Genomic DNA, 223,235 nt, shown 5'->3' with positions numbered 1-223,235 from the left:
ACCCCTGGTGGATAGACTCTGCTACTGCAGCTGATTATAGTGAATACAGAGCTCTCCTGACCCCTGCTGGATAGACTCTGCTACTTCAGCTGATTATGGTGAATATAGAGCTCTAATGACCTCTGGTGGATAGACTCTGCTACTGCAGCTGATTACAGTGAATACAGAGCTCTCCTGACCCCTGCTGGATAGACTCTGCTACTGCAGCTGATTATAGTGAATATAGAGCTCTAATGACCTCTGGTGGATAGACTCTGCTACTGCAGCTAATTATAGTGAATATGGAGATCTGATGACCCCTGGTGTATAGACTCTGCTACTGCAGCTGATTATAGTGAATATAGAGCTCTAATGACCTTTGGTGGATAGACTCTGCTACTGCAGCTGATTATAGTGACTATAGAGTTCTCCTGACCCCTGCTGGATAGACTCTGCTACTGCAGCTCATTATAGTGAATATAGAGCTCTAATGACCTCTGGTGGATAGACTCTGCTACTGCAGCTGATTATAGTGAATATGGAGATCTGATGACCCCTGGTGTATAGACTCTGCTACTGCAGATGATTATAGTGAATATGGAGCTCTGATGACCTCTGGTGGATAGACTATGCTACTGCAGCTGATTATAGTTATTATAGTGCTCTGATGGCCCCTGGTGGATAGACTCTGCTACTGCAGCTGATTATAGTGCATATACAGCTCTGATGACCTCTGGTGGATAGACTCTGCTACTGCAGATGATTACAGTGACTATGGAGCTCTGATGACCTCTGGTGGATAGACTCTGCTAACTGCAGCTGATTATAGTGAATATGGAGCTCTGCTGACCCCTGGTGGATAGACTCTGCTACTGCAGCTGATTATAATGACTATAGAGCTCTCCTGACCCCTGGTGGATAGACTCTGCTACTGCAGCTGATTATAGTCATTATAGTGCTCTGATGACCTCTGGTGGATAGACTCTGCTACTGCAGCTCATTATAGTGAATACGGAGATCTGATGACCCCTGGTGGATAGACTCTGCTACTGCAGCTGATTATAGTGAATATGGAGCTCTGCTGACCCCTGGTGGATAGACTCTGCTACTGCAGCTGATTATAATGACTATAGAGCTCTCCTGACCCCTGGTGGATAGACTCTGCTACTGCAGCTGATTATAGTTATTATAGTGCTCTGATGACCTCTGGTGGATAGACTCTGCTACTGCAGCTCATTATAGTGAATACGGAGATCTGATGACCCCTGGTGGATAGACTCTGCTACTGCAGCTAATTATAGTGAATATAGAGCTCTGATGTCCTCTGGTGGATAGACTCTGCTACTGCAGCTGATTATAGTGAATATAGCGCTCTGATAACATCTGGTGGATAGACTCTGCTACTGCAGCTGATTATAATGACTATAGAGCTCTCCTGACCCCTGGTGGATCGACTCTGCTACTGCAGCTGATTATAGTTATTATAGTGCTCTGATGACCTCTGGTGGATAGACTCTGCTACTGCAGCTGATTATAGTGAATATAGAGCTCTGAAGACCCCTGGTGGATAGACTCTGCTACTGCAGCTAATTATAGTGAATACAGAGCTCTCCTGACCCCTGCTGGATAGACTCTGCTACTGCAGCTGATTATAGTTATTATAGTGCTCTGATGACCTCTGGTGGATAGACTCTGCTACTGCAGCTGATTATAGTTATTATAGTGCTCTGATGGCCCCTGGTGGATAGACTCTGCTACTGCAGCTGATTATAGTGCATATACAGCTCTGATGACCTCTGGTGGATAGACTCTGCTACTGCAGATGATTACAGTGAATATGGAGCTCTGATGACCTCTGGTGGATAGACTCTGCTAACTGCAGCTGATTATAGTGAATATGGAGCTCTGCTGACCCCTGGTGGATAGACTCTGCTACTGCAGCTGATTATAATGACTATAGAGCTCTCCTGACCCCTGGTGGATAGACTCTGCTACTGCAGCTGATTATAGTTATTATAGTGCTCTGATGACCTCTGGTGGATAGACTCTGCTACTGCAGCTCATTATAGTGAATACGGAGATCTGATGACCCCTGGTGGATAGACTCTGCTACTGCAGCTAATTATAGTGAATATAGAGCTCTGATGTCCTCTGGTGGATAGACTCTGCTACTGCAGCTGATTATAGTGAATATAGCGCTCTGATAACCTCTGGTGGATAGACTCTGCTACTGCAGCTGATTATAATGACTATAGAGCTCTCCTGACCCCTGGTGGATCGACTCTGCTACTGCAGCTGATTATAGTTATTATAGTGCTCTGATGACCTCTGGTGGATAGACTCTGCTACTGCAGCTGATTATAGTGAATATAGAGCTCTGAAGACCCCTGGTGGATAGACTCTGCTACTGCAGCTAATTATAGTGAATACAGAGCTCTCCTGACCCCTGCTGGATAGACTCTGCTACTGCAGCTGATTATAGTTATTATAGTGCTCTGATGACCTCTGGTGGATAGACTCTGCTACTGCAGCAGATTATAGTTATTATAGTGCTCTGATGACCTCTGGTGGATAGACTCTGCTACTGCAGCTGATTATAGTGAATACAGAGCTCTAATGACCCCTGGTGGATAGACTCTGCTACTGCAGCTGATTGCAGTGAATACAGAGCTCTCCTGACCCCTGCTGGATAGACTCTACTACTTCAGCTGATTATAGTGACTATAGAGCTCTGATGACCCCTGGTGGATAGACTCTGCTACTGCAGCTGATTACAGTGAATATGGAGCTCTGATGACCTCTGGTGGATAGACAATGCTACTGCAGCTGATTATAGTGAATATACAGCACTGCTGACCCCTGGTGGATAGACTCTGCTACTGCAGCTGATTATAGTGACTATAGAGCTCTGATGACCCCTGGTGGATAGACTCTGTTACTGCAGCTGATTATAGTGAATATGGAGCTCTGATGACCTCTGGTGGATAGACTCTGCTACTGCAGCTAATTATAGTGAATATAGAGCTCTGATGACCTCTGGTGGATAGACTCTGCTACTGCAGCTGATTATTGTGAATATAGAGCTCTGATGACCTCTGGTGGATAGACTCTGCTACTGCAGCTGATTATAGTGAATACAGAGCTCTCCTGACCCCTGGTGGATAGACTCTGCTACTGCAGCTGATTATAGTGAATATACAGCTCTGATGACCTCTGGTGGATAGACTCTGCTACTGCAGCTGATTATAGTGAATATAGAGCTCTCCTGACCCCTGGTGGATAGACTCTGCTACTGCAGCTGATTATAGTGAATATAGAGCTCTCCTGACCCCTGGTGGATAGACTCTGCTATTGCAGCTGATTATAGTGACTATAGGGCTCTGATGACCCCTGGTGGATGGACTCTGCTACTGCAGCTGATTATAGTTATTATAGTGCTCTGATGACCTCTGGTGGATAGACTCTGCTACTGCAGCTGATTATAGTGAATATAGAACTCTGAAGACCCCTGGTGGATAGACTCTGCTACTGCAGCTAATTATAGTGAATACAGAGCTCTCCTGACCCCTGCTGGATATACTCTGCTACTGCAGCTGATTATAGTGAATATAGAGCTCTAATGACCCCTGGTGGATAGACTCTGCTACTGCAGCTGATTACAGTGAATACAGAGCTCTCCTGACCCCTGCTGGATAGACTCTGCTACTGCAGCTGATTACAGTGAATATGGAGCTCTGATGACCTCTGGTGGATAGACTCTGCTACTGCAGCTCATTATAGTGAATATGGAGATCTGATGACCCCTGGTGGATAGACTCTGCTACTGCAGCTGATTATTGTGAATATAGAGCTCTGATGACCTCTGGTGGATAGACTCTGCTACTGCAGCTGATTACAGTGAATATGGAGCTCTGATAACCTCTGGTGGATAGACAATGCTACTGCAGCTGATTAAAGTGAATATACAGCACTGCTGACCCCTGGTGGATAGACTCTGCTACTGCAGCTGATTATAGTGAATATAGAGCTCTGATGACCTCTGGTGGATAGACTCTGCTACTGCAGCTGATTATAGTGACTATAGAGCTCTGATGACCCCTGGTGGATAGACTCTGTTACTGCAGCTGATTATAGTGAATATGGAGCTCTGCTGACCCCTGGTGGATAGACTCTGCTACTGCAGCTAATTATAGTGAATATAGAGCTCTGATGACCTCTGGTGGATAGACTCTGCTACTGCAGCTGATTATTGTGAATATAGAGCTCTGATGACCTCTGGTGGATAGACTCTGCTACTGCAGCTGATTATAGTGAATACAGAGCTCTCCTGACCCCTGGTGGATAGACTCTGCTACTGCAGCTGATTATAGTGAATATACAGCTCTCCTGACCCCTGGTAGGTAGACTCTGCTACTGCATCTGATTATAGTGATTATACAGCTCTGATGACCTCTGGTGGATAGACTCTGCTACTGCAGCTGATTATAGTGAATACAGAGCTCTCCTGACCCCTGGTGGATAGACTCTGCTACTGCAGCTGATTATAGTTATTGTAGTGCTCTGATGACCTCTGGTGGATAGACTCTGCTACTGCAGCTGATTATAGTGAATATAGAGCTCTCCTGACCCCTGGTGGATAGACTCTGCTACTGCAGCTGATTATAGTGACTATAGGGCTCTGATGACCCCTGGTGGATGGACTCTGCTACTGCAGCTGATTATAGTTATTATAGTGCTCTGATGACCTCTGGTGGATAGACTCTGCTACTGCAGCTGATTATAGTGAATATAGAACTCTGAAGACCCCTGGTGGATAGACTCTGCTACTGCAGCTAATTATAGTGAATACAGAGCTCTCCTGACCCCTGCTGGATATACTCTGCTACTGCAGCTGATTATAGTGAATATAGAGCTCTAATGACCCCTGGTGGATAGACTCTGCTACTGCAGCTGATTACAGTGAATACAGAGCTCTCCTGACCCCTGCTGGATAGACTCTGCCTCTGCAGCTGATTACAGTGAATACAGAGCTCTCCTGACCCCTGCTGGATAGACTCTGCTACTGCAGCTGATTATAGTGAATATAGAGCTCTGCTGACCCCTGGTGGATGGACTCTGCTACTGCAGCTGATCATAGTGATTATACAGCTCTGCTGACCCCTGGTGGATAGACTCTGCTACTGCAGCTGATTATAGTGCATATACAGCTCTGATGACCCCTGGTGGATGGACTCTGCTACTGCAGATGATTATAGTGACTATAGAGCTCTGATGACCTCTGCTGGATGGAATCTGCTACTGCAGCTGATTATAGTGCATATACAGCTCTGATCACCTCTGGTGGATGGACTCTGCTACTGCAGATGATTATAGTGAATATGGAGCTCTGATGACCTCTGGTGGATAGACTCTGCTATTGCAGCTGATTATAGTGAATATAGAGCTCTGATGACCTCTGGTGGATAGACTCTGCTACTGCAGCTGATTATAGTGAATACAGAGCTCTCCTGACCCCTGCTGGATAGACTCTGCTACTGCAGCTGATTATAGTGAATATAGAGCTCTCCTGACCCCTGGTGGATAGACTCTGCTACTGCATCTGATTATAGTGATTATACAGCTCTGATGACCTCTGGTGGATACACTCTGCTACTGCAGCTAATTATAGTGACTATAGGGCTCTGATGACCTCTGGTGGATGGACTCTGCCTCTGCAGCTGATTACAGTGAATATGGAGCTCTGATGACCTCTGGTGGATAGACTCTGCTACTGCAGCTGATTATAGTGAATACAGAGCTCTCCTGACCCCTGCTGGATAGACTCTGCTACTTCAGCTGATTATAGTGAATATAGAGCTCTAATGACCTCTGGTGGATAGACTCTGCTACTGCAGCTGATTACAGTGAATACAGAGCTCTCCTGACCCCTGCTGGATAGACTCTGCTACTGCAGCTGATTATAGTGAATATAGAGCTCTAATGACCTCTGGTGGATAGACTCTGCTACTGCAGCTGATTATAGTGATTATAGAGCTCTGATGACCTCTGGTGGATAGACTCTGCTACTGCAGCTGATTATAGTGAATATACAGCTCTGATGACCCCTGGTGGATAGACTCTGCTACTGCAGCTGATTATAGTGAATACAGAGCTCTCCTGACCCCTGCTGGATAGACTCTGCTACTTCAGCTGATTATAGTGAATATAGAGCTCTAATGACCTCTGGTGGATAGACTCTGCTACTGCAGCTGATTACAGTGAATACAGAGCTCTCCTGACCCCTGCTGGATAGACTCTGCTACTGCAGCTGATTATAGTGAATATAGAGCTCTAATGACCTCTGGTGGATAGACTCTGCTACTGCAGCTGATTATAGTGAATATGGAGATCTGATGACCCCTGGTGTATAGACTCTGCTACTGCAGATGATTATAGTGAATATGGAGCTCTGATGACCTCTGGTGGATAGACTATGCTACTGCAGCTGATTATAGTTATTATAGTGCTCTGATGGCCCCTGGTGGATAGACTCTGCTACTGCAGCTGATTATAGTGAATATGGAGCTCTGATGACCTCTGGTGGATAGACTCTGCTAACTGCATCTGATTATAGTGAATATACAGCTCTGATGACCCCTGGTGGATAGACTCTGCTACTGCAGCTGATTATAGTGAATATGGAGATCTGATGACCCCTGGTGTATAGACTCTGCTACTGCAGATGATTATAGTGAATATGGAGCTCTGATGACCTCTGGTGGATAGACTATGCTACTGCAGCTGATTATAGTTATTATAGTGCTCTGATGGCCCCTGGTGGATAGACTCTGCTACTGCAGCTGATTATAGTGAATATAGAGCTCTGAAGACCCCTGGTGGATAGACTCTGCTACTGCAGATGATTACAGTGAATATGGAGCTCTGATGACCTCTGGTGGATAGACTCTGCTAACTGCATCTGATTATAGTGAATATGGAGCTCTGCTGACCCCTGGTGGATAGACTCTGCTACTGCAGCTGATTATAATGACTATAGAGCTCTCCTGACCCCTGGTGGATAGACTCTGCTACTGCAGCTGATTATAGTTATTATAGTGCTCTGATGACCTCTGGTGGATAGACTCTGCTACTGCAGCTCATTATAGTGAATACGGAGATCTGATGACCCCTGGTGGATAGACTCTGCTACTGCAGCTGATTATAGTGAATATGGAGCTCTGCTGACCCCTGGTGGATAGACTCTGCTACTGCAGCTAATTATAGTGAATATAGAGCTCTGATGTCCTCTGGTGGATAGACTCTGCTACTGCAGCTGATTATAGTGACTATAGAGCTCTGATGACCTCTGGTGGATAGACTCTGCTACTGCAGCTGATTATAGTGACTATAGAGCTCTGATGACCTCTGGTGGATAGACTCTGCTACTGCAGATGATTATAGTGAATATGGAGATCTGATGACCCCTGGTGTATACAGGAAAGAAATTTATCTTGGTACCGTGTTAGCCAGTGGATAGAAAAATATTTAGAATTGAGAGTCCTCAGTGGTTGATACCTTTTAATGGCTAACTGAAAAGATGGTAACAAATTGCAAGCTTTCGAGACTACACAGGTCTCTTCATCAGGCAAATCAGGTGTATAGACTCTGCTACTGCAGCTGATTATAGTGAATATAGAGCTCTGATGACCCCTGGTGGATAGACTCTGCTACTGCAGCTAATTATAGTGAATATAGAGCTCTGATGACCTCTGGTGGATAGACTCTGCTACTGCAGCTAATTATAGTGAATATAGAGCTCTGATGACCTCTGGTGTATAGACTCTGCTACTGCAGCTGATTATAGTGCATATACAGCTCTGATGACCCCTGGTGGATGGACTCTGCTACTGCAGCTGATTGTAGTGAATACAGAGCTCTCCTGGCCCCTGCTGGATAGACTCTGCTACTGCAGCTGATTATAGTGAATATAGATCTCTAATGACCTCTGGTGGATAGACTCTGCTACTGCAGCTGATTACAGTGAATATGGAGCTCTGATGACCTCTGGTGGATAGACTCTGCTACTGCAGCTGATTATAGTGCATATACAGCTCTGATGACCCCTGGTGGATGGACTCTGCTACTGCAGATGATTATAGTGACTATAGAGCTCTGATGACCTCTGGTGGATGGAATCTGCTACTGCAGCTGATTATAGTGCATATACAGCTCTGATGACCCCTGGTGGATAGACTCTGCTACTGCAGATGATTATAGTGAATATGGAGCTCTGATCACCTCTGGTGGATGGACTCTGCTATTGCAGCTGATTATAGTGAATATAGAGCTCTGATGACCTCTGGTGGATAGACTCTGCTACTGCAGCTGATTATAGTGAATACAGAGCTCTCCTGACCCCTGCTGGATAGACTCTGCTACTGCAGCTGATTATAGTGAATATAGAGCTCTCCTGACCCCTGGTGGATAGACTCTGCTACTGCATCTGATTATAGTGATTATACAGCTCTGATGACCTCTGGTGGATACACTCTGCTACTGCAGCTGATTATAGTGACTATAGGGCTCTGATGACCTCTGGTGGATGGACTCTGCCTCTGCAGCTGATTACAGTGAATACAGAGCTCTCCTGACCCCTGCTGGATAGACTCTGCTACTGCAGCTGATTATAGTGAATATAGAGCTCTGCTGACCCCTGGTGGATGGACTCTGCTACTGCAGCTGATCATAGTGATTATACAGCTCTGCTGACCCCTGGTGGATAGACTCTGCTACTGCAGCTGATTATAGTGAATATACAGCTCTGATGACCTCTGGTGGATAGACTCTGCTACTGCAGCTGATTATAGTGCATATACAGCTCTGATGACCCCTGGTGGATGGACTCTGCTACTGCAGATGATTATAGTGACTATAGAGCTCTGATGACCTCTGCTGGATGGAATCTGCTACTGCAGCTGATTATAGTGCATATACAGCTCTGATCACCTCTGGTGGATGGACTCTGCTACTGCAGATGATTATAGTGAATATGGAGCTCTGATGACCTCTGGTGGATAGACTCTGCTATTGCAGCTGATTATAGTGAATATAGAGCTCTGATGACCTCTGGTGGATAGACTCTGCTACTGCAGCTGATTATAGTGAATACAGAGCTCTCCTGACCCCTGCTGGATAGACTCTGCTACTGCAGCTGATTATAGTGATTATACAGCTCTGATGACCTCTGGTGGATACACTCTGCTACTGCAGCTAATTATAGTGACTATAGGGCTCTGATGACCTCTGGTGGATGGACTCTGCTAACTGCATCTGATTATAGTGAATATGGAGCTCTGCTGACCCCTGGTGGATAGACTCTGCTACTGCAGCTGATTATAATGACTATAGAGCTCTCCTGACCCCTGGTGGATAGACTCTGCTACTGCAGCTGATTATAGTTATTATAGTGCTCTGATGACCTCTGGTGGATAGACTCTGCTACTGCAGCTCATTATAGTGAATACGGAGATCTGATGACCCCTGGTGGATAGACTCTGCTACTGCAGCTGATTATAGTGAATATGGAGCTCTGCTGACCCCTGGTGGATAGACTCTGCTACTGCAGCTAATTATAGTGAATATAGAGCTCTGATGTCCTCTGGTGGATAGACTCTGCTACTGCAGCTGATTATAGTGACTATAGAGCTCTGATGACCTCTGGTGGATAGACTCTGCTACTGCAGCTGATTATAGTGACTATAGAGCTCTGATGACCTCTGGTGGATAGACTCTGCTACTGCAGCTGATTATAGTGACTATAGAGCTCTGATGACCTCTGGTGGATAGACTCTGCTACTGCAGATGATTATAGTGAATATGGAGATCTGATGACCCCTGGTGTATACAGGAAAGAAATTTATCTTGGTACCGTGTTAGCCAGTGGATAGAAAAATATTTAGAATTGAGAGTCCTCAGTGGTTGATACCTTTTAATGGCTAACTGAAAAGATGGTAACAAATTGCAAGCTTTCGAGACTACACAGGTCTCTTCATCAGGCAAATCAGGTGTATAGACTCTGCTACTGCAGCTGATTATAGTGAATATAGAGCTCTGATGACCCCTGGTGGATAGACTCTGCTACTGCAGCTGATTATAGTGAATATGGAGCTCTGCTGACCCCTGGTGGATAGACTCTGCTACTGCAGCTAATTATAGTGAATATAGAGCTCTGATGACCTCTGGTGGATAGACTCTGCTACTGCAGCTAATTATAGTGAATATAGAGCTCTGATGACCTCTGGTGTATAGACTCTGCTACTGCAGCTGATTATAGTGCATATACAGCTCTGATGACCCCTGGTGGATGGACTCTGCTACTGCAGCTGATTGTAGTGAATACAGAGCTCTCCTGGCCCCTGCTGGATAGACTCTGCTACTGCAGCTGATTATAGTGAATATAGATCTCTAATGACCTCTGGTGGATAGACTCTGCTACTGCAGCTGATTACAGTGAATATGGAGCTCTGATGACCTCTGGTGGATAGACTCTGCTACTGCAGCTGATTATAGTGCATATACAGCTCTGATGACCCCTGGTGGATGGACTCTGCTACTGCAGATGATTATAGTGACTATAGAGCTCTGATGACCTCTGGTGGATGGAATCTGCTACTGCAGCTGATTATAGTGCATATACAGCTCTGATGACCCCTGGTGGATAGACTCTGCTACTGCAGATGATTATAGTGAATATGGAGCTCTGATGACCTCTGGTGGATAGACTCTGCTATTGCAGCTGATTATAGTGAATATAGAGCTCTGATGACCTCTGGTGGATAGACTCTGCTACTGCAGCTGATTATAGTGAATACAGAGCTCTCCTGACCCCTGCTGGATAGACTCTGCTACTGCAGCTGATTATAGTGAATATAGAGCTCTCCTGACCCCTGGTGGATAGACTCTGCTACTGCATCTGATTATAGTGATTATACAGCTCTGATGACCTCTGGTGGATACACTCTGCTACTGCAGCTGATTATAGTGACTATAGGGCTCTGATGACCTCTGGTGGATGGACTCTGCCTCTGCAGCTGATTACAGTGAATACAGAGCTCTCCTGACCCCTGCTGGATAGACTCTGCTACTGCAGCTGATTATAGTGAATATAGAGCTCTGCTGACCCCTGGTGGATGGACTCTGCTACTGCAGCTGATCATAGTGATTATACAGCTCTGCTGACCCCTGGTGGATAGACTCTGCTACTGCAGCTGATTATAGTGAATATACAGCTCTGATGACCTCTGGTGGATAGACTCTGCTACTGCAGCTGATTATAGTGCATATACAGCTCTGATGACCCCTGGTGGATGGACTCTGCTACTGCAGATGATTATAGTGACTATAGAGCTCTGATGACCTCTGCTGGATGGAATCTGCTACTGCAGCTGATTATAGTGCATATACAGCTCTGATCACCTCTGGTGGATGGACTCTGCTACTGCAGATGATTATAGTGAATATGGAGCTCTGATGACCTCTGGTGGATAGACTCTGCTATTGCAGCTGATTATAGTGAATATAGAGCTCTGATGACCTCTGGTGGATAGACTCTGCTACTGCAGCTGATTATAGTGAATACAGAGCTCTCCTGACCCCTGCTGGATAGACTCTGCTACTGCAGCTGATTATAGTGAATATAGAGCTCTCCTGACCCCTGGTGGATAGACTCTGCTACTGCATCTGATTATAGTGATTATACAGCTCTGATGACCTCTGGTGGATACACTCTGCTACTGCAGCTAATTATAGTGACTATAGGGCTCTGATGACCTCTGGTGGATGGACTCTGCCTCTGCAGCTGATTACAGTGAATATGGAGCTCTGATGACCTCTGGTGGATAGACTCTGCTACTGCAGCTGATTATAGTGAATACAGAGCTCTCCTGACCCCTGCTGGATAGACTCTGCTACTGCAGCTGATTATAGTGAATATAGAGCTCTCCTGACCCCTGGTGGATAGACTCTGCTACTGCATCTGATTATAGTGATTATACAGCTCTGATGACCTCTGGTGGATACACTCTGCTACTGCAGCCAATTATAGTGACTATAGGGCTCTGATGACCTCTGGTGGATGGACTCTGCCTCTGCAGCTGATTACAGTGAATATGGAGATCTGATGACCCCTGGTGGATAGACTCTGCTACTGCAGCTGATTATTGTGAATATAGAGCTCTGATGACCTCTGGTGGATAGACTCTGCTGCTGCAGCTGATTACAGTGAATATGGAGCTCTGATAACCTCTGGTGGATAGACAATGCTACTGCAGCTGATTAAAGTGAATATACAGCACTGCTGACCCCTGGTGGATAGACTCTGCTACTGCAGCTGATTATAGTGAATATAGAGCTCTGATGACCTCTGGTGGATAGACTCTGCTACTGCAGCTGATTATAGTGACTATAGAGCTCTGATGACCCCTGGTGGATAGACTCTGTTACTGCAGCTGATTATAGTGAATATGGAGCTCTGCTGACCCCTGGTGGATAGACTCTGCTACTGCAGCTAATTATAGTGAATATAGAGCTCTGATGACCTCTGGTGGATAGACTCTGCTACTGCAGCTGATTATAGTGAATACAGAGCTCTCCTGACCCCTGGTGGATAGACTCTGCTACTGCAGCTGATTATAGTGAATATACAGCTCTCCTGACCCCTGGTAGATAGACTCTGCTACTGCATCTGATTATAGTGATTATACAGCTCTGATGACCTCTGGTGGATAGACTCTGCTACTGCAGCTGATTATAGTGAATACAGAGCTCTCCTGACCCCTGGTGGATAGACTCTGCTACTGCAGCTGATTATAGTGAATATACAGCTCTGATGACCTCTGGTGGATAGACTCTGCTACTGCAGCTGATTATAGTGAATATAGAGCTCTCCTGACCCCTGGTGGATAGACTCTGCTACTGCAGCTGATTATAGTTATTGTAGTGCTCTGATGACCTCTGGTGGATAGACTCTGCTACTGCAGCTGATTATAGTGAATATAGAGCTCTCCTGACCCCTGGTGGATAGACTCTGCTACTGCAGCTGATTATAGTGACTATAGGGCTCTGATGACCCCTGGTGGATGGACTCTGCTACTGCAGCTGATTATAGTTATTATAGTGCTCTGATGACCTCTGGTGGATAGACTCTGCTACTGCAGCTGATTATAGTGAATATAGAACTCTGAAGACCCCTGGTGGATAGACTCTGCTACTGCAGCTAATTATAGTGAATACAGAGCTCTCCTGACCCCTGCTGGATATACTCTGCTACTGCAGCTGATTATAGTGAATATAGAGCTCTAATGACCCCTGGTGGATAGACTCTGCTACTGCAGCTGATTACAGTGAATACAGAGCTCTCCTGACCCCTGCTGGATAGACTCTGCCTCTGCAGCTGATTACAGTGAATACAGAGCTCTCCTGACCCCTGCTGGATAGACTCTGCTACTGCAGCTGATTATAGTGAATATAGAGCTCTGCTGACCCCTGGTGGATGGACTCTGCTACTGCAGCTGATCATAGTGATTATACAGCTCTGCTGACCCCTGGTGGATAGACTCTGCTACTGCAGCTGATTATAGTGAATATACAGCTCTGATGACCTCTGGTGGATAGACTCTGCTACTGCAGCTGATTATAGTGCATATACAGCTCTGATGACCCCTGGTGGATGGACTCTGCTACTGCAGATGATTATAGTGACTATAGAGCTCTGATGACCTCTGCTGGATGGAATCTGCTACTGCAGCTGATTATAGTGCATATACAGCTCTGATCACCTCTGGTGGATGGACTCTGCTACTGCAGATGATTATAGTGAATATGGAGCTCTGATGACCTCTGGTGGATAGACTCTGCTATTGCAGCTGATTATAGTGAATATAGAGCTTTGATGACCTCTGGTGGATAGACTCTGCTACTGCAGCTGATTATAGTGAATACAGAGCTCTCCTGACCCCTGCTGGATAGACTCTGCTACTGCAGCTGATTATAGTGAATATAGAGCTCTCCTGACCCCTGGTGGATAGACTCTGCTACTGCATCTGATTATAGTGATTATACAGCTCTGATGACCTCTGGTGGATACACTCTGCTACTGCAGCTAATTATAGTGACTATAGGGCTCTGATGACCTCTGGTGGATGGACTCTGCCTCTGCAGCTGATTACAGTGAATATGGAGCTCTGATGACCTCTGGTGGATAGACTCTGCTACTGCAGCTGATTATAGTGAATACAGAGCTCTCCTGACCCCTGCTGGATAGACTCTGCTACTTCAGCTGATTATAGTGAATATAGAGCTCTAATGACCTCTGGTGGATAGACTCTGCTACTGCAGCTGATTACAGTGAATACAGAGCTCTCCTGACCCCTGCTGGATAGACTCTGCTACTGCAGCTGATTATAGTGAATATAGAGCTCTAATGACCTCTGGTGGATAGACTCTGCTACTGCAGCTGATTATAGTGAATATGGAGATCTGATGACCCCTGGTGTATAGACTCTGCTACTGCAGATGATTATAGTGAATATGGAGCTCTGATGACCTCTGGTGGATAGACTCTGCTAACTGCATCTGATTATAGTGAATATAGAGCTCTAATGACCTCTGGTGGATAGACTCTGCTACTGCAGCTGATTATAGTGAATATGGAGATCTGATGACCCCTGGTGTATAGACTCTGCTACTGCAGATGATTATAGTGAATATGGAGCTCTGATGACCTCTGGTGGATAGACTATGCTACTGCAGCTGATTATAGTTATTATAGTGCTCTGATGGCCCCTGGTGGATAGACTCTGCTACTGCAGCTGATTATAGTGCATATACAGCTCTGATGACCTCTGGTGGATAGACTCTGCTACTGCAGATGATTACAGTGAATATGGAGCTCTGATGACCTCTGGTGGATAGACTCTGCTAACTGCATCTGATTATAGTGAATATGGAGCTCTGCTGACCCCTGGTGGATAGACTCTGCTACTGCAGCTGATTATAATGACTATAGAGCTCTCCTGACCCCTGGTGGATAGACTCTGCTACTGCAGCTGATTATAGTTATTATAGTGCTCTGATGACCTCTGGTGGATAGACTCTGCTACTGCATCTCATTATAGTGAATACGGAGATCTGATGACCCCTGGTGGATAGACTCTGCTACTGCAGCTGATTATAGTGAATATGGAGCTCTGCTGACCCCTGGTGGATAGACTCTGCTACTGCAGCTAATTATAGTGAATATAGAGCTCTGATGTCCTCTGGTGGATAGACTCTGCTACTGCAGCTGATTATAGTGACTATAGAGCTCTGATGACCTCTGGTGGATAGACTCTGCTACTGCAGCTGATTATAGTGACTATAGAGCTCTGATGACCTCTGGTGGATAGACTCTGCTACTGCAGCTGATTATAGTGACTATAGAGCTCTGATGACCTCTGGTGGATAGACTCTGCTACTGCAGATGATTATAGTGAATATGGAGATCTGATGACCCCTGGTGTATACAGGAAAGAAATTTATCTTGGTACCGTGTTAGCCAGTGGATAGAAAAATATTTAGAATTGAGAGTCCTCAGTGGTTGATACCTTTTAATGGCTAACTGAAAAGATGGTAACAAATTGCAAGCTTTCGAGACTACACAGGTCTCTTCATCAGGCAAATCAGGTGTATAGACTCTGCTACTGCAGCTGATTATAGTGAATATAGAGCTCTGATGACCCCTGGTGGATAGACTCTGCTACTGCAGCTGATTATAGTGAATATGGAGCTCTGCTGACCCCTGGTGGATAGACTCTGCTACTGCAGCTAATTATAGTGAATATAGAGCTCTGATGACCTCTGGTGGATAGACTCTGCTACTGCAGCTAATTATAGTGAATATAGAGCTCTGATGACCTCTGGTGTATAGACTCTGCTACTGCAGCTGATTATAGTGCATATACAGCTCTGATGACCCCTGGTGGATGGACTCTGCTACTGCAGCTGATTGTAGTGAATACAGAGCTCTCCTGGCCCCTGCTGGATAGACTCTGCTACTGCAGCTGATTATAGTGAATATAGATCTCTAATGACCTCTGGTGGATAGACTCTGCTACTGCAGCTGATTACAGTGAATATGGAGCTCTGATGACCTCTGGTGGATAGACTCTGCTACTGCAGCTGATTATAGTGCATATACAGCTCTGATGACCCCTGGTGGATAGACTCTGCTACTGCAGCTGATTATAGTGCATATACAGCTCTGATGACCCCTGGTGTATAGACTCTGCTACTGCAGATGATTATAGTGACTATAGAGCTCTGATGACCTCTGGTGGATGGAATCTGCTACTGCAGCTGATTATAGTGCATATACAGCTCTGATGACCCCTGGTGGATAGACTCTGCTACTGCAGATGATTATAGTGAATATGGAGCTCTGATGACCTCTGGTGGATAGTCTCTGCTATTGCAGCTGATTATAGTGAATATAGAGCTCTGATGACCTCTGGTGGATAGACTCTGCTACTGCAGCTGATTATAGTGAATACAGAGCTCTCCTGACCCCTGCTGGATAGACTCTGCTACTGCAGCTGATTATAGTGAATATAGAGCTCTCCTGACCCCTGGTGGATAGACTCTGCTACTGCATCTGATTATAGTGATTATACAGCTCTGATGACCTCTGGTGGATACACTCTGCTACTGCAGCTGATTATAGTGACTATAGGGCTCTGATGACCTCTGGTGGATGGACTCTGCCTCTGCAGCTGATTACAGTGAATACAGAGCTCTCCTGACCCCTGCTGGATAGACTCTGCTACTGCAGCTGATTATAGTGAATATAGAGCTCTGCTGACCCCTGGTGGATGGACTCTGCTACTGCAGCTGATCATAGTGATTATACAGCTCTGCTGACCCCTGGTGGATAGACTCTGCTACTGCAGCTGATTATAGTGAATATACAGCTCTGATGACCTCTGGTGGATAGACTCTGCTACTGCAGCTGATTATAGTGCATATACAGCTCTGATGACCCCTGGTGGATGGACTCTGCTACTGCAGATGATTATAGTGACTATAGAGCTCTGATGACCTCTGCTGGATGGAATCTGCTACTGCAGCTGATTATAGTGCATATACAGCTCTGATCACCTCTGGTGGATGGACTCTGCTACTGCAGATGATTATAGTGAATATGGAGCTCTGATGACCTCTGGTGGATAGACTCTGCTATTGCAGCTGATTATAGTGAATATAGAGCTCTGATGACCTCTGGTGGATAGACTCTGCTACTGCAGCTGATTATAGTGAATACAGAGCTCTCCTGACCCCTGCTGGATAGACTCTGCTACTGCAGCTGATTATAGTGAATATAGAGCTCTCCTGACCCCTGGTGGATAGACTCTGCTACTGCATCTGATTATAGTGATTATACAGCTCTGATGACCTCTGGTGGATACACTCTGCTACTGCAGCTAATTATAGTGACTATAGGGCTCTGATGACCTCTGGTGGATGGACTCTGCCTCTGCAGCTGATTACAGTGAATATGGAGCTCTGATGACCTCTGGTGGATAGACTCTGCTACTGCAGCTGATTATAGTGAATACAGAGCTCTCCTGACCCCTGCTGGATAGACTCTGCTACTGCAGCTGATTATAGTGATTATACAGCTCTGCTGACCCCTGGTGGATAGACTCTGCTACTGCAGCTGATTATAGTGATTATACAGCTCTGCTGACCCCTGGTGGATGGACTCTGCTACTGCAGCTGATTATAGTGAATACTGAGCTCTCCTGACCCCTGCTGGATAGACTTTGCTACTGCAGCTGATTATAGTGAATATAGAGCTCTCCTGACCCCTGGTGGATAAACTCTGCTACTGCATCTGATTATAGTGAATATAGAGCTCTCCTGACCTCTGGTGGATAGACTCTGCTACTGCAGCTGATTATAGTGACTTTAGAGCTCTGATGACCTCTGGTGGATAGACTCTGCTACTGCAGCTGATTATAGTGAATACAGAGCTCTCCTGACCCCTGCTGGATAGACTTTGCTACTGCAGCTGATTATAGTGAATATAGAGCTCTCCTGACCCCTGATGGATAGACTCTGTTACTGCATCTGATTATAGTGACTATAGAGCTCTCCTGACCCCTGCTGGATAAACTCTGCTACTGCAGCTGATTATAGTGATTATACAGCTCTGCTGACCCCTGGTGGATAGACTCTGCTACTGCAGCTGATTACAGTGAATATGGAGCTCTGATGACCCCTGGTGGATAGACTCTGCTACTGCAGCTGATTACAGTGAATATGGAGCTCTGATGACCCCTGGTGGATAGACTCTGCTACTGCAGCTGATTATAGTGACTATAGAGCTCTAATTACCTCTGGTGGATAGACTCTGCTACTGCAGCTGATTATAGTGACTATAGAGCTCTGATTACCTCTGGTGGATAGACTCTGCTGCTGCAGCTGAATATAGTGAATATGGAGCTCTGCTGACCTCTGGTGGATAGATTCTGCTACTATAGCATCCACCTTTCATGTCTCCCATCCACCTTTCGTGTCTCCCCTTTTCCTCATAGTCTGTAAGCTTGCGAGCAGGGCCCTCATTCCTCCTGGTATCTGTTTTGAACTGTATTCCTGTTATGCTGTAATGTCTATTGTCTGTGCAAGTCCCCTCTATAATTTGTAAAGCGCTGCGGAATATGTTGGCGCTATATAAATAAAAATTATTATTATTATTATTATAGCTGATTATAGTGAATATGGAGCTCTGATGACCTCTGGAGGATAGACTCTGCTACTGCAGCTGATTATAGTGAACTGTGCCCGTCGCTGATTGGTCGAGGCAACCTTTATGACATCATCGTCGCCATGGCAACCATTATGACATCTACGTCGATACTGTGCCCGTTGCTGATTGGTCGAGGCCTGGCGGCCTCGACCAATCAGACGCGGGATGTCTACGTCCTTTATGACATCATCGTCGCTGGGCCCGTCGCTGATTGGTCGAGGCCACCATCAGAGATGCGGGATTTCTACGTCGATACTGTGCCCTTCGCTGATTGGTCGAGGCCTGGCGGCATCGACCAATCAGAGATGCGGGATTTCCAGGACAGACAGACAGACAGACAGATGGAAAAACCCTTAGACAATTATATATATAGATATGGAGCTCTGCTGACCTCTGCTGGATGGACTCTGCTACTGCAGCTGATTATAGTGAATATAGAGCTCTGATGACCTCTGGTGGATAAACTCTGCTACTGCAGCTGATTATAGTGAACTAGATTGTGGCCCAATTCTAACGCATCGGGTATTCTAGAATATGCATTTCCCCGTAGTATATGGACAATGATGATTCCAGAATTCGCGGCACACTGTGCCCGTCGCTGATTGGTCGAGGCAACCTTTATGACATCATCGTCGCCATGGCAACCATTATGACATCTACGTCGATACTGTGCCCGTCGCTGAATCAGAAACGTTAGATGTCTACGTCCTTTATGACATCATCGTCGCTGTGCCGGTTGCTGATTGGTCGATGCCTGGCGGCCTCGACCAATCAGAGACGCGGGATTTCTACGTCGATGCTGTGCCGGTCTCTGACCTCGACCAATCAGAGACGCGGGATTTCCAGGACAGACAGACAGACAGACAGAAAGACAGACAGAAAGACAGACAGACGGCAAAACCCTTAGACAATTATATATATAGATATAGAGCTCTGATGACCTCTGGTGGATAGACTCTGCTACTGCAGCTGATTACAGTAAATGTAGAGCTGCGATGACCTCTGGTGGATAGACTCTGTTACTGCAGCTGATTATAGTGACTATAGAGCTCTGATGACCTCTGGTGGATAGACTCTGCTACTGCAGCTGATTATAATGAATATAGAGCTCTGCTGACCTCTGGTGGATAGACTCTGCTACTGCAGCTGATTATAGTGAACTAGATTGTGGCCCGATTCTAACGCATCGGGTATTCTAGAATATGCATGTCCCCGTAGTATATGGACAATGATGATTCCAGAATTCGCGGCACACTGTGCCCGTCGCTGATTGGTCGAGGCAACCTTTATGACATCATTGTCGCCATGGCAACCATTATGACATCATCGTCGCTGTGCCCGTTGCTGATTGGTCGAGGCCTGGCGGCCTCGACCAATCAGAGACGCAGGAAGTCTACGTCCTTTATGACATCATCGTCGCTGTGCCCGTCGCTGATTGGTCGAGGCCTGGCAGCTTATTATTATTTTTTTATTATTATTATTATTTATTTATATAGCACCATTAATTCCATGGTGCTGTGCATGAGAAGGGGTTACATCAAAATAAAAATATCACTTACAGTAAACAAAACTAACAATGACAGACTGGTACAGAGGGGAGAGGACCCGGCCCCCGCGGGCTTACATTCTACAGGATTATGGGGAAGGAGACAGTAGGTCGAGGGTTGCGGTAGCTCCGGTGTTGAGGTGGCAGTGTGGTCTTTACAGGCTGTAAAAGCTTCTTTGAAGAGGTGGGTTTTCAAGTTTCTTTTGAAGGATCCAAAAGTAGTGGATAACCGGATGTGATGGGGCAATGAATTCCATAGGATGGGGGATATTCGGGAGAAGTCTTGGAGGCGATTGAGTGAGGAGCGAATAAGCGTGGAGGAGAGTAGGAGGTCTTGGGAGGACCGGAGATTACGTAAAGGAAGATATTGAGAGATTAGTGTGGAAATATATGGAGGAGAAAGGTTATGGATGGCTTTGTAGGTCAGTGTTAGTAATTTAAACTGGATACGCTGGGAAATTGGGAGCCAGTGAAGGGATTTGCAAAGAGGGGAAGCGGAGGAGTAGCGAGGAGAGAGATTAATTAGTCGGGCAGCAGAGATAAGGATGGACTGAAGGTGTGCGAGGGTGTTAGAAGGTAGGCCACAGAGGAGGATGTTGCAGTAGTCGAGGCGGGAGATGATTAGGGCATGCATGAGCATTTTGGTAGAGTGTGGGTTGAGGAAAGGACGGATTCTAGAAATGTATTTGAGCTGCAGGCAACATCAGGTGGCGAGTGCTTGAATGTGCGGTTTGAAGGACAGGGCAGAGTCATGAATATGGAGCTCTGATGACCTCTGGTGGATAGACTCTGCTACTGCAGCTGATTATAGTGAATATGGAGATCTGATGACCTCTGGTGGATAGACTCTGCTACTGCAGCTGATTATAGTGAATATGGAGCTCTGATGACCTCTGGTGGATAGACTCTGCTACTGCAGCTGATTATAGTGAATATGGAGCTCTGCTGACCCCCTGGTGGATAGACTCTGCTACTGCAGCTGATTATAGTGAATATAGAGCTCTGATGACCTCTGGTGGATAGACTCTGCTACTGCAGCTGATTATAGTGAATATAGAGCTCTGATGACCTCTGGTAGACTGACTCTGCTACTGCAGCTGATTATAGTGAATATGGAGATCTGATGACCTCTGGTGGATAGACTCTGCTACTGCAGCTGATTATAGTGAATATGGAGCTCTGATGACCTCTGGTGGATAGACTCTGCTACTGCAGCTGATTATAGTGAATATGGAGCTCTGCTGACCCCCTGGTGGATAGACTCTGCTACTGCAGCTGATTATAGTGAATATAGAGCTCTGATGACCTCTGGTGGATAGACTCTGCTACTGCAGCTGATTATAGTGAATATAGAGCTCTGATGACCTCTGGTAGACTGACTCTGCTACTGCAGCTGATTATAGTGAATATGACGCTGTGATGACCTCTGGTGGATAGACTCTGCCTCTGCAGCTGATTACAGTGAATATGGAGCTCTGCTGACCCCCTGGTGGATAGACTCTGCTACTGCAGCTGATTATAGTTATTATAGTGCTCTGATGACCTCTGGTGGATAGACTCTGCTACTGCAGCTGATTATAGTGAATATGACGCTCTGCTGACCTCTGGTGGACAGACTCTGCCTCTGCAGCTGATTACAGTGAATATGGAGCTCTGCTGACCCCCTGGTGGATAGACTCTGCTACTGACTTTAGTTAATATAGAGCTCTGATGACCTCTGGTGGATAGACTCTGCTACTACAGCTGATTACAGCGACTATGGAGCTCTGCTGACCTCTGGTGGCTGATTCCCTGTACTGAACTCACTTATAATATTGCTCTGGTAGAATATACAGATAAGGAGGGTAGTTAATTTTCTTAAATATTATAGCATATAAAGATACCCAAGCAGTCATAGAATCCATAAACATAATTTCCTTTATTAAACATATATTAAAAAAAAATTATACAGCCAAACGGACACATGGGGCTAAGAGATGGTATCATGATGTAGTCAGCATCAAAAATTGCCCAAGGTTAGGTGTCTCCCTGGATACAAGGTATACAAATATATAGAAACCATAGTATGCACACAATGAACAATATGTATTACCATGTGGTTAAGGTGCAATAGTCAAGCAATTCAATGCCATGATCTGAGTGAATTACATCATAATATACAAACAGTACCTTGTTGATGATGGAACAATCTCCATGAGTTACCCGCCCACCCCGACGCGCGTTTCGGTAATAGTACCTTCCTCAAGGGGCGTGTGGCTAGGATTGGGCACATAACCTAAATTGCTGAGGCCTGGAAGTTACATGCAGCGTCATGCTGCCATGGATCACGTCACATCCGCCAGACCGCACACAGTCGGGCAGCTGAAAGCCGGAAACACGTGGGGCCCCACGTGATCCGGGAGTCAGCGCACCACTGAGTCAGACAAGGGCGGACCGAACGGGACCATAGCGCCGGCGCACTGCAATAAAGAATACAAGAGAGCCATATTTGCTATTGGCTAATTAGTGGGCAAAGACATTTTACCAAACACCTATAAATATTAACTATTGTGGCTCAACTCCGCTCAAATAAATTTATGGATATTCAACTAGTATCACATATGATTACCTATGCAAAAACCAAGTTTATTAACCTGGTATATACTACTAATACAAATAAATACATCCAAATCATGTATATTACAGTGTGGCCACCAAAATAGTAAGGATGGTAATATATTCAAAGCATGTATATAAATAAATATACAGCAACAAAAGTAGAATATATCTACTATATAATTGTCTAAGGGTCACTTCCGTCTTTCTGTCTGTCTGTCACAGATATTCATTGGTCGCGGCCTCTGTCTGTCATGGAAATCCAAGTCGCCGATTGGTCGTGGCAAAACGCCCACAACCATTGCCACGACCAATCAGCGAAGAGCACAGTCCGGCGGAAGAATGGCCGCTCCTTCCTCCTCGTCCCCGCAGTCAGGGCCCGCTCCGTACTCCCCTCCAGTCAGCCCTCACACAGGGTTAATGCCAGCGGTGTAACGCACTCCATTAACGCAGCTATTAACCCTGTGTGACCAACTTTTTACTATTGATGATGCGTATGCAGCGTCAATAGTAAAATTATCTAATGTTAGAAATAATAAAAAATAAAGGTTATTCTCACCCTCCGCCGTCGCCCTTTCCTTGGCAGTGCAAGCTTCAGGTTCCGGTGGCAAAGATGCTATGCGAGAAGGACCTCACAGGTCCTGCGCTCATACCAACCCTGGGACCGCAAGCGGTAGCGCGCACCGCACACAAGCGGCAGGACTACAATGGGCCCTCGGAACGTGAGTATATGTTTTTTTTTATTTTAAGTCTTATTTAACCTGTTACATACGTGACTGGGCAATATACTACGTGGCTGGGCAATATACTATGTGGCTGGGCAATATACTACGTGGCTGGGCAATATACTATGTGGCTGGGCAATATACTATGTGGCTGGGCAATATACTACGTGGCTGGGCAATATACTACGTGGCTGGGCAATATACTATGTGGCTGGGCAATATACTACGTGGCTGGGCAATATACTACGTGGCTGGGCAATATACTACGTGACTGGGCAATATACTACGTGACTGGGCAATATACTACGTGGCTGGGCAATATACTACGTGGCTGGGCAATATACTACGTAGCTGGGCAATATACTACGTGGCTGGGCAATATACTACGTGGCTGGGCAATATACTACGTGACTGGGCAATATACTACGTGACTGGGCAATATACTACGTGGCTGGGCAATATACTACGTGGCTGGGCAATATACTACGTGGCTGGGCAATATACTACGTAGCTGGGCAATATACTACGTGACTGGGCAATATACTACGTGACTGGGCAATATACTACGTGGCTGGGCAATATACTACGTGGCTGGGCAATATACTACGTGGCTGGGCAATATACTACGTGGCTGGGCAATATACTACGTGACTGGGCAATATACTACGTGGCTGGGCAATATACTACGTGGCTGGGCAATATACTACGTGGCTGGGCAATATACTACGTGGCAGGGCAATATACTACGTGACTGGGCAATATACTACGTGGCTGGGCAATATACTACGTGGCTGGGCAATATACTACGTGACTGGGCAATATACTACGTGACTGGGCAATATACTACGTGACTGGGCAATATACTACGTGACTGGGCAATATACTACGTGACTGGGCAATATACTACGTGGCTGGGCAATATACTACGTGACTGGGCAATATACTACGTGACTGGGCAATATACTACGTGGCTGGGCAATATACTACGTGACTGGGCAATATACTACGTGGCTGGGCAATATACTACGTGACTGGGCAATATACTACGTGACTGGGCAATATACTACGTGACTGGGCAATATACTACGTGACTGGGCAATATACTACGTGGCTGGGCAATATACTACGTGACTGGGCAATATACTACGTGGCTGGGCAATATACTACGTGACTGGGCAATATACTACGTGGCTGGGCAGTATACTACGTGGCTGGGCAGTATACTACGTGGCTGGGCAGTATACTACGTGGCTGGGCAGTATACTACGTGGCTGGGCAATATACTACGTGGCTGGGCAATATACTACGTGACTGGGCAATATACTACGTGACTGGGCAATATACTACGTGGCTGGGCAATATACTACGTGGCTGGGCAATATACTACGTGACTGGGCAATATACTATGTGACTGGGCAATATACTATGTGACTGGGCAATATACTACGTGGCTGGGCAGTATACTATGTGGCTGGGCAATATACTACGTGGCTGGGCAATATACTACGTGACTGGGCAATATACTATGTGACTGGGCAATATACTACGTGGCTGGGCAATATACTATGTGGCTGGGCAATATACTATGTGACTGGGCAATATACTACGTGGCTGGGCAATATACTACGTGGCTGGGCAGTATACTACGTCGCTGTGCAATATACTACGTGGCTGGGCAATATACTACGTGGCTGGGCAATATACTATGTGACTGGGCAATATACTACGTGGCTGGGCAATATACTATGTGGCTGGGCAATATACTATGTGACTGGGCAATATACTACGTGGCTGGGCAATATACTACGTGACTGGGCAATATACTACGTCTCTGTCCAATATACTACGTGGCTGGGCAATATACTACGTCGCTGTGCAATATACTACGTGGCTGGGCAATATACTACGTAACTGGGCAATATACTACGTAACTGGGCAATATACTACGTGGCTCTGTGCAATATACTACGTCGCTGTCCAATATACTACGTGGACATGCATATTCTAGAAAACCCGATGCGTTAGAATCGGACCACCATCTAGTATATATATAAAGCAACTGATGATATACACACAACCATTTTAACAATATGTATCGGACATACCACAGGATGTATATAGACATGTATATATGGTTTTATATACTAAAACCATAAAGAAATATAGTATTATCACAGAATGTTTTTTGGGTCACCTAAATAAGTACGGTATAATAATCCTAATTTCCTAAATACAATATTATGAGGTACATATTTTTTTTTTTGAGAACAATAAATCCCATAAGATATATACAAACCACAAAATAACATATATATCATTCTCTAAAGCTCCCTAAGAACATCTGCATATAACAATGTGCGCACCCCACCAAATCTCATAAAGAATTACAACAAACATTAACAATATAAACAGAATTGTCCTCCACTGTAGAAATGCAACAGGATCCCAGATGTTGAACAACTCACAGGCCTCTAAACACGTACGAAATGACCTAAATCCGAACAATAAAAAAAGGATGCGGGAATACATCAATACACAACAACTAGCTGACTAAAGGAATGGTGTGAAGCTAATATTCTCATTCAACCCCAGGGGATGGTTGGTATTGAGGGTCTAAATCCAACATGTTTCCAACTGACCAAGGCGCTTTGATAAATTACAACGTCATGGTCCCGTTCGGTCCGCCCTTGTCTGACTCAGTGGTGCGCTGACTTCCGGATCACGTGGGGCCCCACGTGTTTCCGGCTTTCGGCTGCCCGACTGTGTGCGGTCTGGCGGATGCAACGCGATCCATGGCAGCATGACGCTGCATGTAACTTCAGGGCCTCAGCAATTTAAGCTATGTGCCCCGTCCTAGCCACACGCCCCTTGAGGAAGGTACTACTGCCGAAACGCGCGTCGGGGTGGGCTGGTGACTCCTGTAGATTGTTCCTTCATCAACAAGGTACTGTTTGTATATTATGATGTAATTCACTCAGATCATGGCATTGAATTGCTTGACTATTGCACCTTAACCCCATGGTAATACATATTTGTTCATGCATACTATGCATACTATGTTTTCTATATATTTGTATACCTTATATCCAGGGAGACACCTAACCTTGGGCAATTTTTGATGCTGGCTACATCATGTTACCTTCTTTTAGCCCCATGTGTCCGTTTGTTTCCATAATTTTTTTATAATATATGTTTAATAAAGGAGATGATGTTTATGGATTCTATGACTGCTTGGGTTTATTTATATGCTATAGTAGGTGGTTTGCAGTTGTCCAAATTATATCCATACTATGGTGGTGGATTATGGAAACAGGAACACATGGGCTACTTGCACAGTGAACAAGTCTGTATGATCATGTTCACACACCACCAAGAAACCTGAAGACACAAAAGAGAATAGTAAAACCAAAAACACTCAGTTTGAAAAAATGTTGCAGTAATCCGCAAGTGCTAGTAAAAGATGTAAATAACAGGGTATTTGGTTGATACGTTTTTTGCAAAAAATGTATACTAAGCTGCTCTACCAATCTTCACGGTATACCCTTATCAGAGCAGTCCTAACTAATGTATGCAATCCCTATCTGATGTATTTAAAAACCTGATCATCTGTATATAACCTGTGTGAACAGGGTTCAGAGAGGAAAAATCCATGTGTGCATACAGGGTAGAACAGCTTTTGTGCAGATAGCCCAAGAGGAGTGGTGGAACTCCCCAGTCTTGTAGACACAAGAGAACAATTATGGAAACAGGAACACATGGGCTACCTGCACAGTGAACAAGTCTGTATGATCATGTTCATACACCACCAAGAAACCTGAAGACACAAAAGAGAATAGTAAAACCAAAAACACTCAGTTTGAAAAAATGTTGCAGTAATCCGCAAGTGCTAGTAAAAGATGTAAAAAACAGGGTATTTGGTTGATACAAGACTGGGGAGTTCCACCACTCCTCTTGGGCTATCTGCACAAAAGCTGTTCTACCCTGTATGCACACATGGATTTTTCCTCTCTGAACCCTGTTCACACAGGTTATATACAGATGATCAGGTTTTTAAATACATCAGATAGGGATTGCATACATTAGTTAGGACTGCTCTGATAAGGGTATACCGTGAAGATTGGTAGAGCAGCTTAGTATACATTTTTTGCAAAAAACGTATCAACCAAATACCCTGTTTTTTACATCTTTTACTAGCACTTGCGGATTACTGCAACATTTTTTCAAACTGAGTGTTTTTGGTTTTACTATTCTCTTTTGTGTCTTATGGTGGTGGATTAGTATAATTAATGCAGCAAAGTTTTGTGATATATAGTTTCCACCACCTACAATGTCATCGGAATATGGTTGTATGTTACATTTTCTTACATAACAGTCCTGAAGTGGGAATAGAGGGGTGACACTGAACATCCTGAGTGCAGAAAGGGGGACAGCAGGTTGACCCCGGCCCCAGCAGGTTGACCCCGGCCCCAGCAGGTTGATCCCGACCCCAGCAGGTTGATCCCGACCCCAGCAGGTTGACCCCGGCCCCAGCAGGTTGACCCCGGCTCCAGCAGGTTGACCCCGGCCCCAGCAGGTTGACCCCGGCCCCAGCAGGTTGACCCCGGCCCCAGCAGGTTGATCCCGACCCCAGCAGGTTGACCCCGGCCCCAGCAGGTTGACCCCGGCCCCAGCAGGTTGACCCCGGCCCCAGCAGTTCTGTGTGTGATATGGCTCCTCTATGTGATTGTATCAAGTAGATTTGTTCCTCTGAGAAGAAATGGAGGACAGACCGTCCACTGCTAAAAGGTACAACTTTATTATAATATAAACAAGACACATACGAGATCAGAACCTGTTATCAGTAATTACATAAGAGATGTTGAATGATGAGGAGAAAAAAATGGCCATCACCGAAACGTGATAGAGACCAGTGCAGACCCAAATGTAATAGACAGTGGTGAAAAAGAACCGCACATGAATGCAATATCGCAATAATATCCCCCTGAGGAAGCAAACTTGTGTGTTTGTGAAACGTGCGTCGGGGTTCCCGTGCTGCTACTGCAATGGGTAAATGTTAATTTGATATTATTGCGATATTGCATTCATGTATGTGATGGTCATTTTTTTTCTCCTCCTCATTCAGCATCTATTATGTAATTACTCCTGACAGGTTCTGGTCTCGTATGTGTCTTGTTTATATTATAATAAAGTTATGCCTTTTAGGCCTTTTAGTAGTGGACTGTCTCGCCTTTTTTTTCTCATATCTATTTTAAGTCTGTACTACACCTAAAACTCTTGGGGATATTTGGCACACTGTTGCCTTACGTCTAAAATGCAATATTGGAGATTGTTTTGCCTATCAATCGCACATACAGTCAGCGACTATAGCTGGCTTTTCCTGGATGAAGCGACATGACGCCGTGTGTTACTGGTCAGAGGCGTCTGATAATCGAGTATTTCTTAGACTGACTGCAGCCAGAATCTGATCTATGGGGGATTTACTATCAGATTTACATCAGGCTCTAATATCAGCGTCATAAACATTTGCACAAAAAATTGCAACGTTTTGCACTTTGTTCTTCCTTTTTCAAAAGTAACAAGTGGGCGGGTTTTATCAGAAGAGGGCGGAGTGTAGAGTAGACCAACAGGTTTACGGCACTTTATGCCAGACACTGGCGTTAGCAATGGCGCAAACCTCATGGTGCGAGAAGCTGACGGAAAACACATGAAGGGAAGACGCCAAACGGAGCGCGGAGACGAGCATTTAATATAGCTAATAATTAGCCCTGATTCACTGAATAAAAGGACGCGACATATTGGGGGATCCTTCATTTATTTTCTTCATGTCTTATTATTTTGGGTTATTTTTACTTTTTAGACACATTGATGGAAGTCATGCGCCATCTTTAAGACGCTTTGAGCCAAGTTCACGTTTGCGCTCGGCCGGATCCTTTGTGATTCCCATTTTATCTTTATTTAGGATATTTGCAACTTTTTAAAAATGTTGCACAAAAATTCGCAGCTGTAAGCAAAAGAGGCTTCAAAATGTCTCCTTAGGATAAATTCTCCCGCTGTCCTTTAATCCACCGTCATGGGGTCTCTCAGGTTCTCCGCCTCCCCGCTAGCACACTGCACCGAAGCTGCAGCTTATTGATTGATATCTCAGCTGAAGATGTCCATCGTCTCCTGGGATCCGGCTTCTCCATCGCTTTCCACCAGGTCATTGCTGGAATCGTGTGCCCAGCGTCTGTCATCCCCCATAAGCCCTGGGAATTATGTATTGCTTGTGGCATTTCTGCCTCTCAGATCTCCACGTTCTGAGTAATTGTGGAGCGGCGTCTCTGAACCCTAAGAGAATATGCGCCCAACAGGCAGCGGAGGGGCCGGGGCTTAGGCCTTCCTCTTCACATGTACCTTGTGTGGGCCGGGGGGCTTTGGTCTAGAGGATCTGCTTGGATTAAGCAGCAGAAGGATAGAGCACCTCCAAGTATTGGCCCCTCCTGAGAAGATTCGGGCCCCTTCTTGGGGGATGTAATATGGCTGGTGCTGGCGCTGTTCACATGGTCCTGGGTGAAATGCTGCAAGGAGTTTACAGTCAGTAACGGGAAGTCTCCGGGCGTGGAGGAAGAATCCATCAGGGCCCCGTCCAAATGACGCAACCAGTCCAACGCCTCAGCCGACGCCCAAGATGCCGCCCTAGTAGAGAGAGACGATCAGGACTCGTAGGTGAACGCCACATCTATCCCGAAGACGCTGAACCTGAGCGTGATCTTCCAGCGCAGCCGCGGGGACTTGTTCTGGGAAGAATGAGAAGATTACAGAAATGTATACCTGGCAAAGTCCGACAACGATGCACACCCCACCCCCGACACCGAAACACACCCCACCCACAACCCCCGACACCGATGCACACCCCACCCACAACCCCAGACACTGACACACACCCCACTCACAACCCCCAACACCAATGCACACCCCACCCCAACACGGACGCACAACCCACCCACAACCCCCGACACCGACGCACAACCCACCCACAACCCTCGACACCGACGTACACCCCACCCACAACCCCAGACACCGACACACACCCCACCCACAACCCCCAACACCGATGCACACCCCACCCACAACCCCAGACACTGACACACACCCCACTCACAACCCCCAACACCAATGCACACCCCACCCCAACACGGACGCACAACCCACACACAACCCCTGACACCGACACACATCCCACCCCCGAAGCACACCGCACTTCCGACACCGACGCACACCCCACCCCGACACCGACGCACACCCCACCCACAACCCCAGACACCAACACACACCCCACTCACAACCCCCAACACCAATGCACACCCCACCCCAACACGGACGCACAACCCACCCACAACCGCCGACACCGACACACATCCCACCCCCGAAGCACACCGCACCTCCGACACCGACACACACCCCACCCCCGACACCGACGCACACCCCACCTACAACTCCCGACACCGACGCACAACCCACCCCAACACCGACGTACACCCAACCCAACCCCGACACCAGCTGCATCTTGCCCGTCAGAAATTCTATGTATTTTTGTGGATGTTTAGTGATAGTGAGAACTTTTCTCAGCCGCTTTCCCAACTTTTAAAAAACTTATGCAGTGGGAAAAAAATGTTGTAATAAGTTTTGGTTTGGAGCCTTTTACATCATAAATCTCCTGTACCGCAGCATAATGGTGAGAACAGTAATGGGCGCCACATCTATAGAGGACCAGCGCCAATTCTAGTCCTCTCTGCAGTAATGACGCAAGATGAGATAAGTCACCTGCGTGGCCCAGTGGATGGGGACATCGCTGCACAGGATGTTGATGGGGACACCCAGTGTGGTCCGGTCGGCTTCTTCTCCTTCCACCAGATCGTAGGATAAGTCACTGTCAGACGTGGCATTCTGTGGGAGCAAGAATGGTACAACATGATGGAGGGTGACTGCGGGTGGGGGTAACACTGACAGGGGTATGACCACAGATGGGAGTACGGCCATGGTCAGAGTATAACCACAGACAGGGGTATGACCACAGGTGATAGTACAACCATGGGCAGAGTATAATCACGGAGAGGGGTATGACCACAGGTGGGAGTACTGCCATGGGCGGAGTATAACCACGGACAGGGGTATGACCACAAATGGGAATACGGCCATGGGCAGAGTATAACCACGGACAGGGGTATGACCACAGATGGGAGTACGGCCAAGGGCGGAGTATAACCCCGGACAGGGGTATGACCACAAATGAGAATACGGCCATGGGCAGAGTATAACCACGGACAGGGGTATGACCACAGATGGGAGTTCGGCCAAGAGCGGAGTATAACCACGGACAGGGGTATGACCACAAATGGGAATACGGCCATGGGCAGAGTATAACCACGGACAGGGGTATGACCACAGATGGGAGTTCGGCCAAGAGCGGAGTATAACCACGGACAGGGGTATGACCACAAATGGGAATACGGCCATGGGCAGAGTATAACCCCGGACAGGGGTATGACCACAGATGGGAGAACGGCCAAGGGCGGAGTATAACCACGGACAGGGATATGACCATAAATGGGAATACGACCATGGTCAGAGTATAACCACAGACAGGGGTATGACCACAGGTGGGAGTACAACCATGGTCAGAGTATAACCACAGACAGGGGTATGACCACAGGTGGGAGTACGGCCATGGACAGAGTATAACCACGGACATGGGTATGACCACAGGTGGGAGTACGGCCATGGGCAGAGTATAACCACGGACAGGGGTATGACCACAGGTGGGAGTACGGCCATGGACAGAGTATAACCACGGACAGGGGTATGAATACAGGTGGGAGTACGGCCATGAGCAGAGTATAACCACGGACAGGGGTATGACCACAGGTGATAGTACAACCATGGTCAGAGTATAACCACGGACAGGGGTATGACCACAGGTGGGAGTACGACCATGGGCAGAGTATATCCACGGACAGGGGTATGACCACAGGTGGGAGTACGGCCATGGTCAGAGTATAACCACAGACAGGGGTATGACCACAGGTGATAGTACAACCATGGGCAGAGTATATCCACGGACAGGGGTATGACCACAGGTGGGAGTACGGCCATGGTCAGAGTATAACCACGGACAGGGGTATGACCACAGGTGATAGTACAACCATGGTCAGAGTATAACCACAGACAGGGGTATGACCACAGGTGGGAGTACGGCCATGGGCAGAGTATAACCACAGACAGGGGTATGAATACAGGTGGGAGTACGGCCATGGGCAGAGTATAACCACGGACAGGGGTATGACCACAGGTGATAGTACAACCATGGTCAGAGTATAACCACGGACAGGGGTATGACCACAGGTGGGAGTACGACCATGGGCAGAGTATATCCACGGACAGGGGTATGACCACAGGTGGGAGTACAACCATGGGCAGAGTATAACCACGGACAGGGGTATGACCACAGGTGGGAGTACGGCCATGGGCAGAGTATAACCACGGACAGGGGTATGACCACAGGTGAGGGTACGGCCATGGGCACAGTATAACCACGGACAGGGGTATGACCACAGGTGGGAGTACGGCCATGGGCAGAGTATAACCACAAACAGGGGTATGACCACAGGTGGGAGTACGGCCATGGGCAGAGTATAACCACAGACAGGGGTATGACCACAGGTGGGAGTACGGCCATGGACAGAGTATAACCACGGACAGAGGTATGACCACAGGTGGGAGTACGGCCATGGACAGAGTATAACCACAGACAGGGGTATGACCACAGGTGGGAGTACGGCCATGGGCAGAGTATAACTACGGACAGGGGTATGACCACAGGTGGGAGTACGGCCATGGTCAGAGTATAACCACGGACGGGGGTATGACCACAGGTGGGAGTACGGCCATGGGCAGAGTATAACCACAGACAGGGGTATGACCACAGGTGGGAGTACGGCCATGGGCAGAGTATAACCACAGACAGTGGTATGACCACAGGTGGGAGTACGGCCATGGGCAGAGTATAACTACGGACAGGGGTATGACCACAGGTGGGAGTACGGCCATGGTCAGAGTATAACCACAGACAGGGTTATGACCACAGGTGGGAGTACGGCCATGGGCAGAGTATAACCACGGACAGGGGTATGACCACAGGTGGGAGTACGGCCATGGGCAGAGTATAACTACGGACAGGGGTATGACCACAGGTGGGAGTACGGCCATGGGCAGAGTATAACCACAGACAGGGGTATGACCACAGGTGGGAGTACGGCCATGGGCAGAGTATAACCACAGACAGGGGTATGACCACAGGTGGGAGTACGGCCATGGGCAGAGTATAACCACAGACAGGGGTATGACCACAGGTGGGAGTACAACCATGGGCAGAGTATAACCACGGACAGGGGTATGACCACAGGTGGGAGTACGGCCATGGGCACAGTATAACCACGGACAGGGTTATGACCACAGGTGGGAGTACGGCCATGGGCACAGTATAACCACGGACAGGGGTATGACCACAGGTGGGAGTACGGCCATGGGCAGAGTATAACCACAGACAGGGGTATGACCACAGGTGGGAGTACGGCCATGGGCACAGTATAACCACGGACAGGGGTATGACCACAGGTGGGAGTACGGCCATGGGCAGAGTATAACCACAGACGGGTATGACCACAGGTGGGAGTACGGCCATGGGCAGAGTATAACCACAGACAGGGGTATGACCACAGGTGGGAGTACGGCCATGTGCGGAGTTTTTTCACGGACGGGGGTATGACTGAGCGGGGGGTATGACTGAGCGGAGGGTAAGGTGGGTGGGTGGGCGGGGAGGAGGCCATCATCACCTGTTCCTGGAAGTGTTTGATGACTCTCAGGACATCGCTCATGGATGGGATGCTCACGTCATTCATTTCCACCACGAAACATTTTGGGTTGTTTATTCTCCTGAAACCGATGATGTCCTGGAGGGAATAGAATGATGAGCAGCAGATACAGCGAGGGTCTCACCTAACCACACAGATCCGACACAGGGGTCTTACAATGTATCAGTCTGGGGTCCGGGCTTTTTACCTCTCACACTGCATTGGATACATTGAAACAAACCCTCAGCTGTTGGTTTTCAAGTGCAAAGATGTTCAATCACTCACATGATTGTAGTCGTACAGAACAGTGGAGGAGACGTTGTTAGAGTTCACATAAAACGCTGCCACATTCTCCTCGTCGTTCACCATCACCGTCTGCTGGATCTTCTCTCCATTCTTGGCTTCGAAGGCCATCTGCACCACCTGAAGGACAGAACAAGCAGTCCTATGTAACACCACAGATAACAGTGATAACTCTGAGTACAGGTAATGTAGATGTCACCTGCAGTCCTATGTAACACCACAGATAACAGTGATAACTCTCTGAGTACAGATAATGTAGTAGATGTCACCTGCAGTCCTATGTAACACCACAGATAACAGTGATAACTCTCTGAGTACAGATAGTGTAGTAGAGGTCACCTGCAGTCCTATGTAACACCACAGATAACAGTGATTTCTCTCTGAGTACAGATAATGTAGTAGATGTCACCTGCAGTCCTATGTAACACCACAGATAACACAGTGATAACTCTCTGAGTACAGATAGTGTAGTAGAGGTCACCTGCAGTCCTATGTAACACCACAGATAACAGTGATTTCTCTCTGAGTACAGATAATGTAGTAGATGTCACCTGCAGTCCTATGTAACAACACAGATAACACAGTGATAACTCTCTGAGTACAGATAGTGTAGTAGATGTCACCTGCAGTCCTATGTAACACCACAGATAACACAGTGATAACTCTCTGAGTACAGATAGTGTAGTAGAGGTCACCTGCAGTCCTATGTAACACCACAGATAACAGTGATTTCTCTCTGACTACAGATAATGTAGTAGATGTCACCTGCAGTCCTATGTAACAACACAGATAACAGTGATTTCTCTCTGAGTACAGATAGTGTAGTAGATGTCACCTGCAGTCCTATGTAACAACACAGATAACAGTGATTTCTCTCTGAGTACAGATAGTGTAGTAGAGGTCACCTGCAGTCCTATGTAACACCACAGATAACACAGTGATAACTCTCTGAGTACAGATAGTGTAGTAGATGTCACCTGCAGTCCTATGTAACAACACAGATAACACAGTGATAACTCTCTGAGTACAGATAGTGTAGTAGATGTCACCTGCAGTCCTATGTAACACCACAGATAACACAGTGATAACTCTCTGAGTACAGATAGTGTAGTAGATGTCACCTGCAGTCCTATGTAACACCACAGATAAGACAGTGATAACTCTCTGAGTACAGATAATGTAGTAGAGGTCACCTGCAGTCCTATGTAACCTGTGTTGAAGATCCTGGATCCAGTCTCTTGCACTCACCTCCTCAATATGCTTCTGTGTCATGTAGACTCCAATCAGTGTCGCCCCCACTACGATTATTGCCAGTAAAATGAGGACTGCGATGGCCCAGGCCCAGGTCTTCTTTCCTTCCGTCATTTTGGGAACTGAGAATCAAGTCTGGAGAAATTTAATATAACAATTAATAATAATAATAATTATAATTATTATTATTCTGTAAAATCTGCAACAATAACAGAAATAAAAGTTGCACTGAGGGTATAAACACAGGATGATGTTTGGCCACGTGAGGCCCACACAGGAGCCACCATCATAATCAGTCATTAACAGCTAATTAGTGACAGTGATGGCGGTTTCTGCAGGTGGGGTGTTATGTGGTGCAGCATCGGGTACAGTTGTAATAACAGTAATTATCGCTGTGGTGTTTCATTTTGTAGATAATTATTTCTTACAAATGAGTTTTATATAAATATTAATTAGCGGAAACAGTGAAGAAAACTGACAGCTGAATGTGTATCAGGACCCCAGGTCACGTGTCCAGAGCATTAGTGCAGCCGGGCCCCGGGAGGTCAGGGGCCACAGGAGGTCAGGGGCCACAGGAGGTCAGGGGCCCCAGGAGGTCAGGGGCCACAGGAGGTCAGGGGCCCTGGGAGGTCAGGGGCCCTGGGAGGTCAGGGGCCACAGGAGGGCAGGGGCCCCGGGAGGTCAGGAGCCACAGGAGGTCAGGGGCCCTGGGAGGTCAGGGGCCACAGGAGGTGAGGGGCCCCGGGAGGTCAGGGGCCACAGGAGGGCAGGGGCCCCGGGAGGTCAGGGGCCCCGGGAGGTCAGGGGCCCCGGGAGGTCAGGGGCCCCGGGAGGTCAGGGGCCACAGGAGGTCAGGGGCCCCGGGAGGTCAGGGGCCACGGGAGGTCAGGGGCCACAGGAGGTCAGGGGCCCCGGGAGGTCAGGGGCCACAGGAGGTCAGGGGCCCCGGGAGGTCAGGGGCCACAGGAGGTCAGGGGCCCCGGGAGGTCAGGGGCCACAGGCACAGCAGCTCCTATCACTGGCACATAAGGGACTGCAGGATGAGGAGTGGTTGTCCTGCAGGGGCCCCAGATACTGTTCCTGCACAGGGGCCTCTTCTGCCTGAATCTGCCCACAGGACCAGGTACCACCGCAGACCCCATGGCTGCACCTCATCACTGTGTGAACAGTGGGGGTCGGACGTTAGAGACCCCCATCATCCTGCAGCTGGCTGTGACCTCCTCTGTGTCTATAGGAGGACAACAAAGCTCAGACCCCTAAAACCTGACATTTATGGACTGTGCACTTCTATGTATGGACGGCTGCTAATAATTAATGACAGAAGGTTACATTGTGGCCCATAATCACCGCATTGATCACCGCCGTCCTCGCCTTTATTCTGTGATTATGCAGCTGGGGCCATTAGCGGATTATTCTGTGCAGATCGCTTCCTCCTGGATCGCTGCAGCGATTTACTGGGCCGGTCGTGTCTCACCTAAATAATTAGCTTCATCATCGAGTCACGGAAAGTTCTGCTCCTTCCTAATCTGCGCTGTGCTTCACATCCTCAACAAGAGAATGGACACATCCGCCATTAGTGGGGTCTAGCCCTTACTTCTATGGAAGAGCTGTCAGTTTGGGGCGCAGGGCTCTAATCTGGGAGGTCCTAATAATAATAACTAACACTGATCTACAAAGCCATCCATAACCTGTCCCCATAACTAATCTCCCAATATCTTCCATCACTTGATCTTCGATCACCCTAAGACCACTTTCTCTCCTCCACACTTATTCGTTCCTCACACAATTGCCTCCAAGATCTCCCAAATTTCCCCCATCCTCTGGAATTCCACGCCTCAACACGTCCAAATATCCACCACCCTCGGATCCTTCAGACGGAACCTGAAAACCCATCTCTTCAGGAAAGCCTACAGCCTGCAATAACCATTCTACCGTCTCACTTACCGCCAGAGCTGCCGCCTCACCTACCGCCAGAGCTGCCGCCTCACCTACCACCAGAGCTGCCACCTCACCTACCGCCAGAGCTGCCACCTCACCTACCGCCAGAGCTGCCGCCTCACCTACCGCCAGAGCTGTCGCCTCACCTACCACCAGAGCTGCCGCCTCACCTACCGCTAGAGCTGCCGCCTCACCTACCGTCAGAGCTGCCGCCTCACCAACCGCCAGAGCTGCCGCCTCACCTACCGCCAGAGCTGCCGCCTCACCTACCGCCAGAGCTGCCGCCTCACCAACCGCCAGAGCTGCCGCCTCACCTACCGCTAGAGCTGCCGCCTCACCTACCGTCAGAGCTGCCACCTCACCAACCGCCAGAGCTGCTGCCTCACCTACCGCCAGAGCTGCCGCCTCACCAACCGCCAGAGCTGCCGCCTCACCTACGACCAGAGCTGCCCCCTCACCTACCGCCAGAGCTGCCACCTCACCTACCGCCAGAGCTGCCGCCTCACCTACCACCAGAGCTGCCGCCTCACCAACCGCCAGAGCTGCCGCCTCACCAACCGCCAGAGCTGCCGCCTCACCAACCGCCAGAGCTGCCGCCTCACCAACCGCCAGAGCTGCCGCCTCACCAACCGCCAGAGCTGCCGCCTCACCTACCGCCAGAGCTGCCACCTCACCTACCGCCAGAGCTGCCACCTCACCTACCACCAGAGCTGCCGCCTCACCTACCGCCAGAGCTGCCGCCTCACCTACCCCCAGAGCTGCCGCCTCACCAACCGTCAGAGTTGCCGCCTCACCTACCGCCATAGCTGCTGCCTCACCAACCGCCAGAGCTGCCGCCTCACCTACCGCCAGAGCTGCCGCCTCACCGCCAGAGCTGTCGCCTCACCTACCGCCAGAGCTGCCGGCTTACCTACCGCCAGAGCTGCCGCCTCACCAACCGCCAGAGCTGCTGCCTCACCTACCGCCAGAGCTGCCGCCTCACCTACCGCCAGAGCTGCCGCCTCACCAACCGCCAGAGCTGCCACCTCACCATCCGCCAGAGCTGCCGCCTCACCAACCGCCAGAGCTGCCGCCTCACCTACCACCAGAGCTGCCCCCTCACCTACCACCAGAGCTGCCACCTCACCTACCGCCTAAACTTTCGCTCACTTTCACCTTAGTGCAGAGAATCCAGAAACCATCCAGTTTGGGCGAAGTGGATACACCTTCAATCACGCATAGACGCAGCAGAAGAGACAGAGAACCCGCACCTGGGACTGCGCCACAAACCAAATGGCCACGGATCTCTGCGCCATTGCTTCATCTCAGCAGGTGAATGGGGTCATACTGGGATCTGCAGGGCGCCACAACCACAATGACACAAGCCACTTAAAGTTGTACCTGTTGGAGTTTTGGAGACTTCTCTTGGTGATGGTACCTGGTGGACCTATGTGAACACATTCACCTTCACTGTGTTGCTCTGTAACATAAAGTTCTATGGCCACACAACCTGCGAATCGGCCAAAGCCACCATGTAGACCATGTATTGTAGACCATGTATTGTAGATAGTGATGAGCGAGTGTACTCGTTATTCGGGTTTTCCCGAGCATGCTCGCATGATCTCCGAGTATTTGGATGTGCTGGGAGATTTCGTTTTCGTTGCCGCAGCTGCATGAATTGCGACTGCTAGACAGACTGAATACATGTGGGGGTTACCTGTTTGTTAGGGAATTCCCACATGTATTCAGCCTGTTTAGCAGCCACAAATCATGCAGCTGAGGCGATGAAAACTAAATCTCCGAGCACTCACAAATAATCAGAGATCACCCGAGCATGCTCGGGAAATCTTGAGTAATGAGTATACTCGCTCATCACTAATTGTAGACCATGTAGACCATGTATTGTAGACCATGTATTGTAGACCATGTATAGTGGACCATGTATTGTGGACCATGTAAACCAAGTACTGTAGGCCATATATTGTAGACCATGTATTGTGGACCATGTAAACCAAGTACTGTAGGCCATGTATTGTAGACCATGTATTGTCGATCTTGTAGACCAGTGTTCCCCAACTCCAGTCCTCAAGGCCCACCAACAGATCATGTTTTCATGATTTCCTTTGTATTGTACATGTGATGCAATTATCACATGTACAATACTAAGAAAATTCTGAAACACGACCTATTGGTGGGCCTTGAGGACTGGAGTTGGGGAACACTGTTGTAGACCATATGTTGTAGACCATGTGTTCTTGGCTATGTATTCTAAACTATGTATTGTGGACAATATAGACCATGTGTTGTAGACCATGTATTTTAGACCATGTATTTTAGACCATGTATTTTAGACCATGTATTCTTGACCATGTATCGTGGACCATGTATTGTGGACCATGTAGACCATGTATTGTAGATCATGTGTTGTAGACCATGTATTGTGGACCTTGTAGACCATGTATTGTAGTTCATGTATTTTGGACCTTGTAGACCATGTGTTGTGGACCATGTGTTGTGGACCATGTGTTGTGGACCATGCAAACCAGGGGTGGGGAATCTTTTTTTCTGCCAAGGGCCATTTATATTTCTACCATCCTTCAGGGGCCGTACAAACTCCACCCACAAAGTCCATCCTGACTCTGGCACTGGTTTCAACACGTAATCTTTCATTGAATGCCCTTCAGTAGTGAATACTGCGTGTGTGCCAACAGAGCAAGAAGAAATTAATGAGCTGGTGGCAATCAAAATACAGCTCCTCTCCTCACAGCACAATGAGTAGGATGCTACAGCTCCTCTCCTCACAGAACAATGGTAAGAAGCTGCAGCTCGTCTCCTCACAGAACAATGGTAGGATGCTACAGCTCCTCTCCTCACAGCACAGTGATAGGATGCTACAGCTCCTCTCCTCACAGCACAGTGATAGGATGCTACAGCTCCTCTCCTCACAGAACAATGGTAGGATGCTACAGCTCCTCTCCTCACAGAACAATGGTAGGATGCTACAGCTCGTCTCCTCACAGAACAATGGTAGGATGCTGCAGCTCCTCTCCTCACAGAACAATGATAGGATGCTATAGCTCCTCTCCTCACAGCACAGTGATAGGAAGCTGCAGCTCCTCTCCTCACAGAACAATGGTAGGATGCTACAGCTCCTCTCCTCACAGAACAATGGTAGGATGCTACAGCTCCTCTCCTCACAGAACAATGATAGGATGCTACAGCTCCTCTCCTCACAGAACAATGGTAGGATGCTACAGCTCCTCACCTCACAGCACAGTGATAGGATGCTACAGCTCCTCTCCTCACAGGACAATGGTAGGAAGCTGCAGCTCCTCTCCTCACAGAACAATGATAGGATGCTACAGCTCCTCTCCTCACAGCACAATGGTAGGATGCTACAGCTCCTCTCCTCACAGCACAATGATAGGAAGCTGCAGCTCCTCTCCTCACAGCACAATGGTAGGATGCTACAGCTCGTCTCCTCACAGGACAATGGTAGGATGCTATAGCTCCTCTCCTCACAGCACAATGATAGGAAGCTGCAGCTCCTCTCCTCACAGCACAATGGTAGGAAGCTGCAGCTCCTCTCCTCACAGAACAATGGTAGGATGCTACAGCTCCTCTCCTCACAGAACAATGGTAAGAAGCTACAGCTCGTCTCCTCACAGAACAATGGTAGGATGCTACAGCTCGTCTCCTCACAGAACAATGGTAGGATGCTACAGCTCCTCTCCTCACAGAACAATGGTAGGATGCTACAGCTCGTCTCCTCACAGAACAATGGTAGGATGCTACAGCTCGTCTCCTCACAGAACAATGGTAGGATGCTACAGCTCCTCTCCTCACAGCACAATGGTAGGATGCTGCAGCTCCTCTCCTCACAGCACAGTGATAGGAAGCTACAGCTCGTCTCCTCACAGAACAATGGTAAGAAGCTACAGCTCGTCTCCTCACAGAACAATGGTAGGATGCTACAGCTCGTCTCCTCACAGAACAATGATATGATGCTACAGCTCCTCTCCTCACAGCACAGTGATAGGAAGCTACAGCTCCTCTCCTCACAGAACAATGGTAAGAAGCTGCAGCTCCTGTTCTCACAGCACAGTGATAGGATGCTACAGCTCGTCTCCTCACAGCACAATGGTAAGAAGCTACAGCTCCTCTCCTCACAGAACAATGATATGATGCTACAGCTCCTCTCCTCACAGCACAGTGATAGGATGCTACAGCTCCTCTCCTCACAGAACAATGATATGATGCTACAGCTCCTCTCCTCACAGCACAATGGTAAGAAGCTGCAGCTCCTCTCCTCACAGCACAGTGGTAAGATGCTGCAGCTCCTCTCCTCACAGAACAATGGTAAGATGCTGCAGCTCCTCTCCTCACAGCACAGTGATAGGATGCTACAGCTCCTCTCCTCACAGCACAGTGATAAGATGCTGCAGCTCCTCTCCTCACAGAACAATGGTAAGATGCTACAGCTCCTCTCCTCACAGCACAGTGCACAGCTCCTTTATCCTTGTGTGGGCACCTGGTTCTGGATCACCCTCCTATATGTATGGTGAGAACATACAGGGAACAGGCGGCTACACTGGGACAGGTCAGAGGTGTCATTAATAAGGTGGAATAATTCTGCCAGACATCATCTCTGCTCCAAGGATTCCTGGTGATGTTATAAAGACTCAGCACATCGTCACATTTACAAGATGCCCATCCACCTAATATATACAGAGAGGAAGGAAGGAAAGAAGGGAGGAAGGAAAGAAGGGAGGAAGGAAAGAAAGGAGGAAGGAAAGAAAGGAGGAAGGGAGGAAGGAAGGAAAAAACAAAAGGAAAGGAAAAGCAAAGAAGTAAGCAAGAAGGAAAATGAAAGAGAAGGAAAACTTTAGGTGGATAGGAAAAGCAATACATTTTTTATAGATGGATAAATAAGAAATAGTAAATTAACAGAATATAAATTATATGGTTTAATGGGGAACAAAATCTGCAACTGTAAATATCTAACCTTATCCAATAAAGCCAAAAAAATGGGAAGTCAAATCCCAACTGCCTAATTTTTTTGGATTAACATAATAGACCGACCTTAGATATTACCTTCATGTGATGCTCCTCTGCGGTATAATGCCACTCAGCAGTGTCCTCCTCCTTATATATGGCGTGCTGTGCGGAGAATGACACATTTAGGGTGGAGGTACGGAACACCCTAATGAATGCACTAGTAAAAATATCCCAGGTGACAATATCTCTCTGACCTTGGAGCAGCGCCAGACCTGCTGAGAAGGTGACAAAGTGGAGAACGGCAGGCGGAGAGTTAAATGGGGTTTAACCATTGCATACTTTTATCAACCATGTAAAGAAGACACTTCCCAGAATGCAAATCACCAGAGCAAGATCTGTGTAGACACTGAACAAGAAGGGAAATCTTGTAAGTTTACACCTGAAGCCTGCAGAATACTGAGTGCAGCTCTGGAGTATAATACAGGATGTAACTCAGGATCAGTAATGTAATGTATGTACACAGTGACTGCACCAGCAGAATAGTGAGTGCAGCTCTGGAGTATAATACAGGGGGTAACTCAGGATCAGTAATGTAATGTATGTACACAGTGACTGCACCAGCAGAATAGTGAGTGCAGCTCTGGAGTATAATACAGGATGTAACTCAGGATCAGTAATGTAATGTATGTACACAGTGACTGCACCAGCAGAATACTGAGTGCAGCTCTGGAGTATAATACAGGATGTAACTCAGGATCAGTAATGTAATGTATGTACACAGTGACTGCACCAGCAGAATAGTGAGTGCAGCTCTGGAGTATAATACAGGATGTAACTCAGGATCAGTAATGTAATGTATGTACACAGTGACTGCACCAGCAGAATAGTGAGTACAGCTCTGGAGTATAATACAGGATGTAACTCAGGATCAGTAATGTAATGTATGTACACAGTGACTGCACCAGCAGAATAGTGAGTACAGCTCTGGAGTATAATACAGGATGTAACTCAGGATCAGTAATGTAATGTATGTACACAGTGACTGCACCAGCAGAATAGTGAGTGCAGCTCTGGAGTATAATACAGGATGTAACTCAGGATCAGTAATGTAATGTATGTACACAGTGACTGCACCAGCAGAATAGTGAGTGCAGCTCTGGGGTATAATACAGGATGTAACTCAGGATCAGTAATGTAATGTATGTACACAGTGACTGCACCAGCAGAATAGTGAGTGCAGCTCTGGAGTATAATACAGGATGTAACTCAGGATCAGTAATGTAATGTATGTACACAGTGACTGCACCAGCAGAATAGTGAGTGCAGCTCTGGAGTATAATACAGGATGTAACTCAGGATCAGTAATGTAATGTATGTACACAGTGACTGCACCAGCAGAATAGTGAGTGCAGCTCTGGGGTATAATACAGGATGTAACTCAGGATCAGTAATGTAATGTATGTACACAGTGACTGCACCAGCAGAATAGTGAGTGCAGCTCTGGAGTATAATACAGGAGGTAACTCAGGATCAGTAATGTAATGTATGTACACAGTGACTGCACCAGCAGAATAGTGAGTGCAGCTCTGGAGTATAATACAGGATGTAACTCAGGATCAGTAATGTAATGTATGTACACAGTGACTGCACCAGCAGAATAGTGAGTGCAGCTCTGGGGTATAATACAGGATGTAACTCAGGATCAGTAATGTAATGTATGTACACAGTGACTGCACCAGCAGAATAGTGAGTGCAGCTCTGGAGTGTCATACAGGAAGAGGCGGAGCCTGTTTGCCGTGTGGTCTGTGTGCTGCCTAGAGAGAGCTCCTGGGAAGGGAGGTAAAGTTTTCCATCCAGGACTTTTTGTCTGCCCCCTTCCCAGGAAAGAAGGCTCATTTTGGGACTGGCCTCCGGGGCTGGGCCCCCGGCTCCCACCTCCCTGTCCAAGTCGGCGGGGGGTGGGAGGACTCCAACTCCGGCTAGGGTCACAAGATCTGGCCAAGGATCCAACATGAAGACCCGGAGGACCCCTGAGGCCGCGGCGGCTCCTTCCCCCGGAGGTAGGCCTAGTACGAGCAGGGGTGCTGCAGCGGTGCCTCTTGGTTGGGGCACCAAGGCGGCTAGAGAATCCGCCCTGGGCTATGGTTCCCGCGTCCATGCGCACCTCTGCGAGTATGAGGACGCCTCAAGGAAACTAAAATCCCTCTGGGGGGAGTTGAGGGTAGCTAAGGAGAGGTCTGACAGGGCCTCCGGTAATAAGAAGGCCGAGCTATCCGCCGCGGTCAAGAAGATCAAAAAATCCATACAAGACCTGGAAAGCCGGAGATGTGAGATCCTGGATGGCAGCGGGCCCTTCCGTGAAAAGCTGGAGAACGATGACCGGTTCAGAGCCATGGCCGGTGGGGCTCTGGAGGGGTCACGGAGCTCTGGCCAGATGGTGGAGGAGGTGGTGGAGGAGGATGATGAGGAAGAGGAATGCGAGGAGGAGGTCGTGCCCTACCCACCATCTGGTGGCCTGGTAAGAGATCTCCAGGCGTCGCATAGCGGGATAGCCCCCGAGCAGGTGGCTCTCCCGTCAGATTCTGGCCCTTCGGGGGACAGCGGGAGCGAGGGGGAGGATGAGGATGGTGGTAGTAGCAGTGAGGGGGGCTGCCTCGTCATGCAGCAGATCCGGCAGATCGAGTCCCCGGTCCGTTTTAACCAGCTGAGGTTCGGGGATGAGATCTGCGAGGACGAGGCAACCAGGAGGGGGATGAAGAGAAAGGCTAAGAAGAGGAATAAGCAGAAAACATCAACTGTGCAGAAATTCGTGTATGTCCCCCTCTCTGGGGCCCCCCGGTCCCGCTGTGCGGCACCCGCTACCCACCCCGGCTCGGCCTCTGTTGTGGGTCCGCAGCGAGGGAGCGGGGAGATTACAGGCCATGACACGCAGGGCGCTGCCTCTGTTTGTGGTAATGGAGGGGGTAGTGATGTGTCTGATATGGAGCATGATGTGGAGGGTGGCCCAGTGGTGGGCAGGAGAGTGACAGCCGGGACCGCATCTCCGGCGGTGAGCGCTGGGGTGTCCGGGTCCCCCACTTACGGATCCGTTAAAGCTGGATCGCTTCTGGGGACCCAGGCACCTAGTAAAGTAAAGGGTGAGGGGCCTGCGGCTCCAGCAGAGCAGGCTCATAAAAAGAAAGTGGTGGAAGCTCCCCTGGCGGGGTCTGCGGAGAAGTCGGGGTCTCCTGCATTGGGGGCACCGCCGCTGGTGGATGCTGAGGGGGAGTGGCCTAGCCTGGGGCCATCCGCTGGAGTTGCTGTGGCCAGGCTGTTTGTGGCCCAGGGTGTGGTGGTGGGGGGTGCTGTGCCTCGGGGGACTGGTACCACTGGGGGGATTCCTGGGGGTGGATCCAGCTCTGGATCGGCTCTGGGGGTCCCGCTGCGGCCGGTCTCAGGGGGCGTGGCCTCCTCGGCACCCGCTGCCCATGTAGGAGCAGCTTTGGATAGCTGTGCTGTGCAGCTGAAGGCTGGGGGCGTGGCTTCCCAAGCCAAAGAAAAAAAAATGGTTTTAGCTGCGGTCAGCAATGGTGCAGGAACTGCAGCTGCAGCAGATAGCAGCAAGGGCGCCTGCCTGGCGGGGTCCCCTGTGTCGGGGGGCTTACCTGCGGTGGGGGCTCTGGCCACAAGGCAGGATGGAGCTGGAGGCGGGTCTGCTCCTGACTTCCTACCTGCCAGTGAGGGAGGAAGCTCTGTGCCTGCTGTGGTGGAAAGTCAGACAGTGCTGCTTAAAACCAATGGCAGCAGGACTCTTAAAGGGACAGCAGCGCTGTGTGTTCCAAACCCCCCAGCAGGGAAGATGCCACCAGTAGGTGGCGGTAGCAGTGGGAAAACAAAACCTGGAAATACCCAAAAGGTGAGGCAAAATAATACTGACCCCAGTGTGCATGTGAGTGAGAGTGCGGTGACTGATGGAGTGGATGAGGAGGGTGTGGGTATGGAAGTGTCTGTGGTTGAGGATGCGAGTGGTAGTGCGTCTGAGGTGGCAAGTGTGAATATCGTGGCAAGTGTGAGTACGGTGTCTGATGGTAGTGGGAGAAGGGGGGAGGGGGCCGGTCCATCTGCCCCCCCCCCGGCCACAGGTCCTCTGAGTTATTCGGGGGTGGTGGCTGGAGCCTCGGCGTCTAGTCAAGGGGTTTCCTCGCTTCTGGACCTCAGGGATAGCGTCTTGCGGCACCGTTTCCTGGAGGCCCTCAGAAAGGGAGAACGGACGATCGAAGTAGAGGGAAGAGTGGTGGACTTGGCCTTTTGGCTGGATAGACACGGCCTGGCTGCCTTCCAAGATAAAAGGGAAGGGGAAACGGTTTGGTCCCTCCCGACAGCTGGGCAGGGGGTGGCCAGGCGGAATGTGGTCCGTCTTCGGTGGAGGGGCAGTGAAGCGTGCCCGCCAACAGCGAGGGTTGTGGAGCTCCTTCTGAAGATGGACTTCAGGGCAACGGACATCTTTGCCCTGATTCATCTGTTTGGCACCTCCTTCTTCGATGTCAGTTTTGTTCGGCCGGAGGGCTTGGAGCTTTTCTGGTCGAATTTTGAACTGGCAAAGGGGGAGCCCGGCTGGCGAGACTTTGCCGTGCAGGCGGTGTCTCGTCAAAATAGTGTAAAGAGGGTGACCGTTCTGACAGGTAACGAGTCACTCTCTGGGGTCGACATAATGACGTGGCTTTCCCGTTATGGGGAAGTCACCGAGGTCCCTAAGAAAAATAGGGACGAGTTTGGCATTTGGTCAGGGGGCTGGACCTTCATGGTAAAGTTGAAGGTTTCAGGAGGTACGGTCACCCACATCCCCTCCTCAGCATTTCTGGGGAGGGACAGAATCCAGATCTTCTACCAGGGGCAACCGAAGGTCTGCCACAGGTGCGGTGATCCCCGCCACTTCAGCGCAGGCTGCAAGGTGCAGAAATGTGCCTTGTGTGGCGGGGTAGGCCATCTTGCCGCAGCCTGTGGTGACATTAGGTGTCACCTGTGTGGTGACCTAGGTCACCCGTATAGCCGCTGCCCCCGTTCCTTTTCCAGCACCATCTCTGGCCCGGCAGGGGGGAGCCCCGGGGGGGTCCCTGGTGGTGGAACTTCTGCTGGGGCTGAGGGTGGAGGCGTGGGGGGAGCTGAGGGGTCAGTGAGGAAAGGCGAGGCTGGTACATCTGCCCACCAGTGGCAACAGGTGAGGCGCCGTAAGGGCAGGGGGCAGGATAAGCCTCAGGCAACTGGGGTGATGACTGCCCCCAGCCTGGACGCGGCAGCCGAAGCCTCTGAGGCCCTGGGGGAGAAGGCGGTGAGCGAGGAGATCCGGAGGATGGAGAGGGAGGAGTTGGCTGCTTCTGATAACTCTTCCCAGTATGAAAGTCTGGATGAAGAGGTGGTGGAGCAGCCTAAAAAAACGGGTGACAATCGTACCGGTAAGAGTCGGAAGAAGAAGAAGAACAAGGCTAAAAAATCTAAGCCCCCCCCCCTGGCCACTGGGGTGCCTACGGAAGGGCTCGCCGACTCCCCTCTGGTCCCCCTCTCCAACCGGTTCCAAGCCCTCGATGACTCTGCTGTGTCGGAGGTCGGGGGTGAGGGGCTGGACGCAACATCTGGGGTGCCTTTGGGGAGTGGTGAGGTCTGTCCTCCGGGGGATTCACACTCCTCTGGAGGAGGGACTACCTCGGGGTCCAGGGGCGAGGAATGTATTTCTGGGAAGTCCAGTACTGTAAAGGAGGATATGGACACCTCGGTGTCTTTAAAGAGGAGGGGTGAGTCGGGCTCCTCCTCAGAGGGGAAGAGGAAATCAGGGGGTACGGTTAAAAAACAGGCCATCTAACTCAATCACCCATGATGGCGGAACCTACCCCGTTGACTCTGGCGTCAATTAATGTCGCCAGCATAAAGTCAGATACGGCTAGATTTACGGCCTTTGATTTTTTCACCCGGGTTGAGGCTGATATTTTATTTTTGCAGGAGACCAGACTAACGGACCTGGGGTCCATCTACAAAGCAAAGAGGGAATGGAGGAGTGGGCCCTCATACTGGTCTCTTGCGGCCGAGCCGTATAGCGGGGTAGCGGTCCTTTTTAAGACCGCGGAGGTGGAATGCAGACGGGTGATTGAGGTAGAAATGGGGAGATGTTTGGTCCTTGACGTCTTCATGAGGGGACAGGAGCTTCGGCTCATCAATATCTATGGCCCGCAATCTAAGTGGGACCGTAAATGTCTCTTCCTGAGGATCAAGCCCTATCTTTTTACAAGCCGGCAGGTGGTCTTCGGTGGGGATTTTAATACTGTAACCAGACTCCGTGATAGGGGAGGCCCCGGAGACCGGCTGGCTTATGATAGCGTAGCCTTGAATAGCATAGTAAGCGAAGCTCGCCTGGTGGATGTCCACATCCGGCACACCCCAGGTCACGGGGGTTTCACCTTTTTTAGGGGAAGCAGTAGGTCTAGGATAGATAGGTTTTTTTTAAAGGAGGAAGCCGTCTCTTCTGCAGTGTCCGCTGTTGAGGTGGAGTTCTCCGATCACTGTTTCATTTTCTTTAATTTGAATGTTACAGAGACCCCCCGCATGGGGAGAGGCCTATGGAAGCTGAATTCGTCCCTTCTGGAAGAGGCGGAAGTAAGACAGTCCTTTGAGGAATTTCTTCAGAGCCAGGTACCTCTCTTGGGTCTTTGTAGCAGTAAGTCTGAGTGGTGGGAGATCTTCAAAAGAAGGGTCGCGGGGTTCTTCCGTCAGCTCTCGAGCCTCAGGGGCCTGAACAGGTACCGCCTGTATCGGGAGCTGGGGAGGAAACTCGAGCAACTCGTCTCGACTGGAGGGGACCGAGAGGAAATCTCCAGGGTGAAGACCTTGCTCAAGGGGTGCCAGTATGATAGGCACACATCCTTGGTTTTTGAGAGGGATTTCGGGAGGTACCGCTCGCCCGACCCTTACAGAAACTGCAGGTTGTCAGTGAATTGTAAGATGGTGAGAGGACTGATTGACAGTACGGGGTCCCTGAACAGATCCAAATCGGGGATTCTGGAGGTGGTCAGATCCTTCTACTTGCACCTCTTGGGGAGGAGAGATCCTGATCGAGATGAGATGTCGGCTTTCCTGACTGAAACCATCCCTGAGCCAGGGGATGACCCCTCTCTTCATGTTTTGACAGAAGCAATCAGGGAAGAGGAAGTGAGACGGGCGATTGATGGGCTCCGGCCCAAAAAGTCGCCCGGTCCGGATGGCTTAACATCCGAGTTCTACAAGACTTTTAGGGACTCTTTGGTCCCTCTCTTGACTGAGATGTTTAATGAGTGTCTCTCCTCGGACATTCTGCCTAGTTCAATGAGGAAGTCAGCCCTGATTATCCTGTCAAAGGGTAAAGACTCGTCCCGTATTGAGAATTGGCGTCCCATAGCGCTTCTCAATACGGACCGAAAGGTTCTGGCAAAGGTGCTTTTTAATCGGTTGGTGCAGTTTGCGCCCCGGCTCCTTTCGGGGGCCCAGCACTGCTCTGTTCCAGGCCGCAGTACATTTAGTGCTGTGCTCGGTGTCCGGGAGGCAGTGGAGCAGGGCAGGGCAGGTCACTGGAAGGGGTACTTGCTGTCCTTAGATTAGGCGAAGGCCTTTGACCGGGTTAACCATGAGTACCTCTGGTCCGTCCTTCTGAGATATGGTCTGCCTGGGAGGTTTGTTGATTGGTTGAGAGTTTTATACAATGGGGCAGAGACTTTTCCGCTCGTGAACGGTTGGGTCGGACACCCTTTTGAGGTGAGGTCTGGTGTCCGCCAGGGCTGTCCTCTGAGCCCACTGTTATACGTGTTTGCGATCGACCCCCTTTTAAGGAGGGTGGAGCGTGGACCGTTGGTGGGAGTCGGGATGGACCAGGCGGATCCTGAGGCCGCCTTGAGGGTAGTGGCGTACGCTGACGATGTTTCCCTTTTTGTATACTCGAGAGAGGAGGCAGATTGGGTGATGTCTGAGGTTGAACGCTACTCGGTGGCATCCGGATCCATGATCAACCGGGACAAGTGTGAGAGTCTCTGGCTGGGAGGGGGAGATCCAAGTTTTGATCTCCCGGACACCCTTCCAGGGCCTCAGGCCACAGCAAAAATATTAGGCATCAGTTTCGGCCCGGGGGACTATCCCCAGCAAAACTGGGAGGGCAGACTTAAGATTGCCGCTCAGAAGGTGAATCAGTGGAAGGGTTGGTCTTTGACCCTAAGGGAAAGGGTTAGTCTTGCCAAGGGCTATTTGCTTCCTTTGCTAATATATCTGGGCAGCGTCTGCATCTTGCCAGAGCCTCTTTGGACACGGGTTTACAGCCTGTTTTTCCAATTATTATGGGGAAATAGGCTGAACCTAATCAAGAGGGAGGTCACGTACCGCACGAGGAGACTAGGAGGGTTGGGTATGGTCAACCCAGTGGTGTTTCTAGTAAACACCTTTCTTAAGGCAAACATCGCCAACCTCTGGTTAGAGAGGGCTCCTCTGTGGGTATTCTCCTGTAGGGGGTGGTTTCAGCCTTTCTTCCAGGAATGGGAGACAGGAGGGCAGGTGAAGGACCTTCGTACACCTCATGGGCATCTTCCGGCTTATGCTACCCCGGTTCTGAAGGTGATCCGTCGGTGGGGTCTGGGAGTGTGGGAGATCAGGACCATGTTGAGAAGGTTTCTTGACAATAGGGTCCTGTTGACCCACTTTCAGAAGCCCCTGGCGCTCAGGGATTGCCCAAGCTGGGATCTGGAGGTGGGGCTCGGGTTATTGAACTCTAAGCGGATCCCCTTGAAGTTTTGGGACTTGGCTTGGCGCTGCTTCCATGGGAAGCTGTATGTGAGGGACAACCTGAAGTGCAGACGCTCTGATGACCGGGATTGTCCCCGCGAGGAGTGTGGCGGCATGCTTGAAAGCATGGAGCATTTCCTGCTTCGGTGTCCCTTTAATACAGAGGTCTATAGCAGGGTGGGTGCTTCCATTGGCTGGCCCAGGCTGGCAGGCCTTTCCTATGCGGAGTGGGCCTATGGGGCATTCAGGTCCCTTGATGGCCGAGATCGGGGCACTGTTTTCTTAGTTAGTTTAGTAACTAGGTTCCACACGTGGAATGCACGGTGTCTAGTGTCTACTCAGCGGAAAGTCCTCCCCAGGGAAGAGGTGATTAGGAACATCCTGGGTGACCTGGCAAAAGTGCGCTTGCTGGAGTTTGAGAGGCTGGGTGCAGGGAGGGCCTCTCTTCTATGGAGGGGTTTCTCCTTTAATGTGCCCTAGGAATAGTTAGGTTCTGTGTGCCTGTGATAGGGTTGAGTTTTATCCTTTTATCTTTATTTTGTAGGGTCAGATAGATGTGTAGGGACAGATAGGGACAGTCTTTAGGGACAGGTAGTTAGTATTAGGTTGGTAGTGAGGGTCAGTGAGGGACCGGTAGGGGCAGGTAGGGAGAGATTGGTAGGGCTATAGGGACAGGATTTTCTCTTTTGTGTTGTTAGGGAGGGTCAGGGTGATGTGCGGTAGATTAGGGTGAGAGCCTCTGGTCTCCAGTTCCTGGTGGTGGGCTGTAACCCTCACTTACAGATTTTTGTTTTGTAATTGGTAACCTGGGTATAGGGCTTGCAAGCATTGAACTTGGGCCTGTTTTTTGGTCATGGTTAAGGTGTGTACTGGTTATTATTATTATGTTATTATTGATATATGTTATAAGGTTGTATATATATATATATGTTACATGTGTACAAATTATGATGCGTATAGGGGGGATTTAGTTTAGGTGGGGTGGGGGGTTTCTTGGGGGGTGGGGGGATGGGTGTTGGAGAATGGACGTCCGGCGGGATGCCAAGAAGATGAAAAAAAGGCCATAAACTTTTATGGACCTTGCTGTATAGGAAAGGCCACAAACTCTCGTGGGACCTGGTGTGATAGGCCACAAACTTTCGTGGGACCTTTGGGGGAATGGTGGTGGTATAGTTTAGGAGGAAAAAAAAAAAAAAAAAAATATAGAAAATAAAAAATATATAAAAATATATGATTAAGTTTCGGCCAGGTGGCCTATTTACTTTGTTTAGGGCAGTTGGCCGACTTGTTTTTTTTTCTAGGGATGAATGCGTGGGTATGTGTGTATGAGGGGAAAAAGGATATAGGTTGAGGTCTCTTCCCTTGCTGGGGGTATTAATGAAATGGAGGAACATTTTGTTTGTATAAATCTGCTGGACATTGGACTTTTTGGGGATTGTAAATAATTTGTTTTGTTATTGAGTTTGTCTAAGTTTTGCCTGTAAGTTTTGTTTTGTACTTTTATAATAAAAAGAGATACAGGATGTAACTCAGGATCAGTAATGTAATGTATGTACACAGTGACTGCACCAGCAGAATAGTGAGTGCAGCTCTGGAGTATAATACAGGATGTAACTCAGGATCTGTAATGTAATGTATGTACACAGTGACTGCACCAGCAGAATAGGAAGTGCAGCTCTGGGGTATAATACAGGATGTTACTCAGGATCAGTAATGTAATGTGTGTACACAGTGACTGCACCAGCAGAATAGTGAGTGCAGCTCTGGAGTATAATACATGAGGTAACTCAGGATCAGTAATGTATGTACACAGTGACTGCACCAGCAGAATAGTGAGTGCAGCGCTGGGGTATAATACAGGATGTAACTCAGGGTCAGTAATGTATGTACACAGTGACTGAACCAGCAGAATAGTGAGTGCAGCTCTGGAGTATAATACAGGAGGTAACTCAGGATCAGCAATGTATGTACACAGTGACTGCACCAGCAGAATAGTGAGTGCAGCTCTGGGGTATAATACAGGATGTAACTCAGGGTCAGTAATGTAATGTATGTACACAGTGACTGCACCAGCAGAATAGTGAGTGCAGCTCTGGGGTATAATACAGGATGTAACTCAGGATCAGTAATGTAATCTACGTACACAGTGACTGCACCAGCAGAATAGTGAGTGCAGCTCTGGAGTATAATACAGGAGGTAACTCAGGATCAGTAATGTATGTACACAGTGACTGCACCAGCAGAATAGTGAGTGCAGCTCTGGGGTATAATACAGGATGTAACTCAGGATCAGTAATGTAATGTATGTACACAGTGACTGCACCAGCAGAATAGTGAGTGCAGCTCTGGAGTATAATACAGGAGGTAACTCAGGATCAGTAATGTATGTACACAGTGACTGCACCAGCAGAATAGTGAGTGCAGCTCTGGGGTATAATACAGGATGTAACTCAGGATCAGTAATGTAATGTATGTACACAGTGACTGCACCAGCAGAATAGTGAGTGCAGCTCTGGAGTATAATACAGGATGTAACTCAGGATCAGTAATGTAATGTATGTACACAGTGACTGCACCAGCAGAATAGTGAGTGCAGCTCTGGAGTATAATACAGGAGGTAACTCAGGATCAGTAATGTAATGTATATACACAGTGACTGCACCAGCAGAATAGTGAGTGCAGCTCTGGGGTATAATACAGGATGTAACTCAGGATCAGTAATGTAATCTACGTACACAGTGACTGCACCAGCAGAATAGTGAGTGCAGCTCTGGAGTATAATACAGGAGGTAACTCAGGATCAGTAATGTATGTACACAGTGACTGCACCAGCAGAATAGTGAGTGCAGCTCTGGGGTATAATACAGGATGTAACTCAGGATCAGTAATGTAATGTATGTACACAGTGACTGCACCAGCAGAATAGTGAGTGCAGCTCTGGAGTATAATACAGGAGGTAACTCAGGATCAGTAATGTATGTACACAGTGACTGCACCAGCAGAATAGTGAGTGCAGCTCTGGGGTATAATACAGGATGTAACTCAGGATCAGTAATGTAATGTATGTACACAGTGACTGCACCAGCAGAATAGTGAGTGCAGCTCTGGAGTATAATACAGGATGTAACTCAGGGTCAGTAATGTAATGTATGTACACAGTGACTGCACCAGCAGAATAGTGAGTGCAGCTCTGGGGTATAATACAGGATGTAACTCAGGGTCAGTAATGTAATGTATGTACAGTGACTGCACCAGCAGAATAGTGAGTGCAGCTCTGGAGTATAATACAGGATGTAACTCGGGATCAGTAATGTAATCTACGTACACAGTGACTGCACCAGCAGAATAGTGAGTGCAGCTCTGGGGTATAATACAGGATGGAACTCAGGATCAGTAATGTAATGTATGTACACACTGACTGCACCAGCAGAATAGTGAGTGCAGCTCTGGAGTATAATACAGGAGGTAACTCAGGATCAGTAATGTAATGTATATACACAGTGACTGCACCAGCAGAATAGTGAGTGCAGCTCTGGGGTATAATACAGGATGTAACTCAGGATCAGTAATGTAATGTATGTACACAGTGACTGCACCAGCAGAATAGTGAGTGCAGCTCTGGAGTATAATACAGGAGGTAACTCAGGATCAGTAATGTAATGTATATACACAGTGACTGCACCAGCAGAATAGTGAGTGCAGCTCTGGGGTATAATACAGGATGTAACTCAGGATCAGTAATGTAATGTATGTACAGTGACTGCACCAGCAGAATAGTCAGTGCAGCTCTGGAGTATAATACAGGATGTAACTCAGGATCAGTAATGTAATCTACGTACACAGTGACTGCACCAGCAGAATAGTGAGTGCAGCTCTGGGGTATAATACAGGATGTAACTCAGGATCAGTAATGTAATGTATGTACACAGTGACTGCACCAGCAGAATAGTGAGTGCAGCTCTGGGGTATAATACAGGATGGAACTCAGGATCAGTAATGTAATGTATGTACACAGTGACTGCACCAGCAGAATAGTGAGTGCAGCTCTGGAGTATAATACAGGAGGTAACTCAAGATCAGTAATGTATGTACACAGTGACTGCACCAGCAGAATAGTGAGTGCAGCTCTGGAGTATAATACAGGATGTAACTCAAGATCAGTAATGTATGTACACAGTGACTGCACCAGCAGAATAGTGAGTGCAGCTCTGGGGTATAATACAGGATGGAACTCAGGATCAGTAATGTAATGTATGTACACAGTGACTGCACCAGCAGAATAGTGAGTGCAGCTCTGGAGTATAATACAGGATGTAACTCAGGGTCAGTAATGTAATGTATGTACACAGTGACTGCACCAGCAGAATAGTGAGTGCAGCTCTGGGGTATAATACAGGATGTAACTCAGGGTCAGTAATGTAATGTATGTACAGTGACTGCACCAGCAGAATAGTGAGTGCAGCTCTGGAGTATAATACAGGATGTAACTCAGGATCAGTAATGTAATCTACGTACACAGTGACTGCACCAGCAGAATAGTGAGTGCAGCTCTGGGGTATAATACAGGATGGAACTCAGGATCAGTAATGTAATGTATGTACACAGTGACTGCACCAGCAGAATAGTGAGTGCAGCTCTGGAGTATAATACAGGAGGTAACTCAGGATCAGTAATGTAATGTATATACACGGTGACTGCACCAGCAGAATAGTGAGTGCAGCTCTGGAGTATAATACAGGATGTAACTCGGGATCAGTAATGTAATCTACGTACACAGTGACTGCACCAGCAGAATAGTGAGTGCAGCTCTGGGGTATAATACAGGATGTAACTCAGGATCAGTAATGTAATGTATGTACACAGTGACTGCACCAGCAGAATAGTGAGTGCAGCTCTGGGGTATAATACAGGATGGAACTCAGGATCAGTAATGTAATGTATGTACACAGTGACTGCACCAGCAGAATAGTGAGTGCAGCTCTGGAGTATAATACAGGAGGTAACTCAAGATCAGTAATGTATGTACACAGTGACTGCACCAGCAGAATAGTGAGTGCAGCTCTGGAGTATAATACAGGATGTAACTCAAGATCAGTAATGTATGTACACAGTGACTGCACCAGCAGAATAGGAAGTGCAGCTCTGGGGTATAATACAGGATGTTACTCAGGATCAGTAATGTAATGTGTGTATACAGTGATTGCACCAGCAGAATAGTGAGTGCAGCTCTGGAGTATAATACAGGAGGTAACTCAGGATCAGTAATGTAATGTATGTACACAGTGACTGCACCAGCAGAATAGTGAGTGCAGCTCTGGGGTATAATACAGGATGGAACTCAGGATCAGTAATGTAATCTATGTACACAGTGACTGCACCAGCAGAATAGTGAGTGCAGCTCTGGAGTATAATACAGGATGTAACTCAAGATCAGTAATGTATGTACACAGTGACTGCACCAGCAGAATAGGAAGTGCAGCTCTGGGGTATAATACAGGATGTTACTCAGGATCAGTAATGTAATGTGTGTACACAGTGACTGCACCAGCAGAATAGTGAGTGCAGCTCTGGAGTATAATACAGGATGTAACTCAGGATCAGTAATGTAATGTATGTACACAGTGACTGCACCAGCAGAATAGTGAGTGCAGCTCTGGAGTATAATACAGGAGGTAACTCAAGATCAGTAATGTATGTACACAGTGACTGCACCAGCAGAATAGTGAGTGCAGCTCTGGAGTATAATACAGGAGGTAACTCAAGATCAGTAATGTATGTACACAGTGACTGCACCAGCAGAATAGTGAGTGCAGCTCTGGAGTATAATACAGGATGTAACTCAAGATCAGTAATGTATGTACACAGTGACTGCACCAGCAGAATAGGAAGTGCAGCTCTGGGGTATAATACAGGATGTTACTCAGGATCAGTAATGTAATGTGTGTATACAGTGACTGCACCAGCAGAATAGTGAGTGCAGCTCTGGAGTATAATACAGGAGGTAACTCAAGATCAGTAATGTATGTACACAGTGACTGCACCAGCAGAATAGTGAGTGCAGCTCTGGAGTATAATACAGGATGTAACTCAAGATCAGTAATGTATGTACACAGTGACTGCACCAGCAGAATAGGAAGTGCAGCTCTGGGGTATAATACAGGATGTTACTCAGGATCAGTAATGTAATGTGTGTATACAGTGACTGCACCAGCAGAATAGTGAGTGCAGCTCTGGAGTATAATACAGGAGGTAACTCAGGATCAGTAATGTAATGTATCTACACAGTGACTGCACCAGCAGAATAGTGAGTGCAGCTCTGGGGTATAATACAGGATGGAACTCAGGATCAGTAATGTAATGTATGTACACAGTGACTGCACCAGCAGAATAGTGAGTGCAGCTCTGGAGTATAATACAGGATGTTACTCAGGATCAGTAATGTAATGTGTGTATACAGTGACTGCACCAGCAGAATAGTGAGTGCAGCTCTGGAGTATAATACAGGAGGTAACTCAGGATCAGTAATGTAATGTATGTACACAGTGACTGCACCAGCAGAATAGTGAGTGCAGCTCTGGGGTATAATACAGGATGGAACTCATTATCAGTAATGTAATCTATGTACACAGTGACTGCACCAGCAGAATAGTGAGTGCAGCTCTGGGGTATAATACAGGATGGAACTCATTATCAGTAATGTAATCTATGTACACAGTGACTGCACCAGCAGAGTAGTAAGTGCAGCTCTACTGTAGAGTATTAGGCTATGTGCGCACATTAAGTATTTGCTTGCAGAAATATCTGCAAGGTTTTTGCATCTCTTGGCAGGAAAAACGCCGGGGAAAAACGTGCATTTTTTACACGTTTTTGCATATGTTTTGCACAGCAATAAATGCTTTTTGAGCTAAATAAAGATATTTAAAAAAAGTTTTGTGATGTAATTTCTTGGTTCAACACCACCTTTTTCATGCTGATGCATTGTGGCATCAGATAATGGGATTAGGGCTTGGTGTCAGCAGCTGTAATTGACACCTGGCTCTATGTTTAGCAATGAAAAGGTGTCAGCCTGACACCCTCATCAGTAAGCCGATAAGTGAACACAAACACACACATTGTCACCAGCCTTTGTAGGAGCATTTAACAGAAGGAACATACATAGGCCGTAACCAGACAGCAACTGTTCATTTTAAAGGGAAAAAAAATACGTGGAGTGGGCGTGGCTTGATACGTACATACACTCAGCTTTATATATATATATAGATATTCTATCTCTCAATGTTAAAATTAACCTACCCTCAAGATTTTAGATTGTTCATGTCTTTGGTAGTGGGCAAACTTACAAAATCAGCAAGGGAGCAAATACTTATTTACCCCACTGTATATTCTTGTTATGCTTCCTATTAATGAAATATCATTAGAAAGCACATTAAATTGGTAAATTTAGCAGTTTCCACATTGGCCACTAGATGTCAGCGTCACAAATTACAGCCCAGCATCTCATTTTATCACCTGCTGTGATGTAAACCACATTATTGTTATTACTATGCATTGCTTATATAGCGCTATATCGCTGCCCCCAATAGAGCTCACAATCTACCTTCCCGATCAGTATGTCTTTGGAGTGTGGGAGGAAACCGGAGAACCCGGAGAAAACCCACACAGACACGGGGAGAACATGCAAACTCCTTGCAGATATCATCCTTAGTGGGACTTGAACCCATGATCCCAGTGCTGCAGTGCTAACCGCTGAGCCTCCGTGCTACCACATAATCCCATTACATTGATAGATGAAGGTGTGCACTCTGGACACATGGTGGCTAGAAATGTGAGTTTCGCTTGGGAGGTGACAAAACTGCAGACTCTGCTAGGAGCGAGATATTGAATGTCGTGTGTTGTGGGTCCCCACCCTGGCAGCTGTTGGCAGAGGAGACACTATGTACAGGCAATCATGGCAATCAGTGGGCATGCATGCCATCCATTGGTCACTCTAATTAACAAAAATCTCATTAAAATATTGCTATTAATACACTCAAGGCTTAGAGGGCACATCTCCTCTCATTACCTGAAGGATTTCTGAAATTGTTCACATATAATGGAGGAGGAGGAGAGGGATGCAGCTGCAGATTCTACAGTAACAACCAGCCAATGAGGAGAGAAAGTGATAAGGGCTCCTGCCTGCCTCTATTCTGGATCTCCGGTTTCCATAGTAACGCACTAGTGACATCACCCTCTCTGGCCATTTAGAGCAGCTGAGGTGGCTGGATGCCGCCAGAATATTCACACTACTACTACTACTACCACTACTTTGTACATCTGCCACTTGTGAGATATGAGAAAATGATATCTAATTGATATCATTTTGATATCTGATGGAGTTCCCTATCAGATACAGTTTGGACCAAAATCCTTGCTCTCAAACTCAGCCGGCACCTTTGACATTCCTCCAGGCCAAAAGGGAAGTCAATACAAATCAAACAATGGGACCTCATTATCCAGTGAAGGCACTTCCTTGGACAGGGCAGACCAATGGCTTTTTTTCATTAGCTCAAGCAAAAAATGCCTTTGAAACTCTCCCCAGGGGCGCCAAAAGCCATAGACCTTGTGTCCACCAGCACCAAGTCCAGCAATTATCACAGGGGAGTGAACTCTTGTGCATTTACCAGCCAGCTGGTTTCCTTTGTTAGACTCAGGCTGACACACAGACATATTGGCACTGCAGATCCCAGGCTCAACAGCACAAGGCTCTGAGATATTGAATCTAGAAAATGACTTAAAATAAAAGAATGCAATATCTATGAACCTAGCCAAGCACATAATCAGAATCTGCATTTCTTTCCCCACAAAATCATACCATGCAGCCACCTCTAGAACTTTGCATTATTGAGTTATAAAGCATAACTACCAGAAATACAGTAGCCGTATTTGGTCCCCCTGCACATATAACATCCAGCAGCACCCATTGCTGCCGCCGCCGACCCATTTAGAGCTTCGGGCAGAAAGTTATGGGCATCCACGGTTCTGGCCAGAAAACCATACTCTCAGATATGGGAGGAGAGAGGATGCACAGCCCAGGGGCTGGCGCAGCATGTGGGAGGGAGAAACCTAGGGGATAATAGGCAGCTCCTCATTCTCGACTGAGTTTTTCTACTGGCAGAAGGCCCGTTAGCTGACGCGGCCAGAGAATCACTTAACAAAGATTTGGACCTGTGATTCACATGCTACATAACACAGTAATTGTAATCTATCTGTATCCTACTCTTGTACTACTCTCCTGACTGTATACTTGTATATTATTATTATTATTGTATATATATACCTGTATCTTTCTAGTGTGCCTGTAATCTTGGGCTGCTCTTATCTCGATTCATGAATCCTCATGTCCGCATGCTCGGTTGGTTATTATACACTATGAGGGGTTGGTTTCTGACCTGATATAAGCCAATTTTCGGACAATGCTTACTTCTAACAAGGAAATGGTGGCAGCATACCATACTGTGTTAATGAAGAACTCTGGCAGTGATGGCTGGAAGGCTTACATATATATCACCAGCCTGGACTGGTGATATATATCCCCTCTAACTGGGAGCTCCTCCATAACTCGTACCTATAAGGGAAGCCTCTCGGGCGACTATTTGCCCTTTGTTCAGTACCCTGACTGACCTGGGGTAAGTGGTGGCGCCAGAGAGCCTTTCACTCCTGGGTCACTCTCTCCTTTCCCCAGAGGTGAGCGAAGTCGACACACTTTCCTCTGTTCGATCCGTCACACCACTCTACTACATTGTTGAGTTCTCCATTGTCACGGGGTTACCGCGACAGTGTGGAGCCAGAAGACTGCAGCATCTGATTGCTCCTACTTCGGCGCTAAGAAGAAGAAGTTCTCCTTCATTTTAATGGTGTTTATTCCCTCTGGCAGAACAGGGGTTAATCGGCCATATTGGAAATCTCTATGTTTTCAGCTGAGCTTATTTAGCCACTCCTTGCCCTTTTATACTCTGGGCTCTAATACAAATCCTTGTCAGAGCTAGCATTTGCTGCATGGCTTCAAGAGGAAGAGGTGTTCATTTGAGAAGGATTGTTATCTGTGACTGTTGCTTGGTTTATAAGGTGGTAATTCCCTATCCTTCTCTATTTTGGTTTATTCCCCTACCGCCACTCCCCGGTTATATGTGCGTGAATATTTTGTATGCCTGGAGTTTTCTGTTAACCCTTGTGGTGCCTTGTTTGTCGGGTTGGTGTACTACGGTGCACAGTAGCGCCCCTCTTCCCTGGGTGGGGAAAGAGAGCAGACGGAGGGCTGATTCAGGAGATAAGGCAAGGGTGGAGGCCCCGATATCTTCACCTTCAGAACTATCCAGGGGGAGAGGGTGAGCTAGGGCACTCCCTAGTGTTTGCGACAGGGAAGGAGCCCGATGTCTCAGGTCATCCGACAGCTATGTCGTGACATTAGCTCTGACCATAACCATTTTTTCTGATCCATGATGGATCCCATCTCTGCTCTGACAGGGCAAATGCGGTAGCTCAGTCTGGAGGTGGCGGATTTACGCACGGTTGTTTTGAAGCACCCTAAGACATCTGGTGTGGGAATCTCGTCTCAGGTAAATCGCAGTGGAGTCCAAGATCACGTTGCCTGACAGGTTCTCTGGGGGCCGTGACAAGTTTGCTGTGTTCCGGTAGGAATGTAAACTGTACTCCAGGTTACATTTGGTTTCCTCAGGTACAGAGGAGCATGTGGGGATGTGCTTCTCCAGGAGGGCCCCCAAGCATGGGCGTTTTCTCTCCGGTCTAACTCTTAGTAGCTTCAGATGGTGGAGGGATTTTTTCGGGCACGGGGCCTTATATATGATGACTCCGATCGCGTCTCCTTAGCCGAGTCCACACTGCGCCAACTTCAGCAAGGAGACCGGCCAGCGGAGGAATATTGCTCTGAGTTCTGGAGGTGGGCCACGGACACCAAGTGGAAAGACCCTGCACTCCATAGTCAGTTCTGTGAGGGGCTTACAGTAAGGGTGAAGGATGCCTTAACTCTGTATGATACTCCTGACTCCCGTGATGCAGCCATGTCTCTGGCAATCCGGGTTGATCGCCGTCTTCACCAGAGACAGAGAGTCACTGCTGTGTGCGGGAGGTCCAGGGTCGAGGGAGGTCAGCACTGAGCCTACTGAGGAACCCATGCAGGTGGGGGTGACACCTCACTCTGGTAAATTGTCTGTTGCCTGGCGTAAAGGGGAGAGTGTTTCTTCTGTGGTAAAAAGGGCTATTTTGTGGGCACGTGTCCTTCCTGACCACATAGTGAGCAACCACCGGAAAAAACTAGATGGCCTGGGTTGCGGGGAAGTTTGCAACCTGGGTGTACTTATCACCTCTGTGGGTAGGACACAGTTTTTTCTACCCACCATAATCCACGTAGGTGGAATTAAAGTGGACATTTCTGCATTTCTGGACAGTGGGGAGGGGTTTAATTTGATCGATGCTAGGTTCGTCCAGGTCCAGGGCCTCATCCCACATACTCTGTCCAGAACCATACCCATAATCGCCATTGACTCTGTGTGACGAGATGGGTGGGAGACACTGAGAACTGTGAACGAACACCGCCATCCACTGGACCAAAGTAGCTAGCCACTTCCCATCAGTTATCCCGGATTATGGCGATCAGAGCGACCGACGGCTGGAGTGCCTTCCACCGGCTATGAGCAAGATCAATTTATTTGGCAACAAATAATCTAAGAAATTAAGAAATGTTGAAAGAGCTCTTGGCCATGTAATGGCAAGTTTAAGGAGAGCTGGGAAGTAGAAGAGAGAACCAGGCTCCAGAACTACTGGGGCCAAACCTCCTGTTGCACTACTGCTTGTCAGTTTGAAGCTGAAGCTTCCTGCATTTTAATTAGGATTCCTCACTAGACTATTTGCTAACTATGTAATTCTGCATCAAGGAGGTTTAGAATGTAAACTCTTTTTCCTTACTGGAAATTTGTGTGAGGGGGGGGGATTGCCCCCTCACTAGTGGCTATAGGGATCTTAATATTTTCTATGACAATCAGGGATCCATGTCCACAGCCCTTAATTCTGATATGAGACATCTGCTGCAGTCACTGGAGACTGTAAAATGATGAGAATTACAGTCAAAATAATTCTGTATAATTTTCATCAGCTTCTAAAAATGCACAAAGGCCTCATTTTTTTTTCTACAGTCAGGGCAAAAAAGTGCCATATTTTTACGGACTGTCTAGGAATTTTTGGAAGGTTTGCAACCCACCCTGACGTGTGCCCACCTGACTCTGCTTTTGATTGGTGCAATGTACTGGACTTTCCGTTGGGAAGTGACCTGGCGATTCCTCCCAGTCCCGATCTCTACACGTACTGGTGGACACCAGGAGCCCTTACACTTTGTGCCCAAGTTTGGCCCATGTCATGTCCATCATCAGGGAGTACAGGTGTTTCCGGTAGCCCTCGTGTCAGCTCCGCGTGATGCTCTGTGTACTGTACACATTACTTTCAGTTAAGCTAATTAATAAGAATTTATATTGTCAGTGATTTCCTGAGTGAATATTCAGCCAAGGAAAACAGATCCTGCGCCAGGTCCCTCCATGGAGGCAGCAAAAACAACTCCAGACCCTGCGCCATCATAAACGCAGGGGACAGTCACATCTGGATTTAACTTGCCTTTACTAAATGTCCGTCAATAGATGGTATGCAGGGTAAAGAGGAGTGGTGGATGCTGATTGTGCCCCTCTATATGGCTCATGTACATATGCGGTGCGCCTCCAACACCCCAGCTCTGGCAGCCCCCTTATCAGGCGCAGCTCTGGTTGGGGAGGGGGCTGGTTTTAGGGGGCAGAAGCCAGTACAGTATATGTACATACAGGGCAAAGACATCAAAATCAAAACCGAGGCCCCGCTCTGCAGGCTGTGTCTCTACCCCAAGACTTGGGGATATCTGGGGAAATATTACCAACAGGAAGCTGCAACCTAAGGGAACTGGGCAGAGCGCACATTACTTAGTGGTCACAGGCGCAGACCCCTGCCGAGGCTGAAAGTCATTGTGGTCTGCAGGGAGTAGAAGGCAAGTGACGAGTCTCATCACGTCTATCATCACACCATTATGGGGACTCTCATTTCTGTAGATTATTCTTGTTCTGAGTCGCCGCGGTCCGAACTCCACTTCCTTTTCCAGGAGAACAGTGGTAGCAGGTCCGTGCGGCAGTTCCATATGGTGGCTCCGTGTGGCAGCTACACGTGTGACAGAATTTTGCTTTCTTGGCGTTTTTTCAGAGAATATGAATGATAACACCAAACTTTTTCTCCACTCATGATTAGTGGTTGGGTGAAGCCATTTATTGTCAAACTACTGTGTTTTCTCTTTTTAAATCATAATGACAACCCAAAACATCCAAATGTCCCTGATCAAAAGTTCACATCACCTGGTGATTTTGGCCTGATCGATCACATGCACAGAAGTTGACACACATGGGTGTGAATGGCTACTAAAGGTAACATCCTCATCTGTGACCTGTTTGCTTGTAATCAGTGTTTGTGTGTGTAAAAGCTGAGGGAGTTTCTGGGATCCAGACAGACTCTTGCATCTTTCATCCAGCCACTGACATTTATGGATTGTGAGTCATGGGGAAAGCAAAAGAATTGTCAACAGATCTACGGGAAAAGGTGGTTGAACTGTATAGCGTGTGTGTGTGTGTGTGTGTGTGTGTGTGTGTGTGTGTGTGTGTGTGTGTGTGTCAGGCTATACATACTAATCTTGCACAGGGGCCCCAAGATGTCAGTGTCCATCCCTGATAAAAACATGCTATTTGCTAACATTAGAGGTCAGACATGCAGACTCAGAGGAGGAAGAAGCTGTGGAGCTCAGTAAAAATCTCTGCGTCTTAGCGGACAAGCAAGTGGGGGTGACTAACACTTGACACTAAAGTGAGCTACTCCTGGGCTTTGGAGATGTACTTCTGAGGAGAGTGCTAGCAGACTGTTCAATATGTCAGGGACATGTAAGCAAAGTATCCATGTCTATCTCTTTAGTACATGGTCATTTTGTAGTTATGTGACCTTTATCATGAATATGGGTTACAGTGTCCATTTTTGGCATAATGCAGGCATACACAGGAGACGGTTCACAAACATATTCATTTATGAAGAGGCAATGCACTTGATGGTTATCGATAATTTTGCAAGAGGTAATGGTATGAGTAAAGGTAACTGGAGGTATTTCCAAGGCAGTCTTTGATACTTTACACGTCTTGTTAGAAAGTTGTTGTATGGAAAACATTATATAAACTACTGAATAGAGTAGCTGTGAATCCAGCACTGAGAAGAGATGACCACTTTTTAGAAAGAAGCAGCATGGAGAACATAATACAGCAGTACTAAATAGCGTAGCTGGTAATTCAGCTCTGGTGTTATACAATCACACAGCATGGAGGAAACCATACAGCAGTACTGAATAGTGTAGCTGTGAGTCCAGCTCTAGAGACATATAACACCTTCTATAAAGCAGAAGCGTGGAGGACATTATAGAGTAGCACTGAGTGGTGTAGCTGTGAATTAAACTCTTGATGAGATAAACATTTATGAGAATGAAGCAGAATTCTGAGGAATAATATGAGGAGAACAGAAAACTACCTAAATCTCTGGGAATTAGATGGATTTAAGTTCAAATCCAACAAGGGCCAACAAGGGCCAACAAGGGCCCAGCTACATGGGCTTTGTCTCTGAATTGTCCAGTTTGCTCCAAAACTGTAAATACAGACTTTGTGAAAATTGACAATCTAGTGTATGAGATAAAGAGATTAGATTGTGAGCTCCAGAGGTATTTACAATTATAGTGCCAAAAAAAAAATGAAGACGAGATCTGTCTGTCCTGACGCTCATCTCTTCCTCATCTTAGTCTTCTGTTACAGTTACTTTTTGTAATGTTTGCCAATATCAACAAAATGACAAATGAATCGCCAGTACATCCCCAGGATCAGGACATTTGCACAAATAAGAGGATTTCTCAATTTCAAAACATTTCACAACACGGAAAAATTCCAACAATAATATATAGTATATATATATATTTATATTTCAAGTGTTGGCTCCCTTGAAATTGTTCCAAAAAATTAAGTATCTCTGCCAGAAAATTCTTGCAATTACACGTTTTGGTATACACGTTTATTTCATTGCGTGTATTGGAACAACGCAAAAAAAAGCAGAGGAAAAAAGGGCAAATTGGACATAAACTCACACAAAACCCCAAAATGGGCCAGACAAAACTGTTACCCTCAACTGAATATTTGGTTGCACCCTTTGGAATTAATAACTGCAATTAATTGCTTCCTATAACCACTAACTAACTTCTTACCCCTCTCAGCTGAAATTTTGGACTGAAATATATCATATGTGAAGGCGTCTTCTCCCAACAGCGATTGTAAGATCTTTCCACATGTGATCAATGGGATTTACATCTGGACTCATTGCTGCCACTTTAGAAATCTCCAGCACTTTATTTCCATCTATTTCTGGAGGCTTCTTCAAGTATGTTTGCGGTCATTGTCCTGCTGGAAGACCCATGATCTAAGACACAAACCTAGTTTTCTAACACTGGACACTATATTGCCACCCAAAATCCTTTGGTAATCTTCAAATTTCAGTTAAGGCCCCTAGTGCCAGAGACAACAAAACAACCCCAAAACATCTTTGAGCTTCTACCATACTTGACTGTAGGTGCTGTGTTATTTCCTTTGTAGGCCTCATTCCGTTTTTCAGTAAACAGTAGAATGATGTGCTTTACCAAAAAGCTCTATTTTTGTCTCATCTGTCAACAAGACGCTTTCCCAGAAAGATTTTTACTTACTCACTTTACATATTGGCAAACTGCAGTCGAGCTTTTTTTGTCTCTGTGTCAGCAGTGAGGTCGTCCGGGGTCTACTGCCATAGCTTTTCATTTCATTCAATAATGATGGATAGTTCGCGCTTACAATGATACACACTGAGCCTGTAGGACAGGTTGAATTTCTTCGGACATTGATTGGGGCTTATCCACCATCTGTATTATCCTGCGCTACAACCTTTCATCAATTTTTCTCTGCCGTCCATGTCCAGGGAGATTAGCTACAGTGCCATGGATTGTAAACTTCTTAATTATGTTGCGCATCATGGACAAAGGAACATCAAGATCTCTGGAGATGGACTTTTAACCTTGAAATTGTTGATATTTTTCTACACTTTTGGTTCTCAAGTCCTTAGACAGTTCTCGTCTCCTCTTTCTGTTCTCCATTCTTCTTGTAGCACACACAGACACACAATGAAAACATTAACCCAACTTCTCCCATCGCAATCTGATTTTAGGTGTGATTTTCATACTGCCCATGTAAGGAGGTGGCGGGGACCCTCAATTGCCTTCTCTCTCCTGAGTAAAGAGCACATGTGTTACGTGCAGCTTTCTAATGTTCTTGCAATGTGTAATGTGTTGTATATGTTCTCTTAATGTTTTACACTGTAATGTGAATGCATTTGTACATGTTTAGCTTAGGGAGAGAGAGTTAAGGGGTAAACAGTTGGGAGGAGTTAAAAGGGGATGGTGCAAAGCCTCTGATTTAGGGAAGGGACTTCCTGCTCTTACAGCAGAGCCCAGGCAGGTTGCCTAGGGCAGGACATGCACCATGGCAAGGACAGAGGATTCCCAGGACGGGGGAATAATAGCTGCCCTAGCTTGATGGGCAGCATGGATGGACACTGGCTCGCCTGGATCATCCCCAGGAGAACTACGGGGTTCAGGACCAGGATAGGAGCTAGTGTTATGTAACACACACAGAGGCTTCAGGAAAAGTGCAGGAAATATTGTCTTGATTGCACCATGTTCAGTATAGTTTTACCGTTGGAGCCGAACTGTGAATTGTGTTTCCTGAGACCTCGGCCCCTGCAACCGTAATGACTGTGTGCTAAATGTAACTGACTGTTACTTGGTAAACTCACCCACGACTACCACCCCGTGCCACCTTGTTACACCCACATCTGTTACTTGCCACAGGTGAGTGTGAATGAGCATCACATGCTAGAATGTTTGCCCATAGTTTTGGAAAGGTGCCAATAATTTTATTGATGGACTGAAGTCTGGAGGTCATGGATGTCACCATCGCTGGTCTCCTCTGGTGTGAGGCTTTGCAGAAATGATGGAATGAAGTCTGGAGGTCCTGGATATCGTCATCACTGGCGTCCTCCAGAGTGAGGCTTTGCAGTAATAGTAATGACTGTCTGAAGTCTGGATGCCATGGATGTCACAACTACTGGTTTCCTCCTATGTGAGATTTTGCAGCAATGATGGACTGGAGACTGGAGGCCATGGACGTCACCATCGCTGGTCTCCTCTGGTGTGAGGCTTTGCAGCAATGACTGCCTGATGTCTTGAGGCCTTGGCGGTCACCATCCCTGGTCTCCTCCGGTGTGAGGCTTTGCAGCAATGATGGCCTGAAGTCTGGAGGCCATGGATGTCACCATCATTGGTTTCCTCTGGTGTGAGGCTTTGCAGCAATGATGGGCTGAAGTCTGGAGGCCATGGACGTCACCATCACTTGTTTCCTCCTGTATGAGACTTTGCAGCAATGACGGCATGAAGTCTGGAGGCCATGGACATCACCACTACTGGTTTCCTCCTGTGTGAGGTTTTGCAGCAATGACGGACTGAAGTCTGGAGGCATGGACGTCACTATTGTTGGTCTCCTCCGGTGTGAGGCTTTGCAGCAATGATGGGCTGAAGTCTGGAGGCCATGGACGTCATCATCACTTGTTTCCTTCTGTATGAGACTTTGCAGCAATGACGGCCTGAAGTATGGAGGCCATGGACATCACAACTACTGGTTTCCTCTTGTGTGAGGTTTTGCAGCAATGACTGCCTGATGTCTCGAGGCCTTGGTGGTCACCCTCCCTGGTCTCCTCTGGTATGAGGCTTTGCAGCAATGATGGCCTGAAGTCTTGGGCGGACGGACTGAAGTCTGGATGCCATGGACTGTAGGTCGCTGGTTTCCTCCTGTGTGATGCTTTGCAGCAATGACTGCCTGATGTCTCGAGGCCTTGGTGGTCACCATCCCTGGTCTCCTCCGGTATGAGGCTTTGCAGCAATGATGGCCTGAAGTCTTGGGGCCATGTACGTCACCATTGCTGGTTTCCTCCTGTGTGCAGCTTTACCGTTTGTTTCTGCCTCTTTCTGCCTTCAGTTTTGTCTTCAGTCTGTGAAATGCGATTCGATGGGCCGACATCTGGTGATGACTCGGCAATTGCAGAATATTCCACTTCTTTGCTTTCACAGTATGTTTTGGGTCATTTTCCATCTGTCCTGTGAAGTTCCATCCAATCAATCTTGCTGCATTTAGGTTTGTAACTAATAAGTCATGTCAGAGTAACTTAATTTCCTTCTATGATGGAATCACTGACTGGGTGGATCAGGGAAACACAGTAGATATAGTATATCTCAACTTCAGCAAAGCATTTGACAAAGTATCTCATACTATCCTTATTGAAAAAATGATCAACTATGGAAGGGAGAAGGCTACGGTTAGGTGGATTCATAAGTGGCTCAGTGATCGGACCCAAAAAGTGGTAATAAATGGCTGCACATCCAGTTGGAAGAATGTCTCAAGTGGGGGACCATAAGGCTCTGTCCTGGGCCCTTGGCTGTTCACAACTTTATCAATAATTTAGATGAATGTATTGAGGAAAAACTGAGGGAGAGCTAATACTAGAGAAGGCAGAGAAAGGATTCAAAAAGATCTAAACAAACTGAAACAAACTGAAACTGTGGGCAGCAACAAACAGAACGGTTTTTAACAACGAGAAATGCGAAGTCCTACATCTGGGCAAGAAAAATGAAAAAAAAACACATCTACAGAATAGGAGGAATAGAACTAAGCAACAGCATGTGTGAAATAGACTTGGGTATACTAATAGATCACAGACTGCACACGAGTTAACAGTGCGATGCAGCAGCAAAAAGGTAAACATAGTTCTAGGGTGTATTAAGAGAAGCATAAAGTCTAGATCACGTGCAGTAATTAACCTCCTCTACTCCTCCTCGGTCAGGCCTCATCTGGATACTGAGTCCAGTTCTGGACACATTTTTAAAAAAGACATTGAAAAACTGTAGCACGTTCAGAGAAGAGCGACCAGGATGGTGACAGGTCTGCAAAGTATGTCCTACGAGGAACGGTTAAAGGATCTGGCAATGTTTTGCTTACAAAAAATAAAACTGAGAGGAGACTCACGTGTCTACAAATATCTGAAGGGCTGTCACAGTGTAGAGGGATCATCATTATTTTCATTTGCACATGGAAACACGAGAAGCAATGGAGTGAAACTGAAAGGGAGAAGATACAGATTAAATATTTAAAAAAAAACTTTTTGACAGGGTGATCAATGAGTGGAACAGGCGGCCACGAGAGGTGGTGAGTTCTCCTTCAATTGAAGTCTTCAAACAGAGGGTGGTCAGACATCTGTCTGAGATGGTTCAGTGACTCCTGCATTGAGCAGGGGGTCGAACGCGATGACCTTGGAGGTTCCTTCCAACTCTAACATTCTAGGATTTTACTATATGAGCAGAAAGTATCACCCTGCGCACACAGGATTCATCCAGCTGCCTCTGTCTTCAGTCACATCATCAATAAACACTAGTGAGCTGGTGCCATTGAAAGCCATGCATGTGTTATGGACCTGGTGGTTAGGAGCACCCGGCACGACCTGATAGTTAAACTCACACAGGACAAGCTCTGGGATGTGGGAGCTCTGCTGACCGCAGGCCCTAATCCTATCACAACAACTAGAAATAGCCGTGGAGCGTTCCTGACACTCCCTAGACGCTTCTTCACAGCCTAAGAGCTAGCTAGCCCTAGAGATAGAAAATAAAGCCTACCTTGCCTCAGAGAAATTCCCCAAAGGAAAAGGCAGCCCCCTACAAATATTGACTGTGAGTAAAGATGAAAAACACAAACGCAGAAATGAAACAGGTTTCAGCAAAGGGAGGCCAGACTTACTAAACAGACAGAGAATAGGAAAGGTATCTTTGCGGTCAGCACAAAAAACTGCAAAAGACCACGCAGAGTGTGCAAAAAGACCTCCGCACCGACTAACGGTGCGGAGATGCCACTCTGCATCCCAGAGCTTCCAGCTAGCAAGACAAAATCATGATAACCAGCTGGACAAGGAAACAATGAACAAATAATAACTATCAGGAACTTAGCTTCTACTGGAGAAGACAGGTCACCAGAAAGATCCAAGAGCGAACTGAACCAATGCAGGAACATTGACAGCTGGCATGGAGTAACGATCTGAGTGGAGTTAAATAGAGCAGCCAACCAAAGGATAAACCACGTCACCTGTGTAAGGAACCTCAGAAGCAGCAGCTTCACTCACAGCCACCAGAGGGAGTCCATGGACAGAACTTGCCGAAGTACCATTCACGACCACAGGAGGGAGTTCGACAACAGAATTCACAACATGCATGCCCGCACCAACACACCGCCTCCACCATGTGTTACACAGGATGTGGCGAGAATCAGAAGCCACTCAAAGCCTTCTGCAGACTTTCTATAATTCTGGTACAGGTTGATCTTAGTTTTGCTTTTCCAGACCTGGCAGCTTTTTTTAGATGCTTTTTGGTAAAGTATAATCTGTCCTTTCTATTTTTCCGGCTGATTAATAGTTTGCACCCTGTGGTAACCCCTCTTTATTTGCTCTCATGAAGTCTTCTCTTTATGGTGGTTTTAGATACTTAGACATCGACTTCCTGGAGAGTGGTCTTCACTTGGGGTGATGTTTTAAAGGGATTTTATTCACCATGGGAAGGATTCTGCAATTATCCAAAACTGTTATCTTCCGGGGACGTCTAGGCTTTTGTGAGTTCCCGAGCTCACCAGGGCACCCTTTTTTTTTTTTTTTTCAGAATGTACCAGACGGTTGATTTGGGCACTCCTAACATTTCTGCCGTCTCTCTGATGGATTCTTCTTTTTCTTCATCCTAATGATGGTCTGCTTCTGTTCTATGGAGAGGTCCTCCCTGATGTCTGGGGCTTTAGTGTCCAGTCCTTAGTATGTGTTATGTGAATGTCTGCTGCTACATGTCCAGTGCTTGATGTGAAGTGGTTTGGGATGTCAGTCCCTGGTGTTCAGTAGTTCATTGTCCAGTCCCTGGCGGCTTGTGATTTAGTGTCTTATTCTCTGGTGACCAGTGGTTCAGTGTAGAGTCCCAGTCCTTTGTCACCATTGGATTAGTTTCTCAGTTTTTGGTGTCCAATGGTTTACACAATACACAATACATAGATATATTAATGTCTACAGTTAATTGACAAAATATTTGGACGTTGACACAAGTTTTGGCATTTTAGCCGTTTACCAGAACACATTCCAGATCCAGGTCTATAATCAATTTGGATGTAAAGTGCCGACTCTCAGCTTTAATTTGAGGCAATTCACATCCTAAATGCGAAAAGGGTTTAGAAATTACAGCTCTTTAATATGGAGCTGCCTCTTATTAAGGTGCCCAAAAGTAATTGGACATTTATCTCAGAAGCTCTTTAACCCCTCTGTGACCTTAGACGTACTATCCCGTCGAGGTGCCCTGGGCTTATCTGACCCTGGACGGGATAGTACGTCATAGCCGATCGGCCGCGCTCACGGGGGGAGCGCGGCCGATCGCGGCCGGGTGTCAGCTGCTTATCGCAGCTGACATCCGGCACTATGTGCCAGGAGCGGTCACGGACCGCCCCCGGCACATTAACCCCTGGCACACCGCGATCAAAGATGATCGCGATGTGCCGGCGGTACAGGGAAGCACCGCGCAGGGAGGGGGCTCCCTGCGGGCTTCCCTGAGCCCCCCGCAGCAACGCGATGTGATCGCGTTGCTGCGAGGGTCTCCTCACCTCCCTCCCTGCTCGAGCCCCGGATCCAAGATGGCCGCGGATCCGGGTCCTGCAGGGAGGGAGGTGGCTTCACAGAGCCTGCTCAGAGCAGGCACTGTGAAGCAGCCTGCACTCCTATCAGATCAGTGATCTGACAGAGTGCTGTGCAAACTGTCAGATCACTGATCTGTGATGTCCCCCCCTGGGACAAAGTAAAAAAGTAAAAAAAAAAATTTCCAAATGTGTAAAAAAAATAAAAAAAAATATTCCAAAATAATGAAAAAAAAAAAAAATATTATTCCCATAAATACATTTCTTCATCTAAATAAAAAAAAAAAACCAATAAAAGTACACATATTTAGTATCGCCGCGTCCGTAACGGCCCGACCTATAAAACTGGCCCACTAGTTAACCCCTTCAGTAAACACCGTAAGAAAAAAAAAAAAAAAAAACGAGGCAAAAAACAACGCTTTATTATCATACCGCCGAACAAAAAGTGGAATAACACGCGATCAAAAGGACAGATATAAATAACCATGGTACCGCTGAAAGCGTCATATTGTCCCGCAAAAAAAGAGCCGCCATACAGCATCATCAGCAAAAAAATAAAAAAGTTATAGTCCTGAGAATAAAGCGATGCAAAAATAATTATTTTTTCTGTAAAATAGTTTTTATCGTATAAAAGCACCAAACCATAAAAAAATGATATAAATGAGGTATCGCTGTAATCGTACTGACCCGAAGAATAAAACTGATTTATCAATTTTACCAAACGCGGAACGGTATAAACGCCTCCCCCAATAGAAATTCATGAATAGCTGGCTTTTGGTCATTCTTCCTCACAAAAATCGGAATAAAAAGCGATAAAAAAATGTCACGTGCCCAAAAATGTTTTCAATAAAAACGTCAACTCGTCCCGCAAAAAACAAGACCTCACATGACTCTGTGGACCAAAATATGGAAAAATTATAGCTCTCAAAATGTGGTATTGCAAAAAATATTTTTTGCAATAAAAAGGGTCTTTCAGTGTGTGACGGCTGCCAATCATAAAAATCCGCTAAAAAACTCGCTATAAAAGTAAATCAAACCCCCCTTCATCACCCCCTTAGTTAGGGAAAAATAAAAAAAAATGTATTTATTTCCATTTTCCCATTAGGGCTAGGGTTAGGGCTAGGGTTAGGGCTAGGGCTAGGGTTAGGGCTAGGGTTAGGGCTAGGGTTAGGGCTAGGGTTAGGGCTAGGGTTAGGGTTAGGGCTAGGGTTAGGGTTAGGGCTAGGGTTAGGGCTAGGGTTAGGGCTAGGGCTAGGGCTAGGGTTAGGGCTAGGGTTAGGGCTAGGGTTAGGGCTAGGGTTAGGGCTAGGGTTAGGGTTAGGGCTAGGGTTAGGGCTAGGATTAGGGTTAGGGTTGGGGCTACAGTTAGGGTTGGGGCTAAAGTTAGGGTTAGGGTTTAGATTACATTTACAGTTGGGAATAGGGTTGGGATTAGGGTTAGGGGTGTGTCAGGGTTAGAGGTGTGGTTAGGGTTACCGTTGGAATTAGGGTTAGGGGTGTGTTTAGATTAGGGTTTCAGTTATAATTGGGGGGTTTCCACTGTTTCGGCACATCAGGGGCTCTCCAAACACGACATGGCGTCCGATCTCAATTCCAGCCAATTCTGCGTTGAAAAAGTAAAACAGTGCTCCTTCCCTTCCGAGCTCTCCTGTGTGCCCAAACAGGGGTTTACCCCAACATATGGGGTATCAGCGTACTCAGGACAAATTGGACAACAACTTTTGTGGACCAATTTCTCCTGTTACCCTTGGGAAAATACAAAACTGGGGGCTAAAAAATAATTTTTGTGGGAAAACAAAAAGATTTTTTATTTTCACGGCTCTGCGTTATAAACTGTAGTGAAACACTTGGGGGTTCAAAGTTCTCACAACACATCTAGATAAGTTCATTGAGGGGTCTAGTTTCCAATATGGGGTCACTTGTGGGGGGTTTCTACTGTTTAGGTACATTAGGGGCTCTGCAAACGCAATGTGACGCCTGCAGACCAATCCATCTAAGTCTGCATTCCAAATGATGCTCCTTCCCTTCCGAGCCCTCCCATGCGCCCAAACGGTGGTTCCCCCCCACATATCGGGTATCAGCGTACTCAGGACAAATTGGACAACAATTTTTGTGGACCAATTTCTCCTGTTACCCTTGGGAAAATACAAAACTGGGGGCTAAAAAATAATTTTTGTGGGAAAACAAAAAGATTTTTTATTTTCACGGCTCTGCGTTATAAACTGTAGTGAAACACTTGGGGGTTCAAAGTTCTCACAACACATCTAGATAAGTTCATTGAGGGGTCTAGTTTCCAATATGGGGTCACTTGTGGGGGGTTTCTACTGTTTAGGTACATTAGGGGCTCTGCAAACGCAATGTGACGCCTGCAGACCAATCCATCTAAGTCTGCATTCCAAATGATGCTCCTTCCCTTCCGAGCCCTCCCATGCGCCCAAACGGTGGTTCCCCCCCACATATCGGGTATCAGCGTACTCAGGACAAATTGGACAACAACATTTAGGGTCCAATTTCTCCTGCTAACCTTGGAAAAATACAAAACTGGGGGCTAAAATATAATTTTTGTGGAAAAAAAAATATTTTTTATTTGCATGGCTCTGCGTTATAAACTGTAGTGAAATACTTGGGGGTTCAAAGCTCTCACAACACATCAAGATGAGTTCCTTAGGGGGTCTACTTTCCAAAATGGTGTCACTTGTGGGGGGTTTCTACTGTTTAGGTACATTAGGGGCTCTGCAAACGCAATGTGACGCCTGCAGACCATTCCATCTAAGTCTGCATTCCAAATGGCGCTCCTTCCCTTCCGAACCCTCCCATGCGCCCAAACGGTGGTTCCCCCCCACATATGGGGTATCAGCGTACTCAGGACAAATTGGACAACAACTTTTGTGGTCCAATTTCTCCTCTTACCCTAGGGAAAATACAAAACTGGGGGCTAAAAAATAATTTTTGTGGGAAAAAAATTTTGTTTTATTTTTATGGCTCTGCATTATAAACTTCTGTGAAGCCCTTGGTGGGTCAAAGTGCTCACCACACATCCAGATAAGTTCCTTAGGGGGTCTACTTTCCAAAATGGTGTCACTTGTGGGGGGTTTCAATGTTTAGGCACATCAGTGGCTCTCCAAACGCAACATGGCGTCCCATCTCAATTCCTGTCAATTTTGCATTGAAAAGTCAAACGGCGCTCCTTCCCTTCCGAGCTCTCCCATGCGCCCAAACAGTGGTTTACTGCCACATATGGGGTATCAGCGTACTCGGGACAAATTGGACAACAACTTTTGAGGTCCAATTTCTTCTCTTACCCTTGGAAAAATAAAAAATTGGGGGCAAAAATATAATTTTTGTGAAAAAATATGATTTTTTATTTTTACGGTTCTGCATTATAAACTTCTGTGAAGCACTTGGTGGGTCAAAGTGCTCACCACACCTCTAGATAAGTTCCTTAGGGGGTCTACTTTCCAAAATGGTGTCACTTGTGGGGGGTTTCAATGTTTAGGCACATCAGTGGCTCTCCAAACGCAACATGGCGTCCCATCTCAATTTCTGTCAATTTTGCATTGAAAAGTCAAACTGCGCTCCTTCCCTTCCGAGCTCTCCCATGCGCCCAAACAGTGGTTTACTGCCACATATGGGGTATCAGCGTACTCAGGACAAATTGGACAACAACTTTTGAGGTCCAATTTCTTCTCTTACCCTTGGAAAAATAAAAAATTGGGGGCAAAAATATAATTTTTGTGAAAAAATATGATTTTTTATTTTTACGGTTCTGCATTATAAACTTCTGTGAAGCACTTGGTGGGTCAAAGTGCTCACCACACATCCAGATAAGTTCCTTAGGGGGTCTACTTTCCAAAATGGTGTCACTTGTGGGGGGTTTCAATGTTTAGGCACATCAGTGGCTCTCCAAACGCAACATGGCGTCCCATCTCAATTCCTGTCAAGTTTGCATTGAAAAGTCAAATAGCGCTCCTTCCCTTCCGAGCTCTCCCATGCGCCCAAACAGTGGTTTACTGCCACATATGGGGTATCAGCGTACTCAGGACAAATTGGACAACAACTTTTTGGGTCCAATTTCTCCTGTTACCCTTGGTAAAATAAAACAAATTGGAGCTGAAGTAAATTTTTTGTGTAAAAAAGTTAAATGTTCATTTTTATTTAAACATTCCAAAAATTCCTATTAAACACCTGAAGGGTTAATAAACTTCTTGAATGTGGTTTTGAGCACCTTGAGGGGTGCAGTTTTTAGAATGGTGTCACACTTGGGCATTTTCTATCATATAGACCCCTCAAAATGACTTCAAATGAGACGTGGTCCCTAAAAAAAAATGGTGTTGTAAAAATGAGAAATTGCTGGTCAACTTTTAACCCTTATAACTCCCTAACAAAAAAAAAAATTGGTTCCAAAATTATGCTGATGTAAAGGAGACATGTGGGAAATGTTACTTATTAAGTATTTTGTGTGACATATCTCTGTGATTTAATTGCATAAAAATTCAAAGTTTGAAAATTGCGAAATTTTCAAAATTTTCGCCAAATTTCCGTTTTTTTCACAAATAAACGCAGGTACTATCAAAGAAATTTTACCACTATCATGAAGTACAATATGTCACGAGAAAACAATGTCAGAATCACCAGGATCCGTTGAAGCGTTTCGGAGTTATAACCTCATAAAGGGACAGTGGTCAGAATTGTAAAAATTGGCCTGGTCATTAACGTGCAAACCACCCTTGGGGGTAAAGGGGTTAATGGACTGCATGGGCTATTCCTTTGTTAATTGATGATGGATTAAAGACTTTGAGTTGATTCCAGGTACAGCATTTGCATTTGGAAGCTGTTGCTGTGAACCCACAACATACGGTCAGAGTATGACTCTAAACCACTGGATGCTGGGACTGAGACACATACAGTTGTGTGGAAAAAGTGTTCACCCCCTTCCTGATTTCCTATTCTTTTGCATGTTTGTCACCCTTTTAAATGTTTGAGATCACCAAACAAGTTTAAATACTAGACAAAGATAACACATAAAATGCACTTTCTAAATGAAGGTCTTTATTATTAAGGGTAAAAGAAATCCAAACCTACAGGGCCCTGTGTGAAAAAGTGATTGCCCCCTAGACCAAATAACTGGTCGGACCGCCCCTAGCAGCAACAACTGCAATCAAGCGTTTGCGATAACTGACAAAGAGTCTTTTAAAATGCTCTGGAGGAATTTTGACCATTCATCTTTGCAGAATTGTTGTAATTCAGCCACATTGGAGGTTTCTGAGCATGAACCACCTTTTTAAGGTAATTACAGCATCTCAATCGGACTAAGGTCAGGACTCTGACTAGGCCACTCCAGAGTCTTAATTTTGTTTTTCTTAAGCCATTTAGAGGCGGACATGTTGATGTGTTTTGGATCCTTGTCCTGCTGCATAACCCAAGTGCGCTTCAGCTTCAGGTCACGAACAGATGGCTGGACATTCTCCTTCCGGATTTTTTGGTAGACAGCAGAATTCATGGTCCCATTTACCACAGCAAGTCTTCCAGGTCCTGAAGCAGAAAAACTGCCCCAGACTATCACACTACCACCACCATGTTTTACTGTTGGTATGATGTTTCTTTTCTGAAATTCTGTTACGTCTATACCAGATGTAATGGGACATACACCTTCCAAAAAGTTCATCTTTTGTCTCATCAGTCCACAGAGTATTCTCCAAAATGTCTTGGAGATCATCAAGATGTTTTCGGGTAAAACTGAGATTAGCATTTATGTTCCTATTGCTCTGCAGTGGTTTTTCGTCTTGGAACTCTGCCATTCGGCCATGTTTGCCCGGTCTCTTTCTTATGGTGGAGCCATGAACACTGACCTTAACTGAGGAATGTTCCCTAATACGATTTATTATTATTAGGGTGCAGAAAAGTCTTTTTAGAGAATCTGATGACGCCTTGAGGGCACAGTTAATAAGTGCATGCGACGTGTGTGACACCAGGGCTGCATCAATAACGCTTTTACTAATCGGTGCTCATTCCAAGTTCCTTCTGAGGGACAGCCCCAGGCCCAGAGCTTCCCTATAAAGAGTCCAGTGGGACTGGAGGCTTCAGACCAGAGAAGCCATGGAGCAAAAGACACAAGAACAGCTCAACATGAATCTGCCGGTAAGAATGATAGCAAGGATTGTAAATTATAATATGCGCTATGTGAGGGGTAATAATGTGCAGTATATAGGGGGCAACAATAATGTAACACATCACATAGGGCTAATAATAATGTGCAGTATATAGGGGGCAACAATAATGTAACACATCCCATAGGGGCTAATAATAATGTGCAGTATATAGGGGGCAACAATAATGTAACACATCACATAGGGCTAATAATAATGTGCAGTATATAGGGGGCAACAATAACGTAACACATCACATAGGGGCTAATAATAATGTGCAGTATATAGGGGGCAACAATAATGTAACACATCCCATAGGGGCTAATAATAATGTGCAGTATATAGGGGGCAACAATAATGTAACACATCCCATAGGGGCTAATAATAATGTGCAGTACATAGGGGACAATAATAATGTACACATCACATAGGGTCTAATAATAATATGCAGTATATAGGGGATAATAATAATGTAACACATCACATAGGGGCTAATAATAAGGTACAGTATATAGGGGGCAACAATAATGTAACACATCACATAGGGCTAATAATAATGTGCAGTATATAGGGGGCAACAATAATGTAACACATCACATAGGGGCTAATAATAATGTGCAGTATATAGGGGGCAACAATAATGTAACACATCACATAGGGCTAATAATAATGTGCAGTATATAGGGGACAATAATAATGTATCACATCACATAGGGGCTAATAATAATGTGCAGTATATAGGGGACAATAATAATGTATCACATCACATAGGGGCTAATAATAATGTGCAGTATATAGGGGACAATAATAATGTATCACATCACATAGGGGCTAATAATAATGTGCAGTATATAGGGGGCAACAATAATGTAACACATCACATAGGGGCTAATAATAATGTGTAGTATATAGGGGATAATAATAATGTAACACATCACATAGGGGTTAATAATAATGTGCAGTATATAGGGGGCAATAATAATGTAACACATCCCATATGGACTAATAATAATGTGCAGTATATAGGCGACAATAATAATGTAACACATCACATAGGGGTTAATAATAATGTGCAGTATATAGGGGGCAACAATAATGTAACACATCACATAGGGGCTAATAGTAATGTGCAGTATATAGGGGCTAATAATAATGTACACATCACATAGGGGCTAATAATAATGTGCAGTATATAGGGGGCAACAATAATGTAACACATCACATAGGGGCTAATAGTAATGTGCAGTATATAGGGGCTAATAATAATGTACACATCACATAGGGGCTAATAATAATGTGCAGTATATAGGGGGCAACAATAATGTAACACATCACATAGGGGCTAATAATAATGTGCAGTATATAGGGGGCAACAATAATGTAACACATCACATAGGGGCTAATAATAATGTGCAGTATATAGGGGACAATAATAATGTACACATCACATAGGGGCTAATAATGTGCAGTATATAGGGGACCATAATAATGTAACACATCACATAAGGGTCTAATAATAATGTGCAGTATATAGGGGACAATAATAATGTAACACATCACATAGGGGCTAATAATAATGTGCAGTATATAGGGGGCAATAATAATGTAACACATCACATAGGGGCTAATAATAATGTGCAGTATATATGGGACAATAATAATGTAACACATCATATAGGGCTAATAATAAGATACAGTATATAGGGGCTAATAATAATGTAACACATCACATAGGGGCTAATAATAATGTGCAGTATACAGGGGGCAATAATAATGTAACACATCACATAGGGCTAATAATGTGTAGTATATAGGGGCTAATAATAATGTAACACATCACATAGGGCTAATAATAATGTGTAGTATATAGGGGGCAACAATAATGTAACACATCACATAGGGCTAATAATAATGTGTAGTATATATGGGACAATAATAATGTAACACATCACATAGGGCTAATAATGTGTAGTATATAGGGGCTAACAATAATGTAACACATCACATAGGGCTAATAATAATGTGTAGTATATAGGGGCTAATAATAATGTAACACATCACATAGGGGCTAATAATCATGTGCAGTATATAGGGGACAATAATAATGTAACACATCATATAGGAGCTGATAATGTACAGTATATAGGGGCTTATAATAAAGTACAGTATATAGGTGTCACGATATGGTATGAAATATCATAAGTAGTTCTCTAGCCTGTGTGGGCTAAGCCCCCCTTCTTGGAGTAACAGTTGTAGCTGCAAATTCCTGGCTTTCCTTCTCAGAGAGTGTGGGGGTTAGAAGTTTTATGGCCGAACGGAATTTACGACTGGCATTTCCTGTGTAAGCTTTGTCCAGCTAGAACAGGAAAAATGGCTCCAAAAAGCCATGAAAGATTCTTTGTTTAGTTTTTGTTAGATATTAGGCAAACGATTTAAGCTAGAAATACGAAAATATATATTCGTAGTCCCACTCGGTGTAGCTACACATCTCATGAAACACGAGTTTCTAACTCCATCTGGTAAAGAAGTAGGGTTTTCTCTGTAAATATGTATCCCAGATAGGACATATTTGATCTCATTAGAATGCTCACGTTAATCTGAGATGAATGATGAGCTTTTTAGGACGCTGACATGTTTTGTAGTGAAGTTATAGAAATCAGAGAGAATAGTTTAAAGTTTATGCAGAATGTAGAGAGAGGAGGGTCTGGATAAGCCAGCCTTTCTGTGATGTCACCGCCTTAATGTTTTAAGTGTCTGGCAGGCTCTGAGGAGTCACTTTTTGCTGATTTCTCCTTCTGGACTTTTTTGTCCTATTGTCCTGGAAGAGCTGGTACATCCCATGGACTGGGATGTATGGAAACTGCACTAGCCTGGATGCCTGCAATGCTTTTAATATGTGAGTGTTATCTTTTCTCATTTATTCCCTTTATGTTATAATTACCCATGTACATATTTGCAATTGTCTCATTTGTAACATCTTTATAAACTATTTTTGATAAAGCACGGCCTAATTATTTTTAAGGGGACATACTATTATATGTTAGTTCAGTTCTCCATGCTCTACACTTACCCAGTCTTCTGAAGTGAAATACGCTACTGTTACTGTTGTGTTGGGTTAGCTTCGGACCCGTTTAATCGAAGCTGGTGGCAGTGATACCGATAGTGTGCAGACTTTTGGGTTATGTGGTAGCGGCTGCGGCTTTAATAATTATTGTTCCTGCCTGAGTGGGAGTAGTTATCCCACCGCTGCCACCAATTGTCACGATTCCCCTGACCGCTGTCACCACTGGGTCAGGATTCACACCGTGACCGTCACCCCTACGTCACGGATCAGGGTGACTTTAGGCCAACAGACGGCTATCACATGTGCAGGGGGGCTTATCTTAGTTATCCCTCCACTGCTAACAATGTGATGAAAAACCACACACAAGGCTATTGACCTCTTAGTTTACAGCAGGGGCTTATTCTAGGTATCCCACTGCTTTTCTATATACCACGAACTGCAGGGATTTATGTATATCCCGCTTACAGTTCCACTTAACACTTGCAGCTCTCTGGCGCCCCCTTAGTCTCAGGTCAGATTAGGTACTGCACCCTGGGTAATTAGTCGCCAGAAAGGCTGCCTGCTATGTACTGGCTATTGGGCACGCTGCAGCGACGCGATAACTACTCCCACTCAGGCAGGAACAATAATTATTAAAGCCGCAGCCGCTACCACATAACCCAAAAGTCTGCACACTATCGGTATCACTGCCACCAGCTTCGATTAAACGGGTCCGAAGCTAACCCAACACAACAGTAACAGTAGCGTATTTCACTTCAGAAGACTGGGTAAGTGTAGAGCATGGAGAACTGAACTAACATATAATAGTATGTCCCCTTAAAAATAATTAGGCCGTGCTTTATCAAAAATAGTTTATAAAGATGTTACAAATGAGACAATTGCAAATATGTACATGGGTAATTATAACATAAAGGGAATAAATGAGAAAAGATAACACTCACATATTAAAAGCATTGCAGGCATCCAGGCTAGTGCAGTTTCCATACATCCCTTCGAGCTCCTGTACAGCAGGTGAGTCCGGGGACCCCTTGGGTTGGTAAGAGAATCCTGGGAAGAGGAGCCAAACCCTTCTGAAGTGTCCATAGTGGAGTATGTCATGCGCTTCCGTGACAAGATGCAGACCTTGACGCAGTTGGTGCATGACAACATGACGCAGGCTCAGGCTGATCAGAAGCACTGGTACGACCAGAACGCCCGGGAGCGGACCTACCACGTGGGTCAAAAGGTGTGGGTGCTGGTCCCTGTACCAACGGATAAGCTTCAGGTCGCCTGGGAGGGCCCGTACGTCGTCCACCAACAGCTCAACCCGGTCACGTACGTGGTCACGCTTGACCACGCTCGGGGTAGGCGAAAGGCCTTTCACGTCAACATGATGAAGGCTCATCACGAACGTGAACCTTTCGTCCTACCGGTCTGCAGCTTGCCCGAAGACGGTGAGGAAGACACCCTCCTGGACTTGCTGGCCCAAGCCAAGGCCAATGGGTCCATCGAGGATGTGGAGGTAAGCGCCTCGTTAACTGAACCCCAGCGGGTGCAGTTGCAAACCACCCTGGAACCTTTCCGGGTCGTGTTCTCCAACCGACCTGGGAGGACTGAGTTAGCAGTCCACGAGGTGGACACCGGGAATCACGCCCCACTACGGCGAACACCCTATCGAATCTCTGACCAGGTGCAGCAGACTATGCGCCAAGAGATCGATGAGATGTTACAGCTGGGGGTGATTCGGCGGTCAAAGAGCGCGTGGGCATCACCTGTAGTTCTCGTGCCAAAGAAGGACCGGACCACCCGGTTCTGCGTGGACTACAGGGGGCTCAACGCCATCACCGCCTCGGATGCGCACCCAATGCCGCGCATCGAGGAGCTGCTTGAGAAGTTAGCTGGCGCAAAATACCTGACAATAATGGATTTGAGTAGAGGATACTGGCAGATTCCCCTGAGCCCCGAGGCGCAGGAGAAGTCCGCCTTTATCACACCCTTTGGACTGTACGAGTCCACGGTCATGCCCTTCGGCATGAAGAATGCCCCTGCCACTTTCCAGCGGATGGTCAACCGCCTGCTTCAGGGACTGGAGACGTACGCCGTGGCGTACTTGGATGACATTGCCATCTTCAGTCCCTCCTGGAAGGAACACCTGCAGCATCTCGAGGAGGTGCTCAGGCGGATTCACCAAGCAGGACTGACTATCAAGCCGGGGAAGTGTCAGATGGGCAAGAGGGAGGTTCACTACCTAGGACACCGGGTAGGCGGAGGCACCCTGAAGCCAGAGCCGGAGAAAGTGGGCGCGATCGTGAACTGGCCCACTCCCGTGACCAAGAAACAGGTGATGTCCTTCTTGGGCACTGCAGGGTACTATAGGCGCTTCGTACCGCACTATAGTAGCCTGGCAAAACCTTTGACGGACCTCACCAGGAAGAAGCTACCCCACATCGTCAACTGGACAGATGGCTGTGAGGGGGCTTTCAAGGCGTTGAAAACCGCACTGTGCAACGCCCCTGTGTTGAAAGCAGTCGACAGCAGTCGACCGTTCTTGGTGCAGACCGACGCCAGCGAGTTTGGCCTTGGTGCTGTACTCAGCCAGGTTGACTCGGAGGACCAAGAGCACCCCGTGTTATACCTGAGTCGGAAACTTTTGCCGAGGGAAGTGGCCTACTCCACCATCGAGAAGGAGTGCCTGGCCATAGTCTGGGCCCTGCAGCGCTTGCAGCCCTACTTGTACGGTCACACCTTCACTGTGGTGACCGACCACAACCCTCTGCGCTGGCTAAACGCCATGTGTGGAACCAACGGCAGGTTGCTACGCTGGAGCCTTGCCCTTCAGCAGTTTGACTTCACCATTGAACATAAAACGGGCAAAGAGCATGGGAATGCAGATGGACTCTCCCGCCAGGGTGAACCTACTGAGGTGCCCATGGAGGCATACCGTGGGGTACTGCCTCCCTAGCGCACACCAAAAGGGGGAGGTGTCACGATATGGTATGAAATATCATAAGTAGTTCTCTAGCCTGTGTGGGCTAAGCCCCCCTTCTTGGAGTAACAGTTGTAGCTGCAAATTCCTGGCTTTCCTTCTCAGAGAGTGTGGGGGTTAGAAGTTTTATGGCCGAACGGAATTTACGACTGGCATTTCCTGTGTAAGCTTTGTCCAGCTAGAACAGGAAAAATGGCTCCAAAAAGCCATGAAAGATTCTTTGTTTAGTTTTTGTTAGATATTAGGCAAACGATTTAAGCTAGAAATACGAAAATATATATTCGTAGTCCCACTCGGTGTAGCTACACATCTCATGAAACACGAGTTTCTAACTCCATCTGGTAAAGAAGTAGGGTTTTCTCTGTAAATATGTATCCCAGATAGGACATATTTGATCTCATTAGAATGCTCACGTTAATCTGAGATGAATGATGAGCTTTTTAGGACGCTGACATGTTTTGTAGTGAAGTTATAGAAATCAGAGAGAATAGTTTAAAGTTTATGCAGAATGTAGAGAGAGGAGGGTCTGGATAAGCCAGCCTTTCTGTGATGTCACCGCCTTAATGTTTTAAGTGTCTGGCAGGCTCTGAGGAGTCACTTTTTGCTGATTTCTCCTTCTGGACTTTTTTGTCCTATTGTCCTGGAAGAGCTGGTACATCCCATGGACTGGGATGTATGGAAACTGCACTAGCCTGGATGCCTGCAATGCTTTTAATATGTGAGTGTTATCTTTTCTCATTTATTCCCTTTATGTTATAATTACCCATGTACATATTTGCAATTGTCTCATTTGTAACATCTTTATAAACTATTTTTGATAAAGCACGGCCTAATTATTTTTAAGGGGACATACTATTATATGTTAGTTCAGTTCTCCATGCTCTACACTTACCCAGTCTTCTGAAGTGAAATACGCTACTGTTACTGTTGTGTTGGGTTAGCTTCGGACCCGTTTAATCGAAGCTGGTGGCAGTGATACCGATAGTGTGCAGACTTTTGGGTTATGTGGTAGCGGCTGCGGCTTTAATAATTATTGTTCCTGCCTGAGTGGGAGTAGTTATCGCGTCGCTGCAGCGTGCCCAATAGCCAGTACATAGCAGGCAGCCTTTCTGGCGACTAATTACCCAGGGTGCAGTACCTAATCTGACCTGAGACTAAGGGGGCGCCAGAGAGCTGCAAGTGTTAAGTGGAACTGTAAGCGGGATATACATAAATCCCTGCAGTTCGTGGTATATAGAAAAGCAGTGGGATACCTAGAATAAGCCCCTGCTGTAAACTAAGAGGTCAATAGCCTTGTGTGTGGTTTTTCATCACATTGTTAGCAGTGGAGGGATAACTAAGATAAGCCCCCCTGCACATGTGATAGCCGTCTGTTGGCCTAAAGTCACCCTGATCCGTGACGTAGGGGTGACGGTCACGGTGTGAATCCTGACCCAGTGGTGACAGCGGTCAGGGGAATCGTGACAATAGGGGGTTAGTAAAGATATATGACATTTAGACGGCTAGTAAAATCTGACTTTATATGGGGGCTAGTAATAATACAAGGTCCGGTATATATAAGAATAGTGATCCTATAATGTACGTATCTCCCCGTCAGCCATACAGCCTGATTTCCAAACCACTAGATCCCAGGAAGAAGTGGTTGGTGGCCATTGTGACCGGACTCATCCTCGCTGTGACAATCGCCATCATCGTTACCATTACCATTTACATGAACCAGAAGAACGCAGAGAAGGTGACACTCCACCTAGAATACAATGTATCTCAGTTTATTCTTAAGTTTTAGTCAATAAAAACTAAATCTCTTGTTTCCTCCTGAAAACAATCATCAAGTTGCTGTTGACGGATTGAACTTGTGTCTTCAGGACTCCGAGCAGATTTCCACTTTATTGTTAGAGACTAATGTCTGACTGCTTACCTATTACTAATAGTCGGAGATTTCCATAAACAATTCAGCCAATAAAAAGTATCCAGCAATGAATCTACTATATAATTGTCTAAGGGTCACTTCCGTCTGTCTGTCACGGATATTCATTGGTCGCAGCCTCTGTCTGTCATGGAAATCCAAGTCGCTGATTGGTCGCGGCAAAACAGCCACGACCAATCAGCGACGGGCACAGTCCGGAAGAAAATGGCCGCTCCTTCCTCCCCGCAGTCAGTGCCCGGCGCCCGCGTACTCCCCTCCGGTCACCGCTCACACAGGGTTAATGTCAGTGTTATGCCGCGGTGTAACGCACTCAGTTAATGCTGCTATTAACCCTGTGTGACCGACGTTTTACTATTGATGCTGCTTATGCGGCATCAATAGTAAAAAGATCTAATGTTAAAAATAATATAAAAAATCGTTATATACTCACCGTCCGTCGGCCCCTCGGATCCACAACAGGCCTTTCCCGCTCGCGACGCTCCGGTAACCGGTCCATTCTGCGATCTCGCGAGATGATGGCGTAGCGGTCTCGCGCTACGTCATCATCACGCAAGAGACCACAATGCACTCTTGAGACGGGAGCGCACGAGAAGCGTCGGTAACCGCTTTGATCCGAGGGGCCAACGGAGGGTGAGTATATAACGATTTTTTATTTTAATTCTTTTTTTTTTAACAGGGATATGATGCCCACACTGCTAAATACTACGTAGGCTGCGCAATATACAACGTGGGCTGCGCAATATACTATGTGGGCTGGGCAACATACTACGTGGGCTGCACAATATACTACGTGGGCTGGGCAACATACTACGTGGGCTGCACAATATACTACGTGGGCTGCGCAATGTACTACGTGGGCTGCACAATATACTACGTGGGCTGCGCAATGTACTACGTGGGCTGTGTAATATACTATGTGGGCTGTGCTATACACTACGCCTACATATTCTAGAATACCCGATGCGTTAGAATCGGGCCACCATCTAGTCTGTAATAATCAGGTGGAAAGTCGCTGCCACGCCTGGCGCCCACCGACCACTGTGTGGGACCCCACCTCAATCACACCTCATTCACACCTGGACATCATTGTGCAGGCACTTGAGATTCCCGCAGCCGCCTATAGATCCCGTCTTATCTCACTTTATCCTCGTCTTTATCGATTTCTTGTTACAATGTAACAATCCTTATTGCAGATGGTGGAGATGTCCTACACTTCGGGGGCCGGAGGGAGCGTCCATCAGACATTTTATAGTCACGATGGGGGGAACGTATTCGCCATATTCCTCACATCCGATAAGTTTTCTGCCTCCGTGCTCCTGGACTACAACCAGGTAAGATCTGTTTATGGGATTGGTGAGACGTGACTGCCATGATGTCCTCCACCGGGGTTACCAAACCTTCCAAAAGTCCAAACTTATCTTATAGGAAATACTGCCAGGGGGCGATCACCCAGCTTTCAAAGAAAAGTAAGTCTTCTTCCTGCTTTATTATATGTTTTATTCCTGCCCAGAAACTCATTGGGATCCGGACTGAGAACCGCTGCTACCTGCTGAGAATGGATGAGTCTACAACCCCGTCCCAAGCGGACCTGCAGCGGACAATAGAGCACTACGAGGCCAGTGTAAGTCCCCGTGTCACGTCCTCCTGATCCAGTCTCCTATATGTAGGGAGGTGTCAGGAGATTAGGGCTGATTGTATGGAGAGAACAGGTCCTAGACTGGAGGTCATGTGTCAGAAGGATATCTGGGCAGATTGGAGATGTTGCAGCAGTTCAGGCGGGAGATGATGAGGGCTGCCACAAGCTTTTTGATCTATTCCAAGTCAGAAAAGGAGGAAATTTAGGAAATGTTCTTGAAGAAGCAGGATGTGGTGACTTAGATTTGAGGTCTGATAGAATGAAACCAAAGGTTATCTAGTAGCATCTGACTTCTGAGAGTGGGAAAAGTGAGGAGTCCTTATCAAGTGATCACACACCTCGAGTCTGTAGTGATTGTTGCAGGTCTGACCGCTGGACATGCGCAGTCCACACCGCCGCTCCATTCATTCCCTACGGGGAGAAAGGTTGGCCTTCGGGTATAAAAATTCTCCATCCTGCTGATGAGTGCGGGTCCCAGAGGTCGGACGTCCACCGATATCCTGCACATAAGTGACAGCTTGTTTCATCGGATCTGTGAACGATAGGTTGGGGGGGGGATGATAGACAGATGATCATAGACAGATGATGAGTTCAGTTTTTCCATGTTAAGTTTTAGACTGTATGAGAATGAACATGAAGATGTGATACAACATTACTCATTTCTCTTTATGTTCAGTGTCAGGTTGATACATTTCTAACGACTGATTCCTTCTCTGTAATCCAAAGATCAGACCCCTGGTCTTGGGGGGGTCGGCCTGTGACAATGGTGTGAGGAGGGGTCTTCTTTATCACCATCTCTTTCCATTGACCCCACAGAACTCCACTCTGGGGAACACCATCGCCCTCAGCTTTACCGCAGTAGAAGAGGCGAAACCTGTGGATTTGGGCTTCAATATACACCTGATGTGCGGCCACCTCGCCACCTACTGGGCAAAAATGGTAAGTGAGGTGCCCAGGGGTATAATAATAATGCAGGTATATGGTTACAGGCACATGGGCTATAATAAAGGCTTTATCTCTTTCCAGGTAAAGATGACACGGAAAGTAGCTCTACAAGGCGATCCAATTATCATTATCACTTCCGATGGTACAGTAATCGTTATAAAATAGGGACCAATCCATTGATTCCAAGTTACCAGCTCTCCCGTCAATATCTGTTGTGTAATCTGATATTTCTGTGTCAATGAGTGAAGAGCACACGATCCAGCAGGGACGAGATAATGAAGATTCTCGCTGGACACATTGATCGCAGCGACCGCTGTCAGAAGTAAAAAGATGTAACCCCCGATAATCCGCCTAATGTCATATTATTGTAGCAAACGCATCATGTGGATAAAAAGACCCAGGTGGTGATCATCAGTGGGTTTCACCAGTGGGTTTCACCAGTGGGTTTCATCAGTGGGTTTCACCAGTGGGTTTCATCAGTGGGTTTCACCAGTGGATTTCATCAGTGGGTTTCATCAGTGGGTTTCATCAGTGGGTTTCACCAGTGGGTTTCATCAGTGGGTTTCACCAGTGGGTTTCACCAGTGGGTTTCACCAGTGGGTTTCATCAGTGGATTTCATCAGTGGGTTTCATCAGTGGGTTTCACCAGTGGGTTTCATCAGTGGGTTTCACCAGTGGATTTCATCAGTGGGTTTCATCAGTGGGTTTCATCAGTGGGTTTCACCAGTGGGTTTCATCAGTGGGTTTCACCAGTGGGTTTCACCAGTGGGTTTCATCAGTGGGTTTCATCAGTGGGTTTCACCAGTGGGTTTCATCAGTGGGTTTCACCAGTGGGTTTCACCAGTGGGTTTCATCAGTGGGTTTCATCAGTGGATTTCATCAGTGGGTTTCATCAGTGGGTTTCACCAGTGGGTTTCATCAGTGGGTTTCATCAGTGGGTTTCACCAGTGGGTTTCACCAGTGGGTTTCATCAGTGGGTTTTAGGGTTGAGCGAAACGGATCGTTCATTTTCAAAAGTCGCCGACTTTTGGCAAAGTCGGGTTTCATGAAACCCGACCCGATCCCTGTGTGGGGTCGGCCATGCGGTCCGCGACTTTCGCGCCAAAGTCGCGTTTCGTATGACGCGCTTGGCGCCATTTTTTTCAGCCAATGAAGGGGCGTGGGCAGAGTGATGACATAGGCGTCCACGTCCCTAAGACCTATCGCCATGTTGTCGCTTGTGCGCTGTAGCGATTCGCAATGTTTAACACCAGCTTTTCAGTTGAGAGAGAGAGAGAGAGAGAGAGAGAAGAAAAAAAAAAAAAAAAAAAAAAATCCCATTGGCTTTGCATTGGGTTTCGTGTTTCAGTCGATCCTCGACTTTTCGCCATAATCGGCCGATTTCACTCGACTCGACCCTAAAAAAGTCAAGGTCGCTCAACCCTAGTGGGTTTCATCAGTGGATTTCATCAGTGGGTTTCATCAGTGGGTTTCACCAGTGGGTTTCACCAGTGGGTTTCATCAGTGGGTTTCTCCAGTGTTTCGGAGTGAATGCCTCTCAGTTAGTGACTTTTTTGTTTGAGACAAATTCATCAGGTGATTTGCGCCTTTTTAGAGTTGTATTTTGTTGATTAGGAAACCTGTGAAGGAAGGGAGCAGCCATTATAACGCCATCTCCAGAAGACCAGGAGCGTACATAGAAATCGTGGGGCCCCAGAGCCAAAGTGCTAATTGGGCCCCTCTGTCCCCCCACAGGTTCATTGTGCCCCTATTGGAGTCCATCTGTGTTCTCACTATTATACGGCCGGAGTCACACTTGTGAGTGCAATGTGAGAAACTCACACAAGTCTTTTCCCTCAATACCTTGCACTGCCGGGACCTCATAGAACTACATGTATCCGCACGCTCCTGTCCTGAGTGCCGGGTATTGAGGCGAAAGACTTGTGTGAGTTGGCACACAACTCACACTTTCAAGTGTGACCCCGGCCTACCCCTTCATGGCCCTCATAGACTAAGCTGCCCCCCATAATTCCCTCATTCTACACACAGTATGAGGTTGCCACAGTAAATTCCCCTGCAGTTCTCCCCATACACAAATAATGACGTCTCCACAGTTCATCACCCACATATCACAGTGTTCCCAACACACAGTATGCTACCCCTACTGCCCCCCACACAGCATGATGCCCCTACAGCCCCCCACAAAGCATGATGCTCCTACAGCCCCCCACACAGCATGATGCCCCTACAGCCCCCCCACAGCATGATGACCCTACAGCCCCAACACAGCATGATGCCCTTACAGCCCCCCCACAGCATGATGCCCCTACAGCCCCCCACACAGCATGATGCCCCTACAGCCCCCTCACAGCATGATGCTCCTACAGCCCTGCACACAGCATGATGCCCCTACAGCCCCCACACAGCATGATTCCCCTACAGCCCCCACACAGCATGGTGCCCCTACAGCCCCCCACACAGCATCATGCCCCTACAGCCCTCCATACAGCATCATGTCCCTACAGCCCCCCACACAGCATGATGCTCCTACAGCCCTCCACAGAGCATGATGCCCACAGCCCCCACACAGCAGGATGCCCCTACAGCATGATGCCCCTACAGCCCCCTACACAGCATGATGCCCCCACAGCCCCCCACAGCATGATGCCCCTACAGCCCCCCACAGCATGATGACCTTACAGCCCCCCCACAGCATGATGCCCCTACAGCCCCCCCCCCACAGCATGATGCCCCTACAGCCCCCCACAAAGCATGATGCTCCTACAGCCCCCACACAGCATGATGCTCCTACAGCCCCCCACACAGCATGATGCCCCTACAGCCCCCCCACAGCATGATGACCCTACAGCCCCAACACAGCATGATGCCCTTACAGCCCCCCCACAGCATGATGCCCCTACAGCCCCCCACACAGCATGATGCCCCTACAGCCCCCTCACAGCATTATGCTCCTACAGCCCTGCACACAGCATGATGCCCCTACAGCCCCCACACAGCATGGTGCCCCTACAGCCCCCCACACAGCATCATGCCCCTACAGCCCTCCATACAGCATCATGTCCCTACAGCCCCCCACACAGCATGATGCTCCTACAGCCCTCCACACAGCATGATGCCCACAGCCCCCACACAGCATGATGCCCCTACAGCCCCCCATACAGCATCATGCCCCTATAGCCCCCCACACAGCATGATGCCCCCAAACCCCCCACACAGCATGATGCCCCTACAGCCCCCCACACAGCATGATGCCCCTACAGCATGATGCCCCTACAGCCCCCCACACAGCATGATGCCCCCACAGCATGATGCCCCTACAGCCCCCCCACAGCACGATGCCCCTACAGCCCCCCCACAGCACGATGACCTTACAGCCCCCCCACAGCATGATGCCCGTACAGCCCCCCACAGCATGATGCCCATACAGCCCCCCACAGCATGATGCCCCTACAGCCCCCCACACAGCATGATGCCACTACAGCCCCACCACAGCATGATGCCCCTACAGCCCCCCACAAAGCATGATGCCCCTACAGCCCCCCACACAGCATGATGCCCCTACAGCCCCCCACACAGCATGATGCCCTTACGCCCCCCCCACAGCATGATGCCCCTACAGCCCCCCACACAGCATGATGCCCCTTCAGCCCCCACACAGCATGATGCCTCCCACACAACATGATGCCCCTACAGCCCCCACACAGCATGATGCCCCTACAGCCCCCCACACAGCATGATGCCCCTACAGCCCCCACACAGCATGATGCCCCTACAGCCCCCCACACAGCATGATGCCCTTACAGCCCCCCCACACAGCATGATGCCCCTTCAGCCCCCCACACAGCATGATGCCCCTACAGCCCCCCACACAGCATGATGCCTTTACAGCCTACCACACTGCAAGATGCCCCTACAGCTCCCCACACAGCATGATGCTCCTACAGCCCCCCACACAGCATGATGCCCCTACAGCCTCCCACACATGATGCCCCTACAGCCCCCCACACAGCGTGATGCCCCTACAGCCTCCACACAGCATGATGCCCCTACAGCCCCCCACACAGCATAATGCCCCTACAGCCCCCCACACAGCATGATGCCCCTACAGCCCCCCACACAGCATGATGCCCCTACAGCCTCCCACACATGATGCCCCTACAGCCCCCCACACAGCGTGATGCCCCTACAGCCTCCACACAGCATGATGCCCCTACAGCCCCCCACACAGCATGATGCCCCCACAGTCCTCCATATATTATGATCTCACCACAACCCCCCACACAGCATGATGCTCCCCAGCAGGGTCCCCATGATTAGGTGTCTCTTTTGACCAGCCACAGTTCATCAGAGGCTCAGGATTTGTCTACTTTACATGCTTTACACTGCAGCTTTGAACCATTATCTTAGTTGAAGGGTTGTCTGGGCACAGCTATTGCTGATGTATCCAAACTACCAGGAGCTGTTCTGCAGTACCCGGCAGCGGCCGCTACGCACTGAATGGAGCTGTGATCTGCAGCGATGAACGGAGTTACGGGTGACTGATGGCGAAGCCGGATGCTCTCAGCGCCCACACAGCCCTCTGACAGGCATCCTGGACAAGCGGTGGACACCACATCTGAGACTCACATGCTCCTACATCACAAGCAAAAGATCCACGTCACAATCCCTAAATCTACCAAAAATACAGACCTACTAGGAACTATCCCTACGGATATCCTCAAATATACCATTGAACATAATACATCACTGATGAAGGTCAAACGTGACCGAAACGTTTGTAAAGCGTACTACAATAAATCATCACTATTTCTAAGTTCAGTGCAAGGTTTAATATTTACCATTGTACGGTTTGGGTACCTACCTTAGCACCACCCATAGTAGTGCTCACGGTGTTTATTTATATACGTATATCTCCCAGTAAAACAGGCTGGATATGAGGTCTGGGTGTCTCTCCCAGTAAAACAGGCTGGAAGTGAGGTCTGTGTGTCTCTACCAGAAATACAGGCTGGATGTGACGTCTGGGTGTCTCTACCAGTAAAACATGCTGGATGTGAGGTCTGTGTGTCTCTACCAGAAATACAGGCTGGATGTGAGGTCTGTGTGTCTCTCCCAGTAATATAGGCTGGATGTGAGGTCTGTGTGTCTCTCCCAGTAATATAGGCTGGATGTGACGTCTGGGTGTCTCTACCAGTAAAACATGCTGGATGTGAGGTCTGTGTGTCTCTACCAGAAATACAGGCTGGATGTGAGGTCTGTGTGTCTCTCCCAGTAATATAGGCTGGATGTGAGGTCTGTGTGTCTCTCAAAGTAATATAGGCTGGATGTGAGGTCCGTATGTCTCTCCCAGTAATATAACCTGGATGTGAGGTCTGTGTGTCTCTCCCAGAAATACAGGCTGGATGTGAGGTCTGTTTATCTCTCCCAGTAATGTAGGCTGGATGTGAGGTCTGGGTGTCTCTCCCAGGAATATAACCTGGATGTGAGGGCTGTTTGTCTCTCCCAGTAATATAACCTGGATGTGAGGTCTGTGTGTCTCTCCCAGTAATATAGGCTGGATGTGAGGTCTGGGTGTCTCTCCCAGTAATATAGGCTGGATGTAAGGTCTGGGTATCTCTCCCAGTAATATAGGCTGGATGTGAGGTCTGGGTGTCTCTCCCATTAATACAGGCTGGATGTGAGGTCTGTTTATCTCTCCCAGTAATATAGGCTGGATGTGAGGTCTGGGTGTCTCTCCCAGTAATATAGGCTGGATGTGAGGTCTGGGTGTCTCTCCCAGTAATATAGGCTGGATGGGAGGTATGTGTGTCTCTCCCAGTAATATAGGCTGGATGTGAGGTCTGGGTGTCTCTCCCAGTAATACAGGCTGGATGTGAGGTCTGGGTGTCTCTCTCAGTAATATAGGCTGGATGTGAGGTCTGGGTGTCTGTCTCAGTAATATAGGCTGGATGTGAGGTCTGTGTCTCTCCCAGTGATACAGGCTGGATATGAGCTCTGTGTGTCTCTCCCAGTAATACAGGCAGGATGTGAGCGCTGTGTGTCTCTCCCAGTAATATAGGCTGCATGTGAGGTCTGTGTGTCTCTCCCAGAAATATAGGCTGGATGTGAGGTCTGTGTGTCTTTCCCAGTAATATAGGCTGGATGTGAGGTCTGTGTGTCTCTCCCAGTAATATAACCTGGATGTGAGGTCTGTGTGTCTCTCCCAGTAATATAGGCTGGATGTGAGGTTTGTGTGTCTCTCTCAGTAATACAGGCTGGATGTGAGGTCTGGGTGTCTCTCCCAGTAATATAGGCTGGATGTGAAGTCTGTGTGTCTCTCCCAGTAATATAACCTGGATGTGAGGTATGTGTGTCTCCCAGTAATATAGGCTGGATGTGAGGTCTGTGTGTCTCTCCCAGTAATATAGGCTAGATGTAAGGTCTGTGTGTCTCTCCCAGTAATATAGGCTGGATGTGAGGTATGGGTGTCTCTCCCAGTAATATAGGCTGGATGTGAGGTCTGTGTATCTCTCCCAGTAATATAGGCTGGATGTGAGGTCTGTCTCTCCCAGCAATATAGGCTGGATGTGAGGTCTGGGTGTCTCTCCCAGTAATATAGGCTGGATGTGAGGTCTGTGAATCTCTCCCAGTAATATAGGCTGGATGTGATGTCTGTGTGTCTCTCCCAGTAATACAGGCTGGATGTGAGGTCTGTGTGTCTCTCCCAGAAATATAGGCTGGATGTGAGGTCTGTGTGTCTCTCCTAGTAATATAGGCTGGATGTGAAGTCTGTGTGTCTCTCCCAGTAATATAACCTGGATGTGAGGTCTGTGTGTCTCTTCCAGTATTATAGGCTGGATGTGAGGTCTGGGTGTCTCTCCCAGTAATATAGGCCGGATGTGAGCTCTGTGTGTCTCTCCCAGTAATATAGACTGGATGTAAGGTCTGTTTGTCTCTCCCAGTAATATAACCTGGATGTGAGGTCTGTGTGTCTCTCCCAGTAATATAGGTTGGATGTGAGGTCTGTGTGTCTCTCCCAGTAATGTAGGCTGGATGTGAGGTCTGTGTGTCTCTCCCAGTAATATAGGCTGGATGTGAGGTCTGTGTGTCTCTCCCAGTATTATAGGCTGGATGTGAGCTCTGTGTGTCTCTCCCAGTAATATAACCTGGATGTGAGGTCTGTGTGTCTCTCCCAGTAATATAGGTTGGATGTGAGGTCTGTGTGTCTCTCCTAGTAATGTAGGCTGGATGTGAGGTCTGTGTGTCTCTCCCAGTAATATAGGCTGGATGTGAGGTCTGTGTGTCTCTCCCAGTATTATAGGCTGGATGTGAGCTCTGTCTGTCTCTCCCAGTAATGTAGGCTGGATGTGAGGTCTGTGTGTCTCTCCCAGTAATATAGGCTGGATGTGGGGTCTGTGTGTCTCTCCCAGTAATATAACCTGGATGTGAGGTCTGTGTGTCTCTCCCAGTAATATAACCTGGATGTGAGGTCTGTGTGTCTCTTCCAGTAATACAGGCTGCATGTGAGGTCTGGGTGTCTCTCCCAGTAATATAGGCTGGATGTAAGGTCTGGGTGTCTCGCCCAGTAATACAGGCTGGATGTGATGTCTGGGTGTCTCTCCCAGTAATATAGGCTGGATGTGAGGTCTGTGTGTCTCTCCCAGTAATATAGGCTGGATGTGAGGTCTGTGTGTCTCTCCCAGTAATATAGGCTGGATGTGAGGTCTGTTTGTCTCTCCCAGTAATATAGCCTGGATGTGAGGTCTGTTTGTCTCTCCCAGTAATACAGGCTGGATGTGAGGTCTGTTTGTCTCTCCCAGTAATACAGGCTGGATGTGAGCTCTGTTTGTCTCTCCCAGTAATGTAGGCTGGATGTGAGGTCTGTGTGTCTCTCCCAGTAATATAGGCTGGATGTGGGGTCTGTGTGTCTCTCCCAGTAATATAACCTGGATGTGAGGTCTGTGTGTCTCTCCCAGTAATATAACCTGGATGTGAGGTCTGTGTGTCTCTCCCAGCAATATAGGCTGGATGTGAGGTCTGGGTGTCTCTCCCAGTAATATAGGCTGGATGTGAGGTCTGTGAATCTCTCCCAATAATATAGGCTGGATGTGATGTCTGTGTGTCTCTCCCAGTAATACAGGCTGGATGTGAGGTCTGTGTGTCTCTCCCAGAAATATAGGCTGGATGTGAGGTCTGTGTGTCTCTCCTAGTAATATAGGCTGGATGTGAAGTCTGTGTGTCTCTCCCAGTAATATAACCTGGATGTGAGGTCTGTGTGTCTCTTCCAGTATTATAGGCTGGATGTGAGGTCTGTGTGTCTCTCCCAGTATTATAGGCTGGATGTGAGCTCTGTGTGTCTCTCCCAGTAATATAACCTGGATGTGAGGTCTGTGTGTCTCTCCCAGTAATATAGGTTGGATGTGAGGTCTGTGTGTCTCTCCTAGTAATGTAGGCTGGATGTGAGGTCTGTGTGTCTCTCCCAGTAATATAGGCTGGATGTGAGGTCTGTGTGTCTCTCCCAGTATTATAGGCTGGATGTGAGCTCTGTCTGTCTCTCCCAGTAATATAGGCTGGATGTGAGGTCTGTGTGTCTCTCCCAGTAATATAGGCTGGATGTGAGGTCTGTTTGTCTCTCCCAGTAATATAGCCTGGATGTGAGGTCTGTTTGTCTCTCCCAGTAATACAGGCTGGATGTGAGGTCTGTTTGTCTCTCCCAGTAATACAGGCTGCATGTGAGGTCTGGGTGTCTCTCCCAGTAATATAGGCTGGATGTAAGGTCTGGGTGTCTCGCCCAGTAATACAGGCTGGATGTGATGTCTGGGTGTCTCTCCCAGTAATATAGGCTGGATGTGAGGTCTGTGTGTCTCTCCCAGTAATATAGGCTGGATGTGAGGTCTGTGTGTCTCTCCCAGTAATATAGGCTGGATGTGAGGTCTGTTTGTCTCTCCCAGTAATATAGCCTGGATGTGAGGTCTGTTTGTCTCTCCCAGTAATACAGGCTGGATGTGAGGTCTGTTTGTCTCTCCCAGTAATACAGGCTGGATGTGAGCTCTGTTTGTCTCTCCCAGTAATGTAGGCTGGATGTGAGGTCTGTGTGTCTCTCCCAGTAATATAGGCTGGATGTGGGGTCTGTGTGTCTCTCCCAGTAATATAACCTGGATGTGAGGTCTGTGTGTCTCTCCCAGTAATATAACCTGGATGTGAGGTCTGTGTGTCTCTCCCAGCAATATAGGCTGGATGTGAGGTCTGGGTGTCTCTCCCAGTAATATAGGCTGGATGTGAGGTCTGTGAATCTCTCCCAATAATATAGGCTGGATGTGATGTCTGTGTGTCTCTCCCAGTAATACAGGCTGGATGTGAGGTCTGTGTGTCTCTCCCAGAAATATAGGCTGGATGTGAGGTCTGTGTGTCTCTCCTAGTAATATAGGCTGGATGTGAAGTCTGTGTGTCTCTCCCAGTAATATAACCTGGATGTGAGGTCTGTGTGTCTCTTCCAGTATTATAGGCTGGATGTGAGGTCTGTGTGTCTCTCCCAGTATTATAGGCTGGATGTGAGCTCTGTGTGTCTCTCCCAGTAATATAACCTGGATGTGAGGTCTGTGTGTCTCTCCCAGTAATATAGGTTGGATGTGAGGTCTGTGTGTCTCTCCTAGTAATGTAGGCTGGATGTGAGGTCTGTGTGTCTCTCCCAGTAATATAGGCTGGATGTGAGGTCTGTGTGTCTCTCCCAGTATTATAGGCTGGATGTGAGCTCTGTCTGTCTCTCCCAGTAATGTAGGCTGGATGTGAGGTCTGTGTGTCTCTCCCAGTAATATAGGCTGGATGTGGGGTCTGTGTGTCTCTCCCAGTAATATAACCTGGATGTGAGGTCTGTGTGTCTCTCCCAGTAATATAACCTGGATGTGAGGTCTGTGTGTCTCTTCCAGTAATACAGGCTGCATGTGAGGTCTGGGTGTCTCTCCCAGTAATATAGGCTGGATGTAAGGTCTGGGTGTCTCGCCCAGTAATACAGGCTGGATGTGATGTCTGGGTGTCTCTCCCAGTAATATAGGCTGGATGTGAGGTCTGTGTGTCTCTCCCAGTAATATAGGCTGGATGTGAGGTCTGTGTGTCTCTCCCAGTAATATAGGCTGGATGTGAGGTCTGTTTGTCTCTCCCAGTAATATAGCCTGGATGTGAGGTCTGTTTGTCTCTCCCAGTAATACAGGCTGGATGTGAGGTCTGTTTGTCTCTCCCAGTAATACAGGCTGGATGTGAGCTCTGTTTGTCTCTCCCAGTAATATAGCCTGGATGTGAGGTCTCTTTGTCTCTCCCAGTAATACAGGCTGGATGTGAGGTCTGTTTGTCTCTCCCAGTAATACAGGCTGGATGTGAGCTCTGTGTGTCTCTCCCAGTAATATAGGCTGGATGTGAGGTCTGGGTGTCTCTCCCAGTAATATAGGCTGGATGTGAGGTCTGTGTGTCTCTTCCAGTAATACAGGCTGCATGTGAGGTCTGGGTGTCTCTCCCAGTAATATAGGCTGGATGTGAGGTCTGGGTGTCTCTCCCAGTAATACAGGCTGGATGTAATGTCTGGGTGTCTCTCCCAGTAATATAGGCTGGATGTGAGGTCTGTGTGTCTCTCCCAGTAATATAACCTGGATGTGAGGTCTGTGTGTCTCTTCCAGTAATACAGGCTGCATGTGAGGTCTGGGTGTCTCTCCCAGTAATATAGGCTGGATGTGAGGTCTGGGTGTCTCTCCCAGTAATACAGGCTGGATGTGATGTCTGGGTGTCTCTCCCAGTAATATAGGCTGGATGTGAGGTCTGTGTGTCTCTCCCAGTAATATAGGCTGGATGTGAGGTCTGTGTGTCTCTCCCAGTAATATAGGCTGGATGTGAGGTCTGTTTGTCTCTCCCAGTAATATAGCCTGGATGTGAGGTCTGTTTGTCTCTCCCAGTAATACAGGCTGGATGTGAGGTCTGTTTGTCTCTCCCAGTAATACAGGCTGGATGTGAGCTCTGTGTGTCTCTCCCAGTAATATAGGCTGGATGTGAGGTCTGTGTGTCTCTCCCAGTAATATAGGCTGGATGTGAGGTCTGGGTGTCTCTCCCAGTAATACAGGCTGGATGTGATGTCTGGGTGTCTCTCCCAGTAATATAGGCTGGATGTGAGGTCTGTGTGTCTCTCCCAGTAATATAGGCTGGATGTGAGGTCTGTGTGTCTCTCTCAGTAATATAGGCTGGATGTGAAGTCTGTTTGTCTCTCCCAGTAATACAGCCTGGATGTGAGGTCTGGGTGTCTCTCCCAGTAATATAGGCTGGATGTGAGGTCTGTGTGTCTCTTCCAGTAATACAGGCTGCATGTGAGGTCTGGGTGTCTCTCCCAGTAATATAGGCTGGATGTGAGGTCTGGGTGTCTCTCCCAGTAATACAGGCTGGATGTGATGTCTGGGTGCCTCTCCCAGTAATATAGGCTGGATGTGAGGTCTGTGTGTCTCTCCCAGTAATATAACCTGGATGTGAGGTCTGTGTGTCTCTTCCAGTAATACAGGCTGCATGTGAGGTCTGGGTGTCTCTCCCAGTAATATAGGCTGGATGTGAGGTCTGGGTGTCTCTCCCAGTAATACAGGCTGGATGTGATGTCTGGGTGTCTCTCCCAGTAATATAGGCTGGATGTGAGGTCTGTGTGTCTCTCCCAGTAATATAGGCTGGATGTGAGGTCTGTGTGTCTCTCCCAGTAATATAGGCTGGATGTGAGGTCTGTTTGTCTCTCCCAGTAATATAGCCTGGATGTGAGGTCTGTTTGTCTCTCCCAGTAATACAGGCTGGATGTGAGGTCTGTTTGTCTCTCCCAGTAATACAGGCTGGATGTGAGCTCTGTGTGTCTCTCCCAGTAATATAGGCTGGATGTGAGGTCTGTGTGTCTCTCCCAGTAATATAGGCTGGATGTGAGGTCTGGGTGTCTCTCCCAGTAATACAGGCTGGATGTGATGTCTGGGTGTCTCTCCCAGTAATATAGGCTGGATGTGAGATATGTGTGTCTCTCCCAGTAATATAGGCTGGATGTGAGGTCTGTGTGTCTCTCCCAGTAATATAGGCTGGATGTGAAGTCTGTTTGTCTCTCCCAGTAATACAGGCTGGATGTGAGGTATGTGTGTCTCTCCCAGTAATATAGGCTGGATGTGAGGTCTGTGTGTCTCTCCCAGTAATATAGGCTGGATGTGAGGTCTGGGTGTCTCTCCCAGTAATACAGGCTGGATGTGAGGTCTGTGTGTCTCTCCCAGTAATATAGGCTGGATGTGAGGTCTGGGTGTCTTTTGCGTTTTCATTGGTTGAAAGCCATAATTAGGGTTGAGCGAAACGGATCGTTCATTTTCAAAAGTCGCCGACTTTTGGCAAAGTCGGGTTTCATGAAACCCGACCCGATCCCTGTGTGGGGTCGGCCATGCGGTACGCGACTTTCGCGCCAAAGTCGCGTTTCGTATGACGCGCTTGGCGCCATTTTTTTCAGCCAATGAAGGGGCGTGGGCAGAGTGATGACATAGGTCTTAGGGGCGTGGACGCCTATCGCCATGTTGTCGCTTGTGCGCTGTAGCGATTTGCACTGTGTAACACCAGCTTTTCAGTTCAGGGACGGACGGAGGGGAGAGGGGGAGAGAGAGAGAGAGAGAGAGAGAGAGAGAGAGAGAGAGAGAAAAAAAGAAAAAAAAAAAAAAATCCCATTGCCTTTGCATTGGGTTTCGTGTTTCGGTCGATCCTCGACTTTTCGCCATAATCGGCCGATTTCACTCGACTCGACTTTTGAGATAGTCGGGTTTCGCGAAACCCGGCTCGACCATAAAAAAGTCAAGGTCGCTCAACCCTAGCCATAATCATTAACAGAAACAAACACGTGAAATAGATCACTCTATTTCCAGGGATTCAAGCTTCAGGAGGCTAATTTGCATATTCCAGGTGCCTTCTGGGAGAAGCGAAGTCTCCCTAAGCTAGAAGATCGTTGGGTACAGCCGGGACCAGCTGCTTCTAAAGCATCACCAAACCAGGGATTCAAGCTTCAGGAGGCTAATTTGCATATTCCAGGTGCCTTCTGGGAGAAGCGAAGTCTCCCTAAGCTAGAAGATCGTTGGGTACAGCCGGGACCAGCTGCTTCGAAAGCATCACCAAACCAGGGATTCAAGCTTCAGGAGGCTAATTTGCATATTCCAGGTGCCTTCTGGGAGAAGCGAAGTCTCCCTAAGCTAGAAGATCGTTGGGTACAGCCGGGACCAGCTGCTTCGAAAGCATCACCAAACCAGGGATTCAAGCTTCAGGAGGCTAATTTGCATATTCCAGGTGCCTTCTGGGAGAAGCGAAGTCTCCCTAAGCTAGAAGATCGTTGGGTACAGCCGGGACCAGCTGCTTCTAAAGCATCACCAAACCAGGGATTCAAGCTTCAGGAGGCTAATTTGCATATTCCAGGTGCCTTCTGGGAGAAGCGAAGTCTCCCTAAGCTAGAAGATCGTTGGGTACAGCCGGGACCAGCTGCTTCGAAAGCATCACCAAACCAGGGATTCAAGCTTCAGGAGGCTAATTTGCATATTCCAGGTGCCTTCTGGGAGAAGCGAAGTCTCCCTAAGCTAGAAGATCGTTGGGTACAGCCGGGACCAGCTGCTTCTAAAGCATCACCAAACCAGGGATTCAAGCTTCAGGAGGCTAATTTGCATATTCCAGGTGCCTTCTGGGAGAAGCGAAGTCTCCCTAAGCTAGAAGATCGTTGGGTACAGCCGGGACCAGCTGCTTCGAAAGCATCACCAAACTGCGCGCCTTACGGCGCGCGAATTTTTGCCTGTAGGACATTATTGCAAGAGAGCTTGGCTGAGTAGATTACACAAGAAGGAAAACACACAGCAAGTCAGCAGGATCTAGGAGCAACATGGCAGATGTGACAACCTACATGGTGAGCTGCAGCATGTGCTACATGTTCACAGATCGACCAGAAGAAGAATCCAATTTCACCTGTCAGAAGTGTAGACTAGTGGCCCTTTTAGAAGAAAAGGTGCGGGGTCTGGAAGAAAGAATAGCAACTTTGAAACTCATCAAAGAGAATGAAGACTTTCTAGACAGAACAGAAGCATCTCTACTGGTCACAGAAGGTGCAAAAAGTGTCAGAGAACCTCCAAAAGCAGATGAGTGGAAGCATGTGACCAAAAGAAGCAAGAAGACCATGGAGAAATCACCAACCACACAACTGAAGAACCGATATCAAATCTTTGTAGAGGATGAAGATGGCACACCTAAGAATAAAGCAATACCAGCAAGCAAAAAAGAAAAGGGCACACAGCAACAAGTGACAGCAAAAAGTACAGCCAAGAAGCAACGAAGAGTGGTGGTGGTGGGAGACTCACTACTGAGAGGCACAGAAGCAGCCATCTGCAGACCGGACATAACTGCAAGAGAAGTATGCTGCCTTCCAGGTGCGATGATCAAGGATGTGACCGATAGGATACCAAAGCTCTTCAGCTCCAAGGACGTCCACCCATTTCTTCTGATACATGTTGGCACCAATGACACGGCAAGGAAGGACCTACCGACAATCTGCAAGGACTTTGAAGAGTTGGGGAAGAAAGTAAAGGAACTGGATGCACAGGTAGTTTTTTCTTCTATCCTTCCAGTATACGGGCATGGCACCAGGAGATGGAACAGGATCCTTGATGCAAACAACTGGCTAAGACGATGGTGCAGACAACAAGGATTCGGATTCCTGGACCACGGTGTGAATTACTTGTACGATGGACTCCTCGCCAGAGACGGACTACACCTCAACAAACCTGGGAAACACACATTCGCCAGAAGACTCGCTACACTCATCAGGAGGGCGTTAAACTAGAAGAAGAGGGGACGGGAAGAAAAACATTAGACTCGAACAAAGACGACCCAGGAAAACATACTCAGAAGGGAGGTAAGAACATTTCTAAAACAATCCACAGTGAGGAGATTGGAACAAAACAAAATCCTCTAAACTGCATGCTCGCAAACGCCAGAAGCCTGACAAACAAGATGGAAGAACTAGAAGCAGAAATATCTACAGGTAACTTTGACATAGTGGGAATAACCGAGACATGGTTAGATGAAAGCTATGACTGGGCAGTTAACTTACAGGGTTACAGTCTGTTTAGAAAGGATCGTAAAAATCGGAGAGGAGGAGGGGTTTGTCTCTATGTAAAGTCTTGTCTAAAGTCCACTTTAAGGGAGGATATTAGCGAAGGGAATGAGGATGTCGAGTCCATATGGGTTGAAATTCATGGAGGGAAAAATGGTAACAAAATTCTCATTGGGGTCTGTTACAAACCCCCAAATATAACAGAAAGCATGGAAAGTCTACTTCTAAAGCAGATAGATGAAGCTGCAACCCATAATGAGGTCCTGGTTATGGGGGACTTTAACTACCCGGATATTAACTGGGAAACAGAAACCTGTGAAACCCATAAAGGCAACAGGTTTCTGCTAATAACCAAGAAAAATTATCTTTCACAATTGGTGCAGAATCCAACCAGAGGAGCAGCACTTTTAGACCTAATACTATCTAATAGACCTGACAGAATAACAAATCTGCAGGTGGTTGGGCATTTAGGAAATAGCGACCACAATATTGTGCAGTTTCACCTGTCTTTCACTAGGGGGACTTGTCAGGGAGTCACAAAAACATTGAACTTTAGGAAGGCAAAGTTTGAACAGCTTAGAGATGCCCTTAATCTGGTAGACTGGGACAATATCCTCAGAAATGAGAATACAGATAATAAATGGGAAATGTTTAAGAACATCCTAAATAGGCAGTGTAAGCGGTTTATACCTTGTGGGAATAAAAGGACTAGAAATAGGAAAAACCCAATGTGGCTAAACAAAGAAGTAAGACAGGCAATTAACAGTAAAAAGAAAGCATTTGCACTACTAAAGCAGGATGGCACCATTGAAGCTCTAAAAAACTATAGGGAGAAAAATACTTTATCTAAAAAACTAATTAAAGCTGCCAAAAAGGAAACAGAGAAGCACATTGCTAAGGAGAGTAAAACTAATCCCAAACTGTTCTTCAACTATATCAATAGTAAAAGAATAAAAACTGAAAATGTAGGCCCCTTAAAAAATAGTGAGGAAAGAATGGTTGTAGATGACGAGGAAAAAGCTAACATATTAAACACCTTCTTCTCCACGGTATTCACGGTGGAAAATGAAATGCTAGGTGAAATCCCAAGAAACAATGAAAACCCTATATTAAGGGTCACCAATCTAACCCAAGAAGAGGTGCGAAACCGGCTAAATAAGATTAAAATAGATAAATCTCCGGGTCCGGATGGCATACACCCACGAGTACTAAGAGAACTAAGTAATGTAATAGATAAACCATTATTTCTTATTTTTAGGGACTCTATAGCGACAGGGTCTGTTCCGCAGGACTGGCGCATAGCAAATGTGGTGCCAATATTCAAAAAGGGCTCTAAAAGTGAACCTGGAAATTATAGGCCAGTAAGTCTAACCTCTATTGTTGGTAAAATATTTGAAGGGTTTCTGAGGGATGTTATTCTGGATTATCTCAATGAGAATAACTGTTTAACTCCATATCAGCATGGGTTTATGAGAAATCGCTCCTGTCAAACCAATCTAATCAGTTTTTATGAAGAGGTAAGCTATAGACTGGACCAAGGTGAGTCATTGGACGTGGTATATCTCGATTTTTCCAAAGCGTTTGATACCGTGCCGCACAAGAGGTTGGTACACAAAATGAGAAACTTGGTCTGGGGGAAAATGTGTGTAAATGGGTTAGTAACTGGCTTAGTGATAGAAAGCAGAGGGTGGTTATAAATGGTATAGTCTCTAACTGGGTCGCTGTGACCAGTGGGGTACCGCAGGGGTCAGTATTGGGACCTGTTCTCTTCAACATATTCATTAATGATCTGGTAGAAGGTCTACACAGTAAAATATCGATATTTGCAGATGATACAAAACTATGTAAAGCAGTTAATACAAGAGAAGATAGTATTCTGCTACAGATGGATCTGGATAAGTTGGAAACTTGGGCTGAAAGGTGGCAGATGAGGTTTAACAATGATAAATGTAAGGTTATACACATGGGAAGAAGGAATCAATATCACCATTACACACTGAACGGGAAACCACTGGGTAAATCTGACAGGGAGAAGGACTTGGGGATCCTAGTTAATGATAAACTTACCTGGAGCAGCCAGTGCCAGGCAGCAGCTGCCAAGGCAAACAGGATCATGGGGTGCATTAAAAGAGGTCTGGATACACATGATGAGAGCATTATACTGCCTCTGTACAAATCCCTAGTTAGACCGCACATGGAGTACTGTGTCCAGTTTTGGGCACCGGTGCTCAGGAAGGATATAATGGAACTAGAGAGAGTACAAAGGAGGGCAACAAAATTAATAAAGGGGATGGGAGAACTACAATACCCAGATAGATTAGCGAAATTAGGATTATTTAGTCTAGAAAAAAGACGACTGAGGGGCGATCTAATAACCATGTATAAGTATATAAGGGGACAATACAAATATCTCGCTGAGGATCTGTTTATACCAAGGAAGGTGACGGGCACAAGGGGGCATTCTTTGCGTCTGGAGGAGAGAAGGTTTTTCCACCAACATAGAAGAGGATTCTTTACTGTTAGGGCAGTGAGAATCTGGAATTGCTTGCCTGAGGAGGTGGTGATGGCGAACTCAGTCGAGGGGTTCAAGAGAGGCCTGGATGTCTTCCTGGAGCAGAACAATATTGTATCATACAATTATTAGGTTCTGTAGAAGGACGTAGATCTGGGGATTTATTATGATGGAATATAGGCTGAACTGGATGGACAAATGTCTTTTTTCGGCCTTACTAACTATGTTACTATGTTACTATGTAACTCTGTGTGTAATGACTCCATAGAATATATGAGTTTCTCTTTCTGTATTGAAGAACTGAAATAAAGTCACTTTTTGATGATATTCTAATTTTGTGAGAAGCTCCTGTATTTGATTTGTATTTATATATAGACAAACTAGGTCGAGTGAGAAGGATAATTAATGGGCGCGTCAGGAAAGGGTGCAAACGCCTAATGACAACCTTTGTGGTGCATCTTTGTGCCCATTTGATGTTGGTGTTTGAAACGCGATACCAAATAAAAGTTTTATATCGCAAGAATTGATCCATTCAAAATACTTGTCCCCCTGTCTGTCGCCCTTATTCTCCCTGACTTCTTATAGTACGGAGTGGACCCCATAAGGGGCTGCCTGCGATGGAGCAATAGGGTTTAATAAGACTGGCATTGTTGTGGAGGGGCCGTGCACACGTGTGACCTCCGCTGCATTCACTCCCTATGGAGCTGCGGAGTGCTGTGCTCAGATTCTCCAGCAGCCCCATGTAGAACGACTAGAGCGGTGGTCAGCCATCCGTCCAGCTGCTCCGCTTGTAATGAGGATAAAAGTTTCCCATCAGGGATAAAAATTCCAACTTCTGACAATTGGTGCAAGTCCTAATGATGAGCAAGTTATCACCCGCCTGAGGATGCAGGATCATTTCATTTCACTGCGCAGCCCCTTTAAGAACTGATCAATAGGTTGGAAATCCTTCATTGATCCATTTCTCCAGGTATTATAATCCACCTGGTTCCTACCTGCAGACCATCCTTTGATTGCTGCTCAGTGCCTATAAATGTCAGTGGTTGAGTACAGTAATGTACAGGGCGATGTGAATCTGTGTCGGACCGTCAGGGGAACAATATAGGAATAATATAGAGGGGAATCCAGAAAGGACCTTGGTCCTATTAGTCAGATCATTGGGTGCAGTACATACAAGTGTCCAGCAGATGGAAGCAAACAGCCAGATATCTCATGCTACAGCATTGTTACCACAAGAAATACTAATAAATACTGGAAATAATAGAACTATTACTACAAATACTAATTATACTACTATAAATACTGCAAATACTGCTACTAACAGAAATATTACTACAAATACTAATAATACTGCAGAAATATTACTACAAATACTAATAATACTACTATAAATACTGCAAATACTGCTACTAATAGAAATATTACTACAAATACTAATAATACTACTATAAATACTGCAAATACTGCTACTAACAGAAATATTACTACAAATACTAATAATACTGCAGAAATATTACTACAAATACTAATAATACTGCAGAAATATTACTACAAATACTAATAATACTACTACAAATACTAATAATACTGCAGAAATACTACAAATACTAATAATACTACTACAAATACTAATAATACTGCTACTAATAGAAATATTACTATAAATACTAATAATACTACTACAAATACTAATAATACTACTACAAATACTAATAATACTGCTACTAATAGAAATATTACTATAAATACTAATAAACTACTACGATTTCAGTACTTTACATCAGTATTTGTAGCCAGGAGCGGTGATGATACAGAAGTGGTGATGAGCTTCTATTATACTTTTCCTCTGATTGTTCCTCTCCTGGTTTTCACTTACAAAAATGCCATAAATAATATTGATAATCAATAACACAGATAGACAGCAGCAGGTGAAGCTCCCCAGGGATATATAAAAATAAGCTATTTCCTTATGGATATGCTGATGTTAGAGCCTCGCTGCTCATCCTTGCTCGTCATACTTTACCTTTCTAATGCTCCTTTGTATTTGCAGCGTTATTATGACTTTCTCATTTGCCGTGCTGCACCTGTTTTCTCTTAAATGTCCTCGTTCTTTGGCCTTTATATATTTGTAATCTTTCATTGAGTTGTCGCCTGATCTAATCATCCTTTTATTCTATTTAGTGACCTTCATATGAATTTTAAATGTTTTAATTGTATGCCCATAAATATTGTGGTTTTACTATATCTCTGGGGAGCTTGGCTCGCTCCATTCTATGTGTATTGTATATAGAAGTACATTTCCAGGAGAAATATTGTCACATATACTGTCACTACAACAATCACTACAAATGCTTCTGACAGAAATAATATGACAGATACTAATACTTTATATATTACCACAACTATCGCTACATTCACAAACACTACTACAATAACTACCTCTCCTACCACAAGCACCACAGGTTCTAGCACGATTACAACCACTAATATTACGACCTCTCCAGATATTTCTTCTACAAAACTTCTATTTGTAATACAAATTCTGCTGTGACAATTGTTTCCATTACTCCTATTGTCGTTTTTTTAACTCTCTCATGACCAGTGGACATCCTGCAGTTTGGCGCTTGCGCTCTCTAGTAGGGTGTGTATTTTTTTGCAATCATTTCCCATAGCTCTAACTCTTCTGCGTGTCACAATCGCCATGTCACGTTTTGGTCAGAAGCGGCACGTCCGTACGTTGCGGTCGGTGACACAGATGTGTGAATGTCGTGTTATGCATGTAAATTTGAAGCAACTTTATAAATATTCTGATAACAGATCTCCAGTTTTGTGTCTTCAGTTTGTATGCGGAGCGATCTGTCTCCATGGTTATAGAGGTCACTGATCCATGTGATGAGGCAATGCATAAAGCGTTACATCTATGCAAATCACAGCCATGACACGTGAACATTCGATAGGCAATAATGGCTCCTCATAGATCAGGCATGCTGGGCAATATACAGCCAGAGGACCCCCAACAACTAAGACCGCAAGAGGACCCCCAACAACTAAGACCGCAAGAGGACCCCCAACAACTAAGACAGCCAGAGGACCCCCTATAATAGTGACAGCCAGAGGACCCCACCAACAAAGACAGCCAGAGGACCCCCTATAATAGTGACAGCCAGAGGACCCCACCAACAAAGACAGCCAGAGGACCCCCTATAATAGTGACAGCCAGAGGACCCCAACAAAAAAGACAGCCAGAGGACCCCCTATAATAGTGACAGCCAGAGGACCCCAACAAAAAAGACAGCCAGAGGACCCCCTATAATAGTGACAGCCAAAGGTCCCCAACAAAAAAGACAGCCAGAGGACCCCCTATAATAGTGACAGCCAGAGGACCCCACCAACAAAGACAGCCAGAGGACCCCCTATAATAGTGACAGCCAGAGGACCCCACCAACAAAGACAGCCAGAGGACCCCCTATAATAGTGACAGCCAGAGGACCCCAACAAAAAAGACAGCCAGAGGACCCCCTATAATAGTGACAGCCAGAGGACCCCAACAAAAAAGACAGCCAGAGGACCCCCTATAATAGTGACAGCCAGAGGACCCCAACAAAAAAGACAGCCAGAGGACCCCCTATAATAGTGACAGCCAAAGGTCCCCAACAAAAAAGACAGCCAGAGGACCCCCTATAATAGTGACAGCCAGAGGACCCCAACAAAAAAGACAGCCAGAGGACCCCCTATAATAGTGACAGCCAGAGGACCCCAACAAAAAAGACAGCCAGAGGACCCCCTATAATAGTGACAGCCAAAGGTCCCCAACAAAAAAGACAGCCAGAGGACCCCCTATAATAGTGACAGCCAGAGGACCCCAACAAAAAAGACAGCCAGAGGACCCCCTATAATAGTGACAGCCAGAGGACCCCAACAAAAAAGACAGCCAGAGGACCCCCTATAATAGTGACAGCCAGAGGACCCCAACAACAAAGACAGCCAGAGGACCCCCAACAACAAAGACAGCCAGAGGACCCCGACAACAAAGAGAGCCAGAGGACCCCCCAACAATAAAGACAGCCAGAGGACCCCTCAACAACAAAGACAGCCAGAGGACCCCCAACAACAAAGACAGCCAGAGGACCCCCAACAATAAAGACAGCCAGAGGACCCCTAAGAGCAAAGACAGCCAGAGGACCCCCCAACAATAAAGACAGCCAGAGGACCCCCAACAACAAAGACAGCCAGAGGACCCCCAACAGCAAAGACAGCCAGAGGACCCCCAACAACAAAGACAGCCAGAGGACCCCCTATATTAGTGACAGCCAGAGGACCCCACCAACAAAGACAGCCAGAGGACCCCCTATAATAGTGACAGCCAGAGGACCCCAACAAAAAAGACAGCCAGAGGACCCCCTATGATAGTGACAGCCAGAGGACCCCAACAAAAAAGACAGCCAGAGGACCCCCTATAATAGTGACAGCCAGAGGACCCCAACAAAAAAGACAGCCAGAGGACCCCCTATAATAGTGACAGCCAGAGGTCCCCAACAAAAAAGACAGCCAGAGGACCCCCTATAATAGTGACAGCCAGAGGACCCCAACAAAAAAGACAGCCAGAGGACCCCCTATAATAGTGACAGCCAGAGGACCCCAACAAAAAAGACAGCCAGAGGACCCCCAACAACAAAGACAGCCAGAGGACCCCCAACAGCAAAGACAGCCAGAGGACCCTCAACAACAAAGACAGCCAGAGGACCCCCCAACAGCAAAGACAGCCAGAGGACCCCCAACAACAAAGACAGCCAGAGGACCCCCCAACAACAAAGACAGCCAGAGGACCCCCCAACAACAAAGACAGCCAGAGGACCCGCAACAACAAAGACAGCCAGAGGACCCCCTATAATAGTGACAGCCAGAGGACCCCCCAACAACTAAGACAGCCAGAGGACCCCCCAACAACAAAGACAGCCAGAGGACCCCCCAACAGCAAAGACAGCCAGAGGACCCCCCAACAACAAAGACAGCCAGAGGACCCCCAACAACAAAGACAGCCAGAGGACCCCCAACAATAAAGACAGCCAGAGGACCCCTAACAGCAAAGACAGCCAGAGGACCCCCCAACAATAAAGACAGCCAGAGGACCCCCAACAACAAAGACAGCCAGAGGACCCCCAACAGCAAAGACAGCCAGAGGACCCCCAACAACAAAGACAGCCAGAGGACCCCCCAACAACAAAGACAGCCAGAGGACCCCCCAACAACAAAGACAGCCAGAGGACCCGCAACAGCAAAGACAGCCAGAGGACCCCCCATAATAGTGACAGCCAGAGGTCCCCAACAAAAAAGACAGCCAGAGGACCCCCTATAATAGTGACAGCCAGAGGACCCCAACAAAAATGACAGCCAGAGGACCCCCTATAATAGTGACAGCCAGAGGACCCCAACAAAAATGACAGCCAGAGGACCCCCTATAATAGTGACAGCCAGAGGACCCCAACAACAAAGACAGCCAGAGGACCCCCAACAACAAAGACAGCCAGAGGACCCCGACAACAAAGAGAGCCAGAGGACCCCCCAACAATAAAGACAGCCAGAGGACCCCCCAACAACAAAGACAGCCAGAGGACCCCCAACAACAAAGACAGCCAGAGGACCCCCAACAATAAAGACAGCCAGAGGACCCCTAAGAGCAAAAAGACAGCCAGAGGACCCCCCAACAATAAAGACAGCCAGAGGACCCCCAACAGCAAAGACAGCCAGAGGACCCCCAACAGCAAAGACAGCCAGAGGACCCCCAACAACAAAGACAGCCAGAGGACCCCCCAACAACAAAGACAGCCAGAGGACCCCCCAACAACAAAGACAGCCAGAGGACCCGCAACAACAAAGACAGCCAGAGGACCCCCTATAATAGTGACAGCCAGAGGACCCCCCAACAACAAAGACAGCCAGAGGACCCCCTATAATAGTGACAGCCAGAGGACCCCCCAACAACTAAGACAGCCAGAGGACCCCCCAACAACAAAGACAGCCAGAGGACCCCCTATAATAGTGACAGCCAGAGGACCCGCAACAACAAAGACAGCCAGAGGACCCCCTATAATAGTGACAGCCAGAGGACCCCCCAACAACAAAGACAGCCAGAGGACCCGCAACAACAAAGACAGCCAGAGGACCCCCTATAATAGTGACAGCCAGAGGACCCCCCAACAACTAAGACAGCCAGAGGACCCCCAACAATAAAGACAGCCAGAGGACCCCTAACAGCAAAGACAGCCAGAGGACCCCCCAACAGCAAAGACAGCCAGAGGACCCCCAACAACAAAGACAGCCAGAGGACCCCCCAACAACAAAGACAGCCAGAGGACCCCCCAACAACAAAGACAGCCAGAGGACCCCCAACAACAAAGACAGCCAGAGGACCCCCTATAATAGTGACAGCCAGAGGACCCGCAACAGCAAAGACAGCCAGAGGACCCCCTATAATAGTGACAGCCAGAGGACCCCCCAACAACTAAGACAGCCAGAGGATCCCCTATAATAGTGACAGCCACATGACCCCCAACAATACAGAAAGCCAGAGGACCCCTTATAACAGCGATGGTCAGAGGACAGTCGCAAAACAATCTCAAAGGTTGCAACTTATCCCGGAGGGGCCACCGACGCCAGCACCTCCTGCATCTCCCTGCGCTGCAATACACCAATCAGAGGCCAGCAGCTGACGTCAGCATAGCGGTGATATCATGCACCGCCATCGCAGGCACACCACTGTCAGCTGCTGGCCTCTGCACTGGCTAAAGAAGAGGACCCCACATGTTGTGGAAGCGGAAGGTGACGGGACAGCTTTGGGTGTTTTTCAGGAGAATGGGGGCCACATCTATCAGGATGGGAATCATACATACCAGGATTGGGACATATATACCAGGATGGGGGACATATATACCAGGATGGGGGACATATATACCAGGATGGGGGACATGTATACCAGGATGGGGGACATGTATACCAGGATGGGGGACATGTATACCAGGATGGGGGACATGTATACCAGGATGGGGGACATGTATACCAGGATGGGGGACATGTATACCAGGATGGGGGACATGTATACCAGGATGGGGGACATGTATACCAGGATGGGGGACATGTATACCAGGATGGGGGACATTTATACCAGGATGGGGGACATGTATACCAGGATGGGGGACATGTATACCAGGATGGGGGACATGTATACCAGGATGGGGGGCATTTATACCAGGATGGGGGACATATATACCAGGATAGAGGGACATATATACCAGGATGGGGGATATATATACCAGGATGGGGGACATATATACCAGGATGGGGACATATATACCAGGATGGGGGACACATATACCAGGATGGTGGACACATATACCAGGATGGTGGACACATATACCAGGATAGAGGGACATATATACCAGGATGGGGGACATATATACCAGGATCGGGGACATATATACCAGGATAGAGGGACATATATACCAGGATGGGGGACATATATACCAGGATGGGGACATATATACCAGGATGGGGGACATATATACCAGGATGGGAGACATATACAGTGGGGCAAAAAAGTATTTAGTCAGTCAGCAATAGTGCAAGTTCCACCACTTAAAAAGATGAGAGGCGTCTGTAATTTACATCATAGGTAGACCTCAACTATGGGAGACAAACTGAGAGAAAAAATTCCAGAAAATCACATTGTCTGTTTTTTTAACAATTTATTTGCATATTATGGTGGAAAATAAGTATTTGGTCAGAAACAAACAATCAAGATTTCTGGCTCTCACAGACCTGTAACTTCTTCTTTAAGAGTCTCCTCTTTCCTCCACTCATTACCTGTAGTAATGGCACCTGTTTAAACTTGTTATCAGTATAAAAAGACACCTGTGCACACCCTCAAACAGTCTGACTCCAAACTCCACTATGGTGAAGACCAAAGAGCTGTCAAAGGACACCAGAAACAAAATTGTAGCCCTGCACCAGGCTGGGAAGACTGAATCTGCAATAGCCAACCAGCTTGGAGTGAAGAAATCAACAGTGGGAGCAATAATTAGAAAATGGAAGACATACAAGACCACTTATAATCTCCGTCGATCTGGGGCTCCACGCAAAATCTCACCCCGTGGGGTCAGAATGATCACAAGAACGGTGAGCAAAAATCCCAGAACCATGCGGGGGGACCTAGTGAATGAACTGCAGAGAGCTGGGACCAATGTAACAAGGCCTACCATAAGTAACACACTACGCCACCATGGACTCAGATCCTGCAGTGCCAGACGTGTCCCACTGCTTAAGCCAGTACATGTCCGGGCCCGTCTGAAGTTTGCTAGAGAGCATTTGGATGATCCAGAGGAGTTTTGGGAGAATGTCCTATGGTCTGATGAAACCAAACTGGAACTGTTTGGTAGAAACACAACTTGTCGTGTTTGGAGGAAAAAGAATACTGAGTTGCATCCATCAAACACCATACCTACTGTAAAGCATGGTGGTGGAAACATCATGCTTTGGGGCTGTTTCTCTGCAAAGGGGCCAGGACGACTGATCCGGGTACATGAAAAAATGAATGGGGCCATGTATCGTGAGATTTTGAGTGCAAACCTCCTTCCATCAGCAAGGGCATTGAAGATGAAATGTGGCTGGGTCTTTCAACATGACAATGATCCAAAGCACACTGCCAGGGCAACGAAGGAGTGGCTTCGTAAGAAGCATTTCAAGGTCCTGGAGTGGCCTAGCCAGTCTCCAGATCTCAACCCTATAGAAAACCTTTGGAGGGAGTTGAAAGTCCGTGTTGCCAAGCGAAAAGCCAAAAACATCACTGCTCTAGAAGAGATCTGCATGGAGGAATGGGCCAACATACCAACAACAGTGTGTGGCAACCTTGTGAAGACTTACAGAAAACGTTTGACCTCTGTCATTGCCAACAAAGGATATATTACAAAGTATTGAGATGAAATTTTGTTTCTGACCAAATACTTATTTTCCACCATAATATGCAAATAAATTGTTAAAAAAACAGACAATGTGATTTTCTGGATTTTTTTTTCTCAGTTTGTCTCCCATAGTTGAGGTCTACCTATGATGTAAATTACAGACGCCTCTCATCTTTTTAAGTGGTGGAACTTGCACTATTGCTGACTGACTAAATACTTTTTTGCCCCACTGTATACCAGGATGGGGGACATCTATACCAGGATGGGGGATATATATACCAGGATGGGGGACATATATACCAGGATGGGGGACATATATACCAGGATAGAGGGACATATATACCAGGATGGGGGACATATATACCAGGATGGGGGACATATATACCAGGATAGAGGGACATATATACCAGGATGGGGGACATATATACCAGGATGGGGACATATATACCAGGATAGAGGGACATATATACCAGGATGGGGGACATATATACCAGGATGGGGGACATATATACCAGGATAGAGGGACATATATACCAGGATGGGGGACATATATACCAGGATGGGGGACATATATACCAGGATGGGGGACATATATACCAGGATGGGGGACATATATACCAGGATAGAGGGACATATATACCAGGATGGGGGACATATATACCAGGATAGAGGGACATATATACCAGGATGGGGGACATATATACCAGGATGGAGGGACATATATACAAGGATGGGGGACATATATACCAGGATGGGGACATATATACCAGGATGGGGGACATATATACCAGGATGGGAGACATATATACCAGGATGGGGGACATATATACCAGGATGGGGGATATATATACCAGGATGGGGGACATATATACCAGGATGGGGGACATATATACCAGGATGGGGGACATATATACCAGGATGGGGGACATATATACCAGGATGGGGGATATATATACCAGGATGGGGGATGTATATACCAGGATGGGGGATGTTATGTTTGCTAATGACAGGTGTTATGAAGGCAATCCAGAAACACAGTGTGCTTAGCGATCAGAGCGCACACAGTGATCTGACAAATACCCAAAAATACAAGAACGAGCTCTGAGACGTGGAAACTCTGTAGACTGCACACCTGATCCTATCCTAAACACAACTAAAAGCGGCTGTGGATTGCGCCTAACAACTACCTAGGCAACTCGGCACAGCCTAAGAAACTAGCTAGTCTGAAGATAGAAAAATAGGCCTGACTTGCCCCAGAGAAATTCCCCAAAGGAAAAGGCAGCCCCCCACATATAATGACTGTGAGTAAGATGAAAAGACAAAACGTAGGGATGAAATAGATTCAGCAAAGTGGGGCCCGATATTCTAGGACAGAGCGAGGACAGTAAAGCGAACTTTGCAGTCTACAAAAAACCCTAAAGCAAAACCACGCAAAGGAGGCAAAAAAAAAACCCACCGTGCCGAACTAACGGCACGGCGGTACACCCTTTGCGTCTCAGAGCTTCCAGCAAAACAAAAGACAAGCTGGACAGAAAAAAAGCAACAAAAAAGCAAAAAGCACTTAGCTATACAGAGCAGCAGGTCACAGGAACAATCAGGAGAAGCTCAGATCCAACACTGAAACATTGACAAGGAGCAAGGATAGCAGCATCAGGCGGAGTTAAGTAATGAAGCAGTTAACGAGCTCACCAGAACACCTGAGGGAGGAAGCTCAGAAGCTGCAGTACCACTTGTGACCACAGGAGTGAATTCAGCCACAGAATTCACAACAGTACCCCCCCCCCTTGAGGAGGGGTCACCGAACCCTCACCAGAGCCCCCAGGCCGACCAGGATGAGCCGCATGAAAGGCACGAACAAGATCGGAAGCATGAACATCAGAGGCAAAAACCCAGGAATTATCTTCCTGAGCATAACCCTTCCATTTAACCAGATACTGGAGTTTCCGTCTAGAAACACGAGAATCCAAAATCTTCTCCACAATATACTCCAATTCCCCCTCTACCAAAACCGGGGCAGGAGGCTCAACAGATGGAACCATAGGTGCCACGTATCTCCGCAACAACGACCTATGGAATACATTATGTATGGAAAAGGAGTCTGGGAGGGTCAAACGAAAAGACACAGGATTGAGAACCTCAGAAATCCTATACGGACCAATAAAACGAGGTTTAAATTTAGGAGAGGAAACCTTCATAGGAATATGACGAGAAGATAACCAAACCAGATCCCCAACACGAAGTCGGGGACCCACACGGCGTCTGCGATTAGCGAAAAGTTGAGCTTTCTCCTGGGACAAGATCAAATTGTCCACTACCTGAGTCCAGATCTGCTGCAACCTATCCACCACAGAATCCACACCAGGACAGTCCGAAGACTCAACCTGTCCTGAAGAGAAACGAGGATGGAACCCAGAATTGCAAAAAAATGGAGAAACCAAGGTAGCCGAGCTGGCCCGATTATTAAGGGCGAACTCAGCCAACGGCAAAAAGGACACCCAATCATCCTGGTCTGCAGAAACAAAACATCTCAGATATGTTTCCAAGGTCTGATTGGTTCGTTCGGTCTGGCCATTAGTCTGAGGATGGAAAGCCGAGGAAAAGGATAGGTCAATGCCCATCCTACCACAAAAGGCTCGCCAAAACCTTGAAACAAACTGGGAACCTCTGTCAGAAACAATATTCTCAGGAATGCCATGCAACCGAACCACATGCTGAAAGAACAAAGGTACCAAATCAGAGGAGGAAGGCAATTTAGCCAAGGGCACCAGATGGACCATTTTAGAAAAGCGATCACAGACCACCCAAATGACTGACATCTTTTGAGAAACGGGAAGGTCAGAAATGAAATCCATCGAAATATGTGTCCAAGGCCTCTTTGGGACCGGCAAGGGCAAAAGCAACCCACTGGCACGAGAACAGCAGGGCTTAGCCCGAGCACAAATCCCACAGGACTGCACAAAAGTACGTACATCCCGTGACAGAGATGGCCACCAGAAGGATCTAGCCACTAACTCTCTGGTACCAAAGATTCCAGGATGACCAGCCAACACCGAACAATGAAGTTCAGAGATAAGTTTATTAGTCCACCTATCAGGGACGAACAGTTTCTCTGCTGGACAACGATCAGGTTTATTCGCCTGAAATTTTTGCAGCACCCGCCGCAAATCAGGGGAGATGGCAGACACAATGACTCCTTCCTTGAGGATACCCGCTGGCTCAGATAAACCCGGAGAGTCGGGCACAAAACTCCTAGACAGAGCATCCGCCTTCACATTTTTAGAGCCCGGAAGGTACGAAATCACAAAGTCGAAGCGGGCAAAAAATAACGACCAACGGGCCTGTCTAGGATTCAAGCGCTTGGCAGACTCGAGATAAGTCAAGTTCTTATGATCAGTCAATACCACCACGCGATGCTTAGCTCCTTCAAGCCAATGACGCCACTCCTCGAATGCCCACTTCATGGCCAGCAACTCTCGATTGCCCACATCATAATTACGCTCAGCGGGCGAAAACTTCCTGGAAAAGAAAGCACATGGTTTCATCACTGAGCAATCAGAACCTCTCTGTGACAAAACCGCCCCTGCTCCAATCTCAGAAGCATCAACCTCGACCTGGAACGGAAGAGAAACATCTGGTTGACACAACACAGGGGCAGAACAAAAACGACGCTTCAACTCCTGAAAAGCTTCCACAGCAGCAGAAGACCAATTAACCAAATCAGCACCCTTCTTGGTCAAATCGGTCAATGGTTTGGCAATGCTAGAAAAATTACAGATGAAGCGACGATAAAAATTAGCAAAGCCCAGGAACTTTTGCAGACTTTTCAGAGATGTCGGCTGAATCCAATCCTGGATGGCTTGGACCTTAACTGGATCCATCTCGATAGTAGAAGGGGTAAAGATGAACCCCAAAAATGAAACTTTCTGCACACCGAAGAGACACTTTGATCCCTTCACAAACAAAGAGTTAGCACGCAGGACCTGAAAAACCATTCTGACTTGCTTCACATGAGACTCCCAATCATCTGAGAAGATCAAAATGTCATCCAAGTAAACAATCAGGAATTTATCCAGATACTCACGGAAGATGTCATGCATAAAAGACTGAAACACAGATGGAGCATTGGCAAGTCCGAACGGCATCACTAGATACTCAAAATGACCCTCGGGCGTATTGAATGCAGTTTTCCATTCATCTCCCTGCCTGATTCTCACCAGATTATACGCACCACGAAGATCTATCTTAGTAAACCAACTAGCCCCCTTAATCCGAGCAAACAAGTCAGATAACAATGGCAAGGGATACTGAAATTTAACAGTGATCTTATTAAGAAGGCGGTAATCAATACAGGGTCTCAGCGAACCATCCTTCTTGGCTACAAAGAAGAACCCTGCTCCCAGTGGTGATGACGATGGGCGAATATGTCCCTTCTCCAGGGATTCCTTCACATAACTGCGCATAGCGGCGTGTTCGGGCACGGATAAATTAAATAATCGACCTTTAGGGAATTTACTACCAGGAATCAAATTGATAGCACAATCACAATCCCTATGCGGAGGTAGAGCATCGGACTTGGGCTCTTCAAATACATCCTGATAATCAGACAAGAACTCTGGGACCTCAGAAGGGGTGGATGACGAAATCGACAAAAATGGAACATCACCATGTACCCCCTGACAACCCCAGCTGGATACCGACATGGAATTCCAATCCAATACTGGATTATGGGTTTGTAGCCATGGCAACCCCAACACGACCACATCATGCAGATTATGCAACACCAGAAAGCGAATAACCTCCTGATGTGCAGGAGCCATGCACATGGTCAGCTGGGCCCAGTATTGAGGTTTATTCTTGGCCAAAGGTGTAGCATCAATTCCTCTCAATGGAATAGGACACCTCAAAGGCTCCAAGAAAAACCCACAACGTTTAGCATAATCCAAATCCATCAGATTCAGGGCAGCGCCCGAATCCACAAACGCCATGACAGAAAACGACGACAAAGAGCATATCAAGGTAATGGACAGAAGGAATTTGGACTGTACAGTACCAATGACGGCAGACCTAGCGGACCGCTTAGTGCGCTTAGGACAATCAGAAATAGCATGAGTGGAATCACCACAGTAGAAACACAGACCATTCAGACGTCTGTATTCCTGCCGTTCAACTCTAGTCATAGTCCTATCGCACTGCATAGGCTCAGGTTTAACCTCAGGCAGTACCGCCAAATGGTGCACAGATTTACGCTCGCGCAAGCATCGACCGATCTGAATGGCCAAAGACAAAGACTCATTCAAACCAGCAGGCATAGGAAATCCCACCATGACATCCTTAAGAGCCTCAGAGAGACCCTTTCTGAACAAAGCTGCCAGCGCAGATTCATTCCACTGAGTGAGTACTGACCATTTCCTAAATTTCTGACAATATACTTCTATATCATCCTGACCCTGGCACAAAGCCAGCAAATTTTTCTCAGCCTGATCCACTGAATTAGGCTCATCGTACAGCAATCCGAGCGCCAGGAAAAACGCATCGACACTACTCAATGCAGGGTCTCCTGGCGCAAGAGAAAAAGCCCAGTCTTGAGGGTCGCCGCGCAAAAAAGAAATAATAATCAAAACCTGTTGAATAGGATTACCAGAAGAATGAGGTTTCAAGGCCAGAAATAGCTTACAATTATTTTTGAAACTTAGAAACTTAGTTCTATCTCCAAAAAACAAATCAGGAATAGGAATTCTTGGTTCTAACATAGATTTCTGATCAATAGTATCTTGAATTTTTTGTACATTTATAACGAGATTATCCATTGAAGAGCACAGACCCTGAATATCCATGTCCACACCTGTGTCCAGAATCACCCAAATGTCTAGGGGAAAAAAAAAAAAGTGAACACAGAGCAGAAAAAAAAAAAAAAAATGATGTCAGAACTTTTTCTTTCCCTCTATTGAGAATCATTAGTTTGGCTCCTTGTACTGTTATGTTTGCTAATGACAGGTGTTATGAAGGCAATCCAGAAACACAGTGTGCTTAGCGATCAGAGCGCACACAGTGATCTGACAAATACCCAAAAATACAAGAACGAGCTCTGAGACGTGGAAACTCTGTAGACTGCACACCTGATCCTATCCTAAACACAACTAAAAGCGGCTGTGGATTGCGCCTAACAACTACCTAGGCAACTCGGCACAGCCTAAGAAACTAGCTAGCCTGAAGATAGAAAAATAGGCCTGACTTGCCCCAGAGAAATTCCCAAAAGGAAAAGGCAGCCCCCCACATATAATGACTGTGAGTAAGATGAAAAGACAAAACGTAGGGATGAAATAGATTCAGCAAAGTGGGGCCCGATATTCTAGGACAGAGCAAGGACAGTAAAGCGAACTTTGCAGTCTACAAAAAACCCTAAAGCAAAACCACGCAAAGGGGGCAAAAAAAACCCCACCGTGCCGAACTAACGGCACGGCGGTACACCCTTTGCGTCTCAGAGCTTCCAGCAAAACAAAAGACAAGCTGGACAGAAAAAAAGCAACAAAAAAGCAAAAAGCACTTAGCTATACAGAGCAGCAGGTCACAGGAACAATCAGGAGAAGCTCAGATCCAACACTGAAACATTGACAAGGAGCAAGGATAGCAGCATCAGGCGGAGTTAAGTAATGAAGCAGTTAACGAGCTCACCAGAACACCTGAGGGAGGAAGCTCAGAAGCTGCAGTACCACTTGTGACCACAGGAGTGAATTCAGCCACAGAATTCACAACAGGGGGACGTATATACCAGGATGGGGGACGTATATACCAGGATGGGGGACGTATATACCAGGATGGGGGACGTATATACCAGGATGGGGGACGTATATACCAGGATGGGGGACGTATATACCAGGATGGGGGACGTATATACCAGGATGGGGGACATATATACCAGGATGGGGACATTTATACCAGGATGGGGGACATTTATACCAGGATGGGGGACATATATACCAGGATGGGGACATTTATACCAGGATGGGGGACATGTTTACCAGGATGGGGGATATATATACCAGGATGGGGGATGTATATACCAGGATGGGGGACGTATATACCAGGATGGGGGACGTATATACCAGGATGGGGGACATTTATACCAGGATGGGGGACATTTATACCAGGATGGGGGACATATATACCAGGATGGGGACATTTATACCAGGATGGGGGACATTTATACCAGGATGGGGACATTTATACCAGGATGGGGGACATATATACCAGGATGAGGGACATTACTACATAATGAAGGCTCAAATTTTGCATCAGGACCCATCAGACTCAGTTATGCCACTGTCAGAGGACCTTCTATAATAGAGACAGCCAGAAAACCGCCCATAGCAGGGACATTCAGAGTACCCCTTTAATGGGGACAGCCACAGAACCCCCTATAACAGAAACAGTTCCGGACCCCCTCTGGCCTGGGGTCGTGTAATGGTAACATTGTCCTGGACCCCATAACAATGGCCGCTAGAGCTTCTAAGATGCCACTAAACAATGTGCTCAGCGATGCTAAAGACCACCATGGACCAGACTATGAGAAGCTGCCCCCAAACATCTCACTTCCAGAGCTGGGGTCTGCCGTTTGCAGGTTATGATCTCTCCACCATGCTGTAAACTCCGACTTCTCTCACCTCTGTGTAGTAACTGCGGTTGTGCGGTTTCCATCCTTGCTCCTGACTTTGGACTTTATTTAACTTTTTATTTGCTGACTGGTTTCCCCAGAAATAAAGGTTATAATTCCTTTCTCCCGCCGCCTCCATCATTACATGCCATTAATATTAGGAATACATTATTCTCTGCTATTTACAAATATTACGGTGTCCGTAGATTCCATGATGTTCTTATTATAGGACGTGTGTCTGGTGTGAAGCCTTCAGCCACATAAAGTACATGACGTTCACTTCCTTATCACACAGAACAGCAGATAACGATATCAGAACTTACTAATCGGAAATCTGATGTCACACCGGATCGATGACGGCGCCGACAACATAACTGATAAGAAAATCAGTCAAAAATGTGAAGCCCAATAACATTAGAAACATATCTGCGGACTTATTCCTGCACCTCCTCTCTCTCCAGCAATGTTTCTGGACTTTACTTGCATTTTGCTCCAGTCACATCCAGAGCTGAATTCACAATTCTGCTGTCTGTCTGTTACCAGTGCACAGTATATTACAAGACTTTAGATGAGGATGACCAAGATCTGACTACATAGTCCACAGTTTACTTCTCAAGGTCACCTTCCAGGATTGTGATTGCAGCTCTATAGGTGACTGGAGTAGAATTCAGGATGAGACAAGTGTAAAGCAAATGCAAGAAAAGTTATCAGAAACATAAAAGAACTTCCCTGGAATAAAACCTCCCCTGGAGGGTCAGTGCTGACCAGTGGAGCCGAGGTCAGCGTTCACAAATATTTTTTCTTTATTCTTATTTCAGAAAAAAAAGTCGCTATTTTTTCCATTTTTATTTTTGCTGTTACATGTATATATCTTCAATATTATCAATTGAAATTATTATGCATTTCTAATTTTTGTTAACTTTTCCCAAAAATATTTAGCAAATTCTCCAATTGTAAAATTTGGATATTTTTTCGTGAATAATTCAGGATTCCATGTATATCCAAGCTGAAATCTGACAGCACTCCCTGCTTGTTCAGTGTCTCCATAGTATTTGCTTCTGGTGATTTGCATTTTCTGTGTCATCTTTACATCAGGTTCTATGCCCTCGTCTAATGGACAAAAAACTATCTACCCTTTCTGCATCACAGGAGCTCAGCTGTTACAGCTGTCAGTCCACCTTCTTGCTGACTGTTTCCAAGTGTAACGAATGTCAGCTAAGTAATGGTCTCATGGGCTAAAAAGTGACATCTCTGGTCGTATAGTAGCTCTCTGTGGGGATTTTATCTAGAAAATAACAAACAGAACTATTGTAGTTTGAGCTAAAACACGTTTTGAGGAACAGCAGGACATGCGGGGAGGCAAAGTAGTGCATTGGTTCTGGGACAGTTCCATGATCTCTCTGTACCGAGGTGCTATGTGACACCATAATGTCCCCTTCCGGCAGGACAGCTCCTCCATGTTTTTAGACTGTGTTTGCAATGCTGTAGCTGCCTTTACCCAGGACCTTCAATCTTTACATTGCAATCACCTGTGCTCTCTGGGACTTCGTGCCCGCATTCTCCACCAATTGTAGGGATTCAGGTAGGACTTACTGTTCCCACAGGTAACGTGGTTTGGTTCAAACAGGTGCAGTTTTATTGTTTCATAAAGCTTCAAAGGATTCAAAACCAAAAACAGCCTTTTCTGAGCACAAAGGTATCATAGCAAAAAAAACAGTTAAAGGGAATCCGTCACCTCATTTTTTGCCTATAAGCTAAGGCCACCGCCATCAGGGGCTTATCTATAGAATTCTGCAATGCTGTAGATAAGCCCCCCATGTAACCTGAAAGATAAGAAAAACAAGTCAGATTATACTCACCCAGGGGCGGTCCCGGTGCGGTTCAGGTCCGATGGGTGTCGTGGTTCGGGTCGGGCGCCTCCCATCTTCATACAATGTTGTCCTCTTCTTGTCTTCACGCTGCGGCTCCGGCGCAGGCGTACTTTATCTCCCTGTTGAGGGCAGAGCATAGTACTGCAGTGCGCAAGTGCCGGGAAAGGTCAGAGAGGCCCAGCGCCTGCGCACTGCAGTACTTTACGCTGCCCTCAACAGGGAGATAAAGTGCGCCTGCGCAGGAGCCGCGACAGGAAGCAAAGAAGAGGACATCATCGTAAGAAGATGGGAGGCCCCGGACCCAGACCTGCAACACCTATCGGATTGCATCGGGACAGCCTCTGGGTGAGTATAATCTTGATTTTCTTATCTTTCGGGTTACATCGGGGGGCTTATCTACAGCATTAGAGAATGCATTACAGAGTACTGGAGATAAGCCCCTGATGGCCACAGCTTATAGGTGAAAAATGGGGTGACAGATTCCCTTTAATTCATCAGGCACATACAGTATATGTCAGTGCAGCTCACCCCAACAGAGTACAGTCCTTTCTCCAGGAGCAGACTTCATACACAGAGCAGGTACCATTTTCGGTATTCCCTTCAGCCCGAGCTCCAGCAGCTTCCAAGACCAAACAGAAGTGTTCATCTCCAGATCCAGTACACACTGAACAGGCTGCAGCTTCCCCACCTTACTCTGCAGCCCCAACACACAGACTGCTCAGCTTTCCTAGCTGTCTTGTACAGTCTCCATTTAAAGAGAGACTCTGGCATGTCTCTCTCCCAGTTACAACTCACATTTTGACTGGTCACTCACCAGCATCAGCATTCTGGACTCTGCTCAATATCCAGCAGACTATCACAACATGGTGAATCCATTTCCTGGTTCTTAGTCAAAGCTCGCCATGTGCATCTCATTAGTCTGCAGTGCTTGGATTTAACCCAGTCCTATCTGAGTTTGCAACAAATGTTATTTCTTTTATCCAAAATCTGGTTATCAAGAACGTCCACTTCTATTCTTCCAGGTTCTCTATGAATATGCTGCTTTACATATTGCAATTAAATTGCATTTTTTGCTGCAAGTTCATGCCAATTACAGCAAAATAAATAAAACCCCACATTTTGCCCATGAACGGTGAACTCACCAGTGGTCACCCGTGTTTGGTTTATGGCTGAGATCTTTTCCGTGTTAAGGTCCATTTCCTTTTTAGCTTCTGTGGTATTGCCCTCACCATGAAGATGGGATGGAGGTGGTTAAACAATAAAGCTAATTACGTGAAACCTCTTTGCGACAACCATCCAAAGCTGCACTGATTGGGCTTCTAGGGAATGGACTTTAGAAGCAGCAAAGATTCCAGGACCCTGTCCAGCGGCCATGTTGCTAGTCCATGGCTACAGAACCAGAGCCCTACAACCTGCCGGCATCCTGGCACAGGGGCGACGCCATGCAGGAGTAGTGCTGCAATAATGACGTCAGCTGGATCTACGAGACAGAAGAGGAGCCGGGGACCCCAGCAGGGAGACGTGCGGGGGGCTCCTCCAGCCATGGAGCACTGGGGGGCTCCTCCAGCCATGTAACACTGGGGGGCTCCTCCAGCCATGTAGCACTGGGGGGCTCCTCCAGCCATGTAGCACTGGGGGGCTCCTCCAGCCATGTAGCACTGGGGGCTCCTCCAGCCATGGAGCACTGGGGGGCTCCTCCAGCCATGGAGCACTGGGGGTCTCCTCCAGCCATGGAGCACTGGGGGGCTCCTCCAGCCATGGAGCACTGGGGGGCTCCTCCAGGCATGGAGCACTGGGGGGCTCCTCCAGCCATGGAGCACTGGGGGGCTCCTCCAGCCATGGAACACTGGGGGGCTCCTTCAGCCATGAAGCACTGGGGGGGCTCCTCCAGCCAAGGAGCACTGGGGGGCTCCTTCAGCCATGAAGCACTGGGGGGGCTCCTCCAGCCATGGTGCACTGGGGGGCTCCTCCAGCCATGGAGCACTGGGGGTCTCCTCCAGCCATGGAGCACTGGGGGGCTCCTCCAGCCATGGAGCACTGGGGGGCTCCTCCAGGCATGGAGCACTGGGGGGCTCCTCCAGCCATGGAGCACTGGGGGGCTCCTCCAGCCATGGAACACTGGGGGGCTCCTTCAGCCATGAAGCACTGGGGGGGCTCCTCCAGCCAAGGAGCACTGGGGGGCTCCTTCAGCCATGAAGCACTGGGGGGGCTCCTCCAGCCATGGTGCACTGGGGGGCTCCTCCAGCCATGGAGCACTGGGGGGCTCCTCCAGCCATGGTGCACTGGGGGGCTCCTCCAGCCATGAGGCACTGGGGGGCTCCTCCAGCCATGGAGCATTGGGAGGCTCCTTCAGCCATGAAGCACTGGGGGGGCTCCTCCAGCCGTGGTGCACTGGGGGGCTCCTCCAGCCATGGTGCACTGGGGGGCTCCTTCAGCCATGGAGCACTGGGGGGCTCCTCCAGCCATGGAACACGGGGGGGCTCCTTCAGCCATGAAGCACTGGGGGGGCTCCTCCAGCCATGGTGCACTGGGGGCTCCTCCAGCCATGGAGCACTGGGGGGCTCCTTCAGCCATGGTGCACTGGGGGGCTCCTCCAGCCATGGTGCACTGGGGGGCTCCTCCAGCCATGGAGCACTGGGGGGCTCCTTCAGCCATGAAGCACTGGGGGGCTCCTCCAGCCGTGGTGCACTGGGGGGCTCCTCCAGCCATGGAGCACTGGGGGGCTCCTTCAGCCATGAAGCACTGGGGGGCTCCTCCAGCCATGGTGCACTGGGGGGCTCCTCCAGCCATGGAGCACTGGGGGGCTTCTCCAGCCATGGTGCACTGGGGGGCTCCTCCAGCCATGGAGCACAGGGGGGCTCCTCCAGCCATGGTGCACTGGGGGGCTCCTCCAGCCATGGAGCACAGGGGGGCTCCTCCAGCCATGGAGCACTGGGGGGCTCCTCCAGCCATGGAGCACGGGGGGGGGGGGCTCCTCCAGTTATGGAGCACTGGGGGGCTCCTCCAGCGATGGAGCACTGGGGGGCTCCTCCAGCCATGGAGCACTGGGGGGCTCCTCCAGCCATGGAGCACGGGGGGGCTCCTCCAGTTATGGAGCACTGGGGGGCTTCTCCAGCCATGGAGCACTGGGGGGCTCCTCCAGTTATGGAGCACTGGGGGGCTCCTCCAGCCATGGAGCACGGGGGGGCTCCTCCAGTTATGGAGCACTGGTGGGCTCCTCCAGCGATGGAGCACTGGGGGGCTCCTCCAGCCATGGAGCACAGGGGGGCTCCTCCAGCCATGGAGCACTGGGGGGCTCCTCCAGCCATGGAGCACAGGGGGGCTCCTCCAGCCATGGAGCACTGGGGGGCTCCTCCAGCCATGGAGCATGGGGGGGCTCCTCCAGTTATGGAGCACTGGGGGGCTCGTCCAGCCATGGTGCACTGGGGGGGGCTCCTCCAGCCATAGAGCACTGGGGGGCTCCTCCAGCCATGGTGCACTGGGGGGCTTCTCCAGCCATGGTGCACTGGGGGGCTCCTCCAGCCATGGTGCACTGGGGGGCTCCTCCAGCCATGGAGCACTGGGGGGCTCCTTCAGCCATGGTGCACTGGGGGGCTCCTCCAGCCATGGTGCACTGGGGGGCTCCTCCAGCCATGGAGCACTGGGGGGCTCCTTCAGCCATGAAGCACTGGGGGGCTCCTCCGGCCGTGGTGCACTGGGGGGCTCCTCCAGCCATGGAGCACTGGGGGGCTTCTCCAGCCATGGTGCACTGGGGGGCTCCTCCAGCCATGGTGCACTGGGGGGCTCCTCCAGCCATGGAGCACAGAGGGGCTCCTCCAGCCATGGAACACTGGGGGGCTCCTCCAGCCATGGGGTACTGGGGGGCTCCTCCAGTTATGGAGCACTGGGGGGCTCCTCCAGCCATGGAGCACTGGGGGGCTCCTCCAGTTATGGAGCACTGGGGGGCTCCTCCAGCCATGGTGCACTGGGGGGCTCCTCCAATTATGGAGCACTGGGGGGCTCCTCCAGCCATGGAGCACTGGGGGAGCTCCTCCAGCCATGGAGCACAGGGGGCTCCTCCAGCCATGGAGCACAGGGGGGCTCCTCCAGCCATGGAACACTGGGGGGCTCCTCCAGCCATGGTGCACTGGGGGGGCTCCTCCAGTTATGGAGCACTGGGGGCTCCTCCAGCCATGGAGCACTGGGGGGCTCCTCCAGCCATGGTGCACTGGGGGGCTCCTCCAGCCATGGTGCACTGGGGGGCTCCTCCAATTATGGTGCACTGGGGGGCTCCTCCAGCCATGGTGCACTGGGGGGCTCCTCCAGCCATGGAGCACTGGGGGGCTCCTCCAGCCATGGTGCACTGGGGGGCTCCTCCAGCCATGGTGCACTGGGGGGCTCCTCCAATTATGGTGCACTGGGGGGCTCCTCCAGCCATGGAGCACTGGGGGGGCTCCTCCAGCCATGGTGCACTGGGGGGCTCCTCCAGCCATGGAGCACTGGGGGGCTCCTCCAGCCATGGTGCACTGGGGGGCTCCTCCAGCCATGGTGCACTGGGGGGCTCCTCCAGCCATGGAGCACTGGGGGGCTCCTCCAGCCATGGAGCACTGGGGGGCTCCTCCAGCCATGGAGCACTGGGGGGCTCCTCCAGTTATGGTGCACTGACGAGGCCCCTGGATCTAGTCCTGGGAATATCTGTATCAGCTCTAGGGGTCTTGTGGGAGTCTGTTCTGGACTGGGGGGCCATCCCTGGGTACAGGGGTCTTTTGGAGCGCTTGCTTGTATTCTTCTCTTTGTAGCCGGATTGTTAGAACTTTCTGCCACAACATGTCAGTGATCCATTGTTCCATCCTGCTCCAGCTTGTTCCCTGGATGCGGCCGATCTCTCGGGACCAGGGTTCCATTCCGTCCTCATGTAACCGACACCGAGTCCGTATCTCCGATCAGCGCCGCCCCGTGTAACCCCAGTCAGGCTGCGACACACGGACACTACGGTGGATGAATAACGAGGGTCCCGGGGGGCTGCCCACCACATAACGCGGCCTCGGTGTCTGGCACTGGTCGTGTCTGGTATCTGAGCAGCCGGTGGTCTCCACAGCCCCTCTATGAGCTGCACCATTGATATGGAGCCTGCACCCTGCAAGCACAGCCCCATAGCAAAAGAAACGGATAATGACAATGATGAGGGGTGCGGGGGTCTCAGGAGGAGACTGGGGGGCAAGCCTGGAATCTGTGTGTGACCAGCAGTGGACGGAGGTAACCGGAGCCGGCGGCTTCCAGGAGCGGACGATGGAGACTTGTCGCTGATTTGTGCCCCATCTCGCTGTCCCTCGGCATCCCCCCCTCTTATTTGCCGCCCCCCACCCTCTACCTCTTTCTGCTGGAGCATAAGGGAGGCATTGAAGATTAAATGTTCTTTCTGCAAGGCAGAGGCTGGAGCCAGTGTGCACAGGAGCCGGCTGCAGAACCGGCAGAACCGGGGGCCACACAGAACCGGCTGCGTGCAGAACCGGGGGCCACACAGAGCCGGGGGCCACACAGAGCCGGGGGCCACACAGAGCCGGCTACATGTAGAATCCGGGGCCACACAGAGCCGGCTACATGCAGAATCCGGGGCCACACAGAGCCGGCTACATGTAGAATCCGGGGCCACACAGAGCCGGCTACATGTAGAATCCGGGGCCAGAGCCGGCTACATGTAGAATCCGGGGCCACACAGAGCCGGCTACATGTAGAATCCGGGGCCACACAGAGCCGGCTACATGTAGAATCCGGGGCCACACAGAGCCGGCTACATGTAGAATCCGGGGCCACACAGAGCCGGCTACATGCAGAATCCGGGGCGCTGAGGAAGGAACAAGGGGCTGCTCCAGGTAAGGAAGGGGCTGCGGCCAGGGCACGACCACCGGCAGCTCTCGCCGATTATTACCATTTATTCCATATTAGGGGGTCTGATATCTACTAGACTATTATTCGGTGTCTCCTGCCGAGACATTCCAATGCCCCGGAGGAGCTGCACACGGACCGCACTGGCCACACAATTGACGTTTCTGCCTTTATTGTCTAGTTTTCCACTTTTGCCCCTTTAAGTTCCAGGTAGGAAGACGCCCCCCACTGGGGCCCCAGAGACGAAATGAAAGGAGAGCTGCCTCCCTGTGCAAGGAGAGAGGGGCCCGGAGAGGAGCCGGCACTGCCAGCACACAGGAGGGCACTGGTGACTGCAGGGTGTAGAATGGAGGTGCTGGAGATGGAGGGTGGGCTGCGATGGACGGTGGGCTGTGATGGACGGTGGGCTGCGAGTGGTCACCCTCCCCCTAGTGCTTCTCCTGAGTTTAGTGGATACAGATGCTCTGATCATTACCCTTGACGAGCAGCCAAGAAGCGAGGCCCAGCGTCCAGGGCAGTGTCCAGCGTCCAGGGCAGTGTCCAGCGTCCAGGGCAGTGTCCAGCGTCCAGGGCAGTGTCCAGCGTCCAGCGTCCAGGGCAGTGTCTAATGTCCAGGGCAGTGTCTAATGTCCAGGGCAGTGTCCAGCGTCCAGGGCAGTGTCCAGCGTCCAGGGCAGTGTCTAGCGTCTAGGGCAGTGTCCAGCGTCCAGCGTCCAGGGCAGTGTCTAATGTCCAGGGCAGTGTCTAATGTCCAGGGCAGTGTCCAGCGTCCAGGGCAGTGTCCAGCGTCCAGGGCAGTGTCTAGCGTCTAGGGCAGTGTCCAGGGCAGTGTCTAGCGTCTAGGGCAGTGTCCAGGGCAGTGTCTAGCATCCAGGGCAGTGTCTGGCATCCAGGGCAGCATCCTTCGTCCAGGGCAGCGTCTAGCGTCCAGGGCAGCATCCAGGGCAGCGTCCAAGGCAGTGTCCAGCGTTCAGGGCAGTGTCTAGTGTCCAGGGCAGCGTCCAGGGCAGTGTTTAGTGTTCAAGGTAGGGTCCAGCGTCCAGGGCAGCATTCAGGACAGTGTTCAGGGCAGTGTCGAGCGTCCAGGGCAGTGTCTAGTGACAAGGGCAATGTCCAGCATCCAGGGCAATGTCTAGTGTCCAGGGAAGTGTCTAGCGTCCAGGGCAGTGTTCAGTGTCTAGTGTCCAGGGCAGTGTCTAGTGTCCAGGGCAGTATCCAGTGTCTAGTGTCCAGGGCAGTGTCTAGTGTCCAGGGCAGCGTCCAGCATCCAGGGCAGTGTCTAATGTCCAGGGCAGTGTCTAGTGTCCAGGGCAGTGTTCAGTGTTCAAGGTAGGGTCCAGCGTCCAGGGCAGCATCCAGGACAGTGTCCAGGGCAGTGTCGAGCGTCCAGGGCAGTGTCTAGTGACAAGGGCAATGTCCAGCATCTAGGGCAATGTCTAGTGTCCAGGGCAGTGTCCAGGGCAGTGTCTAGTGTCCAGGGCAGTGTCTAGCATCCAGGGCAGTGTTTAGTGTCTAGTGTCCAGGGCAGTATCCACTGTCTAGTGTCCAGGGCAGTGTCTAGTGTCCAGGGCAGTGTCTAGTGTCCACGGCAGTGTCTAGTGTCCAGGGCAGTGTGTCCAGGGCAGTGTCCTGTGTCTAGTGTCCAGGGCAGTGTCCATTGTCTAGTGTCCAGGGCTGTGTCTAGTGTCCAGGGCAGTATCCATTGTCTTGTGTCCAGGGCAGCATCCAGGGCAGTGTCTAGTGTCCAGGACAGTATTCAGTGTCTAGTGTCCAGGGCAGTGTCCAGGGCAGTATCCAGTGTTTAGTGTCCAGGGCAGTGTCTAGTATCCAGGGCAGTGTCTAGCATCCAGGGCAGTGTTTAGTGTCTAGTGTCCAGGGCAGTATCCACTGTCTAGTGTCCAGGGCAGTGTCTAGTGTCCAGGGCAGTGTCTAGTGTCCAGGGCAGTATCCAGTGTTTAGTGTCCAGGGCAGTGTCCAGTGTCTAGTGTCCAGGGCAGTGTCTAGTGTCCAGGGCAGTGTGTCCAGGGCAGTATTCAGTGTCTATTGTCCAGGGCAGTGTCCAATGTCTAGTGTCCAGGGCAGTGTCTAGGGCAGTATCCAGTGTCTAGTGTCCAGGGCAGTGTCTAGTGTCCAGGGCTGTGTCCAGTGTCTAGTTCCAGGGCAGTGTATAGTGTCCAGTATCTAGTGTCCAGGGCAGCGTGTCCAGTGTCTAGGGCAGTGTCCAGGGCAGTGTCCAGTGTTTCATGTCCAGGGCAGTGTCTAGTGTCCAGGGCAGTGTCCATTGTCTAGTGTCCATGGCAGTATCCAGTGTTAAGTGTCCAGGGCAGTGTCGAGTGTCCAGTGATTCAAGATTCAAAGATTCAAGATTCAAAGTGTCCAGTGTCTAGTGTCCAGGGCAGTGTGTCCAGGGCAGTGTCCAGTGTCTAGTGTCCAGGGCAGTATCCAGTGTTAAGTGTCCAGGGCAGTGTCTAGTGTCCAGGGCAGTGTCTAGTGTCCAGGGCAGTGTCTAGTGTCCAGGGCAGTGTCTAGTGTCCAGGGAAGTGTCTAGTGTCCAGGGCTGTATCCAGTGTTAAGTGTCCAGGGCAGTGTCCAGTGTCTAGTGTCCAGGGCAGTGTCTAGTGTCTAGTGTCCAGGGCAGTGTGTCCAGGGCAGTGTCCAGTGTCCAGGGCAGTGTCCATTGTCTAGTGTCCAGGGCAGTGTCTAGTGTCCAGGGCAGTATCCAGTGTCTAGTGTCCAGGGCAGTGTCTAGTGTCCAATGTCTAGTGTCCAGGGCAGTGTGTCCAGGGCAGTGTCTCATGTCCAGGGCAGTGTCCATTGTCTAGTGTCCAGGGCAGTGTCCAGTGTCTAGTGTCCAGGGCAGTGTCTAGTGTCCAGTGTCTAGTGTCCAGGGCAGTGTGTCCAGGGCAGTGTCCAGTGTCTAGTGTCCAGGGCAGTGTCCATTGTCTAGTGTCCAGGGCAGTGTCTAGTGTCCAGGGCAGTATCCAGTGTCTAGTGTCCAGGGCAGTGTCTAGTGTCCAGTGTCTAGTGTCCAGGGCAGTGTGTCCAGGGCAGTGTCTCATGTCCAGGGCAGTGTCCATTGTCTAGTGTCCAGGGCAGTGTCCAGTGTCTAGTGTCCAGGGCAGTGTCTAGAGCACGGATGTAGCGGCTCGGTACACAGAGCCATGGCAATGAATTGGGCTGAGGCTCCACACTGGTCCTTCCCGGGTGCGCCCCCCCCCCCCACTAGTGACCCCATCTCTAGTTATTCAGTATCTCTGCTCCTCAGTGACTCCATCCTTAACCCCTGCATTGCTGCAGCAGAGCCGAGGGGTCATGTACTTTCCTGTTCCCCTCCCGGGAGGGGCGTGGAGGAGCTCTGCACCCCTCACATTCCCTGAGACCCTAACTTGTGATGTTTTTCTTGTAATATCCACGGGTTGGGCTCTCGGGAGCTGGGAGTTGTGCTTTCTGCATCTGTCATAGGCTCCAGGATACACCTAGTGATCACCTGTGCACGGCCCCCAGTATGTGCCGGCCATGGGTGGGCTGCCGGCACAGGGAGCATGCAGGGATCTGCTGCACCGTAACCTCCTGTGCACTTTGCAGAGGATTAATATTTGCATTAATTTGCATGGTACTTGTCGGTGCTCCGCCCCTTTTATGCAATTAAAGGGATAGGGTGAAGCTGAATGACTTAGGATGGCGCAGACAATGATCCAGTGAATATATTTCCTTTTCCTCCTTTCTTTCTTTTTTTAAACCTTTCTTCCTTTGAGAGCAGCGCAAAGTACCCCGGGGCGTATCCAGATCAGCTCAGTACATTGCAGCCTGACCTCATAGCGTCTCATCTAAATTCCCAGCATGCCTCATGTGTAAGAATTCAGCCATGTGGTGTCGGTCCCCAGAATTGCCACCTGCACCTGGCGTGTGACGGGTGCGGTGCAGGGTGACACATTGCAACGACTCCTTTGTCTCGGCTTATTATTAATATTCTGATTGCATTTGTGAGTGAAATGATCGAGCCGCTCTTTGTTCCATAGGACGAGGCCATCGGGGGACCCCAATCATCCATTTGTGCTCTGTTGTCCGTCCCTTTAATAATTTGCCTTTGCGTCTTTTCCTTTGTACTTGAGCAGAATGTAGAATACGGCCCCTGTGCCGCCGGGTATTGGGGGGCTGTCTAGACAGGAGGATCCTCCTTATACTCGAGTCATGGAGGGATGGAGGACGCCTGCAATGTGATTTTGTATGGGTGTTATATAGAGGGTTGGATGCTCGGGACCCTATATACTATGTTGTTCTGTATATACCACTCATCCCTCTCTATACACAGGTATATACGTGCCCCTCTCCTATATACACACCTCTCACACTGAATATAGATTCATACCCACCTCTCATACAGTAAATACAGCTCTGGCAAAAATGAAGAGACCACTGCACAGCTGTATAAAAATCCGCTTCTCTCCATGTCTGAGCCATTCCATTCCAGTGTCAGGTGAATTCCATCCAGAGTACACCCCATTCTACTTATTGTGCTTCTGAGTAGGTGATCACCTGAACCAAATCTTATTTAACGAAGGAAAGAATAAAAAAAACCCTGCTGTGGTGATCACAATCCTCCTGCAATAGGACAAGCTGGATGGTAAAACAAGTACTAGGAATATCCCAAAAGTAATAGGAATGAAAAAATAGCTTTTAACCATGCCAAAGGAGTTGAAAAGAAAAGTCTTGAGTGAGGAAAAGAAGGGCTCATTTCTGGCTTTACTAGCAGAGGGGCACACTGAGCATCATGTTGCCTCCATCCTTAAAATTTCTAAGTTGGCAGTCCATTACAACAAGGTCAAGCATCAGACATTGGGGACAACAAAGCTACAGACCGGCAAAGGGCGAAAATGACTCTCCACTGACCGGGATGACCGCCATCTTATTCGAATGTCACACAGCAACCACAGGATGACATCAATAGACCTACAAAATGAATGGCAAATTGCAGCTGGGGTGAAGTGCATGGCCAGAACAGTTCGTAACAGGCTCCTAGAGGCAGGACTCAAGTCATATAAAGCTAAAAAAAAAGCTTTTCATCAATGAGAAGCAAAGGAGAGCCAGGCTGAAGACTGCCAAAGACATAAGGATTGGACCATAGAGGACTGGAGTAAGGTAATCTTCTCTGATGAGTCTAGTTTTCAGCTTTGCCCAACACCGGGTCGTCTAATAGTTAGACGGAGACCTGGAGAGGCGTACAAGCCACGGTGTCTTGCACCCACTGTGAGATCTGGTGGAGGATCGGTGATGATCTCGGGATGCTTCATCAAGGCTTGAAATGGGCAGGTTGTTCTTTGCGAAGGACATATGAATCAAGCCGCATACAAGGTTATCCTGGAAAAAACAGCTGATTCCTTCTGCTCAGGCAATGTTCCCCAAATCTTAGGACTGGTTTTTCCAGCAGGACAATGCGCCATGCCACACAGCTAGGTCAATCAAGGTGTGGATGAAGGACCACCACATCAAACCCCTGTCATGGCCGCCCAATCTCCAGACCTGAACCCCACTGAAAACCTCTGGAATGTAATCAAGATGGAAGATGGATATTCACAAGCCACCAGACAAAGAAGAACGGCGGACATTATTGTACCAGGAGCGGCATAAGGTCACCCAGGAGCAGAGAGACTGGAGGAAAGCTGCCAAGACGCAGGAAAGCCGGGATTAACAATCATGGTTATTCCACAAAATATTGATTTCTGAACTCTTCCTGAGATAAACATTAATATTGTTGTTTCTAAATTATTATGAACTTGTTTTTTTTCATTATTTGAGGTCTGCAAGCAATGCATTTTTTGCTATTTTGACCATTTCTCATTTTCAGAAAATAAATACAAAATTTATTGCTGGGAACTTCGGAGACATGTTGTCAGTAGTTTATAGAATAAAAGAACAATTTACATTTTACTCACAGATATACCTAGAAAGAGAAAAATCTGACAAAGCATTTTGCAGTGGTTTCTTAACTTTTGCCAGAGCTGTGATGCATACCCACCTCTCACACTGTATATCGATATACAACCACCTCTCATCCAGTATTTACAATGAGGAAAATAAGGATTTAATACGCTGCCGATTTTGCAAGTTTTCTTACCTACAACCAATGCAAAGGTCTGTAGTTTTTATGGTAGGTACTGTGAGGCAGTGACCACTGTTGCAGCTAGGGGGCGCTGTTTGTGCTCCCTAGAATGCGCGTATGAAGGCCATAGGTGTGCATGGCAGTCACAGGTGTAGCTGTAATTGCAGTGTGAGGCAGTGACTCGTGTCACAGGTAGGGGGTCGCTGTGTGTTCTCCCCAGGTGGTGCATGCAGACGGATGAAGTCCATGGGTGTGCATGGCAGTCACGGATTTCCGGTCCGGGTTTTCCATGTGGCTGAAGGCCACAGGTTTGTGTGTGTTATAAGCCCTGCAGTAAGGGGTATGGGTGTGTCAGGTGCATCTCATTGTCAGTCTGGTGTGTGCAGAGCAGAGCGCTGGCTGAAGGAGTTGGATGTGGACAGTCCTGTGCCCGGAGGTGGATGTCCTGTGGCTGAAGGAGTTGGATGTGGACAGTCCTGTGCCCGAAAGAGGACTAGCATGTGCATTGATTCCAAACCGGTGGGTATGGTGCCCGGCTGCTATCCGGAGGATATCCTGGACTGTGTATGGCTGTGTGAGTAAAGAGACTGTGAGGCTGGGATCACACACATCGAGATACGGCCGAGTCTCGCAGGTTAAAACCAAGCTCTGGCACCGGCACTCCAGAGCGGAGCGTGAGGCCGCACAGCAATACATGGAGCCGCACGCTCCGCTCCGGAGTGCCGGTGCCAGAGCTTGTATTTAACCTGCGAGACGCGGCCGTATCTTGCTGTAATGTGACTCCGGCCTTAGGGTATGTTTCCACGTTCAGGAAACGCTGCATGTTTGACGCTGCGTAGAGCCGCAGCGTCAAACGCGCAGTGTCCAGATGTTACAGCATAGTGGATGGGATTTCATGAAATCCCATCTCCACTATGCATTAAAAGACGCATGCGGCAGACCCGCGTAAACGGACATGTGGCGCATCTTTTCGGACCGCAGCGCATGTCCTTACAATGCGGCAACGCATGAAAAAAGCAGGTGACGTGCCAGTGACCTCAGGTGTAGATTTGGTGCAGATTTTACCTACCTGCGTCAAATCCTGGTGCAGTCCTGAACGTGGACACACACCCTAAGACACTGTGATACAGCAGGACACCCACGGGAACTAGTCGGAGGGGGCTGGCGTGTGTAGTGTCTGCAACATATGAGGCTGTGTGTATGGAGACTGTAATATGGCGTGCGGTCACCCAGGGAAACTGAACAAGGGACGTCTGGCCTGTTTAGGAACTGTAAATCTAAAACCATATGATATGTATTGCTATGAACTGGTGTGAACTGAACACTGATAATATACACTGAAGTTATGTGCATTTGTGTGAATTGGACTTTAATGCTGTGAGGAAACACATTAAGGCTATGTGCACACGTTTCTGGTGCGGATTCTGCCTCTCCTGGCAGAAAACGCACCTGCGGATTTGTCGCATTTTTTGTGCGGTTTTCTTGCGGATTTGCTGCGTTTTTTACCCCTGCGGTTTTCTATAATGGAATGGGTACAAAAACGCTGCAGATTCACAAAAAAGTAGTGACATGCTACTTCTTTTAAACCGCAGCGTTTCCGCAGTGGATTTTCCACAAAGTGTGCACAGCATTTTTTTCTCTCATTGATTTACATTGCACTGTAAATCAATTGCGGATGTGCAGCGTTTCTGCACCTCAAAAAACGCTGCGGATCCGCAGAGAATCCACAACGTGTGCACATACCCTAAAGTGACTTTTGTGTTGGAACTTTGTGGGTCACTGCCTCTTCACTGCATACGATGCTACTGCAGCATTACAACAGGTAACGAGGTCACACAGGGACAATTAATCCAGGTAATTAGTGCAGAGTAGGAGGCTTCTTACAGGAAAACTGACAGGTCTGTGAGAGGCAGAATTCTCGCTGGTTGGTCAGTGATCAAATACTTATTTCATGCAATAAAATGCAAATTATCTGTGTAACAATCCTACAATGTGATTTTCTGGGTTTTAGTGTTAGATTCTATCTCTCCACCCCCATATCAGGTCTGACCCTGTGTCCGGTGTATGTGATGGATCAGTACGGGGCTTGTGTCTTATGTGCTGATCATCAAAATGTAACTGCCGGCACCGGTCTGCTTCTCTACACTAGTACCAGCCATATACTATATGTGTTCTGGTTATCCCCTCCCCCGATCTGGCATGGGTGCACACATTTCAGTGTCATGTCTCTGGGATGAGCGCTAGAAGAGCAATGAAAAGGGTGAATATAGAGGCAAAACCAGAAATCTATTAGCATAATGACACCCACCGACACTCGGGGTACGGGATAAAGACGCTGACACTCGGGGTACAGGATAATGACGCTGACACTCGGGGTACAGGATAATGACGCTGACACTGGGGGTACAGGATAATGACGCTGACACTCGGGGTACAGGATAATGACGCTGACACTCGGGGTACAGGATAATGACACTGACACTCGGGGTACAGGATAATGACGCTGACACTCGGGGTACAGGATAATGACGCTGACACTGGGGGTACAGGATAATGACACTGACACTCGGGGTACAGGATAATGACACTGACACTCGGGGTACAGGATAATGACACTGACACTCGGGGTACAGGATAATGACACTGACACTCGGGGTACAGGATAATGACGCTGACACTCGGGGTACAGGATAATGACGCTGACACTGGGGGTACAGGATAATGACGCTGACACTGGGGGTACAGGATAATGACGCTGACACTGGGGGTACAGGATAATGACGCTGACACTCGGGGTACAGGATAATGACGCTGACACTCGGGGTACAGGATAATGACACTGACACTCGGGGTACAGGATAATGACACTGACACTCGGGGTACAGGATAATGACACTGACACTCGGGGTACAGGATAATGACGCTGACACTCGGGGTACAGGATAATGACACCGACACTGGGGGTACAGGATAATGACACTGGGGGTACAGGATAATGACACTGGGGGTACAGGATAATGACACTGACACTCGGGGTACAGGATAATGACACTGGGGGTACAGGATAATGACACTGACACTGGGGGTACAGGATAATGACACTGGGGGTACAGGATAATGACACTGACACTCGGGGTACAGGATAATGACACTGGGGGTACAGGATAATGACACTGACACTCGGGGTACAGGATAATGACACTGGGGGTACAGGATAAGGACGCTGACACTGGGGGTACAGGATAATGACACCGACACTGGGGGTACAGGATAATGACACTGGGGGTACAGGATAATGACACCAACACTCGGGGTACAGGATAATGACGCTGACACTCGGGGTACAGGATAATGACACTGACACTCGGGGTACAGGATAATGACGCTGACACTGGGGTACAGGATAATGACACTGACACTCGGGGTACAGGATAATGACGCTGACACTCGGGGTACAGGATAATGACACTGACACTGGGGGTACAGGATAATGACACTGACACTCGGGGTACAGGATAATGACACTGACACTCGGGGTACAGGATAATGACACTGACACTCGGGGTACAGGATAATGACGCTGACACTGGGGTACAGGATAATGACGCTGACACTCGGGGTACAGGATAATGACACTGACACTCGGGGTACAGGATAATGACGCTGACACTCGGGGTACAGGATAATGACACTGACACTGGGGGTACAGGATAAGGACGCTGACACTCGGGGTACAGGATAATGACACTGACACTGGGGGTACAGGATAATGACACCGACACTGGGGGTACAGGATAATGACACTGGGGGTACAGGATAATGACACTGACACTCGGGGTACAGGATAATGACGCTGACACTGGGGTACAGGATAATGACACTCGGGGTACAGGATAATGACACTGACACTCGGGGTACAGGATAATGACACTGACACTGGGGGTACAGGATAATGACACTGACACTCGGAGTACAAGATAATGACACTGACACTGGGGGTACAGGATAATGACGCTGACACTCGGGGTACGGGATAATGACACTGACACTCGGGGTACAGGATAATGACGCTGACACTGGGGTACAGGATAATGACACTCGGGGTACAGGATAATGACACTGACACTGGGGTACAGGATAATGACGCTGACACTCGGGGTACAGGATAATGACACTGACACTGGGGGTACAAGATAATGACACTGACACTCGGGGTACAGGATAATGACACTGACACTGGGGTACAGGATAATGACACTGACACTGGGGTACAGGATAATGACACTGACACTCGGGGTACAGGATAATGACACTGACACTGGGGTACAGGATAATGACACTGACACTCGGGGTACAGGATAATGACACTGACACTGGGGTACAGGATAATGACACTGACACTGGGGTACAGGATAATGACACTGACACTCGGGGTGCAGGATAATGACGCTGACACTGGGGGTACAGGATAATGACACTCGGGGTACAGGATAATGACACTGACACTGGGTTACAGGATAATGACACTGACACTGGGGTACAGGATAATGACACTGACACTGGGGTACAGGATAATGGCGCTGACACTCGGGGTACAGGATAGTGACACTGATACTCGGGGTACAGGATAATGACACTGACACTGGGGTACAGGATAATGACACTGACACTCGGGGTACAGGATAATGACACTGACACTGGGGTACAGGATAATGACACTGACACTCGGGGTACAGGATAATGACACTGACACTGGGGTACAGGATAATGACACTGACACTGGGGGTACAGGATAATGACACTGACACTCGGGGTGCAGGATAATGACGCTGACACTGGGGGTACAGGATAATGACACTGACACTCGGGGTACAGGATAATGACACTCGGGGTACAGGATAATGACACTGACACTCGGGGTACAGGATAATGACACTGACACTCGGGGTACAGGATAATGACACTGACACTGGGGTACAGGATAATGACACTGACACTCGGGGTACAGGATAATGACACTGACACTGGGGGTACAGGATAATGACACTGACACTGGGGGTACAGGATAATGACACTGACACTCGGGGTGCAGGATAATGACGCTGACACTGGGGGTACAGGATAATGACACTGACACTCGGGGTACAGGATAATGACACTCGGGGTACAGGATAATGACACTGACACTGGGTTACAGGATAATGACACTGACACTCTGAAGTATTTTCTTATTTTAGGGTACGGGAGTATAAATGGCTACTTTGCAATATACATAGATCGTGATTATAATTTACAGCTGTAGATCATGTGCCCCCCCCCCCCCCCCGGTCTGATAAAGAGGGGTTCCCAGGATTTTGACTATAATACATGTCCTTAAAATCCAGGAAGCACAAGGGTTAAACGGAGGCGACTCTTGTAGAAGGCAGCGACTGTGTGTAGAGGCCTCCGCATCTGAGCTCGGGTGCAGATCATGTAATTGTGAGAAATCTCAGCACAAGTTGGGGGTTTCAATTGATGCAGCTTTTATATAAGGGGCAATTACGAGGCTGGAAGAGAACGCAGCACAAGCCCCCATATGTTAATTGTCCCATGTCATTCACTGCAATAGAATAGGACCGCTCCATTGTGAACAGCTAAGAATACGAAGAAATGTAGAATAAAAATACATCCCCCTCAGACAGTATGTGAATGTGAACCGTCTGCTAATATCAATTCACCTGCATATTATTACATGGAAGAGCCTGCAGGTAACTATAGATAGTACTGCCAAACAAGAGAACAGAATTATCAATTATATCTAACTATAATACTGCTCCTATGTACAAGAATATAACTACTATAATACTGCCCCTATGTACAAGAATATAACTACTATAATACTGCTCCTATGTACAAGAATATAACTACTATAATACTGCTCCTATGTACAAGAATATAACTACTATAATACTGCTCCTATGTACAAGAATATAACTACTATAATACTGCCCCTATGTACAAGAATATAACTACTATAATACTGCTCCTATGTACAAGAATATAACTACTATAATACTGCTCCTATGTACAAGAATATAACTACTATAATACTGCCCCTATGTACAAGAATATAACTACTATAATACTGCCCCTATGTACAAGTATATAACTACTATAATACTGCCCCTATGTACAAGAATATAACTACTATAATACTGCCCCTATGTACAAGAATAATATAACTACTATAATACTGCTCCTATGTACAAGAATATAACTACTATAATACTGCCCCTATGTACAAGAATAATATAACTACTATAATACTGCTCCTATGTACAAGAATATAACTACTATAATACTGCTCCTATGTACAAGAATATAACTACTATAATAATGCCCCTATATACAAGAATATAACTACTATAATACTGCCCCTATGTACAAGAATATAACTGCTATAATACTGCCCCTATGTACAAGAATATAACTACTATAATACTGCTCCTATGTACAAGAATATAACTGCTATAATACTGCCCCTATGTACAAGAATATAACTACTATAATACTGCCCCTATGTACAAGAATATAACTACTATAATACTGCTCCTATGTACAAGAATATAACTACTATAATACTGCCCCTATGTACAAGAATATAACTACTATAATACTGCCCCTATGTACAAGTATATAACTACTATAATACTGCCCCTATGTACAAGAATATAACTACTATAATACTGCCCCTATGTACAAGAATAATATAACTACTATAATACTGCTCCTATGTACAAGAATATAACTACTATAATACTGCCCCTATGTACAAGAATAATATAACTACTATAATACTGCTCCTATGTACAAGAATATAACTACTATAATACTGCTCCTATGTACAAGAATATAACTACTATAATAATGCCCCTATATACAAGAATATAACTACTATAATACTGCCCCTATGTACAAGAATAATATAACTACTATAATACTGCTCCTATGTACAAGAATAATATAACTACTATAATACTGCTCCTATGTACAAGAATATAACTACTATAATACTGCCCCTATGTACAAGAATATAACTACTATAATACTGCTCCTATGTACAAGAATAATATAACCACTATAATACTGCCCCTTTGTACAAGAATATAACTACTATAATACTGCCCCTTTGTACAAGAATATAACTACTATAATACTGCCCCTATGTACAAGAATATAACCACTATAATACTGCTCCTATGTACAAGAATATAACTACTATAATACTGCCCCTATGTACAAGAATAATATAACTACTATAATACTGCCCCTATGTACAAGAATATAACCACTATAATACTGCTCCTATGTACAAGAATAATATAACTACTATAATACTGCCCCTATGTACAAGAATAATATAACTACTATAATACTGCTCCTTTGTACAAGAATATAACTACTATAATACTGCTCCTTTGTACAAGAATATAACTACTATAATACTGCTCCTTTGTACAAGAATATAACTACTATAATACTGCCCCTATGTACAAGAATATAACTACTATAATACTGCTCCTTTGTACAAGAATATAACTACTATAATACTGCCCCTATGTACCAGAATATAACTGCTATAATACTGCCCCTATGTACAAGAATATAACTGCTATAATACTGCTCCTTTGTACAAGAATATAACTACTATAATACTGCTCCTTTGTACAAGAATATAACTACTATAATACTGCCCCTATGTACCAGAATATAACTACTATAATACTGCCCCTATGTACCAGAATATAACTACTATAATACTGCCCCTATGTACCAGAATATAACTGCTATAATACTGCTCCTTTGTACAAGAATATAACTGCTATAATACTGCCCCTATGTACCAGAATATAACTACTATATTACTGCCCCTATGTACCAGAATATAACTACTATAATACTGCCCCTATGTACCAGAATATAACTACTATAATACTGCCCCTATGTACAAGAATATAACTACTATAATACTGCTCCTTTGTACAAGAATATAACTACTATAATACTGCCCCTATGTACCAGAATATAACTACTATAATACTGCTCCTTTGTACAAGAATATAACTACTATAATACTGCTCCTTTGTACAAGAATATAACTACTATAATACTGCTCCTTTGTACAAGAATATAACTACTATAATACTGTCCCTATGTACCAGAATATAACTGCTATAATACTGCCCCTATGTACAAGAATATAACTACTTTAATACTGCCCCTATGTACAAGAAAATAACTACTATAATACTGCTCCTTTGTACAAGAATATAACTACTATAATACTGCTCCTTTGTACAAGAATATAACTACTATAATACTGTCCCTATGTACCAGAATATAACTGCTATAATACTGCCCCTATGTACAAGAATATAACTACTTTAATACTGCTCCTTTGTACAAGAATATAACTGCTATAATACTGCCCCTATGTACAAGAATATAACTACTATAATACTGCTCCTATGTACAAGAATATAACTACTATAATACTGCCTCCTTTGTACAAGAATATAACTGCTATAATACTGCCCCTATGTACCAGAATATAACTGCTATAATACTGTCCCCTATGTACAAGAATATAACTGCTATAATACTGCCCCTATGTACAAGAATATAACTACTATAATACAGCTCCTATGTACAAGAATATAACTACTATAATACTGCTCCTATGTACAAGAATATAACTACTATAATACTGCCTCCTTTGTACAAGAATATAACTACTATAATACTGCCCCTATGTACCAGAATATAACTGCTATAATACTGTCCTCTATGTACAAGAATATAACTGCTATAATACTGCCCTTTGTACTTACATGTTGTGTAATGCTGTATTTGCTCAGTGTGATGACACATTTTCTCTCCTGCGCCCTCTTTCTGATGTGTTGGTGGTCTATGCTGTAGATGTGTTTCTTGCCCCGGGGTTGCTGGGTGCCTGTTGCCCCCATTGTGTACACCTCCCTGTGTTTTTGCACCTGTCTCTCTTTTATTACTGTCAGTGGAGGGCAGGTTACAAATAGTGTCGCCATTGCTTCCCCTCCCCGATCTCGGCTCGGTTTCTGCTGTGTGATGTTTTTCGGTGTCGCTCCATGAAATGAATAATTAGCAGCGGCTTCCATCAGAGCTCGTCGCCTTGGCTGGGTCTCACCAATTAAAGGGGGCTCTGTATTATTATTTATTCCTAACGCATGACAATTGTGGGAGACATAATCCATCCCCTGTGCCAAATCGTTTAACATCTACATGTAGAAACGGACGAGCAGTAAAACCTGTTGTGGAACCTGCGGGGAGCAGAGACAGAAATGCGTCTCCTTCTCCCCCTCGTGGGTTCTCTGAGGACATTGGCTTGTCTGAATCTCTCGCTCGCTTTTGCGTCTCCGTTTGTTATCGCCTTGCAGAAAAGCTCTCTGAATGCAGCATGCGGTGCGATAAAACACTGAATTCAGCCACTATTCCATATTAAAATGAAAACCGCCACCTGAGCACGGCCGCCGTGGGGGAGGGAGACGCCTTACAAACCCTAAAACCGCTACAATATTCCTTGTGTCTGTAGAATTCTCAGGGAATGTTACCTAGATAAAAATGAAAAAAAAAAGGCAAATTGGCACAGTCCTGGTCTGTAGGGAACCAACACTGGGGTTTACCGAGCTGCCGGGGGCTGGACAGTGTCCGGGGGTCCACAGCTGGGCAGACATTATGACTCCCCTTCCTTTCCATAAGCAGAATCATGGACCTCAATCGTCAGATGCCCATGGAAATAACCCCAACATATGGAATCTGCCTATACCCCACTGCAGCATTGTTACAGAACCTTGTTACCAAGCAAAACGCAAGGATTCTTGATCACCAATTTAATATTTATGGATTACATGATATATAAAACTATAAACATTAAACACAAACAAGTATCCAGCTGCAGCGGGATCACCGTGCGAAAATCATCTTTATTGCAAATAAGAAGCGGAGCAAACAAATACAACAACGTAAGAACATTTGACAAGCCGCTAATTAGGTATGTCCATAACGAGGCGGCCAGCGATCCTCATCTGCCCGGTGAAAATCGGCACAAAGGAAATACAGCAGCACTCGGCTAATCAAGACAAACCCTAATATAAATGCACTCAAAAATGTATGTATCACAGGCGTGACCACAACAAAGAGGTAGCACAAGCGAGCAGGGTCATTAATGGCGATATGTGTCGTGGAAAATCACTAATTATCCAAGAAACTGAAACAGAATCACAAAATAAATCAAAGTATGTGAAGAAAGTAACGCGAGAGTATCCGCAATGCAAATGATTATAAAGAAGCCAGAAAAATGGGTAAATATAAAGGAGAGGCGTGATCGATAAGTCAAAGTGTTGTGTCAGGCATAAGGGTTTGATCCAGGAGGCGCACACGCCTGAGATCGATGCGCGGCACGGCGCACGTTTGCTCATTATAGTCTATGGCCCCGTTGGCGCATGCGTTTTTCGGGGGATTCGGTTGAAAGCCCTGATGGGGGGCCTGAACCTCAGTGTGACAGCCCCATAACGCTTTGTCTTTATTGTCTCCTGCTGCATTTCCTTTGTACTGATTTTCACCGGGCAGATGAGGATCGCCGGGGGTCTCCTTATAGACGTACCTGATTAGTGGCTTTTTAAATGTTTTTAGATTTGTGTTTTTGCGTTATTGGCAATAAACACTATTCCCATATGGTGATGCCAACGCATTTAGTTACCTCTTTTTCTTTGATCTTCGTATTTTCCTAAATGCTTGGCCGGTCCCTGAATGCTGCAGCCAGGATCATATTCCTCACCAACCGTTACACCGATGCCTCTACCCTGTGCCAGTCATTACACTGGCTACCCATCCACTCCAGAATCCAGTACAAAACTACTACCCTCATCCACAAAGCACTCCATGGCTCAGCACCACCCTACATCTCCTCCCTGGTATCAGTCTACCACCCTACCCGTGCCCTCCGCTCCGCTAATGACCTCAGGTTAGCATCCTCAATAATCAGAACCTCCCACTCCCGTCTCCAAGACTTTACACGTGCTGCGCCGATTCTTTGGAATGCACTACCTAGGTTAATACGATTAATCCCCAATCCCCACAGTTTTAAGCGTGCCCTAAAAACTCATTTGTTCAGACTGGCCTACCGCCTCAATGCATTAACCTAACGATCCCTGTGTGGCCTATATTAAAAAAAAAAAAAAAAAAGGTTCCTCGCATCATGTTCTCATACACTTTATGCAGTATTGGCCCTCTGTGTCTGTACTGCTACATACTTAGGCAGGTAACTGGTTCATGCAGCTTTACATGAACACCCGAGCCTTACACTATAGCTGGCCCGAATAACTAAAGCAATTGTTACCATCCACCTCTCGTGTCTCCCCTTTTCCCCATAGTTTGTAGCTTGCGAGCAGGGCCCTCACTCCTCCTGGTATCTGTTTTGAACTGTATTTCTGTTATGCTGTAATGTCTATTGTCTGTACAAGTCCCCTCTATAATTTGTAAAGCGCTGCGGAATATGTTGGCGCTATATAAATAAAATTATTATTATTATTATTATTATTATTTGGTGGCGCCCTCGGTTGTTCCATTTTCTAATGTACAGATCTGTACAACCAATGTCAAGCAGCTGCTGCCAAAGCACATGTAATATTGAGGAACATAGAGAAGCAACTAGATCCATTTCTAAAACCCCAGACAGATTACAATTGAAGCGTTTGGTGCTTTATACTTCTATCCATGACACAGTAATCTGCTTAGCGATCGTTTCACACCCAGGCCAGTAATTACAACTTGGAGGCACTTTTTATGTACAACAGAAAAAGGTTTTAATGGTTCAATTAAAAAAAAATGGCTTTGACTGTAAGTGATACTATGAAACCACCATTTCAGGACAGGTATTTAACTGCTGGATATAAACACCAATGTCTCCATTCATTGACAGCAAGCATGGATCTTGGAAATGTTGACGAAGAAAACCACTAAGTTTGCTGGAATGTCATGTAGTAGTTATATTCTTGTACATAGGGGCAGTATTATAGTAGTTATATTCTTGTACATAGGGGCAGTATTATAGTAGTTATATTCTTGTACATAGGGGCAGTATTATAGTAGTTATATTCTTGTACATAGGGGCAGTATTATAGTAGTTATATTCTTGTACATAGGTGCAGTATTATAGTAGTTATATTCTTGTATATAGGAGCAGTATTATAGTAGTTATATTCTTGTACATAGGGGCAGTATTATAGTAGTTATATTCTTGTACATAGGGGCAGTATTATAGTAGTTATATTCTTGTACATAGGGGGTAGTATTATAGTAGTTATATTCTTGTACATAGGAGCAGTATTATAGTAGTTATATTCTTATACATAGGGGGTAGTATTATAGTAGAAAAAGCAGAAGTCCAGCGCGGGTGATGTCCATAAAAAATACCTTTTATTCCATATTCGTTAAAAGCACATAAATCCAAAGTCCATCTTCATATCCATAGACACAAAAACGGGTGATTCATACCAGTGACAGTCACAGGTAAAATTATTTCATTTTATTTTTATCACAATGAGTAAGGCGGCACGACCGTTGAAACGCGTATGATTTTAATGCACTTTAAGCCTGTGACTGTCACTGGTATGAATCACCCGTTTTTGTGTCTATGGATATGAAGATGGACTTTGGATTTATGTGCTTTTAACGAATATGGAATAAAAGGTATTTTTTATGGACATCACCCGCGCTGGACTTCTGCTTTTTCTTCAAACTACTTGCTGCACTGCATGATCCGTGCGCTGGGCCTGAGAGGAGGTGAGCTGATCTTCGTTGCTTTTTCTTTTCCAGTATTATAGTAGTTATATTCTTGTACATAGTGAGCAGTATTATAGTAGTTATATTCTTGTACATAGTGAGCAGTATTATAGTAGTTATATTCTTGTACATAGGAGCAGTATTATAGTAGTTATATTCTTGTACATAGGAGCAGTATTATAGTAGTTATATTCTTGTACATAGGGGCAGTATTATAGTAGTTATATTCTTGTACATAGTGAGCAGTATTATAGTAGTTATATTCTTGTACATAGGAGGCAGTATTATAGTAGTTATATTCTTGTACATAGGGGCAGTATTATAGTAGTTATATTCTTGTACATAGTGAGCAGTATTATAGTAGTTATATTCTTGTACATAGGAGCAGTATTATAGTAGTTATATTCTTGTACATAGGGGCAGTATTATAGTAGTTATATTCTTGTACATAGTGAGCAGTATTATAGTAGTTATATTCTTGTACATAGGAGGCAGTATTATAGTAGTTATATTCTTGTACATAGGGGGCAGTATTATAGTAGTTATATTCTTGTACATAGGGGCAGTATTATAGTAGTTATATTCTTGTACATAGGAGCAGTATTATAGTAGTTATATTCTTGTACATAGTGAGCAGTATTATAGTAGTTATATTCTTGTACATAGGGGCAGTATTATAGTAGTTATATTCTTGTAAATAGGGGCAGTATTATAGTAGTTATATTCTTGTACATAGGAGCAGTATTATAGAAGTTATATTCTTGTACATAGGAGCAGTATTATAGTAGTTATATTCTTGTACATAGGGAGCAGTATTATAGTAGTTATATTCTTGTACATGGTGAGCAGTATTATAGTAGTTATATTCTTGTACATAGGGAGCAGTATTATAGTAGTTATATTCTTGTACATAGGAGCAGTATTATAGTAGTTATATTCTTGTACATAGGGAGCAGTATTATATTAGTTATATTCTTGTACATAGGAGCAGTATTATAGTAGTTATATTCTTGTACATAGGAGCAGTATTATAGTAGTTATATTCTTGTACATAGGGGCAGTATTATAGTAGTTATATTCTTGTACATAGGGGCAGTATTATAGTAGTTATATTCTTGTACATAGGAGCAGTATTATAGTAGTTATATTCTTGTACATAGGGAGCAGTATTATATTAGTTATATTCTTGTACATAGGTGCAGTATTATAGTAGTTATATTCTTGTACACAGGGAGCAGTATTATAGTAGTTATATTCTTGTACATAGGGGCAGTATTATAGTAGTTATAGTCTTGTACATAGGGGGCAGTATTATAGTAGTTATAGTCTTGTACATAGGGAGCAGTATTTTAGTATTTATATTCTTTGTGACGAATCCCAATTCGTCACGTACCTGCTCTCAGCACATGACTTGGGGTTGTGCCTGCAAGGGTTAATCTATCTCCCCACTCTCAGTCCAGCATTCAACCTCTGTCCTACGCTGTAATGGGAGCATAAATCACACACCAACCCAGGCCACACACCCGCTCATACACGCTGCCACCACTCACCGAATACACGGGCGATGAGTCCCGGAAATATTACTAATACTGTCTACCACTCATAAGGCTCACACACCTTTGGCTATGGATTCTTTAGAACATACAAGGTTCAACTGTTAAAGTTTATGCTTTAATACAAAAAAGATTCAGTGCTTACAGTAAAGAATATGGTAATAAAAAGACATACAGGAATGTAAAACAGTATAAAATAAACAGGAGAAAACTTACAGAAATAGCTAACTTGTAGTCTGCTTCTGCTCCCTGAGAGGGGGTGAATATGGATTGGATCAAATCAGCTTCCCAGGCTGCCCTCACATGTGAATGAGTCACCCGCCAAGGCCCTGGGGTACCCGGTACCGGGTCTGGTGTACACAGGGAGATGTCACGGTGGCTGCGACCCGGTCTGTGGCCCTGGGCGCCCATGTAAAAGAGGAAATTGAATAAAGTTTATGTTCATGACGCCACCTGTGGTATTCGGTCAGTAGGGACCGACGCTGCTTTAAGGGGTTCTCTGGGGTGATGTTATGGCAGCTAGATGGTATTACCTCCCACAGGTGAAGTATGTCCCCAGGCCTCCCGGTGTGTAGATGGATGATGGTGAATGGTGCAGTAAAGAACGAGGACACAGGTTTGCAGTCTCTTTACCTGGTTTACTGAAGACTTCAGGCAGCCACAGTCCAGGGCACCAGATCACAGGTACAGGCAGGGTCCGGCCGGCGTGGAAGCGAATCCAGAGTCCCCTTTACCTGGAGTCCCCTTTTTCCTGGTGGAGTTAAAAGCCTTCCTCTAGCACGGTGGTGTTGTAGTCCCTTACTGCCTATGGCTTCAGGTAAAGTCCTCACTGTTCTCTCTGTCCCCCATATAGGATAGGACAATACCTGCATGACAGGTAACTCAAGCCTTTTTACAGGGACTCTAGCACGCCCTGGGCTCTGTGTTACTGTGTCTCAGGTGTGTGTGGCGGACAGGTAACTTGCAGTTCAGCTGTCCTGCCAGTCTCTGCTGTAAGTCGTATAGTCCCTTACAACCTCGGTGGTCCGGCTACCGGTTATCTGCGCTTCAGAAGAAGGCAGCCTGCTCGTAGCTGGTCTCCCCTGATATATCCTCTCCTGTGCTTCACTCTCCTGCACGCTCACTGAACAATGTCCTTTCCTTCTGTATGTCTCTTTCCAGGATCTGTAGTACTTCAGACTACACGGTCCCTTCAGACCTTCTGACATTCTGTCGGTCTGCTCTATTCTCTGTCTGTAACTTTCTGGACTCTCTTTCCCTCCAATCCTCAATATATATAATAATAATAATCTTTATTTTTATATAGCGCTAACATATTCCGCAGCGCTTTACAGTTTTGCACACATTATCATCACTGTCCCCGATGGGGCTCACAATCTAGAATCCCTATCAGTATGTCTTTGGAATGTGGGAGGAAACCGGAGTGCCCGGAGGAAACCCACGCAAACACGGAGAGAACATACAAACTCTTTGCAGATGTTGTCTTGGGTGGGATTAGAACCCAGGACCCCAGCGCTGCAAGGCTGCTGTGCTAACCACTGCACCACCGTATAGGGGAGTTACCTATGCAATAGGATCAAAAGCTCCCCCTTGTGGCCTGGAGTGTGAACATGTTGCGTGCATTGTGATTACCTGCTGAGTTATCCTTCATCGCTTCCAAATGTAACATCTCTCTCCCCATGAGGAAAGCAATGCTACTGTGATGACCAGGACCCACATGAACATGATTCTATGTATACAGGCCTAATTTATAGATTTATTCTGGAGGTCAGATTTCTAGACCAGCCCCTCAGGTTAATATCATAATTGCTTGTTTTTGATTGGACCGTGGCCTCTCCCCCAATCAATATATTATTTGCTCTGAGATTCCCTGTGTAAAAGTTTTCACAGATAGATAGTGTCAGGCTGTAATTGACATCTCTCTTCAAAGAGCTAGGAGGTGCCAAATGTTCCCTTTTTCTTGGTTCCCAGCACGACCCCCAGGCGAGATTGGAGACAGTAGTCTGCCTTCTAAAGATATGTATGCTGTGACCTTTGTGAGGCCTGCAGTGTCAGGACAGATGTTCAACTACTGCTGGTTACACATATAACTCTAGACATATGTCACTACCCACATATAGATATATACATATTTCGCTACATTCTTGTACATAGTACCAGTATTAGGGGCAATGCTACCAATGTAGATACCCAGATTCTGAGGCTGCTGTTTTGCTCAAGTTTGTTTTTTTTCAGAAGGATTCAGGATACCGTTTGATCCTCGGGATCGTTTTTTCAGCCTGGAAATTTGAAGTCTGCAAGTGAGCATTCAAGGTAGTGAAGGAAATGCTAAGTATGGAAGTAGTATTGGGACGCATGGCAGGTCTATTCCTGGATGCTCCGTGGCCAGAGTTAAGGATTTCCCGTTTGGAAGTTGTTCCCAAGCAGGAAGTTAATAAGTTTCAGCTTTGCATAATTTATCCCACCCAGTGTGGGACTCGGTGAATGACGGCATCTTGACAGAGTTATCATCAGTGTCGTATGTGTCGTTTGATAGGGCATTGGATTTGGTAGGGACAGCAGGACCGCCGGGGTCTTACATGGTGAAATCTGACATTGAAGGTGCCTTCCGCTTGTTCCCAGTGCACTCTCACAGTCTTCATCTGTTGGGGTATATTTGAGATGGAGAATTTTATGTTGATCGGTGTGTACCCTCGGGTTGCTTCATCTCGTGCTTGTTGAGTGGGTTGTGTCAGGTGTTCCCTCGATAATTAACTACTTGGACGATCTTTGTTGTGTTGGTCCATCAGGTTCAATGGTTTGTTCAGTTTCAATGGTTATGTTAATAAAGATAGCTGCATTATTCTGTATTCCATTGGCTTTAGATAAGACTGGGGGTCGGCACTGACTGGTATAGAGATGCGTTTTAATTGTGTTACTCGGTGGTTCACTCGATAAATTCACTTTGCGTCACCCAGTAGCAGCTTGTTTGCGTCATTTGGTTTTTCGGTGTTTGATGTGCATTGTCTACATAGTAGCTAGACATGTTCCAGGGGCATCCAATGATGTGGCTGATGCAGTGTCTCGTTTTCACTTCTACTGCTTTTGAGGTCTGGTACCATGGGGGGACAAAGTGGGAGCCGAATGTCCCAATTGGCTGTGGAGCCTGGTAACGGCGTAGTGTTTGAGTTAATCAGGCACTCGGTGACTGAGGTTACTTGGGTCCATTATCAAAAAGTTTGGAAGGAATGGGAGGAATTTAGTGTTAATACAAATGTGAATTCTTCTGTTAAGGATAGACTTAGTATACTGTTGTGAATTCTGTTTCGGAACTCCCTCCTGTGGTCATGAATGGTACTTCGGCGAGTTCTGTCCATGGACTCCCTCTGGTGGCTGTGAGTGGAGCTGCTGTTTCTGAGGTTCCTTACACAGGTGACCTGGTTTATTCTTCGGCTGGCTGCTCTATTTAACTCCACCCAGATCGTTAGTCCATGCCAGCTGTCAATGTTCCAGTACTGGTTCAGTTCGCTCTTGGATCTTTCTGGTGACCTGTCTATGCCAGCAGAAGCTAAGTCCCTGCTAGTTTATTTTGTTGTTCTTGTTTTCTTGTCCAGCTTGCTAATATGATTCTGTCTGGCTAGCTGGAAGCTCTGGGATGCAGAGAGGCACCTCCGCACCGTGAGTCGGTGCAGGGGTCTTTTTGCACACTCTGCGTGGTCTTTTGTAGTTTTTTTTGCTGACCGCAAAGTTACCTTTTCTATCCTCTGTCTGTTTAGGTAGTCTGGCCTCCCTTTGCTGAAACCTCTTTCATTGTGTTTGTGTATTTCATCTTATCTCACAGTCATTATATGTGGGGGGCTGCCTTTTCCTTTGGGGAATTTCTCTGAGGCAAGGTAGGCTTTACTTTCTATCTCTAGGGGTAGCTAGTTCTTAGGCTGTGCCGAGGCGTCTAGGCCTGTTAGGTACGCTCCACGGCTATTTCTAGTGTGTGTGATAGGATTAGGGATTGCGGTCAGCAAAGTTCCCACTTCCCAGAGCTTGTCCTGTGAGTTTAACCATCAGGTCATTCCGGGTGCTCCTAACCACCAGGTCCATAACAGTATTCTCCCTCTTGGGGCAGGATTGTGTGTCCGGTAGATCGATGTCAGCAGTGATGCAAAGATTGGCAGCACTGGCATTTTTGGTTAAATTGGAAGGCCTAATGGATGTAAGGGAGGGATTTATGGTGAGCCAGGCGTTGAAGGATTTTTGTAAAGTAGTAAAAAGTCGGGATAGAAGGAGTCCGGTTTCCTTTGAACTGTCCGGTACGTTGTTGTGTTCTGTGAGGTCAGTTCGTTTTTCTCAATATGATGTGTTGCTTCCAGCAGCTTTCGTTTTGTTCTTTTACGTCGCTTTTTGTATTAGTGAATTGGTTAGTCCTTAAAGGTTGGTTGAAGGTGGATGGTAATGGGTGATGTCTGCCTACGGAACGATAGGGTGGAATGTTTTTTTTCCGGCATTCTAAGATGGATCAGAGCGGTCGAGGCAAGTTGCTGGTCTTGTATGCAATTCCGGGTCGTAAGCCTGCCCTATTGCTCTGGTAGAACGTTTTGTGTTAATCTGGCGTGGATATCCAGGTTCATTCTTGAGGCAAAAGGATGTCTCTTAATTCAAAATATCAATTTAGTGCAGTTTTTCAGAAATGTTTGTTGTGTATGGGTGAAAGACCTGAGGAATATGGGTCACATTCCTTTCGCATTGGGGCAGCGGCTGCGGCTTCACGGGGGTCTGAGTGAGGATATTGTTTTCGGCGTTGGGAATTTCGTTCTTATATTGGCCCTCATCTAGTGGTTTTATAATGTTGTGTGGGTCCAGAGTCGTGTTTTATTTTCATAGTAGTGCAAGTATTAATTTGGTGATTGTTTTGTTTCTCTATAGGTGCTTGATTAATTAGGATCCTGGACTACTTTTACGTGTTCTTGGGGCGATGAGGGCCGTTGTTCATCCAGATAGTCGGCAGCTCGGGCAGGCTGGGTCCAAGGCGCTGATCACCCATAGTTTGTAAGCTTGCGAGCAGGGCCCTCACTCCTCCTGGTATCTGTTTTGAACTGTATTTCTGTTATGCTGTAATGTCTATTGTCTATACAAGTCCCCTCTATAATTTGTAAAGCGCTGCGGAATATGTTGGCGCTATATAAATAAAATTATTATTATTATTATTATAAATGGCTTGGAATTCCTGGTATTACTTTGGGGGAGGGTTTTGCCCAAAGTCTCTGACTACTGCAGAGTGGATCAACCACCTAATGTACTGGTTTTGCATGTGACTTGGGAGTTAGATCATCTCAGGTGTTAATTAGAGACATTAAGTTTGATCTTTTAAGGTTGTGGTCCTCCTATCCAAGGATTATCATTGTTTGGTCAGACGTTGTGGTGCAGTGTCACAGCTCTGTTGTCAGGTGTCCCGGGACTAGGGGTTCCTTCCTTATCCCGAACACTAGGAGCGCCGTACTTGCCCTGTTTCCTGGATTACTTCTGATGGTGAAGATGCAGGGGCCGCGTACCTTGTCTTAGCTCCTGAACCCGCCCTCAGTCTGTACCCTTCCCCCACCCAGGTAAGAGGGGAGTAGTAGTGTACCGTAATACACCAGCAAGACTAACAAGATAATAAGGACAGGGATAAAAAAAAATACCAATCATACATATATACTCACACAAACAACAGCAGTATACATCGGGGAGTGGAGGATGGGGAAAAACCAAAGTAGAAGAAGGGGAAGTAACCTAGCAATGCTCACAGATAAATCCACCAAACACCTTCTCCAATAACAACCACCAACAACCTCCAGCCATGCAGAAAAGCCTCTTCTGACAATGAGTGCTTGCCAGGACCCAGATTATATAGGAGATGGGAGTGGCTAGCAGTGAACAGCTGAGAGCCTTAATGCAGGAAAGGTTACAGGAGCTCTCAACTGAACAGATTAATCCCTGCACTGCTATAAAAAATATGCAAAGTTTAATATGAAGGTGAAGTGCTTCTAGTCTTTGCAGGAGTAGGAGAAATCAGACGCTGCAGTCTTCTGGCTCCTCTCTGTCACGGTAAACCCGTGACATGCATCTTACCTGGAGGTACAAGAGGAGTGAGGGTCCTGCTGCTCACAAGTTTACAATCTATGAGGAAAGAGGGGAGACACGAGAGGTGGATGGTAACAATTGCTTTTGTTGTTCGGACCAGCCACAGTGTAAGAAGTAAATGTAATAGAAGTCTGCTGTGACCATGTAACCCAAGTCACAAGCAGTCGGAGGTTAATTTAATTGAGTTGGTAAGAAAGGTGGTTGGGAGGGAACAGTGCCACTAAATCCCTCCTTGGATTGTCAAGAAAAGTTGCTGATAATTATATTGCAGCATTGTGTCAGAAAAATAGAAAAGCCAGCCTCTTATTCCATCCTACGTGAGTCTGTGACGTCTGCTGTGGTCTAGTCCCGCCATGTTGTCTGCAATTTAGCAACTTTCCATTTTTTTGTAAAGGCACGTATACAGTGCCTTGCGAAAGTATTCGGCTCCCTGGAACTTTTCAACCTTTTCCCACATATTATGCTTCAAACATAAAGATACCAAATGTAAATTTTTAGTGAAGAATCAACAACAAGTGGAACACAAATTGTGAAGTTGAACGAAATTTATTGGTTATTTTACAGTTTTGTGGAAATTGAAAACCTGAAAAGTGGGGCGTGCAATATTATTCGCCCTTTTACTTTCAGTGCAGAAGTTCATTGTGGATCTCTGAATGATCCAATGTCGTCCTAAATGCCTAATGATGATACATATAATCCTCCTGTGTGTGATCAAGTCTCCGTATAAATGCACCTGCTCTGTGATAGTCTCAGGGTTCTGTATGAAGCACAGAGAGCATCATGAAGACCAAGGAACACAACAGGCAGGTCCGTGATACTGTTGTGGAGAAGTTTAAAGCCGGATTTGGATACAAAATGATTTCCAATACTTTAAACATCCCAAGGAGCAGTGTGCAAGCGATCATATTGAAATGGAAGGAGTATCATACCACTGCGAATCTACCAAGACCCGGCCGTCCCTCTAAACTGTCATCTCACACAAGGAGAAGACTGATCAGAGATGGAGCCAAGAGGCCGATGATCCCTCTGGATGAACTGCAGAGATCTACAGCTGAGGTGGGACAGTCTGTCCATAGGACAACAATCAGTCATACACTGCACAAATCTGGCCTTTATGGAAGAGTGGCAAGAAGAAAGCCATTTCTCAAAGATATCCATAAAAAAGTGTTGTTTAAAGTTTGCAACAAGCCACCTGGGAGACACCAAACATGTGGAAGAAGGTGCTCTGGTCAGATGAAACCAAAATCGAACTTTTTGGCAACAATGGTAAACGATATGTTTGGTGTAAAGGCAACACAGGGGCTTTCTGCAGGTGACAACCTCTTCTGGTATTGGTAATTCCACTCCCGGTGCCTCCTGAAATCAGCGCCATCCATGAGCTCCATACCCATTATTCCCAACTGGGAAAATCCACAATTTAAAGTCTTGCAGCCTCATGCCACAAAAACATTATTGCACCTGGATGGAATCATTGATTTGTGCCGGACGCGTAAACGGTAAAAAAGAGTTAAAGAAAAAAAATCCCTTCATAAAAGTCTCGTCTCATCTGTGTAAATCGGAGCAAATGCGAAGTGTTTATAAAGCCATGAATATTCCATCTTACCTCGTCTTAAAAATCCTCTCTGTTCTCCGCAATGGAGGCGTTTTGTTAGTTGTAGTGCGCACTGATCGGTGCTTAGTTACATACCACCACTGCAAGCTGTCAGAGGTAGTCGGTTCCTACACAGGAAAGGAGAACTTTTTCCTATATCTTACGCTGCTCTGAAGCTGGATGGATTATTGGATCCCACCAGCTTCAATGCCCCCAGTATCTCCATTACTGGATCCCACCTGGTTCAGCGCCCCCCAGTATCTCCATTATCTTCATTTTATTGAAGTATCAAAATCCACGTTCAGGTAAAACCACAGTCCGGCAACTTGTTCAGAATCACAATAGTCATGTGTGGAAATTTGTAACAAGTGTATTGTTATTTATATCTACGATATTATATGTGTCACTATAAAAGCTTTTTGTTTAGAGACAATGAGGAAAGAGTGGAGAAGTGTATATTGTTAAGGTAGGTATGACTGCAATCTACAGGAACAGGATAAAAACTGATAATTACTGTAAATACACTGCCACTGTGTACATACATTACTGATCCTGAGTTACATCCTGTATTATCCTCCTGAGCTGCACTCACTATTCTGCTGGTGCAGTCACTGTGTACATACATTACATTACTGATCCTGAGTTACATCCTGTATTATACCCCAGAGCTGCACTCACTATTCTGCTGGTGCAGTCACTGTGTACATACATTACATTACTGATCCTGAGTTACATCCTGTATTATACCCCAGAGCTGCACTCACTATTCTGCTGGTGCAGTCACTGTGTACATACATTACATTACTGATCCTGAGTTACATCCTGTATTATACCCCAGAGCTGCACTCACTATTCTGCTGGTGCAGTCACTGTGTACATACATTACATTACTGATCCTGAGTTACATCCTGTATTATACCCCAGAGCTGCACTCACTATTCTGCTGGTGCAGTCACTGTGTACATACATTACATTACTGATCCTGAGTTACATCCTGTATTATCCTCCTGAGCTGCACTCACTATTCTGCTGGTGCAGTCACTGTGTACATACATTACATTACTGATCCTGAGTTACATCCTGTATTATACCCCAGAGCTGCACTCACTATTCTGCTGGTGCAGTCACTGTGTACATACATTACTGATCCTGAGTTACATCCTGTATTATACCCCAGAGCTGCACTCACTATTCTGCTGGTGCAGTCACTGTGTACATACATTACATTACTGATCCTGAGTTACATCCTGTATTATACTCCAGAGCTGCACTCACTATTCTGCTGGTGCAGCCACTGTGTACATACATTACTGATCCTGAGTTACATCCTGTATTATCCTCCTGAGCTGCACTCACTATTCTGCTGGTGCAGTCACTGTGTACATACATTACATTACTGATCCTGAGTTACATCCTGTATTATACCCCAGAGCTGCACTCACTATTCTGCTGGTGCAGTCACTGTGTACATACATTACTGATCCTGAGTTACATCCTGTATTATACCCCAGAGCTGCACTCACTATTCTGCTGGTACAGTCACTGTGTACATACATTACATTACTGATCCTGAGTTACATCCTGTATTATACCCCAGAGCTGCACTCACTATTCTGCTGGTGCAGTCACTGTGTACATACATTACATTACTGATCCTGAGTTACATCCTGTATTATCCTCCTGAGCTGCACTCACTATTCTGCTGGTGCAGTCACTGTGTACATACATTACATTACTGATCCTGAGTTACATCCTGTATTATACCCCAGAGCTGCACTCACTATTCTGCTGGTGCAGTCACTGTGTACATACATTACTGATCCTGAGTTACATCCTGTATTATACTCCAGAGCTGCACTCACTATTCTGCTGGTGCAGTCACTGTGTACATACATTACATTACTGATCCTGAGTTATATCCTGTATTATACTCCAGAGCTGCACTCACTATTCTGCTGGTGCAGTCACTGTGTACATACATTACATTACTGATCCTGAGTTATATCCTGTATTATACCCCAGAGCTGCACTCACTATTCTGCTGGTGCAGTCACTGTGTACATACATTACTAATCCTGAGTTATATCCTGTATTATACTCCAGAGCTGCACTCACTATTCTGCTGGTGCAGTCACTGTGTACATACATTACATTACTGATCCAGAGTTACCTCCTGTATTATACTCCAGAGCTGCACTCACTATTCTGCTGGTGCAGTCACTGTGTACATACATTACATTACTGATCCTGAGTTACCTCCTGTATTATACTCCAGAGCTGCACTCACTATTCTGCTGGTGCAGTCACTGTGTACATACATTACATTACTGATCCTGAGTTACATCTTGTATTATACTCCAGAGCTGCACTCACTATTCTGCTGGTGCAGTCACTGTGTACATACATTACATTACTGATCCTGAGTTACCTCCTGTATTATACTCCAGAGCTGCACTCACTATTCTGCTGGTGCAGTCACTGTGTACATACATTACATTACTGATCCTGAGTTATATCCTGTATTATACCCCAGAGCTGCACTCACTATTCTGCTGGTGCAGTCACTGTGTACATACATTACATTACTGATCCTGAGTTACCTCCTGTATTATACTCCAGAGCTGCACTCACTATTCTGCTGGTGCAGTCACTGTGTACATCCATTACATTACTGATCCTGAGTTACATCCTGTATTATACCCCAGAGCTGCACTCACTATTCTGCTGGTGCAGTCACTGTGTACATACATTACATTACTGATCCTGAGTTACATCCTCTATTATCCTCCTGAGCTGCACTCACTATTCTGCTGGTGCAGTCACTGTGTACATACATTACATTACTGATCCTGAGTTACATCCTGTATTATACCCCAGAGCTGCACTCACTATTCTGCTGGTGCAGTCACTGTGTACATACATTACTGATCCTGAGTTACATCCTGTATTATACCCCAGAGCTGCACTCACTATTCTGCTGGTGCAGTCACTGTGTACATACATTACATTACTGATCCTGAGTTACATCCTGTATTATACTCCAGAGCTGCACTCACTATTCTGCTGGTGCAGCCACTGTGTACATACATTACTGATCCTGAGTTACATCCTGTATTATCCTCCTGAGCTGCACTCACTATTCTGCTGGTGCAGTCACTGTGTACATACATTACATTACTGATCCTGAGTTACATCCTGTATTATACCCCAGAGCTGCACTCACTATTCTGCTGGTGCAGTCACTGTGTACATACATTACTGATCCTGAGTTACATCCTGTATTATACCCCAGAGCTGCACTCACTATTCTGCTGGTACAGTCACTGTGTACATACATTACATTACTGATCCTGAGTTACATCCTGTATTATACCCCAGAGCTGCACTCACTATTCTGCTGGTGCAGTCACTGTGTACATACATTACATTACTGATCCTGAGTTACATCCTGTATTATACCCCAGAGCTGCACTCACTATTCTGCTGGTGCAGTCACTGTGTACATACATTACATTACTGATCCTGAGTTACATCCTGTATTATCCTCCTGAGCTGCACTCACTATTCTGCTGGTGCAGTCACTGTGTACATATATTACATTACTGATCCTGAGTTACATCCTGTATTATACCCCAGAGCTGCACTCACTATTCTGCTGGTGCAGTCACTGTGTACATACATTACTGATCCTGAGTTACATCCTGTATTATACTCCAGAGCTGCACTCACTATTCTGCTGGTGCAGTCACTGTGTACATACATTACATTACTGATCCTGAGTTATATCCTGTATTATACTCCAGAGCTGCACTCACTATTCTGCTGGTGCAGTCACTGTGTACATACATTACATTACTGATCCTGAGTTATATCCTGTATTATACCCCAGAGCTGCACTCACTATTCTGCTGGTGCAGTCACTGTGTACATACATTACTAATCCTGAGTTATATCCTGTATTATACTCCAGAGCTGCACTCACTATTCTGCTGGTGCAGTCACTGTGTACATACATTACATTACTGATCCAGAGTTACCTCCTGTATTATACTCCAGAGCTGCACTCACTATTCTGCTGGTGCAGTCACTGTGTACATACATTACATTACTGATCCTGAGTTACCTCCTGTATTATACTCCAGAGCTGCACTCACTATTCTGCTGGTGCAGTCACTGTGTACATACATTACATTACTGATCCTGAGTTACATCTTGTATTATACTCCAGAGCTGCACTCACTATTCTGCTGGTGCAGTCACTGTGTACATACATTACATTACTGATCCTGAGTTACCTCCTGTATTATACTCCAGAGCTGCACTCACTATTCTGCTGGTGCAGTCACTGTGTACATACATTACATTACTGATCCTGAGTTATATCCTGTATTATACCCCAGAGCTGCACTCACTATTCTGCTGGTGCAGTCACTGTGTACATACATTACATTACTGATCCTGAGTTACCTCCTGTATTATACTCCAGAGCTGCACTCACTATTCTGCTGGTGCAGTCACTGTGTACATCTATTACATTACTGATCCTGAGTTACATCCTGTATTATACCCCAGAGCTGCACTCACTATTCTGCTGGTGCAGTCACTGTGTACATACATTACATTACTGATCCTGAGTTACATCCTCTATTATACTCCAGAGCTGCACTCACTATTCTGCTGGTGCAGTCACTGTGTACATACATTACATTACTGATCCTGAGTTATATCCTGTATTATACCCCAGAGCTGCACTCACTATTCTGCTGGTGCAGTCACTGTGTACATACATTACATTACTGATCCTGAGTTATATCTTGTATTATACTCCAGAGCTGCACTCACTATTCTGCTGGTGCAGTCACTGTGTACATACATTACATTACTGATCCTGAGTTACCTCCTGTATTATACCCCAGAGCTGCACTCACTATTCTGCTGGTGCAGTCACTGTGTACATACATTACATTACTGATCCTGAGTTATATCTTGTATTATACTCCAGAGCTGCGCTCACTATTCTGCTGGTGCAATCACTGTGTACATACATTACATTACTGATCCTGAGTTACCTCCTGTATTATACTCCAGAGCTGCACTCACTATTCTGCTGGTGCAGTCACTGTGTACATACATTACATTACTGATCCTGAGTTACATCCTGTATTATTATACTCCAGAGCTGCACTCACTATTCTGCTGGTGCAGTCACTGTGAACATACATTACATTACTGATCCTGAGTTACATCCTGTATTATACCCCAGAGCTGCACTCACTATTCTGCTGGTGCAGTCACTGTGTACATACATTATATTACTGATCCTGAGTTACATCCTCTATTATACTCCAGAGCTGCACTCACTATTCTGCTGGTGCAGTCACTGTGTACATACATTACATTACTGATCCTGAGTTACCTCCTGTATTATACTCCAGAGCTGCACTCACTATTCTGCTGGTGCAGTCACTGTGTACATACATTACATTACTGATCCTGAGTTATATCCTGTATTATTATACTCCAGAGCTGCACTCACTATTCTGCTGGTGCAGTCACTGTGTACATACATTACATTACTGATCCTGAGTTATATCCTGTATTATTATACCCCAGAGCTGCACTCACTATTCTGCTGGTGCAGTCACTGTGTACATACATTATATTAATGATCCTGAGTTACATCCTCTATTATACTCCAGAGCTGCACGCACTATTCTGCTGGTGCAGTCACTGTGTACATACATTACATTACTGATCCTGAGTTACATCCTGTATTATACTCCAGAGCTGCACTCACTATTCTGCTGGTGCAGTCACTGTGTACATACATTACATTACTGATCCTGAGTTACATCCTGTATTATACCCCAGAGCTGCACTCACTATTCTGCTGGTGCAGTCACTGTGTACATACATTACATTACTGATCCTGAGTTATATCCTGTATTATCCTCCAGAGCTGCACTCACTATTCTGCTGGTGCAGTCACTGTGTACATGCATTACATTACTGATCCTGAGTTATATCCTGTATTATACCCCAGAGCTGCACGCACTATTCTGCTGGTGCAGTCACTGTGTACATACATTACATTACTGATCCTGAGTTACATCCTGTATTATACTCCAGAGCTGCACTCACTATTCTGCTGGTGCAGTCACTGTGTACATACATTACATTACTGATCCTGAGTTACCTCCTGTATTATACCCCAGAGCTGCACTCACTATTCTGCTGGTGCAGTCACTGTGTACATACATTACATTACTGATCCTGAGTTACATCCTGTATTATACCCCAGAGCTGCGCTCACTATTCTGCTGGTGTAGTCACTGTGTACATACATTACATTACTGATCCTGAGTTACATCCTGTATTATACCCCAGAGCTGCACTCACTATTCTGCTGCTGCAGTCACTGTGTACATACATTACATTACTGATCCTGAGTTACATCCTGTATTATACCCCAGAGCTGCGCTCACTATTCTGCTGGTGTAGTCACTGTGTACATACATTACATTACTGATCCTGAGTTACATCCTGCATTATACTCCAGAGCTGCACTCACTATTCTGCTGGTGCAGTCACTGTGTACATACATTACATTACTGATCCTGAGTTACCTCCTGTATTATACCCCAGAGCTGCACTCACTATTCTGCTGGTGCAGTCACTGTGTACATACATTACATTACTGATCCTGAGTTATATCCTGTATTATCCTCCAGAGCTGCACTCACTATTCTGCTGGTGCAGTCACTGTGTACATGCATTACATTACTGATCCTGAGTTATATCCTGTATTATACCCCAGAGCTGCACGCACTATTCTGCTGGTGCAGTCACTGTGTACATACATTACATTACTGATCCTGAGTTACATCCTGTATTATACTCCAGAGCTGCACTCACTATTCTGCTGGTGCATTCACTGTGTACATACATTACATTACTGATCCTGAGTTACCTCCTGTATTATACCCCAGAGCTGCACTCACTATTCTGCTGGTGCAGTCACTGTGTACATACATTACATTACTGATCCTGAGTTACATCCTGTATTATACCCCAGAGCTGCGCTCACTATTCTGCTGGTGTAGTCACTGTGTACATACATTACATTACTGATCCTGAGTTACATCCTGTATTATACCCCAGAGCTGCACTCACTATTCTGCTGGTGCAGTCACTGTGTACATACATTACTGATCCGGAGTTACATCCTGTATTATACCCCAGAGCTGCACTCACTATTCTGCTGCTGCAGTCACTGTGTACATACATTACATTACTGATCCTGAGTTACATCCTGTATTATACCCCAGAGCTGCGCTCACTATTCTGCTGGTGTAGTCACTGTGTACATACATTACATTACTGATCCTGAGTTACATTCTGCATTATACTCCAGAGCTGCACTCACTATTCTGCTGGTGCAGTCACGGTGTACATACATTACATTACTGATCCTGAGTTACATCCTGTATTATACCCCAGAGCTGCACTCACTATTCTGCTGGTGCAGTCACTGTGTACATACATTACATTACTGATCCTGAGTTACATCCTGTATTATACCCCAGAGCTGCACTCACTATTCTGTGAGTAGATATATTTATGTTACATTAGTGGTTTTGGTGTAAATTATATTTTAGGCTAATATGCAAATCATTTAGAACTCTAAAATCGTTAACCATTAATGAATCTTTGTATCCTTTCTATTATTAGATAATGTTATCAGAATGTTCTGCCGTCTCCTTATTAGGAGGGAAAGGAAGTGATGTCACACAAGCACAATGCAGACAGGAAGTGACATCATGTCTCGTAGCGGACGCTCCCTGAGGACAGATCCTTTCAGCCGTGGTGGTGGCCTCTTCTCTCATGTTCACCTGTCTCCATGGTTACAGAATCTGTCACTCATGGGACATAAGTGATCAAGTAGTGGAGTCATGATGACTGCTGAATTGATCTAAAGCCTGTCACCATGGAGACACATTAGTCTGCATTGGGACTGTTGACACTAAACAATAGGAGACCTGTAATAAAGAGTTTATAATTTTGCCTCCTTTTTCTTTCTGGATGTTTGGGTTCCCTGTAGATTGCGTCCATTGTTCTGGGCCGCTCTCTGATTCTTACATTCTATATAAAGGTGTCGTTTTCCTCTTACCTCACGTGTCGTCATTATTTGCTCTGCATCGGCCTCAGCACCCTCCGACGTCTCTGCGCCCCAAGGTGCTCCCTCCTCTGTGTGACAAGTTCTCTGTGGCCAAAAATGTCTGTGAGGATTTCAGAGGAGTCCAGGAACCGAGCGCATGAAATTCCACAGGCGGTTCACAAAGAGGCCATGATTTGGGGGAGGACAAGGGGCGAAATCCTGAAGTGACACGACGGAACACACGCAGCGAGATGCCCACATGCAGGGCATTTACACTGAGGACCCCCACAGCACCCATGGAGCCCCCATAAGCTAGAGACCACTGATAAGTAGATAGTAGAAGTCTTATGCCAACTATATACAATGATATTGGAGTCTTTATTAGGACATGTACATACAGATAGTTAAAAAAGGGAAATTTCTGGGCTGGATACAAATACAATAATGTACTGCACTGACGGAGTGTGCACTAAGTTCATCAGTGATTAAATGAGTCTATACGTTTACATCACCCAGTCAATATTAAGGGATAGATTGCAGGATTGTACATGACCAATGTAAGTACATTGAAAAACGTCCATTAGAAAAAAAAGGGGGTATCACAAGGTGCTTTTAGTGCAAATAATTGTACTTGCTGCAATGAAACTAAGTATAGGTAAAATGCCTTACAATTGCTCATTTTTCCTTTCTACCCAGATGATTCTTCTCTTTTCCATTAGTTCTATGACATCACATGATTAATAACTGAAGAGCAGAATCCTTCTAAGCTCTATGTACAAACAGGAGGTCCATTTTCCCTGCATGAGTCATGAGTCACCGCAAAGTCCAGGGATGGTGTTGGTGGGGCAGCTGGGTCAGGAGGTGAAGAGGGGAATGATAAATGCAGGGACAAGAGACTTCCTGTTTCTACAAAGAGCAGAGGAAAGAAGAGAATTATCTGGGTAGAAAATGAGCAATTGTAACTGCACAGCGCTGTATAATATGATGAGTGCGATATATAAAGAGGAGAAACACTGATGGAAGAGGAGGAAGAAGAGGAGGAGGAGAAGAAGAGGAGGAGGAGGAAGAAGAGGAGGAGGAGGAAGATGAGGAGAAGGAGGAAGAGGACTTCTTTATTTGCCCGCCCCGTTGTCAGTATTAGGCTATGTGCACACGTTGCGGATTAGGCTTAGGAATTTCTGGTGAGGATTCTGCCTCTCCTGGCAGAAAACGCACCTGCAGATTAGTTGCGTTTTTTGTGCTTTTTTTTCTGCATTTTTTTTTTGTAGATTTGCTGCGTTTTTTACCCCTGCGGTTTTCTATAATGGAATGGGTACAAAAACGCTGCAGATTCACAAAAAAGAAGTGACATGCTACTTCTTTTAAACCGCAGCGTTTCCGCAAAGTGTGCACAGCATTTTTTTTTTCTCATTGATTTACATTGTACTGTAAATCAATTGCGGATCCGCAGAGAATCCGCACCGTGTGCACATAGCCTTAGATGTGGCCTTTTCTGATACAATGAGAACATTTGTATCTCGCCCCGTCCTGACCATGTGCCTTCCCAACCTCTGCAGCTGAATGGGTCAGGAATGTTTTTTAACCTCTAGCTGTAAATCAGAACGTTTGTAATCACTGACAACAAACATAAATCTTGAAAATGAAGAGATATTTATTGTGTTTTTGTATTTTTTTCCATCTTTTCCCTTTCCAGTAATTAGAGGTGGGGTGTCAGCCCAAACTGACAGTGTACACTAAGCACACCCCTTTAATAACTATCCCACACGTAGTGATCTACTTGCTGCCTTTGTTGTGTAGAAACTGACGTTTATTCAAACATGCTAATTAGGATGATTTACGGACCCTGGGTGTGGCCAAGAGGCTCATCTGCCCATTGGGTTTGCATGCCCAGCCTCCTTCACTGGTGATTGACAGGTCTCTCTCTCTGCAGACAAGTGTCAGTGTCAGCCACAACTGAGGGAGGCAGCACATGTAAATCCAGTGGTGCGGCGGTACAGTGAGCCTCCTGGCCACGCCCAGGGTGCACACATCAGCCTAATTAACATATTCAGTTCATCTTCTGATTCTGCAGAATGGAGGCAGCAGTTAGGTCACTACAGGTGGGATTTCTGTATCCGTGATATACTGTACAAGGCAATGTGCCAGGTGTACACTGTCAGCTTGGGCTGACGCACTCCCTTTAAGGATTCTTTACTAAAATCTCTTGCCCGGAGGTAAATTGAAGGTCACATGGCTCCTGCGCACATTGTGCTCCAGATCTGCAGCGATTCTTCACTTTATGACACGGAGACAATCATGGCGAGACGTCTGTATCTGTGCTGAGCTGTCAGTCACAGGGCGGCCATGCTCAGCCGCTGGCAGTGTATCCCCAGGGGGCCATGCTCAGCCGCTGGCAGTGTACCCCCGGGGGGCCATGCTCAGCCGCTGGCAGTGTACCCCCGGGGGGCCATGCTCAGCCGCTGGCAGTGTACCCCCGGGGGGCCATGCTCAGCCGCTGGCAGTGTACCCCCGGGGGCCATGCTCAGCCGCTAGCAGTGTACCCCCGGGGGGCCATGCTCAGCCGCTGGCAGTGTACCCCCGGGGGGCCATGCTCAGCCGCTGGCAGTGTACCCCCGGGGGCCATGCTCAGCCGCTGGCAGTGTACCCCCGGGGGGCCATGCTCAGCCGCTGGCAGTGTACCCCCGGGGGGTCATGCTCAGCTGCTGGCAGTGTACCTCCGGGGGGTCATGCTCAGCCGCTGGCAGTGTACCCCCGGGGGGCCATGCTCAGCCGCTGGCAGTGTACCCCCGGGGGGCCATGCTCAGCCGCTGGCAGTGTACCCCTGGGGGGTCATGCTCAGCCGCTGGCAGTGTACCTCCGGGGGGCCATGCTCAGCCGCTGGCAGTGTACCCCCGGGGGCCATGCTCAGCCGCTGGCAGTGTACCTCCGGGGGGCCATGCTCAGCCGCTGGCAGTGTACCCCCGGGGGCCATGCTCAGCCGCTGGCAGTGTACCCCCGGGGGGCCATGCTCAGCCGCTGGCAGTGTACCCCCTGGGGGCCATGCTCAGCCGCTGGCAGTGTACCCCCGGGGGGCCATGCTCAGCCGCTGGCAGTGTACCCCCTGGGGGCCATGCTTAGCCGCTGGCAGTGTACCCCCGGGGGGCCATGCTCAGCCGCTGGCAGTATACCCCCGGGGGGCCATGCTCAGCCGCTGGCAGTGTACCCCCTGGGGGCCATGCTTAGCCGCTGGCAGTGTACCCCCGGGGGGCCATGCTCAGCCGCTGGCAGTATACCCCCGGGGGGCCATGCTCAGCCGCTGGCAGTATACCCCCGGGGGGGCCATGCTCAGCCGCTGGCAGTGTACCCCCTGGGGGCCATGCTTAGCCGCTGGCAGTGTACCCCCGGGGGGCCATGCTCAGCCCCTGGCAGTATACCCCCGGGGGGCCATGCTCAGCCGCTGGCAGTATACCCCCGGGGGGCCATGCTCAGCCGCTGGCAGTGTACCCCCTGGGGGCCATGCTCAGCCGCTGGCAGTGTACCCCCGGAGGCCATGCTCAGCCGCTGGCAGTGTACCCCCGGGGGGCCATGCTCAGCCGCTGGCAGTGTACCTCCGGGGGGCCATGCTCAGCCGCTGGCAGTATACCCCCGGGGGGCCATGCTCAGCCGCTGGCAGTATACCCCCGGGGGGCCATGCTCAGCCGCTGGCAGTGTACCCCCGGGGAGCCATGCTCAGCCGCTGGCAGTGTACCCCCTGGGGGCCATGCTCAGCCGCTGGCAGTGTACCCCCGGGGGGCCATGCTCAGCCGCTGGCAGTGTACCCCCGGGGGGCCATGCTCAGCCGCTGGCAGTATACCCCCGGGGGGCCATGCTCAGCCGCTGGCAGTATACCCCCGGGGGGCCATGCTCAGCCGCTGGCAGTATACCCCCGGGGGGCCATGCTCAGCCGCTGGCAGTGTACCCCCGGGGGGCCATGCTCAGCCGCTGGCAGTGTACCCCCGGGGAGCCATGCTCAGCCGCTGGCAGTGTACCCCCTGGGGGCCATGCTCAGCCGCTGGCAGTGTACCCCCGGGGGGCCATGCTCAGCCGCTGGCAGTATACCCCCGGGGGGCCATGCTCAGCCGCTGGCAGTATACCCCCGGGGGGCCATGCTCAGCCGCTGGCAGTATACCCCCGGGGGGCCATGCTCAGCCGCTGGCAGTATACCCCCGGGGGGCCATGCTCAGCCGCTGGCAGTGTACCCCCGGGGGGCCATGCTCAGCCGCTGGCAGTATACCCCCGGGGGGCCATGCTCAGCCGCTGGCAGTATACCCCCGGGGGGCCATGCTCAGCCGCTGGCAGTATACCCCCGGGGGGCCATGCTCAGCCGCTGGCAGTATACCCCCGGGGGGCCATGCTCAGCCGCTGGCAGTGTACCCCCGGGGGCTGCAGCGGCCTGTACCTGGCACGTCTCACAATACACATTTACTGTGGGATATTGCTCTGGCCTATGTCCGGAGGTGTGACACTACAACCCTCAGCATTTCCTGCAGGTCGGAGACGACAGGCGCCTTCTGATCCAGTCACTTGTGTCCTGACCTGGATTTTTCCCCTGTTCTCCATGAATGGTCCATGACTCAGAAGCTGTGTCCTCCTCGTGTCCTGAATAGAAACCTTGGATCCGCTGCTGATGGATGATGAGGGTTATGAGTCACGTTCAGCCGTGCCAGGGATCGGGGAGATTTGGGATCTGCTCCATGCCTTGTGCTGGTCATCGTCCCTCCGCTCGCCCTTCCTGACTTCTCACCACTACATCTTTGGCTCTGGAAGTTGCAGATGAAGAAATATCATCTACCCTGGAAGGAAGGACACCGCTGGCTCAGGTACGGTGTTCCCATCACTTGTGATGCATGGTGTCATTTCTTTGTTCATCCTGAGCCTCCAGGTTCATGAATTGAATGCCAGACTACAGTGAAGACTGACACACAGAAGCAGAACAGCAGAGAAAGCCGAGGGTGTAACTAAGTAACCATAAAGACTGATTCATTCCAAATCTGTGGTTACACATGATTCCATGTGACCCTCCCATAGCAGCATGTCATCAAGGCCGGGGCCCTCCACCTCGTCTCAGCCAGCTCACACGCGGACCCCTGACTCACTCATACTGAGGTTGGTTCAGGGTCTGAGTCCTACTTGGTGGAGTGGAATATTCTGAGACTTATGAACAGACTAAGGAAGTGTTCCAAGTGATTCAAGTACAGTTGTTCTCAAACGTTTACACACCCCAGCAGAATTTTTGCTTTCTTGGCCTTTTTTCATAGAATATGAATGATAACACCAAAACTTTTTCTCCACTCATGGTCAGTGGTTGGGTGCAGCCATTTATTGTCAGACTACTGTGTTTTCTCTTTTTAAATCATAATGACAACCCAAGTTATATGTGGGTGTTTCTTTGCATCCCAAACAATTTTCCTGGCAGTTGTGGACGATATTTTCGTTGGTCTACCTGACCGCGGTTTTGTTTTTACAGAGCCCCTGATTTTCCATTTGTTAATCACAGTGTGAACGCTGCTGACTGGCATTATCAATTCCTTGGATATCTTTTTGTATCCCTTTCCTGTTTTATACAGTTCAACTACGTTTTCCTGTAGATCCGTTGACAATTCTTTTGCTTTCCCCATTACTCACAATCCTGAAATGTCAGTGGCTGGATGAAAGATGCAAGAGTCTGTCTGGATCCCAGAAACTCACTCCGCTTTTATGTGCACACACTGATTACAAGCAAACAGGTCACAGGTGAGGATGTTACCTTTAGTATAAATTCACACCCATTTGTGTCAACTTCTGTGCATGTGATCAGGCCAGAATCACCAGGTGATGTGAACTTTTGATCAGGATCATTTGGATGTTTTGGGTTGTCATTATGATTGATAAAGAGAAAACACAGTAGTTTGTCAATAAATGGCTTCACCCAACCACTAACCATGAGTGGAGGAAAAGTTTTTGTGTTATCATTCAAATTCTCTGAAAAACATGCCAAGAAAGCAAAAATTCTGTCGGGGTGTGTAAACTTTTGAGCACAACTGTATGCCCGGTGGGGCGACCTCGGAGAGAACGCCGAAGATGTGAAAATACCCCAATAAAGAGGTCTTATATTCAATAAACCTTTATGACTATTGGTGATTGTAGCCCAATGTGGTTCTATGTGGCTGTACCACACACAATAGGCTTAGATACGTCAGTGCAGCACATAGTATTACATACGATTAGCTACACAGCTCAGCAGATAGTATCACACGTGGTATGATTAGCTACACAGCTCAGCAGATAGTATCACACGTGGTACGATTAGCTACACAGCTCAGCAGATAGTATCACACGTGGTACGATTAGATACACAGCTCAGCAGAATCGCTCCCATGATACGCTTGGATACTCAGCTAAAGGGAACTAACATGTGGTGGGCCGCAAGGGTGCCAAATCCTTTAGGGAGCAAAATTTTGCCCCACCTTGACTGTCGCTCACTTTTGGAGCAGTGTATGGGCGCAGTGAGTTTCTAAATGAGTAAACTCCATTGTCTTCTGGTTTGCTGCCTAAGCAGAGCGCAGTAGTTAAAAATCACGGCTACTGCGCTCTGCATAACAACGAGAAAAAGGGGTAGCAAAGGACCACTAAGTAATAAAATACAAAACTATCCAACAAATTAAACAACATCAAATCCAAACAAAGTCAGATGAGACAATGCAGAAATCAGTGGGGGAAAAGGAGGAAACATGCCGGTATACTGAGGAGAGGCTGCAGGTCCAGCGTAAGACTTAGGCAAGCAGAAAAAAATGTGCAGACACTAGAGGGCTCAGGAAGAGTAATATCATTAAAAAGGGGTCAAATAAAGTTATATAACACACCTATGTGCTGCCAAAACATGTATTAGGTGCTTACCCATCGTATTTTTGTATATTATTACTTAGTGGTCCTATGCTGCTCCTTTTTTATCGTTGTTTATGGTATTGTTGGAGTACTCCGCTTTTGCAATTCTTTGACTATTATATTGGGAGAGCTTAAATCTATCATGCTCTCAGCCTCTATATATAGAACGTGCTTCTTGATTATTGCATTAGCTTGTGCTCTGCATAGGCAGCAACCGAGATGAAAGAGGCCAAGCAAGACAGCCGAAACACGTGCAATGCACATGTGCTACACTTTTCTATGCTGCAGTTTTCTGCCTCTTCTCTCACTTGTGATTTTGTGAAAGGAAAAACAGAGAACTGGTAGTGAGATGTCTGATATGTATCACATTGTCCCTTGTAAAGGAAAAAAAAAGCAAATATAATAAAAGTTTAGGCCTAGGGTTAGGGATAAGGCTGTGGATAGGGTTAGGGATAAGGCTGTGGATAGGGTTAGGGATAAGGCTGTGGATAGGGTTAGGGATAAGGCTGCGGATAGGGATAGGGATAAGGCTGTGGATAGGGTTAGGGATAAGGCTGCGGATAGGGTTAGGGATAAGGCTGCGGATAGGGATAGGGATAAGGCTGCGGACAGGGATAGGGATAAGGCTGTGGATAGGGTTATTAAATCACAGAAAATACAATAATTAAAGCAAAATAAGCCGCCCCTGCTCGTGAGAGCTTACAATCTACAATGAGGTGGGGGAGATGCAAAGTACAGGTGTGTATTTACAATGATGTATTTACAATGAGGGTCCGGCCATCTTCAGGGGTTGGGGAATAGATGGAGATAGTCAATGGGCTACACACACACAAACATAAAATGACTTTGATTAGGGAACATGATAGGCTGCTCTGAACAAATGTGTTTTGAGCGAGCGCCTAAAACTATGCAAATTGTGGATGGTCCTAATATCTTGGGGTAGAGCATTCCAGAGGATTGGCGCAGCACAGGAGAAGTCTTGGAGTCGGGAGTGGGAGGTACGGATTAGTGCAGAGGTTAGTCGAAAGTAATTTGCAGAGCGCAGCGGTCGGCTAGGCCGATAGACAGAAATGAGGGAGGAGATGTATGGGGGCCGCACTGTGGAGAGCTTTGTGGGGGAGAACAAGTACTTTGAATTGTATCCTGTAATGAATGGGCAGACAGTGTAACGACTGGTGAAGAGCGGACGCGTCCTTGTAATGATTAGCCAGATGGACGACCCTGGCTGCTGCATTAAGGATGGACTGGAGAGGGGAAAGTCGAGTGAGGGGGAGGCCAATTAATAGAGCGTTACAGTAGTCCAGGCGGGAGTGGATCAGGGCGACAGTGAGGGTTTTAGCTGTCTCCATGGTGAGAAAAGGGCGGATTCTAGAGATGTTCTTTAGGTGTAAGCGGCACGAGCGGGCAAGAGATTGTATATGGAAGGTGAAGGAGAGATCGGAGTCAAACATAACACCCAGACAGCGCGCCTGCTGCCGGGGCGTTATTATGGTGCCATCCACGGAGAGGGAAATGTCAGATTTAGGGAGGTTAGTAGATGGCGGGAGCAGAAGAAGTTCAGTTTTGGAGAGGTTTAGTTTCAGATAGAGAGCGGACATGATGTTGGAGACTGCGGACAGACAGTCAGTGGCGTTCTGTAGTACAGCGGGGGTAAGGTCAGGGGATGACGTGTATAGTTGTGTGTCGTCGGCATAAAGATGGTACTGAAAGCCAAATCTGCTGATGGTCTGTCCAATTGGGGCTGTGTAGAGGGAGAAGAGCAGGGGGGCCAAGGACTGAGCCCCGAGGTACCCCGACAGCGAGAGGAAGAGGAGATGAAGTGGAGCCAGAGAACAGAACACTGAAGGAGCGGTCAGAAAGATAGGAGGAGAACCAGGAGAGAGCAGTGTCCTTAATGCCAAGTGACTGGAGCCTAGAGAGAAGGAGAGGGTGGTCAACAGTGTCGAAAGCTGCAGAAAGGTCGAGAAGAATGAGCAGAGAGTGGTCACCGTTACGTTTTGCTGTCAGAAGGTCATTGGTCACTTTGATGAGTGCAGTTTCTGTCGAATAAAGAGGTGGAAACCGGACTGTGAAGGGTCTAGGAGGGAGTGAATGGAGAGGTAACGGGTAAGGCGGGAGTATATCAGGCGCTCCAAGAGTTTAGAGAAGAAGGGGAGATTGGAGACCGGTCTGTAGTTTGTGCAGGATGGGTCGAGGGTGGGTTTCTTTAGTAATGGAGTAATGATAGAGTGTTTGAAGGAGGAGTGGAAAATGCCAGAGGAGAGGGAGAGATTAAAGATTGTAGTTAGGTGAGTTGTGATGACTGGAGAGAGAGACTGGAGGAGATGTGAGGGAATGGGGTCGGTGGTGCATGTAGTCGGACGAGAAGAGGAGAGGAGCCTTCTTCTGTGATGGGATCAAATTTGGAGAGTGAGCCAGGGGAGATGCAGGGAGGAATGGGAGTCATTGCACTTGGTGATTGGGAGCGGATTTCCTGACGGATATTGTCTATTTTCTCTATAAAGTGGGAGGCAAGGTCATCAGCACAAATGTCTGTGATAGGGGCCTGTGCTTTTGGCCTGAGGAGGGAGTGGAAGGTGTCAAAAAGTTTCTTGGGGTTGTTGGATAGTGAGGAGATCAGAGTGGTGAAGTAGGTCTGTTTGGCGAGGTGAAGGGCAGAATTATTGGTCCTTAACATAAATTTGAAGTGTATGAAGTCTTCTGGTGTGCGTGTATTCCTCCATAAGCGTTCAGCACTCCTAGTGCATCGCTGGAGAAATCGGGTTTGCGATGTGAGCCAGGGCTGTTTCACTCTGTGTTTGGAGGTTCTGAGGGTGATGGGAGCTACTTGGTCAAGGGTGCTTCTAAGAGTGTCATTGTAGTGATGTACCGCCAGATCAGGACAGGAAAAAGAGGAGATTGGGGACAATGATGAGTGTAGGGAGTCTAAAAGTGTATGAGGGTTAATGGCTTGTAGATTTCTGACTGAATGGTAGGTAGGAGGGTGCTGGGGTGAGCGAGGATTTGTGAGTGTGAAGGAGAGAATGTTGTGGTCAGAGAGGGGAAGTGGTGAGTTATCTAGGTAGGAGATTGAGCAGAGCCAGGCGAAAACCAGGTCCAGGCTGTTACCGTCTTTGTTTGTTTCAGAGGTTGAGAGCTGTGAGAGGCCTAGAAGTGGTTAGTGATAGAAGCTGGGATGCAGATGTGGAAGTGAGGCTGTTAATGGGGATGTTGAAGTCTCCCAGGATAAGGGTTGGTAGTTCTGAGGACATGAAGTGCAGCAGCCAGGCAGAGAAATGGTCCAGGAAGTGGGTGGGTGAGCCTGGGGGCTGGTATATGACCGCTACTCTGAGGGAGAGGGGATGGAAGAGCCTGATGGTGTGGACTTCAAAAGAAGGGAATGAGAGTGACGGAACTGGGGGGATGACCTGGAAAGTGCATTGTGGGGACAGGAGTATGCCGACTCCACCACCAGGTCTGTTTGGGGGTCTTGGGGAATGGGAGAATTGTAAGCCACCATAGGAAATGGCAGCAGGAGAGACCGTGTCAGAATCCTGAATCCAGGTTTCCGTGAGGGCCAACAGATTCAGAGAGTTTTTCAGAAAGTAATTGTGAAGGAAAGGAAGCTTGTTGCAAACAGACCGTGGATTCCAAAGGGCACAATTAAAAGGAGGAGATGAAGGAGGGCAAATAATATTAGTAAGATTATTAAGGTTTCAATGTGAGGTAGGGTAGGGGTTGAGGTTGGTGGTTGGTGGACCGGGGTTGGGGGAGATGTCCCCTGAAATCAGTAGGAGCAGGAAGATAAAGAGCAAGTCGTTTTTGGAATTGTATGAAGTTTTTTTGTGCAGTGTGTTTGGGTAAGATGGAAAGCACATGGATAGACGGGAGTGCAGGGTGTGGGTTACCTGACTCCTGCCCTGACTAACTGCCATGGAATAACTACTGTATCACGACGCTTAGCTCCGTGACGCTTTGCTTCTGGGACGCGTGCACCCCCACACGTGTGCACCCCTAAGGATGGTTCTAAATTTATAGTCCAGACTGATGGGTCAGAAGAGATGGATTGTAGGAACTAGTTGAGGATACCTTGGCAGCTGGGGTAAGCACACCAGGGGCTTTTTTTTTTAGATGATCAAAGACATTCAGCCTGGTAACATCTACTTTAAAGGTACCGTTACACTTAACGACTTACCAACGATCACGACCTGGCCATGATCGTTCGTAAGTCGTTGTGTGGTCGCTGGGGAGCTGTCACACAGACAGCTCCATCCAGCGACCAACGATCAGGGGAACGACTTCGGCATCGTTAAAACTGTCTTCAACGATGCCGAAGTCCCGGGGTAACCAGGGTAAACATCGGGTTACAAAGTGCATTCCGATGTCTGTCACGTCCCCCGGCCGTCACCTTCCTGCACTGACTGTGTCAGCGCCGGCCGTAAAGCAGAGCACAGCGGTGACGTGACCGCTGTGCTCTGCTTTACGGCCGGCGCTAACAGTCAGTGCAGGAAGGTGACGGCCGGGGGACGTGACAGACATCAGTATGTGAGTATGTACTGTTTTTTTTTTTAACTTTTACAATGGTAACCAGGGTAAATATCGGGTTACTAAGCGCGGCCCTGCGCTTAGTAACCCGATATTTACCCTGGTTACAAGTGAACACATCGCTGGATCGGCGTCACACACACCGATCCAGCGATGACAGCGGGTGATCAGCGACCAAAAAAAGGTCCTGATCATTCTCCAGCGACCAACGATCTCCCAGCAGGGGCCTGATCGTTGGTCGCTGTCACACATAACGAGATCGTTAGCGGGATCGTTGCTACGTCACAAAAAGCGCGATGTTGCAACGATATCGTTAACGAAATCGTTATGCGTGAAGGTACATTAACACCTTCCTTCCACCAGATAAGATCTACACTGATCCCAGTCATGGATATGCAACAGTGAGTTTTAAGTACAACGCACCAAATGAATTTACTGATGAATTAGCAAACACATTAAATTATGTTTCTAGATGGTAAAGCAGAAGATAACAGACAGCAAGCAGAGGTGGGAAGTTATACCATAAGAGTCTATTGCAGCAGATGGGACTGCAAGCAGAGGTGGGAAGTTATACCATAAGAGTCTATTGCAGCAGATGGGACAGCAAGCAGAGGTGGGAAGTGTATACTGAGAGCACCCTATACTGAGGGCAGTGTATACGGTGTATACTGAGGATGGTGTATACTGAGGACGGTGTATACTAAAGACGGTGTATACTGAGGATGGTGTATACTGAGGACGGTGTATACTGAGGACGGTGTATACTGAGGATGGTGTATACTGAGGACGGTGTATACTAAAGACGGTGTATACTGAGGACGGTGTATACTGAGGACGGTGTATACTGAGGACGGTGTATACTAAAGACGGTGTATACTGAGGACGGTGTATACTGAGGATGGTGTATACTGAGGACGGTGTATACTAAAGACGGTGTATACTGAGGACGGTGTATACTGAGGACGGTGTATACTGAGGACGGTGTATACTAAAGACGGTGTATACTGAGGATGGTGTATACTAAAGACGGTGTATACTGAGGACGGTGTATACTGAGGATGGTGTATACTGAGGACGGTGTATACTGAGGACGGTGTATACTGAGGACGGTGTATATTGAGAGTGACGCATACTGAGAGAGCCTTATACTGAGGGAGTGTATGCTGCTTGTCAGTGATGTTTTCCTTCCGATGCTCCCTGAGATCCCGGGGAGCTGTAATAAGAGGTGTTATTAGGAACATCTCCGTCCTCCCCTCCCCCACTCTTTGCTGTAATGAATTCAGGGTCTGTGTCCAGTGCGATGGTTGACATGACAACACAGCCGGCATTATTATGGAGAACCGCGCACGTTTCCGTTATCAGCTCCCTGCCGCGGCCCCACGACTGCCGCAATATCTGCTGCTTATAAAAGCTGCCTGTACATTATACAGAGGCATTAGCAGCCTGCGACTAGAGATGAGCGAACCTTTCAAGGTTCGGTTCGATTCGCCAAACGTTTAGCACAGCAGCAGTCAGCCATGGCCCATGCATGAGGTATCAGGGTCAGGCCCAGCATCGACAGCTCGGAACTGAAGTTTCAATGAGGACCTGGTGGTTAAAGGGACACGGTCACCTGGATTTGGAGGGAACAATCTTTAGCCATGGAAGTGGGGTTTTGGGTTTTTGATTCACCCTTTCCTTACCCGCTGGCTGCATGCTGGCTGCAATATTGGATTGAAGTTCATTCTCTGTCCTCCGCAGTAAACGCCTGCACAAAGCAATCTTGCCTTACGCAGGCGAGTACTATGGAGGACAGAGAATGAACTTCAATCCAATATTGCAGCCAGCATGCAGCCAGCGGGTAAGGAAAGGGTGAATCAAAAACCCGAAAACCCCGCCTCCATGGCTGAAGATTGTTCCCTCCAAATCCAGGTGACAGTGTCCCTTTAAGGGAGCGATGTAAGCCATCTTAGCTGAGAGCCTTGATACCTCATGCAACACCTCCCAAAAAAATTTTCCCAGCCACATTCAGTTTTGTAGACTACTATTGATAGAAAAATGTAAGGAAAGTAACACAGGTAGTTGACTGAAAGTAAGTGTTGGCCTCAGGGCTGCCACTAGGAATTTCAGGGCCCCATACTGGCAACATTTTCAGGACCCCTTGAGACTCTGCCCAGGCTCTACCCCTCCACCTTCCTCCACCCCTCCAAACTTCCACAGGCCCACTGCCCTCTCTTGGAAAAACTGGACTTCTGCACCACTTCCTCACCAATCACACATTAACGGTTCCCATCATCAGATCACATACATAGCCAACAGCTTTTGTTTCTGTCAAAAGATTTTTTAATCCGCCAATTCTACTCTACTCTATCCTATTAAACATTTGTTAAAATATCCAATACAATGTTAGGTATACATTTATTTTTCAATTTTTAAAATGACCAATAATATCACATACAAGGAACAAATACCACCGCACCATGACCAGACCACATATTACCACCACAGTGACCGAATAATATCACATACAGGGAATAAATACCACCACACCATGACCAGACCACATATTACCACCACAGTGACTGAATATCATCACATACAGGAAATAAATACAGCCACACTATGACCAGACTACATATTACCACCACATGGTGACCGAATAATACCACATGCAAGCAACAAATACGGCCACACTATGGCCAGACCACATATTACCACCACAATGACCGGATAATACCACATACAAGGAACAAATACTGCCACACCATGGCCAGACCACATATTACCACCACATAGTGACCGAATACTACAATACTGATTATTAATAAAAAAACACGATACTAATATCATCATAAGTGCCATTATAAAGAGTAGATCTGTTCTTACTATACAGTGTGCCGGTAATACAGTGATCACCAGTGATTCTGCCCCATGTTTCTCCATCGTATCCATCCTGCACCATGTGTCTCCATCCTGCCCCATGATCGTGCACCATGTGTCTCCATCCTGCCCTGTCTCCATCCTGCCCCATGATCCTACACCATGTGTCTGCATCCTGCCCCATTTGTTTCTATCCTGCCCCATGTGTCTCCATCCTGCCCCATGACCCTGCACCATCTGTCTCCATCCTGCCCCATCTGTATCCATCCTGCTCCATCTCTCCATCCTGCCCCATGATCGTGCACCATGTGTCTCCATCCTGCCCCATCTATCTCCATTCTGCCCCATGATTGTACACCATGTGTCTCCATCCTGCCCCATGATCCTGCACCATGTGACATCAGGATCATGGGGCAGGATGGAAACACATGGTCCATGCCTCATGATCCTGCACCATGTGTCCCCATCCTACACCATGTGTCTCCATTCTTCCCTATCTGTCTCCAGCTTGCCTTATCTGTCACCATATTGCCCCATGTTCCTGTGCCATCTATCTCCATCCTATCCCATCTGTCTCCATCCTGCCCCATGATTGTGCACCATGTGTCTCCATCCTGCCCCATCTGTCTCCAGCTTGCCCTATCTGTCTCCATATTGCCCCATATTCCTGTGCCATCTATCTCCATCCTATCCCATCTGTCTCCATCCTGCCCCATGATCGTGCACCATGAGTCTCCATCCTGCCCTGTCTCCATTATGCCCCATGATCCTACACCATGTGTCTCCATCTTGCCCCATTTGTCTTCATCCTGCCCCATGTTCCTGCACCATCTGTCTCAATCCTGCTCCATCTGTCTCCATCCTGCCCCATGATCCTGCACCATGTGTCTCCAATCCTGCCCCATCTGTCTCCATCCTGCCCCACGGGCCCGCATGGCAATAGAGTTTAACTGAACCTGCGTCAATTAAAGGCCCTAGAGGAGGTAGAGGAGCCAGAAGCAGTGGAGGAAGTTATATATACAGAGGTTTGTCCCGCAAACCGTGGGGATTCAAAGACTTGTAGTGCAGACCCTTGACTGCCTGCCCCCACAGCCACCAGAGTCACCCAGTGACCAATCAGTGAGATGTAGCATCCCTGCCCATGTTTGCTCGTCCAGATGTCAGTGGTGAAATGAACCCTGGCAGACATAGATTTTTTTCAGGGAATGGGTGATGTTGTTGGCATCATGCTGGTGTAGAGCAGGCACAGCTTTCTTAGAAAAGTAATGGCAACTGGGAAACTTGTAGTGGGGGACTACGACGGTCATCAACTTTTGGAAACCATCTGTATCCACCACGCGGAAAGGCAGCATTTCCGTGGCCAACAGATTGGAGATGGTGGAGTTCAAGCTCTTAGCTTTGACATATGTAGGAGGAAACATTTGTTTATGTGACCACAACTGCAGGACTGAGGGCTGGCTGCAGTGCTGAGAGAGGGCGGAGTATGGAGAAAAGGTCAAACTGCTGGACTGTGAGTGAGGTGCAGGTGGAGTTCTTATGGTGGATTGATAAATATGTGTTGTGCTAGGTGACACAAAAGCAGCAGTCATGTCCTCTTCCATAACAGCTGATGGGCTCTCACTCACCATGACTGTAAAGGGTAAACAAATGGAGTTTCTGCAGCCGGGAGACCTGTGTGAGAACACTTGGAATGGTGACGGATAAGGAAGAAACAGCATCTGTAGTTGATGGGACGGCCGGTGGTTGGCGAAGCCAGCTAGTCTGCATTTTAGCACAGTAAGACTAAGGCATGTTGATCGCGCATGTGACGGTTCATACATGTCGTTGTCAAATTATTGCAATTTTTGAAATATTTTTGCAAATTTGCCAGATAGCGTGAGTTGGGTCATCCTTTGCTGCCTCAAAAAAGGACTAGGCTAGGCATCCCTTGCTGCCACTGCAAACTGCACACTCGCGACCAGTGCTGGCCACAGCCAGGGTCGGGAATGATGATGCAGTTCCTGTCATGGTTGAATTACTTCGTGTCTGTTTGTGAAGCCATAATGTAACCTCCTCGTCTTCCTCCTCCTCCTCTGCTAAGCTTCTCAGCTGCGTATCTCTGGGTTCACATCAAGTGGGATCTACAACCTCATCATCATCCTTTCTGTCCCCACACTCCTCACCCTGAAAGTCACCCTCCTCCTCTTCCTGCCCTGACAACCCAGTCCAGTCCGCGTGCTTCTCTGGTATCTGAGTCTCTTCAGAATGACCCGTCAGTGGTTCCCCACAGTCAGTTTGATATTTGGAAATTTGTGACACGGGGGAAACAAGGGTGATTGGGGTACCACCTCTGAGGATTGTACTATGTGTGATGTTAAGGTGGAGGAAGAGGTAGAGAGGCCAATTGATGCAGCGCTTGCCATCCACTGGAGCACATACTCTTTCTGGCCTTCAGCTACAAGGTGTACCACTGTGTAGCTGCCAAAGAAAGGAAGTGGAGTAGGCCAGCCAGTAACAGATGTTGTCAGTGGCCTTTGGAAAGGACGAGACGGTGATTGTTCAGTTGCGCTTTAATTCACATTAACACCTAACCCACGTACACATCGACCACCAAGCCTATTCCCCCTTCCACCATGACCTCGCTTTTTCCCCACTCATGTTGTACCCTTCCCCTCTTGTACCCCGGTGTTTCACAATCTTAGGCCCACACCTGTCAGCCACCTGTCACTAAATGAACAATCACTATATATAGTCTTAGATAGTGTGAATGAACTACACTTTTATACCTAACGATATTAAGAGGAAATCCGGCCTTCTGATTTCTCACTGCAACACAGTTTTATCACAAACTATGTGGATTAGTAAATGTGGCCTCCTGAGACTTCAACACAGTTTTTGCACAATCTAGTTAGATGCTGGACAATCGATTACAGGACAGGATCTTATGTAGCTAACTGACTAGTTCACTTGTAGAAGAGTCTGGAGGAGGAAAAGGACAGAGGAATCTGGAGGAGGAGGACAGAGGAGTCTGAAGGAGGACAGAGAAGCATGGTGGAGGAGAAGGGATAAAAGAGGAGTCTGAAGGAGGAATGATGACAGAGGAATCTGGAGGAGGACAAAGGAGGTTGGAGGAGGGAGGACAGAAAAGTCTGGAGGAGGAGGACAGAGTAGTCTGGAGGGTAAAAGAGGGGTCTGGAGGAGGAGGAGGGATGAGGACAGAGGAATCTGGAGGAGGAGGACAGAGTATTCTGGAGGAGGAGGACAGAGGAATCTGGAGGAGGAGGACAGAGTAGTCTGGAGGGTAACAGAGGAGTCTAGAGGAGGAGGGATGAGGACAGAGGAATCTGGAGGAGGAGGACAGAGTAGTCTGGAGGGTAACAGAGGAGTCTAGAGGAGGAGGGATGAGGACAGAGGAATCTGGAGGAGGACAGAGGAGTCCAGAAGGAAGTGGAGACATAGGGGTCTGGAGGAGGAGGACAGCGAAGTCTGTGTAATCTCCCCACTGGGAACACATGAACACTGGTCTGAGCTGCTGGTGTGTGAGGGTCGGTGGATAATGCTGTTGGCCTATGGGATTTGTCTGAGGCCCTGTACAGTGTAGTTCTGGCTTACATCTTGTGCCCTCACTGCAGCAGCTGCGTTACAGTGTACCTGAGGACTGTAGTGATGCAGAGGCAGAGTAACCGATCCCATGTGGATACATTGTGGAAACTGTTGTCTGGATCACGTGTTGTTCTGGTTCGGAGATTTTTTTAGCTTCTGGTTTCATTTTTGGAAAGGAAACATTTTGGTTGGCAGCCGCGGCGACGGCGGCTCTGCTGTCTGTTACCATGGGAACCGCGGTCTATTATTCCACCTTGTCATTCATCAGGACAGGATCCCTCTTGACAGAGTGAACCGCCTGCAGTCGGCAGCGATAACACCGGCGGCTCCGCCATCCTCTCCGGGAGGAGGGGGACGCACAGAATTATCCGACTACTGACGTTTTACTCATCAGAATTGATTTTATGACTGAGATTCTGATCTACGAACACGAAGGCAGAAACAAAGGATCACGTGGGACCCGAGCACCTGACGGCTCCGCTCCGTGCTGGGGGGATGGGGCCTCAGCGCCGCTCAGCGCCTTCCAATACCACCGCCATATACCAGAAATACAGTGTCAGTCAGCAAGATCAGGATTTGCTGGGTTTTTTTAATTCCTCGCCATTTTCTGCTTGGTGTCAGTGAATGCTTGTTTCAGTGGTGGACACAGACAGGAGAACCCGGTGCGACTGCACATGTTGCACCAATGATATGTCCTCCCCTGACCTGGCCCAATACTTCTCACAGCTGAGAATTCGCTACATTTGTATCCAGTCCAGAGAATCGTTTTTGAGCTTAAGGCCGGGATCACACAGACGCGAGATATGGCCGAGTCTCGCAGGTGAAAACCCAGCTCTGGCGCCGGCACTCCGGAGCAGAGCACGCAGCAGCACAGCAATACATGGAGTAGCACGCTCCGCTCCGCAGTGCCGGCGCCAGAGCTGGGTTTTCACCTGCGAGACTCGGCCGTATCTCGTGTATGTGTGATCCCGGCCAAATAGTGACTGATGAGCGAATATACTCATTACTCGAGATTTCCTGAGCGCTCGGGGGTCCTCCGAGTATTTTTTTTAGTGCTCTGAGTTTTAGTTTTCCTCACCTCAGCTGAATGATTTACATCTGTTAGCCAGCATAAGTACATGTGGGGGTTCCCTAGCATCTAGGCAACCCCCACATGTACTTATGCTGCTATCAGATGTAAATCATTCAGCTGCGGTGATGAAAACTAAATCTCCGAGCACTAAAAAAATACTCGGAGGACCCCCGAGCGTGCTCGAGTATCGAGTATATTCCCTCATCACTAGAGCTAAACACAACAGCAACACAGATTTCTCCTGTTTTCATGGTTTGTTACAATGTATCAGCGCAGGTAAAATGTATCATCTGTCGTCCAGGAAGAGTCTGCAGTATAATTGTAGGTAATTACAAAGTGTTTGGTCAGTGTGAGTTTCTGGATGTGACAAGAATGTCTTCAATCACCGACAGCAGAGAGATCAGGAGAGGAACTGACCCACCAAGCGGAGAATTTACCATGAGAAGAGGTTGTGCTTCTGGTTATCGTGATTTGCACCCAAGCACCAGATTTGATACGTTTGACGCATCCTTAGATGGAAAACTTCAGTCTAAGGCCATGTGCACACGCTGCGGATTCCGTTGCGGAATTTTCCGCAGCGGATTTGATTAACTCCGCAGTGCAAAAAGTACTGCGGATTTATCGCGGTTTTTTGTGCGGTTTCCACTGCGGTTTTAGACACCTGCGGATTATTAATATGGAGCAGGTGACAAACCGCTGCGGATTCCGCACAAAGAAATGACATGCTGCGGACAATAAACGGCAGCGTTTCCGCACGTTTTTTTCCGCAGCACGTGCACGGCGGTTTTTGTTTTCCATAGGTTAACATTGTACTGTACACCACATGGAAAACTGCTGCGGATCCGCAGCGTCAAAACCGCTGCGGATCCGCAGCAAAAACCGCAACGTGTGCACATACCCTAAAACTGATTTCCCACTTTTTTCTCCACCTCTTGACTGGAAAGAGTTTGCAACATTTTGTGCAATATTTTCTTTAAAAAGATGCACATCGTAAACACGGCTAAACTGTTACAATGTCCAGGAACCCGTCACTATTGACGAACACAAAATAAAAATGACTGACTTGGGCAAAATTCTTCACAAATGGCGCAAACCTTCAATAACTGTGGTTACAAACTATTCTGCTGCAAATCAAATGGCGTCTCCTCCCCAAAGGTCACTCAGAGGTGTTGAACCTCCCATTATTTCTTTATATCAGACTGGAGCAATCTGTTACTTTATGGCGACGCAGTGGTGGCACATTATACAGCGCGGACGCCATAGAAAAGAAAAAACCAATGTAATTGATGCCATGCATGAAAGATGCAACCAGATAAAAGCTCAGCCTGCTCAGGGAGAGATGCTACATAATGGGCAGAAATTGGTAGCAAACTAAGGGGGTACTCCATCTGTGGGGATCACTTTTTTTCTAACTTAAATGTATATATTTGTAGCTAGAAATCTTATTGTAATTGGGTTTGATTAAATATATTGCGCCAGTTGCCTTCTATATGCCTATGCCTTTCTTTTGCACTGTCTATTGCTGGCTGCAAATGATCTGAGGATCTGTCAGTGACCTTACAGGATGTAACTCTTCTCTCAGCTGATTTATGACCACAGATCACATCAAAGTACAACGTGCAGGAAACAAAGAGCCTGGAAAAGCCAAACGGTGCAACATTTTTAATCAAACTCAGTAGCAAAAAAATGATTTTTAGCCCGAAATACATACAATAAAATATAAGAAATGTCAGAGGTGGAAAACCCCTTTAAACTACAGTCTCAAACTAAGAACTTTTTGGAGGAAAACGTGACCAAATTGCCATTGGGATGTGGTAAATGTTGGCGCCATTCTCTACTGTTCTCCTCCCGCCGCCATGTTTGGACATCTGGGCGGATGCCGCACTCTGATTGGCCGGCTGCTCAGGTATGATACATTGTATCACGCTGCTCTCGGAATGTCCGCACCATTAGAATGGGGCGATGTGATTTTAATATTCGTCAGCTGGAACATTAACAAGGGCTGACACTGGAGATTAGACGCAGACAGCAGGAATGCCGGCTCTTTGTTGCAGGATGGAGCGCGGCCAAGAGGGACCTGGGAAAGTCTTCAGAATAAAGGGGTGAAGAAGGTGTTTCCAGTCCGAGGCCCCTGAAGGCAGATAATGAGCGATCCCGTCATCCTCCAACGTCTCACCGACCTTCAGGAGGACGACAGGGAATGTTCTCTGCGGCCACATTTGTCACAATGGTAAAAAAAAATAAAAAATGCTGTGCTAATGGTGCGGAAAATTCCGTGCGGAAACGCTGCGGATTAAAAGAAGTAGCATGTCACGACCTGCAGCATTTTTGTACTCATTCCATTATAGAAAACAGCAGAGGTAAAAAAAACACAAGAAATCCGCAAAAAATCCGCAGCAAATCTGCAACAAAAACGCACAAAAAACGCGACAAATCCGCACCTGCGTTTTCTGCCAAGAGATGCAGAATCCGCACCAGAAATTCCTACGCCTAATCCGCAACGTGTGCACATAGCCTTAGACAAAGGAAAACAAAAACCTCCTCATCTCTTCTCCAGGACTAGTTCTGTGCCGCAGCGATCTGCACACGGCCACACGTGACCCCACCTGCTTCATGGGGTCCACTTCTTAAAGTGAAAGTGTCAGGTGGTTGTGGAGCATTAGGCCACACCCTTGGACTATATTCACCACGCCCATTTCAAGGGATGGACACGCCCCTCGCTGAGGATGATGGGAAGGGGAGTCCTATAGAAAACGTACATTTCACGTCATTAGAATTATTACAAGTGACCAGGATCATTTTTATAAACTTGGCAGAAAAGTGGAATTCGGTAATATAATTTAGGAAGAAAATATGCAAATTAGCACTCTTCTGGAAGGAAGCTGTCCCCTCTACTGCCACCTAGAAGTGCTAATCACTTATGTCTTATACAGTCTGCAGCGCATTCATAGCAGGATAAGGGGGGCAGACGGTGCCCCCCAGGATGGAGAAAAGACAGAAATCTAGAACTAAGCCCCTCCCCTCTCTAGGCTCCTCCCCTCTTACTGCGCTATCTGCTGAGCTTGCGGTTATACCCAGCAGCCATTGTGGGTGAGCAGAGCTGCAGTGTAAAGCATGGAGTAGTGACATCGCAGCCTGAGCCCAGAAAGATGTCAGGAGACTCCAATGACGAGTGCAGCGAACACTTATCATCACAGACATCGCTGCAGGACAGCGCAGACATTGCCGACGGCGGTACAGCCATTGTGGTGACCGGAGATGAACGATGAGATTTGTGCAGAATTATAGAAAAATCGCTGGATCCATCAAATTCAAACAATCTGCGCTAATCCGTCAGTTTCAGATGCTGCAATACGGGGCCTTAGTTTTGGGAACTTATTTTTTTGAGAACCCATAGGCTAGAATGGGCGAATCTTATCCGACCCACGGAAGAAACGACTGCAGGCGGCGAGGACATTCAGGGAAAACCAGCCGTCATCTGACGGGCCCCCTGGAGGTACGTACGGTGGTCCCAGTGCTGGAGAGAGAGATCAGGTGTTTTCATGGAAAGAGTGTGAACAAGTCCAAACCTCACGCCTGTCAGCCACAGAACGAGACTGCTGGCAATGTAATAATAATAATAATAATAATAATAATAATGTGAGAGCGCTCGAAGGCGACAGCGCACGTCTGTGCCATCTAGGGCTCATTCAGAGATCGGACTGGCCGCAGACACAAGTGTGACATCATAGACAACACAGAACCACAGGCCCTTCCGATGTAGAAGACGCAGCACCAGTCACGTACACCCAGGGGGCGCTGCACTGCACATGTGATGCATTACTGGGGTCTGTATACTGTCTGCATGTGTCTGTACAGCACAGACTAATCATGGCATGTTCTCCATCATGGGGGCTGCGTGCGGTGGTCTCCCTGCACAGGACCGCGGCGTTATACAAGAACCTGACAGAAGAGCTGTCTGCACTCTGCAGACCACCCTGTACATTATATGTATTGGTGGAGACACAGAGCAGGTAGGAAAGCAGAAGACCACATCAATAAAGCATCTCTGACATTTCAGGTGACTTCAGAATAAGAGGAATATCATTATTTCTGGCCATTAGATGACTTATATTTTGCTTTTTCGTCAGTTTTCCCCTCTGCAGGTTTATCTCTGATTTTCAGTTGTCTCTGAGCTAGTGAGTATAGTCTAGCTACAATGATGTCTCCCATTCTCAGGGTGTACAAACATGGCAGACTCCTGCTCTCCTGTCTCTCTGCAGCACATGGGTAGAAGCAGCAGCAGTAGAAGAGAGGACATTATACATAAGTACTGAGCTATGTAGCTGTGAATCCATGTCATGAGTGAGCTGAAAAAAAAACTTTCTCGACAGCAGCATGAAGGACATTATAAGGAATTACTGAACTGTAGCAAAGAATCAATCTCTGAAGTGAGATTAAACACTTTCTATAAAGCAGCAGCACAAAGGATAATATAGCATCAAGAAGAATGGGAAGTAATCCAGTTCCCAGTTTAGATAAATTACTTACTAGACAACATCAGCGTGGAGGACATTATACACCACCACTGAGCAGTGTCGTTGGAAATTTAGCACATAGATGAGATTTAAAAAAACTGTAGCAGCAAGGACAATATACAGTAGTACTCAGCAGTGTAGCTCTAAGTTCAGCTCTGTGGTGAGATAAAACTATAAAGCCACATAAATGACATTTACAGGTGTACGGAGCAGTGTAACTGTGATTCCAGCTCTGTGATTAGATAAAACACTTTATGCAAGCGGAAGCATGGAGGACATTATACAGCAGTACTGTAGAGAGTAACTCAGAATTCAGCTCTGAGGCGAGATGAAAGGGCAGCAATGGTTTGAGTACATCTATACCTCTGTCTTTCTTACTCCACTCCTCACTCTTCCCCCCATAGACTTCATTTTGCAGCTGTGATCTGATCCCTCAGTGTGCTGGCAGTCCGGCTTATCTCAAGTATGACAGATTTCAGCATTTTTCAGAATGAAGGATGTGTTCTGGGGCAGGAGGAGATGAAGAAATGGCTCCTAAGTGGAGAAAGGTGCAGATTTCTCTGACTAGGTGAAGTTTCTTCTAATCACTTGTGTAATTACGGATAGTAGATTGACGCGACAGCGACCACTTAGATTTCATAAAAAATGTTCATATATATAATGCTTATTAAAGTTACAGTACACATTTCTGATTGGGTAGATTTCATCTGGCCTTTGCAGAGAAAAGTTGTTGGGTGCAGATGTAGCAGAGCCGGAGCGCCATGGGAAATTTCTCAATTAATTGATTTTGATAAGTTGCTATGAGTTTGTGTTTTAACAATTTCCTCTTGTTTCTTGTGGGCAGAGATACAGGGACATTAGAAAGAAAATGACATTCTCTCCTAATCTGCTAATCCCGGCTCCAGACAAGATGGGTTTTTAAATCAACTGCCATTTTCTCAGCGCAGCGGAGCGCAGATCCGGGCTGATATTATGTGGAACAATGGATTCTTTTCACAAGAGACTGGCCGGGATAAGACCACAAAAGGGCGGCCGGGGCCTGAGCAGCAGCTCCCGCACCAAATCCACAAGAATCCCAGGATGTTTTGTTGGCGATTGATAGAATGATGGATCCTCGTGTGAAGTTTTCAGATTTCACACAAAGAAACTGCACAAACCGCCATCTTTCCACCTCTGCAAGAATTCTATGAGCGAGAAGAAGAAATGAGAGTTTTCCTAAGGCCGGTTTCACACGTCAGTGGCTCCGGTACGTGAGGTGACAGTTTCCTCACGTACCGGAGCCACTGACTCACGTAGACACATTGAAATCAATGCATCTGTGCAGATGTCATTGATTTTTTGCGGACCGTGTCTCCGTGTGCCAAAAATGGAGACGTGTCAGTGTTCGTGGGAGCGCACGGATTACACGGACCCATTAAAGTCAATGGGTCCGTGTAAAACACGTACCACACACGGACGTTGTCCGTGTGCAGTCCGTGTGCCATGCAGGAGACAGTGCTACAGTAAGCGCTGTCCCCCCACTGGTGCTGAAGCCCCATTCATATCTTCTCTGCAGCAGCGTTTGCTGTAGAGAAGATATGAATATTCCTTTTTTTTGTTTGTTTCTCGTGTTTACAATAAAGATCCCTGTCCCCACCCCCCTCCCACCCCCCGTGAGCCCGCCCGCTGTTCTTAAAATACTCACCCGGCTCCCTCGCAGTGTCCTGTCCTGGCCGCACCTTCTACTGTATGAGCGGTCACGTGGGGCCGCCGATTACAGTCATGAATATGCGGCTCCACCTCCCATAGGGGTGGAGCCGCATATTCATTACTGTAAATGAGTGGCCCCACGTGACCGCTCATACAGTAGAAGGTGCGGCCAGGACAGGAAGCAGCGCCAGCGAGGGAGCCGGGTGAGTATTTTAAGAACAGCGGGCGGGCTCACGGGGGGTGGGAGGGGGGTGGGGACAGGGATCTTTATTGTAAACACAAGAAACAAAAAAAAAAAAAGGAATATTCATATCTTCTCTACAGCAAACCCTGCTGCAGAGAAGATATGAATAGCAGCTTCAGCACCAGATGCAAGGGACAGCGCTAAACTTTAGTGCTGTCTTCTGCACAGTGCGTGTGGTACCCAGTAGGCACACGGGCGGATAGTTATAGCCCCGCCCCCTCATCTATCACTGCTGACAACCAGCCTGTATACATGTGAGAGGATGTCAGCCCCGCCCCCTCATCTATCACTACTGACAACCAGCCTGTATACATGTGAGAGGTTGTCAGCCCCGCCCCCTCATCTATCACTGCTGACAACCAGCCTGTATACATGTGAGAGGATGTCAGCCCCGCCCCCTCATCTATCACTACTGACAACCAGCCTGTATACATGTGAGAGGTTGTCAGCCCCGCCCCCTCATCTATCACTGCTGACAACCAGCCTGTATATCATGTAGAGAGGTTGTCAGCCCCGCCCCCTCATCTATCACTGCTGACAACCAGCCTGTATACATGTGAGAGGTTGTCAGCCCCGCCCCCTCATCTATCACTGCTGACAACCAGCCTGTATACATGTGAGAGGTTGTCAGCCCCGCCCTCTCATCCATCACTGCTGACAACCAGCCTGTATATCATGTAGAGAGGTTGTCAGCCCCGCCCCCTCATCTATCACTGCTGACAACCAGCCTGTATACATGTGAGAGGTTGTCAGCCCCGCCCCCTCATCTATCACTGCTGACAACCAGCCTGTATACATGTGAGAGGTTGTCAGCCCCGCCCCCTCATCTATCACTGCTGACAACCAGCCTGTATACGTGTGAGAGGTTGTCAGCCCCACCCCCTCATCTATCACTGCTGACAACCAGCCTGTATACGTGTGAGAGGTTGTCAGCCCCGCCCCCTCATCTATCACTGCTGACAACCAGCCTGTATACATGTGAGAGGTTGTCAGCCCCGCCCCCTCATCTATCACTGCTGACAACCAGCCTGTATACGTGTGAGAGGTTGTCAGCCCCGCCCCCTCATCTATCACTGCTGACAACCAGCCTGTATACATGTGAGAGGTTGTCAGCCCCGCCCCCTCATCTATCACTGCTGACAACCAGCCTGTATACGTGTGAGAGGTTGTCAGCCCCACCCCCTCATCTATCACTGCTGACAACCAGCCTGTATACGTGTGAGAGGTTGTCAGCCCCGCCCCCTCATCTATCACTGCTGACAACCAGCCTGTATACATGTGAGAGGTTGTCAGCCCCGCCCCCTCATCTATCACTGCTGACAACCAGCCTGTATACTGTTGTGAATTCTGTTGTCAAGCTCCCTCCTGTGGTCATGAATGGTACTTCGGCTGGTTCTGTCCATGGGCTTCCTCTGGTGGTTGTGAGTGGAGCTGCGGCTTCTGAGTTTCCTTCCACAGGTGACGAGGTTAATTCGTTAGCTGGCTGCTCTATTTAACTCCACTTAGATCTTTGCTCCATGCCACCTGTCAATGTTCCAGTATTGGTCTAGTTCTCTCCTGGATCGTTCTTGTGACCTGTCTTCCCAGCAGAAGCTAAGTTCCTGCTTGTTTTTCTCTGGTTTGCTATTTTTCTGTCCAGCTTGCTATTTTGATTTTTGTCTTGCTTGCTGGAAGCTCTGGGACGCAGAGGGAGCGTCTCCGCACCGTGAGTCGGTGCGGAGGGTTTTTTTGCGCCCTCTGCGTGGTCTTTTTGTAGTTTTTTGTGCTGACCGCAAAGTTACCTTTCCTATCCTCTGTCTGTTCAGTAAGTCGGGCCTCACTTTGCTAAATCTATTTCATCTCTGTGTTTGTAATTTTCATCTTTACTCACAGTCATTATATGTGGGGGGCTGCCTTTTCCTTTGGGGAATTTCTCTGAGGCAAGGTAGGCTTTTTTTTTCTATCTCTATGGCTAGCTAGTTTCTTAGGCTGTGTCGAGTTGCATAGGGAGCGTTAGGAGCAATCCATGGCTATTTCTAGTGTGCGTTATAGGATTAGGGATTGCGGTCAGCAGAGTTCCCACGTCTCAGAGCTCGTCCTATATTATTAGTAACTATCAGGTCATTCCGTGTGCTCTTAACCACCAGGTCCATTATTGTCCTTACCACCAGGTCATAACAGTATACATGTGAGAGGTTGTCAGCCCCGCCCCCTCATCTATCACTGCTGACAACCGACCTGTATACATGTGAGAGGTTGTCAGCCTCGTCCCCTCATCTATCACTGCTGACAACCAGCCTGTATACATGTGAGAGGTTGTCAGCCCCGCCCCCTCATCTATCACTGCTGACCACCAGCCTGTATACATGTGAGAGGTTGTCAGCCCCGCCCCCTCATCTATCACTGCTGACAACCAGCCTGTATACATGTGAGAGGTTGTCAGCCCCGCCCCCTCATCTATCACTGCTGACAACCAGCCTGTATACATGTGAGAGGTTGTCAGCCCCGCCCCCTCATCTATCACTGCTGACAACCAGCCTGTATACATGTGAGAGGTTGTCAGCCCCGCCCCCTCATCTATCACTGCTGACAACCAGCCTGTATACATGTGAGAGGTTGTCAGCCCCGCCCCTCATCTATCACTGCTGACAACCAGCCTGTATACGTTTGAGAGGTTGTCAGCCCCGCCCCCTCATCTATCACTGCTGACAACCAGCCTGTATATATGTGAGAGGTTGTCAGCCCCGCCCCTCATCTATCACTGCTGACAACCGGCCTGTATACATGTGAGAGGTTGTCAGCCCCGCCCCTCATCTATCACTGCTGACAACCAGCCTGTACACATGTGAGAGGTTGTCAGCCCCGCCCCCTCATCTATCACTGCTGACAACCAGCCTGTACACATGTGAGAGGTTGTCAGCCCCGCCCCTCATCTATCACTGCTGACAACCAGCCTGTACACATGTGAGAGGTTGTCAGCCCCGCCCCCTCATCTATCACTGCTGACAACCAGCCTGTACACATGTGAGAGGTTGTCAGCCCCGCCCCCTCATCTATCACTGCTGACAACCGGCCTGTATATATGTGAGAGGTTGTCAGCCCCGCCCCCTCATCTATCACTGCTGACAACCAGCCTGTATACGTGTGAGAGGTTGTCAGCCCCGCCCCCTCATCTATCACTGCTGACAACCAGCCTGTACACATGTGAGAGGTTGTCAGCCCCGCCCCCTCATCTATCACTGCTGACAACCAGCCTGTATACGTGTGAGAGGTTGTCAGCCCCGCCCCCTCATCTATCACTGCTGACAACCAGCCTGTACACATGTGAGAGGTTGTCAGCCCCGCCCCCTCATCTATCACTGCTGACAACCGGCCTGTATACATGTGAGAGGTTGTCAGCCCCGCCCCCTCATCTATCACTGCTGACAACCGGCCTGTATACGTGTGAGAGGTTGTCAGCCCCGCCCTCTCATCTATCACTGCTGACAACCAGCCTGTATACATGTGAGAGGTTGTCAGCCCCGCCCCCTCATCTATCACTGCTGACAACCAGCCTGTATACATGTGAGAGGTTGTCAGCCCCGCCCCCTCATCTATCACTGCTGACAACCAGCCTGTATACATGTGAGAGGTTGTCAGCCCCGCTCCCTCATCTATCACTGCTGACAACCGGCCTGCATACATGTGAGAGGTTGTCAGCCCCGCCTCCTCATCTATCACTGCTGACAACCAGCCTGTATACATGTGAGAGGTTGTCAGCCCCGCCCCCTCATCTATCACTGCTGACAACCAGCCTGTATACATGTGAGAGGTTGTCAGCCCCGCCCCCTCATCTATCACTGCTGACAACCAGCCTGTATACATGTGAGAGGTTGTCAGCCCCGCCTCCTCATCTATCACTGCTGACAACCAGCCTGTATACATGTGAGAGGTTGTCAGCCCCGCCCCCTCATCTATCACTGCTGACAACCAGCCTGTACACATGTGAGAGGTTGTCAGCCCCGCCCCCTCATCTATCACTGCTGACAACCAGCCTGTATATATGTGAGAGGTTGTCAGCCCCGCCCCCTCATCTATCACTGCTGACAACCAGCCTGTATACATGTGAGAGGTTGTCAGCCCCGCCCCCTCATCTATCACTGCTGACAACCAGCCTGTATACATGTGAGAGGTTGTCAGCCCCGCCCCCTCATCTATCACTGCTGACAACCAGCCTGTACACATGTGAGAGGTTGTCAGCCCCGCCCCCTCATCTATCACTGCTGACAACCAGCCTGTATATATGTGAGAGGTTGTCAGCCCCGCCCCCTCATCTATCACTGCTGACAACCAGCCTGTATATATGTGAGAGGTTGTCAGCCCCGCCCCCTCATCTATCACTGCTGACAACCAGCCTGTATACATGTGAGAGGTTGTCAGCCCCGCCCCCTCATCTATCACTGCTGACAACCAGCCTGTATACATGTGAGAGGTTGTCAGCCCCGCCCCCTCATCTATCACTGCTGACAACCAGCCTGTACACATGTGAGAGGTTGTCAGCCCCGCCCCCTCATCTATCACTGCTGACAACCAGCCTGTATACATGTGAGAGGTTGTCAGCCCCGCCCCCTCATCTATCACTGCTGACAACCGGCCTGTATACATGTGAGAGGTTGTCAGCCCCGCCCCCTCATCTATCACTGCTGACAACCAGCCTGTATATATGTGAGAGGTTGTCAGCCCCGCCCCCTCATCTATCACTGCTGACAACCAGCCTGTATACATGTGAGAGGTTGTCAGCCCCGCCCCCTCATCTATCACTGCTGACAACCAGCCTGTATACATGTGAGAGGTTGTCAGCCCCGCCCCCTCATCTATCACTGCTGACAACCAGCCTGTATACATGTGAGAGGTTGTCAGCCCCGCCCCCGGTGATGACATCACTGATATAATTAATAATATCATCACTGTATTGATTGATCACCAGTCTATCTTAAACATGTATTTGAACTTCCAGTGTTTTTCTTGTTGGGAGGGGAAATATATTCTGCACCAGTTCCCAGCCAGTTAGTTGCCAGCTGAGGATGAATGGCGGCCGCTGGTAATTCACAGACCTTGGCATTGCTCCATTCAGCGGCTCACCATGCCCAAAGGCAGCGATTTAATTCGAGCCCTGTAGCATTGATTTTGGTGAACAAATGGCAGCCTCTTTGTTGCTCCCTGTTAACCAGTTGTTAGACGGACACTATGAGAGGCTTTTAATTAACCACTAATTTCTTCTTTCGTTGGGGCAGTTATCCTAATTAACAAGCCTCATAAAGCGCGGTACAGACAGAGAAGGCTTGATCGCTTTTTAATGCTAAGTTTTGTGCTCTGCTAAATCATTCATTTGAATTTCAAAGACTCATGTGGAGACATTTACTGCATCAGCATCGTACATATCCAGGGATTCCACCAATCACCACAAGACGGAAAAGTGAAAAGAATATAAAACCCGAATAACAGACAAAAGATTAAAAATGAAAAAAAGACATTTATTACTAAATGTGATCAAAATCTTATGATGAAAACAGATTCAAAAGAAAATTATTATATTACCTCCTACATACAAGCCTATCACTACTATAATACTGCCCCTATGTACAAGAATATACCTACTATATATAATACTGCTCCTATGTACAAGAATATAACTACTATAATACTGCCCCCTATGTACAAGAATATAACTACTATAATACTGCCCCCTATGTGCAGGAATATAACTACTATAATACTGCCCCTATGTACAAGAATATACCTACTATATATAATACTGCCCCTATGTACAAGAATATAACTACCATAATACTACCCCTATGTACAAGAATATAACTACTATAATACTGCTCCTATGTACAAGAATATAACTACTATAATACTGCTCCTATGTACAAGAATATAACTACTATATATAATACTGCTCCTATGTACAAGAATATAACTACTATAATACTGTCCCTATGTACAAGAATATAACTACTATAATACTGTCCCTATATACAAGAATATAACTGCTATAATACTGCCCCTATGTGCAAGAGTATAACTACTATAATACTGCTACTATGTACAAGAATATAACTAGTATAATACTGCCCCTATGTACAAGAATATAACTACTATAATACTTCTCCCTATCTACAAGAATATAACTACTATAATACTGCCCCTATATACAAGAACATAACTACTATAATACTGCTCCTATGTAAAAGAATATAACTACTATAATACTGCCCCTATGTACAAGAATATAACTACTATAATACCGCCCCTATGTGCAATAATATAACTACTATAATACCGCCCCTTTATACAAGAATATAACTACTATAATACTGCTCCTATGTACAAGAATATAACTACTATAATACTGCCCCTATGTGCAAGAATATTACTACTATAATACCGCCCCTTTATACAAGAATATAACTACTATAATACAGCTCCTATGCACAAGAATATAACTACTATAATACTGCCCCTTTATACAAGAATATAACTACTATAATACTGCTCCTATGCACAAGAATATAACTACTATAATACCGCCCCTTTATACAAGAATATAACTACTATAATACTGCTCCTATGTACAAGAATATAACTACTATAATACTGCCCCTATGCACAAGAATATAACTACTATAATACTGACCCCTATGTACAAGATTATAACTACTATAATACTGTCCTCTATGTACAAGAATATAACTACTATAATACTGTCCCCTATGTACAAGAATAGAACTGCTATAATAGGGCCCCTATGTACTAGAATATCTATATATATAATTGTCTAAGGGTTTTTCCGTCTGTCTGTCTGTCTGTCTGTATGTCTTGGAAATCTCGGCTCTCTGATTGGTCGAGGCCGCCAGGCCCGTCAGCAACGGGCACAGCGACGATGATGTCATAAAGGACGTAGACATCCCGCGTCTCTGATTGGTCGAGGCCTGGCGGCCTCGACCAATCAGCAACGGGAACAGCGACGATGGTGATTGGTCGAGGCCGCCAGGCCTCGACCAATCAGCGATGGGCAAAGCGACGATGATGTCATAAAAGACGTAGAAATCCCACGTTTCTGATTCAGCGACGGGCACAGTCTGCCGCGAATTCTGGAATCATCATTGTCCATACTAGATTGTGGCCCGATTCTAATGCATCGGGTATTCTAGAATATGCATGTCCCCGTAGTATATGGACAATGATGATTCCAGAATTCGCGGCAGACTGTGCCCGTCGCTAATTGGTCGAGGCAACCTTTATGACATCATCATCGCCATGGCAACCATTATGACATCTATGTCGATACTGTGCCCGTCGCTGAATCAGAAACGTGGGATTTCTACATCCTTTATGACATCATTGTCGCTGTGCCCATCGCTGATTGGTCGAGGCCTGGCGACCTCGACCAATCAGAGACGCGGGATGTCTACGTCCTTTATGACATCGTCGCTGTGCCCGTCGCTGATTGGTTGAGGCCTGGCGGCCTCGACCACTCAGAGACGCGGGATTTCTACGTCGATGCTGTGCCCGTCGCTGAATCAGAAACGTGGGATTTCTACGTCCTTTATGACATCATCGTCGCTGTGCCCATCGTTGATTGGTCGAGGCCTGGCGACCTCGACCAATCAGAGACGCGGGATGTCTACGTCCTTTATGACATCATCGTCGCTGTGCCCGTCACTGATTGGTTGAGGCCTGACAGCCTCGACCAATCAGAGATGCGGGATTTCCAGGACAGAAAAGACAGACAGAAAGACAGACAGACATGCATATTCTAGAATACCCGATGCGTTAGAATCGGGCCACAATCTAGTAACTATTATAATACTGTCCTCTATGTACAAGAATATAACTACTATAATACTGCCCCCTATGTACAAGAATATAACTACTATAATACTGCTCCTATGTACAAGAATATAACTACTATAATACTGCCCCTATGTACAAGAATATAACTACTATAATACTGCTCCTATGTACAAGAATATAACTACTATAATACTGCCCTATATACAAGAATATAACTACTATAATACTGCCCCTATGTACAAGAATATAACTACTATAATACTGCTCCTATATACAAGAATATAACTACTATAATACTGCTTCTATGTACAAGAATATAACTACTATAATACTGCTCCTATGTACAAGAATATAACTACTATAATACTGCTGCTATGTACAAGAATATAACTACTATAATACTGCTCCTATGTACAAGAATATAACTACTATAATACTGCCCCTATGTACAAGAATATAACTACTATAATACTGCTCCTATGTACAAGAATATAACTACTATAATACTGCTCCTATGTACAAGAATATAACTACTATAATACTGCTCCTATGTACAAGAATATAACTACTATAATACTGCTCCTATGTACAAGAATATAACTACTATAATACTGCTGCTATGTGAATTTGGATTTAGATTTTTTTAACCTATTAATTGTGAGTGTAATTGTACTTTCAAGAATCTCTTTCGCATAAGCTGTCTTGTGTATACACATGATGAATTCATATTTCTGGCCTTTGCTAGGTATTCAGTTTTCCCTCCAGACTCCATCTCTTTTATAGGACCTTTCACTAGTTTGACAATGTTAAATATGGCCACATTATGTGAGTAAAATGTAGGTTTTATGTTTAGATTTATTTTCTCCATTGTGAATTGTGGAGACACAGCATTGTATCTTAATTACCAGACATATATATAAAGAATAGGCTGTAATCTGTATGTTGGCTTTTGATTTTAAGCATTTCTTTCTGGCTGGTCAAGAAATCAGGACTTTATTTGTGGAAACCTGTAATATTGACTTGTATTGTGCACATATCCTTGATGACTAGTCATGTTTACTGATATGCTAATTAATAATTCTCTAGGCCAGGCAGTTTGCTGATTTTTAAAACAGAGGTGGAAAAACTATACAAATAGAGTAATAAATCAAGTAATGCTACTTGATCTCATCTCCATTCTTAACCTTTATGTAAATACTGAATCAAGGACACTTGTTAAGTATAAAAATAGGTTACATGCCTCTGGATAGAGAGACAGCCAGAGATTCTGCCAGGACATAAAAACATCTAGGGGATCCTACAGGACTGCTGCCAATTTATCATGGCTCCATCACGAGGGATGCAGATCTATCATTCTACAGGAAACAACCTAGGGAATCTCTTCCCCGGTTGGAAGAATACAGATCTGCTCCATTGACCATCGCTGAACCATGGATATGTTTGGAGAAAGCCAGGATTGGGACCCACCGGTCGCCTGGCTCCATGGAGCTGTTTGGAGAAGCCAGGTTGTGACCCTTAGGTCAAGTTTCTTTCCTCATCCCCTTTGCCTTCCTTCTCTTCTTATTCCTTCTTACTCTTTTATTCCATCCTCCCAGTCTTCTTCCTTCCTCCTCCTCTTTTCTCCTCTTCTTTTTTCTGTCCTCCCTCAATGAGCACGTCTTGTGCTTCTCACCTGTCTGCTTCATTCGTGTACTAGCTGTGTGATGGAAGATCGGTGAATTTCTTACTATGTGATAAGGTTTCGGACATAAACAAGGAAACTATTGAGACTTCTTTAATTAAAGCAAGCTCCTGAAATTACAGCCGCTCTCTCTTCTCCCAATATGCAGGTCGCTAGTGAATGCGCCTCGTTGTTTTGTGCTGGGGGGCACCCAGTTCCCGTTGTGCACTTTTCGCATAATTGAAGAATCCACAAATCATTTGCTTTACACCAGGGGCTCCTAAAATTGTCACATTATAGACTTTACTTTATAAATGCTCAGATCTCGTTGGTCAGTAGCCCAGAGGGCTAAGACGTCCTGGACATGGAGGGGTTAAGTCAATCTTCCTCTTGTATCTCAGATGGTTACTTGATTTCAAGGCTATGAAAAAGCAGTTTACACTTTGTGACTTGTAACTTGTAAGATCTGAGCATCACCCCATGGGGGCTTGTAATGTTTCTGAGCTAAGACCATCCATCAAGAAAGTAGGAAACTTCTGCTCCCCCCCCTCCCCCCGTACAAAGGTTGTCGGGTAGTTCTAACAAAAGTTAAGATGGCGAGAGTACATAGATAATACATAGATAGATAGATAGATAGATAGATAGATAGATAGATAATAGATGATAGCTAGATGATAGATAATAGATGATATATAATAGCTAGATGATAGATAATAGATAGATAGTAGATAATTAATTGATAGTAGATAGATAATAGATAAATAAATAATAGACAGACAGACAATAGACAGATCATAGATAGATGACGTATAATAGATATTTAGATACTTAGACTCACTTGGCTGCACACAAAGGTAGACAAAGGAACACTGTCTCTTTAAGACTCTCACTGGTTTATTAGGAGTGCTGCATAAGCCTGTGCAGAGTTAGCAAAAATAAACAAGGCCTTTCTGGACTAAGAAAAAAACAAAACATAACATACAGCACAGTCCATGTTGTTGCTGGGATTCGTCCATTCAGGAAAATTCAAATATAATGGTTCAGCTTCCTTGCTAGGACACGTAGCACTGGAGTTCCACTCTCCAGGCCTACCGAACTCTGAATGCCTCAGAAGGCCGACTATTTTAACCCTAGACCACACCCTGGGGTGGAGATAAGGTGGACAACTTCCCACCTTTTTTATGGTTGTCCACAAAAAGCCAGCCCTTAAAATGGCCGATTAACCCTTCTAAACACAGTGTTATGGAGCTAACTTTTGAGTTTCAAATCACTGAAGCGAATGGCCTCAGTGAAACGTATCTCCCCTCACATACAGTGCCAGTAACTGTCGCAAATCCCTCCCTCTGCCCAATGCTAGGGGCCTGGGCACCTTCACTCCCTAAACAGGGCAGTCTGGACAAGGCATCTGTGTTACTATGCAGTTTCCTAGGCCTGTGCTCCAGATGAAAACGAAAGTTCTGGAGCGCTAAAAACCACCTAGTTGTGGCATTGTTCCCCTTCCATCTCAGTGGTGCATGATCTGACACTAGGCTGAAGCTCCAGGCTAACAGGCAGTACCTCAGCGTGTCGATTGCCCACTTGATGGTCAAGCAGTCTTTCTCCATGATGGCATAGTTCTTCTCACAGGAGGAGAATTTCCTCCTCAGGTACAGGACTGGATGTTCGAGCTTCAACCCCTGGAACGCCATCTCTGCTTCAGTGGACAATTTGGAAATCGATGTCTCCATGCCTTTAAGAAGATCAGTCAGGGGGGTGGCTATCATAACGAAATCTCAAATAAATCGCCGATAGTATCCCACAAGTCCCAGAAATGTCCAAACTTGTTTCTTCGAGACCAGTTGCGGCCAATTTTGGATTGCCCCTGCCTTATTTACTTGCAGCTTTATTTCGCCCCTCCCGATGATGTAGCCCAAGGATTTTGCCACTTCTTTCTCCATGGCGCACTTCTTGGGGTTTATAGTAAACCCTGCCTTCCTTAGTGCATCCAGTACCGCCTGGACCTTCTGCAGGTGACTTCCCCAATCCGGGCTGAAAGTCACAATCTCATCCAGATAAGCAGCGGCGTACTTTTTGAGAGAAGCTAGGATCCGGTCCATAGCCCTCTGGAAGGTAGCTGGTTCTCCCTGCAGACCAAAAGGCGTCCTAGTATACTGAAAGCACCCGTCAGGTATGGAGAAGGCCGTCTTCTCCTTGGCGCTTAGGGACAGGAGAACTTGCCAGTATCCTTTCGTTAGGTCTAGGGTGGTGATACATCTGGGTGAATTTAGCCTCTGAATGAGCTCATTGACCCTGGGCATCAGATATGCATCGAACTTGGCAGAGATAGCGTCAGCACCCAGCGCAAGTGCCGGGGCCCTGAGCAGGTGGGGGGGCCCACTTGCCATTGGGGACACCAGCACGCTATGGGGGCCCTGTGCCGGTGCCCCTCCCCGCCTGCTCTGGGCCCCAGTACTTGTGATACTTCTTCCGGTTCCACGGCTGTGGCGTCTTGCACATACTCTGACTGTGACGTTCAGGTCAAAGGGCGCGATGACGTCAGTACTGTGCGCCCTCTTCCTGAGCAGTCACAATGCAGAGAGCCAGAAGATGCCGAGGAGCCTGGAGCAGAGCACCGGCCAGCGAGGAAAGGTGAATATTTAATTTTTTTTAATGTTTGGAGCATCTTATGGGGCCAATTACATATGGAGCAGTATATGGAGCCAATTACATATAGAGCAGTATATGGAGCCAATTACATATGGAGCAGTATATGGAGCCAATTACATATGGAGCAGTATATTGAGCCAATTACATATGGAGCAGTATATTGAGCCAATTACATATGGAGCAGTATATGGGGCCCATTACATATGGAGCAGTATATGGAGCCAATTACATATAAAGCAGTATATGGAGCCAATTACATATGGAGCAGTATATTGAGCCAATTACATATGGAGCAGTATATGGAGTCAATTACATATGGAACAGTATATTGAGCCAATTACATATGGAGCAGTATATTGAGCCAATTACATATGGAGCAGTATATGGGGCCCATTACATATGGAGCAGTATATGGAGCCAATTACATATAAAGCAGTATATGGGGCCCATCACATATGGAGCAGTATATGGGGCCCATCACATATGGAGCAGTATATGGAGCCCATTACATATGGAGCAGTATATGGGGCCCATTACATATGGAGCAGTATATGGAGCCCATTACATATGGAACAGTATATGGAGCCAATTACATATGGAGCAGTATATGGAGCCAATTACATATGGAGCAGTATATGGAGCCAATTACATATGGAGCAGTATATGGAGCCAATTACATATGGAGCAGTATATGGGGCCCATCACATATGAAGCAGTATATGGGGCCCATTACATATGGAGCAGTATATGGAGCCCATTACATATGGAGCAGTATATGGAGCCAATTACATATGGAGCAGTATATGGAGCCAATTACATATGGAGCAGTATATGGAGCCAATTACATATGGAGCAGTATATTGAGCCCATTACATATGGAGCAGTATATGGAGCCAATTACATATAAAGCAGTATATGGGGCCCATCACATATGGAGCAGTATATGGGTCCTATTACATATGGAGCAGTATATGGAGTCAATTACATATGGAACAGTATATTGAGCCAATTACATATAAAGCAGTATATGGGGCCCATCACATATGGAGCAGTATATGGAGCCAATTACATATGGAGCAGTATATGGAGCCAATTACATATGGAGCAGTATATGGGGCCTATTACATATAGAGCAATATATGGAGCCCATCACATATGGAGCAGTATATTGAGCCATTTACATATGGAGCAGTATATGGAGCCAATTACATATAAAGCAGTATATGGGGCCCATCACATATGGAGCAGTATATGGAGTCAATTACATATGGAACAGTATATGGGGCCCATTACATTTAGAGCAATATATGGAGCCAATTACATATGGAGCAGTATATGGGGCCAATTACATATGGAGCAGTATATGGGGCCCATTACATATGGAGCAGTATATGGGGCCCATCACATATGGAGCAGTATATTGAGCCAATTACATATGGAGCAGTATATGGGGCTCATTACATATGGAGCAGTACCGTATATTCGGCCTATTACAATTGAAGCAGTATATAATAATAAAAAATAATAATATATGGGTCCAATTACATATGAAGCATCTTATGGGGCCAACTAAATATGAAGCAGTATATTGGGCCCATTATATATGGAGCATCTAATGGGGCTCATTCTATTTAGAGCAATTTAGGCCCATCATATATTGGAGCATTATATGGTGCCCATCATTATTATTATTATTTATATAGCACCATTAATTCCATGGTGCTGTACTTGAGAAAGGGGTTATGTACAGAGTTATAGATATAATTTACAGTAAACAAATTTACAATGACAGACTGGTACAGAGGGGAGAGGACCCTGTCCTTGCGGACTTACATTTTATGGGATAATGGGGATGAGACAGAAGGTCGGGGGTGCAGCAGCTCTGGCGGTGGTGTATAGAGCATTACATGGGGCCTATTCTGTATGGAGCAAAACATGGGGCTCATTATACTATATGGAGCAATATATGGGGCCTATTATATACTGTATGGAGCAATATAGCTGGCTCATTATTCTGTATGGAGCAACATATGGGGTCCTTTATTCTATATGGAGCATTATATGGGGACCATACTATATTGAGCACTATGTGGTGCCCATAATACTGTATAGAGCAATGTATAGGGCTCATTATTTTGTATGGAGCATTATGTGGTGCTCATTATACTGTGTGAAGCATTATATGGGGCCGATTATTGTATATGGAGCAATATATGGGGCTCATTATTCAGTTTGGAGCATTATATGGGGTCCATTATTCTGTTTGGAGCAATATATGGGGCTCATTATTCTGCATGGAGCACTATGTGATTCCCATAATACTGTATGGAGCAATATATGGGGCTCATTATTGTGTATGGAGGACTATGTGATTCCCATTATACTGTATGGACGACTATACTGTCCAGTTTCTGAGCTATTGGTATCACTCATGTAATGTAAGAAGTGAAATCTTAGGCATTGTAATATGCCTATATTTATCTGCCATATCTGTACATCATGAATTGTGGTATGTGTTAAAGGGGCCCACTGAGACTCTTTAGCCCGAGGCCCATGAAAACCTAGAGCCGGCCTGGAACTTGGTCACCTCATTTAGCTTCCTGTAGTCATTACAGAAACGCTACTCTCCATCTGGCTTCGACACAAGGATAATGGGGCTGGACCAGCCGCTCTTTGACCCCTTGATCACGCCCAAGCTCAACAACATTCTCCTCACCTCCTTGGAGATCACTTCATGGCGGGCTTTGGGAGTCCGATACAGCTTTTGGTTCACCCTCACATGCGGATCCGTCAGGATTTCATGCTTCACAACCTGCGTACATCCTGGCAACTCCGATAACAGATCACGGTTCGGCTGAAGCAGTTCTCGGCACTGCTGTTTCTGGGTCAGTGACAGGGTCTCTGCCACTGTGACATCCTCGACCCTGACTCCAAGATTGGCACCAAGACATGTAGCTTCCACTGGTTCTCTGTCTTGCCACTGTTTGCGTAGGTTGATGTGGTACACTTGGTACAGTTATCTTCTCCCTGGCTGGTGGACCTTTTAGTTTACGTCACAAATTTTCGACCACCTCGTAAGGCCCCTGCCACTTGGCCAGAAATTGACTTTCGACAGTGGGTATTAACATCATACGCAGTCCATAAAAAAACAAGAAAAAAAGCTGAATGGCACTAAGAAACAGGTGAGTACTCACTGTTTGAGCAGTCTTTGCAGAGTCCAGTAGGAGGAGCTGAGTTGACAACCCCACCAAACGGTAATCCACTGGAATAAGGCGTGCTTGCTTGAAAAAACATGAGTGGAAATCCAAACAGGAATAAAATAGTAGCACCACACAAGTCTTCCAATAAAAAAAAACCTTTGTCCTTTATTTCAACAACGTGCTGTGGACAAGGTTACAGAGGGCAGGACAGTTGCAAGACGAACTGGTTAGGTTAATGGACATTAACCTAACCAGTTCGTCTTGCAACTGTCCTGCCCTCTGCAACCTTGTCCACAGCACGTTGTTGAAATAAAGGACAAAGGTTTTTTTTTATTGGAAGACTTGTGTGGTGCTGCTATTTTCTTCCTGTTTGGATTAACATCAATACCCAGTCTCCATGGCTAAACTGTCTCAGCCTTCCTGCCCAATTGTAGACCCTTTTCTGGGCCTCTTGTGCTTGAAGGAGGCTCTCCTTCGCAATCAGCATCACATTTGCAATCCAGTCCTGCCTCTGGGCCACATGCTCGATGATCATAGAATGTTAGAATTGGAAGGGACTTCCAGGGTCATCGTGTCTAACTCCCTGCTCAATGCAGCACAGGATTCACTAAACCATCTCAGACAGATGTTCCACTCATTGATCACCCTCACTGTCAAAAAATTTTTTCTAATATCTAATCTGTATCTTCTTTTCAGTTTCATTCCATTGCTTCTTGTGTTTCCATGTGCAAATGAAAATAATGATGATCCCTCTACACTGTGACAGCCCTTCAGATATTTGTAGACAGCTATTAGGTCTCCTCTTAGCCTTTATTTTTGCAAGCTAAACATTTCCAGATCCTTTAACCATTCTTCGTATTTAATACTTTGCAGTCCGCTCACCCTCCTGGTACCTTTTCTCGGAATTTGCTCCAGTTTTTCAATGTCTTTTTTTTAATATGTGGTGCACAGAACTGGACATTGTATTCCAGGCCAAGGAGGAGTAGATGGGGATAATTACTTCACTTGATCTAGACTCTATGCTTCACTTAATACATCCTAGAATGGTCTTTGCCTTTTTTGCTGCTGCATCACACTGTTGATTTATGTGAAGTCTGTGATCTATTAGTATACTCAAGTCTTTTTCACACGTGCTGTTAGTTCTTTTCTTCCTATGTTGTATATGTAATTTTCACTTTTCTTGTCCAGATGTAGAATCTTGTATTTCTCCCTTTTAAATACCATTCTATTAGTTGCTGCCCATTGTTCAAGATTATCTAGATCCTTCTGAATCCTTTCTCAGTCTTCTCCAGTGTTCGCTATCCCTCCTGGCTTTGCATTTTCTGCAAATTTGATTAGCTTACCTTCAGTTCCATTATCTAGATCATTTATAAAAATGTTGAACAACAGTGGGGCTAGGACAGAGCCTTGCAGATCCCACTTGTAACACTGGGGCCAGGAAAGAGCCTTGTGGATCACACTTGTAACACTGGGGTCAGGACAGACCCCACTGGAAACACTCTTCTAATTGAATGTGCAACAATTTATTACTATTCTTTGAGTACGATCACTGAGTCAGTTAAGAATCCACCTAACTGTAGCCTTGTCAATCCCATACTTGGTATTTTTTTCAATAAGGATAGTATGAGATACTTTATCTAATGCTTTGCTGAGGTTGAGATATACTATATCTACTGCATTTCCCTGATCCACCCAGTCAGTGATTCCATCATAGAAGGGAATGAGATTAGTTTGGCATGACTTGTTTGCTACAAACCGATGCTGGCTCTGGTTTATTACTGAATTCTTAGCCAAGTACTTACATCCAGTTTGTTTAACAATTTATTCAAAGATCTTTCCTGGTATAGAAGTAAGGCTCATTAGCCTGTAATTTCCTGGCTCCATCTTCTTTTCTTTTTTGAAGATAGGGACAACATTTGCCCTTCTCCAATTTTCTGGTACTTCTCCTTTTTTTCCAGGATTTTTCACAAATTCTGGCTAGTGATTCTGCAATTACCTCACAGTGTCTGCAAATTGAGATTCTGGTTTGGCTTTTATCCTAAGTCATGTAACAAGGCTTGTTAAAGGGTCAACATTGACTGTTAGGATTGCTTATTTCAATAGGTAGCACTAGAGTTCTAGTCCTTTTCCTCTCTGAAGAGACAATTTGCACAGTACCCTACAGTAGGATGAAATTAATCTGAACCAGGAGATTTAAATTCATTTAAATTAGCTAAGTGTACTCTCACCATCTCTTTGTTTATGTATAATGTGGATTCTTTTATTCCTTCAATGGCACCGTGAGGATCATTTGATGTTATAATTTCTTTCTTAGAGAACACAGATACAAAATAGGAATTTAGAAGTTTGGCTTCTCAACATAATTTTTGACCACTTCACCCTTTTCATTCTGTTAACATCCTATAGTATCTTTGATTTTTCTTTTGATTTTTGACCTCATAAGCCTTTTTTTGCTGCGTTTGCTCTCCCTTACAAGCCTTTATTTATTTCTGGCTTTAGCTCTTCTAACTCTTGCCCTGCATTCCCTGCAGACAGCATTATATTCTTCTTTAGGTATACCCCCTCTTTCCATTTGATATACATATCTTTTTTCCATTTTAACAAGTGATGACGTTCTGTGTTCATCCATTTTGGTCTCTTTAAATTCTTCCAATTTTTCCTTCTTTTCAGGATTGTTACTGATTGTACAGTGAGAACTTCATTTAGCAAAATCTCCGATCCTTCTTGGACATTTCTGTCCTTTAGAACATCCGGCCACAGCACCTTTCCTATCCTCTTTCTGAGTCAACTAAAATCTGCCTTTCTGAATTCCAACCTTAAAGTCTGAGTCCATGCTGGTCTTCCTCCTCTTGTAATCCACAATTCGAGCATAGCATGATCGCTGCCTCCTAAATTCCCAGCCACCTTTCCTTTCTAAACCATTTCCTTCCTGTTGGTAAGAATTAGGTCCAAGATTGCAGATGCTTTTGTTCTCTCTTCTAACTTTTGGAAGATAAAGTTGTCAGCAAGAGAAAATAATAATTTTCTGGACCCAGTACTTTTACCTGAGAGAGATTCCCAACAAATATCTGGATAGTTAAGATATCCTAGGATCACTATTTCATACTTTATTGAGAACAGAGGCCTCTGATGTAAAAAGAGTTCATCCATATCTTCAGTCTGTCCAGGTGACCTATAGTAAAAACCTACAATAGTGTACATTCTGTCTTTCTCTCCTTGTGTTCTTACCCAGTTTCTACAGAGCTACCAGTCTCTGAAGCTTGGATCTCTGTAGAGATATGTTTTGTTAAAATACAGTGCAACACCTCCTTCCCTCCTGTTAATCCTGTATTTAATAAGTTGTAACCTTCAAGATTTGTATTCCTATCATGTGTATCATCCTACTAAGTTTCAGTAATGCCTATGACATTATAAATCTCTTCCTGTGTTAGCAGCTCCAATTCTCCTTGTTTCCCATGCTCTGTGCATTTGTATAGACACATTTTAGTTTGTAGTCAGCTTCTCTCGCGCCTCAATTTTCATTCAGAATTTGTTGTTTTTGTTCTTTATTTCCACTTCTAATATCAAGGTTCTCAAAAGAATTCATTAGCTGCATATTTTTTCCTGGCCGTATAGTTCACATCTCATGATGCTCCGGTGGCTTGGAACCTCTGCCTCCCAGGTCTCCTTTAAAATTTCCCAAAGTACCATAGGGTGCCGTCCGTATAGCAGCTCAAACAATGAGATCCCCGTAGAGGCCTGTCGGACTTCCCTGATAGAGAACAACAGGTATAGCAGTAGGCAATCCCAGTCTAGGCCATCCTTCTCCAGAATGTTATTAAGCATGGATTTCAATGTCTTGTTGAACCTCTCCACCAAGCCGTCCATCTGTGAACGGTACACCGATGTCCAGAGTTGTGTAATCTAGAGAGCCTTACACAACTCCCTCATCACTTCGGACACAAAAGGAATTCCTTGGTTCATCAGGATCTCTTTTGGCAGGCCCATCCGGGATAAAATAAGGGCTAGCTCTCAGGCTATACTCCTGGCTGAGGAGTTTCTCAGTGGTACCGCCTCCAGGTACCATGTTGCGTTGTCCATCACCACTAGGATGAATTGGTGCCCTCTAGCTGACATAACTAGAGGCCCTACAATGTCCATGGCAATCCAGTCTTATGGGACATCTATAATGGGCAACATCACTAAGGGACTCCGTAATTGATATACAGGAGCAGTTCGCTAACAACTGGGGCAGGACCAGCAGTAATTAACAATCTCTCTGTGACACCCAGGCCAGTGGAACCTCTGAAGGACTCAATCTTGAGTTTTGTCTACTCCCAGATGCCCACACAAGACATAGGAATGGACCAGGTCTAGTACCCTACACATATAGGGACCCTGGACTAACCACTGCTCTGCCACTTCCTCTCTTAGTTTAGTGACCTGATATAGCAGCTCCTCATTTAAAGCATAGTGTGGAAACCTGGTGTCAGTCACTGACTCTCGAGCCACCCCATTTATCACAGTTACATTGTCAAATGCCCCTTTTAGTGTAAGATCCCACATTTGAGCAGTTCCAAAATTTTCTCCAGAAACTCCCTGTTCAGGAATCTCGGCCTCATTGGTCACCGGCAAGGACACACTGGGGTAACTCCTCCACCTTTGACTGCGATGGAGTTTCATCATTGTGAAACTGGCTCCTGTCTGAGTCTCCTGGTACTTGCGCCTTCTGCCATAAGTCCCAAAACAAGCTAAAGTCCAGCCCAAATATTACCGGGTGTAGTATAGTAGGTCCTTAACCACAAAGACAGTTCGTTTTCATAGACACTTTGGCAACAGGGAAGTCCTTGGCGTTCCAGTGAATATAGCAAACAGCCACGTTCTCCGTGGATCAACTGGTGGAGGAACGTGGCCCTTACCAAGGTCACCGAGAGTCCAAACACTGCTGCAATCCATCTGTTTGGCAGACATAAGACAACAGGTAGCTATGTGTTCAAGACTGTGGCATCTCCAGCAGAGCAAGTCTTTAACTGTGGCCTTTGACAAACTCTCAGCAACGCCCTGGGACTGCCCCCAGTGGTGGCTCTACTAACCCTATTTTGGATTCAGGCCCCCTCTGGGAACCCCAGTATGGGGATGCACCCCCCTTGCTTTCTTAGGGACCTCTCAGCCACCTGATACTTTTCCACGAGCCCCACCAGGTTGACCGCATTTCGGGAGTGCCCGTGGGCAACCCAGGTCTGCACCGGCCTAGAAAGGGAGTGGATACATCTGTCCATTACGACCCGCTCTACCATCTGGGCCGGAGAGGAGGAGTCCAGCTGCAACCACTTCCGTACCAAATCCAACATTTGGGAGTGAGGAGTTTATCACCGCAATACGGAAACTAATAGCCTCAGTGAAACGTATCTCACCTCCAGCACTAGGCCAGTGACTTTGTCACAATAGATTTAGATAGATAAAAAGAGATAGAAAAATGATGATGATCGATCGAGATAGTGTTGCATAGGTGAATATGACTCTTGCAGAGGGCAGCTCCCCCAATTGTCTGTATCTGAAGGGTGGAATTAGAATTGGGTCTTTGACCTTGGCACGGTGGCTGGGATTCTCCTCGGTGTATGTGTGGACAGGCAAGAACACGGCACACCAGGTGATCTCCGTGTCTGTCACGCTTTCTCCTCTGTAGGATTGGAAACAGGAACTTTTTAATTAGCTTTCTTTTTAATTATAATCAAAGTAACTTGCAGCAAATTCATCAGAGCCTGAAGATTCCCACCGAGAACGACTTCAGCCTGGAGATAATTGGAAAAGACAACATTTCCATAGAGACAATGCGACAGATGATTTCTTACAACGTGTCCTGCAATCAGCGCTGAAAAGTCAAATCACAAGAGAAAAATCTAACAAGTAGATGAATGAACAACATGGCCAGAACAGAATCCTGACCCCATAATACACCGAGGACCGAGCGGTCACTCATCATAACCTGTCAGGATGATGTTCACATCTGTCTTATCATATAGTACAATTGTCATCTTCATAGGCAGCAAGGTCACTGTGTACACACATTACTGATCCTGAGTTCCATCCTGTATTATACTCCAGAGCTGCACTCACTATTCTGCTGGTGCAGTCACTGTGTACACACATTACTGATCCTGAGTTCCATCCTGTATTATACTCCAGAGCTGCACTCACTATTCTGCTGGTGCAGTCACTGTGTACATACATTACATTACTGATCCTGAGTTACAACCTGTATTATACTCCAGAGCTGCACTCACTATTCTGCTGGTGCAGTCACTGTGTACATACATTACATTACTGATCCTGAGTTACATCCTGTATTATACCCCAGAGCTGCACTCACTATTCTGCTGGTGCAGTCACTGTACATACATTACTGATCCTGAGTTACATCCTGTATTATACCCCAGAGCTGCACTCACTATTCTGCTGGTGCACTCACTGTGTACATATATTACATTACTGATCCTGAGTTACATCCTGTATTATACCCCAGAGCTGCGCTCACTATTCTGCTGGTGCAGTCACTGTACATACATTACTGATCCTGAGTTACCTCCTGTATTATACCCCAGAGCTGCACTCACTATTCTGCTGGTGCACTCACTGTGTACATACATTACATTACTGATCCTGGGTTACATCCTGTATTATACCCCAGAGCTGCACTCACTATTCTGCTGGCGCAGTCACTGTGTACATATATTACATTACTTATTCTCTACTGTCCTGAGTTACATTCTAGAAAGATGCTGAACATACAGGGAACACTAAGATTTTTGCTGTGAAGCACAGTGTTGTCACTGCTTTGAGCTACAGGTAAGAGATTGCTTCTTCGTACAATGCATTCGGTGATGGTGGCCACAGATAACTCAGGGACGCTGCAGTGACATTTCAGTGTAATGTTCCCCATGGAGGGCGGCTGTAACTCAACCCTGTCCCCTTCTTCTCACTCTGAGCAGGAGAATGTTTTGATGTGAAGATACAATGACAGCGGCTGTTCCCAGGAGCACGATGCCAAAATGCCTCAATGCCGCCTTTATGTCCTGCATCTCACAGGTGTCTGCACTAGATGTAATGTGCAGGATCAGCTCCGACCATGAGGATGCGGCACATCCACAGAAACAGCGGAGAACACAACGTATCAACCAATGCTGTGTGGCCTATTTATAATAAAAAAAAAAAAAAAAAAAAAAAAAAGGTTCCTCGCATCATGTTCTCATACACTTTATGCAGTATTAGCCCTCTGTGTCTGTACTGCTACATACTTAGGCAGGTAACTGGTTCATGCAGCTTTACATGAACACCTGAGCCTTACACTATAGCTGGTCCGAATAACTAAAGCAATTGTTACCATCCACCTCTCGTGTCTCCCCTTTTCCCCATAGTTTGTAGCTTGCGAGCAGCAGGGCCCTCACTCCTCCTGGTATCTGTTTTGAACTGTGATTTCTGTTATGCTGTAATGTTTATTGTCCGTACAAGTCCCCTCTATAATTTGTAAAGCGCTGCGGAATATGTTGGCGCTATATAAATAAAATTATTATTATTAATGCTGACATCAGTCCTGCATGATAACGTCAACTCCAGGCACATATATTCTAGTACAAAGAACGCAGTATTATAGTAGTTATATTCTTGTACATAGGGGCAGTATTATAGTAGTTATATTCTTGCACATAGGGAGCAGTATTATAGTAGTTATATTCTTGCACATAGGGGCAGTATTATAGTAGGTATATTCTTGTACATAGGGGCAGTATTATAGTAGTTATATTCTTGTACATAGGGGCAGTATTATAGTGGTTATATTCTTGTACATACGGGCAGGACTATAGTAGTTATATTCTTGTACATAGGGGCAGTATTATAGTAGTTATATTCTTGCACATAGGGGCAGTATTATAGTAGTTATATTCTTGTACATAGGAGCAGTATTATAGTAGGTATATTCTTGTACATAGGGGCAGTATTATAGTAGTTATATTCTTGTACATAGGGGCAGGACTATAGTAGTTATATTCTTGTACATAGGGGCAGTATTATAGTAGTTATATTCTTGTACATAGGGGCAGTATTATAGTAGTTATATTCTTGCACATAGGAGCAGTATTATAGTAGTTATATTCTTGTACATAGGAGCAGTATTATAGTAGTTATATTCTTGTATATAGGAGCAGTATTATAGTAGTTATATTCTTGCACATAGGGGCAGTATTATAGTAGTTATATTCTTGTACATAGGGGCAGTATTATAGTAGTTATATTCTTGTACATAGGGACAGTATTATAGTAGTTATATTCTTGTACATAGGGGCAGTATTATAGTAGTTATATTCTTGTACATAGGGAGCAGTATTATAGTAGTTATATTCTTGCACATAGGGGCAGTATTATAGTAGGTATATTCTTGTACATAGGGGCAGTATTATAGTAGTTATATTCTTGTACATAGGGGCAGTATTATAGTGGTTATATTCTTGTACATAGGGGCAGGACTATAGTAGTTATATTCTTGTACATAGGGGCAGTATTATAGTAGTTATATTCTTGCACATAGGGGCAGTATTATAGTAGTTATATTCTTGTACATAGGAGCAGTATTATAGTAGGTATATTCTTGTACATAGGGGCAGTATTATAGTAGTTATATTCTTGTACATAGGGGCAGTATTATAGTGGTTATATTCTTGTACATAGGGGCAGGACTATAGTAGTTATATTCTTGTACATAGGGGCAGTATTATAGTAGTTATATTCTTGCACATAGGGGCAGTATTATAGTAGTTATATTCTTGTACATAGGAGCAGTATTATAGTAGGTATATTCTTGTACATAGGGGCAGTATTATAGTAGTTATATTCTTGTACATAGGGGCAGTATTATAGTGGTTATATTCTTGTACATAGGGGCAGGACTATAGTAGTTATATTCTTGTACATAGGGGCAGTATTATAGTAGTTATATTCTTGCACATAGGGGCAGTATTATAGTAGTTATATTCTTGTACATAGGGGCAGTATTATAGTAGTTATATTCTTGTACATAGGGGCAGTATTATAGTAGTTATATTCTTGTATATAGGAGCAGTATTATAGTAGTTATATTCTTGTACATAGGGGCAGTATTATAGTAGTTATATTCTTGTATATAGGAGCAGTATTATAGTAGTTATATTCTTGTACATAGGGGCAGTATTATAGTAGTTATATTCTTGTATATAGGAGCAGTATTATAGTAGTTATATTCTTGTACATAGGGGCAGTATTATAGTAGTTATATTCTTGTACATAGGGAGCAGTATTAAAGTAGTTATATTCTTGTACATAGGAGCAGTATTATAGTAGTTATATTCTTGTACATAGGAGCAGTATTATAGTACTTATATTCTTGTACATAGGGAGCAGTATTATAGTAGTTATATTCTTGTACATAGGAGCAGTATTATAGTAGTTATATTCTTGTACATAGGAGCAGTATTATAGTAGTTATATTCTTGTACATAGGAGCAGTATTATAGTAGTTATATTCTTGTACATAGGAGCAGTATTATAGTAGTTATATTCTTGTACATAGGAGCAGTATTATAGTAGTTATATTCTTGTACATAGGGGCAGTATTATAGTAGTTATATTCTTGTACATAGGAGGCAGTATTATAGTAGTTATATTCTTGTATATAGGGAGCAGTATTATAGTAGTTATATTCTTGTATATAGGGGCAGTATTATAGTAGTTATATTCTTGTACATAGAGGCAGTATTATAGTAGTTATATTCTTGTATATAGGAGCAGTATTATAGTAGTTATATTCTTGTAAAGGTAAAGATAGAATGGCACCAAGTGTTTCCTCCACGAATATGGTATAACGTGGGGTATGCCTAGACTGTCAAACAAACAGCACTGGAAAATGGAGACTCAATTTAGAACCACTGTGGCATGCGGTAATCAAAAGCATTAGGGTGGTGCTCAACAAAAAAGCAATGAAGATCCAAGGAATGAAGAAAAATAAAGTGGCACTCACCCAATATTGCTATATGAAAAATGTCCTTTATTCAGAGTATACACTCACAGACATCGGGTGGAGAGGCGGCTTGGTAGGAAGGGAGGTACAAGAGGAGGCAAGAGGACGACGGCCGTTTCGCGCCTGCGCGCTTCAACGGGTCCAGGTGCATGAATTAAGAACGTCACATCCTATATAGAGGACTAAACATCATGGTGTGAACAGGTGATACCATTAAAAACATATTTGGATACAAACACCAAATTATGCTAATAAGCACAAGTACAAACGCTTTTTGTATATACTATACATAATGCTAATACAAAAAAATATAATTCTTACAGGAAAATAGACATGTGCAATTTGTCATTCAATCCTATTGCGCCTTGCGCATTCGTTTCAATAATCCACCTTGCTTCACGTTGTAACAATGCATTACCTCGATCTCCTTCATTCTGGGGATTTTTTACGATTTCCAAGCCTGCAAACCGCAAGACATTCGGGTCTGCATTGTGTATGTCACGCATATGCTTAATAAAGCGGGGACAGCCCTTCCCAGAGGAGACCGAACTATAATGTTCTCTGAACCTGTGGTAAAGTGGGCGGATAGATTTTGAGAATTTTGTTTCTTATCTTAACAATAATAATGATGACAATATGCAGTTTACCGCCGTATTTGGGGGCTTGTCGCTTGAATTTTTAGATGTTAAGATCGAGATAGCCGAAGGTAAAATTAATACATCGGTACATAAAAAATTGACAGCGACAAATAGTTTATTGCATTTTAATAGCGCTCATCGTTTTCACACAAAAAACAGCATACCTTACAGCCAGATGGTTAGATACAGGAAAATTATCAATAATGAGGAAGTTTTCGATAAACAAATAGCTGAACTCAAAACCAATTTTGTAGAAAGAAATTATCCCCCCAAAATTTTGTCGGTAGCAGAAAATAGGGTTAGAAAATTAGCACAAGAGGATCTGCTCAAAAATCGTAAAAAAATAAAAAGTTCCCCTAGTGACAGTGATAGTAATAAATTTGTATTTACATTCATGCATAGCCCGATGAATAAAGTAATTTATGCGGCTATACAAAAAAACTGGCACATTCTACAGTCTGATCGGGAACTTTCATCTTTGACAAAAAATCACCCAATTTTCGCCTATAGACGAACAAAAAATTTGGGGGACCTTATTGTGAAAAACCGCTTGTCAGCCATTGAAAATTCAAATTGGTTGAGGGAACTGCAACCTACAGGTAACCACAAATGTGGAAATTGCAGTTATTGTCGATTTAGACTACTTGATAATCCCATTCATATTGGTCCCATCTGTCACACAGTCCGTCAATTAATAACATGTAAATCACAGTATGTGGTTAATTTAATTATGTGCCCATGCCATTCCTTCTATATTGGTAAAACTATCCGCCCACTTTACCACAGGTTCAGAGAACATTATAGTTCGGTCTCCTCTGGGAAGGGCTGTCCCCGCTTTATTAAGCATATGCGTGACATACACAATGCAGACCCGAATGTCTTGCGGTTTGCAGGCTTGGAAATCGTAAAAAATCCCCAGAATGGAGGAGATCGAGGTAATGCATTGTTACAACGTGAAGCAAGGTGGATTATTGAAACGAATGCGCAAGGCGCAATAGGATTGAATGACAAATTGGACATGTCTATTTTCCTGTAAGAATTATATTTTTTTGTATTAGCATTATGTATAGTATATACAAAAAGCGTTTGTACTTGTGCTTATTAGCATAATTTGGTGTTTGTATCCAAATATGTTTTTAATAGTATCACCTGTTCACACCATGATGTTTAGTCCTCTATATAGGATGTGACGTTCTTAATTCATGCACCTGGACCCGTTGAAGCGCGCAGGCGCGAAACGGCCGTCGTCCTCTTGCCTCCTCTTGTACCTCCCTTCCTACCAAGCCGCCTCTCCACCCGATGTCTGTGAGTGTATACTCTGAATAAAGGACATTTTTCATATAGCAATATTGGGTGAGTGCCACTTTATTTTTCTTCATTCCTTGGTAGTTATATTCTTGTACATAGGGGCAGTATTATAGTAGTTATATTCTTGTACATAGGGAGCAGTATTATAGTAGTTATATTCTTGTACATAGGAGCAGTATTATAGTAGTTATATTCCTGTACATAGGGGCAGTATTATAGTAGTTATATTCTTGTACATAGGGGCAGTATTACAGTAGTTATATTCTTGTACATAGGAGCAGTATTATAGTAGTTATATTCTTGTACATAGGGAGCAGTATTATAGTAGTTATATTCTTGTACATAGGAGCAGTATTATAGTAGTTATATTCTTGTACATAGGAGCAGTATTATAGTAGTTATATTCTTGTACATAGGGAGCAGTATTATAGTAGTTATATTCTTGTACATAGGAGCAGTATTATAGTAGTTATATTCTTGTACATAGGGGCAGTATTATAGTAGTTATATTCTTGTACATAGGAGCAGTATTATAGTAGTTATATTCCTGTACATGGGGCAGTATTATAGTAGTTATATTCTTGTACACAGGAAGCAGTATTATAGTAGTTATATTCTTGTACATAGGGGCAGTATTATAGTAGTTATATTCTTGTACATAGGGAGCAGTATTATAGTAGTTATATTCTTGTACATAGGAGCAGTATTATAGTAGTTATATTCTTGCATATAGGAGCAGTATTATAGTAGTTATATTCTTGTACATAGGGAGCAGTATTATAGTAGTTATATTCTTGTACATAGGAGCAGTATTATAGTAGTTATATTCTTGTACATAGGAGCAGTATTATAGTAGTTATATTCTTGTACATAGGGAGCAGTATTATAGTAGTTATATTCTTGTACATAGGAGCAGTATTATAGTAGTTATATTCTTGTACATAGGGGCAGTATTATAGTAGTTATATTCTTGTACATAGGAGCAGTATTATAGTAGTTATATTCCTGTACATGGGGCAGTATTATAGTAGTTATATTCTTGTACATAGGGGCAGTATTATAGTAGTTATATTCTTGTACACAGGAAGCAGTATTATAGTAGTTATATTCTTGTACATAGGGGCAGTATTATAGTAGTTATATTCTTGTACATAGGGGCAGTATTATAGTAGTTATATTCTTGTACACAGGTTCAGTATTATAGTAGATATATTCTTGTACATAGGAGCAGTATTATAGTAGTTATATTCTTGTACACAGGTTCAGTATTATAGTAGATATATTCTTGTACATAGGGGGCAGTATTATAGTAGTTATATTCTTGTACATAGGAGCAGTATTATAGTAGTTATATTCTTGTACATAGGAGCAGTATTATAGTAGTTATATTCTTGTATATAGTGGCAGTATTATAGTAGTTATATTCTTGTATATAGGAGCAGTATTACAGTAGTTATATTCTTGTATATAGTGGCAGTATTATAGTAGTTATATTCTTGTACATAGGGGCAGTATTATAGTAGTTATATTCTTGTACATAGGAGCAGTATTATAGTAGTTATATTCTTGTACATAGGAGCAGTATTATAGTAGTTATATTCTTGTACATAGGGAGCAGTATTATAGTAGTTATATTCTTGTACATAGGAGCAGTATTATAGTCGTTATATTCTTGTACATATGAGCAGTATTATAGTAGTTATATTGTATATAGGAGCAGTATTATAGTAGTTATATTCCTGTACATGGGGCAGTATCATAGTAGTTATATTTTTTGTACATAGGAGCAGTATTATAGTAGTTATATTCTTGTACATAGGGGCAGTATTATAGTAGTTATATTCTTGTACATAGGGGCAGTATTATAGTAG

The 223,235-nt window shown here is 46.6% G+C and overlaps 2 protein-coding genes across 12 annotated transcripts; one reads left to right on the top strand and one right to left on the bottom strand.

Annotated features, from left to right (window-relative positions):
- Nucleotides 1-29,393: 29,393 nt before the first annotated feature.
- On the bottom strand, nt 29,394-169,116 carry LOC138651944 (surfactant protein C-like). 10 transcript variants are annotated; one of them, XM_069742569.1, is made up of 7 exons: nt 168,711-169,116; nt 43,120-43,298; nt 36,106-36,243; nt 34,840-34,977; nt 34,537-34,653; nt 31,469-31,591; nt 29,394-30,441 (listed from the first exon to the last, which is right to left on the bottom strand). In XM_069742569.1, the coding sequence occupies exons 3-7, from the start codon at nt 36,220-36,222 to the stop codon at nt 30,358-30,360; spliced, it is 579 nt and encodes a 192-aa protein (XP_069598670.1). In that variant the 5' UTR covers nt 36,223-36,243; nt 43,120-43,298; nt 168,711-169,116; the 3' UTR covers nt 29,394-30,357. The 10 variants fall into 10 exon arrangements, with proteins under 10 accessions (XP_069598670.1, XP_069598674.1, XP_069598678.1 ...); XM_069742573.1 differs by lacking the exon at nt 168,711-169,116 and adding an exon at nt 127,009-131,528 and having other exon boundaries at nt 43,120-43,295; XM_069742577.1 differs by lacking the exon at nt 168,711-169,116 and adding an exon at nt 127,009-127,334 and having other exon boundaries at nt 43,108-43,185.
- On the top strand, nt 79,695-90,741 carry LOC138651943 (surfactant protein C-like). 2 transcript variants are annotated; one of them, XM_069742566.1, is made up of 6 exons: nt 79,695-79,850; nt 87,485-87,622; nt 89,008-89,145; nt 89,325-89,435; nt 90,267-90,389; nt 90,477-90,741. In XM_069742566.1, the coding sequence occupies exons 1-6, from the start codon at nt 79,809-79,811 to the stop codon at nt 90,558-90,560; spliced, it is 636 nt and encodes a 211-aa protein (XP_069598667.1). In that variant the 5' UTR covers nt 79,695-79,808; the 3' UTR covers nt 90,561-90,741. The 2 variants fall into 2 exon arrangements, with proteins under 2 accessions (XP_069598667.1, XP_069598668.1); XM_069742567.1 differs by lacking the exon at nt 87,485-87,622 and having other exon boundaries at nt 79,794-79,850.
- Nucleotides 169,117-223,235: the final 54,119 nt, after the last annotated feature.

Source organism: Ranitomeya imitator, chromosome 10 (genome assembly GCF_032444005.1).
Source record: "Ranitomeya imitator isolate aRanImi1 chromosome 10, aRanImi1.pri, whole genome shotgun sequence".
NCBI classification, from domain to species: Eukaryota; Metazoa; Chordata; class Amphibia; order Anura; family Dendrobatidae; genus Ranitomeya; species Ranitomeya imitator.
This window is presented reverse-complemented; position numbering and strand designations above follow the sequence as displayed.

What these genes read in the sequence shown, in the direction of transcription:
- LOC138651944 (XM_069742569.1), bottom strand. Translation starts at nt 36,222, where the DNA reads ATGACGGAAGGAAAGAAGACCTGGGCCTGGGCCATCGCAGTCCTCATT. An exon ending in TTCTGTACGACTACAATCAT is followed by an intron (nt 34,654 to 34,839) that starts GTGAGTGATTGA and finishes TATTCCCTCCAG; the next exon opens with GACATCATCGGTTTCAGGAG. An exon ending in CCATCCACTGGGCCACGCAG is followed by an intron (nt 30,442 to 31,468) that starts GTGACTTATCTC and finishes CATTCTTCCCAG; the next exon opens with AACAAGTCCCCGCGGCTGCG.
- LOC138651943 (XM_069742566.1), top strand. Translation starts at nt 79,809, where the DNA reads ATGGAGCAAAAGACACAAGAACAGCTCAACATGAATCTGCCG. An exon ending in ACCAGAAGAACGCAGAGAAG is followed by an intron (nt 87,623 to 89,007) that starts GTGACACTCCAC and finishes TCCTTATTGCAG; the next exon opens with ATGGTGGAGATGTCCTACAC. An exon ending in CCACCTACTGGGCAAAAATG is followed by an intron (nt 90,390 to 90,476) that starts GTAAGTGAGGTG and finishes ATCTCTTTCCAG; the next exon opens with GTAAAGATGACACGGAAAGT.